The following is a 259,494-nucleotide window of genomic DNA, read 5'->3' on the forward strand; positions in this document are numbered from 1 at the left end:
TTTTCTCTCTTCCTTTCTGAAATCAATAAAAATATATATTTTTAAAAACACACAAAAGAATGAGTACTTGATCCCAGTTTTCTCCCTCCTCTGTTCTCCTCCTCCTCACCCTCAGCCCAGCCCACCCCCCATCCCAGCCCCAACTTCATCAATCTCTCTCCTGCTATCACAGAACAAGATCACTATTTCCACTCAGGTTTTCAGGAGTCTTTCCTCCTTGTGCCCATTCATCTAAGGCATGTTCTCTCTTGACAGTGATCCCCCTATCACTTCAAACCAGCTGTCTTTGCTATATTTATTATTGCATGCATTTCTATTGATACTCCCAATGAACATTGAGGGAGCAAGAGCTTCTTTCACTAGAGTAGGCAGTGACCTTGGGAGAACTGGCCTGAGACAGGGTTGGGTGGGGAAGGAGAACAGGGGTAGCTGGATGACAATAAACATAAAAGGAAAAGAAAGGTATTTCCTCAATTTTCTACATTAATTTTCCAGCAGGCAAGGTTTCCCCCTTCACTAAAAAAGACATCATCTTTCCACCGTTTCTAGAAAAGTTTTGCCAAAGGGGTGGGGGCAGGCCAGATGTAAATCCTGAAAACAGTACTAGGCACATGAGGTGGGGTGACGTGAGGGTGGATGAGGTACCTAAGAGAAATAGGTTACAGTATCTATATTTTTGCCTTCTTTTTATTCTGCTCTTTCCAACCCTCCATCTTTGCCCAAAACCTTTGTATGTAAAGTTTTCTGCTTTCTTTTTGCCTCCATCAAAGCTCTGCTCTTCGTTTTTAAGGTTTTTACCTTTAGAAGCTGAGGGAAGCAAGTGGGTCAGTCCCCTCTCTTGCCAGTGGGCATGCTGGGCGACCCTGCCGGCTCCCAAGGAGAGAAGTACGGGGCCTGGACGCTCCCTCCGCTGGAACCTCTGCCGGCCTCCCTGTCCTGGTTCTGGTGATATGATTCTCTACCCCAGAGTGCATGTCTGAAATTCCCTGACCTAAACAAGAGGGGGCTGGGAGACCATGACATAGGGAAAGGGTAACTCAGTCTTGATCTTAGAGCTCCCTCTGCTTTTGAAACAAGAACTGCATACTTCTCTCAGGCCTACGATTCCTCTATCCAGGGCTGCAGAGGGAGAAAGGAGGAATGGGGGATTTCACCGATTGCCTAATGCTCTTTTTCAGCCAAAGGGTGTGTTACAGAGTTTTCTGGGAAGTCAGATGATTTGTGGGAGAAGGAGGGGATTAATACGGGGGGCGGGGAGGAGCCAAACCCAGAAAGCCCAACCCTCCAGTTGTGTATGAATCATGAATTAAGGGGAAACAGTTATCCGTAATGCAGGTCTTCTCTGCCTTTAAAGCATATTTAATGGTTGGATGATGACATACCTAGACCCAAGCGGGTGTGGGATGTTGCTTTTTCCTCTTCCTAAAACCCCCTCCACATCTCCAAACATCTAAATTCTATTCACCAATCAAGCCCCAGTTCAGACGCAATCCAGAGTCCCTTATCCAGTACCCTTGAGAACAGACATGTTTCGAAATTCAGAATTTTACGATTTTTAGAAAAAGAGTGCAGTACATGGACCCAATATTAGGTAACACCTCTTCCTCTCCCTCCCTTAAGGGCCTGGGAAAACACACCGTTATCAAACATTAATATTTTGCAGATAAACAGATTGATCCTCACAGTAAGTGGAATAACTAAAATTACAGTTTAGTTATAATCATATATTATATTTAGCAATTACTTATCATTGTAAACTAGGTACTTCACATCAGTTCAGTCAGGTTTTGCTGCCAAATGAGTGTTGGACAGGTGATCATTTGTCGTTCCTGTGGCTGCCTAGCATTTGACCGTCTTCACCACATTTGGGGACTTCCTCATCATGACTCTGGGGAGCAAAGCCCACCACCCAGGAGAGAAGACATAAGTGAGGAAGTGTGTCCCTCACCACTCTAGCAGCCCTAGCGCAGCCGTGCACTCACGCTTCAGTCATCAGAGACATCTGCCGAGGCTTTGAATCCAGAAGAAGTAACGCCAAGAAGCAGGGACTCTGGAACCTCTGGGGACTGTGGCGGCTGCAGCAAGACGGAGGAGGAGGTTGTGCTTGCTAGCAGCATCCAGAATCCAGCCCCAGCGAATAAGCATCGCAAGCTGAAGCATCTAGAACACGGCAAAGGCAATGGCAGCCGAGCAGCCATGTTCTGACTGTTGTTCCTGCTGAGAAGCTTCCATGCTTGGCGCTCCAGCCCTTGGCATTTCTGCGAGCAATCCAGGGCCCCTCTAACAAATTCCTCGTCCACTGAAATCTACCATAGTTGGTTTCGGTTGCTTACAACTAAAAACAACGCTGAGTACCTGAGAAATAGTTGATTCAATGAGCCTCGGTGAGTTCAGATCACTTCCTACCTGTTTTTGGCTGTGTGGCCTACGAAGTTACTCAACCCCTCTGAGCTCCAGCTTCATCGTGTGTAAAATGGCAATAATATCACCTCCCTCAGACCCAGCTATCATTGTCAGGGCCTACTGTAGCCATGATTAAGTAAGAGGATGCATGATATAAGCATAACCAATGGACACAAGACACTGGGGGATAGGGGAGGCTGGGGGAAGCCCAAGGGGGGGCGGGGAGGAGACAAATGTACTACTCTTTGTAATATTTTAAGCAATAAAAAAATAAATATTATTTTAAAAAAGTAAGAGGATGCATGCTAAGCATTGAATGTATAGCTGGTACTCAGTAAGCCCTAAATAAATAAACAACAAGTTCATCTCCAAATACCAACAGTAGCAATAGCAGCATCACTCTACTCAAGAGCTCCCGTGTACAGCGAGAAAAAAAGAGAGCATCTTAGCAAATTGTCCAGGACTCCCCCTCCTTTTACTTCTGAATTCAACACTTGTGAGAAAAGTTTGACTCTCTCACCCTCATGTGTGTTTTGTCTTCTTTCCTTCCATTTTGCCATCCAAGTAAAATATTTTATTTTTCTCTCTAAAGCTGAAGGAGACAACAAATCACAGATGTAATGGCATCTCTGAGTCCCGCTTCCTTTCCCAGTTCACCAAGAATTCAAGCCAAAACCTCTAACAGTGTGTGTGTAAAAGAATTCATTGAGACCTCAACCAAGATTGGAAGTTGGAAGGCCTGTAGGGGGAGCTCTCACGCCCTACAGGAAGAACTCTATAACAGTCCTCCTAACTGCTCTTCCCCTCTATAAAAAAATGTACTCTTCTTTGTTTTAGTGAAGGTGCACATGACTTGCCATGGCTGCATGTTCCCAATTGCAGTTCTCTTTTTCCCAAGTGAACCCTTTTTGTTGGAGGAATGTCTAGCCGACTTTAAGTCCAACTTTAAATGACAGTCTTGAAAGAACAGAGGCCATGTTATATACTCTGCTCGGTACTATGGGGCTCCATAAAAACAGCGGTGCTTGTTGTCACCCTCAGGGTCATCTGAACCCCAGCTGATGTGAAAATGCTGACATACAAAGCAGAAAGTAGAACCTTATATGTTAAAATTAAATGTAACTAACACATTTACAATGGTATGATTGGACACTTTAGAAAATAGTCATTAGTGTTCTATAGAGTCATGATTATCATATTTACACTGTTAGGGTCATTCAGGGGGGCTGAATAACAGCATCCCTCTTCCCATTCCAAGTTCTAGAGAAACTGAAAAATAATACAAAAGCAGCAAATAGAGCTCAAAGTATTCTTTTAAATAGCAATAAAGGTCAAAATAGAGGACATGGGGCTCATATAAAAGCCAAATGGTGGTTAAAGTCACTGATCATCTGAGAGATGCGAATTAAAGTGACAATGAGGTATCATCTCAGATCTGTCAGAATGGCTAACATCAACAAATGACAAATGCTGGCGAAGATGTGAAGAAAAGGGAACCTTAGTACACTGCTGATGGGAAAGCAGACTGGTGCAACCATTATGGAAAACAGTATGGAGTTTCCTCAAGAAATTAAATATGGAACTGCTATTTGACCCTGTGATCCCACTTCTAGGAATATATTCTAAGAAACCTGAAGAACCAATCAGAAAGAATGTATGCACCCCTATGTTCACAGCAGCAAAATTTACAATAGCTAAAATCTGAAAACAGCCCAAGTGCCCATCTGTAGATAAGTGGATTAAAAAACTGTGGTGTCCTAGCCAGTTTGGCTCAGTAGATAGAGCACTGGCCTTCAGACCAAAGGACCCCGGGTTCAATTCCAGTCAAGGGCACATACTTTGGTTACAGGCTCCTCCCCAGCCCAGGCCCTGATCAGGACGCATGCAGGAGGCAACCAATCAATGTGTTTCTCTCACATTGATGTTTCCCTCTATCTTTTCCTCTCCCTTCCACTCTCTCTAAAATCAATAGCAAAAAAAAAAAAAATCCTTGGATGAGGATTAACAAAAAAAAATCTGTGGTACATTTATACCATGGAATACTATGCAGCAGAAAAAAAGAAGTATCTCTTACCCTTTGAGAAAGCATGGAGGGACCTGGAGAGTATCATGCTAAGTGAAATAAGTCAATCGGAGAAAGACAAGTATCACATGATCTCACTCATATGTGGAATCTAAGTAACAAAATAAACTGATGAACAAAGTGGATCTAGAGACATGTAAGCATGGGACAGAGTGTGGAATCTCGAGGGAAGGTCAGGGAGGGTAGGGGGTGGGAGGTAAACAACCAAAGACCTTATATGCATAACCCATGGACACAGACAACAGGGTGCTAAAGGCCTGGGGCCGGGGGTGGGGGAGGTGGCAGGGACAGGCTGGAGGGATTCAATGGGGGAAAAGGGAAACATATATAATACTTTCAACAATAAAGAATTATTTTTTTAATATATTTTATTGATTTTTTACAGAGAGGAAGGGAGAGGGATAGAGAGTTAGAAACATCAATGAGATAGAAACATCGATTAACTGCCTCCTGCACACCCCCTACTGGGGATGTGCCCGCAACCAAGGTACACGCCCTTGACCGGAATCGAACCTGGGACTCTTCAGTCCACAGGCCAACGCTCTGAGCCAAACTGGTCAGGGCAAGAATTATTTTTTTAAAAAGGACTCCACTACACACACACACACACACACACACACACACACACACACACCAAATGGTGGTTAACTAAACTCCAGAATTACCTTTTTAGATATAAGCAACACTAGGCCAGGAAAGACCTGCCCAAACAGAGAACATGTGTTCCTGTACACAGAAGAAGGGCCAAGCAGAGCAAGACATCCCCAGTTATTTTCCCTATGTATCAGCTAGCTAAGTCACTCCACCTCCCAGGGCACAGTGAGTGATGAAATGGAGCATGACCAGAAGAGTCATATCAGGGAGGTCTCTCCCTCAGGAAAGATCTCTCAAAAGTAGTAGAAACATTTCCCCCCTAACATTCCCAAAGTCTTTCTTCTTTAATCTGTTAGGTTTGACAAGTAAGCATATAATCAACCAGAAATGTGGCTGTGCAACTGAGGAAGAGATCAGGAATGTCACTAGGGCAATCCATTCACCCAACAATAACCACTGATCCTCTTTTGTGTCCTCCAATACTACTGGTCCCAGGAGCCCCTATAAGTATATCACCTTGAAACTCACCCAGTAATTATTTGAGAATTTTTCACTCACACGCCTGTGAACAAGCCACATTAATTCAAGGTCAGACTTTCCAATTTCCTTTTAGTCCCTGAATGTAGAATGGAATTTTCCAATTTAGTACTCCCTACCTTAACCAGGCACTCACAAATGAAAGCTAGAATCTCCCTAGTGCTCTGTGCCTTATTCAGAACTCAGACTTCCTTGCAAGAAGTAGTCTTATAAAGAAATATTGGGAGACAGTCCAAGTGTCCAACAGTAGATGGGTGGATAAAAAAGCTGTGGTAGCCCTGACCGGTTTGGCTCAGTGGATAGAGCGTCAACCTGGGGACTGAAGAGTCCCAGGTTCGATTCCAGTCAAGGGCATGTACCTTGGTTGCGGGCACATCCCCAGTAGGGAGTGTGCAGGAGGCAGCTGATCGATGTTTCTCTCTCATGGATGTTTCTAACTCTCTATCCCTCTCCCTTCCTCTCTGTGAAAAATCAACAAAATGTTTAAAAAGAAAAAAAAAGGTGTGGTATATTTATACCATGGAATACTATGCAGCAGTAAAAAGGAAGAATCTCTTACCCTTTGAGGCAACATGGAGGGACCTAGAGAGTATCATGCTAAGTGAAATAAGTCAATCGGAGAAAGACAAGTATCACATAATCTCACTCATATGTGGAATCTAAGTAACAAAATAAACTGATGAACGAAGTGGATCCAGAGACTCGAATCATGGAACAGAGTGCAGAATCTTGGAGGGAAGGTGGGTGGGTAGAAGGTAATCAACCAAGGATCTTGTATGCATATATGCATGACCCATGGACACAGACAATGGGGTGGTGAGGTCCTGAGGTGGGGGGCAGGGGCGGCCTGGAGGGAGTCAAGGGGGAAAAAAAGGAAACATATGTAATACTTTCAACAATAAAGAATTGTTTTTAAAAAAGAATTATTTTTAAAAAAAGAATTGTTTTAAAATTGGGAGTAAGGGGGAGAATTCCACCCCTACAACATACTGTGTACCTAGATTATTATCAAAGACTCTAGCTACAAACAATGCTTGCCAAAATACCCATTAATTTACTGTTCAGTAAAGCTAAAGAGTGATAGTTTATTTATCTACTTTTTAAAAATAAATCTTTATTGTTGAAAGTATTACATGTGCCCCCTGGTCTACTTTTTTGATGTAGAAAAATCATAAGGGAAAAAAAGTGTTGCCTGGCCTATGTGGTTCAGTGGTTGAGTGTCGACCTATGAATCAGGAGATCACTGTTTAATGCCAGTCAGGGCACATACCCAAGTTGCAGGCTCCATCCCCAGTAGGGGGCATGCAGGAGTCAGGCAATCAATGATTCTCATCATTGATGTTTCTAACTCTCCCTCTCCCTCTCTGAAATCAGTTTTAAAAAATCTTTTTAAGAAAAAGAAAGAAAAACATTTTTTAAAGTGTAACTATATCAGAAAAAATAACATGAATGTAGGGGGTGCGGAAATAGAAAGAAGTAAGTGTGGGAAAGGAACAGTAATTACTATAGTCTGAATGTTAGCGTCCTCCCCAAATGTACGTGTTGGAATACTAATACCCAATGTGAAGTGTCACAAGGTGGCGCCCTCGTGAATGGGATTAGTGCTTATGTATATACTAGAGCAGGGGTCCTCAAACTACGGCCCGCGGGCCACATGCAAATACAAATATTGTATTTGTTCCCGTTTTGGTTTTTTACTTCAAAATAAGATATGTGCAGTGTGCATAGGAATTTGTTCATAGTTTTTTTTTAAACGATAGTCCGGCCCTCCAATGGTCTGAGGGACAGTGAACTGGCCCCCTGTTTAAAAAGTTTGAGGACCCCTGTACTAGAGGCCCGGTGCACAAAAATTTGTGCACTCGGGGCGGGGGGATGGGGGGGTTCCCTCAGCCCAGCCTATGCCCTCTTGCAGTCTGGGACACCTTAGGGGATGACCACCTGCTGGCTTAGGCCCACTCCCTGGGGAATTGGGCCTAAACTGGCAGTCAGACATCCCTCTGGCAGCCCGTGAGCACTCGGGGGATGTCCACTTACCAGCGAGGAGCAGGCCTAAGCTGCAGTCGGACATCCTTAGCACTGCAGAGGAGGCAGGCAAGGCTCCCACCACCACCGCTGTACCGGCAGCCGGCAGCCTGGCTTGTGGCTGAGCAGAGCTCCCCCTGTGGGAGCGCACTGACCACCAGGGGGAAGCTCCTGCATTGAGCATATGCCCCCTGGTGGTTAGTGTGTGTCGTAGTGACCAATCATTCCCAGTCATTCTGCTGTTAGGGTCAATTTGCATATTACCCTTTTATTATATAGGAGTGCCTGGCCAGCCTGGGTGAGGGGCTGATGGCTGTTTGCAGGCTGGCCACAGCACCTTCAGTGTGGGGGTCCCCCTGGGGTGTCTGGCCAGCCTGGGTGAGTGGCTGATGGCTGTTGGCAGGCTGGCCACAGCCCCTTCAGAGTGGGGGTCCCCCCTGAGGTGCCTGGTCAGCCTGGGTGAGGGGCTGATGGCTGTTTGCAGGCTGGCTAAGCCCCCCAACGGGGACCCTCACCCCATGAGGGTGTGGCCATCCTGGGTGAGGGGCTGATGGCTGTTTGCAGGCTGGCCACGGGCCCCAGCCACCCAAGCTCCCAGTGGAGGCTGGCTGGAAGCAGGTATCTGGGATTTATTTGTCTTCTATAATTGAAACTTTGTTGCCATGAGCGGAGGCCACAGCTGGCTCAGGGCAGGCGGGAAGCTTGGCTTCCTCCATCACCTGGGCAACCAAGCCTGCTTGCTCCAGCTCCGTGGCTGCCAGCCACCATCTTGGTTAGGTTAATTTGCATATAGTTGCTCTGATTGGATGGTGGGCGTGGCTTAGGACATAGCAAAGGTATGGTCAATTAGCATATTTGTCTTTTATTAGTGTAGATTGTTGTTGTTAATCCTCATCCAAGGATATTTTTTCCATTACTTTTTTTAAGAATTATCTGCCTTTAATTTTTTTTTAATTCTCACCCAAGGATATTTTTCCATTAATTTCCAGAGAGAGTGGAATGAAGGGAGGAGGATGGGAGAGAGAGAGAGAGAGAGAGAGAGAGAGAGAGAGAGAGAGAGACATCAATGTGAGAGAGACACATCAATTGGTTGCCTCCCGCACACTCCCCTACTGAGGCTGGGGAACCTGCAACTGAGGTATGTGCCCTTGACCAGGAATCAAACTCACAACCCTTTGGTCCTAAGGCCCATGCTCTACCCACTGAGGCACACTGGCCAGGGTAATCAGTGCTCTTATAAAAGAGGTCCCACAGAGCTCTTCTGCCACGTGAGAATATAACTAGAATTCTGTGACCACAAAGAAAGCCCTCATCTGACCATGCTGACACCCTGATCTCAGTCTAGAACTGTGAGAAATACATAAGCTACCCAGTCTGTGGTATTTTGTTATAGCAACTCAATGGGCAAAACAGTAACAAAGTAAAGCCAATTTGGGGGACTATTTTTCCCCACCCCAAACTGCATAATTCAGTGTAAATGTACTCTGGCTTATAAAGTACAAAGCACTATTTTAGGTGCTATGTGGGATGAAAAAAATGATAGGGTCAGAGTCATTGTAAGAGGCAGAGGGAGTTAAGCAACATGACAATATAACAAAGGGTTTGGGAACTAAAAGGAGAAAGATATTGCATCTGGCTAAAGAGAAATCAGAAAGTCTATGTGGAATAAGTGAGCCCTTTGAAATGGGTCTTGAATGGCTAGCATTTCAACAGTGGTCTTACTCTGCCTTCCCTTTTTCTGTTAATGACCCTACCATTTCTCAGCCCCCGAGGTTCAAAAGCTTAGTTATCTTTATTCTTCCTCTTCTCTGCCCCAGTCCTCCCTGAGACTACTAGATTCTATCTTTATTTTTTTTTTTTTAGATTCTATCTTTCAATATCTTTCACATCCACTCCTCCAAGTCAGAGCCTCCTTAGATCTCATCTAGCTACACTGCCTTCAAACTTCTCCCCTCCTCCTCTCTCATCATCCCTAAATCTATCCTATAAACTGAAAATTTAATCTTCCTTAATGACAACGTTACATTTTTAAAACTTTAATGTCTCTCCTTTGTCTTCAGAATTAGATTAGGAAGGTAGTTCCTCCAAATTTTTTACTTCTCACAAACAAAACATCTTTTCTAATGAGAGCTTATTGAAACCTCCCATATTGCAATGCTATTTTATTCATTCATTCAACAAACACCTATTGAATGCCTACTATGTGCTGGGGATTCAAACATAAATAAGAATCCTCAATACCCTCAAGGAACTTACTTTCTAGTAGGGGAGGTAGACAAAATTATGTGACAGTCCTATGACAGCAACTGTAGTGGTTTTTAAACATGCCCCCAAATTAGTTGCCATTCCTATGTCCCCTCCTTCTAATGTGGCTGAGGGCTTGTCACTGCTGCAACAAAAGAGAATATGGTAAAAGTGATTCTACATGACGTAAGTTAGAAAACGTCACACTGCCCTAGCCAGTTTGGTTCAGTGGACAGAGCGTAGGCCCATGAACTCAAGGGTTCTGGGTTTGATTCCAGTCAAGGGCACATACCTTGATTGAAGGCTTGACCTCCGATCCAGGTCAGGGCATGTGCGGGAGGCAACCAATCAATGTGTTGATGTTTCTTTCTTTGTTTCTTCCCCTCCCTTCCACTCTCTCTGAAAATCAATGGAAAAATAACCTTGAGTGAGGATTAACAACAACAACAAAGAGAAAAGGCCATTCTGTACCCACCCAGTCCTTATGGCACACTCACTCTCAGAAGTCAGCTGCCGTGCTGTGGGGAAGCCCAGGCTACATGGAGAGGCCATGTGTAGGTGCCTGGCTGAGAGCATCAAACCCCACACCAGGTCTGTGAGTGAGAAAGCTTTCGAGATGACTCCAATCCTATCTGACTCCAACAGCATGACACCCTCCCCAAGTGAGAATTGTATAAGCTGAGCCCAGTGACCGCCCAGAGCCATGAGAGATAATAAAGAAAAAAAATGAGTATTGCTGTTTAAAGTCAGTAAGTTTTAGAGTGGTTTCATTATTCAGCAATAGGAAACTAGAACAGCAGTAAAAATGGGATATTACAGGAGTGCATAGAAAGTATTCTTATCCAGATTTGGGTGGGGAAAGGGACCAGGGAGTGTCGGGGTCCAGGGGTCCCCAAAGGTGTGGACGGAGTCGGCGAAGAAGGAATGACACGGAGACAGCGTTCAGTTGATCAGCAGCCTAGCCAGGATCTCCAGCCAAGTTCTGGTCTCGATCTCCAGAGAGGTTCTGCTGTTTATTGTTTTGTTACATCCGTATTTATACCAGTTGATTTTAATCCTGTCAATTTCTATTACAAAGGTTAGGGCGTTTCTTATCTCCATTCCAGGGAGTAAAGATTATGTAGCTTAAGCATGATTGTTTGTAGTTAAAGTGATTAACTACCCGCCTGGCACTTAGTTAAGGAGTTTCATCCCATCCCTGACTTCAGGGAAAAATTCCTACCTGGGGAAACAACCTTTCTAGGAGAGGCATCCCCTCCCTGACTTCAGGGAAAAATTCCTACCTGGGGAAACAACTTTCTCGGAGAGATGACCTTGGTTAAAACACACAGCGCTAAGGGGAGCAAACATATTAAGAACAGTATTCTATATACGCCAGGTCCCTTGAAACATATGCTGTGCAGATGTTTCTTTCCTGCAGCGACTGTGTCAAGCAGCAAGGATGGACCGGCTTCCGGCAAGGGAGACTTCCTGGAGAAAATAACTCCTGAGTTCTGCCAGCATCTCTAAGCCAGGCCCACCCATCCTCAGAGAGTGCCCACTGCTTCATGATTTGCACAGGAAGCTGAGCAGGCTTCCCCACTACACAACCCAATATCTAGCCTGTCGCTCCAGTGAAATACTCAGGTGTGAGACGCACATACACACTTTGCGCCATCTCGCACTCTTTGCTACTCTCTAGGAAGAGCTGTGATCTTTTTGAAATGTGTGGTCTGAGTTAGAGCAAGATCGCTTTATAGGAAGCTCATTTCTTGCTGCCATTCCTAAAGCTCTATCAGCTGCATTCATAGTTCCTTTCCTTTTGAAAATCCTACCAAGCTCCCTACATCAGCCCAAAGCATCTCTTCAACTTCAGCTTCTTCATAGCTAACTAGTTTCCTCAAAACTGCAATGATCTCTGAGCCTCCATTTCCATTCCCAAACACCCGCGTTGCAGGTACAATAGTCACTTGGTAACCACAGGGGGTTGATTCCAGGACCCCTCACAGATAACAAAATCCATGGGTGCTCAAGTCCCTTATATAAAATGGCATAGTATTTGCACATAACCTACTCACAGGCTCCTGTATACTTAATGTCATCTCTAGATTACTTATGATACCTAATACAATGTAAATGCTATGCAAGTAGTTGTTACATTGTATTGTTTAGAGATCACCTTTCTGGAACTTTGTTTCCCAAATATTTTTGATCCACAGATGTGGAACCCAAAGATATGGAGGACTGACTGTATATACAATAGCAGAACATGTAAAAGTCTTAGCTGAGCCCTGTGTTAATTGGATAGGCGAATGCAATAATAAGTTTTTTAAATATTTTGGCTCAAGCACAATGGAAATTTGGGTGTGGTACACATAACTTCTATGCATATTCCATTGGCTGGAACTCAACCACAAGGTCACACCTCACTGCAAGGTATGTGTTCAGAAAATTAGGAAATTAGAATTTGGTGAGCAGCTAGCAATCTCTGCCACAATCCCCAAATATAATCCATATTTCTCCAAGCTGTGGATACAAATGGCGTCCCAGTAAGATTTATCTAGCTCTTCCCCTCTACTCTCTTACACAGACTCTCCAGCTCCCTATTCATAAACATTCTTGTCTATTACCTGACAACTTGCTCACTGTACTGTGGAGAGTGTAACATCTCCTGGAAGGAACCTCCTGCTATTACACAGAAGCCCATGAAGGGCTAAAACTGCAGAGAACGTAAAGTGAGGAAAGTAATGTAAAGAGAAGAAAACACTTCCTTGTTTTTCTGGTTATTTTTTTTAGGAGATACCAAGGCCGTGTGTTCTGTGACATAATTTCTGCCTTTTTTTTTTTTTTACATATAGCCTCTGGGCCCCAATATGAATTCATCAGGGCTAAAGTGAAAACCAACTTGAGTGACATGCACTAGGCAGTAATGAGAGAAGTTAGCTTGAAACATAGGTGGATCCCAGGCAGGGGCAAACATGGCAGTCTGACTACATCTAATCACAGAAACCAAGCAGGCTGAAATAATAGAATGTTTCTGGACACAGAGCGGGAGGCATGGGAAACCAAGGGAGGGCCTGCAGCAAACATGGTGTACGAATGCATAGAAACAGGGAAAGTTCAGGTCTGTTGCTGGGCAAGAACAATGAGGGAATCAATCAGGTAGCAACACAGGTAGACATAGAGCAGGCTTGTAGCAAGCATATGCCCCTGGACGACAAGGCTTCACGGGCAGCCCATCATTGGGCCCCCTCCCCGTGTGGGGAGTCTGGATGTGCTTGTAACAAATTTTCCACACTTTTGCTTAAATCTTCTGGTCCGAGGAGCTCATTCTTCAGCGACTTGAGACATGACCCGGGGGAAAAACCCTCGGCTCTCTGTTGCAGTTCTCACTAAAAAGAATTCAGTCAGGCCCTAGCCTGTTGGGCTCAGTGGACAGAGCCTCAGCCTGTGGGGCAAAGGGTCCCAGGTTTGATTCGGTCACGGGCACGTTACCTGGGTTGCAGGCTCCTCTCCAGCCCAGGCCCTGGTCAGGACTCGTGCAGGAGGCAACCAACTGATGTGTATTTCTGACATCAATGTTTCTCTTTCGTTCTCTTTTCCACCCTCCCTAAAAAATCAATGGAAAAATATCCTCAGATGAGGACTAACAAAAAAAAAAGAAAAGAATTTCAGTCAGTCAGTCAATCAATAAATATTTATTGAGTATCTACTATGTGCCAGGCTCTGGATGTACAGTGTAAACAAAATAGACACGATCCTTACCTCACTGAAGTCACCGTTTAGTGTGGGAGAATTTCACATCAACTCTGACCCTGAGATTTTGTTACTGAGTTGAGCATATCATGCCAGGTCTCTTCCTCCATTTGGGTGAGTTCTCTCCCAGGAGGTTCCTTGTGAAAATAGATTATTGATATGCCCACCTCAGCCATTCCTCAGAGAGAGCCCACACAACATTTTTAAAATTTTTAAATTAGTTCTTAACATTGGCTTTACCAAACGACTCATGAATCAGCAGCAGCCCATCTAGTAGGTAGACAGGTGCTCTGAGGAGCTGTACAAAATTAAAGACTTTCATAAGCAAAAAGAGGACAGAACAAGAAAGTTTAAAAAGTGGATTAGCCTGGCTGGTGTGATTGAGCATCAACCTATGAACCAGGAGGTCACGGTTCAATCCCCAGTCAGAGCACATGCCCGGGTTGTGGGCTCGATCCCCAGTAGGAGGCATGCAGGAGGCAGCTGATCAATGATTCTCTCTCAACATTGATGTGTTTCTCCCTCTCTCTCAATCTTTCTCTCTCTCGGAAATCAATAAAAACATTGTAAAAAAAAAAAAAGAGTGGATTATTTCAGGCAGTCATCTTCCCTTAGGGGAAAGCAGGGGGTCTTATCAAGCAGATTGCCTGACCTCCCTTGTTTAGGGAGATTGAAATGTTAAAGTGGATTTGCCATTTAAGATCTATTCGCCCACACTGGGAGGGTCCAGAAGACATATTTCTTTCTTTTTCCTTTTTGTTAATCCTCACCTGAGGATATTTTTTCCATTGATTTTTAGAGAAGGTGGAAGGAAGGGAAAGAGACAGGAGATAAACATCAATGGGAGAGACACGCTGACTGGTTACTTACCCCGCACACGCTCCGACTGGGGGATCTAGCCTACAGCCAAGGTATGTGCCCTTGACCGAATCCAACTCCACGGGCACTCTAACCTCTGAAAAACTGGCCAGAGCCAGAAGACATCTTTCACCACTACTGTGAGAAATACATTTGTGAGGGTAGCTCAGCCTCCTTGAAGAGCTCTGTGATGGCTCTTCTCTGTAGGCCAGACCTTACAGTGGGAACTGCCATCACTGAACTGGGAAACATAAATGCAATGGGAATAATTGGCTCCTGGAGTGGAAGGGGCCGAGTGGCAGCATTCAAACACCAAAGACAAGATGGGTGTGGTTGCCATAATGGACAGCAAAGTCAAAGCAGCAATCACTCGATTTGTATAAGCAGAAAAGTTTTAGGTCAAGTGAACAAATATCTAACTTGAATCATAAAAACAGCGTCATGGCCCCTCAATCAATTCCCAGACTTGAGCCAGAACCCTTGAATGAAAGTGAGGCCAGGTCCCCTTAAGGAAGGACCCAGGGACACTATCAAAAATTCATTCTGTTAATCTTTCCCCCGGCCTTTCCCAAAGAAACCTATAGCCTTTTACTAAAAAACTGTGTGTTGGGGGAAAAGAAATTATCAGATTTGCCAGGAATACTTGACACTGGCACCGAACTGACACTAATTCCAGGAGACCCAAAATGTCAGTGTGATCCACCAGTCAGATAAGGGGTTTACAGAGGTCAGGTACTCAATGGAGTTTTAGCTCAGATCCCTAGTACAGTGGGCCCAGGAGGGTCCCCAAACCCATCCTGTGGTTATTTCCCCAGTTCCAAATGCATACTTGGAATAAATATACTAAGCAGTTGGCAGAGTGCCCACATTGGCTCCCTAACCTCTGGAGTGAGTGCCATTGTGCTAGGAAAGGCCAGGTAGGAGCCACCAAAATTGCCTCTACCTCGGTAAACCAAAAGCAATACCCAATCCTGGAGGGAATGCAGAGATCAGTGCCACTTACCATCAAGGACTTGAAACGTGCAGGGGTGGTGATTTCTACCACATGTGCACTCAACTCACCTGTTTGGCCTGTGCAGAAGACAGATGGATCCTGGAGAATGACAGTGGGTCATTGTCAGCATAACCAGGGAGAGACTCTTGCAATCCCAAATGTGCTTTCATTGCTTGAACATATGAACATATCCTCTGTCTAATGGAAAAACTCAGCTATTTTTCCTTCCCATGTAAGGAAAAATCCAATTCTTCCCTACTGTGTCTTTCTTTCCTGTGAGTCTCCTTGACCACCCACACAAAACACTTCACTTCTGGCCACCAAATGTGTGGAGGTTTTTCCCCCCCACACCAAATAATTTTCTGCAACATCAACTTAATTCTGACATTATCTACTCAGAGATAGGGTCAGATACCACAGGTTAAAGGTTCGGTCTTACAAGGCTGCCCTGACCCCACTTCAGAAGCCAGTCAAAAGCTCAGAATGTCACCGGAGCTTCTGACCAACAGGCTATAATTTGTCACCAGAGCTTCTGACCAAGCAGACTATAGTTTGGTGGTTCTAATGACTCCCTCTTCAGGTTCAATTAATTTGCTAGAGTGGTCACAGAACTCAGAAAAACATTTTACTTACTTTTACTGGTTTATTATAAAGGAATATGATATACAGTTGAACATCCAGGTGATAGGAATGAACAGGACGAGATATGTGGGAAGGGACTGGAGCTTCCATGCCCTCTCCAGGCATGTCACTCTCCCAACACCTCCACATGTTCACCAAGCTGGAAGCTCTCCAAACCCCATACGATTTTTGCTTAATCCCTTCACCTTTTTCATCCAGCCCCGCAACCCTCCTTCCCTCTGACAGCTGTCAGTCTGTTTTCTATCTATGAGTCTGTTTCTATTTGTTAGTTTCTTTTGTTCATTAGATCCCACCTACGAGTGAAATCATATGGTACTGGTCATTCTCTGGCTTATTTCGGTTAGCATAATGCTCTCCAGGCCCATCCATGCTGTTGCAAAAGGTAAGCTTGACACTTGGGCTGCTTCCAAAATTTGACTTATTGTAAATAATGGTGCAATTAACATAGGGGTGCATATATTTTTTCGAATTTGTGTTCTGGATTTCTTCGGATAAATTCCCAAAAGTGAAATCACTGGGTCATAAGGCAATTCCATTGCTAGTATTTTGAGGTAACTCCATACTGCTTTCCAGAGTGGCTGCGCCAATCTGCATTCCCACCAACAGCGCACTTCCTCGCCAACACTTAGTGTAATCTGAACAGTGGTTACCTTTAGGAAATAAGAATGGGAAGCAGGGTGGGAGAGGGGAAATACTTTTATTTTCTGTTTTACAAATTCCTCTACTGCTTGAACTTTTATCATAAGCCTTAGTGACAAAGTCGTTTAATTTTTCATAAAAATAATGATAAGATCGGCCTATCTTCATTTCACCGCCTCTCTGGGGAAGGTAACGTTTTCATATAGAAAATTACATGACAGGGGCTGCATGAAATAAAAGGAGCAGGCAAATAGCGTTCGGGGGCGCTGGGCTCTCCCAAGACCCTCTGGCGAGTCTAACGGCTTAAGAATGGCCCGGAAATTCCGTTAGGAGGCGCTCGCGAGGCTGTAGCAGGATTTCCCGCCCTCTCCGTTACATGCCCCAGTAACCCCGGCGCGCCTGCGACCGCGAGTAACCCTGCGGGCGGGGGACAGGCCCCTCCCGCCCCGACTCTCGCCTGCTCCGTCCCAGCCAATGGGAAGGCAGCGCACGAGCCGGCCGGACATTCGCCCTCACCGACTCCTCCCCTGAACAGTTAGAACCGAGTTATACCACGACCTCGCCTTCGGCATCTGACTTTTCCAATCACTCCTCTAGTTTCCGATTCCAAGCCCCGCCCCCCGGGCAGCACCCAGCTCATTCTGGGCCGGAGTCACCTTTGCATTACAAACGTTCCGCCCCGCCCTCTGCCTACCTTGCTGCGTTAGGCCCCGCCCCCCGGTGGGACCGACCAATAGCCGGGAGCGCCTGGAGCCACTGGGCGGGTCTGCAGCCAATGCGCACGCCGTGGGCGGGCTCCGGGCCGGAATTGGGGGTGAAGCTACAGGGCTGTGCCCACATTCGGGGCACACGGAGCTGAGGGGTCCCTTGGGGGCGCCCGGAGCTAAGATGGCGTCTGCTGCTGAGGGGGACGTGGGAACCGCGACCGAGCCGACCAGGGTGCTGCAGTGGGGTTTCCAGGAGCTGAGCCTTAACAACTTGGCGACGTCCCTGGGCGCGTCGGAACAGGCGCTGCGGCTCATCATCTCCATCTTCCTGGGTAAGGACCCTCGTGCCTTCTTCCGCCCTCTCGCGGAGTCCGCGGGGAACGGGGACGTAACCTCCCCGTCTTCCCGGAGCCAGCGGGAGGGCTTTGTGGGGTGCATGTGTGAATGCGAAAACACACCAACCAGCTATTTATTGAAAGGCAGATCTTGTCTGGAGTCCGGGGCTGCTGTGCCCTCTGAACCTCTTCACCTTGCCCGTCGACCCCAGCTGTACCCTTCATTTGGCGCCACCACCCTCCCGGTGTCCCCACGACCTGCCCTTATTTGTCGCTCTGGAGTTCTACTCTTTGGCCATGTGCACTGCGGTCTGTTATTAATGCTGTATCAGCCCTCACAGGCGCGCTCCTTATCGGCAGCATAGGCCCCCTAACTTAAGTATTTTATTTTAGCTCTGTGGGCCTCCTCAGCCCCCTATTTTGAGTCTCTGTTTTGTGCATTGCCCGCTTATGTGACACTTTCATCGCTTTTCTGTCCCATTTCTAATATTTGATTCTTATACCATATGACTTTTCTTCTCCCTAACCACCCACCTGTCATTTACACTGGAATATCGTCCTAACACTAGGCTTGGGAAACAGGACTGACAACCCCCTTATAAACTATCCGTGCTACCCCAAGCGTTCATTGCCTGTATGGTTCGAAGGATGTGGTGTATCTGAATTTGTGTCACAACGAGCTGTGTTATCACTGGTTTATAGGCTTCTTGACTGCTTCCTTCCTCCATGGCTTTTTTAATATGTGGAAGCAGCATGCTGCTTAGAAACTGTGGGGCGCTGGGCAAGCCACTTAACCTGTCTGGGCCCCAGTTTTCTTACCTGTGAAATGGAAACTGGTGCCTCCTTGATAGGATTGCTGTAAAATCCTGTAGAAATTCAAAGGTCAAGATTTGATGTATAAATATTTGAGTGGTTGGAAGGTTTTATGAAGGTTATGGGACTTTAGCTAGGAGAGCAGGGGTGGGGAAGAATTAAGCAAACATTACTGGGAGAAAAGCCGAGGGTTAGAGAACTGAACGGTAAGAAGTTTGAGATGAAGTTGGGCAGTTGTGGAATGTCTTAAATGCCAGAAAGAAGTTTGGAATTTATCCAGTAGTAGTCAGTAGAGACATTGACATATAATATCACCTAAGAGTGTTAACCTGATCTAGATAATGGAAGAGGCATTAATTCATATTTAAACAACCTTGGCTAATATCATTTTCTTTTGCTTATTATATGTCAAACCAAGATGATCTTTATTTCTTCCAAATAAAGGTAGCCTTTTCCCTCCCTTGTGGAATTATAAAATTTTAGAGGTGGAAGGGGCTTTAGGTTGTGTGACCTCAGTATTACCCAACCCAAATTTATCAGCACCCCCATCTAGGGTTCTCTGTGCCACGCTAGCTTTTTTAACTTCCCACTCCTTCAACCTTGTTTCTGACCCAGTTATTTGTTGGGATTGGGATTGGCAATTAGGAGTATTTACATTAGTTGGGAAGTTCACTGTTGATTTCTCAACTATAAATACAAGCAGCAAAAAATTATAAGGGGCAGCCTATTAAATGGAGCCAGAGCTGGAATTAAGACTTGGAATTCGTCCTTTTTGTGCTGGTGGACAATTGCTATGTACTAACATAGGGCATACAACTGACTGGGAAATGGTTTTCTCTATACCATACCCCTTCTGACCCATGGTAAGAAATATGTTTTACCTCATGACCCAATACACACATATGTGTAAACATGTATTTTATGTATTAAATCCTCACCCCAGGATGTGTTTTTATTATTTTGAGGGGGAGGGGGGAGAAAAACATCAATCAGTTGCCTCCTATATACCCCTTGACTGGGGATTGAACTGGCAACTTGACCCTTTGGTGCATAGGACTATACTCCAAATGAGTCACATCAGCCAGGGCTAAACATGTACTTTAAACAAAAGTTCCAGGAAACACTACTTATCCTTATTGGAGGCAGTGTGTTTAGCTATTTTCTCTTTTATTTTTAGTATTGTTTATGACTTACTAATTTATTTCATGACCCATTAATGGAATATAACAAGTAGCTTGAAAATCCCAAGTTAGAGACTGTAATTTTTAATATTCAGTATTTCAAGGAAAGGGCAAGCTCCTGAAGATTGCCACTTCGGAGTACTGTGAACAACCAGAAGGCTCTATCAAAGGGTGTGTATGTCTTGTGTATGATTGCAGGGAATTTGGTGGAAGATGAATTTTGCTATGAGCCCTGGTGCTGGCAAATGCTACTGGGAAACATCTTCTTTTCAACAACTGGGATCTCATCACTTTTAAGCATAATAACATGAATTGTTTCAAATAAATTCAGTAAAATATACCTACAGTGAGTGAAGCACTATGCTTGGGCAAGGGCAGTGGTATAGTATGAGTAATAGACCTATGCACTCAAAGGCATTATATGCAGTCTGTTAGTGGGTAGGGAATGGGCATGAGGTTAGTATTCTAATAACCACAATAAAAGGCAGGTATCCGAGGGTCATAAGATGATTACCAGGCTTTATGAGATTTAAAAATTGGACCTGTAATGAACTTTGAGAGTTGAATAAGGTTTCAACAGATTGAGATGATAAGACTGAAGGAACAGCATGAGCGAAAGCACTGAGGTAATAATGTGTCATGACACTTTCAAGGAGCAGCAACCAGTCCGGTTTGACTAAAGCAGGACTTTAGAGAAGTGGTGGAAAATAAGACTGGAAAGGTAAGGAGTTTGTACTTAATTAAGTAGAAAATAGGGAACCATTGGAAATATTTGAAAGGTGAATAGAAGATAATACAGTGAAGGGTAATTTGAAGTGGACATAGACAAGAGGTAGGGAAACTAATGAGAAGAAACATGATCTAAATAGTTATAATGATTTGGAAGCAAGGCAGTTATGAGGGAAAAGAAGGGTATTTTCAGAATACAGAATCTTCTGAGAGGTAGACTCTAAACAATCCACCTTCAGCTGTTCATGGCAGAAACGCAAGAATCAGCTTTGTCATCTCCCCACATCCCTATCACTAAGTCCAATCAATGTTACCTCCAACTTGTGTCTCAGATATATCCACTTTTCTCCCATCACCACAGCCACTGACCATAAGTCACCAGAACCACCCAAAGAGTCTCCTGACTGGTTTCTAATTCTGTACTTGCCCCCTCCAGGCCATTCTCCAAAAGCAGCCAGGGTGGTCGGATCCTGTGCCTGTCCTACTCAGAGCCCTTGAGGCTTTCATATGTGGCTGGTAAGCCCCTGCCTGCTGCTCCAGCCTCATCTCAAGCAAGTTCACAACCTTTTAACCACTTGGCCTCTTTTCAGTTTCTTAGAAAAGACATTAAGCCCTTTCCTACCTCAGAGGCTTTGCACCTGCTCATCCCACTGCCTAGAAAGTTCTTCACTTATTACTCACCTGATAGACTCCTTTTCATCTTTCAAATTGTCCGTTCAAATTGTCACTTCCTCTGAAAGTTCTTTCCTGACACTCTTTAAAGTATGTCCCTTGTTGCACTTCCTCATACTGACTGAAATCTTCCAAGTATACATTCTAATTTGTAATTATATATTTGAAGTTGAGGATAGAAACCATGTAAGTTTTGTTTACCACCGTATACCCAGAGTTTAACACAGTACCTGACTTATAGAAAAGGTACTTATTTGTTAGAAATAAATATTTGTTGAGTAAGTCAATGTGTGAATGAGTGATTTAGCAACTGATTAAATGAAGAATAAAGAAGTTGTTTAAAAAAAAACGTCTGCCTGGGTAGCTAGAAAAATGGCAGTATTTTTCACATATGCAGCGAGGTCAAGAGGAAAGTCAGACATTGTTCAGTGCCAGGTAATGATCTAATTTTAGATTTGCTTTAGGTTTTAAGGGCACCTATGGGTGTGTTGAGAATTGTGAGGCCTAATCTTAAGCTCAGGAAAGAAGTTGGGTTAGCCCTAACAGGTTTGGCTCAGTGGATAGAGCGTCAGCCTGCAGACCAAAGGGTCCCAGGTTTGATTCCAGTCAAGGGCACATACCTCAGTTGCAGGCTCCTCCCTGGCCCAGGCCCTGGTTGGGGCATGTGCAGGAGGCAACCAATCCGATGTGTTTCTCTCACTTTGATGTTTCTATCTCCCTCTCTCTTCCACTCTCTTTAAAAATCAATGGAAAAATGTCCTCGGGTGAGGATTAAAAAAAGAAGAAGTTGAGCTAAAGATACAGTTTTGGGAGATCATGTTGATATAATTGAATCAGGGAGGGAATAAAATGCTATGGAAAAGCCTTTAGGAGATAATAGAACCTAATTCATGTTGATGGAGTATATTGCTACCTCCTTTGTTGATAACGATAGCTGACATTTATTAAGGGTTTGCTACCTACCAGTTTCAGACATTCTTAGAAATGCTCCACAGTGCCCCACCTAAACCAGCCAGTTACCCATAAGATTATTACAGTACTATTATCTCCTTTGTGCAAATAGGAAACATCTTTAGAGGTTAAGTTACTTGCCTAAGGTCACACCCATTTCTACCCAATTCTGGAGTCCTTGCTTTTTACCTAATGCAAATTGGGAGGAGCATGTGGGAGTGGAAAAGATAAATGCCCTGATATCTTTTCTCTCTTTACTCTGTGTGGTTAAACCAAGATATAATCAGCATATGAGCTATCTCAGCTTCCAAAGCTGGAGGTGGCCAAATAGAGCAGATGGCCACCCTGCTTAGTATGAGTGTTCTCTAGCCTTGGCCATGACTGTGGCTTGGCTGTTAGACTGATCAAAAATTGCACTTGGGGGTAAGGATTCATTCCTCAGAGGTTTAAAATTAGCATCACTGGGGTTAGCAACATTTAAAATCAAAGGAGGTTTTACAGTTTAGTTCCCTTTGGACCAAAGTCAGGTCTGGCCCTTCAGAACTAAGTCCAGTTTTCAATGCAAAAGGCTTTCTTCAGGTAGCATTGCAATGACAATATAAAGACACCAAAGATAAGCTAGATGGACATTAAACAGCATAAACAAATGGGACTTCTGACCATAATAAAAAGAAGGGTCCAAGAATTCTACTATAAAATAAGGGGGTGATTAAGCCCTGGCCAGGTACCTCAGTTGGTTAGAGCATCGCCCAGATATACCAAGGTTGTGGGATTCAGGGCACATACAGGAAGCAACCAATGAATGCATAAATAAAGTGGGACAACAAATCAATGTTTCTCCCTCTCTCTAAAATCAATCAATAAATAATTTTTTAAAGGTGGAAAAAAATTAGGGGGTGATTTTTAAATGACTTTCAAGTCCCCTTTTTCAATTCTAAAAGTCTAGATATACACCTTTTTAGACTATCTTTATTTTAATCCATAGCCACAAATTTCACCATAAGCTAAATCTTCCTGTTTGGGGATTTCTTTTAAATATATTTTTCCAATTACTTATCTACACTCCAGTATCTTAACATTGCACAAAACTTCATGTTTTGGATGCCAGTATAACTTTAATGTCAAATAGAATCATTTCTTTGCAGAGGCATGTATAAATTAAGGCCTATGAGATTATATGCACAAGCTAATTTAACAAAAATAATTACATACCCACTGATATTAAATCTGTCTGGACAGCCATGGGAACTCACTGGAGGTGTTCAGTCCAACAGCCTTTTATTGATTGACTGATTGATTTTAGAGAGAGGACAAAATATTGCTGTGAAAGAGAAACATGGATTGGTTACTCCTCACACTTCTCACATGCACCCCGACCGGGGGATGGAACCTGCAGCCTGTGTTATGTGCCCTGACCGAGAATTGAATCCACCAACCTTTGGGTATATGAGACAATGCCCCAGCTAATTGAGCCACGCTGGCCAAGGCAGTCCAACAGCCTTTTAAAACATGGGATTTGGTCTTTAAAAAGGAAATAGCATTTCAGCTGGACCTTAAAGGGTATGGAAGATTCTGGTCAAGTTGAGATAAAAGGGGGGGCTTTCCAGCTGCAGAGAATAATGAGTATATACGTGAAGATGAGGAAGAGTGAGACACATCTGCGGAACAGCAGTACTCAATTTTGGCCAGAACAATAAAGGATTCATAAAGGAACAGTAAAGAAAAACTCAGTAGAACTTTCAGGTGGAGGGAGAGGGGTGCGGTGGGAAAACAGGATAAGGTGGTAGAATGTGCATTGTTTTTGGAGACCTGCAGGCTTAAGTTCAAATTCTGGATTAAATATGAACTACCTGTTTCACAATAGATAATTACTAAACTTCAGCCATTCATTTCCTCATGTTCCCAAAGGCCAATCTTACTAAAGAATTAAGGTCAAGAGTTAGGCAGTTTACCTGATAAATACTTTGTAATTATATTTAATTCATAACAAGCAGCAATATTTTGAAACAGGATGCAAAATTTACATGATTTTTAAAAAATAATATAAATTTCTTATTTCTAGAGAACTGCAGCCTTTGTACAGATTTTTTAATTCTCCTCTTGCCTGGAAAAGCATTTTCTACATTCCAGAATCTTACATTGCACAAAACTTCATGTTTGAGATGCATTTCATTGCTCATTGAGATGCTTTGAGGACTAGATGAGATAAATTGACCAAACCTACTCCAGGGTAGTTTTAAATAATTGTTCTTTCTCTTCCCTCAATAAGTATTCATCTCCTTCCTTTCCAAGGAGACTCAAAGTGTGGTCTTGGGACCAGCAGCATCAGCATCTCCTAGGAACTGGTTAGAAATGCAAATTCTCAAGTCAACCCCTGACCTACTGAATAAGAAACCCTGAGGATGGGCCCAGTGATCTGTTTTACAGCCCTCCAGGTTATACAATTACCCTGAAGCTTTGAGGATCACTGATTTAGTGAACAGTCATACTCCACATGACAACGTTTCGTTCAAGATGGACCACATATACAGTGGTGATCCGGTACGATTATGATGGAACTGAAAATTTCCTAATGATGTAGCCATCGTAACATTACTCACGTTTGTGGTGATGCTGGTGTAAACAAGCCTACTGTGCTGTCAGTCATATAAAAGAAGTACAACACATATAGTTAGTACAGTAGATACTACTTGATAATACACAACTATGTTACTGGTTTATGAATTTATTATACTATACTTTTTGTTATTTTAGAGAGTACTTCTCTACTTATGAAAAAAAAGTTCTGTAAAACACTATGTTGTGTAATGCCAGCAGCAGCCTAATACGTTGTGTTTACTGTGTCTCTTGATTGTGTCATTTTCTCTTGATTTAATCAGGTATTGTTTTGTGCACTAATATGCTATACAGGGCTGTAGCCTAGATATGTAATAAGCTATACCATCTAGATTTGTTTAGAGCCACACACAGATGGCTCTTTGTAAGTGATGTTTGTCCAGTGACGAAATCACATAGTGATGTATTTTTCAGAATGTATCCCCATTGTTAAGGCAGCACATAACTCTATTTCTTCAAGTATCTGTTTTGTAAAACGTGATGTCCTGATAGTACCTTAAACTTTTTGAAATGCCATTGTAACGTGTGATCTTTGGAATAAACAAAATGCACTCAGATTCTTTATGGCTTAGTTTTTCCCATTTGCAAACATCTCTTATTATTCTTCAAACATTATTTTTATTACTGAATCACATTATTATCATCATCATTTTTATTATAATTGTTATCATTACCTACACCATTTGTTTCACACTTTTGATGAGAAGGTTAAATATAGAGGCATTTTTTTTCATAAGGTTGTTGGAACTATTTAGTTCCATATTTCCTTTTCTGTTTCGCATCAGCCACCTTGAGCAATACAGCATTCTCCTAATTGATCACTTCACATTTCTTAATACAATTCATAAATTGTCACTAGTTGCTTCAACAAAAATACGTGTCCTACTTAGGGCTGCCAGGAGAGTTGTTCTAAGCAAACTGTCTTTGTAGAGTTTTTAAGGTATGTGTGTGTGTGTGTGTGTGTGTGTGTGTGTTTGTGTTTGTGTTTTGACATTTTCCTAGCAGTTGCTGAAGTCAAGGAGATTTAGGACCCACTTGGAGTTCTCTTGGTGAAGCAATAATAGCTTCCTAGAGAACATCAAAGCCTTTCTATAACTTGTATAGCCCAAAAGATGTTGTATAAATATTTATTTCTCCCTATTTTCAAAATGAGAAGGTGGGGGGCAAATAAGACACTAAAAATAAGGATAATTTCTGGGTAAGACTCTCCCTTTGGCCTAAAATGGACGGGTTTCAAATCTAAGTTCTTCCCTATTCCCTATGAAGGTAATTGAGATTTATGAAACAATGGACACCTTGAATGAGTCTGCTTAAGTACAATGCACCATAATTGTTAGCAAGAGAAGCTTCTGATAGAAATGTCATTGCATTGTAACATAGGGACAGTTTGTCAGAAAGTGGGTAGAAAATTAGGCCAAAAATGGTCAGACCCAGGTTTTGTTCTTGAGTCACATAAAGTCATCATGTAGATTATTTAAATGCCCCACTCTAACCATAGGCTGTTTAAAAATAAAAAAGTTTTTGTCCATTAAAGATGCTTTCGTACATGTATTCATGTTGCTATGGCATTTTCATAAGAAAAGTATACATGATCCTATCTGCTACATAAAATATTAATGTAAGATAGTAATTTTGCAGATAATTCATTATAACAGGAGAGAACCCCAGAGGCAAGGTGACCTTCCCCTCTGCCTGACAAACTCCACCTGGACTAGACCTACTCCTGGAAGCCTAACAAGTGTAGTCAGATCTGCTGTGGTGCCACACCAGGCTTTCCAAGGGCTTAGAGCACATGGATGGCTCTTTGTACTAATTCATGAAGTTTAAAAAAATGAAAGCATAATCTTCAAATGTTTTTCATGAAAGACCTTAATTTCATAGGGGTCTGCACTGGGTTGAATAGTGTTCCTCAAAATTCAAGTCTACCAGAACTTCACAGAATGTAACCTTATTTGGAGACGGGGTCTTTGCAGATGTAATTAGTTAAGATGAGATCATATGGGACCAAGGTGGGTCCTAAATCCAATATCTAAGAAGGCCTTATAAGAGGAGAGACAGAGGCATAGACATACATGGATCAGGCCATATGACAAAAGAGCCAGAAATAATGCAAGCCAAGGAATAGGAATGCCAAGGGTCATTAGCTGTCACCAGAAGCTAGGAAAAAGGCATGGAACACTTTTCCCTCAAAGCCACCAGTAGGAACCAACCTTGCCAACACTTTGATTTCCTCTACTAGCCTCCAGACTCGTGAAAGAATAAATTTAAGTTGTTTAAGTCACACACACACATTCACTATTTAAAAAATTGAGGATTCATATGTATATATTATATATAGATCTGAGGTCCCAGGATGTTAAAGTTTTAATAACTGTATATTTGTACATGCCCTAATGAGAAGCGGCATCCATGTAGACATGGTAAATGGCTATGGCTTATATAGCGCTTGAGGTTTTCAGTTTCTGCTATGATAGCAATTCTAAACTCCGATAAACTTGGACACCACTCTGGATTACTACCCATAAATATAAAACTTCCCTTACGCTTTAAGGCTCCTATGGCATATAATTCAGACAAAGTGGAAAAAATTGATTATAGTTTGAGTACAAATATACTAGGGCCCTGGCCAAAAATATTGAACCATAAGGGCTACTAGAAATCCTCGTTCTTTAGCTAAAGGGTAATCTGACTCTATTTCCTAAGTCTTCATTGGCCCTTCTGAAAGAGTTGAAAACAAAAGCAAAACATGGGAACTCCTAGGTAGTGTGCATTTATATTATATTCAGTCAGGCCCTAGCCAGTTTGGCTCCGTAGATAGAGCATCGGCCTGTGGACCTAAGGGTCCCAGGTTTGATTCTGGTCAAGGGCACACGCCTGGGTTGTGGACTCGGTCCAATGGGCAAGAAGCAGCCAGTCAATGATTCCCTCTCATCATTAATGTTTCTATCTCTCTTCTTCTCGCTTCCTCTCTGAAATCAGTAAAAAAAAAATTTAATTTTTTAAAAAAAGGAATTATGTATATCACAGAGGAAGAGAGGACCCAACCGACAACTAGAGGGTGTGATGCTATTATCTTTTTTTCCTATTAAATTTTAGCTAGGTAACAAAGAGTTTATTGTTTTATTTGCTGAAATACCTACTGAGAAAAAGAAGTCTCACCTACTTTGTTCGTATTTACAAAGATTAGACTTAGCAACTCTTAAACACAAGAAGTTATCAGGACAAGTATTTGGGAGCATTGGAGAAAGAGCAGCTAATTAGCCACTTGGCAGTGTGACAGGGCAACCCTTGGACAACCCTAGGCCAGATCAAGTCACAAATGGATTAAAGGACCAAAGAACCCTTTCTCCACTGGGAATTCTGAGAGTAACAGAAATTTCTGGCATATGCCTACTTTTGTTGTGATGGTAGATTATTTTTTTAAATAACCAGGATTTGTATGACCTGAAGTTCATATAATCTTGGGGGCCTAAGGAAAAAAAAAATACAACTTTTACAAAAATATGTCAGTATAAACATATTGCTCCCTCCCACATCCACCTACATCTCCACCTCACACCCTACCCCTGTGGCCTTAAAGGGCCTTGAAACTGAAGCTTTAGTAGCTTTTGGGAAATCAGCTTTTCCCTGAGAGTACTGGATACAACTCACAGACCTTTATTTTTGAAAGTTGCTATAGGCTTAATTTAGCTAAATTTTGGGCCAAAATTTCCCTTCCCCAGATTAGAGGCTTGAGCCTGGGATTTTATAGTTTAAAACCAGGTGAAAGAATATTCAGTCCAGCCCTAGCCCATTTGGCTCGGTTTGGCTCAGTGGATAGAGCATCAGCCTGGAGACTAAAGAGTCCCCAGTTCGATTCCGGTCAAGGGCATGTACCTTTGTTGCAGACTCCTCCCTGGCCCAGGCTCTGGTCGGAGCTCATGCAGGAGGCAACCAATCAATGTGTTTATCTCATAGCAATATTTCTGTCTTTCCCTCTCTCTTCCACTCTCTCTAAAAATCAGTGGAAAATATCCTTGGGTGAGGATTAAAAAAAGAAGAATATTCAGTACTGTCCGGGTAGCATAATAATCTCCAGGTCCACCCATGCTATCACAAAGATTAAGAGCTCCTTTTTTACAACCGCATAGTATCCCATTGTGTAAATGTACCATGGCTTTTTTATCCACTCATCTACTGGGCTGTTTCCAGATCTTAGCTATTGTAAATAATGCTGTTATGAACATAGGGGTGCATATATTCCTTTTGATTGGTGTTTCAGGATTCTTAGGTTATATTCCCAGTAGTTGGTCAAATGGCAGTTCCATTTTTAATTTTTTGAGGAAACTCCATACTGTTTTCCACAGTGGCTGCACCAGTCTGCATTCTCACCAGCAGTGTACTAGGGTTCCCTTTTCTTCATATCCTCAACAGCACTTGTTATTTGTTGATTTACTGATGGTAGCCATTTTGGCAGGTATGAGGTGATAACTTATTATGGTTTTAATTTGCATCTCTTTGGTCATTAGTGACATTGAGTATTTTTTCATATGTCTATGTCCTCTTTGGAGAAGTGCCTATTCAAGTCCTTTGCCCATTTTTTTAATTAGATGTCTTTCTGGTATTGAGTTGTATGAGTTCTTTGTATATTTTGGAAATTAACCACTTATCAGATATATCATTGGCAAATATGTTCTCCCATACAGTGGGCTCCCTTTTCATTTTGTTGGTGGTTTCTTTTGCTGTGCAAAAGCTTTTTAGTTTGATGTAGTCCCATTTGTTTATTTTTTCCTTTGTTTCTCTTGCCCTAGATGTATCGGTGAAAATACTGCTACGTGAGATATTTGAGATTTTACTGCCAATGTTTTCTAGGATTTTTATGGTTTTGTGACATACAGTTAAGTCTTTTGTCCATTGTAAGTTTATTCTTGTGTGTGGTGTAGGTTGGCATTCTAGTTTCATTTTTTGCATGTACCAATCCAATTTTCCCAAACGCATTTATTGAAAATTATCTTTACTTCACTGTATGCTCTTGCCTCCTTTGTCAAATATTAATTGAGCACAGTGGTTTGGGTCAATTTCTGAGTCCTCTGTTATGTTCCATTGATCTATCTGCCTGTTCTTGTACCAGTACTAGGCTGTTTTGAGCACAGTGGCTTTGTAGTATAGCTTGATAGCTGGTATTGTGATCCCTCCAACCTTGTCCTTCTTATTCAAGATCACTGTGGTATTTGGGATCTTTTTTGGTTCCATATAAATTTCTAGAATATTTGTTATAGATCTGTGAAATACGCCATTGGTATTTTAATAGGAATTGCACTGAATCTGTAGATTGCTCTGAGTAATATGGACATTTTAATTATGTTAATTCTTCCAGTTCATGAACATGGTACATGCTTCCACTTGTTTGTATCTTCTTCTATTTTTCTTTTTCAATGCCCTATAGTTTTCCAAGTACAGGTCTTTTACTTCCTTGGTTGAGTTTATTTCCAGGTATCTTATTTTTTGTTGTTGTTGCAATAGTAAATGGGATTACTTTTTTTAGTTTCTCTGAGAGTTTATTGTTGTTTAAAAATACCATCAATTTCTGGATGTTAATTTTGTATCCTGCTACTTTGCTGAATTTATTTATTAAATCTAGCAGTTTTTTTGGTAATCTTTAGAATTTTCTATGTACAATATGATGTCACCTGTGAATAATGACAGTTTTACCTTCCTCCCTTCCAATTTGGATGACTTTTATTTTTTCGTCTTGTCTGATCGCTGTGGCTAGGACTTCTAGTAATATGTTGAATAAGAGTGGTGAAAGCAGACATCCTGTCTTGTTCCTGATCTTAAGGGAAACCCTTTTACTTTTGTCCATTGAGTATGGTATTGGCTGTAGGTTGTCACATATAGCCTTTATTATGTTGAAGTATGACCCCTCTATTCCCACTCTGCTGAGAGTTTTTATCATAAATATTGGATTTTGTCAAAAGTTCTTTCTGCATCCATTGATGTGCTCATGTGATTTTTATCCTTCATTTTAGAACTGAATTTCTAAAGTAGATTACTCTTGATCCAAATAAAGGGATATTCTACAGGGATATCCCTACATATCTGGGAGATATTGCAGGTTCAGTTCCAGACCACTGCAATAAAGCAAATATTGCAATAAGCAAGTTGTAATATTTTTTCTGGTGGAGGGTCTTGCCTTTAGTTTGTAAAAAACACTCCTGTGAAGTACAATAAAATGAGGTGACCTGCATCTATCAGCTAATCTGGGTAGAAGTAAACCATGTGGTTTACTACCTTAAAAAGAATTAAAATGTGATAAAATGCACTGAATACAGGCAACAGGGGTATCATTCTATGCCTAAAATTGCCTGGTAAGGCATTTCAGTGTCTTAAAGCACCTCAACATCAGCCTGGACATCTGTTGTCTCTGTTCCATGAAAATGAAGGCATACCAGTCATTAGCCTCTTTTAGCTTTAACATTCTTTAAATCTGTAAGTTTTTGTAGAATTTTTAGGGGGGAAAAATATATAAAGTAAAATAACTATGTGACCATTTAAACAAACTCTAGTAATATAGACAAATACTATAATCCAGGTGTTCAAACATAAGAATAACATTGACATCCCTTTTGCCATCTCGTCAGATTTAAAAGACTCCTGTGGACTTGCCACTGATGGATGACTAACTTTTCCTGGGCTAAGAGACTGGGGATAACTTATGAGCGTCTAGTTCCTGTGGCATGACAATAAAGGAGATTGGTGACATCAAAGTCAAGTCTTTTGTTGTGTCATAACTTTTCAGCTTTTGTAGCAGGTTTCACCAGTCAGTAGGTGTATATATCAGTCACTAACACTAAGCTTACAAAGGTCTTGCTTATTACTAAGATCACTTGACTGAAATGGAGCAAATAAAGAATTACTTTTGTTTTGTGAGGGTATTTAAATTTTATTTATTGATTTGAGAGAGAGAAGTTTGTTGTTAAAATGAAGTCTAAATGCTTTTAGATAGAAAGATAAGCAAATAAATATGGGTGTGTATGTGTCTATACACAGGTGCTGGAGTATAGATGGTTATTGAGTAATCAAAGAATAATACAGCTGTACTTTTAAAAGCACACAGCTAGTTGTTACTGGTTTACTCACAGGTACCTGCCAAGCGCTTAGGCATGTGGCAAGAATATCAGAGTGGAAATCAAGTAATGTGGATTCTAATTTAAGCTGTGATCTACTAACCTTGGGTATGCCAGTTATCCCCTTTGGGCCTTAGTTTCTTATCTGTCTAATGAAGAGTTTGGAGTCAGTGATTTCTAAGGCTTCTTCAGTTCTAAATATCTGTATATCCAATAACCATTCAGCATATGATTCAGCTCTAACTAGAGAGGATTGTCAGAATGTGGAAAGTGTATTAGCATCTTGCCCTTATTATCAAGAGGCTTAATCTGGTAAACAGAAACAAAGGACCAGTTCTGAACAAATTCCAAAGGTAGCTTCATCCCCACCTAAATGTCCATAATCTACAGCAATCAGTAAGTTCTATGCTTTAAGTGCCTAACCAGTTACTTATCACTTAACCCTCCTTTTTAACCCTCCAGGACTTAACCCTCCGTCCTATTTGTATTTGTCTTCCTTTTCACTTTAGTGAAAGAATAGAAAAAAAATTGAGTGGCAGCCCAACTAGTGTGGCTCAGTGGTTGAGCGTTGACCTATGAACCTAGAGGTCACAGTTTGATTCCCAGTCAGGGCACATGTCTGGGTTGTGGGCTCTATCCCCAGTATAGGGTGTGTAGAAGGCAGCCAATAAAGGATTCTCTCTCATCATTGATGTTTCTGTCACTCTCCCTCTTCCTCTCTGAAATCAACAAAAATATATATTTTTAAAAAACTGAGTGGCAGGTCTTCAAAGAAGAAATAATAAAGTTAGAATTATGTGAAAATATTTGATAAAAATAAACTATAAATAATCCATATTCAAAAGAAGTCCTATTTTATATTCTAGTCTGTGATTCTTGGGGAAATTTAACTGAAGTTTAATTAAAAGAGCAGACACACCGAAACCGGTTTGGCTCAGTGGATAGAGCGTCGGCCTGCGGACTGAAAGGTCCCAGGTTCGATTCCGGTCAAGGGCATGTACCTGGGTTGCAGGCATATCCCCAGTAGGAGATGTGCAGGAGGCAGCTGATCGATGTTTCTCTCTCATCGATGTTCCTAATTCTCTATCTCTCTCCCTTCCTCTCTGTAAAAAATCAATAAAATATATTTTAAAAAAATAAAATAAAATAAAAGAGCAGACAGATCCTGAATGTGGCCTTCTAATATTGCCCAAAGCAAAATACCCATTACCTATGGTAATACATTCCATAGTATAGAAAAATTACAACCTCCAGATAATACTCTCTTTTTTTTATTCTAATATTTTTTTTGTTTAAAGTATTACATATGTCTCTTTTTTCCCCAATTGACACACACACACCTGTCCACTCCCACCTGCAAGGGCAAGCCCTCACCACCCCAGTGTCTGTATCCATTGGTTTTGCTAATATGCATGCATACATGTCCTTTAGTTGATCTCTAACCACCCCCTTCCCTGCCCCTTGTCTCTGGATCTATTTTTGTTCATCAGTTTATGTTGATCATTATGTCACACATATGAGTGAGAGCATGTGATATTTATCTTTCTCCGACTGGCTTATTTCGCTTAGCATAATGCTCTCCAGTTCCATCCATGCTGTTGCAAATGGTAAAAGTTCCTTCTTCTTTTTTTTTTTTTTTAAATATATTTTTTATTGATTTTTTTACAGAGAGGAAGGGAGAGGGATAGAGAGTTAGAAACATCGATGAGAGAGAAACATCAATCAGCTGCCTCCTGCACATCTCCCACCGGGGATGTGCCCGCAACCCAGGTACATGCCCTTAACCGGAATCGAACCCGGGACCCCCCAGTCCGCAGGCCGACGCTCTATCCACTGAGCCAAACCGGTTTCGGCATCCTTCTTTTTTTATAGCAGCCTAGTATTCCATTGTGTAGATGTACCACAGTTTTTTAATACACTCATCTGCTGATGGGCACTTAGGCTGTTTCCAAATCTTAGCTATTGTAAATTGTGCTGCTATGAACATAGGGGTGCATATATCCTTTTTGATTGGTGTTTCTGGTTTCTAGAAGTGGGATTAAGACTGTCTCTTTTTAACTAGAAATTCCATAGTGGCTTTAAACTTATCAGCAAATAATTCCTAAGAGCAGTGACAGGTATAACCTCCTTTTGAGATTCCCTGTCCCAAATCCACCTTATCTATCCATCTTAAAAGTGGAATTCAGAAATAAGATGGTGTGGCTTAGTGGCTGAGCATCAACCCATGAACCAGGAGGTCACCTTTTGATTCCTGGTCAGGGCACATGCCCCATGCAGGAGGCAGCCAATCAGTGATTCTCTCTCACCATTAAAGTTTCTGTCCCTCTCACCCTCTCTCTTCCTCTCTCTGAAATAGAAACATTTTTTTAAAAAAAGAAATAAGACCCAACCGGCATGGCTCAGTAGTTGAGCACATGCCCAGGTTGCGGCTCGATCCCAGTGTGGGGCATGCAGGAGGCAGCCAATCAATGAATCTTTTCCATCTTGATGATACTATCTCTCTCTCCCTCTCCCTTCCTATCTGAAATCAATAATAATATATTTTTAATAAAAGAAAATAAGATGGTTGTCATAAGGAAGAAATATTAACATATACATTTAAATTAAAAAATGAAATTAGACCTCTTTCGACAAAACTAAATCTGATCAGGCTGACTAGTTTACCATTTGGATTACATGGCAGGCATTTTCCATATGTACTTAAAGCAAATCTTCAATATACTTAACAAAAGCACACATCATTTGCTGTTGTTTAAACTTACAAATGTTTGATGGCATATTAATGTAAGAGGAGATACGGTTTTTCAGAATTCTTTTAGGGGCTATTCCAGCAAAAATAGTTTGGAAACCATTGCAGCAGCTTAACCATCTTTAATTCAACCTTTTCCATCATCTCCCACATCTAGTCAACCGTACTGATTTTTTTCTATTATATCAATTTCAGGCTCTGCCCATTTTCATCTTTGCTACTGTTTCACCCCTAGGGGGGAAATAGTCTTGAGGTGACAATTCCATGTTCTTTCCTGTCCCTGTGTCCTTTACTACATTATTCCCCTCCCTTGGAATACCCTTTCCTTCTCTCTTCTCTCTTCATCTTAAATGTTCTGATCATTATTGATCTCTCTCTTCTGTAACCACTACAACCTTGGCTATTCCATGCAGTTAGCACTTACAGGACATCATTCTTTGATATTTTTTCTCTACCTAGAAAGTTAAAAAGCACCTCTTAAAAATTTCTACCATATCCCCCTTTTTGCCCAACGCAGTGTGACCACATAACAGATGCTTAATATTTTACTGACTGCCTAGAATACAAAGTATTCGTTTATTCATTCTTTCATCCATTCAGCAAATAGTCTCAAGACCTTTTTTTTGTATCAGGAACTGTACTAGGCACTGAGGTACGGTAGTGGAAAAATTTGAAAAAAATCCCTGTTTTCAAATACTGCTAAATAAGTAAAATATAGTATTTGAAAGAGTAATAAGTGCTGAGAGGAGAGTACAGAAAAAAAAACGGGAAGTGTGGTTGGTGGCGGGTGAGGGGAACATATGCAATCTCACTGATAGCGTGACTTTTTAGTAAAGATCTGAAGTGAGAAGGAATATAAGGAAGGACTTGAGCTTCTTTGTGAAAGATCATTCCAGGCAAGGGACCTATTATATCAGTGGTTCTCAACCTTCCTAATGTCGCGACCCTTTAATACAGTTCCTCATGTTGTGGTGACCCCCAATCATAAAATTATTTTCGTTGCTACTTCATAACTGTAATTTTGCTACTGTTATGAATCATAAATATCTGATATGCAGGATATATTTTCATTGTTACAAATTGAACATAATTAAAGCATAGTGATTAATCACAAAAACAATATGTAATTATATATGTGTTTTCCGATGGTCTTAGGCGACCTCTGTGAAAGGGTCGTGCGACCCCCACAGATTGAGAACCGCTGTATTATATGAAGGCCACAAGGCTGGACTTGCTTAATGTTCCAAGGAGAGCTTTGTGGAGGCAGAGATGAGATGAGTTAGAGAAAAGTGGAGTAGGGAAGGGGTGAGCAGATGTATAGGTTCTGGTCGGACTTTGGCTTTTGTTGAGTGAGACTGGAGGCCTTCTGAGGGTTTTGAGCAGAGGAATGAGCAGACTGGATTTATGCTATAATAAAATCCCTCTGGATACTGTGTTAAGGATAGACTGAAGGGAGAGGCAAGAGCAGAGGCAGGGAGATCAGTCAGGAGGCGACTAAAATAACAAGCCAGACATGGTGTTGACTTGGACACATGGGAAGAAGTGGTCAGATTCTGGGTTTATTTTGAAGGTAGAACAGGAATTACTTATTGATTGGGTTGAAAGGAAGGGAGGTCAAGAATGATGGCAAGGTGAACAAAAGGGTAAGTTGCTGTTTGCTGAAATGGGGAAGGCTAAAGGAGGAATAGGTTTAGTGAGGGATGTATGTCAGCAGTTCATTTTGTTAAGCTGAGATATCCATTAGGCATGTACTAATGGAGTCAAGTAGGCTATACAACCTCAGGAAAGAGATTCAGGCTAGAGATAATCATGTGGAAGACACCAGCAAACAGATGGTATGTTTTTAAAGCTGTGTGACTGGATGAGAGAGCTGAGTGCTTCACTGTTAAAGCAGAGGTAAGCAATCTCACATTCATCAAGCATCTAATATGTACCAGGCTTAATTAATATATGAATCCTAAGCTAGATTTTCATTTTACTCATGAAATTGAGACCCAAAAAGGTTAACTAATCAACCAACCTGAGGTAACAGCTAATAAGTAGCAGAACTGGGTATTCAAACTGAGATCTGTCGTAACTCCAAAGTTCATGTTCTTTTAACCATCCAGTGCCTTAATTTAATAGTACATTGCATTTTGCTCTTGACAAATCAGTGCCCTTATTCTATATATATATATATATATATATATATATATATATATATATATATATATTATTGATTTCAGAGAGGAAGGGAGAGGGGGAGAGAGATAGAAACATCAATGATAAGAAAGAATTGTTGATTGGCTGCCTCCTGCACACCCCCTACTGGGGAATCGAGCACACAACCCGGGCATGTTCCCTTGATCAGAATTGAACCCAGAACCCTTTGGCCCGTAGGCTAACGCTCTATCCACTGAGCCAAATCAGCTAGGGCTTAAAATTGTTTTTTTAAGAATGGGTAGCATTTCATTTGATAGAGGGGTGGTTTGAGAAAATATTCCACTCAAAGGGACTGGTGTGAGCTAAAGTCTAGGTACTAAAGACATAAGACGTTTTTGGGCAAAAACAAGATCAGTTTTAGCTGGAGAAATGGAAACTTTAACTAGAAATGTAGTTTAGAAGACAGACCTCGAATCTTAGGCTTAGGAATTGGCACTCTGTTGAGTAGTCACTTGGTGGTTTCTAAGCAGGAGTTGAAAAGAGTACTCTGGTGTAGGATTACTGGGAGTGTGAGGCTGCAGCCAGAGATCAAGTAGGAGGCCATTGCAAGAGTTTTCATCTGAGTGCCTGATGGCCTTAACTGTAAATGTAGCACAGAAAAAAAAGAGTAAGGGTGGTGAGATGCTGCAAAGGAGGAATCAACAGAATTTGATGACTGGATATAGGGAACCAAAGAAAGGGAAGAGGCAAAACAATGTGGTTGTATGACTTGGAGAAAGCTAACACCATTAATAAACAAAAAAAGAAGCCAAGAGAAGGCTGATTTAAGGGACTAAGTCATGTTTTATAGAGTACAAGATGGTATGAGATAGCAAACTAAAAATGTCCAGCCAGAAAATGTGGAACTGAAACTTGAGTAGGATTAAAAATGTAGATTTGCCCTAACCAGTTTGGCTCAGTGGATAGAGCATTGGCCTGCGGACTGAAGGGTCCCAAGTTCGATTCCAGTCAAGGGCATGTACCTTGGTTGTGGGCACATCCCCAGTAGGGGATGTGCAGGAGGCAGCTGATTGATGTTTCTCTCTCATCAGTGTTTCTAACTCTATCACTCTCCCTTCTTCTTTGTAAAAAATCAATAAAATATATATTTTTTTAAATGTAGATTTGTTTTTGGCATAAAGATTGTATTAAGTTACATGACAGTAGATGTAGTTTCCAATCCTATACAATCCTATATAATAAAAGAGAAACATGTAAATTGACTGTCCCTTCGCTACACTCACTGGCCAATCAGGGTGAATATGCAAATTAACCCGACAAAGCTGGTGGGTTAATTTGCATATGCAGGCGCGGGCAGAGAGCAGAAGCTGGAGAGTCGGCAGCTTGGGGGGACATGGCTCCCTCAGTCGCTCCCTTGGGGGGACGTGGCTCCCTCGGTCGGCGGAGAGCAGAGCATGAGAGCCGGAAGCGTGGGGGGCCGTGGCTCCTTCAATTGCTCCCAGTGCAGGGAGCACCAGGAATTCTGGGAATAGTAATTCTTATGGCAGGCCCAGGACTGGAAGTGGAAGGCCAGAGCGCAGGGAGCACCAGGAATGCTGGGAATCGTAGTTCTGGTGGCAGGCAGATCTCCTAGACACTAGAGCAGCGGTTCTCAACCTGTGGGTCGTGACCCCTTTGGGGGTCGAAAGACCCTTTCACAGGGGTCGCCTAAGACCATCGGAAAACACATATATAATTACATATTGTTTTGTGATTAATCACTATGCTTTAATTATGTTCAATTTGTAACAATGAAATTGGGAGTCACCACAACATGAGGAACTGTATTAAAGGGTCGCGGCATTAGGAAGGTTGAGAACCACTGCACTAGAGCAAAGTGAGCCTGGAGCAAGTTACTGTTGCAGTGGGGGATGGAGGGAAAGCAAAGATGAGAGACATAAGTAAAATTAGAGTGTCTAGGAAAAATTAATGGGAAGATATCCTAAAACTTCCAGGAAATCTCCATCAATGAAGCAAAGAAAAAAAAAAAGCTTCTATTATTCTGTAAGCAACAAACCAAACTGGGTTGGGGGTCTCAGATAATTCGTTCAAATGATTGCAAAGAAAGACAGAAACTCCTGGATTAGAGAGGGCTCCCCTGAGGGCTCCCAGATTGGAGAGGGTGCAGGTCGGGCTGGGGGACCCCCCCCCCCATGCATGAATCTTTGTGCACTGGGCCCCTAGTAGTAAGAATAATAATGGTCAAGATGAAATCCTGGAGGGCAGCAGTATTTAGGAACCAGAAGAAAAGCCTTAATTGAAAGAGACAAAGAAAGGTAGATTGGTGTAATCTGTTCAGATTATAGTTGGCCACTATTTGCCAGTGAAAGTAAATATAGGAAGTGAGAGTAAATGTTTAGGAACCTTTCACAGCAATTTGACAGTGTCATATCATCCAAGCCCATGACTTTGTATTTTACAAAATGTTGGTCCGCCCTAGTTGGTTAGAGCATCATCCTGATACACCAGGGTTGCGTGTTCGATCCCCAGTCAGGGTACCTGGGAGAATCAGCCAATAAATGCATAAATGTGTGGAACAACAAAATCAATGTTTCTCACTTTCCCTTCATCTCTCTCTAAAATCAATAAATAAGTATTGGTCCACAACAGATGGGAAATTTTAAAAACTCTCTACACCACTAACTGAGAAGTGCTGGGTTAGAGGATAAAATAATTAAGGAGTGGTATATACCCAAGAGAACTCAAGATATATATTCACACAAAAACTTGTACACAAATGTTCATAGCAGCCTTATTTGTAATACCCAAAAAGTAGAAATCACCCAAGTGTCCCATCAACTATTGATGTGGTATGTCCACTTTGTAATATTACTCAGTCATTAAAAAAGAATGATATATGCTGTAACAAAATTAACCTTGAAAACAATATGCTAACGGAAAGACCCAGACATAAAAGGCCCATATATTGTAGAACTCCATGTACATGAAATACCCATAATTGGTAAATCCATAGAGACAGAAAGTAGATTGATAGTTGCCAAGGGCTAGAAGAATATGGAGAGTGATTGCTAACAGGTATGGAGTTACTTTGGGAGAATGAAAACATTCTGGAATTAAATAGTGGGGATGGTTATGCAACCTTGTGAATATGCCAAAAACCACTGAATTCTACATTTTGAAATGGTGTAATTTATGTTATGTGAATTACCTCAATAGAAAAAGAAAAGGAGCCTGGCCAGTGTGGCTCAGTGGTTGAGCATCGACCTATGAACCAGGAGGTCACAGTTCGATTCCTGGTCAGGCCATGTGCCCAGGTTGCAGGCTCGATCCCCAGTCGGGGGCGGGGAGGGGGCGTGCAGTAGGCAGCTGATCAATGATTCTCTCTCATCATGGATGTTTCTATCTCTCTTTCCCTTCCTCTCTGAAATAAAAATATATTTTTTAAAAAAGAAAGAAAAGGAACAGAAACACTGTGTTTCTCAAAACCAATGAAAGAGAAACTTTCAAAAAAAAATGAAAAGATTCCAGGTGTCAGGGCGCATTTAGGAGGCCACTGATCAATGTTTCTCTCACACATCAATATTTCCCTCTTTCTTCCTCTCTCTCTAAAATAAATTTTTTAAAAATATCCTCGGGTGAGGATTTAAAAAAAAAGAAAATACAGCAGGGAAGTTGAGGAAGCTGGGAAGAAGAAAAGACTGTTAGACTTGGCATTATAAGAAGGCAGATTAAGGCAAAACATCAATCCATATGTCAGCAGTTCTCAAAGTGGAGCCCATGAACTCCCAGGGAGCCCCTGAGAACCCTTTAAGGGGTTCATGGGATGAAAATTACTTTCATAGTAATACCAAGGTGTTATTTGCCTTTTTCACTGTGTTGACATTTGCATTGATGGTGCAAAAGCAATGGTGTGTGAAACTGCTGATGCTTTAACACAAATGAAGGCAAGGGTACCAAAGTGCACTAGCAGTCACTATATTTTTATCTTTCCCTCTGTATTCCTCACTGCCATGCACTCATAGTAAAAAAAAAACAACAACAACAACAAAAAAAAAACAAGCCAGTTTCACTTAAGAAGTCCTGGATTGCCCTAACTGGTTTGGCTCAGTGGACAGAGTGTCGGCCTGCGGACTCAACGGTCCCAGGTTTGATTCTGGTCAGGGGCATGTACCTTGGTTGCAGGCACATACCCAGTAGGGAGTGTGCAGGAGGCAGCTGATCGATGTTTCTCTCTCATCAATGTTTCTAACTCTCTATTCCACTCCCTTCCTCTCTGTAAAAAACCAATAAAACATATTAAAAAAAGAAAAAAAGAATGTCTTGGATGACAGTAAGTATTATGAATTGTATTAAATCTCAACCCTTCTTAGTAGTCTGAAGAAATGAGAAATGTGCCTAAAGCACTTCTGCATACTGAAGTACAAGGCTGTCTGGAGGCAGAGTATTTGTGCAGTTACTTGAGTTGCACGTTCAATTAAGAGCTTTTTTCATGGGACAGCATTTTTACTTGAAAAAAACAACTGACAAACTTAGACATGGATTATTGAGATATGGGCATTTGGCAGATATTTTCTTCAAAACGTGAGCCTGTCATTTCAAGGAAAATAACAGACACTATTTGTAGTAAATAATAAAATTCAAGCTTTCAATTGAAAATTTTTAAAATTTTGGAAAACTTTTTTGTATCTGCCTCCATGAGCGTGACAACTTCTCAATACATACAGATTTTTATGTTGAAGATCAATGGTGTTATTAAAAGATGTGATTTTTTTTTAAAATATATTTTATTGATTTTTTTACAGAGAGGAAGGGAGAGGGATAGAGAGTTAGAAACATCGATGGGAGAGAAACATCGATCAGCCGCCTCCTGCACACCTCCTACTGGGGATGTGCCTGCAACTAGGGTACATGCCCTTGACCGGAATCGAACCTGGGACCCCTTTGGTCCGCAGGCTGACGCTCTATCCACTGAGCCAAACCATCTAGGGCAAAAGATGTGATTTTTATACTGTATTTTAATGACATATTGTCAATATTTGGAAGATCTGCCTAATACAGTGAACCACTGTTTTCCAGATGACCAGTGCATGATATTACAAGAACCATTCAAAGCAATGAGAGACCACTGGATTTTAACATAATAGAATATGAAAAGTTCATTGATATGTTTGCTGCACATTCCACATTGCAACAAACCTTTAAGAAACAATCTGTCAAGTTTAGGTAGAATATCAAAGAATATCCAAATTTATCTGGAAAAGCTATTGATTCGCCTTTCAACTCTATATCTGTATAACAATTTTCTTCATATAGTTTAACCAAAACAACAGATTAAATACAGAGGCACATTTGAGAATCCAGCAATCTTCTACTTAGAAAAAGGCCAGAAATTTGTACAAGTGTAAAACAATGCCATTCTCTGCATTCAATGATTTTGTTTGTTTTAGAAAAATATATTTGTTTTCATTAAAGGTATGATATTTAGCTCTAGCCAGTGTGCCTCAGTTGGTTGAGTGTTGTTTAATGTACCAGGAGGTCACAGATTCAATTCCCAGTCAGGGTACCATTAAAAAATAATTATAATAATAAATAAAAGTGTGATATTTCTATTAATATCTGTGTTTTAATGGATTAATTCAAAAAATTTTAATTTTCTTCATTTCTATCAATTCTTTGTATGGTATTTGAAGTGTTTTTCTTTTCTATAAAACTGGTACCAGTATCTGGTTAATCCAGCATTTAGCAGTCCTAATTCCGTATTCTCCCTCACACTTGCCAAAACATCCTCTACTTTCTTTTCACCAGTCTTATCACTCATTGACTAGTCAAATGGGGTCATATCCTATTCCTACAGAACCCAGATATAGCTCTACAGGATGAAAAGACAAAGAAATTTACCAGACTTTAATGAAAACAGCTCATTTCTATTCCTTCACATGAAACCTCAGGACCTCTAAAATTAATAAGTAATTTCACAACAATTGTGCAGAAAATAAGAAGTTCCACTAATAACTAAGTTGTGGCAGATCCTAGTCCCTGACTCCAACAGCACTCACGAGGAGATGTCCAGTGACTGATTGGAGAACACAGCTGGATACACTCACAACCTGAACCCCCAAACAGAGCCAGATTCCGTGTATCCCAGCAGTTTGCTCTAAAACTGTAAACACCATAGGTGTTGCTCTTGAAATGCTCCCATTCTAATATGGGATCATCGTGTTTGGGAGTAGGTTAGGTCATCAGCCTACATTTGCTAATGAGTTTCTGAAGGCCCTTCTTTAACTAAAAAGAAAAAAGTTATAGTACTGCCAAACAAGTTCTTTAAAACCTCCCAATCAGACTTACAAAACTAACCTCTGCCTGGAGAGTGGTATTAAAAGAAAGATAGCAACTCTCAGTCATCAAGCTCAGGATTTTATTCTCAGGACCTAGTAGGCACTCTGCCTTGCACGAGGATTTTAGTAAGACAGTGCTTCTTCACCCTGGCTGCACACCAGATCGCTCAGACCTACCGAATCTGACTCTCTGATGGGCGGGGAGGAGTTACTTCCATTGTTCTCTAAATATTTGTCAGGTGACTGTGGCTACTGTATTAAGAATCGGCTCCCACAAGAAAGCATTAAGACTCAGAAACACCTTGTGGGACAACACCCTCCAAAAAAACCCAGCACATCCCTAAAGGGGTGACTGGGCAGCCAGGTTACAAAGCCTGCTGAGCTGAGCAGCAGCCAAGAGCAAGGCTTGGTGTTTACACACTCAAAATCAGCTCTGGTTGTCACAGCAACTCTCCCCAGAACAGTTCCTTCTTCCCCTCTGTGGCCTCAATTCAGGCTTTGCTGTTCTCTGTTATGATCTTAATGTTCTTGGTAACCTTAATGGCCTGCTACATTCTTTTGATTATTCTGCCAATTGCACCATCTTCTTATCATATGTTTAGTATGAGTTCCACCTGCCTGTGTGGAACTCAACAACCTCCACTTCTCCAAAACACACCCGACAAAGGGCCTTGAGTGGCCAGAACCGATGTTACCAGGCTAAGCACTGAGTCTGTAAGGAAAGCACCCAAGACCTTTGCTCTTATATTTCTTTTTTACGCCTTTAAAACATACAATTTCTAAGGCCTGCAGTAAATTAGAAGTAGGGAAAACAACATCCTTGGCAGGCACACTGAAAGCTCAAGTGACTACTAATCCCTCAATAGGAAGGAAAGGGGCAGAAAAGCCCTAAGAAATGGATACAAGAACTCGGAATGCAGGACAGCGTAGGCCCTAACAGAATCGGAGCAACAGTTTTACACATCTCAACAGCTTGTAAAGCAGTCATGACTTTACTTTAGAATAATTATGAACCAGATCACCAAGAAAATGTTCAATTATATCCACGTTAAGGGGGCAGAGTGATATGTGTTGCATTTTTAAATTTTAAGCACTCCGAATGGTTCAGGGTTTTGGTGATTCCAAGTGGTTAAGGGTTTTAGTGCTTAAAGGGGTAAACTCTTAGCTATCCAGGATTTATTTATGAGTACTCTAAATAATTAAGATATACCCTATTTATTGTTTCTATTCATTTATACCCCATTTCCTACAATGTTAAAAAGTCAAAGATTTAAGGCAGTCTGATCTTATTCTATATATACTTTCTAGTACCTGGCTCTGGTTCTTAGCAATACTTGCTGATAACATGGTGTTCTGTTCCTGCCAAATTTGATATGTGATATGTATGAAACTGTATCCTATTTCTTTGCTCATTCATCTGACTACGAAGGGGTCATAGCTGTCTCCCTCTCCCTTGAGCTAGTAATCCTATATCTTCACCTTAGCTAGCTAGAAAATAAACCATTGCATGCCACCTTGTCCCTCATTATGTAATCTACAAAGAGAATACCTGGCATGTAGTAGGTGTTTAATAAACATCTGTTGAATGAATGAGCCAGTAATCCACAGGATATCTATAAAGTTAGCTATTTGCATGAAGCTATAAAATTGATGAAGTGTCTAGCCCATTATAACAGCAGTCAAAAAAAAACAAGAGCAAAAAAACAATTTTTTTAAAAAAAAAAAAATAACAAATAAAAGAGAAGGAAAAAAAAAAAAAACAAAAAAACAAGAGCAAGTCCTGGCACCAGGAAGATTAAATGGCGGATACACTGTTAAAAACTTGATTACATAAGTATACAGGATGTGATCATAAGTTAAAAAACAAAGAAAAAAAATTATAGGGAAAAAAAACTAGGACTTAGGACAGTGATGGCGAACCTATGACACATGTGTCAGAGGTGACACGCAAACTCATTTTTTTGGTTGATTTTTCTTTGTTAAATGGCATTTAAATATATAAAGTAAATATCAAAAATATGCATCTTTGTTTTACTATGGTTGCAAATATCAAAAAATTTCTATATGTGACACAGCACCAGAGTTAAGTTAGGGTTTTTCAAAATGCTGACACGCCGAGCTCAAAAGGTTCGCCATCACTGACCTAGGACATAAGCCAAATACACAACAGGATTACCCATTTACTTAATAAAAAACTGAGCACTTTCTTTGTTTTTGACACTTCTGAGCATTGCAGGGTTAACCAAACTCACAATTATACTGCCAATGATAAGCTGACACTATGCAATGATAGGATAGGTCAAGTATCCTTCTAAAACACAATAGGAATTCCAGTTCTTCACACGTGCACTGCCAAGCACATCAGCGACCTCTTGATAGAACACTAAATGCAAATGTGTAGTAACACCATGGAACATGCTAATTTTAGTTTAGGAATACCAAATGTTATATTGACCCTCTTTTATTCAGTAAGCAACCTTTGGCCATGCATAATCAGCTCATGGCCCATCAGGAGATCCACTATAGTTCAATTGTGGCCCCAGGACCATACTCTGAATCACTGCTTTAGAAGACATTTTCCCATGATACTTAATGGATTTCTAACCCAGTGAGTGCCCAGACCTCAGCATGTGAGAAGCATCCACACATATCCTATAATTGCTGTTCAGCTGTAATTCAGTCAGCAATCGCAGTTTATAGCCTTGTGTTGATTTATAGTTATCCTCTTGATAATTTGCTGATAATACACTACTAGCAGGACAGGAGATAAAATTATCCAATGTAATAAAAGGCCAATATGCAAATTGTCCCCTCAGGCAGGAGTTCGATCAGGAAGCGGGCCAGCCAACAGCCCGAGGCCCCACGCCCCACCAGCCAGGCCCTGATGGGGCAGGCCCACCAGACCCCACCTGCGCATGAAATCGTGCACCGGGCCTCTAGTAATAGATCATAAAAGCATAAAATAATGCTTCTGGGCAGAGCACAGTTGGATACCCTCAATTCCTTGTATCACCGAAAACGCAAAAGAAAATTCCTAGCACTACTTAATAGTCTCTCTGAGAAACCTAGCCTTAGGACCTGGTTTTATATGGCCTCTATATAAAACTGTCTTCAGTTTTAAATGTTTACTCACAAAAACACTTTTGATTTTTGGGGATATTATTATCTTCTCTGTTGACATCCACATAATGTATGTTTTTTCCTCTCTGGGCTGAGTTTCATGCCAGATAAACCTCCAAAACAAAATGGGAGAGCACCAGCCACAAATAACCCTCTTCTGATCTCCCCTCAGGTTACCCCTTGGCTTTGTTTTATCGGCATTATCTTTTCTACAAGGACAGCTACCTCATCCATCTCTTCCACACCTTTACAGGCCTCTCCATTGCTTATTTTAACTTTGGTGAGTAAACTGGGCTAGCTGCAATTGGAGGGAATCTGGGAAGGAACAGATTTGAACCAAACTTCCTGGAGAGAATTTGATGGATAGGTAAGTTATAATCCTGTGCTTGCAAAGAAAGGATTTGTATGGACAAGAAAATAACTTAAGTTCTCCTTATATGGACAGTCCTCTCCCAGATAAAACATTTGAGAGTGGTTACCCTTGCCAGACCCCATCAACTGAGAGGCACCAGTTTCTCTGCTATGCCTATAACTGGATAACAAGCAGTCCCCTCAGGAGCAACCTTAAGTTCAAACATTCAGAAATACAGTAGCTGCCCGACTGTCCCTTCTATTTATAGTCCCTTCCCCCAGAACATGAGGTAATTTTGACAAAAATATCCTAATACCAAAATAGTTTTTTCTGTATGTATCTCTTTGTGTTTAGAAGTCTCAGGATGGGACACAAGTTAAAATTTGCTCTCTTCTGCACTAGGAAACCAGATGTACCACTCCCTGCTATGTGTCATCCTTCAGTTCCTCATTCTGCGACTAATGGGCCGCACTATAACTGCTGTTCTCACTACCTTTTGTTTCCAGATGGTAAGCATCTTTCCCTTGGCAGCACAGGTCACAGCTGAGGATTGGGGAGAAGTCAGAGACTGTGGTGTAGGAAAACCAGTGAACTGGAAAACAATCCAATTTCTGATTGTTTTCTCCCAATAACACTTACCCGTATGACTTTATGTAAGTCATGTTACACAAGCCCCAGGTGTTTCATCTGCAGGTAGCAGTGATAATACTTTTCCTGCCTCAAGGAAGAGGTGACAGCTAACCCTCTGCATAGGACTGTGCATTAAGGTTCTCACCAAGATTGGCCCAGCTATCATGAGGGGAGTCATGTAAAGGCAAGGCAGAAAATCAACTTGGAATGAGCTACAGAACCTAAGCATCTAAGTTCTCAATGAGCCTTAATTTTACTGAGAAACCTTGAGGCAAGTCTCTTCCCCTTTACAGTTTCAGTGTCTCCATTTATAGGAACTTAAGGCCTTTAATGATAGACCAGGAGAAAGAAAAAATGAAGGAATACAGTGGATTTCAGAGTAGAGAGAAAATAAATCATAGCAATATTAGAATAAATATTTCCTCTCTCCTAGGCCTACCTTCTTGCCGGATATTATTGGACAGCCACTGGCAACTATGATATCAAGTGGACAATGCCTCATTGTGTTCTGACCTTGAAACTGATTGGTAAGTGGTGGGTTACCACCCTCCCCTTTTCCACCTAGGCTCCTCCCCATCTGACCATAAACTCACTCTGTGTTCTCCCCCACACTCCTGCTACCCTCAGTCCGCAGGTCACATCCCCAGTGTCCTTTCCCTCCACTCTACCCACACCTTCTCTCTCTGCTCAGGTTTGGCTGTTGACTACTTTGATGGAGGGAAAGATCAGGTAAGCACAACTCCTCCACAGAGAGGTTAAGGAAGTAAACCAGAGGGAAGGAGAAAGGCTATTCTTACCAAAAGACTGAACCCAACCGCCAGGGGCTGAGCCCCACCTCATCCCCAGCCTATGTGATCTGTTTTTGATAGCACTGAGCAAGGATCAACAAATCTAATTTGCCTGGATCCAGCTCTTGCACAAAGTCCAGAGATCAATGCCAACAAGGCATTTGGAAATCAGCAGCAGTCAACTGTTGCTGCACACACTCGTTTCCACAGGAAGCAACTACATTTCTCCATATCATCCCCTCAGAGATGGCTATTTAAAGAACCAGTTCAGTGGGCCAAAAGGGTGGGGAACACACAAACCAGCTCTTGCAGGTAGATTCAAAGCTATCCTGAACCATTCCTTCTCTTCTCGGCATAGAGTTCATTGTCCTCTGAGCAACAGAAATATGCCATACGAGGTATCCCTTCCCTGCTGGAAGTTGCTGGTTTCTCCTACTTCTATGGAGCCTTCTTGGTAGGGCCCCAGTTCTCAATGAACCACTACATGAAGCTGGTGCACAGAAAGCTGACTGACAAGCCAGGAGAGATACCAAGCAGGTAAATGCCCCTCTTGGTCAAGACCTCTGTAGAGTAGGTGTCTCACCCACTATAAAGCCACTTCTGAAGTGACTTCCCTGCGGACCAGCCCCAGCTGCATTCTCCACATGGCCCTGGACTGTCGTAACAGACACTCTGTCCCTGCTCACTGCAGGCAGCGGGCCCTTTTCAGCCAGCCATTCTGACCCTGTGGCACAAACATAAAATTCACTTTTATGTAGCAGGATTTTGACTGAACCAGTCATGTCCCCACCTTTAAAATTCATTTTCTCATTTTAAAAAATTGATTTTAATATACTTAAACTGGAGGCCCGGTGCACGAAAATTTGTGCACTCAGGTGGGTCCCTCAGCCCAGCCTGTGCCCTCTCGCAGTCTGGGACCCCTCGGGGGATGACCACCTGCTGGCTTAGGCCCGCTCCCCAGGGAATTGGGCCTAAGCTGGCAATCAGACATCCCTCTGGCAGCCTGGCAGCCCTCAGGGGATGTCCGCTTGCCAGCAGGGAGCAGGCCTAAGCTGCAGTCGGACATCCTTAGCGCTGCTGCGGAGGCAGGCAAAGCTCCCACCACCACCGCTGTACTGGCAGCCGTCAGCCTGGCTTGTGGCTGAGCAGAGCTCCCCCTGTGGGAGTGCACTGACCACCAGGGAGCAGCTCCTGCATTGAGCGTCTGCCCCCTGGTCAGTGTGTGACCCGTCATTCTGCTGTTAGGGTCAATTTGCATATTACCTTTTATTATATAGGATATATTGGGCAGTGGAGCTATTCATCCCATCCCAGATGGATAGCTCCCCTCTGTGACTTAAGTGGCCTCTACACACTGTGACCCCCACCTGTTCCTTTCAGCACCATACCTGCTCTCAAGCGCCTGAGTCTGGGCCTCATCTACCTGGTGGGCTACGTTTTCCTCAGTCCCCACATCCCAGAAAACTATCTCCTCACCGAAGACTATGAAGTGAGTGGCTACTAAAGCAGCAGCAGTATGACTGCATCCGAGATAGAAAAGGGACAGGCAAGGATTCCTGTAGATAGCCAAGAAGTGGGAAACACCATCGACAAATGCATGTTGGTTTTGCTCTAGATCTGTGAGAGTTGGTGTCAATGCCAGCCAGGCCGGGACATGTTCATCAGCCAGTATTGAACGACCTTCGCGGGCACAGGGCTGTGCCAGGTGCACTTTCGGCACCCCTTACCTTCCCCAGGAGCAGCTCTTAGCTTGCTATATTACAGCCCAGCATAGCAGCTTCTGGTCCTCTCCAGCTTGTTTCTTTTCTTGATAGATTGGGGGCTTCTAGGGAATTTAAAATCCAAGGGAGGAGGGGAGTGCTGGCTTTTGCTCCTGCCCACCTGAAAGGTTTGCAACCATTCCCTACCCACTCTAAATCAGTTGTCTCCTTAAGTTAACATTGAGCATGAATTCATAAAAGTCCCTTAGCACTTAGTGTCCCAAGTGCTTCAGAAGAAGAGTTAAGGACAATGCTGTTTCACAACTCCAAGGGAAAGGAAGTGGATATTCGCTAGGCTCCCTGCTCATCCTCTTAGCCGATTATAGAGGCAGACTGTCAGATGGGCATGAAGCAGTCGGTCCCAAGAGTAGAAAGGAAGAACATTAGGGAAATTCGCACAGTCTAACGCACATGTTCGTTCTTCTCTTAAGAACCGCCGTTTCTGGTTCCGCTGCATGTACATGCTCATCTGGGGCAAGTTTGTGCTGTACAAATACGTCACCTGTTGGCTGGTCACAGTAAGTAGAAAAGATGAAATAGGGCATAGACAGGCTGTGGGGGACGTGGGGAGAGTGGCAAGAACCCTGAGTCGGTCCTTCCCTCAGGAAGGAGTATGCATTTTGACGGGACTGGGCTTCAATGACTTTGATGAAAATGGAAAGGCAAAGTGGGATGCCTGCGCTAACATGAAGGTGTGGCTCTTTGAAACAACCCCCCGCTTCACCGGCACCATCGCTTCATTCAACATCAACACCAATGCCTGGGTGGCCCGGTAAGCAGGGGAGGGGAGGTGTGGACCTGAGCTTCTGCCTTCCACCACTTTTCCAGATTGGAGGGCAGAAATGGACTTGTCACTTCTGTCTTTTCCCACTTTGGGCAGAACTTCCAATCATTCTCACACATACCCTTACACCAGGGGTCCTCAAACTACGGCCCGCGGGCCACATGCAAATACAAATATTGTATTTGTTCCCGTTTTGTTTTTTTACTTCAAAATAAGATATGTGCAGTGTGCATAGGAATTTGTTCATAGTTTTTTTTTTAAAAAAAAAAACTATAGTCCAGCCCTCCAGCGGTCTGAGGGACAGTGAACTGGCCCCCTGTTTAAAAAGTTTGAGGACCCCTGCCTTACACACTTGTGTCTCCACTCCTACCCCCCCCCCCACCCCCCCGCCCCATTTCTGTAATTATTTGAAAAACGAAAGCAAAATGTCTAAGTGCCTTGAGTCCTGGGTTTAACCCCAGTTCAGCCACTGGTTTTATGTTCTCTATTGTTCTGTTTATAAAGTCTTTGTTTATTTGTCCCATCACTAGAAGGTAAGCAGCACGAGTAGAAAACTGGTCTCCCCTATTCACTGCAAGTCAACATCAGGCACTAGTCATTTAAGTAGTTTGCCCAAGTTCACCCAGCTAAGCCTTATGTCTATTTTCTGTCTCTAAACTGAGTGAACTTCACTGCCTTCCATCTCTAAAGCTAACCAGGCAGCACTGCTTCCCCTGCCCCAGGTGGGCCCAAGTGGGAGCCGGCCACCACCACTGCACTCCTCAGGGTGCTGAGAACCCAGAGGCGGATGGTGGGAGTGCAAGAACTAGTCTGTAGCTCATCCTTACCCATCCTTTTCTCTAGTTACTTCTTCAAACGACTCAAGTTCCTTGGAAATAAAGAACTCTCCCAGGGTCTCTCATTGCTATTCTTGGCCCTCTGGCATGGCCTACACTCAGGATACCTGATCTGCTTCCAGATGGAATTCCTCATTGTTATCGTGGAAAGGCAGGTAGGCCTTAAGGATACTGGGTGAAAGGGGACTACGAGAAGAGGCAAGGTCCTGATTACCTCTTCTCTTCCTCCCCAGGCTGCCAGCCTAATACGAGACAGCCCAACCCTGAGCAACCTGGCTTCCATTACTGTCCTACAACCCTTCTACTATTTGGTGCAGCAGACCATCCACTGGCTCTTCATGGGTTACTCTATGACTGCCTTCTGTCTCTTCACATGGGACAAATGGTTTAAGGTAAGTGAGGGCCTGCTTGCAAGGATGGGAGGGAACCACTGAAACCTCGGGTAGTAAGGGATATTATATACCACTAGGGGCCCGGTGCATGAAATTCGTGCACATTAGAAGGGAATTAGAGGATGCCCTAACCGGTTTGGCTCAGTGGATAGAGCGTTGGCCTGCAGACTCAAGGGTCCCAGGTTCGATTCCAGTCAAGGGCATGTACCTTGGTTGCGGGCACATACCCAGTAGGGAGTGTGTAGGAGGCAGCTGATCGATGTTTCTAACTCTCTATCCCTCTCCCTTCCTCTCTGTAAAAAATCAATAAAATATATTTTTTTAAAGGAATTAGAGGAAATACTTTAATATTGCTATTTGCCCTTTCTCTACAATGGAAGTGTCAGAGATGAAAGAAAATTAGTAAAATGTATATGAAAATCTCCCTCCTGTCAGAGTCCAGGGCGCGTCGCGGGGCCCAAAGTTCCCCGCCCACCCACACACACCTTGAAATCATGCGAGACCCAGCCGGTCCCACCTCCATCAAGCCCCACAGGGCCGGGGGCGCAGCCTCAGGTCCGGTCAAGCCCTGCGGGGCGGGGAGTGCAGCCTCAGGTCCCCCTGCACCAGGGCGGGGGGCGTGGCCCCAGCATGACTGTGTGACAACCATTTGCATATTAGCTCTTTATTATATAGGATGCCCTCAGGCTAACTCAGTGGCCTAAATCTCTCCACAGGTGTATAAATCCGTCTACTTCCTTGGCCACGTCTTCTTCCTGAGCCTATTATTCATATTGCCTTATCTTCACAAAGCAATAGTGCCAAGGAAAGAAAAGTTAAAGAAAATGGAATAATCTATTTCCCTGGTAAGTTAACATCCAGGTTACAGGATAGAGCAATAGACTTGGGGGGGGGGGGGGACAGTGTTAGAAATTTGGGGTGAATCTCAAGGTAGTCTGACTTCTAGGAAGCAGTATTGGGCACTAACGTGCCAGGAAGAAGCTAGATGGGCGGTAGACCAGGAACTAGAAGAAATAACTGACCAGCCTTCCCATCAAATTTCTTCTGCAGGTGGCCTAGAGCAAGACTGGTGCAGAAATGACTTGTCTCCCTTTCTACACTCCACCCTAGAGCACAGAGAACACAGAAGCCAGGGAGTAGAAAGACATGGCACTCCCAGCTGTGCCTCTGCTGACAGCCAAGTCTTCATTTGGGCCAAAGGGGAAACTTTTGTGGGAGGAGTAGAGGGGCCCATGTCTCCCCTCTGGACTCCCCCATGCACGTTGCCTTATCTCTCCCCCTCTAGCCAGGAATCTGTTCTGTTTTTCTTCTGCCAATTTACTATGATTGTATATATGCCGCCACCACCACTCCCCCCATGGGGGGGTGAGAAGGGGCATAAGGCCCTGCCTGCTCCACTTTTTCTACCTTGGAACTGTACCAGATAAAAATCACTTCTGTTTGTTCAATTTTTCACTGCTAGCATTCCTGGCTGCTTTCTTTCAGACAGTTCTCCGTGCTTGCCATTGCTGCAGTAATCAGGGCTATCTCCTTGAGAGCACAGTAATCTCAGAAGTTTGGCGCTAAAGCCCACCTGCAAAGCCCGGAACCAGGCTGCAAACACTGTGACCTCACACCTTTCCCTGAAGTCTGAGGAGAACGAACAGTTTACACCTTTAGAGACTAAGTTTAGAAATCCTCAAATACAACCAGGTTTGCAAGAACAGTGTTTATAAGATAAACAAATAGCAAATGTACATTCAGCCTTGGCTTCCACTAACCCCAGTCTTGGTTCAGGAAGGTCATCATCCAACAGGGAGTTAGAAGAGTCAAGGGATGCAATGTCAACAGTCTCTGTTTCAGAGCAAGGTCCTACTGTCAAATGACCCTCCATACTTCCTCAAAGGCTGTGGTAAGTTTTGCGCAGGTTAGAGCAGCAGAAAGGGGGTAGTTGCTGATGGACACCATCTTCTCTGTATACTCCACATTGAGCTGAGGAGAGAATAGTTCTGTCAGCCAACTCTAACACTCTGTAATAGGTTCAGTCCTTTAGGGCAGGAAAATTGGGCTGAGCTCTTATTTCACTGTGTTAATATCAAATTTGTATGAAGGGTTAAGATGGTCCTAGTTCTGACTATTAAAAATATGCCAGCAGTCCTCAAAAGATACGTCCTGGGGCAGGTTAGGGAACCCACACTTGTCTTTCAGCTCTTTGACCCTCTATTTCCCAACTGATGAGGACAAGGATCATCAAAATGCTAACTGCTCTTGGGATTCTGCACTAAGCTATGAAGAATCTAAGAACTGAACCTGGACCTTACCTTGCCATGGGCAAAGGCCCCCACCACAAAAACAATAGGGTCGCTGCTGGGGACCAACTCTCGCACATCACTGACGACTGGGATGGAAAAAGAAGTGCCAATTTTCATACATCCAACTGGGAAGTGATCTGACACTGGATTTTTAATTACCTAAAGTAAAAGAGAAAAATGAGCCCCAGAAAGGTTCTCAGAACCCTTCTCCAACCAGTAGGTGTCAATACTTCACCTTTAAGAGCTTCTGGGGGCCATCAGCTGCTCGAACACTGAGTTTGTGTAAAAGCTGAACTAGGGCGAAAAGAAAAGTATTCAGAGCTCAGTGGAGACCACATTTCTGCCCATAATCTAACCAGAAAAACCCATGGTCAGATGGCCTTATAGCTATGCTGTACCCCTAAAATGTTATGTGCAAGCAGTTGTCAAGCACATGACTAGTTATATACTGATAGGTTCGCTCTCCCTTTTTTACTCAGCCAGGAACCCATGTAGGCTTTACCCCTACACATGGAAAGTGATGAGGAGTCCTTGTTCTAAGATCAAGCATGTTCCCTCTTCCCTTCTTCACTCCTAAAGTTTAAGTCCTAAAGATCTCACCCATGAGGCCACAAAAGCGGTCAAAGGTTCTGGGGATTCGAGTCTGAGGGTTCACTTCAATCAGCACATTCTTCTGTGTATGGATGTAAACCTGCAGCAAGCCAGCTCGGTTCAGGGGACTGTCCATCAGCATCAGTAAACTCTGAGGGTGGCAAACACCAAGGCACAGTCAAGACTGCAGAGAAGTAGCACGCATCTGTCTCACCTTCCGTATAAAGGCTCAAGGGGCTGTGAGGCGCTGTCCCTGGAGTTACCTGGTGAGCTATGTCTGGTCTCACTTCCCCCGGGTCCCGTCCATTCTTCAACAACATAGACTTGTGCTTGTCACAGTTTAATAGTTCATATGTCTTCCCTGCCTGAAGAGGGAACATGACAGAACGTAAGCAGTTTTACTTAGCCCAGTGATTCTCAAAGTGTGCTCCCCAAACCAGCAGCAGCATCTGGAAACGTGTTACTCTAGTCAAATTCACCCTAGATTTCCTAAACCAGAAGCTATGGGGGTGGGGGCCCAGCAAGACTTCAGGGGTTCACTGTGTGACCACATTTACTCTCCCCTCCTTTCCTTCACTCCTCCTTCCATACCTGATCTTGGAAAAGGGATGAAGGCACAACCTGTGATTTCAGATGATTTAAACTTGATTTAATTTAAAAATCTGTGGCTATTAGGCAAAGCTGGTGTGAGATTCTGGAACCAGGTGGAATAAAGTTAATGAAAAAGGCTGAAAGCTTATCAAGGCATACCAATTGTGATAAACTGGGCAAGATATATATGGTCATTACGCTGTTTGCTTATAAAAACCATGTACTGAGTGAAGAGCTGCACATCTGAACTAGAAGTGTGAAAATTCTAATGATGAAGGAGGTCGTTTGATCAAGAAATACTTCTGTCAAAAGTAAAACAAAAATAGGAGGGGTTGCTCCTAGTTGTAAAGGTAAACGTAAAAAAAGAAAATTATGCTGAAAAAGTGGGAACTGAAACACTGAAGGGCAGTGATTACATATGAAACTGCTTTGTAAACTGCAGAATCCTCAAGTATCCACCAGGAAGAAATAATTCTGGAATAATAGGAGTATGAGAATGACTGAGGAATACTGTATACTAGAAAATATACCAAGTAGGAGTTTGATACTAAAGATCTGTCTGAATCCATCTGTAGCAGCAAAATGAAATAACTGCAAATTGCAACTTGGAGTCCTAAGGAGCATTAAGATAAAAAACATACCATTAAGTACAAATGCAGGTTTTGAAAGGCTAAGCTTTTATGTATCAGTAGAACATTTGTATGTCTGACAACATCGGAAGATATACAACCCAAAAAAGTGGGGAAGAGGCACATGGACTTTGAAATTAAATGATAACTGAAGTAACAATGTCACAAAGCAAGCAGAGAAAGAACAAAGGCCAGGAACTAAGGCCATGGGACACTTAGTTATAGAAGAAAACCTCTCGAATAAAAGAATCTATTTTTAACCCATTAGTAAGTTATAAGGAGGGTTTTTAATGAAATAGGATAGAAAATATCAGAGTACTTCAAATGTAATAATGGTGACGGTTTATGAAACTTGATTTTTAATTGTGGTATGTGGTTAAGCTTGAAAACCAATAAGAATGAATACCATGTGTATTCACTTTCTATAATTGGTATTGGAGATGTAAGAATTTTTGAAACTTTCTCTGCCCTCAGAGAGAGCCTTCTAGTTACTTCAGGGAGTCATTTCTATAAGCAAGTAACATTTAACCTATTAATGAATGAGCAGCATAAGAGGATCAATAATTGTTAAGTGAATGCACATTAGGTAGGAATTAATGAAGCAAAGAACTGAGTAAAAGGAGCTTCCAGATAGAGAACCTTGTATGCAATGGCTTCAAGATACAAGAGAACTTCATGCCTTCAAACAGCTTAAAGTAGGCCAGTGAGGCTGGAGTATGAAGAACAAATGCAGAGAGCAGGCCCAGAGGAGGCTGGGAGCAGCAAGAGTTACCAGCACAAGGAAGGCACGAGGTAGCAGCACCGAAGATTTCAACCAGCTATGATTCTGTCACCCTTGGAGTGCCATTAATGACAACTTAACCTAAATTCTTCCAGAGCATACTATAGGAATTTTAATTTGACCGTGCCATTTCCAACTACTTATTAGGTAACGTGGAATCAGTAACAATAATAACTAATTCCAAGTGACAGACATTATTCTAAACCCCTTATACATACTGACTCCTTTAATCTTCCCAGTAATCCATCAAGGTAGAGACTACTATCATCCCCAAGGGACACAGGAAGAAATGGAGTGGTTGAGTGACACTCAGAATTAATAGTTTGGAAAGGTAGCAGGAAATTAAGTGAGGGATAAATAGAAGAACCTACTTAGGTTAGAAATATCGATTACAGAGGAAGAAATATCGATTTTAATAAGTTGGGGGAGGAGGGTAGATGGCAACCCTAATAAAGGGTCAAAGTGGTTGAGGAACATGAAAAAGAATCACCCCGTAGATCACTATGAAAACATACTGCTTTTAAAGCACTTTCACTGCACTCTCCCTGTAAATATTAACTGAGGGCAAATTTTTCTCAACATAAAATAAGTATAAGAATCAAGATTAAAGTCCAGGTCTGACTTCCAAACCAGTGCTATTTCTTCTGGGCCTACTCACTGAACAAATTTAGCTGTAAACGGTGAGAGAAACAAGAAAGTCAGGGGGAATGAGAACACGGACAATTTAAAGACAGAACTGCCGGGTTATTCAGAAGAGCCGGAGGATAGGTAAGAAAGTGTTTCTCGAAGTGGGTAGGAATACAGAGCGTGACAGTAAACACCTTTTCTAAAACACCAAGTCCCTACGAATAAAAGGAAGGGCCGACTACGCTACCGGAACCACCTTTAGAAACTCCCCTCCCGTTAGATGAGTTTCTGCCGCAGGACGATCCTGGTGAATCAACTGGAAGCGAGGACGTGACGGCTGGATTGCGACTCCGCAAGGGAAGAAGAACGCGAGGACAGCCAACCCAGGACGCCGAACCAGAAGACCGCCACCTCGGCCGCTCTCCCGCCAGAAGCGTGTTTCGCTTCCCCGCTCTCCCGCATCCCCGGGGTCCCGTCCTACCGCTACCCCGGTTCTCCGCCTTCTCGGCCCGTGTTACCTTGACTGTCTCCAGACTGGCCCCTTCCAGCACCACAATCAGCCTACGGCCTCCCATCTTGCTTCCCGCCCCAAGTCGGGGCCGCTTGGGCGCCACAACATCCCAGTCCTGTTCCTGGTCCCCATCGCGACGCTCACGAGGCTGGAATCCACCACTGGGTGCAGCCATCTTGCAAGCCGGCCGGAAGTTATGTTCGTATCCTTAGAGCCCCACGCGCTTCCTAATCGAAAACTTCCTTCCGGCTACCATTTTAAAAGCAGGCGCTGGGAAATGGCGAGGTCTGGCTGCCTGGCGCTCCCGAGGTCTCCCTGGGAGGGCCGGGTTTCCGGGAGGGGCGGGACTTCCCGGTGCGCACTTCCGGTGCGCCCGGTTCGGGTCCCCCGTGGGCGGGGGGGGAGGGTTTAGAAGAAAGCGCACTTCCGGTGCCCTTTCTCCTGCGAGCACCTGGGCCGCGGACCCTCGTGTGCAGGGTGCGGTTTCTAAACTGGAGTCGGGTAGAGGCGGGCCGGCACCCACTCCTGACCTTTGGGGCCGCCGGTCTCAGGATCGGACATGGCCCAGAACTTGAAGGACTTGGCGGGGCGGCTGCCCTCCGGGCCCCGTGGCATGGGCACGGCGCTGAAGCTGTTGCTCGGGGCCGGCGCCGTGGCTTACGGGGTCCGCGAGTCCGTGTTCACCGGTGAGCCACCTCCGCCCGCCCCCCGGACTCCTCCCCTCCCGGGCCCTCCCGGCCTCTGAGCCCCTCGCCCCACCCGGGGCCAGCGCGTACCCGGCCTGACCCCCACCCCTCTCCCCACAGTGGAAGGCGGGCAGAGAGCCATCTTCTTTAATCGGATCGGTGGCGTGCAACAGGACACCATTCTCGCCGAGGGCCTCCACTTCAGGTAATGGCGGGCAGAGCGGACTGACCCTGACCCTTCACCCTTGAACGCCGCCCCGCCCGCGGCTGTAGTAGGACTTGCGGCAGGATTGAGCTGTACTCGCCCTTCCTGACGCCGTCTCCCGGAGAGTGGGTGCTTCCGTAACTGCAGCCGCACGTGCGTGTTCTCCAAAGGCAGACGAGGGTCCCCCCGCCTGTGGTCGCCAAGGGGAGGAGCAGGCCAGGAAGCACGTGGCGAGGGACTCCAGTGACCCCGCCGCCTCCTGACAACTGTCTGTTCCCTCTCCTCCAGGATCCCCTGGTTCCAGTACCCCATCATCTATGACATCCGGGCCAGGCCACGGAAAATTTCCTCCCCCACAGGCTCGAAAGGTAGGTTTGGACGCTGGGAAGGCTGGCAGGAGCCCCTCGGGGAAGACGGTGCTGCCACAGCTGGAACTAAAGTCCCTGCTTCTGCGGTTAAAGCAGAACATCCTGGGCACGCTGTGTGTTTGCACTTTTTAACTGACTGTTCCTACCCCCTAACATAAATTCAGTGAGAGCACGGTTTGTCCTTCACTCCTGGGTTTTGTTGTTGTTGTTTTAGCTGCTTGACTTAATGGTATCCCCTGGTATGCCCTGTCCTGGGGAAACTTGGTCCCATTCTCCACTGGTACACTGGTTCCTCCTATTCCAGCCATGGGCAAACTACGGCCCGCGGGCCGGATCCAGCCCGTTTGAAATGAATAAAACTAAAAAAAAAAAGACCGTACCCTTTTATGTAATGATGTTTACTTTGAATTTATATTAGTTCACACAAACACTCCATCCATGCTTTTGTTCCGGCCTCCGGTCCAGTTTCAGAACCCATTGTGGCCCTGGAGTCAAAAAGTTTGCCCACCCCTGCCCTAGACGTACCTAGAAGCTGTGCCTTTGGGATTCCCCTGATCCCTCATCTCACGCACACGCACACACACACACACACACACACACAGAGGCATATTCACACTGAGGCAAGTAGCTCACCTGTAATAAACGTTTTTGTACTGTTTTTAGTGCCGGTCACTTAACATTCATTCCCTACTATAGTCCGGCCCTCCAACGGTCTGAGGGACAGTGAAGTGGCACCCTCTTTAAAAAGTTTGAGCACCCCTGCCCTAAACCCTAGTTCCTGGGAATAAAGAACTCATAAAACACAGTCCTCATCCATAAGCCCTCATGGTCTAGTAAAGAAGACAGGTGATTATTTATTATAGCGCCTACGGTAGAGGTTGCGAACAGTTACAGTGGCAAAGAGAGGAGAGGAGAGGTTACCTTTGTTAGTGGAGGGGTTGTGGATAGAGAAGGCCTAACACCCTTGTGGACAAGGATGCATTTGGCCTGTGCCGAGTCGCATCTTGTCGGCCTGATTCCTCTCCTCCCTGCAGGGGCGTAGCGGGCTGCACGATATTACGTGGAGGAGACAGGGTGTGGGGAAGGGTGCTTGGCGGAGGGGCCAGATGAGGCCCCATGGCCTTGGCCAGCCACTGCTGACCTCACTCTCAGACCTGCAGATGGTGAACATCTCCCTGCGGGTGCTGTCTCGACCCAATGCCCTGGAGCTTCCCAGCATGTATCAGCGCCTAGGGCTGGACTACGAGGAGCGAGTGTTGCCGTCCATTGTCAACGAGGTTCTCAAGAGCGTGGTGGCCAAGTTCAACGCCTCACAGCTGATCACCCAGCGGGCCCAGGTTGGAACCCGCTCCCATCACCATCCGCACAGTGTCAGCGTTTTCCTCCTAGACCCAGGGCACTGGGTATTAGGAGAGGCAGATTATGAGGGAAAGGTTGGGACCCCAGGTCCATTTCTACCTAAAAGCGTCACTAATGGCCACTGTGGGGAACAAGGAGAGCCAAGACTAGCACTCAGTAGGTACTAAGGAAGGGTTGGTGAGTTTTCTGCCTTTTTCAGAAGATCTGATATTCAGATGGTCACAGCAACCCACCTTCCTTTCAGTTCTCCAGTCCCCTCGAAAGACCTTTCCCTTCCCCTCCTCCCCCCGACCCCCAGGTGTCTCTGCTGATCCGAAGGGAGTTGACAGAGAGGGCCAAGGACTTCAGCCTCATCCTGGACGATGTAGCCATCACGGAGCTAAGCTTTAGCCGAGAGTACACAGCTGCTGTAGAAGCCAAACAAGTGGGTGAGTTACCAGAGGAGTGGGTCAAGGGTTTCTGAAAATGCAGGGGGGGCGGGGGGGAGGGCCATGGGGTTTCTGACACCTCACATCTGTGACCTGTTGACTCCCACCACAGCACAGCAAGAGGCCCAGCGGGCCCAGTTCTTAGTGGAAAAGGCAAAGCAGGAACAGCGGCAGAAGATCGTGCAGGCTGAGGGTGAAGCTGAGGCCGCTAAGATGATATCCTTCTGCTGGAGAGATCTCAGCTCACCCCTGAGGCACATTGCTTTCCCATCCTCCCTTTTCCTCCCTCATGGGCTGGCTGATGAAACTAAGGCGAATGCGATTCCGTGCTCTCTGGGGGGTGGAGTTCTCAAATGGGATCTGAAATCTTAGTGGGGTACCTGAGCTTGGCTCCTCACTGTAAAGCAGATCAATAGCATTGCTGGCCTTACCTCCATTTCCGCTGCTGCCTCTAGTTCCTGGCAGCTGCCTACAGGGGGGCCCACAGGTGAGGACCAAAGTAAGACTACGCACGAGCCACCTGAGCGCAACCTTGGATCTGACAGCCCAGAGGAGAGCTGGCCTGACGGGAGGAGTAAGGACGGGGCCAGAGAATGAGACTTGCCTTGTATGAACCCTTAACCCCTCCCTGCTCACCTTGGGGAAGCACTGGGCAAGAACCCAGGCTACATCAAGCTACGAAAGATCCGGGCGGCCCAGAACATCTCCAAGACGGTGAGTGTAAGAGCCTAGTATCCCTCGGGGCTTCCTGGGGGCAGTGAAGTGTGGTGGTTAGAATCGTGCTCATTCAGGTTTCTGCTCAAACTGTCTGACACTTCCCATCATCAAAAACAGTTTCTCCAGCCCTGGCCCGTTCTCTCAGTGGTTAGAGCCTCAGCCTGTGGACCAAAGGGTCGCCATGTACCTCGGTTGAGGTTCTCCAACTGCAATAGGGGCACATGCGGGCAGGAGGCAACCAGTCCATGTATCTCTCACATCAGATGTTTCTCCCTCCCCCTCACTCTGGAAATCAATGGGGAAAATACCCTCGGGTGAGGATCAAAACCAACACAGTTCCTGTGGATTCCCTTCACCTTTTGCTCATGCCTCTGTTACACTAGCACAGTCACAGTTGCTTGCTGCTCTGGGTCCGTGTGTGAGAACAGAAACCATGTCTTTCTCATTGTTGCATCCCTGCTCCTAACCCACGTATGTCCCGTCTGTGGTACTGAATGCCAGAATAGGAATGGAGGCCTTGCTTAATACACGCATCTGTCTTGTTTCCTGCCTGGTAGATTGCCACATCACAGAATCGTATCTATCTCACTGCTGACAACCTTGTGCTGAACCTGCAGGATGAAAGTTTCACCCGGTGAGAGATGTGTCCTACACAGTGGGGGGCCACAAAGAACATGGGGTCTAAGTCCAGTCTCTTGGGCTCCGGAGCCAGTTACTAGCTTATTCCTGTGACCTTTGAAAGACACCATTCCTCTGGACCAGAAGATAGAAAGTGTTGGTGACTTGAATCTCATATGATTGGTTTTATGAGAATAGGATTATTCATGTGAAAAACATTTTCGCTCTGGCCAGTGTGGCTCGGTTGGTTGGAGCTTTGTCCTGTACCCAAAAGGTGGCAGGTTTGATGCCTGGTCAGGGTACACATGGGAGGCAGCTGACCGATGTTTCTCTCCTTCCCTCTCTCTCAAATCAATTTTTTTAAAAAAAGGGGGGGTGGGCACTTTAATTGTAAAGTTTTGTCTACTGACAAGTGGTGAAAGATGGTATTCAGTTTTCTTACTCAGGAGCCCTAACATTGCTGCTCTGGGCATGGAGGGTGCTAGGAAAGGAGAGGTGAGAGATGGCAGTGCCGAGAAGACTAGTCTCCTTTCCAGAGCCTAAAGTCCTGGCTTCCGGCCCTTTTTCTCTTGGGAGCACAGAGGGTTTAGAGCTAGGTGAGGCCTGAACTGAAAATCACCTCTGCATTTTTCTTCTCTTTTTGTGTTTCCTGTTTATCTGGTGACCTGGTGTCCACAGGGGAAGGTGAGTTGATGGTGCACCCTTGTTTCCATGGGGTCTTGCAGCTCATCTCCCAGTACCTGCCTTCTCCCCACCACCTAACCTTCCTCACACCCCCCTAATCAGGAAGGAGGGTGGTCCCTGTGGCCTTGAAGGGAGTGGCCGTGGTGCCGTTCCTCTCACATTTATGTCTTCTAATAATGTCATCCATCTCCTTTCCACAGTGACAGCCTCCTCAAGACTAAGAAGTGAACCTGCTGACCAGGAACTCCACCCCCAGCGGAGAAGTGGATCTGTTTCTGCCCTGGTGTTTGAGGAGCCGGCTTGGGGTCCAGCACACCCCCACCCTGCCCCCAGTATCATGTGATGGTCCCCTCTGCACCTGTCCTCCCCCCCTTCTCAGATGAAGACTGACCCATGGTCGGGAACGACTTCCTCCTCCCTGTGTTGGCAGGGTTGTTGGGACAGTGTGTGATTTCTCAGTGATTTCCTGCAGCGTTGGCTCCTCTCAAGGTTGGGAGGCAATAACCACCATCCCAGGAATTCTCAATAAATTTTTATTACTGAAGCAAAAGTCAAGGCTCCATGGGCCTGGCTGGGGGGAGGGGGGAGTGCGCCTGCGCATTCACACATAACACTCTGCGTCTTTCTTTGTCTTTGCCGGCAGGGGGCGCACAGGCTCTGGTCAGGGCAGTACAGGACTGGCAGGCCTGGGCCCTGCTCACCCTGGAAGTCCAAGCGTCAGAAATTAGGGCCCAAGCTGAAAACCAGCCCAGCTGCACTTCCCACCCCACCCTCCGTTTCTACCACATCACCCCGTTTATTTACCGACATCTACATTTTTTTTTTAAGACGAGCAGCTGTGGCTTTGCTGAGCTAGACCAAAAATATGATGACCCCAACAAGAGCTGCTTCCTTGGTAACAAGGGTTCCATGCAGCTGTGGGGGAGACCACTCAGCCTATCAGGGGCTTATGTGCTCAAAGGCCCCGTGGGCCCGAGATGGTTTGGCTCAGTGGATAGAGCATCGGCCTGCCGACTGAAGGGTCCCGGGTTCGATTCCAGTCAAAGGCATGTACCTGGGTTGCAGGCTCCTCCCTGGTCAGGGCACATGCATGAGGCAACCAATCCATGTGTTTCTCTCATGTCAATGTTTCTCCCTCTCCCACTCTAAAAATCAACGGAAAATTATCCTCGAGTGAGGATAAAAAAATGGCCCCGTGGGTCGTGTTTCCTGCTGAGAGCTACTCACTGCCAATTTCACAATCACCAGGGGTGAGGAACCTATGAAACGGCTCCACCTGCGGGGGTGAGCTCACTCCCACAGCTCCGGGCCCCCAGCGGAACAGGTGCCTGTTTTCAGTCCCTACAGGACAGGCCTCATCTTCCCAAAACGGCTCCCTGAATCTCAACCACCAGGGAAATGAAGCTACTGCTGTACCTGGCGCCTTACAGTCCACCTCCCATCCCTTGTCCCTGTAGGGAGGCAGCACTGGGGGCAAACGCATGTGCAGGGATTACAAAGCTGGTGGGGAGGAGGGGAGCCTTCCAGGGTGAGGGACTGGGCTGTCTTCAGCTTCTTGGGTTTTTTAAGCCGGAGATTGACTTTCCCTGTTCTGCAGGTCGAATGTCATGAAAGGCAGGGAGGGAAGCCGACGTGGCAGCCCACACCCCCGGAGCTGGGAGCCGAAGATGAGATTGACAGACAAGAAGGGTGGGGTAACTGAGTCGCGGCCACAGGTCCCATCCACACTATTTCCTTCGTGCTTCCAGGGCGGGAAGAGCGTGGAGCTGCCTGGAGAGCAAGCGTGTTTTCAAGTCCTGGGGCAGCCATTTTGTCTCCTCCCCATTGTTCCCCTTTTCTTAGTGACTTGCACCCCCATCCAGAGGGGTAAAGGTCAAAGGGGGTGGTCAGGAGGCCTCCACGGTCTTCAGGGCTCCCTGAAGGTCACTGCCGAGGGGACCGGCCCGGGGGCCATCTTTACCAGACAGTGTTAGGAGCTTCGCGATTAGACCATCCAACACTGTACTGGAAGATGGGCCCAGAGCCGGGACACGCACTCCGGCCGGAGCGGGCCAGTTGCTACAGGGACCTGGCCGCAGGCCAGGTGAGGTCTCTTGAGAGGAGTGAGCCAATCCCAAGCTCACGGTCGGCTGTTCGTTCTGGATCCAGCAGATGACAAATCACTCCGGGCTGGGGGAGGGGCTCAGAACCATTGTGTCCAGTGGGCAACTCGCCAACCAAGAGCCACTTCGTTTGCAGCACCCTCCACTGCAGATGGAGGGGATTCCGGGGTGCGGGGGGAGGGCCAGCCATGGGGGGCTGCAGCCTGCCGGGGCCTGAGGCAAAGGATGGTCGCTGACACAGGGACGGGGGCCTCCATCATTACCCGGCAGTATTAGAGACTCCCGACCAGCACCCAAACACTGCTGGGTAAGACGGGGGCCCCCACCCAGCCGGCCCACCTCCCGGGCAGGCAGTCCGAGGCCCAGGCTCCCTCTGGAGAGGCTGCAGAGCCCTAGCTCCCCTCCCCCCCCCCCACCCGCGTCCCTGGGGGACATTTCCGGGTGAGCCCTGCAGCCTGCCACCAGCTCCCCCTGAACGGTGGGTCCACTGCGGCCAGGCCAAGCTTCAGCAGCCCCCGGCCCACCTGTGTTCGGCCTCCGAGCCCCTTCCCCCACCACCCACACAGCCTGTCCCTGTCCCCACAGACCCGTCCATGGCCTTCACGGGCCCTCTGCATGCCCCCGCTCAGCCCCAGGGCCCCTCTCCCAGGCCTTTACCTGTCACCAGGCCACCTGACCCCCAGAGAGTGAGTGCTGAGGAGAGGAAGGGGAGTCAGGCCCAGGATTCAACCGCCGCCCTGGCCTCCACTCTTCCTTCTTCCTTCTCCACCGGCAGGCAGCGCAGGCTCCTCACCTGGGCCCCGCCTGCCGCCCCTGCGTACAGGTGTGTCCTCCTGCCATAGGCTGCCCCCCCACTGCCTTAACCCCTTGCCTCCCAGCGCCAGCCCTAGGAGCCTCCTCTGAGTTCTACCGCCCGCTAACCACCACCCCCCCACCACCCTTTTCTATCTGCATCCGCTCTCCTAGCAGCACCTCTGCCCCCAGGCCTAGATCAGGCCGACTGGTCTGTCTCCAGAGGGACAAAGGGAGGGGCTTTGGGGCCCCTTGGCCTACCTCCTTGGGCTCTCTCCTCAGCTACTCCTGCTCCAGCTACCTTCGTCCTCTGAGGCCTCCGACCCTGCCCATGGCCAGACCTGGAGGCCGGAGATCCCTGAGGTCAGCCACAGGTTCGCTTGGCAGGGGTGGGTTGTGCCCAGGCCCACGGCCCCACCTGTGCTGGGCATCCCTGCCTGTGGAGGGCAGACGGTCTCAGCATGGCGTCTCCCTGTCCTCAGCCCCCGCTTTAGGGTGCCTGCCTCTGCTGAGAGGCTCGACTGACGTAGCCATGAGCATCAGTGCTGACCTAGACAACGAAAGGACTGAGCTGCTCTCCTTCAGCCCCTGCGGGCGTCCTTCAGGGAGGAGGGACTGGGGACTGTGCTCTGTTCCCGGGAGGGACCAAAGTCGCAGAGCCCAGCCACTCCGGGACCCACCTCACTGCCCTGGGTCCAAGTCCCAGCCCATGGCAGGGAGCCCAACGGCGGTTAGAGGGTGTGGGGCCTACCTTTCTTTTGTGCAGCTGTAGCTGGGAAAGAAAGGGCGTTGCTGGGAGAGGGGCCCTGAGGCCCACAGGTGCACAGGTGAAGGCCCCACCCCCACCCCCTGGAGAGCATTAGCTCCAGGGAGCTATTGTGTTGCCCAATCTGATCCTCTCCCTCCCTCCCTCCCTCCCTCCTTTGTTTTGTTTGCATCCTTCTGTACTTCACACGTGTCTGTGGGTCTGTCTCCCCTACCACCCTCCTAAGTTCCACAAGGAGAGGAGCTGTCTTGTTCATCCTCGCACCCCAGCGTGACTCCAGTGCCGGCAGCACAGTGGACACTCAAAAAAGAAAGTATATACTGAACGCAGGACAGTCAGCCAACATCTATCAGGACTGGGCCTACTCCTGAGCCTGCCCAGCATGGGGGACGCGCACAGGCTTAACTCCCCAGGAGTTAGGTAAAGACATAACACAAAGAAGGAACCACTGGCAGCCCACTCTGGACACCGGGAAAGGAAGAGAGGACAAAAATAAAATGAATCAGGAGCAAAAGGGCCCGTGGAAGGGAGGAATGGGGGCACCGGGAGCCTGGGGGAGGGGGGGCGGGGGGAGCCAGGGCGGCCATAGTCCTGAGCTTCCTGGCCTCTATGTACGTTCTTAGCTCTTGGACCTAAGTCGGCACCAGAAGTGTGTGGTCCCACCCCCACCCACCTCAGTGACTTCAGCTGCATCTCCAGGCGTGTGGGTTCTGGGACGTGACGGCCTGAGTTAAAACCTTAGCTTCACTGCTCAATTGTTCTGTGACCTTGAGCAAGTTATTAATCTGTGCCTCAGTTCCCCCCACTGTAAAGTGGGAATGATAGATACCCAGACTGAATTAAAACATGCAGGTTTTTTTAATGTTTTTATTGATGATTTTTAGAGAGAATGGAAGGGAGAGAGAGAGAAACATCGTTCAGTTGCCTCCTGTATGCACTCTGACCGGGGATCAAACTTGAAACCTGGGTAAGTGCCCTGACAAGGTGACCTTTCGCTGCACAGGATGATGCTCAACCAACTGAGCCACCCCAGCCAGGGCAATACATGTGGTCTTTTAAACAGTGCCTGACAGGAGGAGCATTCCTCGTGCTCCCTGGCATCTGTGGTCAGTTTGGCTCAAATAAACTCTTACGGAAAACAAATAAATAAAAGTAAGCAGTGCCGCCCTGGTCGGTTTGGCCCAGTGGATAGAGCGTCAGCCTGTGGACCAAAGGGTCCCGGGTTCGATTCCGGTCAAGGGCATGTACCTCGGTTGCAGGCTCCTCCCCAGCCCAGGCCCTGGTCGGGGCACACGCAGAAGGCAACCATTCGATGTGTTTCTCTCACATCGATATTTCTGTCTTTCCCTCCCTCTTCCACTCTCCCTAAAAATCAATGAAAAAACATCCTTGGGTGAGGATTTAAAAAAATAAAATTAAAAAAGTAAACAGTGCCTGACACATGGCAAGCGTGTAATAACTTTGTTGCCCTTGCAATCATCACGCCTTATCTCAGCGATCTTCACAGCCACCCTGTTAGGATCCTCCTCCCCTTTCCAGGAAAGAGCCTGGGGAACCGGGGCCACCGGCACACTCCTAGTGGGTTAAGCAGAGCCCAGAACCAGGTCTGTCTGTCTGCACCTAAAGGTGGAGCTTTTTCACACACACACACACACACACACACACACACACACACACACACGCTCCCTGCCCACCTCCCTCTTCACCCCCTCCTGCCCTTCCCACCAGGCAGCAGAGTTAGAGACCCAAACACCGTGATCCTAGGGGCTTTATTTACAGTGTAGGAGGGTCTGGCCCCGCCTGGAGCCTTGCTGGGCTATTTACAGAGTCTGGAAGAGGGAGGTGGTAACACGACCATTTAAATTACAATGGAGTTGGGCGGGCAGCTCCGAGGCTCCGGCTGCTGCTGTTCTCTGGACGCTTCTCTAAGGGGACAGGGCCGAGGCTGCAGAGAGAAGGGAGTAAGGGAGTTAAGGGGGTGGCTGGAGCCTGAGGAGGGGGACAAGAGCAGGTCTGGGAAGGCTGAGCCTGTCACCCATCCAGGGTGAGCACCAGATCCAGAGGACACTGGGGACAGGGCAGGGAGAGCCCTGAGAGAGGGGCCAGGGGACACTGGGTCAGGGAGAGCCCTGACAGAGGGGCCAGGGGACACTGGGGCAGGGAGAGCCCTGAGAGAGGGGCCAGGGGACACTGGGGCAGGGAGAGCCCTGACAGAGGGGCCAGGGGACACTGGGGCAGGGAGAGCCCTGAGAGAGGGGCCAGGGGACACTGGGGCAGGGCAGGGAGAGCCCTGAGAGAGGGGCCAGGGGACACTGGGGCAGGGAGAGCCCTGACAGAGGGGCCAGGGGACACTGGGGCAGGGAGAGCCCTGAGAGAGGGGCCAGGGGACACTGGGGCAGGGCAGGGAGAGCCCTGAGAGAGGGGCCAGGGGACACTGGGGCAGGGCAGGGAGAGCCCTGACAGAGGGGCCAGGGGACACTGGGGCAGGGCAGGGAGAGCCCTGACAGAGGGGCCAGGGGACACTGGGACAGGGCAGGGAGAGCCCTGACAGAGGGGCCAGGGGACACTGGGACAGGGCAGGGAGAGCCCTGACAGAGGGGCCAGGGGACACTGGGACAGGGCAGAGCCCTGAGAGAGGGACCAGGGGACACTGGGGCAGGGCAGGGAGAGCCCTGACAGAGGGGCCAGGGGACACTGGGGCAGGGCAGGGAGAGCCCTGACAGAGGGGCCAGGGGACACTGGGACAGGGCAGGGAGAGCCCTGACAGAGGGGCCAGGGGACACTGGGACAGGGCAGGGAGCGCCCTGACAGAGGGGCCAGGGGACACTGGGGCAGGGCAGGGAGCGCCCTGACAGAGGGGCCAGGGGACACTGGGGCAGGGCAGGGAGAGCCCTGACAGAGGGGCCAGGGGACACTGGGGCAGGGCAGAGCCCTGAGCACAGGGGCCGTACCATGGCCACCTCAGGACGGTGCCCAGCTCACTTCTTCTTGAGGGAGCCCTTGCTCTTGTCCTTGTCTGCTGACCGCTGCTTCTTCACCTTCTCCTCCTTCTTGCTCTTACTCTGCAGATTCTCGTACACATCCTCCTTGTGCCTGCAGGGGGTGGGCAAGTGTGGGCAGTTGGCACAGGTCGGGAGACAGTGCAGGGTTACCCAGCACCAGCAGCCGCCTCTGGTCCCTCTACCTCACAGGCGAGTAAACTGAGGCCAGGAAAGTGGGGAAGTCTGGTCACTGTCCTCACACTAGACACCGCCGCCCCAGCACGGGCCCCAGGCAGTGAGAATCAAGCTGGACCTTGAACCCAGGCCTCCTCAAGAGCAGCCCTGTGCGCTCTGGAAAGGGCGGGCCAAGCTGGGGAGGAGACACCGGAGGACGCTGGGAGCTGGGAGGCGGCAGGCAGGGCGGGGCACTCACTTGGAGGAGGTGCGGAAGGCCTGGGCGTGGGTGTTCTTCATGGCTGAGGGGTAGGAGATGTTCCCGTACTCGGCCTCCTGGCCCTTCTGGGACTGTAGGCGGAAGTGGTGGGAGGGCATTGGGCTCCCCAGGACGGGGTGATGCCCACGGCCCTCCACAGCCCCGCCCTCCCACCCCGCCCAGGCCCTGCTGGGCACACACCTGCATGACCTCTAGCTTCTTCTTGGTGGTTTCAATGAACTGGGCGATGGCCACGTAGATGAACTTGTACTGCGCCTCCGTCTGCACCATGCCCGAGCGCTGGGCCCGCACCATCTGGATGGTCTTCTGGATGTCAATGTCACAGTCCAGGCCTGAGCAGGGATGGCGGGTGGACCTCAGGCCCAGGTGGAGAGGGACACGGAGGAGCTGCTCACCCACCTCCCCCTGCGCCCGCGGCAGCCTCACCCTTGGTGGTAATGCTCTCCATGAGCATGTCGATGACGATGATGGTGCCCGTGCGGCCGATGCCCGCGCTGGGGAGAGAAGGGGCACCCTCAGAGGCCAGGGCCACCCCCCCCCACCCCCCAGGAAGGGGCCAGAGCTCAGCTCCAGCCGTCCCTCTCTTGCCACTTCCTCCACCCCCTACCTTGACGCCTCCTTTCTGGCCAGTGACTGCTGCCCCCGCCCCCAGAAGACCCAGGATCCCGTCCCACCACCGTCCTGCCCGCTCCCCTGACCTCCCAAACCCTTGGCCTGAGCGAGGCCTTCCCCTTCTCCCTTCAAAGGTTATATCTGGAGCTTCTTTCTTCAGGGCTTCATTTCCCTTTTTCTTCAGAGCCTGGCGGCAGGAAAAGGGCAGCCCTCAGACAGCAGGTGCAGGGCGCACAGGAGCGTGGAGGAGCCGTGCAGCAGCAAGCCTTCCCCGCTTCTCCCGCCCGGGCAACCAGGGCCTGGAACCTCAGGGCCCCACATGCCCTCAGTCCTGCCCCTTCTCTGCGCCCATCAGGCTGGTGCCGAGTCTCGCTAATTTCAAACCCAGATTGTCAAAAAATAACCCCCTGCACCCACTTCCTTCCTGTAACGTCTAAATAAAGACCATGGGGATTTCAAGAATAGGGGGGGGGGGGGTGAGCGGGAGGGTTGTTCCTGGTGATGGATGCAGAGCAGCCCCTGGGAGTGGAGCATGGAGGGAGGGGGCACCTGCAGATCCAGGCCTCCCAGCCCTGCCAGGAAGCGCAGCTGCAGGCGGGCAGGAGTCAGGCCCTCAGGCCCGGCTCACAGGAAGCAGGGACGGGGCACAGCGCAGCTCTCACTTCTTGAGTGTTTACTATATTCCAGACACAGTGATAGGCTCTCATTTAATCCTCACCACAGCCCTGTGAGATCCTGACTTGACAGTTGAGAATCTGAGGGTCACAGCAGTGAAGCAATGTGTCCAAGGCCACCCAGCCAGTGAGGAGAGGAGCCGGAATTTAAACCAGCCGCCCTGGACCCTGTGTCCACTGCGCCCATCCGCCGGGCCAGGCTGGCCGGGACAGCGACCTGCAGGACTCTGCCCTCAGACCTCCTCACTGAACCCCCACCTCCCCAAGGAATGGGCTCTCCTGATCATGAACATGAGGGTCTCCCCTGGAGCTATGACGCCTGTGCCCGTCCTGAACATCGCCGTCCCTACACGCTCTGGAGCCAAGCTGGGGGCACTGGCTGGGAAGGGGAGATGGGAGCAGCAGCGAAGAAGCCCCCTCACTCCCTCACTCGCAGAGCTACAGGTGGGAAAGGAGAAGGGATGGGGAGCCACACTGCCCCTCATGGAGGGTGTGGGTGCCAAGAAGAAACGGGCTGAATGGGCCAATGCCAGAAACCATGACGGGGACCTCGTCTAGGCTCTGTCCGGCCCCGGGTGACCTGCCACGGGGCTGGGCCTGTGTCTTCATCTGTCTTTGGCAGAGTTGGACAAAATGGTACATCCAGGGGGCTCTGAGAAAGCCACTCCCTGGCACAGGGTCCAACAGTGGGGCTGGTGCACGCTCAGTTCCACCCATGGATCTGCAGCCATCAGGGAACCAGGAGAGGCTGGTTAATCCGTAAATTGCTGACAATAGTGTGTGGGCCTCAGCAGTACGGTACTTACTTGCCAGCTACTACTGACGTCTTTATCATCCTCACCTGCAGTGCACGATGATGGGCCCTGCATGAGGCAGACTTTCCTGCTGATGATTGATCTGGTCCAGGAAGCTGAGGACGCCCCCAGGCTCACTCGGGACCCCATGGTCAGGCCAGCTCAGGTACTGGTAGTGCCAGATTTCCCGCACCAGGTTCTCCTGGACCCAGTGCACCGAGTCAGTGCCCCCTGCTCCACACATGGCTCCATCCCCCTCCCAACCAACAAGGAGGGCCCGAGAGGGGGCAAGGGGGGGGGACACTCACATTGTCCAGGGGGGAGACCTGCAAGGTGCGGAGTTTGTACTCAGCCGTGTCTTGTTCCCCACAGCTGGTCACAGCGTAGGATCCGTACACACGCTGAGTGCCCACCTCTGGCCAATACGGGACACATTTGTTCTGGAAGGGAAGGCGGAGGCGGAGCGTGAGGCGCGGAAGCAGGCGGGACACAGGGTGCTCTGGGCCCTGCTCTAGGTCCTGGGTCCTGGTGCTGGCCCAGTCAACATCGCTTAGAGCAGCGGTCCTCAACCTGTGGGTCGTGACCCCTTTGGCGGTCGTATGACCCTTGCACAGGGGTCGCCTAAGACCATTCTGCATATCAGATATTTACACTACGATTCATAACAGTGGCAACATTACAGTTATGAAGTAGCAACGAAAATAATGTTATGGTTGGGGTCACCACAACATGAGGAACTGTATTTAAAGGGCCAGAAGGTTGAGAACCACTGGTTTAGAGGAATGGATGGACTGGCCAAGAGTCAGAGGATCCAGTGCTGAGTCCTGCCCAGCCACCTGACAAGTCCTGCAGTCCACATCGGCTGTGCGAGCCAGGCAGGCGCTACAACTACAAGTAAGATGCAGTCTGGGCCTCCAGGAGCTCATGGAGAGACAGCTGGGCGGGGAACCGTGGAGCAAGCTGGAGGGAGAGGCTAAGTCTCCCTCTCGTTAAGGAGGAAATCAGAAATGGCTTCTCAGAGGAGGGAGCATTTGGACTGGGTCTTCACACATGAGCAGTCTGTCAGGCAGAGATAGCGTGGAGAGAGGAAGTCGTTTCCTAGCAGCAAACGAGCTTGTGCAAAGGCACAGCAACCTAGAAGGGCTGGGCCCACTGGAGGCAGTGGGCGTCTCGGAGAAGCCGCCAGGCCTTGACCGCCACTCTTAGAGTGTGACTGTCCTGAAGGCAACAGTTCGCAATTTGGACGGGGTCACTTTGGCTCCAGGACAGGCTCTGTGCAGGTGAGGGGGGCGGGGAGTGGAGAGGGGGCGCGTTCCAGAGAGCTTTATGAGGCAGAGGGGACAAGAGGGGCTCTTCCCTGGATGGGGGCAGGTGGAATTGGTGGAATGTTTGCTTCTGGGCACTTAAGGCAGAAGGCCCATTTAGAACCTGTGTCTGGCCCGGCCAGCATGGCTCAGTGGTTGAGCATCAACCTATGAACCAGGAGGTCGAAGTTCAAATCCCAGTCAGGGCACATGCCTGGGTTGCAGGCTCCATCCCCAGTGGGGGGCGTGCAGGAGGCAGCCAATCATTCTCTCTCATTATTGGTGTTTCTATCTCTCTCTCCCTCTTCCATCCTCTCTGAAACCAATAAAAATGTATTTTAAAAATCCTATATAATAAAGAGCTAATATGCTAATTAGACCAAAGGCTAAATGACCTTCCAGAACAACCTTCTGGAACTACCAGTGGGCGGGGCTGCAAGGCAGCTGGGAGCCAGTGAGGGCTGCGGCAGCCAGGGCTGCGAGGGCCTACCCTTTTACACATTTTGTGTGTCTGGCCTCTAGTTAATAAATAAAACCTGCATCTGGTGGTCAGGAGTGCCCAAGGCTGGAAGCAGAGATCTGGGGAGTCAGGGTGTACCCAAGACTTTGCCACTGTGCCTGTTTCCCAACAAGGGTTGGACCCTTGCCCTCAGAGGTGCCTTTCTGCCCTGGCATTCTTTGGTTTAGTGGTGGTGGACAATGAGTACCGGGGAGGGGATGTGGGGATCAGGGGGTAGCGAGGGGCTCGGCCCTACCCGGCCTTTCTCCACTTCTCGGGTGGTCATGACGATGACACGGGTGTTCTCCTGCCACGTCATCTGCCAGAAGTCGTTGACCGTGGCCTCCAGGCAGCCCTGGCTGGCGATGTAGGTCTTTGAGGTCTCATCGGGGCCTAGCAGCTGGTTCTGGTGCAGAGACACACACACCGGGACCGTGAGCCTCTTGGCCGGGGACAGTCCTGCGTCCCCACCACCCTCAGCCACGTGAGCCGTCAGCTTTGGCTTTGCCCATGTGTCTGGACCTGGTACCTCCCTGAGATGGGGAGTTCCCAGGGCCCAGCCCTCCTCCTGTGTGACTGGCGGGCGGCACAGACCTTGATGTAGTTGGCGTTGATGTAGTCGGACCCGGGGATGTTACTGTCCCGCCCCTGCAGGATCACTCGGCTGTGGTCGACTGAGAGTGGGCAGGGAGGAAGCAAGAGGGTCTGGGTCAGCAGGAGCTCACCAGCCCCTGGATCGGACCCTTCCCAAGCTCACGGGCCATTCTTGTCTGAGAAGCCATGAGGCTCTCGAGCACTGAGGGCAGGCAGGGCCTGCATGCATGGGCGTGGAGGTTTCAAAGGAAGGAGGGTGGAGAGGGTGCCGGTGTGGGAGGCTTGGGGGAGTTAGAGGGTTTTTGAAGAAGGGGAGGTTCTGTTGTGTGGGTGGGAGATGGATCCTCCCTGAGTTGGGGGTAGGGATCCTAGGAGATGGCGGAGGTTGGCTGAGGGAAGGAGAATCTCCTGGGTGGATGCTGCTTGGGAGGGGGAGGAATGGAGGCCATGGAGGGAGGGAGAGGGATAGAAGCCATGGGGGAGAGGGAGGGATGGAGGCCATGGGGGGAGGGCAAGGGATGAGGCCCATGGGGGGAGGGAGAGAGATGGAGGCCATGGGGGGAGGAATGGGGACCATAAGGGGAGGGAGGGGGAGGCCATGGAGGAAGGGGGGAGGGAGGCTATGGGGGGAGGGATGGGGAGGGGGAAGGGAGGCCATGGAGGGAAGGGGAAGGGAGGCCATGCAGGGAGGGATGGGGCCCATGGGAGAGGGGGAGGGAGGCCATGTGGGGGGGACGGAGGCCATGTTGGGGGGATGGGGCCCATGGGGGAAGGGGGAAGGAGGCCATGGGGGGAGGGGGGAGGCCATGGGGGAAGGGGGAAGGAGTCCATGGGGGGAGGGGGAGGGAGTCCATGGGGGAGGGGGAGGGATGGAGGCCATGGGGGAGGGGGAGGGATGGAGGCCATGGGGGAGGGGGAGGGATGGAGGCCATGGGGATGCTCACATGGGAGAATGTTCTTATAACGGTTCTTGCTCTTGTTTTCTGGCCGCTGCCCTTCCAGCCGCTGGTGCAGGTTCTTCACCTCCTGCTTCTGCAGACTCTGAGGGGCGAGAAGGGGCAATGGAGTGCCAGCCCCAAGAGGGGCGTCTATGGCGGGAGAGAGCCTGGGGCAGATCAGTATCAGGTATGGAGAGAGGGAGTGGGGTCTGCCAGCACCCCATGCCGGTCACCCTCATGGTCCCTGTCATGCACCTCAAACTCCTCCCAGAATCCAGCCTTGGCTGTGTTCTCCGAGTCCTGCTTCTTGTTCAGTTCCAAGACCCGGTTCTCGATGTCGGCCGCATTCACCCGCGTGGCGTAGTATGGCTAGGGTGGGCGCGGGCGAAAAGTCAGTGACTGCCCGATCTCAGAGGCTCCGAGGCGGCGGGACTGCACAGGGGGAGGAAGAACGCAGCCAGGCCCACGCCTCACCTGCCGCAGGTAGACAAAGGCGCCCGAGGCCTCCTCAATCCCCGTCTTCTTGAAATGCTCCACCAGGTCCGTGAGGCTGTCGAAGGTCTCTGAGCCACCCACTGTGTAGCGTCCACCCTGAGGGATACCAAGTCAGGCCAGCCCTCAGGGCCCAAGTCTCCCTCTCTCCCTCTCCCCCCAGCCTTGGCCGGAAGCCTGGCTGACTCTCCCCACCGCCCACGCCCCAGCAAGGGGCTCCCCCCCTGCCAGGCTGCCTTACCTCGCACATGATCTTGATATGGGTGACTCTGAGCGGGGAGCCTGGGCCAGCTTTGGGCTGGTCGTTGAGCACAGACAGCACAAAATCTCCAGGCTGGCTGAGACTCTCACGCACAAGAAACGTCCAGGGCTCACCCTTGGCCTGCAGCAGTGTCTCCGCCTGCCCCCCAGACATGTGGCCATGGTACCACCTAGAAAGGGCAGCATCGGGGAAGATGAGTCCTGGGCCGAGGGGCAGTCACTGAGAGGCTCACAGGGAGGGACAGGGAAACAGTACCTGTGATGGGCCAGACACTATGCTAGATGCTTCCAATCCCACCACCATATTTAGGTCTGTTACTCACAAAACACAAAGAGGCAGGTACCATGCCCATTTTACAGATGAGGACACTGAGGTTGTCCACTGCACACTGGCCCAAGGCCCTTGCTGATAACGAGCAAACCTCAGGAGTGCTCACCAGGCCCACCTCTGGAAGTTTAATACAAAGGCAGGAAGGCAGGCCCTGTCCAGGATATTCGGAGGGAGAAACCAGGAAGGGTCTCCGTGGAAGACGGGGCTAGGCTAGGGAAAGAGGACGGTGACCAAGAGGAAAGCAGCCAAAGGTCAAACCACAGAGAGCCATGGAGATGGGAGAGACGGAAGTCACCAGGGAGGCCTGATGGAAAGAACTCCTCCAGGGAGGCAGGCAAGATAGACAACCAGCAGGGGAGAGTGGTTTAGGGGGCTCTGGGGTGCCCAGGATGATGCCATTGAAGAGGAGGCTGGGGGTCAGAGGGGCTCAAAGGGGCTCAAAAGGGCAGAAAGCAGAACTAGGACCTTTCCCCGAAGCACACCCCCTTCCCAGGAGGAAACTGTAGCCCCACAATGCCCAGCCCCACAGGAAACCACGTGATGGAAAAAACACAAAACTCCTTCTGGGGAGAGAGTGAGAAGTGAGGTTGTGAGGTTTCCTCAGCCCAGGGACCTCGGGAGGGGGGGACATTTTCCAACCGCAAAAATGGGGGGTGGGGAAGAGGGCATCTCACTCCAGCCCAGAGACGACCACAGCTCAAAGACCTTCAGGGTCTCCTGGCCTATCCAGGAGCCCTCTGGCCACCCCATCCCGCTACTCAGGGACAGGCCAGAGCCCCAGGGCAATGAGGAGGGGTCTGGCCCTCTTCCCCCAGGCCCCAGGATGAGGAAGTTTCCATGCAAATGTCAGGCTGACCACAGGCACAGAGCTAGCCATCAAGGGGACCAATGCAAATTCCTGTGGAGTGGGAGGGGCAGCAGCAGTGGCTGCAGGGACACAGAGGTCTGGAGAAAGAGCCTCCCACACACACTTCCAAGGTCAGGGGTGAGCCCAGAGTGTCCAGGCGTAGGTAACCAAAAGGGCCTCTTAGAGTCAGCTTCCTGGTCTTGACCAGCCCCAGCCCCAGCTCTATTCTCCTCCTGTTTCTCCCAAGTGATGGGAACCCAGGCCTCAGCCTCCTCCCCAAGGGGTCTGCTCAGACCCTCCTTCCCTCTCCCAGCTCAGTCCCCAACCTACTGCTTCTCTATGGTCTGGCAACCCCATTCTCCTACTGCAAGAGCCTGGCTGTGGGCAAGGGCCGAAAGAGGACATGAGTTCAGCGAGTCTGGGTGACAAATCCCCAGGCACGTTAGTGATGGGACCTAGGGAAAGGGTAGGAAAGGACGAGGTCACCATGCTGAGGCTTCTCTCCTAGAAGGCATGGCTTCAAAGGAAGTGATCAATGGCTTCATGTGGACTGGAGAGAGTCATGGTGGGGCTTGGGGCCTTCACCTCACCTCATCCACTTCTAAGTCTTAATCAATGACTTGAACAAAAATATGGATGCAAGGTGGGAGGCATGCATCTCAGAAGCACTGAAAACGGACAGAATCAAGGTTCAGAATCATGTCAACAATAGATACACAAATACAGTACAAGGGCACATTGGCTTGGCCACAGGAGTATGGGGGAAAAAACACCCTAGAATTTTGCAGCTGCCCTTCGCCTTAACAGGAGCTGTCATTGAGACGTAGCTGCTAGAATGAACCACCTGTGATGCTGAGTGTTCAGGTGCCCCACCTCCCACCCAAGCTTTAGGGGGACCACCTGGAGAGTGGCCAGGCCCGCTCTGCGGCCACAGCGTTGGAGCCAAAGGGATGGAAGGGAAATGGCCTGAGTATTACCCTGTGCCCAGTCCTGGGCCCTTACACACGTGACCAGATCACACAGCGATGCCCTGCCAGCCCCAAGAGGCAGACCCATTCCCGCTGGTCTGCTGAGGCAAGGCGTTAGTGTCCTCATAGACCCTTCTCCCTGCTCCTTCTCCACCGTGCACTGTATTAACCTGCCCAGAAGGAGGGAATGGTTACAGGAAGTCAGATTCAGTTCCATAGAAGGAAGAGGAGCTTTCTAACAAGGCTGGCCACAAGGAGTGGACTCTGTCACCAGTGCGGCCTGGGTTGCCAGTCGACAGGGACCCCGAAGGGTGAGGTGACCTCTCGCTTCCTCAGGGGTAGACGGAAAGGGGTGGGAGGTTCGTCCACTGAGACACAGCCTAGGGTCACACGGAAGACGGAGGGCCACAGAGCCCTGGGAGGGCGCCGGGATAGGGAAGGCACTGCCAGTGAGGGGCGGAAGCAAAGCCCCTCACCTCTCACTGGTCGGGTCAGAGCAGTTGAGCGGGTACTTGAGGTGGATGATGGTGCCGTCGCGGTCCTGCAGGACGCCGTGCTGCTGCGTGTAGTACTCCACCAGCTCCGTCAGCGTCGCAAACTTCTCCCCCCCATACAGGTCGTAGAAATCCCCCGAGTTCTGGATCCGAATATGGGTCACCTGGTCCCCTACCCTGCAGGACACCAGGCGGTGAGGCCGGTGGGTGCAGGAGGAGGGGGGGGGACGGGTGGGGGATGGGCTGAGGTCCTAAGAAGGGGACACACACAGGATGGGGTGGACACAGACAGGGACAGGGACATACTGGGCGGGGGCTGGGGAGTGGGCACTACCGTGAGGGAACCAGGAATGAACTGCCAAAATCCCGGTCCTGGGTGGAGCTGAGGGTCACCTACCTGACAGAAAGGGAGAAGTCGCCCTGGTTCTTGCGACTCGGCCGAGCCAGGAAACTCCCATGGACACCGCGGCCCTTGAGCAGGGTCTCTGCATCCAGCCCACTGAGGTCTCGGTGAAACCACCTGGGAGGCCCAGGAGGGCGGTGAGGAGAGGTCGCACGGGCTCCGGGGCGCCCGTGCCTCCTGCCTACCGTGGGTCCCAGGCCCTTACCTCACCATCCTGGGGGCTCCCCAAAAGGAAGGGGGTGCCGGGAACGAGGTAGTGCCGGGGAGTCCGGGCAAGCGGAGACCGCTAGGGCTAAGCCTCAAACGCGGCCCTCAGCACCCAGGCCGCCTCACCACCCTGCAGTCCTGGTTCTGGGGCTGCCACTCCAATGGCCCAGGGCTGCCGACAGGGCGGGGACAGGAAGGGGCGAGGCCCCCTTGGGGGAACTCACTGTACTTCTCATTTTAGCAGAGACGGTGGCAGTGGGGGTGGGGTTAGGGCCCACTTTCCACATGTCTGCCATCAAAGGCCTTCGGAGCATGGCATTCCACAAATAAGGACACGTGTACACCTTGCACCCTCCGGGAGATCATGCTTCATACATGTGAACCCACACAGTCACACGCCATCTCTTCCTCCTCCCAGCTGCTTCCACACTGCCTTGCCTGTTCCGAGCTGCATGTAATGCAATCATGCCGTGTGCCGGACACTGTGCTATAAGGTCCTTTACGACCCTCGCCTGATTTACTCCTCACAATAGCCCTGTGAAGCAGGTACTGTCCCACTTTACAGACAAGGGACCTGAGGCTCAGGGAGTGTGGGGAAGTTGTAGTGGGAAGGGGCGGGTCCCCAACAGCCAAGACCTGTAGATGCTTCTGAAGGAGGCTGCCCTCGCCTTCCCAGCATTCACATCTGCAGGGGTGCCCCTGGGACAGAGAGGTGGATAGAATGACCCCTGTGAAACTGGCACCTTTTCTATTTCTTGCCCCCAGGCCTTTGCCCCTACCCTGCCCTAACCATGTAGTTGGAGCCCAGGAACAGAATGGGGGGGGGGGGGATTTGGAGTCAAGGAGGCAGGTGGGGACGGAGTTGACAGGCCCCTTTGGTCCAACCACCCTATGTCTGAGCCATAGCTTCTTGCCGAGTGGATCTGGTCTCAATCAGCCAGAGCTCAGGACTCTGACCGAGGCCTGTCTGGGGCCCCGGTCCCTGCCATGGCTGATAGTCTCAGGGCCGGTTGACCTTGAGAGGCCCTAAACACTACAAGGGCATGATGCTCTCAGTGTGTAATTCCACACAAACACCACCCAACCAACGCGAGAGGAAAGCAGCCCAACAAAGCACAGGCAAGAAACTCGTATTGGTGGCTTCCCCTGGGGGGAGTCTGGGCAGCTGGAGAGATGGCGACTTCTCCCTTATACCTTTTAGAAAGTTGTGGCATGGGCATGTATTACCTTTATAAAAATAAGCTGACTGGGCCCTGGCCGGTTTGGCTCAGTGGATAGAGCGTCAGTCTGCGGACTGAAGGGTCCCAGGTTCCATTCCGGTCAAGGACATGTATCTTGGTTGCAGGCACATCCCCAGTAGGGGGTGTGCAGGAGGCAGGGCACATCCCCAGTAGGGGGTGTGCAGGAGGCAGCTGATCGATGTTTCTTTCATTGATGTTTCTAACTCTCTATCCCTCTCCCTTTCTCTCTGTAAAAAATCAATAAAATATATTTAAAAAAAATAAAAAATAAAGATAAATAAACTGACTGGGAGGTAGCAATTTCCAGGAAAGCTCTGGGCTGCTTGATCTGGGTGGTATGTACATGGGTGCATGCTGATGTTCACCAGGCTTATATAATGCCAACCTCAATAAAAAATAAGGAAAAAAAGTAACAAAGTCTTAAAGCCCAACAAAAGTCTGTTTTTCTATGACAACTACTATATCACTTTTTAAAACATCAAACATCAATACCCCCTCCCCCCCCCCGCCGCTCCCCTCCCCAAAAAGGGCTTTTTTCCCACCTCTTTCTGGTACCCTAGGAACTTGCTTGGCTTGGTTACTGCGTGGTCTGATGCTGACTACCCCTTCAGTCTTTTTAAAAAATGTTTTAAATTGATTTTTTTTTAGAAAGAGACAGGAAGGGAGAGAGAGAAAGAGAAACACTGATTTGTCATTCCACTTATTTACGTATTCATTGGTTGCTTGTTGAATGTGCCCTGACTAGAAATCAAACCCACAATCTTGGCTTATAGGATGACGCCCTAACCAACTGAGCTGCCCAGCCGGGTTCCCCTTCAGTCTTGGACAGCCACTCTGAATGACCGTGAACCCCCTCCCACAGCAAGGGCCGGAAGAGCGGCTGCACAGCCCGCTCCCCCAGAGGGGCCCACCACCAGTCTTGCTCACCTCCAAATGTTCAAAGCTTAGCACAATGCCTCGCACAGAGCATGTGTCCCATAAACAAGCTCATCAAAACCTATGCAAGTACATGGTCACAAGTCCAGCTCCTGGTCCTACACATATACCCCTCCCTTGTCATATGCAGACACAGACACACACACACAATCACCCACCCACGCACACAGTCCCACTACATGCACCTCATCGCCCATGTCCATCGACACACATCCCTGGTTTGGTACAAATACCCACCTGGACACTTTATCCTGACCCCACGCAAAGTTCCAGGTCCCTGCTCAGCACTGAACACCCACCCACTGCACCCCGGACCCAGCCCTCTCTCCTTCTGGGGCTTAAACCCACTGGTGGGAAGAAACTAGCTAGGCACCCAGGAGCGCCTGACCCTTGGGAGAGGAAGGACTTTTTCTGGAAGGTGTCAAGCCAGAAGACAGACACTAAGATAAGATGTACAGTCTCTGTTGACCCTTTAACAGGGAAATAAAGAACCACCGCCTTCCTGACCTTGCTATAAGCGCTCCAGTATCCCTAGAGCACTTGCACAGACACAATCCCACCTGGGCCTCATGCATCCTTCTGATGTAGAGATTATTTCCCTCACTTTTTTAAGGAAGGAAAACAGGCTGAAGGAGGCCGGGAGCTACAAAATAAGTGCCTAGTGCTTCAGAAGAGAAAAGTATTCACTTGGGAAGCAGAGAGATAAAGGTAGAGATAGAGATCAGTGGTGAAGTAGAAAGATAAGGGGTCTACAATAGCCAAGTGAAATGCCTAGGAAATTCCTGAGCTTCCCCATTCCTCAGCACCTGGGAAAGAAAGAGATAGAAACACCAATGATGAGAGAGAATCATTGATTGGCGGCCTCCTGCAGGCCCCACACTGGGGATCGAGCCTGCAACCCAGGCATGTGCCCTGACCATAATTTTACTGTGACCTCCTGGTTCATAGGTCGACGCTCAACCACTGAGCCATGCCGGCCAGGCCATCATTGATGTTTCCATTTCTCTCTCCCTTCTTCTCTGAAATCAATTAAAAAAAATATTTTTTAAAAAGCTGATACGCAGTAGGGTTTTAGTGCCAGCAGCTCTTACATTACAAATTAACCCACATGCCAACCCTATTTATTAGGTCTTATTAGCTCAATTTTAGAATAAAAAAAACCGGCTTAGAGACCTTAAGTAACTGGCACAAGGTCACAAGCGCATGAGTGGGAAGGTGGACAGACCAAGGTTATTTGACACCAGAGCTTGTCCTTCCCCACGCAAGGGCCACACTGCTGCAGCAGACCTCAGTGGAGGTAGGATACTGGGGGGAGGGTGCTGGCATGGCCCTAGGGGGACGCTGGAGGGCCGGTGCTCCCACAGAGGCAGCACCCAGGTGGCAGGCGCAGGATCCGCTGGAGCAGGGCTGCGTGTGAGCGGAGCGGGCTGCCTGCTGCAAAGCTGCTCTGAGAGGCTGGGCCTGTTGCAGAGCCTTACGAGGCCCCGCTGAGGATCCGGGGAAGGAACCTGCACCGGGAGAGGCCTTTCCAACCGGCTGGTGGGAAAACGATCATGGTGGGAGCATGGACGGGATTGTCCAGAAGACGGTCAGCGGGGCTGACAGTGACAACCATGTGCCCTGGGGAAGGCAGCACCAATGAAAAGAGGGGGGCGGCCAACCTACCGACTCACCAACACTCCAAGCAGGTCCTCACTAGGCAGACGGCCCCCAGCTCCAACAGGCCTGCCGGGCCCTGCTTTCCTCCCCACCAGTCACCTGCCTCGGGCACTGTCCCTGTGTCATTGCTCCCACACAAGGCCTCTCCCTCGCCATTCCCTCTGCCAGGGGCTCTCACTCACTCGTCCCCTCCTCAGGAAAACCCTCCTGGACCCCTCCAGCCAGGGAGGGCGCCGGCAGCCCAGTCACCTGCTAGCCCATGAAGCTGTTTCTTTCCCCTTCTGAGAATCGGAAAGTATCCTATTAATTGGGTTCTTGGTGTAGTCTGTCGCCTCCCACTGAAATGAAGCTCTATGAGGGCAGGGACCATGTCTGCCCTGTCCGCTACAGTTACAGCCAGAACCTTCAAAAGTGCCTCACCATGTGTCTGTGTATGAATGATACAGAGGAGGGGAACTGAAGAGGAACTGAAAGAAAGTGGAACGCAGACAAGCTTTCTCAGGTTTGTCTTTCGGACACGTTATGTTTCAGGTGATGTGGGCTACCCGGGGGGCAGGTCTAACTTAAGCAAACAGCAAAAGCAGGCGAACGGAGGATGGAGAGAGAAATGCAATGGTGAGAATCAACACACGTGTCAGGGAAAAGTGTCAGAGAAGGGGGTGGGTCCCCCCAGAAGCATGAATAAGCCTGGAGCTCCTCAAAACGCGAGGGTAGAGACAGGATGCAGACCCAGGGCAGGGAGCAGTGACAGATCGCACTCACGGTCACACACGTGTCAGAAGTGAGCGTGAACCTTGCTCCTCCCTCCAAACGAACAGGAGACTGCAGCACCCGGGTGGAGCAGGAGACTTACCCACGGGACAGCATCTCCCCGAGGACGGGGGAGTCACAGGCAGAGAGCCAGAAGGGCGGGGCGGGGCTGAGCCCGAGGCGCAGCAGTGTGGTGGCCCAGACCTGGTGGAAAAGAACGCTCTGAACTCAGCCGCTTCCTCCTCGATGCTGCCCACCAGGCCAAGGGTACGGCAGGAACAAGCCCTGCACTAAGGATCCCCTGCAAAGGGGCAGGTGAGGTGGGGCTGGCCTCAGACCACCCAGAGCAGCCTGCTTTTCCCTCCAGCCCGACTCCTCCGGTCAGGTCGAGAGTCCAGGGCGTGCCTGCCTGCCTGTCCAGGGCCTCCTTCCATGGGGAGGGGAGGAGCCACCTGGAGCTCCACCTGGAGCGCAAGCTGACAGGGCCGCAGGAGAGCGGGTGGGGGCAAGGACCAGGAAGTAACCCCGGCCAAGTGAACGCCAGCCAATGAGGGAACTTTCTGGTCCGCAGCCACCAAGGGGCCGCAGGAAAAGCCCAGGAAGCCCCATTCCTCACCAGAGGTACTACCTGTGCAGGCCCACCGCTCAGGGTGTTGAAGGGCTGGCCCCCCCTCCGACCCTGCCTTGGAGCAGGGCTGGGCCCAGCAAGAGCATAGGAAGATCTGGACAGGGACATGAGCAACTGAAATGGCAGAGGGAATCCGGGGCCAGGAGGTGGGCTTGTCAGGTCACAAAAGAATGACGCTGAGAAGAAATCACAGGCATGTTTATTATCCCCCGGGACACGGAGATCTTCCCTTCCCAGGCACTGTCACGAGAAGGCCAACTCTCAGGAGGCGGCTACGCTGCCACCGGAAGCAGGCCCGTGGGGTGGCAGTGTCATAGGCGGCAGGAACAGTGCCTTCAGCTTGCCCGACAGGCTGGCAATCTCAGGATCCTGGGCTTCGTAAGACTTGACCAAGCGGGCAAACTTCAGGACACCTGCAGGGGGTGGGAGGGTCTGAGGTCAACCCACATCCCCAGGGAATGGAGGTGCTCAAGACGAGGACAGAGGGTAGCCTGAGCATGAGTCACTCGCCAGGTAGCTGTCTGCAAAACAAGGCACATGAAAGCCCTCTGCCCTGGGGGTTTGGATCAACCACTTTCCCGTCTACAGGGAGCACAACCAGATGGGATGAAGGGAACGGAAATATCCCAAGGCAGCGTGCTTCTCCCTATCGAGTGAACAATGTTAGCAATTTAGTCACAGGAATCCAAAGTATGAACACCCAGGAAACACCCCATATCTATAACACAACACAGGAGGGCCAGGGGGTGCCAGCCTAAATCAGTCAACACCCCTGGGGAATACCATGATCTCATTAAAGAAACTGAACTTCCAACCCTCAAGCAGAGAGCAGCCCAAACACCTTGGAGGGGCTGCAAAAGCTGCTATTATGCAGACGAAAAGCTTTCAAAACGGGATTCAGGTCCGGCTCTGCGGTGACGACCCTCCGGCACTTAGTTTACTACAAGAGTATGTTTCCTCATCTTAAAATGGACTAATAGTATAACTAATGGTAACTACAAAATGTACTGAGGACTTCACCTGGCGCATTTCAGAGTAGGTCCTAGGACCTAGGGGGCTCAGGGCCAACACGATTAGACGGATTGTGGCTGCCTCCGTGTGGCGAGAAGGGAGACGACAGTCAGGACAACGAATCCAGCACGTTTCTCCCCAACTCCACCCCATCCCGGCCGACCCACCTTCCCCGTCGCAGCTGAAGCCATAGGCCTTGATGACCTCCTGCTGAATCTGCGTGGCCACGGGCAGCACGAACTGCAGCATCTTGCCCATGTCGTTGCACGCGTTGTCCCGAGCCTCGTCCATGCGCACGGCGTTCTCGGGGGCCGCGAACGCCTGGATCACCTCGGCCAGGACCACTGTGTGGCGGATGCAACCCAGGGTGGCGTCCGGGACCGGCGCCGGAGCGTGGCCGGCAGGCCCAGCCGACAGTGCAGGGAAGAGGACAGGGAATTAGCGGGCCGAAGCCGTGGTAACCCGATAAACACGGCCCCGCACCCCTCTCTGAGGAGGGAGGAGGCTGGTACCCCGCGCCCCGTTTCCGGCGGAGCAAGCCCATCTCGCTGCCAGCCCCCGCCGGCACCCTCCCCGGCAGGCGGCCCCCGGGACTAGGATGCCCTGCTGCTCACCCTTGGCCTGTTCGGCGCTCAGGGCCGCAGCCTGGGCCGAGGCGGACGCCATAGCGCCACGGGAGCAGCACGGACGGCAAGACCTAGGAAATGCCGGGAAGAGAGGGAGGCCGCCGACCGGTTCCCCGGGGTAGTCGGGGCGGGGGAAGAGCCAGCCGCAGCCGGAAGTCCCTCGGGCGCCCCCCAGAGCACCCCACGGAACCCCGAGGAACTGGGAACACTCGGGGGCGAGACGCTGTATCGAGCCGGGAGAATAACGCCCGCGCGCTCTCTGAGTGGTTCTATTGTTGCCGTGAACTCGCGCTTTGGGGAGGGCCTTCCGGGACGAGCCGGAAGACCTGCTGGACAAATTCAAAAAGAGCTGTAAGCACTGCGGGGCGGGCCCTGGCGAGAACGCGGGGCGCCCGTGGACTCCGCTCAGGGTGAGGGTGACCCCGGGCGGACGCTCCCAGCTCCCACTGCTGTGCACGCAGCGAGGCGCACGGCGAGTCTCTCAAGGAAAGACGGTATTTAAGGGACTCGAGTGCGTGTCTAGAGTTGGCAAACGTTTGAGACGAGCGTATGCAAATGAGACCGATGCTGATTGGCTGAGAGAAGCCAGTCACACCTTTTGGTTTTTAAGGAGGGTGACTTGCAGCAATAAAAGCTTGGAACTGAAACAGCCGTCGCACTTGCATAGGAGTGCTGCGGCGTGATGCTGGCTAACTTGCCTAGGCGTTTGAAATGGTCACGTGCTCTCTCCTCAAACCATAGGGTAGACTCCTGGATTCTAATCGCATTAATCTGTGGAAATACGGCTCTTGGACCTCTGCTTCATAATGTCTCAAAGTGTTCTGCAGAAAGGATTCAGACTGGTGGCTCCTAGCTGCCATGCCTCAGCGCAGCAGTGGTGGTTCAGTGGTCGCGCGTGGGCCTATGAATCAGGTGGGGGTTCATTCCCCGTCAGAGTACATGCCCGGGTTACAGGCTCATGTGGGAGGAGGGGGACAGGGGAGGGAAGGTGGGGTGTAAGGGGGAGGGAGAAGGAAGGGGAAGTTTTCAAGAAGCAGCCAATCAATGATTTTCTCTCATTGATGTTCCTATCTCGCTCTCCCTTCTCTGAAATTAATAAAAATATATTTTAAAAACAAAAACCTCCTAAGTCTGAGTATTTCCTAGACCTGACCTTGGCAGAGGTGTGCCTGTCCCAGGCCTCCAGCATCCTGATGGGAGTATCCTTTTCAACTGTTTAGGGTCCCTCCACCCAGTTCTTCAGAAGGCCCATCCCTTCCCACTTCCCAGAGGGTCTCTATTGAGGCCCCATTGAGCAGACAACTTCCCACCCCTCACCCCCCACCCTGCCCCGTAGCCGCAAATAAGGAGTCACAGCCATCTTCCTGGGGAGTTGTGAGGATGTTTTGTTTGGTTGGTTTTGGTTGGGATGTTTTTAAAGAGCATCATATAGATATTTATATATATAAATTATTAATGTGGGGCAGGGGCAAGGGGCATACATTGCAGAGGGGGGCGCGCACACAGGGGTTGGGTAGAGGCAGGGGGTGGCACACAATGCTACGCAAAAACAGCCACATCTAACAGATGAAATTATCACACCAACGGGGCAGGGCGGGGTGGTGGCCATAGGGGCTGGGCATGGGACAGGAAGAAAGCAGGGGGACAAAAAGAGGGACCTGGTCCAAGATACTGCGCGCTTTCTGCCCCCACCCCCCTACCTCCCCACCTCTGCACACCACAGGAGCCTCGGTTTCCCATCTGTCCCTTCCTCCCTCCCTCTGCCCAGCTGATGAGGCCCTGCAACTGGGCAGCACCCCTCCTCGCTCTGGATGGCAGGCCGGGAGGGAGGCTTCCAAGATCCAGATGCACACTTGGGTGTTCTCTTGATGGCAGGTTTACAGTGGCTTGTCACTTTCCTTTTTCAGGTGACTGGGAGTAGAACAGAATAAGCGAGTGAGGTCAAATCTGACCGGACCCCTCTCACAGAGGATGGTGGAAGAGGGGATCCCTCCCTGAGAAGACTAACACCAAGTTGTACCATGCCTACACCCCATCCCAGGCTTACATCTCCTCATTCCTGGCCGAAGGGCGCCCAGTCATACCTGTAGTAGTCCTCCTGGGCAGGCAGCGGCACACTGTGCAGCGGGTGATGGGCATGCAGCCACTGCTGCTGCTCCAGCGCCAGGCGCTGCAGCTCAGCGGACTGTGCGTGCATGGCCTGCAGCTGGTGAGCTGCTGACATCGGGGCAGAGAGGGAAGCTGGCAGGTCCCGGTAAGGAGCAGCTGTAGGCAGGGAGGGCACAGGGCACATGACTGATGACCTACTCTGAGCCAAGAGATAACCAACCACTTTACATACAGAGGAAACTGAGACTAAAAATGTTAGGTAACAGCAGTCTTGAAAAACACCAGTGGTGGAGTTAGGATTCAAACTTCTTGGCTGGGCAATAAAACCGATGCCTCTCTCCAGCAGAGCGGCTCCCACCCCCAGCTCTTCTGGGCACCTCCTCACCCACCCCAAGCCAAATTAGGCCAATCCCACCACCCAAATTCCTCCTTTCTGCTCTTCCTTTATTAGACCTTCCCTATCCCCAACCTCCATCCTTACCAAAGAGCTGGTGACGAAGAACTTCATTCTCGTGCAGAGGGTGAGGAAGAAGGGGGTTGGGGAGGGTCCCAGCTGGGTAGGGTATCCGGGTAAGGTGAGACCCTGAGGCCAGGGGGTCAATGAGAGGGTGCACTGAGGCAGAGGCTGGAGGGTAAAGAAGAGGAAGGTGTCACCAGAGGGCAGGTTTGGGGAAAACCATGCATGTAGTGAAGGGATCCAAGCCTGGGAAGAGAGATGGAAAATCAAACACAGGGAGATCCAGAGTGGAACAAGGAGCACAATGGACAAGTATGAGACGCTAATGGCGCAGGGACATATTAACAGACAGATTATAGTTATCAGAGCGGCCTGAGGAAAAGGAAAGAGAGACGTGGTCTGCTTAGAGGAGATGAAAGAGGGAAGAAAGTTGAGAAAATGAGACAGGAAGAGAGGTTAACAGAGAGAGAGAAAGCTCAAGGGAGGTTGGAATGAACATGAATGTAAGCTTAGGTTGGGCAATAAGAAATCTAGTGAAACCCTAGCCCCATGGTCGGCAAACCGTGGCTCGCGAGCCACATGCGGCTCTTTGGCCCCTTGAGTGTGGCTCTTCCACAAAATACCACGTGCGGGCACGCACGTATAGTGCGACTGAAACTTCGTGGTCCATGCGCAGATGTCGGTATTTTGTGGAAGAGCTGGTATTTTGTGGAAAAGCCACACTCAAGGGGCCAAAGAGCCGCATGTGGCTCGCGAGCCGCGGTTTGCCTAGCTGCAGTTTGCCGACCACTGCAGCCGGTTTGGGCTCAGTGGCTAGAGCATTGGCCTGTGGACTGAAGGGTCCCAGGTTGGATTCCGGTCAAGGGCACATGCCCGGGTGATGGGCTCAATCCCTAGTAGGGGGCTTGCAGGAGACAGCCGATCAATGATTCGCTCTCATCCTTGATGTTTCTATCTCTCCCTTCCTCTCTGAAATCAATAAAAGTCTTTTTTTAAAAAAAGAAATATAGTAAAAGGACAGTAAGTAAAGCTCATTATCACCTATGATGCCCACAACCACAGCTACAAGATTCTTTCTGAAAGGCACAGAGATGGGGAGAAACATAAAAGACCTACAGCTGGGAGGAGAGAAGGTGGCAAGAAGTCACAAGAGAGCTGAATCCAGAGGAGCAAGAAAACAGGTACGTGAGGGTCTGGGGGGATGGGCGGTAACGGCAGAAAGGCAGTGCTCTCTCAAAGGGCTCCACTTTGGCCTCTCTCATGGGTGGGATGTGGGGAACAGTCGCTGTGGCAAGGCGAGGGTAGGAGACGACAGGCTGGTGAACGACAGGGAAGCAAAGATCAGGAAGCACTGAGGAGAGAGCTCATGCCGGACGAGGGGGTCCTGGACTGAGGAAGAGAAGAGCCCAACCACTTGGGGGGGGGGGGGAGGAAGGAAGTAGGCGTCTCACCTGCGTGGATGGCATCCTGCTGGTGAAGGTGCAGGTGCGAGTGGATGTGGGAGTGCTGGTGGTGGTGGGGGGTCACGTTGAGCATCTGCAGCCGGGCCAGCGGGTCGTTGCCCAGGGCTGCCACCCTCTCCGCGTGCTGCCTCTCCGCGGCCAGGCGCTCCGCGTAGGACATGTCGGGCCGCAGGGCGGGCCCCGCCGCCAGCGCCAGGCGCTCTCTCTCCAGCGGCCCCAGGCTCGGGTGAAACGGGAACGGGTGCAGGCCAGGGGGGCCAGGCTGCAGAGCCAGGCCTCCATGGCGGGGGAAGGGGTCCAGCCCAGGCCCAGGGACACCGTGTAGGGGCTCCAGCTCGCTGGGCTTCACCTCAAAGCCGGGCTTGAGGCGGTCACGGAGGTCTCTTTCCCGGGCTTCCCGCTCCCTCTCCCGGGCTGCTGGGTCACTGCTGTACAGGGCTGGGACATTGTAACCCAGGAGTCCCGGGTCCACTGCCCCCAGGGGCACGTAGAACGGATGGTTGCGGTTGCCAGGAGACATGACGTGAGGCCGGGCATATTCACTGAGTGTGCGCAGGGCTGGAGTGTCAGGACCCAGGTAGGGGGGCACTGTAGCCACAGCACTGCCCGGCTCAAATGGAGGGCGATGGGGCACTGGGCCGAGAGACGGACACTCCACTGGAGCACGGCCCTCCTGAGCCAACTTCTGTGGGATACAGGGAGAAAAGGAATCAGAAGAGCAGTTTTAGAAAATGGTGGCCAGGCCCTGTCTGGTGTGGCTCAGTTGGTTGGAGCATCAGCCTGTACACCAAAACGTTGCAGGTTCAAATCCGGGTTGGGACATGGGCGAAAAGCAACCCACCACGTTTCTCCCTCCCTTCTTCTCTCTGGAAATCAATAATAAAAAAGGTGGGCAATCCTGAGCTGCTAGTTTATCTCAGCAGCAGAATGCCAAAGTACCTCGTCTTATTGGAACTCAGCCTACCAGGGACTCCCCTACCCACTTCTGAAGAGCAGCTCTTACAATCCACAGGTAGTCTGACCTGAGCCGACCCCAGGCCAGGCATCCCTCCCGCAGGAATCCTGTGGTCTCCATTTCCTGGGCTGCACTACTTCCTCCTCTCCAAGAGGTGGCGCAGTGACCCCCGCCCCTCGAGCCTGACTGCGCAGCGCACCAGGCAGGCCGGAAGGCGGGAGGCGCACGCCGTGACGCACTCACCACGCTCCGCTCCAGCTCGCGCTCCTTCTCGCGCTCGCGCTCCTTCTCGCGTTCTCGCTCGCGCTCGCGCTCCTTCTCTTCGCGCGCGCGCTGTTCGGCCTCGCGCCGCACCTTCTCCACCAGGTCGGCCCGCTTCTTGGCCAGCTTGGAGCCCTCCAAGGGCACGAAGTACAGGTCGCTGCGCGCGCACGAGTTAAAGCCGCGGTCCAGGTGTTTGTTGAACCTGAGGGCGCAGAGGCAGCGCGCGCTCAGCCCGCACCGGCTGGGCAGGCGGACAGGGGCCGCCGTACTTTACAAAGCACCTTGTGGACGCAGCCCCCGACCCCCCCTCCGCCATTCCCCTCCCCAGCCCGCCCGCGCCCACTCACCGGGCTGACTGACTGGCATGGCTGGGCACGTCTACCACCTTGGGAGGGGGAGAGGGGCTGCGGGCCGCGGGCACCGGGCTCTCGGGGGTCTCGTACTCCTCAGCCGGCTCCTGTTTGATCTGCGTGGCGCTCAGGGGCGGTCCTGGGGCCGGGCCGGCCGGCGGTGGCAGAGCAGACAGGCCCGCGGGTCCCGCTGGCGGCAGCGGCCCGGGCCCCACGGTGGGCGAGCCGGGCTTGAAGGGGCCTGGGCCCGCGGGCGGCGAGGTGCCTCGGTAGCCCGGGGGGGTCCCCGTTCGGAAGGAGGGCGGGGACCCAGGCTTGTACCCCGGCGGGGTGGCTGTCTTGTAGGCCCCCGGGGAAGGGGCCCGCTTCCCGTACGGCGGGGCCCCAGGCGGGGAGGCGGCCTTGTAGCCGGCGGGCGAGGACGCCACGGTGGCGATGACTGTGGAGAGCGTCGCCGAGGAGGTGGTGACCGGTGGCGCCGGGGGGAAGGGGTAGGGCGCCCCTGGGGGGCCCTGGGAAGGAGAGGGGTGTGGACACGGGTAGGACCCTTGAGAGGAGGCAGAGGAGTTGGAAGAGGAGGAGGTGGGGGGGCCGCTGGGGCCCGCCTGGCTGTAGGGCACCTGGCCGTGAGGGGGGGGCAGGTGTGCTGGCCCCGGTGGGTAGGACCGCAGAGCGCCCAGGGAGGGAGACATGGCATAGGGGTGCCCATGGTGGGAACTGCTGCCCTCCAGAGGGTGGGCATACGCTCCGGGTGGAGGGGGCCCGGAGCTCCCATGATGCTGCTGCTGCTGTGGCGGCGGCTGCTGCTGCTGGTGGTGGTGGTGATGTGTGGGGGCGGCGGGGTGGGCAGTGGACTGGCCTCCAGCAGGAGGGAAGGGGCCTGGATGGGCATTGTTGTTGGCGAGGAGGCGGCCATAGGCAGGGGGTGGCGGGGGGCCCTGGCTCCACACAGCCTGGGACGGGAGCGAAGGCTGGGTGTACTTGGGCGGCTGATTGGACACGGAGAGGCTTGTGGGGGGAGGGAAGGAGTGGGGATAACTGGGCAGGGCCTGGGAAGCGGGGTACTGGGAGGCAGAGGAGGACGAACTGGACGAGGGGGCTGCTGCAGAGCTGCTACTAGAGGACGAGTAAGGGTACCTCATTGGCGGGGCGGGGGCAGAAGAGGAGGCAGGGGGCAGAGGGTGGGGCGAGGGAGCAAGAGTGGGGCCCTTTTCTGGGCCAGGAGGAAGTCCACCCATACCCTGCCCCATGGCATGGGGAGAGGGCAGATGCCCAGGTAGGGGCTGGGATCCCAGGCCAGGAGGAGAGGCAGATGCATTGTTCAGGGGTCTCAGAGCAGGTGGGGGAGGCAGGTTTGGTGTCACATGTGGGAAGGTGGCTGGTGGTGGAGCAGAGGGTAGGTTTCCACCACCCACTGGAGCGTTTGATGGCTTTGTTGGGGGCGCACCCCCAGCCCCAGAGCCCGATATTGAAATGGGGGTAGTGGGTGGGGGTTGCTGCTTACCGCCACTAGGGGCCCCCACTGAAGAGGCAGCCCCTCCCCCCTTGGGGCCCATTGGGGGTCCAGACAAAACTCCTCCACCAGCACCCCCAGGGTAGAGCTGTGGATGAGGCGGAGGGGCCCCAGGAGGAGCCTGGAACATTCGAGATGTGGGGGGCTCCATGGGAGCATGATATCCAGTGGGTGTCACAGAAGGGTGGGATTCAAAACCAGGCTCTGGCTGTCGAGGGTTGCTGTCTGGCGGTGGGGGGGAGGGAGGAAAGAGTGGAGGTGGGTGGTAGGGGCGGGCCGGGCCCTGGGACAGGCCGGAGGACGAGTCGGAGTCATTCTCCACGCTCCCAGGGCTGTAGATGCTGGGGGACGTGCTTCGGTTGTCCTGGTCTATGTCCCTGGGGTCACTGCTACCATCATCATTGAGGCTCCGCCCATCTAGACTGTCCAGATCCGAGGGGGACTGGGGCCGGGGGAGCTCCTGCTGCAGAACAGGGAGAGCTGTTTTCCCCTCTGCCTTTCCTTTCTGGCTTCCCCTAGATTTGGGGCCTCCCTTGCATAAATCATTTCCCCCTCACAGCGCACCACTGGGCCACGACGCGATGGACACTCTTACTCAAGCCCACTCTCCTACCACCTCTGGATTCCACCCCTCCCCACATTCTCAGCTGCTCCCCAGATCAGCCCCTCCTTGTAAAACCCTGTTCCTCTTCGAGTGTCCATCTTAAGCACCTTCTTCCTATCCACAGCTGAACCCAAGTCCGTCTTCCACCAGCTTATATCCATCCCCTTCTTAACTCCTTTACCTCTTTAACATCCCAGAAACCCTTGGTTCTTAAAAGGTCCACTTCTGCATTTTTTGTATGATTTATCTGTTCCTTCCACTAAGACTTCTCACCCTAAACCTCCTCCTCCTTCCTGAAAATCAGGACCTAGAAAAGGAAAGGCCAGGCTCCTCCACTTTTCTCCTATCCCAGGGAAGATTAAAGTGGGAATCCTGAATGAAGCAAGTGTGGGGGACAGAACAGTCAGAAGATGGGTCGGGATACCTCCGTTTTGGTCTTCTTTGGTGCATGGGTCTCCTCACTTTCACTCTCTGAGATCTCCTCACTCCGGCCCTGCTTGCTGACCTTTGGGGTGGAGGCTTCCTCTACTCGCGCCTTCTGTTAGCGAGAAAGGGAACATTCCTCTTACACCTCCCAAACCTCCACCACTGCCCTCTGCCAGCGAGGAAGTACCCCCACAGCACACACACACAGCCTTAGCCCCAGCGCCTGGGCCACCTGTGGGAGGACCTCAAGACAGAATACCTTGGCCGTCTGCCTAGACTTCTCAGCTTTGCCATCACTGCTGGACGTGCTGACCCCTCCAGGGGAGGCCCGGCCCCTCGATCTCAATTCCTCCCGGGGCCCAGGGGCCTCTTTCTTCCGTCCACTCCTCATTGACATCTGAAGGAGAAGAAAGGAAACGAAAGTTTTTTTACACTACATCTACCTTTAAGATGTGCCTTACTGCAATTCTTTCTCTCCAGGCCCACCCCCCTACCCTCCCTGCCCCTAATCTTTCATGTCCCTCATTTAAGCTGTCACTCACTGAGTCTTTATTCTGTCGTGTCTTCATTCTTCAGGCTGTGGAGACCCCATTCTCCTCTGCCTGGGCAGCTGAATACAGAAACTTCCCTGCTTCACCCCAAGTTCCCCACAACTGTGGCCTGGGAAGCAGGAAGCAGGATCTCCAAGTTTCCAGCGTAGGCACCTGGAACTTGCAGGATCTGTTTTCAGTGAAGCCTGTTGTTAAAAGACCATCAAAATGTCCAAATCAGGGAATAGAGTCTGAGGGGTTACCACAGCAAGCGCCCTAGCCTTGGCCTTTCAGTCAAGAAGTACAGGCCCGCCCTAGCTGGTTTGCCTCAGTGGATAGAGCATCAGCCTGAGGACTGAAGGGCCCCAGGTTCGATTCTGGTCAAGGGCATATGCCTGGGTTGCAGGCTCGACCCCTAGTAGGGGGCGTGCAGGAGGCAACTGGTCAATGACTCACTCTCATCATTGATGATTCTATCTATCTCTCCTTCTCCCTTCCTCTATGAAATCAATAAAGATATACTTTGAAAAATAAAATAAAATAAGAAGTAGTGCAGGCCCCACAATACATGGCTGGCTTGCCCCATGTCTATAAGTGAATTACAATATCATCTCTTTCAGCTCTGGGGAAGGCAATAAAACTCAGATGTATCTATGAGCCCCAATTCAGGAGATGACACTATTTTACCCTTCATGATCCCTAGGAAATATTTGTGTACACACAAACTCCACAGATCCTTACAAAAGAACATCAAGAAACATAGCTAAAGTGTTAATTTATTTATTGAGCACCCTCTTTATGTCAAGCCTTCACATACACAATATTTATAACCAACCCTGAAAAGTAGGTGTTCTTATTCCCATTACATAAGTGAGGAAACGGGCTCAAAGATTTGTGATTCTGACTTGCCAACTTCATGTGATGAACATACAGTGAGGAACCAGTGACAGCACCAAATCAAGCCCACCTCTCCCTGACTCCAAAGCCCAGGTTCTTTCTTTACACTTTATCAGAAGTTGGTTGAGATAATCCTCAGAAGACGTAGGTCAACCCCAGAGATTTGAAAATAGTCTTTTTTTTCACATCAGAGTAAGTAGGAGAAGAATGTCCCATTCTACAATGCAAAGGAATGCAACCCTACCAATCCCAAGACAAAATCTACGTGTCCCCAAAGTGCAGAATTTCACTTTTGAGAGCCTCATAAGACCCCCCTCTCTAGTGCTTGGGTTCCCAAAGGCTAGAGGAAAAGGCAGGACTTTCGCTTTACCAATCAAATCAGTGAGTACCCAATACAGATTTGTGAGCCTATCCTCTCACTTGGCTTAGACGGGAACATACACCTCCTCACACCCTATCTATAGCTATATATCTATATCTGTGTATACCGTCAGCTATTTTCATTTGCCTTGGTTTGTACTTCCTGCTAAGTGTCATGTCTTTCCATACTACCAACCATATGATCTTTTGAGAGCAAAAATATTCCCTTGCTACTGTTTTCTTCCTTTCTGTATCCCCCACTGATGTCATGTATATATGGAGTTCTGTTCTTGACCTCTAAACCCACTAACTTTGTAGGTCTTCTTGGATGAAGCGCTGCTGGCCTCAGTGCGAACAGCGTAAGCTTGCCTGTGTGCTCCGAGTTAGGAGGCTTCGCTAAGGTAAATGGCATTTCCACATTCTAGACCCTATTTTCCCCAAGGAATACAAAGTGATCACTTCTTACTCACCTCCACGGAACCACACTGAGGCAGGTAGTGAGGGGTGAGCCTAACCTTTCCAGGGAACTTAATAAGAATTTACTTGAGTAAAAAATAGATGGACCAAAGCCCCAGGTCTTCTGAACTTACAACGGATGCTCTGCCCAATAAACTAGCCACTTCTCTTCAACTATAACTATTAGCATATTTTTTGCTGTGTAGATTGACTTTAAAATACTGTCAACCCAAAACGTCCAAATAAAACCCAAATATCGAAAGGGGAAGACAGTCTTAACAGAAGCACACAGCAATGACCATGATGACTATTTGTGACAGGTATGTCTTTGCAAGCCCCTCTAGAGAAGAGCCTCTCCCTCCTTCCAGCACCAAACCTGCTTACAAGTCAGTCAGACCCAGGGAATCCGAAAGGCCACAGAAATGCAGGAATGTACCTGCGAAAGCCCAGTGTGCCCCTCCCCATACTGCCACTTGTAAAATCAGTTGAAATCTGCCCTGGCTGGTTTGGTTCAGTGAGTAGAGCGTCAGCCTGTGGACTGAAGGATCCTGGGTTCGATTCTGGTCAAGGGCACATACCCCGGTTGTGAGCTCAATCCCCAGTGTGGGGCATACAAGAGGCAGTTAATCAATGATTCTCTCTCATCATTGATGTTTCTCTCTCTCTCCCTCTTCCTTCCTCTCTGAAACAATAAAAATATATTTTAAGAAATAAAATCAAATCAGCCGAAGTCTGATAAAATAAGCAATGAGTAGCTTTGAAGAAAAGCAGTCATTGAAAGGTAGGTAATCCTGGGGGAAGGAGGGGCGGGGAGAGAGAGAGAAATTAAGGTTGTATTTATGTGTCTGAACCAGGGGCATGTTTTAACACCAGCAAGCTAAGCTACACTCCATCCAGTAGCCAGTCACTCTAACATTCACAGAGCACCTACTGTGTGTCTGGCAACACACAGGCATTCACTGTCATTGCTTCACTGCAAAAGGAAAATGATAAAGACCAGACTGGGGACGTGGAAAAGTGAGAAATGGGGAGAGTCTCTAAGTAAAAACAGAAAAAGAAATTAAGGGAGAAATATGAGAAGGATGTCAGAGGGAATACAATAGAGGCATAGGGTTTTCGGGAAGGATTTGAATTCCAGCCCCCATCATCATTCCAGATCTACCAGACTGACAAACACCTCGATAACAAAGCAGCCCAGACCAGCAGGTAACAATGCACTGGCCTAAGCCTTCAGAGAATCCAGGATTGTCAAAGGGGCCTCAGAAATCATCTCATCTACACAACCCCTTCACCTGGCAATGAAACCGAGGCTCAAAGAAACAGAAGTGACTTGCCCCAGGTCACCGCACCAGCTGTTCCACAGCCCTCTCCCCTGGGCCACCCTTACCTGAGATGGGCGTGGAAAGCCCAGCCATTCCTACAAGATGGGAGGAATAGCTCCACGGTGCGCTGAGGAAAGGGGCCACTGTGTCAAAAGAGGCAAAGACTGATAGGGGAGGAAGACTCACGCTTAAGAAAATGGAAGAATATCAGTGCGAAGAAGCAAAAAGACTCCTGCATACAAAAAGTCCCTAAAAATGAGAGGGTCAGAAAAAACTACCAAAAGACAGTCTCATGAACAGAGCATTCCCAGGCTCCCACCGGGGAGGGGCTTGGAGAAACACCGTGACCGTCGAGATGGAAGGAAAGCCCACCCACCAGCAACACTAGAAACCGTCTCCCGAACCCAGACCACAGTCCGAGGACATAGCCAAAGGCTGAGGTCCAATCGACACGCTGAGCCCCCACCTACTGGACATCCCAGCGGATCGTTGCCATGGCAACACAATGACAGAACCTGCCCCTCAAGAGTCCATCTCAGGGGTCCATCTGCCAGCCACTCCCCCTGCAGTTGCCAAAGCAACTCCTACTCCTCGACGGTCCCCTCAGGGAAGAGAGCTTCCGAGTCCACCCCGGGCACAGCGAGCCCTGCACAAAGGGAATTCGCGGGGCTCAGACAGTCCTGAAGGCAGCCCGCCCGCCGGGAGACCGCGGCTGGAGGGGCCGGGGAGGCCCTGGATGTGAAGGGGAGGGGACACCTCGTCTCCAGTGCCTGCATGTCCCAATTCTCTGGTTTCCACGCTCCCGTCAGTGTCCCTCTCTCCGTTAGTTTTAGGGTCACCCACACTACTGGACCCCAATATGCTCCTCGCCAAGAAGTAACTATGCCTGAAACTGGGAGGAGAAAAAAAAAGGACAGAGGTGACCTGACATGGGGGAAAGAAAACGGAATCACAAAGGCACTGCCTTCCCAATTTCACGCAGGAACACCTGGGGGGGCTCAAAGGTGCGCCCCTCCTGGGCCTTCCGCAGGCTGCGCTCTCCCCTCACAGCCACAATCCCCCCCTTTCCCACCGCACCCCACCCCACCCCTTCCCCGTCTCCCACCCCTGCGCGCCCACCACCCCACCCGGCTCCGAACCCGGGCCTGGGCCTCCGGGCTGCTCCCGGGGACCTGGCGCCCACCTCGCGGCCCCGTCCATTCCTTTCCGCTTCGCTCCAAAGCCCCTCACGGCATCCCTCACCCCCCAATCCCCCCACCCCGGTTCCTCTTCGGTCCGGGGTCCCGCTACCCCATCACCCTCCTCCTGAGACCCTCCCACCCCACCTGCCCGGTCCGCCGGGCGCCGCGGCCCCTCCGACCCCCCAGCCTCAGGCCGGGCAGCGCCCGCCGCGGGGGGACCCGATCGGAAACAGAACAAATGGAGGCGGCGGCGGGAGGGGGCCGGGAGGTGGGGGTGGGGAGCCGGGCCCGAACCCGGGCGTGCCCGGGCCCGGCGGCAGCTCTTACCTGGCGGTAGCGCGGGACGGCCGGCTGGTTCCGAGCAGGATCCGGGGCTCCGGCGCCGACGGGGGGCGGCGGCCGCTCCCCGCCCCCCGCTCCTCTTCCCGCTTCAGTCGCCGCCGCGACGGCGGCGGCGGCGGCCCCGACCCTCTCGGAGGGCGGCCCCCATCCCCCTCTCCCCCCGCAGGCCCGGCCGCTCCCCCCGGCTCACCCCGACCGGCCTCGCTCAGTCCCCCCCCCCGGCCCCCGCCGCCCGGAACGCCAGCCGCGCTGCTCGCCCCCGCGGCCCGGCCGGCCCTCCGCTCGGCTACGCGCCGCCGCCTCGCCCGCCGCCCGCGCCCGGCCCGCGCCGTCCCCGGCCCCGAGGAGGCCTCCGCCGCGGCCCCGCCCCTTCCCGGCGCCGTCCCCGGGCCCCTCGGACCCTCCCCGGCCGGCGGGCCCCCGAGACAGTCCTGGCCCCTGGCCGCTGGCCCCGGCCCGACGCCGGGCTGCGGGCGAGCTGGGCGGCGCGTCCGGCGACTCGCACAGGAAAGCGGCCGGCGGCGGAGGGAGGGCGCGGAGGGGGATGGGAGCGGGAGGAGGGGAGGGAGCGCGGAGGAATCGGGAGAGGGGCCGGGAGGGAGCCGCGGGCGGGCGGGCGGGCGGGGGAGGGAGCGCGGCGCGCGGCGAGGGGGGAGGAGCGGGGGAGGCGCCGAGCGAGTTGGCCCAGACCGAGGCCGGAGGGGCCCCGGGTGCGGGGGGGTGGGGTCGCCGGGCGGAATGTGGGGCGCCTGCGGGCCTTGGCACCGGGGAGGCGGGGAGGGAGGGGCTGTGGTTGTCGGGGTGGCTTTGCGGGAGGCAGAAGTTTGGGCGCCCAGGGGCCGTGGCCGAGGTGGGCGGGAGGTGGGGAGGCAGAGGGGTGACGGGGGGACCGGGAAGCTGAGCCGCGGGGGCTGCGGGGCAGGGAGGGTGTGACGAGAAGAAAGAATCTGGGGGGAGGTTGGGGAGGCGATCCTGCGAGAATGGGATGGGAGTTCGGGGCCATAAGGTGGGAAGAAATGGAGACAAGCAGGAGGACGGGGTTTCTGGAAGAGAGCAGAGTTTGGGGGTGACTGTGGTTGGGAAAAGAATAGGAAACAAGAATTTGTGGGTGATGGAGAGACAAGTTCAGAGACGTCAGCTCGGAGAAAGGAATGCATGAGAAACCTTAGAGATGACGGAGGCGGGGCCAGGCGCATTTTCTAGGGGTGCTGGGGTGCTGGGTGGGAAAGGAGGGTGGGCCACAGGGATGGCTGGGTCCTGGGGGTGGAAGGCTTCCAAGAGAGCTGAGGATTTTGGTTGGCAAGACCAGGTAGATAGAATGGAGGGGCATGAGGATTGGAAGGGCAGGTAAGATAAACAAGGCCTTTGGTGTCGGGTATGGAAGAGGGAAGGTCAGTGATGCAGAAGACAGTGGAAGGGAAAGGGAAGGAAATGATAGGAACGGGGAGGGCAGCTCTGGTGTAGGGAAGAGATTAATTCATAGGAGTGGGCCACCATCCTCAGGCCCTCTGTCTAGTGGTGTCTCCTTTGAAGTCATCACTGGGACTTTGGGCCCCAGGGAAGGGATGGGGTAGGGATTAGTCTCAAAACTGAGCCAAATCCCTAGGTGCCCCGGTTCCCTAATCCCAATCATTCTAATGTGGAGACAACCCCCGCCACGGGCGGAGGCTCTTTCTTCTCCCACACTGTTCCCCAGGCAGCCTCCGCACTGCCAGCCTTCCCAGTCTTCAGCCTCCACGCCTGCAGCACCCCAGCAGCCCACCACCAGTGTCTTCCTCTGGGCTGGCTCCCTGCCCCACACCAAGCAGCAACATCTCCCAGGACAAAGGACACCAAGACACTGGTTGGATTTTGGCAGCTGAGATTGCCAGAGAATGGGAGGGAGGCAGGCTGGGAAACAGGAAGAGCTGGGGCTGGAGTCTGGATTGGGAGCCCTCAACAGCTCTCCAGATTTGGGGTGGGGGTAGGGTATGTGTGAGGCCAGGACAGCTAGAGGCCAAGGGTGGGCCCTGAACGGCAGGATCCCGCCAGCCTTCTGGGAAGGAGGTTGGCTCTGTATCAGCTCAGTAGATTTTGCCTCCTATTTCCTTGGGCCGGGCTCAGCCAAGTTCTAGGAATACCCAAAAGCTCCAACCGGATTCTAAAGCACTGGGGACCCTGAACAAGAGGTTTCCTTGGCCCAGGAGAGAATCACACCACTCTTTTGTCTCTTAAATTGGTTGACACTTTACCACCCCATGCCCACCTTCCTTATTCCTCAGGGCCTTCAAGAGCCAAGGCCAACCTCCCCCACCCCCAACCGCCTGCCCCCCCTCCCAGTACCCTAGAATAGCTCCTGCTCCTCCCCACCTCCCAACTTTGCTCCAAGACTCCTCCTCCCCCCCCCATCCCCCTCCCTATTGCATTTCCTCTCTCTCTGCACCTCTCAGTTTAGTCTCCCACTGGATCCTGGCCCAGGCCTTTTCCAGTTCCCTTCCAGGCTGAGCTCTCTCTCGTTTTTTCAACCACTAAGGGGTGGATGAGGATGGTGACACACCTAAGCCTGAAAGGAAAACGTAAGCATCGGTAGGAACAGAAGATGGGGGAGAGTCAAGGCCTCCACCCTCCAAATCCTCCCCTACCTGAGGGCCAGGCTGACAGTTCAGCTTCAGGAGCATCACACACACACCACCACCACCACCATCCCTCACCCCAGCTCCCTCTCAGGCCCCAGCCCCCCAGGACCCACTGGTCTCCAGGCAACGGCACAAAGGGAAAGTGGAGAGAAGGGCCTGGGAAACCCAGGCAGAGCTAGCTGTAACTCAATCTACCCAGTACCTGGGGGAGGCGGGGGCATGGCTGCAGAGAAGGTGACTTAGGAGGGAGGGAGAAAGGGGCAGAGGCTAGAGAATGTGGCTCCAACCAGAATAGGCCTGGTTAGTCTAGGAGTTACTAAGGACAAATGAGTCTAACGCACCCCAGAGAAAACCAAGAGCCCAGCGAAAAGTATAGTGTGCCCCAAGGGAAACAGAAAGGCGCCAGGAGACTCCGGAGGGCAGGGAAAGATGAGATGCCCGCACTGAAATGAAGAGGCCCTGAAGAGAGGGTGCAAGTTCTTTGAACTCAAATGGAGGATGTGTCAGCGACACAGGAAGGACAGGGCCGAGAAATGGGTTCTGCCCGTGCAGAACTGGGATCTTGTCCTGGAGCTGGGCGGGGTGGTGGCAGAGGGATCCCAGGACCAGAACTCGGAAACGGAGTGGGAGGCCCACAGAGGGAACCACCTTGAAATTCCTCCCACCTACCTTTAGCCGGGCTGCACGGTGTCCTGCGGAACCTTGCCTCCCTCTAGTGGCCACAGCTTTCCACAGCCCCTAGCGTTCAAAGCACTGAGGGGGTTCTCCCCCAGCGTGGTTCCTGGGTTCCCATCTCAGCGCTGGGGCTCCGCAGGAGCTGGAGAACAATTGTCGTGTATCTTCAGCCCCACACCGGCACCCTGCTTGCAGGCTGACCCAACTGGGGGGGGGGGGGGTGGAATCTCCAGTTCACTGGAGGCCTTTTTCCTCAGCCCCTGGTACCATCCTTCCCTCCTCGTTCCCCACCTTGCAAGGAGTGGTGGCCATGCAATGCTGTTCCATCCCCGAAGCAGCCGGGATTTGGGTTTGGAGAGGCCCAGTATGGGAGCTGCTCTAGTTCACAGATTTATCCCTGCTCTGGTCAAGGCTCTTTGCGAATCTGAAAACACTGTGGCCACCTTTCCTCTAAAATGCACACACACACATTTTTGGTGATTTGAAGAATTCCTGCACCAGATTAAGAACTGATCATTCACCTGGATCCTGGGGCCAAGCTTGCTGCTGAGAAGGCAGGGGCAGTGTGGCCCTCACCTGCTAGGGTGGGGGAGGCAATGTCATCATCTTGGCCATATTTGTTCTATTTGTCTTCCTCCTCTTGTGCCCTCCCCAGCTCTGCTATCCAGTTTCACCATCTTCTCTCCCCTCATATGAACTACAGTCAGACTCCTCGGACACAATAATGCACTGTGATTCAGACTTTAATGGTGGTGCTCATTTCAGTGTCAGAGGTGATGGGAACGGTGGGACATGGCATGGTGGGAGCAAGACCTTGCTCTGGGGCAGCTGGAGAAAGAACAGGGACGGTAGGGCTGGGAAGAGAGTTCCGGGGAAGAGTCCCCAGGCGCACAGCCCCATCTCCGGCCCCAGCCAGGCTTCAGTGAAGGGTTGCTACACACAAAGGAACTGCCAGCAAGGCCTTTTTCTGTCCCCTTCAGCATTCCAGCAAGACTTCCATCCCAGACCATCTCAGAAGCTCTAGCCATATGAAGTACATAGTCCCCTCCAGTCAGGCCAGTTCTTGGCCCTGGAGTCATGAGGAAATGAATAATCAACAGGATGAGTGAAAAATAAATTAATAAATAAATAACACACTAAAACCTTAGGGCAGGCATGCCCAGCAGCCAGCACCTCCCTCCACCTCAGCACCATGTAGTGCCTGGCTCATCTGCAACATGGAAAACACATGGAACAGGTGCAAAGTGCAAGTGACCCAGGGCCCCTCCCTGAACACCTCAGCAGCCAACCCTGATGCCCCTGTCACAGACCCTGATCATTCTTCCACGGACCCCCTTATAATCCTCAGTCCTGTGGCCAGTCTTTGAGGAGAGAGAAAAGGGAGAAGTGAAGCGTGTGAAACCCAGAGGGGGCGAGTAGAGACAGCAGGGGTAGGACAAGCCCAGGAGCCGTGCGGCAGGTCAGCTGGGGTGTCTGGGGTGAAGTATCACAGGGCAGGACAGGAAGGGGTTCCAGGAGGGTGGAGGGGGTCCAAGTCTCCAGGAGAGTAGAGGGATCACAGCACGCTGGGATTGCGGAAATTGTGTCCGGCAAAGCGAGCTTCGTCTCCCAGCTCTTCCTCAATTCTGAGAGAAATGAGCCAGAAAGGAAACGTCAGGGGAGCAGGAGGTCCTCAGTCTCCAAGCCCCTCACACCACCCGCTCCCGTGCCCTGGCCCAAGTGTGGGCCTTCCCTGGCTCTCCCACGTGACCTGTGGGATCCATCCATCAGGCCATTCGTCAACCCGTCCTTCAGAACTCTTCTCTGGATATGGAACGGTGGGCAAACAGAGCTTTTAACCTTGAGCCCCGGGCTCCCATTCCCCAGGTTCCCTCACCTCATGAGCTGGTTGTACTTAGCCAGACGCTCAGAACGGCACGGGGCCCCAGTCTTGATCTGAAACAGCAGGAAAGATAAGCAGCTCAGTGGCTGCCCCTTCATTTCTTTAAAGGAAACGTACACTCCCTTGAAATTCCCCCGACACCCTCAAACACCTGGAAGGAGAGACCCACCTGAGCCTAGAACCCACCAACTGCACAAAGATCTCCCTTGCACTCACCTGGCCTGTGCACAGCCCCACCACCAGGTCTGCGATGAAGGTGTCTTCAGTCTCCCCTGAGCGATGACTCACCATGACCCCCCAGCCGTTCTCCTGGGCCAGCTTGCACCTGTATCCGTACACCAGCATTGACCCCCAGCCCCTCACACTGAGCACTCGCTTCCCAGCCCCAACGTTGGTCTGTGTTAAGAAACATGTGGAGGGAAGTTGTCTGGGAGGGAAGCAGAGAATCTGTTCGGAACCCAGAGGGAGAACTGAGGGCTATGAAGGTGACTCTAGGTTCCCTGCTCTCTTCAGCATCTGTGGGCGTGGAGCCCTTCAAGAGGGTCCTGAGAAGGGCTGAGCAGGAGAGAACCAGGAGGCACTCACGCTTGGATAGCTTCAGTGACTGAACCGATCTGGTTGACCTTGAGCAGCAGGCAGTTGCAGGCCTTTTCTTCCAGTGCCCGCTCGATACGCTTTGGGTTGGTCACTGTCAGGTCATCACCCACAATCTGTATCCCTACATTGGCCGTGAACTTCGACCAGGCAGCCCAGTCATCCTGGTCAAAGGGGTCCTCAATGGAGACCACTGAGGGAGAGGGGTGAAGGGGCTGTTGATCTTCTCTGGGGGCTCAGGCAGGAACCCCCCATACACACACACTTTGATTCCCTGAAATAGCCAGACCCCCTGGCTAACTGAGCTGCTCCTCCTGGCTTCCCCCATCCCCAAATAAGCCTGCCCTAACTGAGTCTTACCTTGATTCATTCATAAACTTTCAAAACACAAGGGTTCCGAATCTTTCTCACAACCTATCTGCATTTTCACATTTTCACTAACAGGAAGCCCTTCCTCATTACTAATCAAAATCCTTCATTCTGCAATTTATATCTTAAGCTCTGGTAGAACTGAAGGATAATTCAGTTCCTCATCAGCCTTCTATTCTCACATCACTTCCAGCTCCATTCAGCATCTACAATTTTATCTATCAAAAACACTGAAACGGCTGGTTCCCTGCCAGGTCCAGTCACCTCACCATCCCTGGTTTCTTCCAAAGCCTTCCCCATGACCCCAGTAGCTTCAGAGCACATGCCTTTAATCAGGAGCTGAGGCAGATGGAACAAATTCATCACAGGGCCCTGCACATGTACTCCATACAAAGCCCAGGCTCTGCAGGAGACTTCACCCCATCCCTGGCTCTCGGTCTCTTCTTAGGATACCTGCACCTGGCACCTGGGGTAGCATCCCATAAGGTCCTGCTGCCCGCCCCCTGCACTCTCTTCCATACCCCGCCTTGCTCTCACCAGGATAGTCCCTGACAAAGTCCTGGTAGAGAGACCCCAGCTGGTCCCCAGTGATGTATCGGGAAGGGTCAGCAGGAGACTTGAAATCCAAGTCATATTTGCCATCACGATAAAACTCTGAGGCAGCGACATCCATGCCAATGACAATTTTTTCCGCGTAGCCAGCCTTGTCAATGGCTTCCTTCACCAGCTCCAAGGCTGGGGATGAAACACAGCGAGATTATTAGCAGGAAGGGCAGACAAGGAGGAAGGAGAGAGGGGAAGAAATTAGGGGCCGTGGTAGAGCACTTGCTATGGAGGAGTCTGGCTAAGGTTCTGGTCAGGGTTATCTCCAGGTCTGGGAAGAGCAGGCCATCTCCCAGGAAGGCAGGGGATGCCTTCAGTTAATAACAGTGTTTTTAAATAGCTATCATTTTTTGAGGGCTAACTGTGCACTTTACATATATGATCTCATTTAATCCTCACAACGATGCTAAGAAGTAGATACTGTTATTAGTGTTCCCCTGTTACAGATAAGAAAGATGGAGCATGGCCTGGCCGGTGTTGCTCAGTGGTTGAGCGTCGACCTAGGTTCCATTCCAGGTCTGGGCACATGCCCAGGTTGCCAGCTGGATCCCCAGTAGGGGGCATGCAGGAGGCAGCTGATCAATGATTCTCTCATCATTAATGTTTCTCTCTAACCCTTTCCCTTCCTCTCTGAAATCAATAAAAATATTTTTTTAAAGACAAAGCATGGACAAAATAAGTAAGAAAGATCGCCAGCCAGTAAGCCTTCAAGTCAAGGTTCAAGGGCAGGCAGTTTTGGCCTCAGAACCTTAACTCTTAGCCACTACCAGTTTTGGGTTTTGTTTCTATTCACTATACGGTTTCTCCCAGGGCAGAAAAAAGTTAGAGATCCTCAAGGCCTACGAAGGTGGAGTGAGAATGGGATAGATTTAGAATAGGTTTCCTAGAGTTTGGTATATCTCATCGAACTGAGAACCTATGGAGTTAAAGGCTGGCATGGATCCCACAGGAGACCTAGACCACCGTCCAGCACTTCCAGGGGCTCCGGCGAGAACTTACAGTCGCGAAGGAACCTGGCTGGGCAGGTAGGACTGCTCTTCCAGCCTGCATGTGAATCTGGCAGGCCCTCTGGAGCTAGCAGGAGTCAAGGACCACCACCCACACTCCTCAGGACGTGGGGAAGTATGTGGCCCTGCCCAATGGCCCAGGATGAAGTGAGACTCAGAGCTGGGAGTGGGGATCCTGGTCTCACCCTCACTGTTCTCCAGGATGTTGGGGGCAAAGCCGCCTTCATCTCCCACATTGGTGGCATCCTTGCCATACTTGTCCTTGATGACCCCCTTGAGCGTGTGGTAGACCTCCGCCCCAAGTTGCATGGCATCACGAAAGCTCTCGGCACCCACGGGAAGGATCATGAACTCCTGCATGGCCAGCTTGTTCCCAGCATGGGAGCCACCATTGATCACGTTGAAGGCCTGGGAGCCACAGGACAGATAGTCACCGAGCATTTTCCTTTCTGCTCCTGGGAGCGTCCACCCAAGATCCCAAATTCCCTCCCAGCTTCCCAGGCTCCGAGTCTCATGTCCCCATCCTCTCTCTTTAGCTACCCCAATTCCCTGTCCTCCCATCAGTCTTCACAAGGTTTCATGCTCCCCGGGGCCCCACCCCTGGGAGAGGTACAGGCATGGCGGGGTGCTCACCGGCACAGGCAGGATGAGGTCTGAGTTCCCAGCCAGCTGAGCAATGTGGCGATATAGTGGCAATTCCCGCTCGGCTGCCCCTGCCTTACACACGGCCAAGGACACACCCAGGATGGCATTCGCCCCAAACTTGGCTGGGAGATGACAGAAGAAGGCACTAAGCAAAAATGTCTCCTTCCTCTTCTAGCCAACATCACCTATACTCCCCAAAGGAGGCAATAGAGGAGACCCCCCTCCTCCCTCCTCTGTGCAACATCTAGTCCATTCTCTCCTGAAATAGCGGGGGAGCTGGGGACGAGGTGACAGGAAAGGGCAGAGAGCTGCGTGTATTTCTAACTACCCCAAGATCAGACTATCTCATGTCAACTCTCTCCCCTTTATGCTGCAAAGAAGTTCTTCCTCGGTCTAATGGTCTAATGTCACACACACACACACACACACATGCACACACACACACGCACACACCAACTGCAGGTAAACTCATCTTCTCCTGCTCTGATTTTGGGGGTAGGATGAAAAGTCCATCCTCAGGAAGCTCCCACAGCGCTGGCCCCTTCAGTTCTCTCTGCTCCACACCTCCCCACCCTCGGCCTCCCCACTTTCTCCCGGCCCCTGCTCACATTTGTTCTCTGTCCCATCCAACTCCAGCATCAGGTTGTCCAGCTTCTCCTGCTCCACCACAGAGAGACCCTGCAGGCAGAGCCACTATCACCCGGGGCCTGAACGGAGGCTGGGCCCTAAGACACAGGGCCCCCCTCCACACGGCTCACATCCAGCCAGGGTCCAACCAGGTTCCTGCGACAGCAGCCTGTCTGGATCAGGGGACCTGAGCCCCCATAGGAGCAGAGGACAGTAAGGGGTCATCTTCCCACCTTCCCTTAGTAACCATGATTCCCAAGGGGTGGGCCTTCCCCCCCACATCCCGCTTCTCCTCCCCTGGACCAGATTCCTTCTAGGACCCTGGTCCTGCCATCCCCAGCAAAGAGTGAGCCTCACTGAGCTGATGAGGGCTGGTGCGATGGTAGTGTTGATGTGGTCCACGGCCTTCAGGACACCTGGGGAGAGGCAAAGAGGCCAGGCTGGGTCAGACCAGGAGGGGCCAGAGGGAAAGGCGGGGTGCAAGAAGCGGCTTGGGGACTGGTGTGAGGTCGGAATATAAAGCTGAGGGGTGGGAGAGCTTGGGAAAGAGAGAAGGCCTCACCTTTGCCTAAGTAACGCTGTTTGTCCCCATCCCTTAGTTCCAGGGCTTCGTAAATCCCAGTGGAGGCTCCACTGGGCACTGCGGCCCTGAAAAGACCTGGGAGAAGAGCATGGAGTGAGGAGGAAGAGAGAAAGACACCAGGGACCAGGGATCCCTTTAGGCTCCAGCTCTAAACGCCTGCCTGCCACATCCAGCCCTTCCCCGACAGTGCTCCCTAATACACACACACACACACACACCTTCCTTATACACCCACATATATACACACTGTCCTAACACACACACACACACACACACACACACCTTCCTTATACACCCACATATATACACACTGCTCCTAACACACACACACACCTCCCTTATACACCCACATATATACACACTGCTCCTAACACACACACACACACACACCTTCCTTATACACCCACATATATACACACTGCTCCTAACACACACACACACCTCCCTTATACACCCACATATATACACACTGCTCCTAACACACACACACACCTCCCTTATACACCCACATATATACACACTGCTCCTAATACACACACACACACACACACACACACACACCTTCCTTATACGCCCACATATATACACACTGCTAACACACACACACACCTCCCTTATACACCCACATATATACACACTGCTCCTAATACACACACACACACACACACACCTCCCTTATACACTCACATATATACACACTGCTCCTAATACACACACACACACACACACACCTCCCTTATACACCCACATATATACACACTGCTCCTAATACACACATACACACACACCTCCCTTATACACCCACATATATACACACTGCTCCTAATACACACACACACACACCTCCCTTATACACCCACATATATACACACTGCTCCTAATAAACGCACAATACACACTGCTCCCTAATACACACACACACACGTCCCTTATACACCCACATATATACACACTGCTCTCTAATACACACACACACACCTCCTTTATACACCCACATATATACACACTACTCCTAACACACACACACAATACACACTGCTCCCTAATACACACACACTATTCTTTTTTTAAATATATATTTTATTGATTTTTTACAGAGAGGGAGGGAGAGGGATAAAATCAGAAATATTGATGAGAGAGAAACATTGATCAGCTGCCTCCTGCACACTCCCCACTGGGGATGTGCCCGCAACCAAGGTACATGCGCCTGACCAGAATCAAACCTGGGACCCTTGAGTCCGCAGGCCAACGCTCCATCCACTGAGCCAGACCAGTTAGGGCCACACACTATTCTTAATACACACAGAGATACACACAGCTCCCTAATACACAACTACTTCCTAATACACACAGTGCTCCCTAATACACACACACTCTCACACACACACACACAGCTCCCTAACACACACACACTATTCCCAACACACACACACACACTGCTCCCTAATACACACACAGACACTCTCACACACACACACACACAGCTCCCTAACACACACACTATTCCCAACACACACACACACTGCTCCCTAATACACACACACTATTCCCAACACACACACACACACTGCTCCCTAATACATACATACATAATACACACTGCTCCTTAATACACACACACTATTCCTAATACACACACAGAGACACACACAGCTCCCTAATACACTGCTTCCTAATACACACACACTGCTCCCTAATACACACACACTCTCACATACACACAGCTCCCTAATACACCCACATATATACACACTGCTTTCTAATACACACATATACACACTGCTCCCTAACACACACACACACACACACACACACACACACACAAGCAAGGGCCTCCTTATCCACCCATCTGAGTTCCCACATGCACCAGCAGGAACCCAGAGAAATGAAGTTATGCACTCCTATGCTCACACACAGGTGCATACACAAACATGCAGAGGCAGGGCATGTGTCATACTCTAGACTAGAACAGGGAGGCCTGCCTATCTGGCGCCCCTGGACAACAGCATCCAACCCCCACAATCCAGGCCAAGATCCTGACCCAGCACCCCATCCCTGCTGGGAATCAAGGAAGCTTCCCCTCCCAGGCCGGCGAGCCCAGCACTGAGGGGTGGGGGTGGGGGTCGGGGTGGGGGTCGGGGTGGAGGCCTGGCTCGGTCCGGGCCAGCTCAGTACCTCTGGCAGTGTAGAGATCCACCTCCACAGTGGGGTTCCCACGGGAGTCCAAGATCTCCCGGGCCCAGATCTTCGTTATCGACATGATGGCTGGGATCTCCTTGGGTGGAAGGGAAGTAAGGAGAAAGGTAAGAGGCTTAGAGGGGTGGAGCCTGAGATCGTGGGAGGGGCCAGAGGCTAGGAGGATGGGAAAGAGGTTACTGCAGTGGGTGGGGGTGGGGAGGAGCAGGCCGCTACCATCGGCTGTAGAAGTGATTCCCCCACCCCTTCCAGGGGGACAGGAGAAGGTCACTGCAGTGAGGAAGGGGAGGTCACTGCAGTGCGGGGCGGGGTGAGATCCAGCTTCGAGGCGGGAGGACACCGCAGGGGTGGGGGGGGGGGGCAGTGGTTCCCTCGTCCCCTCTGCAGCTTGGGCAGCCGGCTGGTGGGGTTCGCCCAGACCTCCTCAGAGAGGAATGGCTGCCAGGCTTGCCTTACTCCTTGGAGCCAAGAAAAGGATGGGTAGTCTGCACAGCTGCAGCCTGCATTCACAGCCTGTCCCCCCAACTTAACACCCCAGCCCCACGCCCAGGTCCCACTCTCCCCCGAATGTACGTCCCTCCTCTCCCACAGATGTGCAGTGGAGAGAGGGTCCTAGGAAGGCCCTCCGTCCTGGGGGTCGCAGCGGGGAGGGAGGAGGAGGAGAGACCCGAGGGGTGAGCAGGGCTGGGCCCTTCCTCCAGCCGCCCCTAGACAAATTCTCCCCTCCCAGCCCTGGGCGGCCGAAGGGGCTCAGTGTGTGTGTGGGGGGGGGGGGGGGGGGCGAGGGAGCCTAGACTCTAGAGCGGCGGTTCTCAACCTGTGGGTCGCGACCCCTTTGGGGGTCGAACGACCCTTTCACAGGGGTCGCCTAAGACCATCGGAAAACATATATAATTACATATTGTTCTTGTGATTAATCACTATGCTTTAATTATGTTCAATTTGTAACAATGAAAATACATCCTGCATATCAGATATTTACATTACGATTCATAACAGTAGCAACATTACAGTTATGAAGTAGCAACGAAAATAATTTCATGGCTGGGGGTCCCCACCACATGAGGAACTGTATTAAAGGGCCGCGGCGTTAGGAAGGCTGAGAACCGCTGCTCTAGAGGCTGCTGCGGAAGGGTGAGAGAAGACACCCCTCAGATGCAAAGCCGAGGGGACGTGGCAGGATGAAAATGCACGGGGCGGGGAAGAGAGCCCGACCTAATGCCCGCAGGACCGGAGGTGATGCGGGACAGGCCAGGGTGCAGAAGGGCTGGCGCCCAAATGAGAAGGGGGCGACGGCCAGAAACGGAGCGGAGCGGTCCGGGAAGGCGGGGAGGGGGTGCCGGGAGGCGCGGGTGACGGAGCAGGTGCGCAGCGCCCGGGGAGAGATGCGCGCGGGCCGGGGGAGCGGGGCAGGGGGCGCAGGGCCGGGGGCCAGGCCAGAGGGGCGCGGGGGCCGGGCAGGGCTTCACCTCGGGGCTGCAGACTCAGCCTGTGGCGGTGGCGGCGGCGGTGGCGGTGGCGGTGGCGGCAGCGGCGCAGAGGGAGCGGGAGTGGCGGCGGCGACTGCGGCTCCCGGGCTGCGGGCGGCGGGCGGGGGTGGGGAGGGGGGAGGCGCCGATAGGGCCGGGCGGGCGCATGTGACCCAGAGCCCCCGTGAGTCAGGAGCCGTGGGCGGAGGCGCCTGTAGGAGTGCGGGTGGGGGGCCGGTGGGGGTGTAGTGGGGGGGTGGGAGGGGGAAAGTGATGCGGGAGGGACGGGGGCGACCCAGAGCCTGCCTTTTCCAGCGCCCACGCACGCTGCTGCCCACGACCCGGCCCCCCGGAAAGTAACCGGCACAGCCTCGGAGAGAGTAATCTGATCTCCGAGGCCAGCCACAGCCAGGAAAGCCCGCGATAGACGCTCCCGTACCCGGTCAGACACAAAAGTATCAAAATATCTCTTTATTCGAAACCGAGCTGTTCCTACACACCCCAGCCCGTCTCCGCAGGCAACCGGATCTGCCTGAAGGATGCCCACTTCTAGGCTCCAGGCAGCGCTCGAGCCCACCCACCCCTCTGCCCAGGTGCCCACACAGAGCCTGGGCGGCAGGCTGTGATGAACCCGCAGGTCGGGGCCGAGAGGTCAGCTCTGTCTCCGGATGGGGATGGGGCGGGCGTGCCGGTGGTGGACCCTGCCATCCTCAGGTCTGGGAGCCAGTGTCTGATCCCCTGGAGGAAGGGACAGAGTAAACCCTCTGGGCCCGACTGCATTCCCACTGCTGCCTCTGCCCCATCTGCAATGTGCCGCTGCTCCACTTGCCTGGACTCATCTCCTCAGCCCCCGCTGCCTCCCCTGCCCTCCTTTCTTCCCCCTACCCTGTGTCCCGTTATGTTTAGTTTCTGATTTTTAGTGCAGGCTCTCTCTCTCTTGCCTGCTCTCCTAGGCCCAGCTGCATCCCTCATACACCACCAACCACCTCCCTCCCACCCCCACCACCTGGCCGCCGACCTGGCCTTCACAGCTGATCTTCATTCTAGCTCAGGTATGGCTGCCACCCCACACCAGCAGCTATGCCTGCCCCCCCAATTCTTTTCACGGACTCTTCTGGCTTCCTGATGTATCTCCTAAGCCTTTCCTCAGCTCCTCCTAGGCCCTGCTGGTCTTTCCTCCTCACCCGAGACACCCCCTGACCCCTAACCCTCATCTCTCCAAGGGTTCTCTCTGCCTGATCCCTTCCTCACCCACCTCCTCCCACAGCAGCTTTGCTCTCTCCCTAAGTGCCAGGCGCCCTGGCCTCCTCTTCCTGCGTCCCTGCTGGCTTTCTTACTATCAGGAAAGACAAGACGAGAAGAACCGCTGCCGCGTCTATGGCTGGTCCGGCCCGGTGTCTTGCTCAGTCTCAGCATCCTGCTCCTGCTCCTCCTTCATCCTCTGACGAATCTCATTGGCCTCGGCCCGGTCCTCCTCCTCAAAGAATTCCTTGTCCAGGCGTTCCAGTTGTGGTATATGCACCAGGGCCTCCTGGCGGTAGTCATTCTCATCTGTACACGGGTTGTCCAGCAGCACCAAGGCTCGGAGCTTGGGCAGGTTCTGAAGCTTGGCAAGCTCCTGCAGGTTGGATACCATGTTGGCCCTGTGGGTGCAGTCAGGAGGGGTTCGTGGGAATAATGACTTTGGAGGCGAGCAGCCAGGAATGGAGTCTCTGGGGGAGTCTCCCATGGGCTCCAGCTTCCCCAGAAACACTGCCTCTTGCAGACTGGCCTGCCACGCATTGCCAGATTTGCTGCAGGGCTGCTGTCCAGCTCTACTCCTGTCCTGCTTCTGTCCTTCAAGGAATCCCTAAGTGCCATATTCTATTCCGCAATGTGTCCTATTTATCCTTCTGGAGCAGCAAAGCTAGGTCACAACCCGGTCTGGTAGTTGGGGAGGAGGGGGGCACCTCCCTTGGAGGAACAGACTTCTGTGTCAATCACACCCACTCAGAGGTTAGGAGGACTTGGGGCAGAGAAAAAGGACCTGGGATTGACGCTCAAGGTAGTGAGTACTGTGTCGTGCTCCCCGCTGGAAGGAACCTAGAGGTAAGGATGGGCTGGGGCCCTGGTCGGCAAACTGCGGCTCGCGAGCCACATGCGTCTCTTTGGCCCCTTGAGTGTGGCTCTTCCAGAAAATACCATGTGTGGGCGCGCGCATACAGTGCGATTGAAACTCCGTGGCCCATGCGCAGAAGTCAGTTTTCGGCCTGGGCGAGTCTATTTTGAAGAAGTACTGTTGATACTTGGCTCTGTTGACTAATGAGTTTGCCGACCACTGGGCTGGGGCCTCCCAGCCTAAAGAACAAACTCCATCTCCTAATATGCCTCCTCATACAGCTATTTTCATCTGTTTGCTTCAAGCCTGTATGAAATCAGGTTTAAATGTTTCCACTTTATCTCAGTGGAGGTGCTGAACCTCACACCGCACCGTATGTCTCACTGGGAGCACTGCATGCACTTCGTGCTGGACTGCCCTGTGCATTGCAGGAGGTTGAGCATCTTTGGCCCCAGAGGCACCTCCTAGTCATTGAGACAATGCAGCTCCACTACTCTTACTTCCAAACCTCCCCAGTGAACAGCCACGGAAAAGGGTCCACTCTCCCTGCCCAGGCTATTAGCAGGAAGACAGAAGCCCCTCCACCCTTCCAGACCAATGTGGCAGAGCTAATTAGCAAGAGATTGCTCCATGAATTAAAGCTGGAGTTGGGGTTCAACCATCTCTCCTACTTGGAGATTCTGTTTCCATTGCCAGTCTTTGTGTGTGTGTGTGTCCTTTTTATAAACATAAATATACATAAATATATATTTTATAAATATATATTTATATATTTATATATTTAAATATTATTATTACTAGAGGCCTGGTGCACAAAATTCATGCACTTGGGGAGACAGGGGCAGGGGGGTCCCTCAGCCCAGCCTGCACCCTCTCGCAGTCCAGGAGCCCTCGGGAGATGTCCGATTGACAGCTTAGGCCCACTCCCTGCGCAGGGAGCGGGCCTAAGCCATCAGTCTGACATCCTTAAGGCTGCCGTGGAGGTGGAAGAGGCTCACACCACTGCCACTGTGCTCACCAGCTGTGAGCCTGGCTTCTGGGTGAGCGGCACTCCCCCTGTGGGAGCGCACTGACCACAAGGGGGCAGCTCCTGTGTTGAGCGTCTGCCCCTGGTGGTCAGTGTGCGTCATAGCGACCAGTTGTTCCACTGTTTAGTCAATTTGCATATTAGCCTTTTATCATATAGGATAAATATAAATGGTGAGAGAGAATCATTGATTGGCTGCCTTCTGCATGCCCCCTACTGGGGATGTGGGGGGATGGAGCCTACAAGAGGGGATCAAGCCCACAACCTGGGCATGTGCCCTGACCAGGAATCAACCCCAAGAACCTAGGAATCAAATAGTGACTTCCTGGTTCATCGGTTGATGCTTAACCACTGAACCATGCTGCCTGGCTCCATTGCCAGTATTGACTAAAGAGGCCTTGTTGACTAAGGAAGCAGTTTTCTTATATCTTTGCTTAATGAAACACACATAAAATCCTCCATCAGACAAGAATTGCTGAGAGAAAATCTCTGATCCTGAGTGCTTTTCTATCTAGAGATTTCCTTCAAATATTCTCTGCTCACATCTGAGCACATCTTGTGTTTTATGTAAATAAAGGAGCCTTACAGGTGGGGATCAGGATAAGAGAGGCAGGAAATGGGAAGGGGAATTGGGGTCCAGAAGATGGAGAAGCAGAGTAGACACTTATATGGGATAGAAACAAAACATAGGGTGGGAGCCAGACTGTGTCCCTTGACAACAGGGGCCATCTCTGGTGCCTTTAAATGTTTCTGAAACACAACACAAGAGCTGGCATATAGCATGTTCTCAATAACTGTGGGTTGAATGCATAAGGATTTGGGGGTCTCGTGCTATAAAGATCTCAGCATTATAATTAGGATTGAATGCAGAAAAAAGTAAGGAAAGGAGGGATGAGGATCAGGATGGAGGATGAGGTGAGAATCTGAGAACGGGCTAGGATTGGGGGATTGGGACCGGGAAGAACACGGTCAGAAGCTGCTCCTGATCAGGGGTAGGAGCAAGGTGGGGCCTGGAGGGCGTGCATACCTCAGGTTGAGGTACTGCAGTGATTTCATTCCCTCGGAGAAGCCACTCAGAGTGTCAATCTGGTTGTCTCTAAGATGCAAGGTAGTGAGATTCTTTAGGTGCTCCAAGCCTTCCACCTTCTTCAACATATTCTGGGCCTAGATTCCAAGATACAGTAGATATATCGGGAGAGGGGAGAGGAATAGGGAAGGAAGAGAAGTCAGAAAGAGATGCAGCAAAAGAGGAAATCTAAAAGGTAGATAAAGAGGGGTCAGGAGGGGAGTAGAGATCGGTAATGAGAGTAAAGAAATCCAGGATAAGCTGCCAGAGAAAGGTCAGCAGTAACTGCCCACTGACTGCTCATCCCACCAAAGCCACCTCTGATTAAGGAGGCGATGCCTTAACCCATCCCCAGGTCTCAGAGCCCCACTGCTCTTCTGAGGAGAAATTACTTCAGCCCCATCCTGGAATGAGGAAGCTCAAGAGTCTAAATGACGGGACGTTTAAGTGGCCTCCTTAGCCTGGTGTCTGAACCTCAGTTATGGCACGTTATGCTGCTACCTGTATCAAAGCAAACTGTTCCCATGTTACCCACACATTAGGTATTATCAGCGATGCTAGGTGGTTAGCACCTCGTTTGTTGTAACTTTGCATCGCCACAGCATCTGGCATCAAGTAAGGGCTCAGTAAATGATGCCAATTATCAGCATGATGATAAAGTCAGTAGCTGAGTCTACTAGAAGCCAGGCCTCCTGGCCCCCCAACCACAGTGCCGTCTTCCCTGCACCAGCCACCCTCGGGCCCAGGGAGCTACCAGGAAGAGGTTCTTCAGCATAGGAAGGTTGATCCCCACTGTGCTTTCCAGTTGGTTCCCTCGAAGCTCCAGTGTGTGCAGGCTGATCAGCCTTTCGGGGTCCATACCTGTCACCGAGCGGATGTGGTTCCCTGAGGGGAAGGAGGGTGTCAAGAGCTCAAAGGGCCACTCTGAAACGTTCAGCAGCAGAGCCTGAGTTTGGGAGCCTCTGCATCTTTCTCTCCAATGCCAGTTGGATACGAAGAGAGACAAGTCCAGACTTAACACCTCAGGGGCCCTGGGCAAGTGGTCTGGTGGTCCAGGGCCTGAAGGACTTGTCCACCCAGCAATCCACATCGCCAACTACCTCCCTGTCCTCCCCCAACTCTTTGCTCAAATGTTAGCTTTTCAATGATGTGTGTCCTAATCCACCTGTTAGAAATTGCCACTTGTGCCCCCGATTCCTTTTACCCGAATCTATTTCTCCATAGCACATATCTCCTTTTAACTTGCTGAATGAATTTGCTCATTGTGTTTACTGTGTTCATGGTCTGTCTCCCCCATCTAGATTGTAAGTTGCATGAGAATACCTCCACCGCATGGAACTGCCGTAATGAATCAGAATGTGCCTGAATGAATGAATGCGAATTGCTGTGTGGCACAGCCAAGGACCACACTGCTCACTTCTGTTGACCTCCGGCTAGGAAGGAGGGAATCTGTGTAGCCCGTCCTATGGACCCACCTTTGAGATTCAGGATGCCCAGACGAGGATGACAGATGCCCTCCGTGTCCATGATCTGGTTGTAGGCAAAACTGGCGATCTGCAGGTAAGGCAGTTCGTTCAGCTGGGCACTCCGCAGCCGGTTGCCGTCAGCCTTGAGCCAGAGCAGGTGGGTGAGGTGATTGAGTGCGGACACGTCCGTCAGATGGTTCTCAGAAATATCCACGTAACGCAGATGGATGTAGGAGCGCAGCAACTGGATGTCCGTCAGTTCTCTAGGAGATGGAAGAGGCCATGGTTAAGGGTGAGAATCCAGCAAGGACTGGCAGAGATGCTAAGGCAGAAGGCAATATGGAGATGGCTTATAATGGGGAGAAGAAGGGGTGACAGATAGTAAGAGTGAAGGGGAGAAGAGAAGGTAGATGGATTCTTAATAGTGGGCAAGGACCTTGTGTCTTTGAAGAGCTGAGACCTGACACTCAGAAGGACAAGTGAGGGAGTCCAGCAGGAATCCCACATTCCCTCTCACAGCCCCCACTCCTCAGGCCAGCCCTGACGCGGGGAGTCTCAGGGCTCCTGAAAAGTAAAGTTGACCCTTCCCTCCCACTGGTCTAGGATGAGAGAGATCCAGACTCTCAGAGAGATCCAAACTTTCAGCTGAAACTCCCAGGAATGAGGGTGAGAATGGAGATTGGGCCCTACAACCTCATTTCTCTCCCCTCCCAGCCCCCCATCCCCCAATGCACCTCTCTTTGACCTCCAGCTTGACATAAGCATGGGCCAATCCATTGCCGGTCTTACAGAGCAAAGAAAGCCCTTCCTTCATCATGTCCTCGGTGAGGGGGGTCGGCATCCACTGCAGGAGGAAGTGCAGTCAGGCATCCCTTTCCAGCCCAACCCTAACCTTAGCCCCAGGACCTCTCCATTTCCATGCTCTCACTTCCTCTGATACGTCTTCCTCCTCTTTCCTGTCATCTTCCCAATCTTCTGTATCCTTCTCATCTTCCTCCCTTTCCAGATCATCCTGGTCTGGCTCAAAATCTTCCAGATCGTCTTCATCTGACATCTTTCTTCCCTGCTGAAGGCTGGCGACCGATCAAGCTGGGTCCTCGTCCTGAGAAGGAAGGTCTCCTCAGCGCCTGCCAGCCCTCAGCTCTGTCACCTCCACGGATGGGGTGTTACCCCTCCCATCACCTCTGATCTCTCCCCAAATACGCCTCTTTCCTCATCCCTATGAGCATCTCATTTTGACTCCCAACCTGCACTTCACATTCCCCATCTTCACATTCCAGGATGCCTTTCCAGACCCCTGAGACCCTTTCTGCCTTCGCAGTGGCTCCAGCTCTCCTCCAGCAGCTCTGTCCCCCGCTTCCTGGACCCCCTCCGCCCAGTCCTTCCCACCTCCATTCTAAAGTAAGCCGCGTCCTCCTCCGATCTTCCTTACCGACCCTCCCCTTCCCGTTCATCCCTAAGCCCAGCTCCACTCATGTCTTCTAACTCTCCGCCTGCTTAGCCCGTTCCCTGTGCCCTCGGGGACACCAGCCTGACAGTCCCCAATCCTCCGGCCCGGAAGGGAGCGGACTCTGGTTCCGCTCAATGACAAGCTGGAGAGGGTCTCGGCCCCAGTGAAGGATTGTTTCGGAAGATGGGAAAAGGGGACGGAGGCGTTGTTTATTGTTGTTATGGCAACGGAGGGGCGGGGCACTGGACGTCCGCAGTTGACAACCGTTGAGAGAGGAGCCGCCACTAACTGAACCGGATCAGTTGACAAGTTACAAACCCACTTTCTCAAACCCAGGAACCCGGATGAGGAGCGTTAATTGGGGGGAGGGGGGGAGGGGGCGGGACTTAAAACTGTGCAGCGGTAGGGGGAGGGTCGGGGCTGCCCATTACGTCACCTGAGACCTTAAAGGGACCGGACATCCTCAATGCAAAGTACTGTGAATTCAAAAGAAACACAAAAGGCGGGTAAAGAGGGAATAAAATACCAAGGTACGTGGTCTCGTTCCCCCACCCCCACCTAACCCCACCCCTACAGGTCCCGTCCATTCGTTATTTTCAGGCGGACCTTTGGAGTGGAAGAAGCCCAGGCCCAAAGTATCCTAGAGACCTGAGTTGGAGTCTTGACAGATCTGCAATTTACCAAGACTCCACTTTCTCGTCTGTAGAATCGGCTTAACTATACCAACTGCCAGGGACTGAGTACGAGTCTAATCTACCCTACGGTGCTGTTCAGATTGTTAAGCCAGTGTGGGAGCATTTTACTCCTCCTCATATCCTGGACTAGTTTGATGCACACCTTTTGGGGAGAAAATCCAACATGTGCCCACTAAAATACTCCTCACACAACGCTGTTACATAAATAATCAATGAGAACTGATACCGCCAAACCCAGGCACTCAGGCCTGTGTGACTTGTTGAAGGAGATGAAAAGAGAGAGGTTGAGTTGCAACAAATATTTGGTGCCAGACATTGTGTGAGGTGCCTTTACAAGTGATATTTAATCCCCACACCAGTCCTGTGAGAGAGATATTTGAAAGAAGAGGAAACCAAGACCCAGGGAGGTTAATATTTATGACACAATTCCTGCCTGGGGAAAGGGGGGAGGGTGTTACTAATCTTGTGGAATCTAATATAAATAAAACAATTAGGGAACAAAGTAAGCTATTATGTGATTAATTGTGCAATCGTGCATTACAGACAGTAAAGTGGTCTGACGGAAGATGTGGTGGGCTGGGAACCAGGAAATGTTACCTCCTGCCCTGTCCAGCTTGGGTCATATAGTTAACAGACAAGTCTGTTTTAACATACGTTTGTTAAGCACTCTGTGCCAGGATGTGCCTACCGGGGACTTAAGGACAGTAAAACAGGGTCCCTTAAGGACAGTAAAACAGGGTCCGTTCCAGTCCAGTGACAAGATTAAGTAAACAGGTATTTCAATACAATGAAACAGATGTCATAATAATGATACCCAACACATACAGAGCTTTTACTGAGTGCCAGGGGATCATTTTATTTTTTTTTATTTTTATTTTTTAAATATATTTTATTGATTTTTCACAGAGAGGAAGGGAGAGAGATAGAAAGTTAGAAACATCGATGAGAGAGAAACATTGATCAGCTGCCTCCTGCACATCCCCCACTGGGGATGTGCCCGCAACCCAGGTACATGCCCTTGACCGGAATCGAACCTGGGACCTTTCAGTCCGCAGGCCGATGCTCTATCCACCGAGCCAAACCGGTTTCGGCCAGGGGATCATTTTATAGTACATGTGTACTCGTAAGTCTATACAAATAAAAGGGTAATATGCTAATTAGACCTGGAGACCTTCCTGACGTAAGGACAAAGCCATGGTGGCAGGGCCAGGGCAGAGGCCAGCAGGGGGGCCAGTTGTGGGTGAGCAAGCCGGCAAGGGGGGGGGGCAGTTGGGGGCAATCAGGCCGGTGGGGGAGGGCAGTTGGGGGCGAGCAGGCCAGCGGGGTTGGGGGCAGATAGGGGTGATCATGCCAGAAGGGGGGGCAGTTGGGGGCAATCAGGCCGGCAGGCAGAGTGGTTAGGGGCAATCAGGCAGGCAGGCAGGTGAGTGGTTAGGAGCCAGTGGTCCCAGATTGCGAGAGGGATGTGAAACTGCCAGCAGTCGGACATCCCCTGAGGGGTCCCAGATTAGAGAGGGTGCAGGTCGGGCTGAGGGACGCCCCCCCCCCCCCCGCACAAATTTCATGCACCGGGCCACTAGTATCATATATTCAGTGCAAAAAGTCCAGACAGAGGAAGCACCTTTGGTAAGGCCTGGAAAAGTAAGAGCTCAAAGGCTGTGCAAGGAAAGCAGGTAGTTCTGCTGGCTGGAATGGTAGGTGCACTTAAGGGGTGAGGTAGGAGCAGCAAACAGAGCCGAGCACGCTAAGGAATGAAGACTTTATCCTGAAAGCTGTGAGGAATCATTGGGGTGTTGTTTTGTGTTTCATTGGCAAAGACTGAATCAGCACTGTGTAATGAGAGCTAGACACTCCATCCTCCTTCCCTAGTAGCTGGTTTAAATAGAATCTCCTTGGATTATAAAAGTAATAATTAGTTAAAATTAAAATTAAATAATAGAGAAGTGTATAAGAGGAATATAAAAGTCCATGATCTCTCTCAGCACCACTCTCATTTTTAAATAAAGTTAATGTATTAAAGATTTTTTAAAAACAAAAGTTGTATCAATCATACATACCATTCATCAACTGGGTTATTGTCATTTAATAATATGTTCTGGACATCTTTCATGTCAATAAACATATATCTACCTCTTTCTTTTTTATAGTTGTCTAGTCTTCCATTCTATGGATATACAGTAATTATTAAACTGTTCCCTATTGATGGATATTAACTCTAAAAATTATCTATATTATAAACAATGCTGTAACAAAAAATCCTCATAGATATAGCCTTACTATTCTGCATAAGTACTCTGTAACAGTACTTCCTAAATTGTAATGTGCATAGGAATTGCCTGAGTATCAGATTAAAATGTGGATTCTGACCCTGAAAGTGATGCCAGTGCTGCTTGTCCACAGAACACACTTCGAGTAACATGGGATACAGTCTTAGAGGGTACAATTTCTGGTTCAGAGGGTATGTACTTAACTTTGCCAATCATAATAGGTTGAAAAATAGATATGTCACTGTTTTATTTATTTTTTTTATTTTTTTATTTTTTTTTTTTAAAAATATATTTTATTGATTTTTTACAGAGAGGAAGGGAGAGAGATAGAGAGTTAGAAACATCGATGAGAGAGAAACATCGATCAGCTGCCTCCTGCACATCTCCTACTGGGGATGTGCCCGCAACCCAGGTACATGCCCTTGACCGGAATCGAACCTGGGACCTTTCAGTCCGCAGGCCGACGCTCTATCCGCTGAGCCAAACCGGTTTCGGCTTATTTATTTTTTAATATATACTTTTTATTGATTTCAGAGAGGAAGGGAGAGGGAGAGATAGAAACATCAATGATGAGAGAAAATCATTGATCAGCTGCCTCCTGCACAACTCCCACTGGGGATTGAGCCTGCAACTGAGGTACATGCCCTTGACCAGAATTGAACCTACCACCCTTCAGTCTGCAGGCCGACGCTCTATCCACTGAACCAAACTGGCTAGGGCAAGTTTGCATTTTTTATTATTGCTGAGGTTGTTTCTTTTTATGTGTACATGTATTTGTTTATATTTATTTTACAAATTGCCTTTTCAGATCCTTTTTCATGTTCCTGCTATGCCATTAATTTTTTAAATCAATTTGTTACTTTTTTGATTTGGATATTAACTGTGGCAGAAACTGCCTCTTGCCTATCTAATATTCATTCTTCCCTTTTTTCTCCCTCATAGAATTGTTTTTAAAAGCTTTATTAATATATAACTAACATACCATAAAATCCACCCATTTAAAATGGCTTTTAATATGTTTAGTGTTGTGCAACCATCACCACAATTAAATTTAGAAAGTTTTCATTACCCCAAAAAGAAGCCCTCTACGCCTTACCCATCACATTCCAATCCTCCCACTCCTGCTCCTGGCAACCACTGATCCCCTTTCTGTCTCCATTGATTTGACTATTTTTTATACTTTATGTAAATGAAATCGTACAACACGTGGTTCTTTATGACTGGCTTCTTTCACTTGGCATGTCTCAAGATTCATCTAGGTTGTAGTTCATATCAGTATTTCATCTCTCTTTTTTTTTAAATATATTGTATTGATTTTTTTACAGAGAGGAAGGGAGAGGGACAGAGAGTCAGAAATATTGATGAGAGAGAAACATCGATCAGCCGTCTCCTGCACACCCCCCACTGGGCACATGCCCGCAACCAAGGCACATGTCCCTGACCGAACCTGGGACCCTTTAGTCCGCAGGCTGACGTTCTATCTACTGAGCCAAACCGGTTAGGGCAGTATTTCATCTCTTTTAATTGCTGAACAATATTTCATTGTATGGTTTTTAGTTTTAAATTCATCTGAGCCGGGGCCGGTTTGGCTCAGTGGATGGAGCATCGGCCTGCAGACTGGGGGGTCCCGGGTTCGGTTCCGGTCAGGGGCGTGTGCCTGGGTTGCGGGCGCATCCCCAGTGGGGGATGTGCGGGGGGCAGCTGATCGATGTTTCTCTCTCATCGATGTTTCTAACTCTCTGTCTCTCTCCCTTCCTCTCTGTGAAGAGAATCAATAAAGTATATTTTAAAAAAAAAATAAATTCATCTGAAATAATTTTTGTGTATAGTGTGAGGTAGGGATCTAACATTTTCCCAAAAAGGGAGCCAATTTTCCCAACACCACTCATTGATCAATCCCATCCTTCCCTATTGATTTGAAATGCCATCTTTATCATTATATATCATTATATATACAATTTCTGAACTATTATTTTCCATTGATCTATATATGTCTGGCTATTTCTGCTTTAGTACCACACTGTCTTAGCTATTGATTTTTTCTGTATATCTATATATATAAAAGGCTATTATGCAAAGTGTCCCCTTGGGAGTTCAACTGGGAGACTGGGAGTTCGATTGCTTGCTATGAAGTGCACTGACCACCAGGGGGCAGCATGGAACAAAGGAAGGCCCCAGCCAGCAGCCAGAAGGCCCCGATTGGCCCTGATTGCCACCCAGGTCTAGGGACCCTACCCATGCACAAATTTCATGCACCAGGCCTCTAGTCTATATATATAAACCCTAATATGCAAATAGACCAAACAGCAGAACAACTGAACAACCAGTCACTATGACGTGTGCTGACCACCAGGGGTCACACGCAGAACATGGCGGGCATCAGCAGCAGGTGGCAGAGCACGGAACATGGCAGGCCTCGGCCGCAGCGGGATGGTGGAGCGGAGCAGGTGAGCAGGGGCGCCAGACCAAGGGGGGGCACCAGTCACTGTCATCGGGGCAAGCCTCTGGTGGTTACTGAAAATTCTTTGCTTCTGTGCACCGCAGTCCCGCTGGGCACTTGCACCTGCTGCCAGCATCGGCCCCACTCACACCTCTATTTATCTGTATGGTCAGCGTTGGAGCCGCCACTCGCACCCGCTGCCAGTGCCTGGCGCTGGCCCCAATCATCAGTACAATGAAGTGAATTAGTTATGCAAATAATAATAATAATAAAACCTTGAGAGTATTTGCTTAGGAAGTTTCCAATATTCAGTATTTTTGGAAGTGTCAATGAAGTACTGATGGGGTGGTCATAATAATCTGGGTGGTCATAATAATCTGGCCACTCAGTGTAGTTTGGGCAGTGAAAGGAAGGGAGACGTTTGAACTTAGAGCTGCAGAAGATGATCCCTATCTTTGGAACTTACTGAGACTGCGATGGTAGTGGAACATCCATATGGAGGTGTCCAATATACTACTGGAGACGGGGGCTAGAGCTGAGCCTCAAGAGGACTGATCATTTTGCCCCACCATGCCTTCCAGAACTGCAAGCCACAGTACTTCCTTCTCCAATGGCTGTCTTCTCACGTCCTGTGATGGCTGCGGGTAGCAATGAGGGACCCAATTGAAAGCAGTCACATTCAGACAGGGAGAGTTCCTTTTTGCTGCTATATCATAGGATCAAGGAACCTTCTTTTTCAGAAGCCTCAGTTACCCTGGGATTTATTTTTATGTGAAATAATAAATGTTTTAATACCATTTGGTTAGCATTTCTGTGACTCAATGGAAAACATCCTGATAACACCTGTTACTTTCTTTGCATCTCTACCAGCCATAGTTTGCAGCACTTCAACAAAGGTGTGTGTGTACACATTTCCCATTTTTCACATTCAAATTATACGCTGAAGACTAAATAACATCAATAGCTGTGATGTGCTAGTAAATGTTTAACAACAGGCTCCCTCCAGGGAGAACAAAAGCCCTGATTTTTTTAGCATTTGCTTATTTCTCTGGTGTAAATATTACTATGGTGGCTGATTTCAAGCTAGCAATTCTTAATATGGTATTTTCATACATGACCATACAGATAAAATAGAGGTAAATAACTTAAAGAGCTTAAATAGTAAAATTATTATGGACTGAATTGTGTCTGCCCCAAATCCATACGTTGAAGCTCTAACCCCCACCTGGAATACCTCAGAAAGACGATTAAGTTAAAATTAGGCTGATCAAGTGGGCCCAAATCCAATCTGACTGGTATCAGAATAAGAAGGGAAAATTTGGCCAAAACCGGTTTGGCTCAGTGGATAGAGCGTCGGCCTGCAGACTGAAGGGTCCCAGGTTCGATTCCGGTCAAGGGCATGTACCTGGGTTGCGGGCACATCCCCAGTGGGAGATGCGCAGGAGGCAGCTGATCGATGTTTCTCTCTCATCGATGTTTCTAACTCTCTATCCCTCTCCCTTCCTCTCTGTAAAAAAATCAATAAAATATATTTAAAAAAAAAAAAGAAGGGAAAATTTGGACATGGGTGATCATGCATGAAGAAAAAGACGTTGAGGACACAAGACGGTAGCCATCTGCAAGCTAAGGACAGAGGCCTCAGAAGAAACTAAACTGCCAGCCAGCCGGCCGGCGTGGCTCAGTGCTTGAGCATCAGCCAATGAACCAGGAGGTCACTGTTCAATTCTTGGTCGGGGCACATGCTCGGGTTTCGGGATCAATTGATGATTCTATCTCATCACTGATGTTTCTACCTCTCTCTCGCTCTCCCTTCCTCTCTGAAATCAATAAAACATCTCAGTCCAAGGCTTCTACAGCTAACCGACTTTTCTGCTTCTAAGACTCACAGACATCTCAAACTTATCATATCTAAAAACAAATTCTGTATCTTTTCCCCTACCTGCTTTTTTTCAGCATTCCCTGTATTACCATTCAGATGTTCAAACCAGAAACCTGGGTCATCCTTGTCATTTTTTCTTCCTCAGTGACACCTTCACCCGCTGGCCCCCATTGAATCTACCACCAAGTGTGATCTGTTCCACCTCCAAATGTATCTTGAATCCATCTACTTCTCTCCTTCTTCTGACACACCTCTCTGGCCCAAACTACTATCACCACTCCCTGGAACTACTACAGTAGCCTCCCAAGTCGTCTTCCTGATTCTACTTTCTCTCTCATCCAATTGTCTTCCATGAGCAGCCATAGTGAGCTTTTTCAATTGTAAAGAGAAGCCTCTATGTTAAACCCCTCAGGTTTTCCTATTGCTCTTAGGATAAAATACCTGCTCATCACCACGGCCTACATGCAAAGCCTGGCAAGGTCTTTAGCGGCCTTTGCTATTGGGCTTAAGCCACACAGCCCCCTGTTCAGTTCCTCCCACCACCGAGCTCCCTCCCTGTTCAGGGCTTTCACTTACACTCTTCTGTGTGAGACTCAACTGACTTCTGCTCGGCCTCCAGAGCTCAGGTTCATCGGGACCTCCTCGGGCCTCTCCTGATATCAGTCCAAATAGAATCCCCTCTTACAGTTTCATGCTTTTCCTTGATAGCAGTCAACACAATTTGTCTTTATATGTATACTAGAGGCCTGGTGCACGAATCCGTGCTCGGGTGGGGTCCCTCGGCCTGGCTGATGATCAGGGCTAACTAGGGCCGGCTGGGGGGAGGGACGGCAGGAGGTTGGCCGGCCACGGGAGGTTGACTGTGGGGGCGCTCTGACCACCAGAGGGCAGCTCCTGCATTGAGCGTCTGCCCCCTGTGGTCAGTGCATCGTCATAGTGACCGGTTGGCCGGTCATAATGGTCACTTAGGCTTTTATATATATACAGATACTTTTATTGATTTCAGAGAGGAAGGGAGAGGGAGATAGAAACATCAATGATGAGAGAGAATCATTGATTGGCATTGGGGATTGAGCCACAACATGGGCATATGCCCTTGACCAGAATCAAACCTGGAACCTTCAGTCCACAGGCGGATGCTCTATCCACTGAGCCAAACTGGCTAGGGCTAGGTTTCTGGTTTGATCCGGATCAGATGGCGTATGGGAGGCAACCGATCGATGTTTCTCATTCTTTCTCCCTTTCTCTCTAAAATCAGTAAAAATATATCCTCAGTGAGGATTACAAAAGTAATCAAAGGCACCCTCCCCTCAATTTTGGATTTGCCCTTATAGATGAAATACACTTACTTCCTCCCTCCACTTTGAGAACCACTGATGAGGAGTGAACAAAGGACAAACCAGGGAGACATCCCCAGTCAGGATTCACTAGAAAGTAGCAGAGGTCCTGAAGGCTATAAAGGTGGAAGGAAAACTAACAGTTGAGGCAGTGTTTTAAAAATCAGCAAGGATAGTCCAGCCGACTGGCTCAGTGGTTGGGTGTGGACCTGTGAACCAGGAGGTCAGGGCTAGAGGGCCAGTCAGGGCTCAGTCCCCCATGTGGGGCCTGCAGGAGGCAGCTCATCAATGCTTCTCTCTCATCATTGAGGTTTCTCTCTCTCTCCCTCTCCCTTCCTCTCCAAAATCAATAACAAAAATATATTTTAAAAAATTATCAAGGATAAACAAAAGGGAAGTAGACAGATGACTGGTTAGGGAGGAGTGGCAGGGGCACTCGCTGTTGGCAGTGGGTGCGCTCTTTCTCCCGCAGTGTCTAACCTAACCCGCGTCCCCACTTGCAGCCTCCCGCCTCCAGGGGAAAAAAAGGTCCTCTCCCGCGGACGGTCCCCAGACAGAGCTGAAAGGAGAGGGGGGCGGGGGCGCAAAGAGAAAGGATGGAGGAGAGGAGCCCTCGGCGTGTAAGGAAGCACTGGTCCCTTCCACTCCCCTCCACTTCCGCTGCACGTCCGCCGGCGCAGAGGCCTCGCTCCCGCCCTGGGGCCTTTGTTCCGGGACAGAACCTTCCAGACGCGAACGCTGGCGCCGGAAGGAGGTTGGCCGGGCGGAAGCGGCGGTCCAGGGCAGGGCCCCCGGGTAAGGGCTCCCGGCTCCAGCGCGGCCCGCGGGAGAAGCGGGTTGAGAGGAGGCCCCAGCACCGGCCGCGGCCGCTGGGGGGCGCGCGAGCCTCTCGGGCCGCAGCCCGCCCGCCCACGTGATCCGCCCGCCCGCGCGGTGACGTAACTGGCTTCCGCAGCCCCGGGCGCGGCTGACATTTTCCGGCGTCCCCAGCTGGTCACCGCCCTTGGGTTTTGCAGAATGGCTTGTCGTTTCACCTTTCCGAGTCTCCGTTGCCGAATCTGTAAAAATTGGGATAGCTTTGTTGTGAGGTTTCAATGAGATCGTAGACATTTAATGTGAACTCAGCAGTACTCATTAGACAGGGCAGAGGTCGCCGCCACCGTTCGTGGCGGGGTGAGATGGTGGGCTGGACTATGCTCTCTTGGCACCATTCTGGGCCTTTCAGTGTGTGTATCTTGTGAAGCTGACTGTGATTCTAGTGCTTGGTTTTTAAAACAAGATTCTAGCAGTGGTTCTCAACCTTCTGGCCCTTTAAATACAGTTCCTCATGTTGTGACCCAACCATAAAATTATTTTCGTTGCTACTTCATAACTGTAATGTTGCTACTGTTATGAATCGTAATGTAAATATCTGATATGCAGGATGGTCTTAGGCGACCCCTAAAGGGGTCGCGACCCACAGGTTGAGAACCGCTGTTAGTGTTTTAAGATGCCTTCTCTCGGAATAACAGTACCATCTGACCGCATTCCAACCACATTTACCGCAATCCCTCTCCATGCTGGAAACAACGAGCTGACTTACGAAGGGTGGTATGCTGGCGTCCATGTGGCACATAAATACCTCAGGAAATCCACACATGTAATCAAAATTCAACCCATTTGTGAAGCAAGTTATCAAGTTCTCCTATAACTACTCCAGTGACAGCAAAGTTCATGTGATAACCCTTTTTTGTGTGTGTAAGCAAAGGTGGAAATTTATTGAACAAGTACAGACTCCCACATGGGGAGGGGGAAAGGGTCCCCTGATCACTCTTTAATGAAGACTGAAAGAGCACTAAATTTATGCCTGGAAGAAATGAGCCAGAAATCTGTCACTAACAATGGCAGTATGTGGCGAAAAAAATAATAATTTTTAAAAAAGGAGGGAAAAGAAAAGCTCTTGGTCTCAAGTCACAGTTCAAACCTCCTGCCAGAGAAGATAGCCTTTGGGTGGAAGGATTTCCCAACCAGCCACAGATGGCATAAGAATTTTAGAAACCGCCGAAACCGGTTTGGCTCAGTGGATAGAGCGTCGGCCTGCGGACTGAGAGGTCCCAGGTTCGATTCCGGTCAAGGGCATGTACCTGGGTTGCGGGCACATCCCCAGTAGGAGATGTGCAGGAGGCAGCTGATCGATGTTTCTCTCTCATCGATGTTTCTAACTCTCTATCTCTCTCCCTTTCTCTCTGTAAAAAATCAATAAAATATATTTAAAAAAAAAAAAAAAAAAGAATTTTAGAAACCACCTTAACCTCAAAAACGTGCAAACTGTTGGTGAGGCTGTATCTGGAGCAGTGGTTTTCAACCTTCCTAATGCCGCGGCCCTTTAATACAGTTCCTCATGCTGTGGTGACCCCCAACCATAAAATTATTTTCGTTGCTACTTCATAACTGTAATTTTGCTACTGTTATGAATCGTAATGTAAATATCTGATATGCAGGATGTATTTTCATTGTTACAAATTGAACATAAAGCATAGTGATTAATCACAAAAACAATATGTAATTGTATATGTGTTTTCCGATGGTCTTAGGCGACCCCTGTGAAAGGGTCGTTCGACCCCCAAAGGGTCGCGACCCACAGGTTGAGAACCACTGCTCTGGAGGAAAAGGCAGCAAAATCCATTCAGAGCTATTGAAAAGAATTACTGGCCGAAGGGCTGTCTTCCAGAATATCATGAACCTGGTATCTTCTAGGAGGAAAATGCCCAACTGCTTTTGTTTCCAAACTAGGTATACAAGGCCCTGGTCTGAAGGTAGCAAATACCCTTATGACCATCCCTCCCTCCCCTTGCTCATGGTGGCAGTGTAGCTCTGTATTTAATAAAGCCCAGTATGTTCTACAGGGATTCAGATCCCAGCACCGTAAAAGAAAACAAAATATGTTTGCTTGTACTGTAGCAATCGAATGTAAAGTCCAGGGAGACTGCAGCACTTTTCCTGATTTGGTTTTAGGAGACTAGGACCTCAGAGAAAGGCCTTGGCTTTAGTGTTGCTATTGCAGACAGCAGACAGCAGACAGCAGTCCCGTGCTAAGGTACCACGCACTTCAGGAGTGTGTTCATAAAGACATCATAGTCTTCCTCCGTTCATCACCACCCCATCCTTCACTCTGCTGATCTCAGCTTGATTTGCTGTTTCAAAGCCACATCATGAGGCTGGGATTCCTCCTCTGAGCCACGAATGCTTACCTTAATATGGTAATAAGCTGGAAGAGTTGCAAGTTCTTCAGTATTGCCAGTTGCATCCTTTATATTACACAGACAGGGAACAATCAAGCCTAAAACAGTCCGTGCATGTTGAGAAGAATGTGTTTAGGATGTTAAGGATATTTTATTAATAAAGGAATGAAGCTCGCTGTTTCATTGTGGCCTAGCAAGTGGATAGTGGTGGCTTATGGAAGAAATAGAAGAGCTTCTTCTTTAAAAAAGAAAAGAATATATATATATATATATATATATATATATATATATATATATTATATATATATAAAAAAAGGAGGAGAGAATGATAGAGAGACAGAAACATCAATGCTGAGAGAGAATCATTGATTGGCTGCCTCCTGCATGCAATCCGGGCATGTGCCCTGATCAGGAATTAAACTATGGTTTACAGGTTGATGCTCAACCACTGAGAAACACTGGCCAGGCTTGAAGAGCTTACTGAGAACCACAGAGAAACACTAATAAAAACTTTGAGGGCCCTAACTAGTTTGGCTCAGTGGATAGAGCGTCAGCCTGCAGACTGAGGGGTCCCAAGTTCGATTCCAGTCAAGGGCATGTACCTTGGTTTTGGGCACATCCCCAGTAGGGGGTGTGCAGGAGGCAGCTGATCGATGTTTCTCTCTCATCGATGTTTCTAACTCTCTATCCCTCTCCCTTCCTCTCTGTAAAAAAATCAATAGAATATATTAAAATAAATAAATACCTTGAGGCCCTAGCCTGTTTGGCTCAGCGGATAGAGCTTCGGACTACGGACCGAAGGGTCCTGGGTTTGATTCTGGTCAAGGGCACGTACCTCGGTTGCAGGCTCCTCCCTGGTTGGGCTGTGGTCAGGGCACATGCAAGAGGCAACCAATCAATGTGTTTCTGTGGATGTGTTCCCCCACATCCTGCGTGGTTCAGGGTTCAGGATCTGGAAGAGGAGCCGCACACAAATGAAACAGAAGAGACAAGAGATAATTTGGAAATATTGGGGGGCCAGGCGGGCAAGTCCAACTCAAGGGGAAGGACTTCCACCGGTGCCCAGACCTCGCCAGCCTTTTATTCAACTTTGGTTACACATAAAGCCCTTAGGCAGGTAATTGCAGTAACAGACAGACTATCTTAAAGGTCAGTAAATATTAGAAGGATACTCTGAGACTATTTGGTCAGGAAATAGCTTGAGTCCCCACTGTCTGGACTAGACAATCGGTGCATAACTCAGGCCCTTGCCATGGGTTCAAGGTTCACCAGCGTTCAGGGATCCTTGTTTGCACTTCTCTGACAGTGAAGACAATGGGCGGCCTCCTGCAGTTTCTCTCGCATCAGTGTTTCTCTCTGTCTTTCCCTCTCTCTTCCACTCTCCCTAAAAAAATCAACGGAAAAGTATCCTCAGGTGAGGATTAACAACAACAAAAACGCCCTGAGGACCTGGCACAGGGTGCAGGGCCCTCTCCCTCCTCCACCGGCGCTGCCTCTGGTGCCGCCTGTGTCCGCCTTTGGTGCGGACCTGACACCTCTTCTGTGAAGTGGCAGCTGAGGAGACCCCAGCCCTGGCCGAGACCAACGAAAAACCCAAGGAAGGAGTTAGACTGAGAACAACGATCATATTATTTTGAAGGTGGCGGGGCAGGATGGTTCTTTGGTACACTTTAAGATTAAGAGGCTTATACCACTTAGTAAACTAATGAAAACCTATTGTGAACGACAGGGTTTGTCAATGAGGCAGATCAGATTTTGATTTGATTCAATGAAACAGACACACCTGCCCTAGCCGGTATGGCTCAATGGATAGAGCCTTGGCCCAGCGACTGAAGGGTCCCGGATCAGTTCTGGTCAAGGGCGAGTACCTCTGTTGCAGGCTCGATCCCTGGCCCTGGTTGGGCATGTGCCAGGGCCACATGTGGGGGGCAACCAATCGCTGTGTCTCTCTCACATCAATGTTTCTCTCTCTGTCTCTCCCCCTCCCTTCTACTTTCTCTCAAAAAAAAAAATTAATGGAAAAATATCCTCGAATAAGGACTAACAAAAAAAAAGAAAGAAAAGAAAGAGCACACCTGCACAGTGGGAAACGGAGGGTAAAAACACAACTGGTGTGTGCCAGCAGCAGACAGGCGGTGTCTCCTAAAAAGGGAACCTGCTCCTGTACTCCAGGACTCCGTCCTCCAGACCAAGAAGACATTCTCAGTTAGGAAACTGCAATTTGGTTTCAACACATCTGACTACTACATACTAGTATAGTTTTCTCTATTCTTTCATTTTCCTCTTCCCCGTTCCTTTATTGTACATACAGTAACTGATGAATGTGCACAAGCATTTGCATTTTTAAAAAACTAAATGGTCAATGCTATGTTTTGCTTGACATCAAATGGAGATGGGTGGAGGGTAAACACTGGTTCTGTGAAAACACATTCTGGCATGCTCATCCAGCTCTTATCTTTATATTCCAGGAAGTTATTTTGCTCTCACTGTTTAATCAAAAAAGAACAACATAAAAATCCTTGTGTACCTTGTTTGATTGGAGAATTTTAATGTTTTTCATTTATTATTTTAAAATCAAAGACAATTTTATAACTGTTTTTGTATGTAGCTGTTACATGTAGGGTAATTTATCCTTAAATAGGGATAAGTTACCAAAAAAAAAAAAATGGATCCTAGTTTTTCCTTCAAGTCAAGTGTCTTGTTGTTTAAATAAACTTCTTGTTTAAAATGGGAAAAAAAAAAAAAAAGCTCCAGAAACTGATAAAATCCCCAAAAGACAAAGATATGATGAACAGGAAGAAAAGACCAGTTCAAATCTTCAAGGATAGGTTGAAGTGTTCCATACTGCCAAATACCAGAATGATTTAATTTCTGAATAAAAGTGCTCTATGGAGAGAAACCTAAAAAATTACATGTGGCTAAATCTATACATTGTAAGTTTTTATAAACCGGCAATTCTGCTCATAAGTATACAGAATTCATGAGTGTGCTCATAAAAAGAGATCGATGTTTTTCACAATACACAGCTAATTAGTGGCATAGCTTCACCCACAACCAATAAAATGAGTGCTTAGGTCCACCAGAGGACTTGTACAATACTGTACATAGCTTTCTCTGTAATACCTAAAAACTGGAAACATTTCAAATGCCCATCAAGAATAGAATAGATACATTGTAGTACATACATAGGATGGCATGCTGTAAAACACTGAACAGAAGGAGCTACTGTTTCATGTAACATGGATGACTCACAGACATAATATTGAGAAAAATAAGCCAGATGCAAAAGAATACATACTTTATGGTTTCATTGAAGAAGAGGCAAAGCGAATCTATACTGACAGAGGTCAAATAGTAGGGACCTTTGGGGGTATAGTGCTAGGGAAAGGGCAAGAAAGGCGCCTACTGGGACGCGGGAGATACACCTGACCTTGAGGCTGGAAATGGTGGTCACATAACACATAAATATGTAAAAAAATTCATTGAGCAATTTACAATTAGTGGACTTTACATGTGTTACATATCAATGAAAAATAAAAAGTTACTATTGCTTGTAGCATTATGGAATGTTTGAGCTATTATCAGCAAATGTTTGAGCAGTTCAAGATCCAGTGGCAACCACTGGCGAATACCATGCAGTCAGCTACTGCTCAAGAGGAGCTGGAGTCGGCTGTGGTTTAGGCTCGCTTCATCCGCTGGGCTATCACACTAATATTCATCGTAGCCCTCGATCCACAGTCATTATTTTTGTTGTCACACTGGCAAGAATATCCAGGTGGGGTGGATGACAAGTGTTCAGGTTTACATCTTTCTTATTAATATGCTTTATTTTTTCTCTTTAATTAATATATTACAAAATTTGGCCCTGGCCAGGTGGCTCCATTGGTTGGATCCTCGTCTGGTGCACAAAAAAGTTGCTGGTTAGATTCCCAGTCAGGGCACATACCTAGGCTGCGGGTTCCATTCCGGGTCAGGGCGCGTGGGGAGGCCACAGATGGATGTTTCTCACGTCACACAGCTCATTAGTGGCGTAGCTTCGCTCAAACCCAGATCGGAGCCACTACACTCTCCCAATGAGGCCTGCAGTCTAGGAATGGATGGACTAGAGCAGCATGGAGACCTGCGACACCTACCGCTCAGAGCCCGAAACACAGGGTTCAGAACCTCAGGCATAGAACAGGCTGACTCACAACCGAACCAGAAAGAGACCTGCCCAGAAACGGTGACCCCGAGTCCGGGACCGTGGAAAGAGGCCGGCACAATAGAGGAACCCCCTTGATCCCGTGCCCCTCGTACCGAAGGGCTCAGGAGTTGGTGCCCAGGTGGCTCAAAGGTATTGACGGTGGAGAACAGACCCCCAGAGACCCCAGAGCGACGCAAGAGAGAGATTGACGGCCCCGGAGGGCCTCCAGCGGGGACGGGGGCGGGGCCTCGAGGCGGGGACGTGGGCGGGGCCAAGCCTGGGGGCGGTGCTTGGAGGCGGAAGCGGCCGGCGTTCTGCGCCCGCGCCCCTCGGTGACTTAACGCCGGGTTCCGCCGTAGGCCCGGCGACCTCCCGGCTGGGGGAGCCCAGCGAGGTTCGGGGGCCACGGGTGACGCGGGCACGGGGCGGGCGAGGGGGACGGCCCCTGGGAGGCCCGAGGGGCGGACTCGCCCGTCTCGGGAGCCCGCGACTGATGGGTGAGGGTAGGGCAATGGGCTGGGGCGCTGGGGGGAACGAAGAGGGAGGAGCGGGGCGGTGGGCCAACGGGTGAAAGGCCGGGGCGCATGGAGGAGGAGCCCCCGCCGGGTCCCCTCACGTTACCGCCTCTTCTCTCCCAACTCCTTTCCAGGGCAACCCCGAACCGGAGCGCAACTTGCAGAAGAGAGACGCCCCAGCAAGACTCTCCCGGGGAACCCGCCAGCGCCTCACCCCATGGGCCAGACGGCCCTGGCAGGGGGCAGCCGCAGCCCCCCCACCCCGCAGGCCCTGTACCCCGACCTCTCTTGTCCCAAAGGCTTGGAGGAGCTCCTGTCTGCTCCCCCTCCTGACCTGGGAACGCAGCGGCGCCACGGCTGGAACCCCAAGGACTGCTCGGAGAACATCGAGGTCCGGGAGGGGGGCCTGTGCTTTGAGCGGCGGCCCGTCGCCCAGAGCACGGACGGGGCCCGGGGTAAGAGGGGCTACTCGAGCGGCCTGCACGCCTGGGAAATCTGCTGGCCCCGCGCGCAGAGGGGCACCCACGCCGTGGTGGGTGTGGCCACGGCCCTCGCCCCGCTGCAGGCTGACCACTACGCGGCGCTGCTGGGCAGCAACAGCGAGTCGTGGGGCTGGGACCTTGGGCGGGGGAAGCTGTACCATCAGAGCAAGGGGCCCGGGGCCCCCCAATATCCACCCGGACCTCAGGGTGAGCCGCTGGAGGTGCCGGAGAGGCTGCTGGTGGTTCTGGACATGGAGGAGGGAACTCTGGGCTACGCGATTGGGGGTACCTACCTGGGGCCAGCCTTCCACGGACTGAAGGGCAGGACCCTCTACCCAGCAGTAAGCGCTGTCTGGGGCCAGTGCCAGGTCCGCATCAGCTACCTGGGCAAAAGGAGAGGTGAGGCCCGGGGTAGGTGTGGGAGCGTGTTCTGTCACTGGTGGCTGTGGTTTGGGTTGGAAACTCAAGGCCTTTACAAGGGTGGAGGGAAGGAGCCTTCATCTGACCTGCTTCCCTACCCCTTACTCAGTGCCAGGAATGGCTAAGGGTCTTCACAGCCCTTACCTAGTTTAATCCTCCCAACAGCAAGAGAGGTAAAGGTGAGGCTTGGGCACGCAACTTGCTATTAAGTGGTGAGCCCCAGAATGGAGGGAGGCCCTCCAGGGAGCAGCGGTTCTCAACCTGTGAGTCGCGACCCCTTTGGCGGTCGAACGACCCTTTCACAGGGATCGCCTAAGACCATCCTGCATAACAGATATTTCCATTACGAGTCATAACAGTAGCAACATTACAGTTATGAAGTAGCAACGAAAATAATTTTATGGTTGGGTCACAACATGAGGAACTGTATTTAAAGAGCCAGAAGGTTGAGAACCACTGGACTAGGGCTTTATGGGAGCTAGCAGCTCCTGGAGCACAGGTGCAAAGGGTTAAATGGGTACTGGGCTACGTGTACAATTTCAAAAGAGGACAGGCAGCGCCAGGCACCCAGGGTGTGTGCTCGATTCCCTGGGCTCTGACTTGTGACTCATACATGCCTACTTCCTCAGTCAAACCCCAGGAAGGAGCCATTGAGCCCTCCCTCCCCCCACCTGGAAGGAGAGCAGTAGGGGCAGGGTTTGGGGTGGGTCTGCAGGGGAAGGACCTCCTTGGGGAAGCAATGGGGCCCCGGCTTTAGACTGATGGGATTTAACTGTTCTCTGCAGTTGTAGGCTTAGCAGAGGCTGGGGACCTCTCCTCCCATCACCTACGGTGAGCTGTTGTGGAGGGCTAGCCTTCCTTCCACCTCATCAGCCCCATTCCCCAGGCCTCTCTGGAATCCAAGCCTGGGCCAGCTCCACCCGTCAGAGCCACCTTGGCCTGTTGCTTAGAGGGCCTTAGCTAGAGCTTCACCCCCAGCTCTGACTGGGGGGTGTGATGCCTCTGACCCTGAGAGCAGATGCAGAACGTCAGGGTGCTTTAGATCTCTTGACCAAGGTAGGAGCAGACTCGGAGCAGGAGAGTGGAAGGGAACCCTATAATTTGAGGATGTCTAGCTGATGGCTGCACCCCTACTTACCTTCTCCTCCTTCTCTCCCCCAGCGGAGCCACACTCCCTTCTGCACCTGAGCCGCCTGTGTGTGCGCCAAGCTCTGGGGGCTAGCCGGCTGGGCCAGGTATCTGCTCTGCCCTTGCCCCCTGCCATGAAGCACTACCTTCTCTACCAGTGACCCTGTGATACCACAGATTTGGGGGCCTTGATGCTACCCCTCCCCAGGGGTACTGCTGGCTTGACCAGCTACTTAAAGCCAGTGAGGCTGGGCCCCTAGTCCCAACCCAAGCTCTGGGGAGTGGAACAGCCCGAGCCACCCAGGGGGTGAAGAGAAGCTGTTATTCAAGGCTGTGGCGCCTGGTACACAAGACACTTCTTTTTCCAAGTAAAGATAATGAGATCTGCTGTTGTAAAAACCTGTTTGTGGCTTTTTTCCCCCCCTGCACAAGGGTCCTGTGGCTGCCTCAAAAAAGTAGAGAGAAATGATGTGGAAACAAGTACAATGAAGGACAGACCACAAGGCTTAATGCCAGATGTTTATTCCCACCCCCAAGTGGGACTGCTCACATATACAACACACAGGCGTTGGCACCAGGGCGGACAGGGCTCTTTCCCAGCCCGTGGCCTCAAGTACGAGATGGGAGAGGAGGACGGCTTCTCTTTCCTGCCTTCAGTGGGGACAGAGGGGCCTATGAGCAAACCCCACCCTTCTACCTCTCAGCCAAGGAGAGGCCATCTTGGTGACATGTTTTGTTCCAATTATTAGAGTAAGTGGAGAAGAGATTGTCCCAACCATTACAGGTGTACATGGTAAAGGAGAGGTACAGTTTGGATTAGGCCACAAGAAGGGGCAGGTGATACCATCAGAAGCATGTGTGGGGGTGGGGAGAGGGAGGAGCAGTTACTGGGCTTCTGAGCTTCACAGTCCTTGGCATAGCAGGAAGGGCAGGGAGATGGATTTGGGGCTTATTGTTTGGCGTTGATGATGTCCACGAATTCAGGCTTGAGGGATGCACCACCCACGAGGAAGCCATCCACGTCAGGCTGGCATGCCAGCTCCTTGCAGTTTGCCCCAGTCACAGACCCTGGGAAGGGAGGAGCGAGGGCGAATGGTCAGGGATGGGATGGGCATACTCCACTCCCACCTCAAAGTCTAAGGAAGGCTCAGTCTAGTTCCCAGCCCAGCCCACCTCAGGCTGGAGCCAAACCCACTCACCTCCATAAATGATGCGGGTGCACTGAGCCACTGCATCAGAGACATTGGTCTTAAGCCATCCCCGGAGCTTTTCGTGTACTTCCTGGGCCTAAACAAGAAGCCAGACTAAGTTAAGACTCTTCCTGCCTTTCCCTCAAAGGGGGAACCACCCTGGGCACCAGTGATGAGGCAGTGTTGCTTCAGGGAATCCCAGAAACCCTGAGATCCCAGTTAGAACACACCAGCCCCTGGAATGGATGTCCTTGGGCAATGTTCTGTCTTTAAAATGAAGGGTTGTCCCAGATGGTCTCTGCTGTCAGTTCTACCCAAGCAGGGTAGGCTGAGGGTGGGGCTCCTGGGCGTGGTTACCTGCTGGGGTGTTGCAGTCTTGCCTGTACCAATGGCCCACACAGGCTCATAGGCCAGAACAACCTTGCTCCAGTCCTTCACGTTATCTGTGGGACAGAGATCACAGAAGCAGGGTGTTTAGGAGGGAGCGACAAGCTTGGTACCAAGGAATAAAGAGGGTGGCCTGCTGCCCCCTAGTGGCTGCTTGAGAAACTCCAAGAGGCATCAATACCATGGGGCAGGTGTAGAAGTGAGAGGGAGGAAGCAAGGATTCCCACCTTCCCCTTCCCTTTCCTGTGTCAGCATGGGGATCAAGTCAGGCTGCAGGGATCTGACCCCACCCTCTGTGCCTTCATGGACTTGGCGAGGCTCATAGGTCCCTTCAGAAATACCTGCGATGACCTTGGTTTGTTCAAAAACGACCTTCTCAGTGATGCCAGCTTCCCTCTCATCTAGCTTCTCCCCAATGCAGGCGATGACTCCAAGTCCCTCGGCCAGGGCATGGGCCACTTTCTGCCCAATCAGCTGTTGAGGAACACACTTGGTGAAACACCGCTCTTGGAACAAGGCATCTCTCACCTCTTCTCCTAGTTACTAACCTCATCTGACTCCCCAAAGACGTGTCTTCTCTCCGAGTGCCCCAGGACTACCCATGTGGCTCCACAGTCTTTGATCATGCCGGGGCTGTGGGAAGAGATGAAGCCACAGTTCCACAGGGAGGAACATGAGGGACGGGTCCCCACACACCCCTCTCCCACCTGCATCTCACCTGATCTCCCCAGTGAAAGCCCCATTCATCACTTTGTAGCAGTTCTGGGCAGCCACGGCAATCTTGGGATCTAGCTTCTGCCTGGCGAAGTCAATGTAGGCGGTGGGGGGTGCACAGACCACCTCTGAGGACGAGATCACAAGGAAGCCTTCATGCTCTAGACTCCATCCAGGGCTCTGAACCCCTCGCCTTCACCAGCTTTCTGAGTTCTGCTTCCCTTCGTTTTCCCCCCAACAAGATGATCTTTGTCCACATCCCAGGTTGGGCCTGTTTCCAATTCCTAGAGCCTCCCAGGTGCCCCGAGGCCACGGCCCTGCCCTCTGCTCTTTTAACAGCTGTGGCTCTGATTTCCTGGGGCTATTCTGGGCCTGAGCACCAACTAGACTAGACTCAGCATTCTCCGGGGGCCAGTCCAGCCTCCCTTCTAAAATAGCTCTCACAGGCCAGGCAAGGCTTTTTAGCAAAAGCAGAAAGGGCCAAGTCCGGCTGCTGTGGGGTCTCGGGGCTGCCCCTTCTGATCAGGCCGGTGGTCCTGCGATGTGGGTGGATGGGACGGGCTGAGGACAGCACTGCGGGTGGTGGGCGGGGAGCCGAGCGGCTCCGGGAGACCCCGCGCTTCCCGGTTCCAGGCTGGAGAGCGCGTGGGAGCGCTCCTCATTCGCAAATGGCCCGGGCTGCTCGCCCCCGCGCAGGCGGCCGAGGGGAAGGATCGGGGGCGCTCGGCTGCTCGGCCGCTCGGCGAGCGCGGGGCGGAGTCTGGGCGACGTGCGGCGGCGCACGAGCCGGGCCGGGCCGAGCCGAGGGGGCAGGTAGCGGGAGGCGCGCACGCCCACTCGGCCCCCCGCCCCCCGCCCCCACCCCGCTGCCGCCTCGGCGGGCGCCCCTCTCCCGCCCGCCCGCGGGGGCTGCCTCCGCTCCCCTCCATGCCCGGCTCCTGGCGGTGCAGCCCGTCCTCCCAAAGGGCCATCTTCCTCCGAGGACCCACTGTCCGAGGGCACCATGAGACTGGCCCCGACTCCCCCTCGGCACACCCCGATCCTGCGGCTGCGGGTCAATGTCCGGACCCCCAGGAGCTCTCGCCCTCAGCCCTGCACCCTCTTCGCTCGGACTCCCCGTGGCTCGGAGAAGGCGCTGCCCGCCCGCTCTCCCCTCCCCTCCCCTCCCCGCGAGGCGAGGCTCACCCGTGTCGGCCGGCACCTTGGCGGAGTTCAGGCAGGTGATGAGCTCCCCCAGGTTCGCCTTCCTCCCATTCATCTTCCAGTTTCCCCCGACGAAGAACTTCCTGGAGGGCGCCATGTCGTCGCTGAAGCCGACACACTGAAGGTCAGCCTCACGGCGCAGCCGCGGCCACTGCCCGCTTATATAGAGCGCGGAGAAGCAGAACTCCGCCTCCTCGGCCATGGTGCGCCGCCCGCCCTGCCCAAGCCCTGCCCAAGCCCTGCCCGCGCCCGCCCCGCGCCCTGCCCGCCGCCCCGCCCGCCGCCGCCCGCGTGCGCGGTTCTGACGTCTCCCCCTTTCTTGTCGCAACGTTCTAGGGCTCGGGGCTGTCGCCGGCTCGGAACGAGGCGAGGCCTACGAACCCCTGCGCTCGGGGGGTGGGGGACCCTCACTTCAAGCCTACAGCTCGAGGCAGGGGGCAGGATGGTTCCCAGGGCAGGTCCCGCCACTCCCACTGCGGGGCCCCAGGGCCATCTCCCAGCTCGGGGAGAGGGACTCCGCCCGTCCAGTCCCGCAGACCTGACCGCGGAGCGGGTACCTTTGACCCCCGCAGGGGACGCCCGGCCCAGCTGTTGGACCAGGGACAGGGTTCAGAGGGAGGGCCGGCCCATTGGCAGAGACCGTGCAGCTGAGAGAGGCGGTCGGAACCCCGAGGGCCCCGGGAGCAACCCCCTCCTTGCTCCAGTTGGCCAGGCCTCCTTGGCCACTAGGGACACGGGGGAGTACCCCCCGCCCCTGGTGCAAGTGTGTGGGGCTGCTGGAAGGAAGGGCTTTGGCCCCCAGTTTTGCTCTGTGACCCCACTCCAGTTCCCCAGATCTGACAGCCTCTAGCACTCACCTCGCCCTGTTTCCCAAGAGCTCCAAAAACTGCGGAGAAGTAGAGCACTGCCTACAGAAGGGGCAAAGCTGGAGTTTTTGGACAGGGCCTTCCTGCTAGCCCCAGGGAAGAGAACTCCCACTGTATCAAACAGGACACAATTTCACCCACTGTACTTTTATTCACATCATGTATTTTGGCATTTTCCAGAGGACAGGGTAGAGGAAAGACTGAGGCAGGAGGGCGAGGGGGTCCCCATTTCCCTCGTATCCCTTCTGACCTGACCACACAGGGAGCAAACACAAAGGGGAGGGGGAGCAGGGACACCCCCTTCTGTGGAAGAGGCTGCACAAAGCGACACACACACACACACACACACACACACACACACACACACACCTACACACACACACACAAATAAGCCCCTTCCACACCAGGAGCTGGCAGGACTACAGAAGCAGAGGAATGAGGGCCCAGGGGGAGGGGAAGCAACATAGTCTCCTCACAGACAGGCAGCCACCCTCCCGTCCCCTTCCTGCTCTATCCCAAAGTCTTGAGTGTCCCTCCATTCTGCCCAGCCATTCTCCTAGCGCCTCTAGCTTCTTCCCTGCTGCAGGGGACAAGAAAGGAAAAGGGTGCGGAGCCAGTGGCTGCAATCCACTCCCAGCCCCTCTCCCTCATGCCAGGTGGCCTGCCCCTGCCCCTGCCCTCCGCGGCAAGGATCAGGACAGGCTCTTAGCTGGCCACTCTCTGGTAGAAGTAGATGTAGCCCAGGTCCTTGGGCGGCTTCTCAGAGGCACACACTTTCTGGTCGTTGTAGATCACCCATCTGGGAAAGGTGGGGAGAGGTGGGAAAGGATGAACAAACTGAGCAGTCCACAACGCTTCGGCTAGGTTTCTCTGACCCAGCCTCTGAGTCAATCCTGGTGATTGTGGGGAAAGCCCCCCAAACCTACAGTCCAGCTGCTACCTGTCTGACAAAGACCATTTCCCCCACTCGGTGTCGGCAGATCCTCCAGACACCCCCCTCCCCTGGCCCCCGCCCATTCCTGTAAGGCAGGGGTCGGCAAGCTTTTCCTCTAAAGGGCCAGAAGGTTTGGTAGGCCATTGGGTCTCTGATATAACTACTCATTTTCCTCTTGCAGAGTGAAAACAGCCACAGATAATACATAAATGAGTAAGTGTAGTTATGCTCATTAAAACTACTTACAGAAGCAAGAGGCCGACCCAGCCCAAAGGGCTGTCGTTTGCCTGATGTTTGCTGTCGGGCATTCCCTCATCCCTGGTGGATTGTGGCTCCCACCAGGCAGTCCTTCACCTTTTCCACACATACTCTAAGGGTTTCAGTGGCCCTGCTCACCTCTACCACCACTCCCCCATTCCAAATGCGCACCGTGGCCCCTCACCTGCCTTCCTTCTTGATGTGGCAGACGTAGTGACCACACATGGTGGAGGTGCCCATGTGACTAATGAAGGCAAAGAGCTGGTACTCTAGGGATGGAGAGAAGGGGAGGGCAGAGAAGACAATGAGAAAGGAATCCTTGAGTGACAGTCCAAAGATGTATCTAACAGCTCAAATTCAGGGTGTGTAGGCATGTATTGGGTCAAAAGTCTATCTCCGCCTCCTAGAATCCCACCGTCAGGAGTCATGTCGCGGGAAAAGAGCTCCTGTGCCCTCTGCCCCGAGGGAAGCAGAGCCGCCCTGGAATGAGGCTCTGGTAGAGCAGACTGGCCTGGCCCCTTTCCCGGGGACACTCACTTCCAGAACCATCCCGCACTTTAGGTCCCACCGGCACAGACTCAGAGATGGAGTCGGCAGCTGAGCGACCCTCCGAGATGTCCATGGCAGCTTCCGCGTCTAGGTCGTCAATGTGGCTGAAGATCCAGTCCACAGCCCGTTCTAAACTGTTGTTCTTGGAGAGGAGGAAAGCATTACATTTCCAACAAGTCTGGGCACAAGAAAACCGCCAGGGAAGCCTCAGCTCCTCATCACAGCCACAAAAGGGTGGAGCCCAGCCCTGGCCATTCCGCAGCGGCTGTCCTCGGTCTTGCTTACGAAGAATGGAACCTCATTCCCACCCCGCTTTGACCTCAGAGGCCCCAGTCCTGAGCTGGGGGCAGCCCCTACCGTGGCCCGCAGAGCTTTGAGGGCCTGGTCCCGGGAGAAGCCCATGGAGACAATGGTGGTCACGCAGTCCTCTGGTGGGGGGTCCGCAGCCGCACTTGTGGAGCCAGGCCCGCTGGAGCCAGGCAGGATGAGGGGGTTTGCAAAATCTGTGGATGCGAAGGGGTTGAAGCGTTTGGGGGAGGATGGTGGCCCTGCCAGGCCCTGCCACCCATCCCTACCTACCTGGATCATCCATGTGAGACATGACCCAGTTCATGGCAGCCTCGGCCCCGCTGTTGCCGGTGTAGTAGACAGCTTTGCGGCAGGCATCCATAGGGAAGCCCATCTCCACCAACTGGATGATGACTGACTCATCCAACATGGGGGCTGTGGTGGGAGAAGTGTGGGCACGGTGACCGATTCCTTGGGCCACTATTTGCTCCACCTTCTCCTCCAACCCACAGGCCGGCCCCCAGCCCTCTCCCAACCATTCCATTCCATGCATTTTTCTTCTACAGCCTGGCACCTTATCCCAGAACTGAAACGACAGACAACACAAAGTGGGTCCAATATCCTAAAGGCACAGACCAAAGCTAAAGATCCTTCCTTGCCCAATCTCACAGGATGGGCTCTTTCTCTGGAGTATGATACGCGGCCCCCACACCTAACTAATAGGTGACAAGGGTAGGAAGGCAATGCTACTGCCATCCACACAGAGAACGTGGCTGGGAGTGCTCCAGTCAGTCCTCAGTCCACCCCAAGAGGGCAGAAGAAATTGGAAAGGGAGGACAGGAGAAACACAAAGGACAGGGTTGTGGGGAGGCAGGCAGAGAAGACCCCCATCAGCAAGGGAGAGAGACAGGCAGGAAAAAGAATCACTAACATGTCGGAGAGGAGAAGTGAGGGGAGCAGAAGGAGTCTTCGTCTTCGTTGCCATAGAAACCAAGGCTACCTTTGGGCTCATCCGGAGTGACCAGGGGTGGGGCAATGTCAGGCAGCTCCTCCTCTCCAGGCTGCAGCCCTGTACCCCTCAACTGGGAGATGTCTAGCTCGTCTGGCATCTCGATGGACACATCTGTCATGGGAATGGCAGGAAAGGGTCACTCAGGAGCTCCCTGAGGCCCTCCCTGAAAAAGCACTTTGGGAATCTCAAGCCCAGGCACCGTATCTTAGCACTGCCCTGTGATCGGAAGCTGTTCAGAGGATACCAATCTTAGGGATCCCGGTGTAATAAAAATAATTGTGGCCTGGAAGTCAGGGGACCTGGATTCCAGCCCTAGATCTACCACAAATGAGCTATGGGCAAGGAAGGGGGGCCTCCAACTTGTGGGACAGGATGATTTTATACTTGTGTGAGTCTCAGCTTATCTAGGAATTGAGGTTAGATGAGAGTTCTCAGTCAGCAGGGGCCTGTAAGGCCCATGAGAACTAATTATTTCCAGATTATTAAAATGAAAACATCTTAACAATTGAAAAAATAAAAATTGTAAAACTATGAAGATCATGTTTGGTTGTAAATTATAATTCTAAAATCAAAGCAGTCTTGGTGCTGGCCAGGTAGCTCAGTTGGTTAGAGAGTCGTCCCCATATGATAAGGTTGTGGGTTTGATCCCTGATCAGGGCATATATAAGAAGCAACCAATGAATGCATAAATACGTGAAACAAACCAATGTTTCTCTCAAATCAATACATTAAAAGAAAAAATCAAAGAAGTCTTCTAATATGTTTAGTCAGTGCTTTTCAAACTAGACATATTCTGAAACGTCTAAGGCAGTGGTTCTCAACCTTCCTAATGCTGCGACCCTTTAATACAGTTCCTCATGTGGTGACTCCCAACCATAAAATTATTTTCGTTGCTACTTCATAACTGTAATTTTGCTACTGCTATGAATTGTAATGTAAATATCTGATATGCAGGATGTATTTTCATTGTTACAAATTGAACATAATTAAAGCATAGTGATTAATCACAAAAACAATATGTAATTATATATGTGTTTTCCGATGGTCTTAGGCGACCCCTGTGAAAGGGTTGTTCGACCCCCAAAGGAGTCGTGACCCATAGGTTGAGAACCACTGGTCTAAGGTAATGCTTTCTTCTTTCACAGGGAAGTTAGAGAAACGTTAGTTTACATATATCAAGGCCTCTTCTGCTTAACCTCCCTCACATGTCCCAGCCATCATACCCAGTTTCTTGGGTACCCAGTCTAAGCCGAAGGTGAATTTCTTGATCTGGATGACCAGGTAGTCAGGGAATGAGGCAAATCGTGTGGTCCTAGGGAAGAGAGAATGTCCTGGAACCCAGACAATCCCAAGCCTCTCCTACCCTGAAAGCCCCACCCTGGGGTTCAGCCTCTCATAGGTAGAAGACCTAACAGCCCAGAAGATACCCCATATTCTTATCTCGCCCTGGGCAGGCATCAGAGCATCTGCAAACAAGGAGTGGTGGGAGCCAGGGCAAGGGCTGGCTTGTTGACAGGAGCAGCAAAGGGGTGGACGGCTGACTTCTCTGGAGACCAGCACTCACAGATCTCACGCTCATGCCAACAGTTAGGCAAAAAGTGAAAGCATTTGCTGGAAACCCACACTCTGTTCACCAGTGATACTCAGTGTCTGCCCTGCCAGGATCGAGGGAGGGAGTGGAGAGAAGCAGCACTAAAGTGACCCTGTGCCATGAGAGAAGAGGGAGTGGTTTGGCCAGGACAAGGGACTATGTAGTAATCGTCTGAGTCTGCTCCTGCTAGGGCCTCTTGGCTCCCACCAGGGCCAGATTACCAGCCTCAACTGATGCAATTCTGAGATTCCACCCAAAAGAGGAACGAATGAAGGAGACAGAGGCAGATAGTATCTCGGGGACCACCCTGACACAGGCCCGAAACCCTCAGCCCAGACCACCAGGACTTACTTGACAGCTACTGATTTGGCCTGCAGAGCTGTGCTCCAGAAGTCGTCCACCTGCTCAGGGGCCCCATAGGCCTCCAGGCAGGAGCTGAAGGGCACCTGGGCCCGAACCAGCTCTGGCAGTGGCAGCTTCTCCTCCTCGGCTTGCCGCTTCTTCTCCTCATACTCCAGAAGCTCCTCTGGTGACAGAATTGGTGGGTGGCTCCTTCAGAGGGTGATGCTCTTTCCCTCCTAGCTTGGCCCTGCTGGCTCTGCATCCCACCTGACAAGCATCTGTATATGATCTTGCTTCTTTTTAACACAGCTCTGCTGATAGGCTGTGGGCGAGGTTAATCCTACTTCCCCCTATGGCCTCGCTTAGGACCATGGGCTGGGCAGCAAGGCATACCATGGGCTCTGCTCCTATTAGATGCCCAACGCACTTCATAGCCCTTAGATTGCACCCGCACCCAGGCCTGGCCGAGAGCGCCCTACCTTTGTTAAGGGCTGCGTCCATGGGCACAGGCAGCTGCATGATGTAGTCCACTCTCTGTGTGTACTTCACCTTTTCTGTGGCCAGGCACTTGATTTTTTCCTCCACCAAGAAGCGGAACACTTCATTAGGATTTTCAGAACTCCGGCAATTCCTCTATGGGAAAGAGGCAGGTGGGGAGGTCTGGGTAGCCAGGGACTGAAATGGGGGCCTAAAAAGGGTCCTTGGGGGTTAGGGAGGCAGCAGAGGGAAAGGGAAGGGGGACTACCCGAGAGCACAGGGATGCAGGAACAGAGCGGAGGCTTTCCCTAGTTACCCACCCCTCCCAGATTCTGGCCGGGTCACAGCACTGTGGGACTGTGTTGGGATGTGCTTGTAGTCCTCTTGATAGGCAGGAAGTATCCCAATTGCATTTCTTTGGGTGTATCCTTCATGAGGTAGCAAGCCCATCCAGTTTAAGGACCATGCTTGGCTCTACTATTCTCCTTGGGTGTCACTGCCACCACAGGGCAGGCACAGTGCATGCGGACTGCCAGGTGCAGGGGTGGGGCTGGCAGGCAAGAAGGGGCAGGAGGGAGAGGGAGTGATTGCAGGTGGATGGGAGGACTTGGAAGAGGGTCCTCCCTTGTCATCTGCTCAGCCCTTACCTCCACCATGTTGATAAGGTGAAGGAAGAACTCTTGGGCATCCTGCTGTCGGTTGGTGGAGAACTCGGGGTGACCCTTGCCAACGAGGGCCTTGAACATCCGAGGGGCAATGCCATCTTGAACTTCCTAGGCAGAGCCAGGGCAGCGAATTAGCTGGGGCTCAAGAGGCCAACAAGTGAGACATCTCCCACCTCAGTTTCCCCATCATTCCAGAGCCTGAAAGGGATGGAGTCCTTACCTTGTGTTCTGACACCTGCTCCCCATTGCCGGACTCCGGTGGTAGCTTGGAATACTCTCCAGAGAGAAGGCCATGGCCCAGCTTGGCCCTACGTTAACATCCAAGAGAACCACTTGGCTTTAGTCAACCAATGATGATCTGACATCTGCTATACCTCTTCCTCCCCAACTCAATCCTGGCTGAAAGCCCTCCTAAGACAACTCTGTAAGACGTGGGAAACCTCAGGTTCCCATCTCAAGGCAGTAAGCATGCCGAGAAGGCAATCATCTGACAGCGTTTAACTGGCCAGGGCTAAACTGCTGCCGCGCCAGGCGGTCACGGAGGAGAGGGGCAGACAGGCTGCGAGGCGGTCAGAGCCTCTGTGCAGAGGACCTGGCTACCTACACCTGGGTGCTGAAGTCCTGGGTTGGGTCCGTTGGGGCGTTCTGGAAGATCTTCTCCAGCTTATCCACGTACCTAAGAGTCAAGGGAAGGAGAATTGGAGAGGCTTTGGTCTGGGCTCAGCCGAAAAGCCGAGGGAGAAATTATCTACCCGCTCTGTGAACAGGCTCCCTCCACAGTGAGGAGTTATGTGGTTAAACCTCGAGGTCCATTTCTCTCCACCGGCCTGCCCTTCTTCCTTCCTCAACTACGTCAGTATGCAGTGCACTGAGGCAGTCCTCCCCAGCCTCCTCGAGAAAGAATCTGCCTTCCTTCTACCTTCTTGTCCCAAGTCCTCCCCTTTCCCCAGGGTTACATGTCCACTTTAGATGCTTATCTGATGTCATGGGCCTAAAATAAAGACCATCTGCTCACCCTTGAGTCGGTCAGGAGGCCTCAGAGAGCCCTGGGATTTGGTGTTCTGCTCTCAGTGGGGGCTTGTGTGTGACTGGGTGACGATGGTCCAGTTCTACAACTCACTCCCTTCATAGCACACCAGCCACAGTGTAAGAGGAACTAGCACTAGAACAGAGGTGCTGAGGGCAGCTGGAAGAGCTGTGTGCCCAGAGGCTGGTGACCCAGAGAGGAGCTGGGGTGTGAGGGGTGCAGAGCAGGGGGCCGGGGGAAGGCACCACTCACTTCCTCTGGAAGTCGGGGATGCTGAAGAGCACCTGGACCACTGAGTTGAGGTAGCAGCTGTTGCCCAAGTTCCGGATGCCGGTGTAGCCAGGCCCGAACAGGGGCTTCAGGGACACGCCCGACTCCTGGATCAGCTCCCATTCGCCGATCCGCTGGTTCATATCTATCTCCAACTCGGTCATCGTCTTGTCCGTCTGCAGGGAAGGGGCACTTCAGACGAGGGGTGGGCTCAGCCCTGGGTTTTCACATTGATCTGTGACAGATCTAGGACGAAACCCAGCTGGAGCCTGGATTTGCTGAACTATGGAGGTGTGCCGGATATCGTCCAGTCTGTCTAGGTGGCCACAGCAACTGTCCCCGAGGACAGTCATCAGGCTTGAATGAGGGAATGAATGAACGCAATTCCCTCTGCCTGAAGCGTGTTTCCCATTCCAAAGTTACCCCTCCTCACCCCTCAGGTCTCCACTCAAGCAACAGCTTCCTCAGAGAAACTTCCCTGATGCCCCCGGCTAGGCCAGGTCCCTGCTGTAAACCATGGCCGCCCCCTCCCATCTCTTTCATAGCACCCCGCACAGTTTGCAATTATTCAGTTATTTGTGTGAGCATATGATTAACGTCTGCCTTCCCATATATACTATAGGTCGATGAAAGAAGGACCACACCTGCCTTATTAGGGACTGGCACACAGTAGGTACTCAGGAGTATTCAATGAATGAACAAATGATTCTAGAAAGTTCTTCAAAGCCCACATATCATGGGGCCTGGAATAACTGTGGCAAATGCAACTCTCTCCAGTGTTCTGCCTCAGGCAAGGAAGAAGGGCCTAATGAGCAGGAGTAAGAAGAATCTGAAGCTGAACAGGTCTTACCTTCTGCATTCTCAGCATGTTGATGCCAAAGTGGGACAGGTGCTCAGCCAGGTTGGGGTCCAGGACCATGTCGTCCTCATCATACGAGTACACATCTAGGACAGGAGGCAGAGGCAGTGTCACCGGGGGTGGCTCAGGACTGGCCTGCCCTGAGGGGCCTTGGTGGGAGGGATAGAAGGATGAGCCTGTAGGATAACCCTCTTGGCTCCCTTGAACCTTCTGGGGATGGCTGTCAGGAAAGATGGGGTGAAACAGGGTGAGGGTTGGAATTAATTGTGACCCCGAGAGATAAGGGTCTAGTGTCAGATGGGTTGGGAGGGTTGCTTACTTATTGGATAATAATAATAACTTCTAGAAAGAGGACTGAGGTTTGAAGGGTAACGGGAGATTTAGTCTTATCTGCAATATTTTCATTGTTTGTCAAGAGAACGTACTCATGTATTATTTGTTCCATATACAACAAGTAACAGTTAAAAGACATTTTGGCATGGAGGCGGCTGAGGAGGGAGGAGTACCAGCTCCGTCAGGTGTGATGGTGCCCAGCTTGACGGCTAACGGGTAGCCTGTCTCCCTGTAGTGCTCCGCGGCATGGTTGTTGCCCCCACTGCCGTCGAAGTAGCGTCGGCCACAGAGGATGGAGCCATCGGTCAGGTTGAGCCATAGGTTTTCTCTCATGTCACACTTGGAGCACTTCCAGCCACTAACCCAGGAGAAAAAAATGGGCTGAAATATGGATCAGGGGTATTGCAGAGTGGAGGAGAAAGGGGACTCTCGGGGCCCTGCCAATCCATGAGCTCTCCGTCCTCCTCTGCTCTGGACGTCCCCCCGTTTAGTTCTTCTCCCCCACGTCTCCCTAACTGTCCTGCTCCCGGCTCTCTCTCCCACCAGATCCCCCAGAAGGGTGGCCTCTTTGCTCTGCTCTGGGGGTTGTGCCTCGAGGTCGAGGGGCCAGGTCTCACCAGGGAGGGATTCGAGCAGGGTTGTCCAGCTGCTTGAGGTTGAAGGCATGCTTAGACACCTGCCGTACTTCCCCATCCCAGGCCTGCACCTCCTGCTTGCGGGAGGCTGAGTCGGCCGCCAGCAGAGCTTCCACTGCACTGGTCACCTGGGGAAAGCAGAGGGTCAGAGACAGTGCCCAGCCCCAGCCCCATGTGCCCCCTAGCACTTGGTCTTTAGCTTTCTCAGTGCTTGCCCTAACATTTTTGGGAGGGCGGGAAAATGTTCATACCCGATCTCTGACAAACTCAGGCAGTCCGCCCAACCCATCCCGGGCAATCTCCAAGTAATCCGGCAAAATGACAATCTTCACATCCTCATCGTACTCAAACTTGTCCTCGCTGATGTCAAACCCGCCTTCGACACCTGGTGAGACAGGGAAGAATAGGAGGACAACGACCACAGGTAAATGTTCCTTCCAGAGTTCAAGGCCCACTGATGAGGCTCCTTCCTTTGGGGCTTTCCTAGTACTTCTGAGAGCAGGGAAGACCAGCTCCGGGAGAGGAACGGACCGCAGGGATGCTCACCAATAGCGAGCCGGGTGGGCTTCTTCCGGGGGGGGTCTCCAGTGCCCGTGGTGGTGTCCTCCTCTTTCTGCAACGAGGCAGGGACGCAGGGTCAGCAATCAGCCCCAGTTCAGGGACAAAGGGGGAGAATGGATGGGATGCAGTGAGTTAATCTCAGAAGAGAATGGAGCTAAAAAACGTGTGCTGGGTTTTCACGATACCAACAGACACAGGTGAGAGGGGAAGTGAGGCCTACAGAAGTCAGAACGGAACAGATTCAAAATGGGGGCCCAGGGGGACATGCCAGGACGTCCCCAGGCCCAGCCCCTACCACGACCAGGCGCCGGGTCCGCCGGAGGTGCAGGTAGACGCGCTGGCCCGTCTTGTTGAAATGTCTCTCCACATACTGCTTCCCGAAACCCAGGAATGTGTTCATGCAAATGTAGAGGCCGCCCTCCGACTCCTGCAGGACAAGAAGCAGGGGAGGAAACACCGGGGGTTAAGCCCGGCCAGGTGGGGAGACGAAGGCCTGGGCTCGAAAACCTCTGGTTTCCAAAGGAAGTTTCTGTTCTCTAACAAGGTGTGGCTCTTGGTAAGTCATTTCCCTACTTGGTACTTAGTACGTGGCTAAGGTTTCCCCATCCTTTGATAACAACCATCAAGGACAGCAGGAGCCGAACACCTTTCAGTCACCATTCCTCTTCCGCCTTGCTCCTTCTTTGGAGCCCTCCAATCAACTGCAGAGAACTCCCTCCACCTCTTCTCTGGAGCCAAGAGACCCAGAAAGTAACAGGGGACCAAATACCAAAAACTTCCAGTACCAGGAACCACATTCAGAGGGGAACAGGGACCTTCCTTGGAAAGACCTGTATGTCAGACACTGAACCTAAACCAAGGACAACATGACAAACCCCACCTGATCTCCAGGATTAAGAAAACCTACCAATATGCATAACCCATGGACACAGACAACAGGGTGGTGAAGGCCTGGGGCGGAGGGTGGGGACGGGCTGGAGGGGGTCAATAGAGGAAAAAGGGGGACATATGTAATACTTTCAACAATAAAGATTTAAAAAGAAAGGCCTACCAGACTGGACAAGCAGAGATTCTTCTAACCCCAGAGCTTGCCAGCAAGACCAGACCTTTCCTCTACCATACTCTGCTAGGGAGCTGAACCCGGTCCTCAGGGAGTCTTCTCCCTCCTCTCCTGCTGAAGCCTGACTCCAGGGGAACAATGCCTTGGCCTTGTGTGCAGCTCACAGCTGAACGGGCACCCAGCCTGGCAGGGATCATGTCATTCTCCAGCCACCCTGTCACCTCCCCTCTGACCAATAACTAAATCCCCAATGAAGTCCCATCAACCTCCAACCTCAAAGCCAGCCCCTTTCTAGAACAATCGAGCAACACTTGCTGAGATAGGTGGAACACATATAACCCAGGCAGAAAACAAGGACGGACAGGTGTCCACTCTAAACCACGGCTGACGGGAGAGGATGGCCTTCCCCCACACTGAGCAAGCCTCCCAGTGCCTTTGTGACTCAAGTGAGGGAGAAGGCGGAGGAGGAAATTGGGACAACAGCAGAGTCTTCCCTTAGACCCCCCAGAGCCAAGGTTTTGAGCAGCAGCAGGCATCTTCGTCCTGGGATAAAAGCCCCAGCGGCCTTGAAAAATTCTCTGCTGCCATAGTAAAAATAGGGCATCATCTAAGGCAGCTCTTGATCCCACAGATTGTGTTCCACGCCCTAGAACGGTGCGGATTATAAGAGTCATAAACAAATAGAGCCTTTCCCATCAGGCAGGTCACGTAAGCTCTCTTTCTACCATGAACCTGATTTGAAGATAATAAAATGTGCTGGAAGTTTGTGAGCAAAGCAACTCAGCCACACTGGAGCTCTCTCGACTTGGGGTGAGAGAAGTGTAATAATATGACCAAAATCCCTTTGGGATTATTCAAAGCGGTTACTAGGAGAAAGATAGGAGCTTAAAGAGGAATCCACTGACTTCTACCATCAGTTGGTAATTAAGGAAAACCTTCTCCTCCTGGGAAAGATGGTGCTTCGCCCAGCCATGCCTCTGGTCACGGGGGGCAGGAGGAAACCGCAGGGATTAAGCTCCTCCGTGGGAAATGGAAAACGCTGGTTTCACCGAGGACTGGGAGCCCTGGAGCTCGGCTCTGAGCAGTCCTCTTCCAGCTTTAGCTTTACCAGAGCCAGACTTCGGAGACGCAGCACATTGTGTGAGGCCAGGCTCAAAGCCTAGCAAACCAAGCAAACCACAAATCAGTGGTGACCCTGCACTTGGCTTTGGATCACTCTCCTATACTCAGCATTAATGATCCTTTCCACTCTGACTTGCAGTTTTCCTGGCCATGAGCTGGTCTGGCTGAACACCCAGGGCAGGGCCCAGCAGCGGCTGGAGGGGAGGGCTGATGAGGGGGGCGGATCCCAGCCAGGCTGCTGCCCTCTCAGTTCCAGGCTCTGCCCCGGCCTGAGCCTTGCCTCTGCTTGCGGGTGACACAAGAAGGGAGAAGAGCAGGAAGGGAGGTGCCGGGTGGAGCCTGCATAACGTGAAGCATGGTGTGGGTGGTGGCTTTGTCTAACTAGTCAAGAGTGCCAGTGGGATGGGCAAGAGGCCGTAGTGTCCTGTAAGAAGGAAACCATCTCTCTGAAAATACTTTGAAAAGGGCCCCCTCTGCTTTCTGTGATGCGCGGGGGAAAAAGAGGGGGCCGCGGGAATGGTTCACCTTAAAGGAGAAACGCCTAGAGCTTTCCTCCCCTCCCTACCACCAATGACCCACCTCCCCGCCCCCTGTCCATATTAATCATGGGTGGAGGCTCTGTAGCTCGGCCTTTCTCAGGAACGGCCTTCCTCGCGGCCACTTCCAGACTACTAGCTGCCTAGGAACCGCAGTATCCACCCTCCAACCTCCACCGTGGCCCAGAACAGTGGAGGGTCGCCCCATCCTTCCTACACGAGACTACAAACCCCGGAGAACCATGCGCGATAGGCAAGGCCAACTCCCAGGCTTTCGCAGGTATCCACTTGGGAGATGTAGTCCGATGATCGGGTTGCGCCCCTAGCTTAGAACGGCAGAGGAAAGAGAGCGACTACAATCCCCACAGTGCTCCACGAGACGGGGAGCGGATGAGGTGGGCGCGGTGGCTTCCGGGGGCGGTAGTCACACGGCAGCTCCAGCTAATTAAAAGCAACGGCAGGGAGTAGCATGGGAGACTACACGTCCCATGGTGCATCGCAAGGAGGCGGTAGCCCAAGCCTTGCAGGCCCCGGCAGAATGACCAGGGCTATGGAAGGAAGTCGTGCTCGCTGCGGACGTGGGGAAGGGGCTTACCGGTGTGTCGAAGGAGAAGGCGCACTCGTCTTTGTGGACCCGGTCTCCAGCCTTAGGGACCCGGATCGTCGGTAATACTGACAGCAGCGCCTCCTCACTCAGCTCCGCCATGACACCGGCAGTAGCTCCTTCACACAGAGCAGCTCCCACCTTTCCTAGTCCCCCTCCCCGTACTCTAGCGGTCCAATGAGCACTACTCGTTAGGTGCATGCGCTCCAGGGAAGACGCGCGAGAATGGCAGTTGGACGGAGCCTGCCTTCCAGTGCTCCGCCCTCTGCCCTACTCTTGACTAAAGCCAATGAAAAGCGCCTCCAATGTAATCGATGGTCCAGAGAACCAATCCCACTCTTCCAGGGCCGAGCAGCGAGGGGGGCCCCAGAGTTGTAGCTGCTCGCACTCCGGGACCCCCCACAGCCCCTTCGCGTGCCTCCTGCTGAAGAGCAGAAACTGGCGGTTGTGTAAATCAACCTGAGACTCTCCTGGAGACTTGGTATTTGGGAAGGGCCCACCTAAGGAGGCGGAGTGTGAGAGGGCTAGAGGCCAGTGATTGATGACGCCGTCAGCCTCTACGGATCACTATTTCTCTCGCCTCAAAAAAACCTTCATAACTCTGCCTCCGCCTGAATCTGTACATAATGGCATAATAATTCTTTTTTTTAATTTTTTTAAATAAAGTAATTTGGTTTTTGAAGCTGAAGGTCTCAAAAGCGAAGACTGGCACTCCTTAAAGTTTCACGATGGACAACTTGCAGCCTAATAGGAACAAAATTCCCCTTCTATCCAGGAGGCGTCACACCTGGGGGAACCAAGCCGCTGCCCATCGACCCCGTGGTTCCCATGATAGACGTCCTCTCAGCCCAATGGCTTCCCTCCCTGTAGGCGGACCTCCCATAGCGGGCCTATCGGAGCCTGCGTCCGCTCAGCCAATAGGGTCACGGCAGGGGGCGTGGCGGGAGGTTTGAAACTCAAGCTTCGGGAGTTGAGGCTGCAGCTGCCGTGCACCGAAGTGGAGTTGGGGCCCGGTAAGTGATTTAAATAAATGAGTGAGTTAGAAGGCCCCGCAGGCCCGGAATGAGCCGCCTTGTCAGCTGCACCGTCCCCACAGGGGCCTCTGGCCCAGCGGCCAGGAGGTTCCTTAGCTGGGATCTGGGAAGATCGGGTGGTGTGGAGTCCGAGGTCGAACATGGTCGCGGAGGGGGGCTGAGACCGGAGTCACTTCTCACAGGCATACCCTCCTCGCCCCGGGCCGGGCCCTGCCCCACCCTCCTCCTCCGGATTGAGATGGGCTCAGCCAAGAGCGTTCTAGTCACTCCGGCGCGGCCTCCGCCGCACAACAAGCTTCTGGCTCGAGTGGCGGACCCGCGTTCACCTAGTGCCGGCATCCTGCGCACTCCCATCCAGGTACTCTGGGCCGCGGGAGGGGCAGCAAGAGAAACTCTCCGAATTCTTGGGCCTCTGCCTAATCTGATTTTAAGAGAGCCCCCCACTCCCCACCTCTACATTCCCCTGAATGTCGGAAGGCCTTGGCTTGGCAATTCCTGCCTGAAACATTGGCCTGTGGCTGGAGAGCTGGGAGGGAAGAAGAGTCAGGGCCCATACGTCAATGGCCTTTGGTCTTGACAGGTGGAGAGCTCTCCACAGCCAAACCGAGCAGCGGGGGAGCAGCTGGAGGATGCTAATCAGGCCCAGGACTCGGATCCCCGCTCTCCGACCCTTGGCATTGCACGGACACCTATGAAGACCAGCAGCGGAGGTAAGTGTTGGGCCCAGGGAAATCTGATGAGGTTGTCAGCTAGCATCCTTGGGTGGGGGGTCAATGAAGCCATCCTCTCAGGGCTCCTTCTTAAAGGAGCCTCTATCCTCCTGCCGTGAACTCATCTCACTCTTTCCTCAACATTTTGCTCCCTCTCACCTTGATTTCCCTCTTCTCAATTCCTCACCCACCAGGGCATGAATCCTAAGGCTTCTGTATTTTTTTCCTCTTTGCTGAACAATTTGTATCAGGGAGTCACTATCTCACTTCAAGTCTCTCCTCTAGAGCTCACAACCCCGCTGGTGAAAGAGCTGAGTGAAGAATTTGAGACGGAAGCCCCCAAATCAAATCTGCCCCCAGAGCCTGTTCTGCCCCTAGAGGTACCTTCATCTTCCGACTTGGACTTGCCTCTGGGCACCCAGTGTTCCCTGGAGGACCAGATGCCTCATGGGAGCCAGACTGAGCTCCCCTCCAAGCAGGTGTTTTCCGAGGAAGAAACAGGACAGCCCTCAGAAACCCTTAGGACCAGGCAGGGCTCAGACAAGCCCATGAGAGACCCTGAGACACCTAGACCTTCAGGTACAGAATCTAAGGGCAAGCTATAAGGGAGAGAAATTGGAATGATGTCTTGGGATAATGTCTACAGATAGTTTAGGAGGAATAAACGGTAAGCCCCTAATTTTGGCTCCTTTCTTTAACTCTTTACCCACCTAGGTTCTAAGCGAAATAGACGGAAACCAAGGGGCAAGGCGCTAGGGAGGTCTCCCCTCACCATCCTGCAGGATGACAACTCCCCTGGGACTCGGACACTACGACAGGTAAAGGGGGAGGGGGAGGCTGTTCCTAGGAAGTCCAGCATGGAGGTGGGAGGCCCTTTCCCCCTGTCTTCCCTCTCCTGAACAACCTCCCTCCCTCCCCCAACTTGCATCCTGCCTTTTGTAGGGTAAGCGGCCTTCTCCCCTGAGTGAAAATGTTAGGGAACTAAAGGAAGGGGCCATTCTGGGAACTGGACGACTCCTGAGACCTGGAGGCCAAGCGTGGGAGCAAGGTCAGGGCCATGACAAGGAAAACCAGCACTTTGCCTTGGCAGAGAACTAGGCCCTGGGTGGCCCCCTGGGTTCACCAGGGTCTGGTGACATTCTGAGTCCTCCCATCCCTTCTTTCCCTGGGAGACTGGAAAGACGCATTTTCTTCGACTCCCCCTAAACTACCAGCTCAGGAACTGATAGCTTTCTTGGGCTTTCTTTGTGTATTATGTGTTTCTTGTATATTAAAGTACGTGATTTTAAGTGATGTTGTTAACTGTTATACTTAAACCTTGCACTGGGTCGTTTTCATGTAGAAAGGCAGCCTGGGGAGCTTGTGTTCCCTGGCCTCAGTGCCCCTGCACTGGTACCTCCAAATCTCAACACACCTCCCTTAAATTCTGGTGTTCACCAGAACTCTGTCCTTGGCTCTTTCCTCTCGCTCTTTATTTTTAGGGATTAGCTACTACTTACCTGTATTCCGGTTACTTCCAAGTCTCTGTCTAACCCTGACCATATCCATCTGCCCCATAGGCAGTCCAAAGTCAGTTTGTCTAAAATTGAATTTGTGATCTTTCCTCAAAAAGCTATTTCTCTTCTCTTCCCCCTTTTTTTTTTTTTTTAATTAACATACTAGAGACCTGGTGCACAAAAATTTGTGCACTGGCGGGGGGCAGGGGGTTAGGGGGGTGTCCCTTAGCCTCACCTGTGCCCTCTCACAGTCTGGGACCCCTTGGGAGATAACCACCTGCTGGCTTAGGCCTGCTCCCCGGGTGGCAGATGGCAGGCCCGATCCCTCGGTGCCTGCCCCGCCTTCCCAGGTGGCGCTCGCACATGGCAGGGCAGATCCGGGGGTTGGGGCGCCGCCCCAGGTTGGGTTGCACAGGGGATGCCCGGATGGAGGCTGGGCGGGCTGGCCAATCGCTGCTGTACTGCTCTGCCGCCCTGGGTTGCAGATAGCAGGCCCAGATGGTGGCAGGGCAGGCAGGATGGCACTGTCCCGCCCTGCCTGCAGTATGCAAATTAGCCGCCATCTTTGTGGGTGGTTAATTTGCATTCATGCTGATTAGCCTGTGGGAGGTGTAATGAAGGTATGGTCAATTACCATGTTTGTCTATTATTAGATAGGATTTTTATTGCCCTGGCCAGTTTGCTCAGTGGGTAGAGTGTCAACCTGTGGACTGAAGGGTCCTGGGTTCGATTCCAGCCAGGGGCACATGCCCGGTTGCAGGCTTGGTCCCCAACATGGGGCATTCGGGGGCAGGCAATCAGTGATTTTCTTTCATCTTTGATGTTTCTATCTCTCCCTCTCCCTTCCTTTCTAAAATGAATGAAAATATATTTTTAAAAAAACACAAACATTTTTATTGATTTCAGAGAGGCAGGGAGAGGGAGAGAGAGATAAAAACATCAATGATGAGAGATTCATTGATTGGCTGCCTCTTGCATGCCCCCAACTGGGGATCGAATACAATCCACGCATATGCCCTAACAGGGAATTAGACCATGACCTGGTTCATAGCTCTATGTCCAACTACTGAGCCACATGGCCCGGCTTTTTAAAACATTAAAAAAAATTTTTTTTAATTGATTTTAGAGAGGAAGGGAGAGAAAGAGCAAAAAACATCAATCAGTTGCCTCTTGCACATGCCTGACAGCATGTTCCCCGTCAGGACCAGGGATCAAACCAGCAACCTGGGTATGTGCAGGGGAGCTGGGCAGGGGAAAGGACAGCTGAGTGTCTTCATGGCCTTTTACCTCCCCTCCTCCAGCCTCCTCATACCCGCCACCTTTTGGTGTACGGGACTATGCTCCAACCAACTGAGCCACACCAGCCAGGGCTTGGCCATCATTTTGAGTTCTTCCCTCTTAATATCTCATATCCAAGCACTTGGTCACTAAATCCTGGTTCTGTATCTTGAATCACTTTCCCATCCCTTTCCATGTGCCCTCTGTCCTATTGCTCTTGCAATTTCTTGCCACCTGGCTCCTACTGTTCCCTTTATTCCCTCCTGTCTCTCCTTTTTCCATTTCATCAACCTGCACGGCTGCTTGGTTTATCTTTCTGAGAAGCATAGCTGATCACGTTATTATTCTGCTCAAAGCTCTTTAATGGTTTTTCATTGGCCTTAGGATAAAGTCTAGACTAGCCTTATATTCAAGGCCCTTTATAACCTGACTAGAGGCCCAGTGCACAAAATTTGTGTCCCTCAGCCTGGCCTGCGCCCTCAGGGGGGATGTAAACCGGCAGTTGGACATCCCTGTCGCAATCGAGGATGCTGTATGCACCAGTGACCATACTTTTCATACAGGTGAAAGGCATCTTGCTGTTATATGGGCAACTACATTTTTTTGCCCTGATTATAAAAAGTAGTACATAACATGATCCTTCTGAGGCAGTAGTACCATTTTCCCCATCTTATGGGTGGAAAAACTGAAGCAGAGAGAAGTTACATAATTGGCTTTGTCACACAGTTGTAAGTGTCAGAATCAGGGCTCACCACAAAATGTGCAAGCCAGAGTCCATGCCTGTCATCGCTGCATCATCCTGTTTTTTTCAGTGTTAGAGTAGCCTTGCCAGGTTTTAATTTTTAAATCTAAGAGACTATTCCCAATACATAGGGTAGGGTCCCTAGGCCTGGCCAGCAATCAGGGCCGATCTGTGGGGTGAATGGCGGGCAGGGCGATTGGGGGCCCCCCCCCACTAGCACCCACCTTGGCTGGTGGCCTAGCGCTGTCCACTGGTCCCCAATTGCCTCCCTCTGGGGGGGGGGGGGGCAGACGCTCAACGCAGGAGCTGCCCCCAAGCCTCCTGGTGGTCAGTGTGCATCACAGCGACTGGTCATTCTGCCGTTTGCATATTAGGTTTTTATTATATAGGATTCCTTCTCAACACAATCCTCCTATACAAACACACATGTACGCACCACGGGCAGGCTATGGTGAACGGCTGTGCACGCACTCCCAAGCCACCTGGTGAATACCTTCTCTCCTAATCCATCTCCGGCCTTCCCCACGAACATGGGGCTTCTGCCTCTACCCTACTTTCTGCCCACACGCTGTCTGGTACCCAATCTTTCTCACTTGTACCTGTAACACTTCATTACTTAAGTGGGAACTGAATCTTTTTGGAACAGAAGTAGGGTGAAAGCCAAACATCACAGATATACCAGGTGCTATACTTTATTGCAGGTACTTTGGGGGGGGGGGAGGGGAGGGGAGGTAGAAAAAGGGGAAACCATGAAGAGAAGGGAGCCAGGACCTTGGTGGTGCCAGAGCCATAGTCACGGGGCCGAGCACCCTGGCCACCCAGGTCTTTCCCTGGACAAAGGTAGCTCTGGAGGAGGAATTCGAGGGCCTGGAGCCTATACTGAAATCTGCTGGGCTGCCAAGGGCTGGGGAGGGGTCTGTTGTCCTTACTCATTAAGGGAGCAACTATCAGGACCACAGAGAGGGGAGGCCATGGGAGGAGATGGGGCAGTTCTCTGCCCAGCCCTGATGCTGTCTCCCAGAGGCACACCCTGTGTTCCCCATGGGCCTCAAAGGAGAAAGCTTGTGGGAGTGGCAGCTGGGGTGTAGAAGAGAAAGCCTTTAAGGAACCGTAAAGAAATTGGGCAGGGGAAGGGGCAGCTGAGTGTCTTCATGGCCTTTTACCTCCCCTCCTCCAGCCTTCTCAGTTCCAGATTTTGAGGAAGCTGTCCCAGGAGCCAGTGGCCACTGCCATCCCATCAGCTGTGACCCCCAGGCAGCTGACCCTGTTGTCGTGGCCGGAGAGGACGCCTGAGGAAAAGGGAGAGGAGTTAGCATGCTGATGTGGCAGGGAGTGTGTGTGCAGGCACAGACAGGAGCCCCAGGTTAGGCAGGCTGGACTCCGACTCCAGCCCCCTGGTGGAGACGGGAAGACCCAAAGAGGATTAGCCCTAAGCAGTGCGGCTTCTCTTGAGGCCAATCTCTGCCAAGAACTTAGGGCAGGGGAGGGGCGGAGAGGGACGGCAAAGGGTCGGCAGGCAGTGTCTGTGTGCTATGAGAAAAGAAAGGGGCATCTGATAGGCACTGGAAAACGTGGGAAGGAACCCTTTTGTGCTGTTTCTTTGTTTCCAAACCAAGAGACTAAGGCCCAGAGAGAAGGGACATGCCCAAGGGCGCTCGGAAAATAAGCCACAGAATTAGGGTTCGGACCCTGACTTTCTGGCCAGTATTTTTTTCATTGAGCACCTGGCCTCTCCCAAGAGAAGAAGCCACACTGACTCAACTGCAGACCAGGCTGGTCCCATGAGCCCCTCGCTGGGGGTCAGGGTCCTCAGATCACTCTGGACCTTGATCCGCTCATCGCATGGTTCCCTGAGGCCGCCCTTTCCCTGCAATGAAGCCGCTCCGAATCCCAGACCTGGTGGGACACTCAGGTCCTCAGGTCTGGGCACAGCCTGGAGGAGCTACGTTGGAGGGAGCGGCTCGGGCCCTGGGCGGTAGGGAAGGCCCTCGGAGCAACTCTTCTTCCAGAGAAGACGACCCCACATTGGGAACCAAAGGGACACAGTTGCAGGGGCAGAGCCCAGAGTTACCTCATGACCAGGGAGCAGCAGTAAGTTCCCACAAGGGGAGCTGGCGGGAGGGCACTTCGGGCTGACGTGGCAGTAGGGGGACCCTTACCCACACGCTCGCCCTTCATGGAGTCCCAGACATTGCAGTTGAAGTCGTCATAGCCTGCGAAGAGCAGGCGGCCACTGAGGGAGAAGGCCACGGACGTGATGCCGCAGATGATGCTCTCGTGGGAGTAGACCGTCAGCTCCTGGTCTGCCCGCAGGTCAAACAGGCGGCAGGAGGCATCGTCTGAGCCTGTGCAGATGGCCTCTCCACTGGGGAAGAACTGAGGGCACACAGGGGGCAAGGGGGTCCGGACTCGGACCGCTGCCTCTCCTGCCTTCTCCCTGGCTCCTGCCCTGGTGGCTCAGCCGCCCTGGCTGCCCCTCCCCTGGCCTTCGGTGAGAAAGGCCACGGCATCGCTCTTCATGCGCTGGCTGGCGGCTCCCCCACACCCTTCCCTGGCTCCTCAGGACAGACGGGCATTATTCCCTGAGGCTGAGCGAGCGCCTGCAGCCTGCCCAGGCTCCCGGGGCTAGAAGCGGGAGGTTGTCTCTGCCCCTTCCCGCCACACTCAGTGGATCAGAGTGTAGGCGCAGGGCCAAGTACAAATGCATAACCCGAATCTCATCATGAGGAAATGTCAGGTCAGCCCACACAGAGGGGAAGTCTACAGAAAGCTGGTTTGTGCTGTACTCTTTTAAAATGTCAATGTCACACCAGACAAAGGTAGAAAAACAGTTCCAGTTTAAAGGAAACTAAGATGTGGCAAGAAAATGCAACATGTGTTCCTGGCAGGAAACCCACTGCTGTTAGGGGTATTGTTGAGATACTCGGCGAGAGGTGAATACAGACTGTGGACTATATTATTGTGTCGACATTAATGTTAAAGTTCCTGATTTTAAGAACTATACTGGGGCTGTGTAAGAGAATGGCCTTGTGTTTAGGAAATACACACTGAAGTATTTAAAGCAGGGGTCCTCAAACTACGGCCCGCGGGCCACATGCAAATACAAATATTGTATTTGTTCCCGTTTTGTTTTTCTACTTCAAAATAAGATATGTGCAGTGTGCATAGGAATTTGTTCATAGTTTTTTTTTTTAAACTATAGTCCGGCCCTCCAACGGTCTGAGGGACAGTGAACTGACCCCCTGTTTAAAAAGTTTGAGGACCCCTGATTTAAGGGGTAAAGAGGTATGATGTCTGCAACTTACTCTAAAAAAATCCAGGAAAAGCCCTAGCTGGTTTGGCTCAGTGGGTAGAGTGTCGGCCTGCAAACCAAGGGTCCCGGGTTCGATTCCAGTCAAGGGCATGTACCTTAGTTGTAGGCTCCTCCCTGGACCGGGCCCTGGTCAGGGCTCGTGCAGGAGGCAACCAAACAATGTGTTTCTCTCACATAGATATTTCTCTCTGTCTTTCCCTCTCCCACTCTCTCTAAAAAGATCAATGGAAAAATATCCTTAACAACAACAACAAAAAAAAACACAAAATGTATATCTCCATTGGGATGTATGTGTGTGTCTAGCTAGCTGTCAATCATTTATCCATCCATTCCTCCATCCCGTCCTCTACAGAGAAGGACAAAACAAATGCGGTAAACTGTTAACAGCGAATGTGGGTGGAGGCTAGGTGGGAGCTCTTTTTGTTACAACTTCTCTGTAAGGTGAGGTTATGTTAAAGTGGAAAGTTAAAAACACGGGCGTGGGGAGCTCTGGCAGCGGGTGAAGGATGCGTGTTGGGATGGTGAGGTGGTCCCAGGAATTGGGGCACAGAGGGGGCTCACACAGATAGCATTGATGTCCGACTCATGGCCAGTGAACGTCTGCCGGCACGTCCCCTCCCGCACGTCCCAGAGCTTGGCGCTGGCATCGCAGGCCCCCGAAATGAAGAGTTTGAAGTCGGGCGACACAGCCAGGCTCATGCAGTCCCCTGTGTGTCCCACAAACACAGTCTTCTGCTGCCCGGTCTCAATATCCCACAGAGTACTGCAGGGAGGAGGGGAGGCTGTCAGCGAGAAAGGCCAGGCCGGGGCTGACTCCCAGCCCAGCACCCAGTGTCAGGCCTCACCACGTGGTGTCCCCTGAGCTGGTCACAATGTTGTTGTCGTCCAGAAAGCGGCAGCAGGAGAGATAACCTGGGGGAGGTGAGGACAGTGCCCTGGCTGCAGAGCCACGACCCGCCAGCCAGCCGGCGACTCCCCTGGGTCCCTCAGGGTGGGACGGAAGAGAGGGCCTCTCACCTGTGTGACCGGAGAGCTCCCGGCTGACCTTGACATTGCCCTCACGGGATTTGAGGCTGTAGATGGAACACATGTTGTCCAGCCCCCCACATGCCACAAAGTTCCCTGAGGGGGCGTAGGCACAGGTCATGACCCAGGAGGAGCGCAGAGGGATGGCGTGTACCTGCAGGAGGGCAAGGGGAGCAGGGGCAGGACCTGGGCTGAGCTCCCAGGTGGAGAGAGCAGAGGAGGGTAGGCAATGTGTCCCCAAGAAAGGACGGAGTGACGGAGGGCGGGAGGCAGGGCTGGTACCTTATTGGTGGTGTAGGTGTCCCACACGATCAGCTTCCCATCTTGCGAGGCACTTACTAGCAACCTGGGGAGAGGGCACTCCGCGTCACCCAAGCCTGTCCTTCCTGCCTCCCCTCCCCTCTGGCACCTCTCAAGTCTCACTTGGAGTCCGTGGCCCAGTGCATGGCATAAATCTTGGCCAGGTGTCCCCTGAGCGTCCGTCTCGTCCGCATCTGGACTCGTCCCATGACTTCTAGGCCAGACGCAAGCTGCAGAAAAGGGGGCGTAAGAAATCAGGGTGAAAAAAAAAATCAGGGTGAGCAGGGTATGTGACCAGATGTCAGTGTCACAGCCACCGATCTGTACAGGTTTCTGCTCTGTGCCAGGCTCTGGGTCGGGCCCCCAGCCTTAGAGAAATCAGTCCCCGCTCTGGAGTGGCTTAGGTTGCTGAGAGACAATTAGTGGCATGTCGTTAAGTGTTTAACAAATCCCTCTCCAGTGCGGAGTGGGGAGGGCCAGGGGAGGAGGGTGGGTGATTTCTATCCTGTAATTCTCCCACCTTGACCAATTTCAAAATGTGAAGTCACCGAACACGTACTTAGGAAGATATGTACACATTTCCAACCTGCCAGGAGCCTGCCTGCACACACCACAGTAGCATAGCCAACTCTTTACCTGGGTATCCAGGTATCACCATGACCTTGAACTGCAGCTCCTGAAATGTGTCGTCCTACCCCCCTTAAGTCTATCCAGCTTCTAGACTTAGTCTGAGGCTCTAGGGCCAATAGACTTGACTCGCCATTTACCTGCTTTATTATCTTGATCAAGTGACTTGACCTCTCCCAGCCTGTTTCCTCATCTATAAACTGTTTACAGCACCTGCCTTGTGGGGTTGTCAGGAAAATGAAATTAGGCACTGAAGCAGCTTAGCCCAGTGTCTGGCTCAGGGTAAGCGTTCAGTAAATACTTACAAAGATATCTAATCCTCTCTAAGATGCAAATAACTCTAGGAAGCACCTTCCTTTCATGTATCATTAAGAAAGAAAAAACGCTGCCAATTTTAATTGTAAGGCATCATCTAGTGTTGGATGCATCTTGATTTCAAAAATGTCAAAATATAGAAAACTGTGGTCTTAGAATTGACGAAGTACAGTATCAGACCACTAGTAACTGCAGTCTGAAAGCGCGTGTGACTTGCGAGGTGCTGTTCCTCCTTCATCCTCACCACCCTGCAGGGTGAGCACCTGTTTTCTGGGTGACAGTAGGGCAGCATCTTGTCCTTAGCTTCCAATTCGACCCCAGGCCCAAAGCAGGCCTCACTAAATGTTTGTTGACTGAACTAATTAGTGTTATTCCTCACGCCAGGGACTTGTTGTACTAAAGCTTGGGCTGGTCAGGGAGCTCCCATCCCCTCTCCTCCCCTCAGGCCCTGCTCACGGGGACAGGAGTCTCACCTCTGCCAGAGTGGTGTCAGCACAGGCCTTCCTGGCATCCTGGGGGGGAAAGCAGACATTAGGCAGGGGGAGGCGGGAGGGGGGTGCATGAGCCTCTGAGGCAGGTAGGCTTGGGGGTCTACAGTTGGGGGACATGTCAAATAGGAAACCCAGAAAGTCTCTGGTGACTTCCAGGTCAGGGGTCACTAAGGTGTCACTCAGGAGTGAGTCCAGCCCCCTTCCTCCCAGGCCACACTCCCTCATGTCCCCATTTCCACGTTTTCTGGGGTCCCCAGTGGGAAGGTGCTGTTGTTACTGCAATCTGCTTCTTGAGCTGTTCCGCTTCCTGCCGCAGCTGCTCCATCTCCCCCATGGCTGACAGGTCGAGAGGTAGCGCTGGCTCCTGCCAGGAATGGGCGGTAAGTATAGGGGATCCCCCTACCTCGCGCCCCACACCAGACTTCTCAGGAGGGCTGGAGCCCACTCCAAGAAATAGGCAACTGACAGGTGGCCCACACCACCTCCCCCCGGAGCCCCTCCGCGTTTGGAGTCAGCCCAGCCCTGCCTGCCTTCCCCGCAGCCCCAGGCCCAGAGGCAGAGCCAGGCCGGCTCCCCCTTACTTGGGCTCTGACTGGACCTCTCCCACGTTTCCAGCTCCGGTTCCCAGGCGCCTCGTCGCTCCCTCAACTGCAGCGCCAGCCCGTCACCTGCCCCGGCTCTGCTGCCAGAAGAGCTGGCCTGGCCTGGCCCCACTCTGGGGAGGGGGGTGTGGGCACCGACAGGGAAGGGCCAACAAGACGTCAGGCAAATTAAGTCAGCTGGCAGGGTGGGAGGAGGACAGGAGGAGGTGTGTGGCTTCCAGAGACTTGGGCCCAGCCTGGGGGAAGGGGGGAGCAGGAGTGAGGGCTATAGAGCAGCAGCCCCCCACAACCAGCTCTGGGGGGAGGAATGGGGAGGAGATGCTTCCCTGATGGGTCTCTCTGCAGGCAGAGAGAAGAGCATTAGGCCCCATGGGATTAGAGCAAAGCTGTGAGGATTAAAGGTTGACGTTTGGGAGGGTGCAAAGGAACAGCAGCCACCACAGCTCCAGCAGCCCCCACCCCCACCCCAGGCCTGGCCCCACCAATGGTGATAATCCTGGCTGTCAGGACCTACCTGGCACCCAGCCCCAGAGCAGAATACAAGGGTCAGAGATGGCCCCTTGTCAATACCCAAAACTGTGTTTCTTAGCTCAGGTAGTGGGGAAGAGGGTTCTGGTGATGTGGGGAGGGTGCAGGCCAGAGCTGAGCTTAGAAGGGACTGATCTGGATAATCCTTCTTCCAGACAAACCCCCACCAGCTGCCCCAGGATGTGATTCTGGGGGGTGGGGGCAGGGGGAGGGTCCAGGGGATTCAGAGAGAGGGGTGGACAGGCCTGGCCCTGCTCTGGGTGCATCAAGGATTGCAAGTGGAGGGCAGCCCCATCCCCTGCTCCTGTCCGGGGTCGGGCCCACTCCTTGCCCCCATGACTCACGAGGTCCTGCTGGGCTGGGAATGCAGAAGTCTCAGGGATCGAGCTGCCCTAAGTCTCGGCCCAGCTCGGAGGGGAGACAGGTCTTAGAGCTGGAGGCCCACGGAGCAGCTGTCCAGGGTTTGGGTGTATTTGCGTGAGGGCAGCAGGTGGCTGAGATTTCCCTGACAAATCACAGGCCTGAGTGGCCCCGCCTCCAGGAGACACCTGTCTCCTCCCAGGCCAGCCATGGCCGCTCCCACCTCCAGCCACCACAGAAACTGATAGGAACCATGGGCCCTGGCTGAGGGTCTTCACGTTCTTTATTGACAGGCTGGGAGCGGGCGGGGCTTACTCTCCCCTCTCATCCTCCTCATCTGAAGCAGTCAGGCCCTGCCCCGGCCACCTCTTCCCAGGGAGGCATCATGCCCTCGGTCTGCCCTAGGGCTGCAGGTCCATCAGCTGGGGCCAGGCCTGACTCCTCAGACCAGACGAGTTCTAGGCTGGTGTGTGCAGTGTCCTCTGAGCCCAGGGCTGGATGGCCCTTGTGATCCCCCAAACAGTGGGGGTGCAGGGGCAGAGAACTCGCTGTGCTGCTTCTGTCACAGGGGCCTTCGTGTGGGTCCTGGTACTGAGGCAGCCCTGCAAGAGTCAGGTGGCCGCATCCCCGAGGAGCTAGCTCAGCCCCTCACAGCTCCTCTCGGACCCGAGGCGGCTTCCCAGTCTTGTCCTGGACCCGCTGAGGCCTGCGGCCAGGGGGTTCTGGAGAAGGGTCTCTGCTGGGCATTTCTTCCTCCTCCTCGTCACCCTCCTCCTCCTGCTCCTGCTCCGGCTCCTGAAGCAGCTCCTTGGCTTCTGTCCACTCCTGAGAGGTGGGAGGAGAGTCGGGCCCAATCCCTGCATCCACCCTCCCCAAGGACCCTCCCCGGGTCCTGTCAGCCCCTGCTCCTCACCCAGCAACCAGCCCACGCTTCACACACCTGCTCCCTGTGCTCAGGTGCCCACGTGTGCCACAGGGCCAGGGCGCAGCGCCGGCCCCGCGTCACGGCCCACACACCGTGGGGGTTCTCCCCGCCAGAGCTGAAGGCCACAAGGCGTCCGCAGCGAGGACGGACCTGCGCCTGGGGGATGAGGGCAGGTTCAGCTCCAGGGACAGGCCCTCAGAGCACGTGGCCCTGACTCCTAGGTTAGGACAGGGCACGGGCACGGAAAGATCAGCTCTCTTGCCCATCGCCCACTCCTTAATTCAGGGACCGGCCTGCGGCCAATGGGAAACTGGCCTCTCCTTGGGGAGCACAAAGGCCTGACAGGCTAACGGAGTTGGAGCCAAAGGGAGAAGGGGCCTCCATCCAGTGCCTCCTGTTGGTCCCCCCCTCTGGCCCTGACACTCTTGTCCAATCCTTTGAACTGGGTGTGAAGAAATCTGCGACATGAGGAGGACCAGGCATGAGGATCTTGGGAACACCCTTCCACCCCACGGAGGGCGTGGATTGTAGGTGCTGGTGGTGGTAACCAGGGAAGGAAGGAAGACAAAGCGACAGGTGAGAGAAGTCACTGTCCCTCTCCTTCTACCTACTTCTAGCCCCGAGTTTCTACCTGCAATAGGGACTTGGGGTCCTGTGCTCACCCACCCTTCTTTAGGAGGTGAGGCAAACACGGACGGCAAGTCTGCAGGGGTCACTGTGACCTCCTGGGGCGGACGGGGGCGCAATAACCAACCTCTGCTAGGAGCTCTGCTAGGACAGCTCCTGAACAGACAGTGGTGGAAAGAGCTGGGGGGCCAGGAGAGGAAGGGTTCGGGCGGCCCCAGCCATTTCCCTGCATTTGCTTCTGGGATCCTTCTGTTTTGAATCCTGAGCCCACAGCTGTGCTCCCTGTTCCAAACCACCGCCCTCCCCCCTGCCCCCCCTTACCCTGACAGTGAGGGCGTTGGGCTCTGTGAAGAACAGGTCCCCGCCCTGGAAGTCATCGTTGAGGTAGAGGAGTCCACTGGAGGAGGAAGACAGGAGGCCATGAGAGCCCACCCCAGGCGCACCTGCCGGACCCCAGGAGGGGCTGCCCACCTGTAGTCTCGATAAGTGTAGGCTGGGGGCTCCCGCCAGCACTCTCCCGTGTCAGGGTCCAGAACGCAGTTGTCGGCATGCACGGGGTGACTCAGGTCCATGCGTTGCTCTTGCTCCCCTGGGAAGCAAAGGGGCCTGGTGAGTGCCTCTGTGCCCTGTGCCCATGCACCTCGATCCACTCCCACCCTGAAGCTTGGGGGTCACAGCTGAGCAGAGAGGCCAGGCCCAGACGTGGGCAGGGGAGTCCGTCTTTTAGGAGTGAAGATGAACCCACACAGGTAGGGGGCCCGGAGGCCGGGGAGGAACAGTGGGGTGTGGCAGTTACCTTTGATGGCAGTACGGCACACCAGGTGAGTGAAGGAGAGATGCAGGGGCCGTTCCGGGGAGAAGTAGGCCTGAGTTAAGGTCCGCACACGCTCGCTCACTTCCAGGAGCAGCTTAGCGCCCCGAGTGCTCACAGCCCCAGCGCGGGCCAGCTGTGGGCAGCGGGAGGAAGGATGAGAAAGGAGGGAGGCAATGGAAGGGTGAGTGTGGAGTCTCTCAGCGGCCAGCTCTGTCCATCAGCCCCAGCTGCTCCTTCCAGTGGCTCCATGACAACCCCTCCTCGATCCTGGGCAGAGAACTCAGGGTCTCTCGGTCCTGAGAGCCCCTCCACTGGGGAAGCCCAGCCCTGGCGCCAGCCTCCTGTATGCCCTTTTCCAGACCTGAGCATCGGACGAGGGCATGGGTACCTCTTGGCTCACCTGTGCAGCCTTCAGCACCGTGAGCCCCTCGAAGTGTTCATGGGCGGTGTGAGGGGATCGGCGGCCCCGATAGCCAGACCTGGCTCCAGCCTCAGCTGCATCCTAAATAGGGGGTTGACTGTGGAGTCACTGTCCAGCCCCGGACTTTTGCCCAACTCACTGCCCACGGACTACAAGACCTTCTCTCCAACGCCCCACTCCCCGGAAGAGGCTAGAAGCTCCCAGAGACCTCTGGTGGCTCCTTTTCCAGAACTGCTGCCCTTCCCCAGAGAATGACTATCTTCTCAGCAGTGTCGTTGCTCCCTGGTAAAGATCTGGCATCCCACTGGCTGAGGGCCTGTGCACAGAAGGGCCTCTGAGAGGGCAAGGACAGCTGGGAAAGGGGTGCAGGAAGGGTTTGATCATTCCCTGATGAGCCAAGATAGAGGAGTCCTTCTGGAAATAGAAGCTTCCGGCAGGAAGCTCGATAGTCCGGCCAGGTCCAGGTGAGGTATCGCTCTTGGAGAACGTGCGAACCCTTGATGTGAACTCCCACACCATGGGGGGGGTCTCCTGTTGTTTGGCTGTCCTTTCCCGACACCTAGTCTCCTGTCTGCTTTGTGAAACTCAGTTAAAATACCACTAGCTAATTATTCCATATATAAACCTCACCTCCGAAAAACCACCTTATCACCCAATAAGCCATCTAACCTTCTATTCTTGTATTCATTCATTCATTCATTCATTCACTTACTCATTCCACAAATTTGTACTGAGCATCTACTATGTGCCAGGCACTGTTCTAGGCACTGGGGACACAATCGTGAACGTGGAAAGGCCCCTGCTCTCATGGGGCTTGTATTTTCAGATAACAAACCAGGATAATTCAGATAAATGTTATGAAGAAAATAAAAACAGAGCTACAACTTTGAGAGTGCTCAGGCACGGGTTGGGAGACAGCTAATTGATGAGGTGACATCTGAATTGAAACCAAATGATATGAAGGAGCCACTTGAATAACTGAGAGAAAAGTGTTCCAGGCAGCAGAAATAGCAAGTGCGAAGGGCCTGAGGCCAGAGTGAGTTTAGTGTGATTGAGCAACAGAAAGGTCTGATCCTGGCATCACCCAGGGCCTCCCCCTTACTGTCCTCTCCCGTTGCATTTCTCTACACGGCCCTAGAGGGATCTACCAGTCCTCTGGGATGGTGGTGACTCCGGACCCTGCACTGGGAGGTTCTACAGGAACAAGAAAGTCATCCCTCCTTAAATACTTGAATAAGCTGTCCTACCATCTTTGGTAGGGTACAGGAGGCCCTTCACCGCTCTCCTCTAATTCCAGCTCTGGGTCTCTCCCCTAGAACACCTCTGAATAACATACAGCCTGGTGATAATAGTGACAGCTACTAATACTGAGCACTGTCTTCTGAGATCTTGACCATGTACTAACTCATTTAATGGTCACAACAACTCTGTGACAAAACCACTGTATTTAGCCCCACTTTATAGATGAGGAAGCTAGGCTCAGAGATGCTGAACTACATTGCCCAACGTCACACAGGCAGTCATTGTGGGGCCTGCCCTATGTGCTCAGCCCCTATACTCCACCGCAATTCCCAGGATACCGTGGCCTTCTCCCTCGAAGCCCGACTCTCCTCCTTTTCTCAGTCTCGTCCTTAGACTGAGTTCAAATGCCGCCCTCCACCCCAAGCTTTCCATGACCTTGCATTTTGGTGCTTCTATTTGAAGGAGTACATACTTCTTTGATCAAACTTACCACCACTCTAGGTGTGTCTCTACATCGAATTCCTTCTCTCTACAGTGAGCTCCAGGACGCAGAGTCTGTGTCCACCTAGCTCTCCCTGGAACCTAGAAGCTTCGAGCAGGTGCTCAAAGCGTGTGTGTTAAAGGAACACTAGCCTAGAATGAGGACTGATGCTTCATAAAAGGGCAGGCTCAACCTGGTGAATACGGATCATTCAACCCAGATTAGGAGGGAATTCAATGGATGGGAGAATAAGCCGGTTTGTCCACTGAGCCATCAGCCAAGCCAGTAATGAAACTCCGAGGAATCCTCACCCATATATTCACAATTTTCTATGCCTTTATATTCTTTATTTTCTTTTGTTCTCCTATTAACGTCTAGCAAAATCCATTTGTGAAGAATGTAAGGGAAAAAAGAAAAGAATGTCCACGCCAAGCCCTCTAAGTTGAGAGGAAAAGGAACTTGTCCACAGCAGTGAGGCAGTGGCAAGTCCAGTCCCCGCTGGAGAACCAGAGAAGTTAGAACTGGGGCAGGCAGCTCTGCCTGGGGTCCCTCACTAGCCATCCTCCCCTGGGTCTTCTTCTTTTTAAATATATTTTTATTGATTTCAAAAAGGATTGGAGAAGGAGAGAGAGATAGAAACATCAATGAGAGAATCATTGAACGGCTACCTCCTGCACACCCCACACTAGGGATTGAGCCCACAACCCGGGCATGTGCCCTGGCTGGGAATTGAACCGTGACCTTCTGAGCCACCACTGAGCCACGCAGGCCTGGTTTTCTCTCATAGGTCTTCTCACCTTGGCCAGCTGCAGCAGCACCCCACACTCAGCCGGGGTGAGCAGGCCGTCCAGCACCGCTCGCTCCGACCCATTCAGCTGCCTTGCATCCTGGGTCAGGGTTACCCCCTCCAGGAGGAGGACATCTGCAGGCGAAGGGATAAGGAAGAGGGGATTGAGGGTCCCCTGAAAGCCGGCCCAGCAGTAGCCCAGGCTGGCAGCCCCCGGACCCTCCAGGACCCTGCCTCCTGCTCTCCCAGGAACTTACCCTTCCAGTCAGTCAAGGGCTTCGGCTGTGGAGGCTCATGGTCCCAAGGTCGCTGCTCTTGATCCTCTCTCAGGGGTGAGAGACATGCTCAGTGGATGTACAGACCAGTCCAGATCCACCAGACCCAGCCTCACAGGACCCCTCCTGACACCTTCCAGCTCAGGGAAGGCCCCGCCCACCACCAGCATCTCCTACCTGAGCTTTTCTCTCAGTGTCTCGGGGATGAAAGCTGCTGGAGTCCAGGGATCCTGGAACAGTCAAGAAAAGCGCCATTACCCACCAAGCCCAGCCCCGATCCCTGACACTAGACTCTGAACTACCACATTAGGCTCTGCTTCCAGAGAGCGGGGCGGGGATGGGGAAAGCCCTGGGTGCTGGACCAAACTCTGCAATAACAAAATCAACTTATGTAGCACTTTGTCAGGTGCTATTCTAAGAGCTTTACACATGGAAGTGGGATGGAGAGAAGTGGAGTTACTCACAGGATCCTTGAAGCTGGTCCCCAGGTGCTCCATGGCATAGTAGAGCTGCCTCTTCTCGCCCAGGGACCGAAGGACAAAGCGCTGGATGTCCTGAGGCAGGTGGACACAGGGAGCAGGGGCGGGGGGGACAAGGAGAAGTTAAGTGGAGCAGGGAAGTGAAGGCAGGGCAGCCCCGGTTCCAGGGGACAGCCTGCCTGCTCCATAAACACTTCACCATGCCTCTTGCTCAGCTTTCCTCCCTCAGCCACTTCAGGACATCTGGACTCAAACTGGGGGAGAAGTCTGCGTATAGGGTGGGGGCAGGCAGGGGTGAGGTTAAGGGAAGAGATGGGCTGGCACTTGGACTTGGAATCTGAGTGGGGAGCAGGGCAGGGCTGGATTTGGGGTTGCCTCTGGTGACTAGAGTGCTTGGGCCAGAATGGGAGAAGCAGGCAGAGTCCAGGTAACTGCTCAGGTATGTTTGATTGAGGGCCTCACAGGGTCAGGGTGGGGGTCGGGGAGGTACCTCTCTTGGCCCCAGGCCGGGTCTCGGCTCTCCCAGCTGGCTCTGGTACTGGTTCAGAGCGTCCTTGGCGGCCTCATCCTCCGGATAAAAGAGCAGGAAGCTCAGGGCATTTTCCATAGCCTGGGACAGATTCCCCACTGGAGACAGAGCAACAGGGTGGGGTGTGCACACAGACTGAGGATGGCCCTGACCCTGGGCAGAGGCAGCGACGACAGGTGGACAGAAAGGTGATCCAATGCCAGCCAACGCGAGCCCCCCACCCCCCCCCCACCCCCCACCACCGTCCCCACAGACATGCTCCTCCACTGCTTCTTGTCAAAGCTTAACTCAAACCTACCTGAGCTGAAGGGGCAGAATGCAAGGGGAGGAAGAGAGGAGAGAATAAAGGAAGGTGAGAAGCAGCAAGGGCAGGAGGAGCCCTGGGACCCATCTCCTGAGCTTTCCACCGTGGCGCCAAAGGAAAGCCAGTTAGAGTCCTCCAGAAGCGACGGTCCCCACAGAGCCCTGCCCAACTAGAGCCGGAGACAGATGGGAGGGATGCAGAGACAGGGCTCAGGATACCATTGAAGACAAGCCTTCCCTTGACCTGTTTCCAACCCATCACCCCGGGGCTCCCCTCCCCAACGGACCCTGAGCATGGGCCTCATGCAGCCGCCTCAGCTGGCCGGGCAGGAAGTCGGGGACAGGGAAGCTTCGACCAGGGCGCGTGGCTGTTTCCTCCACACAGCGCTGCCGGCACTGCAGGACCCGAATCCAGTGCCCTGCGGAGGACACGCACACGCGATTCAGCTCATCATGCTTCTCCTCCTGCACCGTGAACCCGCCATCCTCCCAGCTCCTTACCGGCGATAGCCTCATAGAGACCCCCCTGGCTCCCAGGTCCTTCCTCCTCTTCCTCTCTTTGGTGCTCCTCAGGCCCCTCGCAGCCAGCGCGGCAGCTCTCCACCTGAGCCAGGCTCTCCTGCAGGGCCTCCTCGAGCCTGGGCAGTGCCAGTCCTGCCTCCTGGCGCCCCAGGAGCTCCAGGCCTGAGTCATAGGCTGCCTGTGGAGAGGGGAGTGGTCAGTCACCTGAGACCCTGGGGGAGGGGGTGCCTAATGAGATTGGGAGGTAGGAAGAAGGGGGGGGGTGTTGCTCTCCTTCGGGACATGGCCTCCAGGTCCCACTCTGCCTTGGCCCCAGGACTGGAGCGTCAGAACGTGGGACCTTGGTGATCCTCGGGAAGAAACCAAGCCCCAGATCAGGGCTGCCCATCCCAGTCACTGAGAACGGCACTCAGATCTGATGCCCAAGACACGCAGGGACACCGTCCAGGGAGACGGATGTGTCCTGTTAGTCAAGGGCTGGGGAGGGACCGGGGTCCTGCTGGGGGTCTCACCCAGTGTGGGGGCGTCTCCAGGTCCCGGAAGCTCTGCGGCCGAACCCCAGACATCCGTCGGTACTTAGCCATGTCCTCCCGCATCTGCAGGTGCGTGGGGTTTGCTACAAAGAAGGTGTGAGCCGCGGCGGCTGCCAGGTCCAGCTTCTTCAGCTGAATCGGGGAGGAAGAGGGAGTCAGGGCCCCGAGGAGCGGGTGTCAGACCTCTGCCTCTCACCAGCCCCCCATTCCAGACACCCCCTGGGGCTGCCCGCGCCCCCCCCCCCCCAGCCTTCTGGAAGATGGTCAGTAAGAACTGCCCGGCCCCAGGCGCCAGGCCCCGGGGGCACCAGTATGTTGGGCCTCTCAGGACCCGGCAGCCAAGGAAAGGACACCCAACACTTCGGAGGCGGTGAGCCATGGGCAGAGGGGCTCAGTGGGGAGACCAGGTGGAAGTGATGGCTGCTGCAGTCGGGAGGGGCGGAGACCCGACGGACCAGCAGAACCCGCAGGGCTCTAGGACCCTGAGGTGAGTATGCGGCCAGCCCCCTCTCCCCCGAGCCACGTAGACTACAGACTTGGTCCCAGGAGCTGCGCGGTGTCCACGCCCCTCACCCCCCGCCCCCCCCCCCACTCTCCGCACCCCCAGACGTCCGTCCTCACCGCCCCAGCCCGGCCCCTCTCCTCTGACCTTCCCGAAGCTGCCTCCAGCTCCAAGCTCCCCCTCCTCCCAGCCTCTCCGCCGCCTCCCGGGAAGGAGCAGCGCTCACCCCACGGAGCTCACAGACCCACTGGGATTCCAGGCCCCTCCCCCCCGTCTTCCATCTCCTCCCACCCGCTCCGCGACCCCGTCCCGCGCCGACTGTGCTCCCCCTCCCCCTTAGGCTGCCTCTGAGCGGGTGCAGCCTGTGATGGAGAAGGACCACCCGGAGGTCGGAGGTCCCTTAGACCGCCCCCCACCGCCCCCCCCGAGCCCCGCGCTCGAAGCGCGCCCCCTCCCGGTGCGCGCGGGCAGGACGGCGCCGTGGGGTGGGTCTGGCTGCCCCCCGCCCCCCGCGGCGCACCTGGTAGTAGGCCCTCTGCAGGTAGTTGTAGGGCTCCCGGCGGCGGAAGGCGTCGCGCAGGGCGCCCCCCACGCGGAGCCGCGCCGCGCCCCCCGGCCCCAGCCTCCGCGCCGCGCACTGGCTCAGGCACTCGGCGCGGCGCAGCGCGGCGCGGAGCAGCAGCCGCTCCCAGGCCCCGGCAGCCGGGCCGGGCGGGGAGTCGGGGCCCGGGGCGTCGGGGAGCGCCGCCTCGGCCGCACAGCGCGCCCCGCAGTCCCGCCGCGCGCGGCCCAGCTCCTCGAGGCTCCGCAGCGCCTCCCGCAGGAGCGCCACGGCCGGCGCCCAGGCCCCCGCCGCGTAGGCGCGCAGCCCGTCTGCGTAGAGCAAGTCGGGAGCCTGGGGCGGCGCCCCGGGGGACAGCGTGGCCAGGCCCGGGGGCTCGGGGGACCCCGGGGGAGGCAGCAGGAGCAGGAGCAGCAGCAAGTGGAGGAGCCGGAGCATGGTGCCCGAGCCTCCGGCGGCTGCCGAAGGAAAGTGCGGGAGCGGAGGAGAGAGAGGAAAGGGGGCAGGAAGAGGGAGGGGAAAGGAAGGAGAGATAGGAGGGGAGAAGGGAGAAGGAATGAATGAGCGGAGCCAAGGAGACCGGGAGAGCCCAGTGTGAGAGAGAGAAGCCGGGGGAGCCGGGCAGAAAGCGGAGAACGTCCTGGCCGTTCAGTTGGTTGGAGTGTCCCTGATACTCGGAGGTTGGGGGTTCCATCCCGGGTCAGGGCACATACAAGAAACCACCAGTGAGTGCATGAATAGGTGGAACAGATCGATGTTTCTCTCTCCCTAACCTTCCTCTCTGTCTGTAAAAGCAATCAGTATTTTTTTTAAAAGGTAAATGGAGAAAGCAGTCTTTAAGAAGAGTCGGGTAGCCCTAACCGGTTTTGCTCAGTGGATAGAGCAGAGGCCTGCGGACTGAAGGGTCCCGGTTCAATTCTGGTCCAGGGCATATGCCCGGGATGCCCAGTAGGGGGCATGCAGGAGGCAGTCAGTCAGTGATTCTCATCATTGATGTTTCTATTTCTCTCTCCCTTCCTCTCTGAAATCAATAAAAATATATTAAAAAGAAGAGTTCTCTCTCATTGATGTCTCTCTCTCTCTCTTCCTCTCTGAAATCAATAAAAAAAAATTATTATTATTTTTTTTTTTTAAATAAGAGTTGGGTAGCCGAGCGTCCTATGAACCAGGAGGACATGGTTCGTTTCCCCTTCAGGACACGGATCGCAACCCGCACATGCCCAGGTTGCGGGCTCAATCTCCACTGTGTGGCAGGAGGCAGCTCTCCTCCCTTCCTCTCTGAAGTTAATAAAAATATTTTTTTAAAAAAGAAGAGTTGGGTAGTGTGGGATGAGAAACAGACCAAGAAACAAATCATGGATAGAAGAAGGCAAGGGCCAGAACCTGAGGCCCAAGGGTTCGCTTCCACTCTTGGGGCCAGGAAAGGGAGTCACAAGCCCTCCCCCACCCAATTCCTGGAAAAAGAGCTTCAGAGTGCAGCATGGAAGAGGGCAAACTCCAGGCCTGTTGCACAATTCAGGCCCAAACCCTTTTCTGCCCAGTAACTGGGCCCCTGCATGGATTTTGGGGAAAGAGGCATGGAGGATAGGGTCACACTCAAACACCTCCACAGATCTGAACAAAGATCCTTCACACCCCAAACCAGTGACTCCCCATGCCTCCCAGCATGAGATGCTCTTTTAAGCCCTTCTCTGTGTATGTTTGCATGTTTAAATTTGTTTGTCTTTCTCTGTGGGTATTTCTGTGCCTCTGTCTACTCCCCCTGTTCTGTTTTGTCCTCCGTAAGCCACTCCACCCCCAAGCCACTGGCCATACCCTTTGCCACCACAGCACACTGCACACAGCGGTTTCCATGGTAACACTTCAGACTTTAATACATTTTACTAGGGGTGATAGAAGGTGAGTAGGGCATCTGGTTACTTGGATGGGAGACAGCAGGGGCCCCAGGACCCCAGATCCAGTGCCCATCTCCCTAGAGTCTGGAGGCAGCTGCCTTGGGCTGAGGGCCGGAAGGATGCATTACCTACCCAGGCCCCCTCCTCTGAGTCCAACAGGCCCACTTGGGCTCACAGGGTCAGCTGGGGGAAGATGGGGTTACCTGGACCCCAGGAGCCTCCCCAAGCTCTTGCACTCTCCTCACCTCCTGTCAGGGAGCAGCGTCTCCCCGCACTCAGCCCCAAGGGAAGTCCAATGGCTCTATTATCAGGGGACCCAAGGGAGAGTCGGCGGGGTGAGAGGCCCAGTGGCCTAGGCCAGGGAGGAGAGGCAGTTGGAGAAGGCAGAGGTGTCTCGTCAATGAAGGTGGTGATCTCCTCCCGGAAGAAGCCAGGCCCCTGTGGGTGTCCCCCACCTGACCCCAGAATGCTACCCTCCAGGAATTGTCGAAGGCTGGCTAGCCCTCCACCTTCAGCCTCCTCCTCCTCCTCCTCATCCCCTAGCCTTTGTCTGTGTCCCAGGTACGCAGGAGGGCCTCCCAGAGCCTGGCTGTGCGCTGGGAGGATCCGGATGTCATCAGAGGATGACCACTTGTGCAGGAAGGACCCTGGTGCCCGAGGAGTAGAGAAGATATTGGTCTCGTCGTGGGACAGACGGCGGGACAGAGGGACCTGGAGAGAGGAGCAAGTAGACCCAGAGGTGCTGAAGGGGCCAAAGTGGGGACTCTGCAAGATGGCTCTACTACCCGCCCCCCCCCCCCACACACACACACCCCCTTAAACTGAAAACATCCTCTGATGGGCAAACCTGGTTCTGAGAGGTCTGAAGGGGAGCTTCTCTTGCCATACCTTTCTTTCCCCTACTCTTTATGTGCCCTGCAGACCAGGGCTAGGGAATGGGGGGTTGGGGGTGAATAACAGAGACTGGAAAAAAGTAGTTAGGGGACACCCAGAATAGGAGGTATATTCCCTAGTCCCATACCTGTAAGTAGTGGACCCTCTCAAGAGGGGGAAAGAGCATGTGCCTCCCAGGCAGCAACTTCACCTGGGTGGGGTCCCCTGGTCCTGTGGCCCCATTAGCATCAAATCGAACTTTGCACACTCGGCCATCTGCGTAGTCATCACAGCCCCCATCTAGGAAAGAAAAGGGGCAGAGTGGTTACAGGCGAGGAATGCCCACCACTCCCCGCCCGCCCCCCCCCCTTTAAAATCTCCCACCCCCTTTTGTAAGTTCCCGGAGAATCTTTCTGTTCCCACTACTCTGTAAACTCCAAGAGGAAAGTGAGATTGGGTTGTTGCTGAATGGTTCAGACTGGTTCAATGCTGAATCCCTAGTGCGTCAAACATATACACATGCTTATTGAAACAAGCGTACCCCCACCCCAAAAGCTGTCCCTATAGCTGGGGTCCCTTTTAGGAAGCTCAGCCTCCCTTTAGTTCCACACCCTTCCTTTACGGTGGTTAGGGCTCTGGACTGTTTCTCGGACACTGCCCCGGGGAGGCACAGCTGGACAGTGTGGACTTCCACAGGGGAACCGGCGCCCCTTGGAGGGAGCTCTTAGTGCAAAACGAAGCGGTGGCTGTGGTCATGGCGTACGACTGGGGAAAGGGCAGCGTGGAGTCAGCCCAGGGGCAGCGCAGATTCCGTCCAGCAGGGGGCACTCCAGGCAGCCCGTCCCCGCACCGAGACGAACTGGTAGAAAGGGGTAGAAAAGGGAGTCGACGCCCAAGAAAAAAAGCCCTGTCCCTCTTCTGACCGTCTTCGCCATCCTCCTCGGACATGATAGCCACGCACTGCTCCCACACCGTGCGCACGTCCGCGCGGTAGCGCTCGCAGGACCAGATGAAGGAGGGCAGCAGCAGCGTCTGTGCCATGGAGCACCACAGCACGGCCAGCACCATCCACGGCGGAGCCGAGTCCGACTTGAGCGAGAAGAAGCTCACCACCTGGTGGGAGGATGGGGAATGGCGCCGCGTCAGGGCCCAGAGCTCAGGGGGCCCACTTCACCCCAGATCCGGTATCCTAGTGCAGCTGGTGGGAAAGAAGTCAGGAAGGGATGGCCGGGGTCACACCGGATCGTGACAGGAGCCAAGCTGGAGGTGGAGACAATGAATGGAGGGGAGGGGATTGACTCGGAGGAAAGTCAGGGGAGAGTTCCAGAGCAAAGCCCTGGGTCCAGAGGGAGAGGAGCAGAGGTGGTACAGGAAGCCTGAAGGCAGAGAAACATTCAGGAGTAGGGACCAGATGGGGATGTAGGAGTAGGGGCCAGCTGGGGATGCAAAAAGTTGGGGTGGTGGGGTGAGCTCTCTGGGGTTTCCACCCAGAAGTACTCAGAGACCTTGTGATATCCAGAGGGAATCAGGGAATGGAAAATGGAGCTCAGCTGCTGGATAATAGGTCTGGGGGGCTGAATAGTGGGGCCTCAGGACAGATGATGGAGCAGGAGGAGAGGTCGTGGGGCTGAAGGATGAATGGATGATGACGTTCAGTACGGGGAACTGGAAAACATGATGGAGCTGGGGGTAATGGGAACTGGAAGATGGATGATAGAGATGGATGATGGAGTGGGGATGGATAGAGGAGAGGAAGATGGATGATGGAGTTGGAGGTCAGGTGATCGTGCTGGGGCTGGTTTGGGGAGAACAGGAGGGGGGACCCCAATCTCACCAGGATGGGCACCCCTGTGAGTGAGTCATAGAGAAAGACGATGGCGCTGACCAAGTTGGTGACCTGCAGGGATGTCTTGGCCGATTCGGAGCCATCCAGCGAGGACCGCCGCTTCCCTTGGGCATCTTCCACCACAATGGCTGGCACCTCAAAGGCTGGCCGTGTACCCAAGCCCCCTGGCCCACTCCCCTTGGCCCCACCAACAACCCCTGCTCTCCGGGCCTGCCTTGCCCTCCGGGGCCTGGCCCACAGCGTCTGGTAGAAGGTAATGGCCACACAGACCAACCCCATGACAATGCCCCCAAGTAGCAAGAGGCTGAAGCAGACGCCAAAGCCGAGGCCAATCTTGGAGACTATGAACTGGCAGCCTCGGGCGTAGTAGCGCTCACCGTTGTTGTGCCAGCCAATGGAGGGCAGTGTGGAGAGGATGAAGCTGACCATCCAGATGCCCATGACAGCATGCAGCGCCTGCTTCTTGGCATTGCTGAGGCGGTAGTTGACAGGCCAACGCACCATCCACATGCGATGGTAGGAGAGTGAGGCAACTGTGAAGCAGGTGGCCAGGGCCAGTGTGTAGTAGGTGGACACAAAGACCTTGCAGATGCTCTCATTCCAGTCATAGTCAGAGGAAGCCTGGCGCCGAAGCTGCACCACAGCGAAGGTGGTGAGGGGCACGGCCGCCATGAGTATGTGTGTGCCCGCCAGGAAGCAGAGCAGCAACTCCAGTGGCTTGTGCTTCTGCTGCTTGGCAGAGATGCTGAGGATTATCCAGGCGTTGGCCAGCAGGGCCAGGAGCCCACAGGCCAGCCAGGACAGCGCGTTTGAGCGCAGGGAGGCTTCTTCTGCCCCGGCCCCGGCCCGAGCCATCCTGTTCTCAGCCCCCCACCCCCTTTGAACTCCTGGGGGTGGGGGCGAGGTCTCACCCAGGAGCCCCACTCACACACACCGCCATGATGCCCACAGTCCTTGCCCTGTAGTGAGGCAGGCAGCCCCTCGGCCCACCCTAATGCTCAGCATTGCATAACTGACCCAGCTAAGGTCAGGCGTGGAGGGCAGGGGAAGAGACTGGGGCTCAGCAGAGGTGGTCCTCAACCTCCATACTGAGTGGGACCCTCCCTGTAGTTGACCGGGGAGGCAAGCTGGCTGCTTTGCCAACTATGCGGTTGGCTGGGGAGCTCTGGCCCCCATGCCCAGACTTGCAGATCTCTTCTTCCTCTGGTTCTTGACCAGTCAGGGATCTTCTGGATGCCCCAAGGGGTGTGGGGGTGAGGCTCAGCCTCCTGCACAAACTGCAAGGGAGAGATGAGATGTGGAAGGGCGGAGGGCGAAGATAAGGCCTAGGCTGGTCCCCCACTGGCTTCTTGTGCTCCCCTTCTCATGCAACCATAGAAATGCCTGATTGCTAGGGGTCACCTGTCTTAAATCAGATAGCGGTTCAACCACCCCACACAGATAAGAGCCCTGTTTCCAGACCTCCAGAAAAGAAGGTGCTCGGACCTCCTGTCTCCCACCCCTTTTCAGCCCCTTTTCCTCCCTCTGGCACTCTCTGGTTCCTCCTCCTCATATCCCCTGCTCAGTACCACTCAACCACTATCTTCATGCCCAGAGTCTCCCTTCAGAGCTGCTGATGGCAGATGCATGACTTGTTTCTTCCTGAGGGTTCACGGTAAGCTGGGATATGGTATTACAGCCCCCCACCCCCAACCTTCCCGGCTCCCGGGCCCATGGTCTTGGTGCTCAGCCCCATTTCTCCACGTCTGCATGATCACCCTCCTGCTCACCAGGAGTCTGGGAAGATGGGAGAAAAGAGGCTGGGACCAAGGGGGGCCTAGGGAACCTGAAGGCGGGGAAACCGCTGACATCAGAAGCATCCAGAAATGGAAAGAGGGGGAACTAGGGGGAAGGAGGAGAGTTTCAGCAGGAGAGAAAGAAGGAGGGGGCAAAGTGATAGTATCTGAAAATAGAAGGAAAAGCCCCGAGACCCCTGGAGAGGAGACTGGAGGAGGGAGGGGTGGAGGGAGGGCGAGAGGCACCAGGGAATGGGGAGGCTGGGGAGAAAAGCTCAATGTGCTCAGGGGCTGCTTCCCACCGGTAGACAGCGAGGCTTTCCTCCCTGCCCCGGCCTCAGGTTCCTTCTGATGGGAGGGAGGGTAGTTCTGCATTTCATGACGCTGAACGCTGAGCTCAGTAAGCCCCGGGGAGGGAGCTCAGAGGAAAGCAGGTGCAACCCCAAACAGTGGAGGCAGGAAGGATGGGCACAATGGCTTTGGGGTAAATGGGAGGAGAGGGGGGCACCGCAGTGGGAGGGTCCATTCCTCCGGAAGAACCTCAGACCCTTGCCCTCCCCAGGAGGCCCTGGCGCACCCAACCTTTGTCTTCCTTCTCCCTGGAGCCCAGTGCACCCTAGTTGCTATGGCAATGGCCAGCCAGAGGGAGGTGGGGAGAACTGGTCAGGGGCGCCTCCCCCTTTTCCTCCCCGACGACCTCGGACCCCCTCCCACCCACGCCCGCCCAGGCCCAGCGGGGGGCTCAGGAAGGAAGAGATGGGAAGTCAGAGAGGGACGGAGGCAGGAAGGATCTGAAGGACAGAGAGGGGGGTGAAGGGCAGAGAAAAATCAGAGGAAGGTGGGACGGGGGGCCTGGGGGACCCCAGGGGGGGATACCGGGCCCCTTGCCTTTTGGGGTGAAGGGGTAAGGTCACGCGGCTCCTCCTTCCTGCCGCCCCCCAGGTTCTCCAGGGCAGAAACAGCAGGTGGCTGGGGAGGAGGGGCGGGCCGGAGGGGAGAGGAAGCCGCTGGGGGGCGGGGGAGAGAGGGGAGGAGACCGCGGGGGACGGGGCAGGGGTCGGCTTACCTCCGGCTGCGCCCAGCACTGCCATGGAGACCGCACTCCCGGCACCGCTCGCCGGGCTCCCGCGGCCCGCCCGCTCCCGCCCGCCCGCCCTCCTCTTCCCTCCCCGCCCCCTCCCGCCTCCCTCCTCCCCTGGCCCCGGCCTCTCTGCTCGCCGGCCGCGCGCTGGTCTCCGCCCCTGGGGGCTCCCCCCGCCCCTGCGTCCCTGCGCCCCCAGCCAGGGGGCCCCGCGCTGAGGGCCGGAGGAGAGCTTTTCGGGGAAGGGGGACAAGTGCCGGGCGGGGGGCTGGACGGCGGTGACTTGCAGGAGGAGGGGCGAGGAAGGCGCCGGGAGGGAGGGGGCGAGGAGGATGGAGGGGAACCGACTTCATTGGTGAAGCGGCTCGTGTCCTACCCCCACCCCATCCCCGTTTCCACACGAACCCCAGCTCCGAGAGGCAGCTGGCGGTGTTCGGGGCTGCGGAGCTGGCTGTTCCGGGAGGAGGAAGCGTGTGTCACCGTGTGTCACCGTGTGTGTCGTTGTGAGGGCTGCAGCTCAGCGGGCATGTGCTGGGGGCTGGGGGCAGTGAGGGGTGCTGCTGACGCTGGGCTGCTCGTGGGGCGGGGTGCACAGGTCTAAAAGGGTGCAGACACACACACACACACACACACACACACACACACCCCTCCGGGAACACTAGCTCACGCGCCTTGAGGGATACACACAATTTGCAAGCACACATCCCAGTTTCCCATGGTCCTGGCTCTCCAGCACACACACACGCATGTGTGGAAGGAACGCACACTCCCCTGCAGACTCTCCCCCTCGGTGCATCCATGACACACGTGTGACTACAAAGTCTCAGCCGCACACACACATGCAGCCCCGTTGGGGTGGGTAGGTGGGTAACCAGTCTCCAGATAACTTTTTCCTGTCGGGAGAAACCTCATCTCCTAGGGCCAAGCCTGCCAACCTCTGCTCTGGGTCTGGCCCCACAGATCAGAAGATTCTGGGTCCCCAGAGAAGAGTCCACCTCTCTCTCTCTCTCTCTCTCTCTCTCTCTCTCTCTCTCTCTCACACACACACACACACACACACACACACACACAAATGAAGAAGAGCATCTTCTTTACAGTAAGTTTACTGTATTTTTGTCAGCTCGGAGGTAGGGATGGGGAAGGGGCAGGAATACAATGCAAGCAATGGGAGCTCTGGCAGCACCTGGGTGTGCTTCTTGGAAGAGGCAGGCTGCAAGGGAAGGGAAGGGAAAGGGCAGAGGGACTGGGGGAGATTGTGAGAAAGAACAGAAGGAGAGGCAGAGCAGGCTAGGGATCCTGAGAACTGAATTAAGAGGAAGAATACATGTAACCTTAAGTCTCCTTATCCTGAATGGTCTGGGGGGTGAAGGAGCTGAGCCATGTAAGGCAGGGGGACTGAAGCCCAGCACCATCACCCTTCCCAGGAAGTCCTCTCAGTGGGTTCACTCTTCCCCAGTGCCTGCCCGCCCTGGCAAGGCTCACCTTCCAGAAGGTTCTGCACAGGGTACGTGGTAGGTCCCTGGGAACTCTGCTCCCAGCCTGTGCCCTGAGTAGGAGAGCTGAAGGCTTTGTCCTCTGGTAACAGGATTCTGCCTCCAGCAGGCGGTGAGGGATTTCAGGCAGGAAGGCCCTCCTCCATGCTCTGACCTCCTGAGGCAGGCCTCCCCGAGGTGCTCCTGTGAACCCTACGGTACATACTGAGCACCCGTGACTAGCCAGCTACACAGATATGTGTGGTATCTGCTCTGTGTTCAAGAAACAGCCATAGAACTAGGGGTCAAGCAGTCTGGGCCAGTCTGAGCCCCAGCACTTACAGCCTTGGGCAATCAATATGACCTCTATGAATTCCATTTCTGGTCTATAAACCGGAGATGCTAATCTTGGTCCTGTCACTACCAGCCTTGTAGGATTTTCTTTTTCTTTTTTTTAAAAAAATATATTTCTTTATTGATTTCAGAGAGGAAGGGAGAGGGAGAGAGATAGAAACACAATGATGAGAGAGAACCAATGAACGGCTGCCCCCCGCACGCCCCCCATTGGGGATCGAGCCCACAACCCGGGCATGTGCCCTTGGCTGGAATCGAACCTGGGACCCTTCAGTTTGCAGGCCAACGTTCTATCGACTAAGCCAAACCGGCTAGGGCCTTGTGGGACTTTCATAAGGTTTACATAGATAAAGGATGTGGAACTGGTTTATAAACTGAGTGTGCTGCTTGGGTGATAAGGAATTGTGTCAGTGCACAAGTGTGAGCTGTGGACAAGGGTGTGTGTCAGAATGGAACGGTGGAGCGGTTAGAGCTGGACCTGTCCTTGACGGGCTGTGTGACCTTGGCCTACTCCCTGCCTTCTCTGGTGCCAAGGTTCTTCCCTGTAAGATGACAGTCCTGTGCTTCGTGCTTCAGTCACCCAGCCTCGCACTCCAGACCAGGCAGGGCTGGTCCTGAGTGCTCCCCCGGGATCCAAGTGGGCCGTGAGGGACAGAGTTGAGAAGAAATAATCAAAGAAGGGCGAGGGTTCAACGGAAAGGGAATCGGGGAGCGGCGGTGCGAGTAAGCCTCTGGAAGAGGAGACCCAATAGCCAGCTGTGGACAAGGAGAGCAGGAGATGGCAAAGGCGCTGGGATCTGCTACATTCATCCGGTCCCCAGGCCCCGGAGCCCAACAGGAAACGCAGGGTAGACAGCTGGGGAGGCTGCAAGTGGGAAGCTCCCCCTGGCCAGTGCCTCAAATGAGATTGCATGTCTTCTGGAACCGGCTGGAGGAAAAAAGCAGAAGAGGAGCAAGGCTCTTCCTCCCCAACTCCTTGGAGTTCTAGGACCTCCATGGCCCCTCTTCTCTTCCAGTTTGGTAATGGCCTCTGGGCCACATCCTCCCTCCACCTTCTGCCTGCTTCCTACCTCCTCAGCCATCCCACTGTACCCTTCTCTCCCCCCCACCACCTCCCTTAGCCCCCATCTCCTCATCTGCATCCCTCCTCCCCCTCCTCCTCTCCCCCTAGCCCTCCCATTCTCACCCCCCTTTCATCCCCCCCGCCCCCCCAGTTCCTTACTGGGGGCATTGGCAGGTCTTCTTCTCACTGAGGAGTCTCTTGATCTGAGACATCCGCACTGCCTGGCGCTGTCCAGGAAGAAGGAGAGGAGTAGTGAGGGTCCCAGGCCTCCAGAAGGGAGGTGCCCCTTGGAGGGGGGAGTGGGGAAAGCTGGGAGAGGAGAAGCAGATACTGTGGCTGAGGCCATCTGTCCCAGAGTTCACTCTCTGCTCCTTCCTGCCTCTCCCTCCCTGGGATCTGGGACAGAGCCCAGTCTGCAATAAGGGAACTCGATGGTGGGTAGAGAGAAACAGAGCAGAAGCAGGTCACATAGACAGGACACCCTAGTCGCTATGTGTGTGTATGGGTGGGCGGGGGGGGGGGGGCGGGGATTGAGGTCTAAGGAGGTTCACTCACCCTTCGGTGCCAGCATTTGACACAGCAGAAGATGCAGAACGCAGTGAAAATCAGAAAGCCACCTACTCCCCCCAGCACAATGGCCAGGAGCTTTGGCGAGGTCTGGATTAACTCTGAGTACAAAACTGCAAGAGAGAAGAGAGTTGGGTTCAGCTCACATTACCTTCCCTCTGGGCACCGCACTCTGGAGGCCTGAGGAAGGCCTGGCTGCCCAGCCACACTTGGGCCTGATGCTGGGGTTGGGAGACTGGGGCAGGGCCCTCTGGGCTCTCCCAGGCCACCAGGCTGGAGGGGAAAGACTGGGGAAGGGATTTTAAGGTTTGAAGACTACAGGGCACTCTGGGGAGCTAGGAGCAGTGGTCCATCCTATGTGCCTTCCACACACACACATGGGCGAGTGCTTGTGGCTGGGTTAGGAAAGGAGCAAGGATGGGGACTCTTGGTCAGGTGGGCCCCATTCATGGGCCGCAGACCTTGGGCAGTTGGGAACTTTCAGGGCTACAGGTGGGTCCCTAGGGTCCAGGACCATACCCTACTTCACCTTATCACGCCTGTGTCCGGGCACCATGCACATAACCCACCTCTCTCAGGAGACTTGGGAGGCTGGGACTCTGCGTTTTCTTTGCCGACCCTGGGAAGGTCCCACAGCTGAGCAGGCAGGGGCTTGGGCTTAGGCCTCACTCACCCTCGACATTGGATTCCAGCAGGACTTTGTTGTTGTCAGTCAGTAGACAATGCCACCTCCCCGCCTCAGGGTCCTTCACCTGCACCAGCTTTGGATGACCTGAGACCTTTGCAGTCTGGTTGTCCAGCTTCAAGCTCAGCATCAGCTGGGAGATGTTGTTCCCCAACACCTCACAGGTCAGTTGGTTCTGGGACTTAGTCACTGTAGCGGGACAAGAACCTGAGGTTAGGAGCCTGGACTTCTGAGTTCTTGGCACCTCCATGCTCTAAGGGGAATCAGTAGAGCAATCACAAGGACACTTCACATGGGAGTTCCTCTTTTGGCATCTCAAGCACATTGTCATCCAGCTTTAACAGAGAAAACACAGCTTTTGAGGTCCAACAGAACAGTCTTGGGTTCAAATCCCAGCCCCACAGCTTACGATCTGATCTGTGTCTCTGAGCAAGTTACTTAGCAACCTGAGCCCCAGACAATTATTAATGCACAAGTACTTGTAGGGCTCTTAAATGGGGCCTGGCATGTGGGAAGCATCAAGTATTAGCCATCATTGCTTGTGGGGTTGTTATGGTGATGAAGGAAACAGAGAAGTGAAGAACTCAGTGTGGAGCCTGACATTGCCATCATCACTAGTACACTCAGAGCAAATGTGGTCATCCTCATTAGTAGAAAGCAGACACACGCAGGTAGGGGGCTTAGCCAGGGTCATGGTGGGGGTGGGGAGACAGAGACAGAACTAGAACCCTGGTTGTCAGCATATGCCCTTTGGGGATTCTCAGTGGAATGTGCCCGAGGCTGGCTCACAGATGTCAGGGAAGGACATATGGATTCCAGTTTTAGTTCAAAACCAGCCTCACACCAGTGGGCCCTCCATCAGCCCCATCAGACAACCAGGGCTTAGGCATCCCTTTGGGGGCCAGTCCTGCCTTAGAAGGAGCCCTGGTCAGGCCCCTCCACCTCCTGTCCCCGTCTTCCCCTTCTCAGCCCGGCTCCTCACTTCTCATCACCGCGAGGTTCACTTTCTGATGCAACTGCCCCTGGCTGAGATTCAGGGTCAGGTGTCCAGAACCAACGTCCTGAAGCGAGGCCTGGGGCAGGCTGAAGGTCAGCGGCAGTGTCTCCTTCAGCTGGATCTTCTTTTGAACCTTCTTCACGGTCACCTTTCTGTTCTCCAAGGAGAAGGTGATCCAGGGCTGAGGGGAGGAGGTCCCCTCCTCCTGCCACCTCAGCTCCCCGACCAGGTTTTCATCCTCAAAGGTAAGTGGGAAGGAGAACTCCACGGGCTCCCCCACTTTTGTATAGACTGTGTCACAGACGTTCCGGAAAGCTGGAGGTAGGAAGGGAGAGAACCTGGATTAGAAGGAGATAGAAGGATAAGGGTGTACAAAGTGGGGTAGGCATTTGGTGGGGGCAGCAAAAAGATGGAAGGGGACCAGGTGCCTTCAAACACCCAGGTTGTCATTTCAGGCCCTTAAATTCCCATCTAGCTCTCTAATCCCTCTCATCTCTCCACCCCAGCACGTTCCTCTTCCCCCTGGAAGCCCTCATAGAACAGCCCAGCCAGAGGCGTCCTCTCCTTCCTTAGGATCCGGGAGCACAGAAGGTATTTGGCCTGCATTTATTTATTCATTTTTTAATATGGTTTTATTGATTGTTAGAGTGAGACAGAAACATCGATGAAAGAGAAATATCATCAATCAGCTGCCTCCTGCATGCACCTCTACTGGAGATGGAGCTCACAAACCCGGCATGTGCCCTGACCAGGAATTGAACCTTCGACCTTTTGATTCCTGGGTTGACACTCAACCACAGCCTCATGAGCTGGGCTGGCCTGCATTTCTTAGGTGCTTAAGTTAGCACCCTTCACAAGATAAGAGCAAACACTTACATAGGCTGACTATGTGCCAGGCTCTGTTCTACGGGCCTTACATTGCGTTGATTCTTACCATGACACCACAAGGTGGGTACATCACGGTGAGCATCATCCCCACTTTACAGAATCCAAGGCACAGATAGGTTTAGTAACTTGTCCAAGGTTGTCAGAGCCAGGATTTGAATCCAAGTGCAGACACTGCCCCACCTTGTGTCACACAAGCACCCGTGGAGGACAAGACCTGCATTCGGTCCCCCCACCCCCACCCCCGTGCCTAGCTCAGGATTCTAAAGATGAATGTAGCATTTCCTCAGGGCTGGCTAGTATCCCCCAGTGAGTAAGTGGATTTGCAAATGGGTGGGTGAGTGGGGAGTGGAGGCAACAAAGAAAATAGGTGTCCTTGACACTCCTCCTTTGGGGCCTCCTTCAGGGGTCTAGGGGGCCCCTCACATCCTGCCATCCCATCTCCCTTCCTTCCTCCATGTCCACCACCCTGAGGAAGAGAGGGCCCCGTGTATCCCTAGGATAGACTTCAGCTTTGGGGGAGCCTGGCCCTGGCCTCCCTCTGTCCTCTAGTACCAGACCCAGGAGCAGAGCAATGAGAGCAGAGGGAGGGTCTGTCAGCCTTTGAGGTGGGGGTGTAGAAGGGGGCGTGAGGAGAAGGGGGGGGTCTGCAGGAGAGAGGAGCAGCACTTACCCAGCACCAAGATGTTTATTTCAAACACCAGTTTCTTCATGTCCTGGGAGACGGTGCATGTCCAGGTGCCACTGTTCTGCGACTTCAGCTGGGACAGTGAGAGGCTCTTGCCCCTATTTTGCTTTTCATTCCCAGGAACTTTCCATTCTACTGAAGGGTTTCTACCAGGGGGGCTCTCCAAGGTCAAGGTCAGGCTCTGTCCCTGCAGCAGCTGGATGCGATTTTTGATATCCAAATTGGCATTCACTGTGGAGAGAGCAGGTCACCTGTGTCACACACACTCTATCCCCAAGGAGAAGGGAAGAAGCCGGGAAACCAAGAGTGTCTCCATTACCCCTGTCCCAACATCCTTCTCTCAGTCAATGCCCAGCTGCCCACCCCCAGCCCTAGGCAGGGCTTTCCTCTTCTTCTTCCCCACTTCCATCCTCCTCCTTCTCCTCTCTTTCCTTGTCTCCCCCCCCCCCCCCCCGCCCTTCCTCTGGTCCTTGCCCTTCTCCTTCCCTCCCTTTAGCTTTTTTCCTCTCCTCCATATCTGACCCAAGGCTTGAGGAGGGTTTGAGGAGATGTGGTGGTCAGTCTCATTTGGCACTGGACTATTGAAATACTGACAGCTAGTTTGGCCCTGATTTGGGTGAAGGGATAGGAGGGAAGGGGAGGGTGATTGGCTGGAGGTGTCTGTACCCCAGGTCTGCCCTACTCACATTTGAACACCACAAGTTCCACTTCTGTTTGCTTGTTGTCCACTGTACAGCTATAAATCCCTGAGTCTGTTATCTCAAGATTACTGATGATCAGAGGAAAGGATCCTTGATTCCACAGAGATTTTGCTGAATGGACACGATCTTTCAGCTTGGAGGGACCTGGGAGTAGAAGTCATAGGGAGGAGGTTGTGGTATGCTGGAGACATGGTACCCCTGGTGAAGGCACGGCTCACAACTCTTCTCATCTGATTTACTAATTTCCTGCAGAATCTGCCCTTGTCCTAGTCAGAGAACCCCAGGCTGGCAAGGAGGTCCCATCACATGCATTTACCTGGCCAGGACAATATCTCACTAATCCAAAATAAAGTAATATCATATTTAGAAAACATCAGCTTTTATATGCCAAACACTTTACATGCACCATCCCAAATAATCTGCACAACAACCAACAAATAGCACTGTTTTGCTTATTTTGCAGATAAGGAAACTGAAGCTCAGAGAGATTAAGTAGTTGCCCAAACTCTTCTTTACATAATGATGACAGGAACCTAAACCAGTGTAATTTCTTTGGAAAGTAATTTGTAATATACTAGTGGTCTGGTGCACAAAATTCGTGCACGTGGCGGGGGGTGTCCCTCAGCCTGGCCTGCACCCTCTCCAATGTGGGACCCCTGTGGGATCGGGCCTAAACTGGCAGTTGGACATCCCTCTCACAATCCGGGACTACTGGCTCCTAACCGCTCGCCTGCCTGCCAGCCTGATCACCCCCTAACTGCTCCCCTGCTGGCCTGATTGATGCCTAACTGCTCCCCTGCCAGCCTGATCACCCCCAACTGCCCTCCCCTGCTGGCCCAACTGCCCACAACTGCCCTCGCCTGCCACAACCTGCCTCCTCCGCTGAGACCGGCCTCCTCCATGCCGCATGGAGCTGCAGGACCCCCAGGCCTCACCGCATGGAGTGGCCCCACCGGGCCCAGCTTTTGCTGTGCGTGCAGCCATCTTATGGTGGCCATCTCGTGCGAGGGTGTGAGGGCACAAGGACCACCTAGACCCGTGGTCGACAAACCTTGGCTCGCGAGCCACATGCGGCTCTTTGGCCCCTTGAGTGTGGCTCTTCCACAAAATACCACGTGCGGGCGTGCACGTACAGTGCTATTGAAACTTCATGGGGAAAAAGAAAAAAAAGAAACTTCATGGCCCATGCGCAGAAGTGGGTATTTTGTGGAAGAGCCGGTATTTTGTGGAAGAGCCGCACTCAAGAGGCCAAAAAGCCGCGTGTGGCTCGCGAGCCGCAGTTTGCCGAGCTGCAGTTTGCCCACCACTGACCTAGGCTTTTATTAGTATAGATACCAGAATTGCAAGTGCACATACAAAACTAAATGACTACCAAGAAAAGATAGGTTAAATTATAGTTCACCCATTCAGTGGGTTGCTATGAAAGAAGAATGAGGAAGTTCTTTATATACTGAGATGGAATAATATATAAGAATAAAGCAAGCCAGGACCGGTTTGGCTCAGCGGATAGAGCGTTGGCCTACGGACTCAAGGGTCCCAGGTTCGATTCTGGTCAAGGGCATGTACCTGGGTTGCGGGCACATCCCCAGTGGGAGATGTGCAGGAGGCAGCTGATCGATGTTTCTCTCTCATCGATGTTTCTGACTCTCTATCTCTCTCCCTTCCTCTCTGTCAAAAATCAATAAAATATATTTTAAAAAAAAGAAAAGAAAAGAAAAAGAATAAAGCAAGATATTAAATACGCTACCATTTGTTTAAAAAGGAGTGGGAGCCTGACTGCATGGATCAGTGGATGACTGTTGACCTATGAACCAGGAGGTCATGGTTTGATTCCGGTCAGGGCACATGCCTGGGTTGTGGGCTTGATTCCCTGTGTGGGGCGTGCAGGAGGCAGCCAATCAATGATTCTCATTATTGATGTTTCTAGCTCTCCCTCTCCCTTCCTCTCTGAAATCAATAAAAAAATATTTTTAAAAGAGTGGGAAATGTATCTGTCTTTATCCATCTATCTACCTTGTATATGAACAAATATTTCTACAAGTAAGCATAATAAAATGGTAACCTTGGTTGCCCCTGTGGGATAGGAAGTGAATACCCTTGAGAAAGGTGTGGGAAGGGGGCTTTTCACTATATACCCTTTTGTGCCTTTTTAAAAAAATTAATTCTCACCTGAGAACATGCTTAGAGATGAGACAGAGAAAGAGAGAGAGAGAGAGAGAAAGAGAGAGAGAGAGAGAGAGAGAGAGAGAACATCAATCAGTTGTCTTCCTTATAGGCCCCAACCGGGGATCAAACCCACAACCCAGGTATGTGCCCTGGCTGGGAATCGAATGGGCAACCTTTTAGTGCACATGATGACTCAACCAACTGAGCCACTCCGCTGGGCCCCTTTTCTGCCTTTTGAATTTTGACTCCAGTAAGTGGTGGAATGGAATTAAAATCCAGGCCGGTTCGGTACACTGTGAAGCCCTAGTACGCTATGCAGTACTCGTTCCTCAGGCATGGACATGCCGTCTCCTCTTTTAGTATCTAACAACTATCACCGAGAGGAAGTCCTTGTTCACTAACCATTTCCCCCTGTGCAGTGGCAGCTCCAGAATCCCTGTGGAGGGTTTAGAAGCCACATTTACATAGCAAACACACCATTTTTTACTTGGAATGCATATTTGCTGGGGTGGGAAGAAGGTGACTGAGATAAAGCCCCATCCCCAACCCTCTCCGCACCATCTCTGCCACCTGAGCAGTCATAGGCCCTCTTCCTATATTGGCCTTGGTGCGGGAGACTGGATGCCATGTTGGCCATGCATTCTCCCTTCTCTCCTCTTCCAGACCTCATCCCCCCTTCCCCACTGCTCAGGCTCATCCTCTCTAGAAACCTGTAGCCCTGGGCACAGCCCAGCCCTGCCCATGTCCACCACCCTGAGGACATGGACCCTCCTCCATCACTCACCCAACACCCCTTTCATTTGTCCCTTCAGTTGTTCCTACCCTACTTGCCCTTTCCCTTGGAGCTACACATTGTTTAGTTCCCCAATTTTTCTGAAATCCTACTATGTTCCTCCACAATTTACCAGAACTCTTGAAAGTGTAGCCTTCTTTAGTTCTGCCCCATGTTTCACCTCTCTTGATTCTCTCCTCCATATCTAAGCACCTTTCCCTTTCTTTCCTTTTGGACTCTGATTCTGACAACCACATTTAGGTGTTACCCTAGGGCAGTGATGGCGAACCTTTTGAGCTCGGCGTGTCAGCATTTTGAAAAACCCTAACTTAACTCTGGTGCCATGTCACATATAGAAATTTTTTGATATTTGCAACCATAGTAAAACAAAGACTTATATTTTTGATATTTATTTGATATTTAAATGCCATTTAACAAAGAAAAATCAACCAAAAATTGAGTTCGCGTGTTCCCTCTGACACGCGTGTCATAGGTTCGCTATCACTGCCCTAGACTCTGTCTTGGATCCTCTTCCCCATTTCTATAGATACTCTAAATTCCACTGCATCCCCCATCAGCTCTGCAGATGATTCCCCAGTTGATACTCCCAACCTCTCCTCAATTCTGGGCCTACATTTCCAGTGGCCCAAGGGGATAATTTTATCAGATTAGCCTGACATCACCCAAACTCAGTTGATTCAAAATGTATCCCCCTTTCCCTAAAAGAATTCTTCCTCCTTGCTTTCCTTTTCCTCTTCTGAGCCCATCATGGCCCACATGTCCAGGCTGTCCTATACTTTGCAAAAGCGATTGCAGGATGGTGTGAAAAGTCAAGAGTGTGGTTGGGTCTGGGATGAATTCATGGAGGAGACCAGTGTTGAATCAAGACTTAAAAGAGGTAAAGGCAGTGGACTAGAGGGAAGGGGAGCAGTGAGGTCATCCAGGAAGGAGGGAAGCTCCAATGGGCAACCACCTCAAAGCACTGAGGAAACCACCGGGGTGTGGAGGTTTCTGGCTGGGAAGTGATGCTGGGGTGAATGTCAGGCAGAAGCTTCTAGATTAGACTAATGGTCTAGAGAGTGAGATGTGGAGAGCATTGCTTTGGAAGTCAGTGCTGCAACGGGTGGAAGAGAAATCAAAGTGAGAGAGACTAATTATTAGCAGAGAGAATTGTAGTAGCGGAGAGGCACATGGCCTTGGTGAATGACCGTGGCATTCCCATGGGGACAAAGAAGATGGGACAGAAAAACACGCCAAAGGAAGGAATGGCCATAGTTGGTGATGGATAGGAAACCAGGGATTGAAGCAGAAAAAATTGGGCTGTTTCATCTTGAAGGGTGTTTGCTGGTTTCTTTCTGAAAGAGCTGCATTTAATACTAGTCTTTGCAGGTGACACTCATCATGACCTCCCCTACTCAAATTGATCACTGGGCTTGGTTGCAAAGAATAATTCAGAAAGGATATTAAAGTAAAATCTGCAGATGTCTCGTGCTTATTTCTGGTCTTATGTTTCTCATCGTTCATAACCTGATGGCCATTTATGACAGATACTGGGAGTCACAAGATGTCACCACAATCCGACTAGAATTGCCGAGGTGTCTCATTAACAAGGATCAAATCGATGCCTCACAAAAGGAGAAACGGAAGTACGCCAAGTCAGGATGATCTGAAATTAAACCTGGACGTCTTTGGGCTTTTGGGCCTTTGGGCCTTTTTAAAGTCTCTTGAGCATTTTTAAATAGAAATATATTTGGGTTTCACACACAAAAAAAAAGAAAAGAAATTTTTTTTTTTTTAACTCTTGGTTCAGAAAGTGGGGGAATCAGGAGAATGACACTGCCTTTGTCAGAGATCAGGAAGTTGGGGAAGGGAGCTGCTCTGCAGAAAACTCAAATCACCAAAAGAGAACAAAAGCATTGACACAGAGACTTAAAAATTTTTAGAAAGAAGCACATTGTTTCAATCTCACAGGTGATCAAAGAAATGCAAAGTAAAATAACAATGACATTTTCAACTGTCAAATTAGTAAAAAAAAAAAAAAAAACCCACAAAAAATTAAATACTAATACTGCTCAGTGCTGGCAAGGGTACCAGTGAGAGTGGCACAAAGTAACATCCAGACTTACTGAAAATACATAGAACCTTCCTGGAAGCAATCATGCAGTATATGTCAACTGTTTTTAAAAATTCATATCCTTAATTTCATTTCTAGAACTATGTCCTTAAAACAATAATTTAAGCCTTGGCTGGGTAGCTCAGTTTGTTAGAGGGTCATCCCTATATGCCCAGGTTGCAGATTTGATCTCTGGTCAGGGCACATACAAGAAGCAACCAACGAATGCATAAATAAGTGGAACAACAAACCAGTGTTTCTTTCTTTCTCTCTCCCTCCTTCCTTCCTCTCTCTAAAATCAATAAATAAAAAAATTAAACAATAATTTAAAATTTCAAACCAAAATATGGGTACAAAAATAATAACTATAGTGTTTGTTAATAGGATCCAACATTAGACAAGAGGATAATGGCTTGCATATTAGAGTACGTGAATTGGATAGAATATTAGGGTGCTACCAAAAACGATATCTATAAATAATTTTAATGAAATGGAAACTAGCCCTAGCCGGTTTGGCTTAGTGGATAGAGTGTCAGCCTGCAGACTGAAGGGTCCCAGGTTCTATTCCGACCAAGGGCACACGCCCGGGTTGCAGGCTTGATCCCCAGTATGGGGCGTGCAGGAGTCAGCCAATCAATGATTCTCTCTCATCATTGATATTTCTATCTCTCTCTCCTTCTCCCTTTCTCTCCGAAATAAATAAAAGAAATATATTTTTAAGAGAAATGGAAACTATTCATAATATACATTTTTAGAGTTGCATTAAGTTAATCTTTACTTTCTAAGTTAATTATTTGAATTAGGAAAATTATACAGACTCAACACTTCCCTTTTCCTTGGCCCAGCCTCCTAATACTACTATACAGTTTGGTGTGGATTCCTCCATGCTTTTTTCTTAGCTCATGTAAACATATATTCACACACATTGTATTTTTAAATTAAAATGAGAACATATCACATATATAGCTTACTCTTTCCACTTAACAAAATATGCTTCATATCTTTCTGAGCATATACATGTGAAACTTTTCATTCTTTTTGTGGGCCACAGTGTTTTTCTCTGGTGTTTGTCTAAAGTAGAGCAGTTATTATCTAAAAGTGTTTTATCTTTCTAAGTTGCTCCTTTCCTGGTCCTTTGTCTAGAAAACACAGGCTTTTGTTGAGACTTATTTTTGTCTGTGCCCATTGGTGTTTTCAGCTTACCAGCTTCTTCAGCTCCAAGACTGGAATATATAAGGCAACAAGAAAACTCACTACATGTCGTTCCTCAGGTCCTGAGGCCCCTACCTGTCTGCCCTCTTCTCTGCAACTTTCAAAATCTTCTTATGTTAGTTTTACATATAATTTCCAGGATTTTCTGTTACACTTATTGGGAGCTATAGTGAAAAGTATGTTCTGAACTGTCCCTCCAAAATTCATATGTTGAAGCCCTAACACTCAATATGATGGTATTTGGAGATGGGGCCTTTGGGAGATAATTAGATTGAGATGAGGTTGTAGGATGGGGTCCTCATGATGTGATTAGTGCCCTTATAAGAAAAGGCATCAGAAAGCTTGCTTTCTCCCTCTACCAAGTGAGGACACAGCAAGAAGGCGCCATCTGCAGGCCAAGACGAGAGTCCTTTCAGAACTAACCATGCTGGCTGGCACCTTAATCTCAGACATTCAGCCTCCAGAACTGTGAAAAAATAAGTTTGTTTTTTGACCCACCCAGTCTATGGCATTTTCTTATAGCAGTCCAAGCAGACTAATGCATACATCTTCTTCATTTTACTGAAAGTCCTAATTTTTTTAAAAAAATCATATCATTTTATTGTACAAAAACAATGGACTTTGTATGCACACAATGTGCTGAATAGCTTCCCCCTTTAAGACATGTAAATGAGAATACTTGGATTAACTCTGGTCACAGAGGTCAGAACAACTCAACTGTCTCATAAACAAATATGCCCCAAATGTCTTTTACGTCTACAGTTACGTGCATTTTTTTTAAAATATATTTTATTGATTTTTTACAGAGAGGAAGGGAGAAAGATAGAGAGTCAGAAACATCGATGAGAGAGAAACATCGACCAGCTGCCTCCTGCACATCTCCTACTGGAGATGTGCCCGCAACCCAGGTACATGCCCTTGACCGGAATCGAACCCGGGACCCTTCATTCTGCAGGCCGACACTCTATCCACTGAGCCAAACCGGTTTCGGCAGCATTTTTTAAAATATATTTTTATTATTGATTTCAGTGAGGAAGGGAGAGGGGGCGAGAGATAGAAACATCAATGACAAGAGAGAATCATTGATCAGCTGCCTCCTGCATGCCTCACACTGGGAGACTGAGCCCACAACCTGGGTCAGGGTACCTGCCCAGGAATCGAACCATGACCTCTTGGTTCATAGGTTGATGCTCAACCACTGAGCCAGGCCAGCCGGTCATCATTGATGTTTCTATGTCTCCCTCTCCCTTCCTCTCTGAAATCAATAAAAATATATTGGGGGGAGCTATATACATATGGGCTTCTATATGCAGAGTTCATCTCTTGAAGGAAACATAAAAAGTGATTAAAACAGTTGTCTCTCGGGAAAAGAGCTAAAGAACTGGGGATCATAAGTAGGAGGAATATTTATTGTCACTATATCATTTGCATGGTTTTAAAATTTTACCCTGTACCTGAATAATTTTTTCAAGTTTTTATTTTTATTTTTATAACTTTACAAGTAATAAAAATAAATTCCTAGCAGAAAGTCAATTTATTTCAAGCGATTTAGCAGAATAAAATTTTAGGACGGGAAAATCGCTTGCAGCGTTTGTGGGAGTTGTGGTCCTGGGCACTGTCCAAGGGTGTAAGTTCCATAATGGGCCCGTGGTCCAGGGGAGGACGAAGGTTAGTTTGATCATAGGGGCCTCTTGAAGTAGCTGTTTGAAGGAGGAGAGGACATGGCAGGCAAGGGACAGTTAATCTGCTGATTTCTGCTTTGTATTTTTATCAGAAAGAGATCAGGAGTTGGGGGTTTTGTCAGTTTTTAGGCAATGGCTTTTTCATGTTCAAACCTAAAGAGTGGATATGGGTGTCTGAATCTTAGAGCCCAGAAAGAACATCTGCACTGGAAGGGGAGATGTTCATTTCTTTCTTTTTTAAAAATCCTCACAAGAGGTCAGAAACCAAGATGGCGGCATAGGTAAACACCGGAAATTGCTGCCTTGCATAACCACTTCAAAAATACAACTAAAAGATAAAACAGACATCATCCAGAACCACAGGAAGGCTGGCTGAGTGGAAATTCTATAGCTAGAAGGAAAGAGAAAAGCACACTGAGACTCAGAGGAGGTGTGGGGTGGAAATAAAGTGCAGAGGTACGGAGGTGCATGCGGAAAGGGCTGGCGGCTGAGGACACGGTTGTCTTTTTCAATCGGGAGGGAGTCTCAGGCTCCTGACTCCTCTGAACTCCAGTTCCGGGCAAGTCTCTGGGGACCCAGACTCATACGGTGAGGGGCTAGACCAGCAGTGGGCAAACTATGGCCCGCGGGCTGGATCTGGCCCGTTTGAAATGAATAAAACTAAAAAAAAAAAAAAGACCATACCCTTTTATGTAATGATGTTTACTTTGAATTTATATTAGTTCACACAAACACTCCATCCATGCTTTTGTTCCGGCCCTCCGGTCCAGTTTAAGAACGCATTGTGCCCCTCGAGTCAAAAAGTTTGCCCACCCCTGGGCTAAACATCATTACATAAAAGAGTACGGTCTTTTTTTTTTTTTTTTTAGTTTTATTCATTTCAAACAGGCCGGATCCGGCCCGAGGGCCGTAGTTTGCCCACGGCTGGGCTAGACTGTGTGTCATCGGTTGGACCTCAAGGGTGGCTTTCTCTCAGAGGTGCTTGCAACGATTACTGGGACACTGAGAAGCGGGCCCTCTTAGGGCAGGACTGAGGAGCAGCCTTAGCTGCTTGCTCTGCCCTGTTGATCCCCTGAGACCCCGCCCCGCCCAAGCTGTGCGCAGGCTTTTGCATATGAAAGGCCTGGCCCTTTGCAATCTGAAAATTACCTAACCAACTGCAGCTGGCCCAAGGCCCCACAGCAGCTTGCATTCCTTCACAGCTGAGCTCCTGCTGGGTAGCCTCAGGCAGAGGCTAAATTAGCACCTCCTTAGCGATCCAAGAGCCAGTGTACCCAGTGGTCAGAGTGGGACCATCCAGATTACAACTCCTCAGATCCATAAGGGACACACTCAGGGGGCAGACTCAGTGAGAACCAAAACCCCACTGAAGCAAGTCTTGCCCCAGAAGGGTGTCTCCAGCACAGAAGTTCTCCCACTGCAGACACAGCTGATTCTCACAGCCAATTGGCCTGGAGGTCAATTCCTCCCAGTGATACCTAAAACAATCAAGGCTTAACTACAACAAGACTGTGCACAAAGCCCACAAGGGGGTGCACCAAAAGTGTCCACCTCAGGTAACTGGGGAGGCTGAGCCACTGGGCCCTATAGGACACCTAGCACAGAAAGCCACTCTCAACACAGGGAAGCATAAAAAATGCAGAGACAAAGAAACAGGTCACAAATGACAGAAATGGAGGAAAGCAAACTACTGGATATAGAGTTCAAAACCACACTTTTAAGGTTTTTCAAGAATTTTCTAGAAACCATCGATAAACTTAGTGAGACACTCAAGAAATCTAGTGAGACCACCGATAAATTTAGTGAGATCCTCAATAAGTCTAGTGAGACCCTCGAGGTTGTGAAAAAGGACCAACTAGAAATTAAGCATACACTAACTGAAATAAAGAATATTATACAGACTTCCAACAGCAGAGTAGAGGATCACAAGAATCAAGTCAAAGAGTTGAAATACGAAGAAGCAAAAAACACCCAACCGGAAAAGCAAAAAGAAAAAAGAATCCAAAAATATGAAGATAGTGTAAGGAGCCTCTGGGACAACTTCAAGCTTACCAACATCTGAATTATGGGGGTGCCAGAAAAAGAGAGAGAGCAAGATATTGAAAACCTATTTGAAGAAATAATGACAGAAAACTTCCCCTACCTGGTGAAAGAAATAGACTTAGAAGTCCAGGAAACGCAGAGAACCCCAAACAAAAGGAACCCAAAGAGGACCACGCCAAGACACATCATAATTAAAATGCCAAGAGCAAAAGACAAAGAGAGAATCCTAAAAGCAGCAAGAGAAAGACAGTCAGTTACCTACAAGGGAGTACCCATACGACTGTCAGCTGATTTCTCAACAGAAACTTTGCAGGCCAGAAGGGAGTGGCAAGAAATATTCAAAGTGATGAATACCAAGAGCCTACAACCAAGATTACTTTATCCAGCAAAGCTATCATTCAGAATTGAAGGTCAGATAAAGAGTTTCACAGATAAGAAAAAGCTAAAGGAGTTCATCACCACCAAACCAGTATTAAATGAAATGCTGAAAGGTATCCTTTAAGAAGAGGAAGAAGAAAAAGGTACAGATACAAATTATGAACAACAAATACACATCTATCAACAAGTGAATCTAAAAATCAAGTGAATAAATAATCTGACAAACAGAATGAACTGGTGATTATAATAGAATCAGGGGCATAGAAAGGGAGTGGACTGACTATTCTCGGGGGGAAGGGAGTGAGGGGGATGCAGGAAGAGACTGGACAAAAATCGTGCACCTATGGATGAGGACAGTGGGTGGGGAGTAAGGGCGGAGGGTGGGGTGGGAACTGGGTGGAGGGGAGCTATGGGGGGAAAAAGGAACAACTGTAATAATCTGAACAATAAAGATTTAATTAAAAAAAATAAAAAAATAGTTGCCATGGAAGGCACCAGAGACAAAAAAAAATCCTCACAGGAGGGTATTTTCCCATTGATTTTTAGAGAGAGTGGGAGCAGGGGGAGGGAGTAGGATGAGGAGGAGAGAGAGAGAGAGATGTGAGAGACACACATCGATTGGTTGTCTCCCAATGCACCCTGACAGGAGCTGGGAATCGAACCTGCAATACATGAATGTACCCTTGACCCAGAATCAAACCCGAGACCCCTTGGTGCACTGAGGGACACCTTAACCACTGAGCACACTGGCCAGGGCGGGAGATGTCCATTTGCAACAAACACGGTTTCCTGTGCACTGTGGCCAATTCAGGTCTGACGGCACTGAGGAGAGCTTTCCACAGGGAGCCTAGGCTGAACGTTGGAGAGCCAAAGCTCCAACCCAGCGCTGCCACTCACTGGGTACATAAGCTCAGGCAGGCGCGTCCTCTCAGGGCCACAGTTTCTTCTCTAGTAAGATCAGAGTCTTGGGCTGCAGCCATATTTCCCAGACTTCAACCATTCACATACCTTATACATGATTTTGGTCAAATCTACTTGTCCTATTTTTTTTAAAATATATTTTATTGATTTTTTACAGCGAGGAAGGGAGAGAGATAGAGAGTTAGAAACATCGATAAGAGAGAAACACCGATCAGCTGCCTCCTGCACATCTCCCACTGGGGATGTGCTTGCAACCCAGGTACATGCCCTTGACCGGAATCGAACCTGGGACCTTTCAGTCGGCAGGCCGAGGCTCTATCCATTGAGCCAAACCGGTTTCGGCTACTTGTCCTATTTATGTAAGATTTTAAAATGGATTCACTTTTGCCCTAGCTGGTTTTGCTCAGTGGATAGAGCATCAGCCTGTGAACTGAAGGGTCCCAGGGTCGATTCTGATCAAGGGCATGTGCCTGGGTTGCGGGCTCCATCCCCAGTGGGGGCGTGCAGGAAGCAGCCAATCAATGATTCTCTCTCATCATTGATGTTTCTATCTCTCCCTCTCCCTTCCTCTCTGAAATCAATAGAAATATATATACATATATATATATTAAAATGGATTAACTTTTTAAAAATTAAATAAATTCATTTAAAAGGAAACTTTATATCACTATAATAAACAGGAAGTCTGTATCACTTGACATAAACAGAAGGCCACTATAAAACACACACACACACACACACACACCAAAAAAAAACTAGCCCTGGCCCAGGTGTCTCAGTTGGTTGGAGTATCATCCCATACACCAAAAGGTTGTGGGTTCAATTCCTGATCAGGGCATATATCTAGGTTGGGGGTTTGATCCCTAGTCAGGGGGCCTCAGAGAGGCAACCAACTGATATTTCTCTAACATTGATGTTTCTTTCTCTCTTTCACTTCTCTCCCTCTCTCTCTAAAATTAATAAACATATCCTCATATCCTCAGGTGAGGATTAAAAAAAAAATTAAAAAAAACAAACAAAAAAAACTCCTTAAAACAATGTTATAATTATCACTTAAAACTAACACATGTGAGTTTCCTCAAAAAACTACAAATAGAACTCCCATTTGACCCTGTGATCCCACTTCTAGGAATATATCCCAGGAAACCAGAAACACCAATCAGAAAGGATATATGCACCCCTATGTTCATAGCAGCACAATTCACCATAGCTAAGATCTGGAAACAGCCTAAGTGCCCATCTGTAGATGAATGGATTAGAAAACTGTGGTACATCTACACGATGGAATACTATGCTGCTGTAAAAAGGAACTCTTACCATTTGCCACAGCATGGATGGACCTGGAGAGCATTATGCTAAGTGAAATAAGCCAGTCAATGAAGGAAAAATACCACATGATCTCACTCATTTCTGGATAATAAAGACCATTATAAACTTATGAACAAAAATAGATACAGAGGCAGAGCTGCCTCGAACAGACTGTCAAACTACAGCGGGAAGGCCGGGGAGGGTGGGAGGGCAGGAGGGGGGTGGGTAAGAGATCAACCGAAGGACTTGTATGCATGCATATAAGCATAACCAATGGAGATAAGACACTGGGGGGTAGGGGAGGCCAGGGCATTGTCAAGGGCGGGGGTAAAAAAAGGAGACATATGTAATACTCTTTGTAATACTTTAAGCAATAAAAAATAAATAAATAAATAAATTAATTAATTAAAAAAAACACACACACAAAAAAACTAACACGTGTACCTGGGTCTCTGTCACCCTGAACCCTGTGGAACCCCAGAGGTTCCTAGGAGCCGAGCGCTGACACCAGGGATTCTCAATTCACAATGCTTTCTTCCTGAAGGGGGAGCGGGCCACCCTACCTTTAAACAAATCTAAATTCTTGAAAGTCTTCACAATCGTGATTCCTCCAGAATCTTTCCAGATGAATGGAATGCTCTTCTTCTCGGAAGCTTTGCAGGGCAGCTCCACCTGGCTTCCTGCCTTACCCAGCACCACTTCTCTCCCCTGAGTGGCTCCTAGGAGCAGTGCTAGGTGGAAAAGAAGGAGTCAGGCCTTGAGCCAATCACTACCCCACCTCCACCCCATCCCCCACCTTTGCATTTCTCAGTCAGCCCCTCCTCCCAGGCCACCTGCACCCACACCCCAAGTCTGAGCACTCACCCAGTTGCAGCAGCAGGAGCAGGTGCCTAAAAGAAGTTCCCTGGTTCATGGTGGCCTTGCTGAGGCAGGGAGGGACCTGGGTCTTCCCCCAAAGAAGGGGCAGAGCCTGAGGGAGACACTAATCATTAGGTAGCGGGCATTTATTGGGCCTGGGGCATACAGGGATGCTAGGCAATTGCTCCCTTCAGGAACCTACAACCAAGCCAGGGACGTGGACGTGCATGTCTCTAAGCAGACCCCCACCAGCATGTGCCACACAGTGCTGTGCCCAGGCCAGGGGTGGGGTCTCTGCCAGCTGCCAACAGAAAAGGACCGAGAAAGTAGCAAATTGGTGGGGACTGAGACCAGGGAGCCAGGCCAGGTCATGAAGATCTTTGAATGCCATGCTGGGATGCTGGGATGCTCAGACCCGACCCTGTGCCCTGGGAGCCAGAGGAGGATTTTTTTTAAAATTTTTTTTATTGATTTCAGAGCGGAAGGAAGAGGGAGAGAGACAGAAACATCAACGATGAGAGAGAATCATTGATTGGCTGCCTCCTGCAAGCCCCCCATTGGGGATCGAGCCTGAAACGCAGGCATTTGCCCTTGACTGGAATCGAACCCTGGACCCTTCAGTCCACAGGCCGACATTCTGTCCACTGAGCCAAACCGGCTAGGCCAGTGGAGGATTTTATGTAGAGGACACGATTAGATTTGCAAATGGCTCGTGAGTGGTGTGAATGTTTTGACCACTGGTGCTGGCGCAGGCCCCACCCTGGGACCGGGACCGGCAGCTACAGGCTGTCACAGTGCCCACCGTGGTGGCTTCAGCAGCACATACTAAAATTGGACAGGCCAGCATGGCGCCTGAGCAGGGTGGATGTGCTGTGTGAAAGATGAGTGGGAGGAGGACCAGCACGGGAGTCAGGGTTGAAACAGCCCTGCCAGGGAAGGGGAGGCCTGAACTCAGACAGTGGCGGTGAGACGTGGGAAAAGAGATTGACTTAAGGTGCGATTCCCAGGACTTGGGCCTGATCGCGTGTGAGGCGCCAGGGAGAGAAAGAGCAGAAGGTAAAGCCCTGTGCACCAGCAGACCGACCCTCTCACGCCTCCCCGGGGCACCACAGGAGGTGCTGTTTCAGCATTCGATGACAGAGCGGCAGCCGGTTCTGTGGTCGCTGGTTGGGGTGGGAGGTGGGGGGTGGGGGGAAGGAGGGGAAACCTGCAGAAAAGTTCTGAATAGACCTTGAGGAAGGGGTAGCATTAGGTTAGAGCAGCGACTCTCCACTGTGAGTCCAGATCCGCAGCGGCAGCAGCGGCAGGTGGGAGCTGGTTAGAAGTGCGAAGAAGTCGCAGGCCCCACCTAGACGTGCTGAATCAGAAGCTGGGGCTGGGTCTAGCAGTCTGTTTTCACAAACCCCCAGGTGACTGACACACACTTAAACCTGAAAACCATGAATTAGATGAAAGAAAAGGGAAGGGCCTCCCACCCCGAGGTGTGCAGAGGAGGCAGGGCTGTTCAAGGAGACTTGGGAGTTAAGAGGGGGGCTGGGGGCTGGGGGCTCCTGATGAGGTTTGGGAGGAGACTTTTTTAAAAATCCTCACCCAATTTTTTCCACTGATTTTCAGAGAGTGGAAGTGGGCGGGGGGGGGGGGGCAAGAACATCAACATGAGAGAGATACATGGACTGGTTGCCTCCTCCACGTGCCCCCACTGGGACTGGGGAACATGCCCCTGACCAGGAATTGAACCTGGGACCCCTCGGTCTGAGGGCCGATGCTCTAACCACTTAGCAACCAGCCAGGGCAGGGGGAGATTTTTTTAAAAGCTCTCTCCAGGCACTTGACCTGCCTGAGAGAATCATTACCCAGGGCCAAGCACATGGTAGGGGCCTGATAGTGTGAGGTCTGATCAAAGAATGGAATCAATACCCCCTCCCCTGGGAACTGACCTTCAGACATAATTTAACATAATTGCTGTCACTGCCATGGAAAATGGTCAGAGATTCCCTACGTCCAGGCCTTTTCCACCTTCAGTCCCATTCCTCTCTCTCAGTCCTGCTCTACCCATCAGGGCTTTCTCCTTCACACAAAACATCTTACCCCTAACACTTCTGATTCTGAGTCTACTTTTGACCCAGCAGACCACCGACCTCCACCCTCTTACACATCCCCTCCCTCACCTGCAGTAGATTCCCAAAAAGACCCTCCTAACCAGCCCCTGAGAGCCCAAGTCCCAAGAAAGCAAGCTCCAAAACAGCCTTTTCCCACCTGACACTTGCTCTCGGGCCACCCAAAGACCACCCTCCTCAACAGCCTCTTCTATTCCCGCGCCCATTCTACCCCTGAGGGAGGCAGCAGGAACTGAGGGTATTGTGGTCAATTATGACAAACTTAATGAAATCACTCAAGGCCCTCACGCAACCCCTCGCTCCAGCCAGGAGGAATCTATACAACATTCCAGCTGACTACAATCGAAGGCCAATGCCCTGTGATCTTGAAGTCCAGTCTCAGCAGGAAATAATTACAGAATATATGACCTTCGTCCCTATTCCATAAAACAAAAGGCTGGAGTGTTAGGTTTGATCCAACAACTGACCTTTAGGCCACTCCACAGTGGACATTCCACTTGCCGAGACCACAATCCACTTGCTAAGACCATCATCTCTCCCCTCCAGACTTCCCAAAATCCGGACCTGCACGGAGAATTCTCCGCCCAGAGAAAGCCCGCCTAGAGTCCTTTAAAAACCGCTGACTCCCATCACCGGGGTGCTGGAGCCATCTGGGGCTCAGCCACCTGGTGTGCAGATGATCAAATAAATTCATAATCCCTCACCGTTCTGGCCTCCTGTGTCCCTCCTTCGGTGAACTAACAGATAGAATTTTTTTTTTTTAACCAGGGAAATAGGAAGATGTCAGGAAGGAGGGTTTAGAAAAGGAAGGAGGCTGGTCACGGGTGCAGTTGTTTACAAGTTAGCTTGGGGCAGGGAGGTGTTGAGGGGAAGGCTGGGGTGAGACCGTGGGGCAGGGGCACTCTCACATCTGAAGTGGTTCTCATCCCAGGGAAACAGGACTCTCTCTGTGTCTTTGGTGAGCAGAGAGTGAAGGGGTCTCCTAGGGGATATCACTTCCCAGGGCCCAAATTCAGCTTCGGTGCTTGAGGAAGCTGGGATATTCCTGACCTTCCCCCAAATGGTGGTCATTTTTTCTTCCCCACGCCAGGATCCTAGGCCTGTGCAGAGGCCCACTCTTGCCCCCAGCTCCCTGCACTGCCCCAACCCGCCCCCAGAGCTCAGCTGAGGCAGGAGGCTAGGGGTTTCCAGCTGCTGCTTGCTTTTGTGCCTTGGGCTTCCGCTGCCACCCCAGAGAGCTGGCCTTTGATTCCCACATCCTCAGCCTCCCCAGACACGCTCCGCCCCAGTACTGCAGCATCCTGTACACCTCCCCCCACCCCACCCCCAGAGGCTGGGAGGGTTCGCTGGTCCCCAAGATCCTGGTGCCTCTCTCTCCTCCCCCACCCCACTTCTCACCCCCCCCCCAGCCCCCTGCAGTGTCTCTCTGCTCGCATCCCCTGCGTTTCTGTATCTGTGCCTCCCCACGTGGATGCATCCATCTGCAGCTCCCTGCCTAAGTGTCTCCCTCTGCGCCGCAGACCCCAGGAGGCAGTTCTGACTCTCCTGGTTTTGCGTGGAGTGCCCCTTGCCTCTCCTTTTTCGTCTCTCCCCATTCCAGCTGCCACCGAGCTCCAGTTCCATTTCTTGCCCGTAAACAGGCATCCAGGCCTTTGGCAGGAATGCAGGCTTCAACAAGCTTTGATCCGAAGGGAGCCCGCAGAGCACAGCCTGGAGCGGAGGGGCGGATGCAAGGGGGATGGCTGCAGGGTGGACAAAGGGAAAAACACAGATTGGGACAAACACATGGACGCCCCAGGGGCTGATGGCGGGAGGATGGGAGGGGAAGCCGAAGGTAAGGAGCGACCCAGAGCAGCTCATTAAAGCCACAGCTGCACTCTGCACAATCCACGATCACACACAAAGCCCAGGGGAGTGCAAGCAAGGTGGAGGCAGAGGGAGAGAGATGAAGAAATTCTGAGAGGCGAGGCCCGTGCACAGCGCAGTCGACCAAAAGGGAGACAGAGAACAGGGGGCGATGAGACCAACACGGCAGCACAACACGCACCGCACACGCAGAGCCCTTGGGGTTCCTGCTGCCCTCAGCCTGGCCCCCCGAGATGGGACGAGGAGCGAGGCTGGGGAGAGGAAGAGGGCACGGCCTCACCACAGTGACAGTCTGTGGTCCCGCAGGCACTTTCATCTCCTCCCCGCGGCCCCCAGGCAGCCCCGCTGGCCCAGCCACGGATGTGCCCCCCACCGCACACCCTCTCCCCGGCTTACTGGCGTCGTGTAACCTTCCTCGATGCCACGACCCCCCTGAGGGACCCTGTGGTTCGGTGGCTGCAACCTCCGCCATCCTCTCCTTTGCCTCAGACGCCCACGGTGGGGGAGCCGCGCCCCCCTCCTTCCCCTGTCCCCCGAAAGGTGCAGAACAGAGATCAGCCTTAGAGCCTCACAGACCCAGGCCCCACCTGCCTCCTCCCAGCACCCACCTCAGCAGAGTTCCTCCATGCCCCGGGCTTTCACTCAGTGTCCACACTGGGCGAGGCCCTGGGGCTCCCCAGCTCCCTGGCGGGTGGGCCACCTGCTCCCACCGTGGCCAGGGGAGGCCCCGGGGCCCAGAGGCTCCTCCTGGAACCAGCGGCGGGGCAGCTTTTACTCTGAGGCTGACCTCTTCCGGATAAAGTGTCCTCACCCCCAGGGAGGGAGACCAGCCGGCGAGTGATTTCTGGCCCGTCCTCTCGGAAACCTCTCAGCGGAGGGAGGCCGAGGCGGCCATTTTGTGGAAAGGGCCCCAAAATTATTTGTCACAACACGAAAAGGTGGTGATCGATCGTCCCCGTCAGGTCCTGCTCGCAGCCTCGAGCTCTTGAACGTGCGCCCCGCGGAGCAGGGCATCCAGGTGCAGGTATCCACCCAGAGCGAAGCCTCTGAATTGGGGAGAAGGGGCTTTTCTATGGGGAGGAACCCGACTGTCCCAGGAGGCCCTGTCCAGTCTCAGAAGGGGAGGCGGAGGGCGCCCCGGGCACAGGGCAGAGCCCAGGAGGTCTTGGGGGAGAGAAGGCCTGAGGCTGTGGGTTGGACAAGGCGTCCTGTCCTGAGGGGTCTCACCTCCCCAGGGCCCCCCACACTCGGCCAAGCCTGGGGCAGGGCGGGGCTGCGCATCCCTCCTTAGCCCCGTAGCCTGCTTTGTCGGAGCAGCTAAGACACCTAGAACCGATTCTCTTAGAGCCAATATCTCCCATGATGGATTTGCCTAAAAATGCGTCTCTATCCTCTTTCTGGCATGTGACACGTAGAGCTCAAAGTCAATCCTTTTTGAGAATTTTAACCTTTCCGTTTCACTCATCATTTTAAAGCTAGTTAAAGGGGAAGTCTTTAGACATATTGTGCAAGACGTCCTAAAAAACGCACACAAGTAGACAAACATATCAAATACATATAAACAGAAAAGACGATTAACAGGCTGCGTCGATCGTGCGGCTTCCGTCCGAAATGCCGCCAGTGTGATTTCTGGTGTGACTTCTTGGTGATGGTGTCACTGGGAAAATTGATTTTGGGAGAATTGCCTCTAGACTGGATTCCACTTCTCCTATTATTATTTTTTATTGCTTTTCCCTTTGTTTCCCCTTCTCATTTGTTTTTTATAGGCCTCCTCCCCTCCTTCCTTAATATATTCTTTCTCTCCCTTTCCCCCTCCCCCTTCCCTCTTTTTTCTCTTTTCGCTCTCTCCCCCTCTTCGTCTTCTCCTCTCTCCATAGTTAGTTGCCTTCCACTGCTTTTCTCAGCCTGTGGTGGCCTCAAGTCCCCGGGTCTTCTCTGACTTTGCAGGCTGAGCCCACCCCCCTCTGAGAGCACCTTCTGGCCCCTGGCCCGGGCCCTGGGCTGGGCTGGTGGGGATGCCGAGAGGGTTTGGCATAGTCCCTCTTGAAGCTCACAGATCCAGTGGGAGATGGCTGCTCATGAAACGCAAGAGAAGGTGGCCCGACCTGCGGTGGGAGAGCTGGGAGTCCAGCACATCCCAACGTATCTGCCGCCGCGCTCTGCTCCCCTTCCCGGAGCTCGCCTCCCCTTCCCGACCCGCAGAAAGGTATGAAGCTGTCTGCCCATCTTACCTCTGGGCCTGTGTCTTTAGTCCCCTCTGAGTCTCGCTCCCCTACAGGTGTGCCTATGTGAGGGCTGGGAGCTCTGCCACCTCGACCCCGCTGGGGAGAGTGCTTGTTACTCCTGCAGAGACGCACTTAAGTGAAGAGACAGGAAGCCAGCTGGGTAGAGAGACTCCACACCCCAGACCTGGGCCGGCCCCCAACGTCACTGCCTGGGGCTGGGGTCCCCACCCTCTGCCTGTAGGGGAAGATGTCAAAGTGAAAATGCAGATGTCAAAGGAAAAAGTTAAGCAGAGCTAGGAGGGAGCCCAGAGTGTGTCATGTCACGAACTTGTTGCCTGTGTGTCCAGGCGTGGGGCCTGCAGAAGGCAGCCAATCAGTGATTCTCTTGCATCAGTGGTATTTCTGTCTCTCTCTCCCTCTTCTTTCCTCTCTGAAATATATATATATATATATATATATATATATATATATATATATATATATTTAAAGGTTATCTTGCCCTGTTTTAACATTCCAAAGGTTTGAGGCATAAGACGGGCACAGTTCCACCATTCCTCTGGCACGGCAACTCTGGCTGCGTTTTAAAGTGGCTCCATTTAGTTCTCAGCCATCATTGAGCCATGGACATCTCTTGGGACCACTGGCCCAAGCAACACAAGACCGGGGGCAAGAGGAAGCCCCGCCACAAGAAGTGAAAAGATGAGCTGGGCCGCCCTGCTGCCAACACTAACATGCCTCCCCCTCCAACCCCCCCCCCCCCCTCGCATACACACAGTCTGTGTGCGCGGAGGCAGCAAGAAGTGCTGCACCTTGAGGCTGGCGTGGCCAACGTCTCCTGGGGCTGGGAGTGTTGTGCCCCCAAAACAAGGATTACTGGTGCTGTCTACCACACATCCAGCAGCAAACCGGTCGCACCAAGACCCCAGTAAAGAGCCGCACGGTGCTCATTACAGCACCCCACACGACAGGGGTACAATCCCGCTAGGCACTGCCCCTGGGCCAAAACAAGGGGGCCAAGCGGGTTCCTGAGGAGGAAGACCATTTAAACAAAAAACGATCAGAGAAAATTCAGGAGAAATATGGGGAAAGGTAAAAGAATGCCAGAATCATCCGTCGTCTAGTTCCAGCAGGCAAGCGCCTGCACACAGGGCTCCAAGACCAGGCTCAGAAGGCTCTGTGCTGGAGGGCCAGGAGCTGGGGTTCCAGCTGAGGAAAAGCAAGGCCGGGAGCAGCAAATAAATCCTTCCTCCTATCGTAGCTCATGTAATACAGGTGTTTATTGTTTAAATAAAGTGGCTTCATTTATTGTTTTTTACAACCTTCCATCCTCCTTCTTTGAACCTCCCACTCAGTGAGGGCTTCACCATCCACCGAGCTGCTCACGCCAGATAAGCTGGGTATCATCTTTGGCTCCACCCAGCCCCCCTCCCCACGTGTTCAGTTACCAGTTCTCATGGATGCTGCCTTCTAAATAGCTCTGGAGTCTGTCCAGGTCACTCTGCCCCCTGCCACCATTCCCATCCAAGGTGCCAGCATCATCCCTGGCCTGGGGATCGCACCTGCCTTTTCACTGGTCTCCTGGTCCCGCCATTCTTCTTCCTCCAGGTCATCCTCTGCTCAGCAGCCTGAATTTAAATATGCTCATATTGCCGAAACCGGTTTGGCTCAGTGGATAGAGCGTCGGCCTGCGGACTGAAAGGTCCCAGGTTCGATTCCGGTCAAGGGCATGTACCTGGGTTGCGGGCACATCCCCAGTGGGAGATGTGCAGGAGGCAGCTGATCGATGTTTCTCTTTCATCGATGTTTCTAACTCTCTATCTCTCTCCCTTCCTCTCTGTAAAAAATCAATAAAATATATTTTAAAAAAAATAAAATAAATAAATAAATATGCTCATATCGTCATGCCATGCCCCTACTATGAGAAAAAACAAAGTGGCTAGTTCCGCTTGCAACTCCAACAATGAACGCAGTGTTTCCACTGGAGTCCATCATTGTGCTGCATCTGCAGCAGAAGAGCTCCCCTCATCTCTCATTTCATAATTAATGAGAAGTGCTACATCTCATTCCATAACAATGCACTCAAGGGTTGAACTTTAATAAAATTAATATTTACTGCTTCATCAAGGACATTCTTAAGTGAAACTGGCACTTTTTTCCTTTTTCTTTTCTTTTTTTCTGCAAGTGCCTGGCGGTGAAGAATACAATGACTATAGTATGGTTTGGCTCCACTGCCTTGATTTGTGCTAAGGCAGCAGGCAGTCTATCCCTGGTAGCTTTTGCAACATCGTTGCAATCTCAACATGCAGATAACTTCGTCTTATTTTTATGAAAATAACTGGACCTCGAGAACCCCCTGACAAGGTCTCAGGGAACCCTGTGGGCCACACTTTGAGAACCACTAATCTAGAAAATGTTTATTCATTCTTCAGATCTTAACTATGTCTCTGCACAGACCTTCATTGTCCCCAGAGTTTTTTCTTCCTTAGTAATGCCCTCAATTTTTAGCAGTGCTCAGGGCTGCCCAGATTTAAGTTATACTTCCCAGCTCCCTTTGCAGCTGAATGTGGCTAAATGACCATGTTAGTTAATGGATGTAAGAGAAAATGTCAGGTGCACCGCACCTTCTACGGAGCATCCTTCAAGGGAGGACATATGTCCTTCAGAGGATGAAGTGAATCCTTCCTCGGGCCTTCATCCCTTACTGCAGGCTGGAATGCAAACACTCTCCCACCTGCTTTCTCATGTACATGACCTAGCAGGCGCCTATAGGCTCTTGAGTTTATAACCCCTGATCTAGTCAGTTCCTCCATTCATTCATGTATTCAACAAGTGTTAAGTGTCTACCAGACCCCAGGTGCTGGGGATGTCAGGTAAGCTAGGCATGGTCCTTGCTCTAGCCTGTGAGGTAGACACTACACGTCCAATCATTTCATTACGATTAGACAAGTGCTGCGAGGAAGAAGCACAGAGTGCTGGAAGAGCTTATCATCGGGAACTTGGTTTCAGCCGGGAGCCTGAGGAAGGCTTCCGTGGGGAGTGTGTATCGGTAAGCACGGGGCTCTGCCGCAAATGAAAGAAAAGTCAACATAATGGAAGCTTTTTTGAGGCTGAGGTTGCTTTCTCAGCTGAAAGAAGTCTGGTGGCAGGTGGCTCGGAGATAAGGGAGGTGAAGGGGCTCCACATCTTACCGCAGGGGCTAGATTTGGGCTGCACCGTCCTCTCTCTGCCCAGGACCCCTCCTCATAGCCCGAGAAGGCTACTCAAGCTCCTCAGCTGAAGCCAGAGTCGCTTACAGTAAGATCTCCGGGTACCCTCTGCTGCTTCTCCCCTGGAGCACGTGTCCAAGTGTAATGATGATGAAGTTATCGATTGTGTAGTGTCTGTCTGTCTCCCAGACCAGAGTGGTGACCACGCCTGTCTACTTAGCACCCAGCAGAGTGCCTTGGGCCTCGTAGATCCTTAATACTTGTCAAATCTTTTTTTATATATTAAATTTTATTGATATTAATTGATATTAAGTTGTGGTAAAATATATACGCACCACCGTAAAATTTATCATTCTACCCTTTTTTAAGTGTACAGTGCGGCAGCATTAAGCACATTCACATTGTTGTGCAACCATCACCAACATCCATCTCCACGACTTTTTCACCTTCCCCAACTGAAATTCTGTACCTGTGAAATACTAACTTTCTATTCCCCCAGCCCCTGACTGCCGAATACTTTTTGAATGGATGAATGGATAGAGTCTAGGTCGGATCACAGACTTCAATGCCTAAGGGAGCCTGCTAGGTCCGTGGTCGGCAAACTGCAGCTCGCGAGCCACATGCGGCTCTTTGGCCCCTTGAGTGTGGCTCTTCCTAAGTCTTAGGAGCACCCTAATTAAGTTAATAACAATGTACCTATCTATATAGTTTAAGTTTAAAAAATTTGGCTCTCAAAAGAAATTTCAATCGTTGTACTGTTGATATTTGGCTCTGTTGACTAATGAGTTTGCCGACCACTGTGCTAGGTAATCTAAATGAGAAAAGCAGACCCGCAGTGAACTGTAGGGAGAGGTGAGGACTGAGGTGGGGACTAGAGAGTGCCTGCCTCATTGAATGGGGGCAGCCACTAACCACACAGCTCCAGCTGAGTTGATAGTAGAGGTTGTACCAGAATGTGAACTCAGAGTTGCCAGCTCTGCCCAAATTTTGAGAGAAGATGGGAAACCAGACATGTATGTAATATCTCCTAATTTTAATGTTGACAACTAATTGTTTGTTTTGTTCTAACACTGGATAAATCAAACAAAGCATTCCAGAGGCTGGGTCTAGCTTAGGGCCCACGGATTGCACCAGATGAACCAGATGGACTGGGTAACACCATTCGACTCTGGGGTCAGTGACCTGTGAATGTCTATGAAGATGGATTCCCAGACTCAACAGGCTCCAAGAACGTGACTGGCTGTCCCGCTGGGATTTCCAAAGAGGAAAAGAAAAGAGGAAGAGAGAGCAAGTTTACATGAACATTAACAGCTGTGTGCTCTATATGGCTGTGTATTTTATTTAATCCTCACAACAATGAGAGGACACACGGATTATTTTCCGGACCATACAGACGAGGAAACTGAGGCTCAAAGAGTTTAAGAAAATTGCTGAAGGTCACAGAGCTAGTAACCATAACCGGTGGAACTGGGATTTGAACTTCTGCCTGGACCCAATGCTTGGATTGTCACCCCCCCCCCCCGCCCCCGACTGCCTCTCCTCTCCATTAAGGAAGGCAGTGCAGTGAGGGATATGAGGCTGACAACCTCATCTGGGGCTCCGGAGGCTTAGCATCGGCCACTGTGCCTCACATATATACAGTGATTTTCCATTTCAAAGCACTTCCACATACATAAGCACTTGCCAAACCTTTTTGGTAGGTATTATCATCCTCGTTTTATAGAAGAAGAAATGCAGTTAAGCCCATGGTAGGACTGTACGCACTGAGCATGGCGATTTCCAGAAGTCTCCTGTTCCTGGTAGAGCACTATTTTTGCTGCATGGATTCTGTCTTCAGGCTGGAGGAAGGGGAAGAGGTCAAGTGGGGAGAAAGAGAGGGGAAGCAGAGGGAAGACAGAAGCTAGGCTGACAGTGTCGGAGGGAGGCCGGGCTATTGGAGAAGGGGTAGGGCTGCCCGTGGAAGCTGAGGAAGGGAAGTTGGAAGCCCCAGGTGCAGTCCTGTGGTGGCCTCCTTACCAGAAACATCTGCAGCTGCACTGACACCCTCTGCAAAGGGGGTTGGGGGCAGGCTTGGAGTTGGGGGCGTGGGGGAGGGGCCACAGAGGTGGTCTGGGAAGTAGAGTCTCCCAGGGCTGACCCACCTCCACCCTGGCCACATTCTTCCTAGCTCCTTGGCCACCTTCTGCAACTCTCAGAGGGTGGCTCCTGGGCCTCCCGCACCCCATGGGAGCTATGAGCAGGCAAATTTCAGAGCCCAGCCTGGGCTCAGCCAGCTGGCACCTGCAGCCCTTTGGATAAACTGTCAGCCGCAGAGTAAAGCAGACTGAACCCATCCCCACCCAACCCCATTCCCTTCAAAGGGGGACCTCCATCTTGGGGTGGGCCCAAGCAAGGAAACCTAAGCTCCTTGCTTACCTCCTTTGTGGGATGCACCTCTGCCTGGTGGGGGAGGTGGAGCAGGGAACTTTCTGGGCCTGCCCTGCACCTTAAAGATAAGAAGACCTTTCCCTAACCGGTTTGGCTCAGTGGATAGAGCATCGGCCTGCGGACTGAAGGGTCCCAGCTTCGATTCCGGTCAAGGGCATGTACGTTGGTTGCGGGCACATCCCCAGTAGGGAGTGTGCGGGAGGCAGCTGATCGATGTTTCTCTCTCATCAATGTTTCTAACTCTCTATCCCTCTCCCTTCCCCTCTGTAAAAAATCAATAAAATATATTTTTTTTAAAAAAGAAGAAGACCTGCTGGGCATGGGTTGCAGGCTCATCCCCAGTTGGGGGTGTGCAGGAGGCAGCCAATCAATGATTCTCTGTCATCATCATTGATGTTTCTATCTCTCTCTCCCTTCCTCTCTGAAATCAATAAAATAAAATATATATAAATAAATATGTAAATATATATGTAGTGTATATATACACTGAGTGGCCAGATTATTATGACCACCCCATCAGTACTTCGTTGGGCCACCCTTTGCCTTCAATACTGCGGCAATTCTTCTTGGCAGTGACTCCACGAGATGTTGAAAGGTGATGCGAGGAATCTGACACCATGCCTGGTGAATAGCACTGTCCAGTTCTGTGAGATTTGATGGTTGCGGAACCAGCTGCCTGATGGCTCTTTTAACTTCATCCCACAAATGCTCAATTGGGTTGAGATCTGGTGATTGTGGGGGACACCTAAGCAAGGTAAAGTCTCCCTCATGTTCTTGAAACCACTCCTGCACAATACAAGCACCGTGGCATGGCACATTGTCTTGTTGGAAGAAGCCATCTCCATTGGGATATGCCATCTACATGACAGGATGAACTTGATCAGCAACGACACTTAGGTATGTTGTGCTATTCAGGTGTTGTTCCACACGAATTAAAGGGCCCAAATCATGCCAGGAAAACATGCCCCAAACCATAACACTGCCCTCACCAGCTTGAAGGGTTGTACTCAGGCATGTGGGGTGCATGCTTTCATGCTGTTTCCGCCAAATTCTCACTCTGCCATCTGCATGATGCAACTGGAAATGTGATTCATCGGACCACATGACTTTTTTCCAATGCTCGACTGTCCAATCCTTGTGTTCCTGTGCAAATTGGAGATGATTTATCTTGGTAACTGCATACAGCAAAGGTGTTCGAACAGGCCTTCGGCTTCCCATATCCCATACGATGCAGTATACAGCTAATTTGCCTACAAACATCAGGTGGTCATAAGAACCTGACCACTCAATATATATATATATATATATATATATATATATATATATATATATATTACATATATATTTTTTAATTTTTTTAAGGAACCCCAACTGGCGTGGCAACTCACTGGTTGAGCATTGAACTATAAACCAGGAGGTCATGGTTTGATTCTGGTCAGGGCACATACCCAGGTTGTTAGCTCAATCCCCCATTTTCTTATTTTTAAAAAAGAATTCTATATCATACTATCTTTTAACCTAAATATGTCCTCTTTTATTGAATATATTTTTATTGATTTCAGAGAGGAAAGGAGAGGGAGAGAGAGATAGAAACATCAATGATGAGAGAGAATCACCGATCGATTGGCTGCCTCCTGCATGCCCCTCACTGGGGATTGAGCCCACAACCTAGGCATGTGCCCCTGACCAGAATTGAACCTGGGACCTCAGTCCGCAGGCCGACACTCTATCCACTGAGTCAAACTGGCTAGGGCCATATAGAATTCTTAAAAAGAAGACCAAGGTCAGGAGAGGGGGACATCTGGCCAAGGTGACCGCGGGTCTGGATGAGCACAGCATGGCCTCTTGCTTGACACACTTGACTTGGCAAGGCTCTGGGCCTCATTTGGCTTCCAGAATTTCTGGACAGTGGACAATGGGGGAGGCTGTCAGGTCACGCGGGGCTGTGGGGAGAGGGGAGGCACTCAGAGATAGCGCTCCCCCTCTCATAGCCTAGCTCTCTTTCAGGCACTGTTCCCCCTACGATAGCCCAGGTGATGCCAGATGGACCCCCAGAGATTCCTGTCTCCTTCAGTTCCCACCCTGTGCTGTCCCCTCCCACACTGCACTAGCATTGGCCGGTGTGGCCAATAGAATGAGGCCGGAGGGAAGGTAGCCACTCTCCAGGTTAGGTTATAAAGACATGGTAGCTTTTGTTTTGGCCACTCCCTCCCTCTGGGGGAAGCCACTAAGAGGCCGCCCACGTCGGCAGAACTAACCCCTCTGGCCAGCAGTCACCTGAGGGTCCTTCTTAGAAGCAGGCCCTTCAGTCACGCCTTCAGGTGACTCAGCTCTGACCCACATCTTGGCAGCAACCTCACAAGAGAGCCTCACCCAGAGCTACTCAGTTCAGCTGCTCCTGGTTCCTGAGCGGGTGAGACAGTGCTTACTGGGTAAGTGACTGAGTTTTGGGGTGATCTGTTATGCGGCGATAGGTACTTAATACTTCCCCACCCCCTTTTCTTTTTTTAATTCTCACCCAAGGATATTTTTTCCGTTGATCTTCAGACAGAGTGGAAGGGATGCGGGGGGGGGGGGGGGGGCGCGGGAGAAACATCGACTGGTTGCCTCCTGCATTCCAGGGTCTGAGATTGAGCTGGGAACCAAGGTACAAACTCAAACCGAGGTACATGCTGTTGACTGGGAATCGAACCCCAGCCCTTTGGTCTGCGGGCCAACACTCTAACCACTGAGCCAAACCCGGCCAGGGCTGCATCCCTTCCTTTTTAACAAGGACCCAAGCCCTAGCCAGTTTGGATCAGTGGACAGAGCATTGGCCTACAGACTGTAGAGGCCTGAGTTTGATTCCAGTCAGGGGCACATGCCTGGGTTGTGGGCTTGATCCCCAGTCGGGGGTGTGCAGGAGGCAGCCAATCAATGCTTTTCTATCATTATTGATATTTCTATCTCTCTCTTCCTCTCTGAAATAAAAATATATTTTAAAAAACACACACAAAAAACAAGGACCTGAAATGATCCCTCTCCCACCTTCCACAGGCCCCACTGAGCTTCCTGCCTCCTTTTTTTTTTAAAAAAAAAAAATGTATTTACTGATTTGAGAGAGAGGAGGAGGAGTGAAGGGGAAAAGAGAGAGAGAGAGATTGATTTGTTGTTCCACTTATTCATCCATTTATGCATTCATTGGTTGCTCCTTATATGTGCCCTGACCCAGGATCAAACCTGCAACCTTGGTATATCAGGACAATGCTCTAACCAACTGAGCTACCTGGCTAGGGCTGAGCTGCCTGCCTCCTTGGTGCCCCTTCCCCTCTAGGTCCCCAACCAGGAATACTGGTTCGGTTCACAGAGAAGCCGGAAGGCGCGGGATGAATTAACCCTGCTCCCTGGAAGGACAAAGACAACACAAAATGGGCTGGAGGTTATCTTGCTAGAGCTTTGAGGGGAGAGGGGAGGGGCAGGGTTCGTCACCCCCTAAGAGAGATCTCATAGGGAAGGGGGTGAAAATTAATAAAAGGATCACGGTAAGCACAAGCCCCATGCCCTCTCTTCCTTCCGTTTTCTCTGCTCTTCACTTCCTTCGTGGGTGAACAGGTGGCCCATCGCTCTGCCGCTGTCCCGCCCCCCCTGCTCCCTTTGTGCAGGAACAAGGGGAAGTCCCCCCCAGATTCACACTGGTGAATCCTCGATGACTGCTTTCAGAAGCCCAAAGGGCATAGGATGTTACCGAGTCAAAAGGAAAAATGCCACCCACAAAAATTTCCAGGAAACCCCTGCCCCACTGAAACAAGGGGTCCTGCTGCTGCAGTCTTGCTCCCACTCTCTTTCAATATTTTTTCCCTCCTGCCCAGGGTAAAGTTCCCCGACAGCTGTCTGCGGCCAAAGTCCAGAGCGTGGCCCACATTGCAGGCAGAGGTCTAGGTCGCTGTGGGGGTGCTGTGGGCTGAGGCTGTGTGTGTGCTCTAACACCACGACCAGCATTCATGAATGTTCTCTCTGAGAGGGACAGACAGACAGGGCGGGCAGGCAGGCGGGTGGGTCGTCTCTATCACTCCTGGCATGACCAGAGCAGGCCTGCTTCCTCCTTCACAAAGGGCTGATCAGACCAGCACATCGCATGCGTGGAGCACAGCACAGTTAAGCCCTTTTGCTATCCAATACTCACAACAGCCCATTCTGGTGGGTTATTACTATCCCATTTAATAGGTGAGGAAACTGAGGCTCAGGGAGATCAACTCTGGTCATGTCAGCACAGCTGGGGTCAGAAGCCAGGGCTCCTGACTCCCAAAGCTGCAGCAGCGGCCAGCTGCCTCGCTGGCTGCTCTTGTCCCCACGTGGGGCCTTTGTTCACAACACTCTCCTTTGTCAGACTTGGATCTTAACCTCGCAGGTCCAGGGCTATGTATCCTGAGGCATGTATTGTTCAGTCCTTCTCCTGGTGGGTGCATAGAGCATGTGACAGCTGCTGGGTGCACCCTCATATGCAGACCATAGCAAGGGCACCCCACAAAGGCGGTGCCTACATGTGGGGACACCAGCTGCCTGTCCACTGCACTGCTAATCTCCCACGTGCCCAGCCTACCCAGTAACCCCCAGTGGTGTGAGACAGTGACCACTGGGTGGCAGTGTGCCCTCATGCCTAGGAACAGATGCGGCCCCAGGAGCTGAGGAACATGGGGGTGGGGCAGAAGCAGACAGGAACCCCAGCAGCCCGCACAGAAAGGTTGCAAGACTTGATCTCCAGGAGGATTCAACAGGGCAGGGCTGTTCCGTGTGTGTGTGTGTGTGTGTGTGTGTGTGTGTGTGTGTGCGTGTATATATATATGTGTGTGTATGTGTATATATGTGTGTGCGTGTGTGTGCGTGTGTGTATGTGCGTGTGTGTATGTGTGTGTATATGTGTGTGTCTATGTATGTGTGCATGTGTGTATGTATGTGCGTGTGTGTGCGCGTATGTGCGTGTGTATGTGTGTGTATATGTTTGTGTGTGTATGTGTCTATACATATGTATATGTGTGCGTGTGTGTATGTGTGTATATATGTATATGTTTGTGTGTGTGTGTATGTGTGTATATGTGTGTGTGTGTGTGTGCGCGTGTGTGTGTGTGTGTGCGTGTGTGTGTATACACGCACCCACTACAACCAGAGAGACAAGGACGGTGCTGAATGGAGCGGAATGTGGATGGGGTGGGGTGGGCCAGAGGAATGAAAATATAAAGGAAACCAGGGCAGCCAGCACCATAGCCAAAGGACAGGGAAGGGCTGTCGGGGTAAGGGGTGAGGGCTTTTGGAGCTTTAGAAAAATCACTCCCCATAAGAGATAGTAAGAAAGAGACTAAGGAGAAAGGAATCACTGAGAAGCCAGGAACAGAAAGGAGAAGATAAGAGAGCCTGACGGGGAGGGGGGAGGGGGGAAGATTAGGTTGAAAGGCTGGAGTGGGAGAAGGGAGCCCCCAGAGGTTGGGGAGAGACAAGACTCTTCACTCGACAAGAAGGAGCCAGACTCAGGCTTGCTGCTGATGGGAGTTTATTTGTACTGAGCTACGGAGATCCACTGGCTGCCCCAGCTCCAGGTCAGGGCTGCTGTGGCTGTGGCTGTGGCTGTGGCTGTGGCTGTGGCTGTGGCTCCAGCTCCGGCTCTGGTTCTTGCTCCAGATCCCCTATCTTGCTCTGAGCCTGAGGTGGGTGAATCCCATGCTCTAAAGCAGAGAATCTTCTTGGCCGCCACTGTGGGAAGACATGGAGGGTGAGAGAAAGAAAAGGACGAAAAGAAAGGGAGTAAGGAGGCTACTGGGTCCATCTGTTCTTTTTCCGCCCCTGCCCTCGCCATGTGGTCCCAGGCCTTTTCTTGGCCCCTTCAAGCCTCCCCTGCATTCTTCAGGCACAAGGGGTCCCTGGAGTGCAGAGGCCTATGAAGAAGGGGTTGTAAAGTCAACTTCAGGCCCCACCTTAGTCACTTTTGCTGAGGAGGTGGTGCCAGACAGCATGGAGGACTGGGGAGAAGGGAAACCAGTGGCAACGGAGGGGAGTCCCTGGCTCACCGGTCTTCTCCAAAGGTGAAAGCCAAAGGCTCCAGTCGCCAAAAGGAGCAGGAGGAGGACACCGAAGGCGATAAGGAGAGGGAGGTGGCCTGTCTTCAGGGCTCCTGGGGCTCTCTCGGAACGCTGGGCACCTAAGGAGAAGTACAGGATTGGGCACAGAGTCACGACTGAAAGGACATTTGGCCACATCCTCATATTTCACAGACACAGACCATGAGGCCCAAAGAGTTTAAGGGACTCGTCCAGGATCATTCAACTAATTACTGGCAGGAGAGGGTCAGGACTAGACAAGAGCTGGAAGTCAGGGCCCTGATTGGAAAAGAAAGAGCTGGGAGGGGTGGGGAGGAGGTCTGCAAGTGGGATCAAGATGACTGGTCTGGCCCTAACCGGTTTGGTTCAGTGGATAAAGCGTTGGCCTGCGGACTGAAGGGTCCCAGGTTCGATTCCGGTCAAGGGCATGTACCTTGGTTGCGGGCACATCTCCAGTAGGAGGTGTGCAGGAGGCAGCTGATCGATGTTTCTCTCTCATCTATATTTCTAACTCTCTATCCCTCTCCCTTTCTCTCTGTATAAAATAAAATATATTTAAAAAAAAAAAAAAGATGACTGGTCTGGAGTTGGGGACCCCGTGTTGCGGGGTCTCAGACCTGGGCCAGGCAGCTCTGTGAAGTAGACCGCTGTTCCGAGAAGCCTCTCCCCACTGTACAGATGGCACTGCCAGGCCTGGGAGAGGAGGCTGGCCTCCTGCACCTCCAGCAAGGGTCCTGGGGAACTCCTCGAAGACTTGTCCCGGGGGCGCCACACAAAGCGCTCCTGTCCAGATGCCGGCGTCACCTCACAAAGAAGTTTTCTCAGGTTTCCAGGTAACCCGGAGGATTTGGGAGTCACTGAAAACATTAGAGGGAAGAGATCTTTTGAGTCCCCAGCCCCCTTACCTGACACCATAGGATCAACTCCCAAGTTTCAGGCACACTGCACTCCCCTGGGCTCTGATTGGGTGAGGCTGAGGGGAGGAGACCAGGGTCATGGCCAAAGTAATCTTATGAAGACAAAGTTCTGGTCAGATCACTCCGCTGCTCAAAAACTTCCCAGGCTCCCTGTTGCCTTCAGGGGACTGTTCAAACTCAAACTGGGCCAGAAGGATCCCATAACGAATATTATTTCAGACTCTTTTACATTACTACCACTCAAATGCTCAAACCCTCAATATCTGCTAGGTGAGTTGGCCCCCAATATACTTTGCACTGTTCCTGCTTTCATAATTTGAATCACCCATCCGTGCCCCTGCCTTGAGGTGCCCCCTGAATGAACTTGCCCACTTCCTGGATGTTTGGAGAAGGGTGAACTGACCAACTGACCTAGAGACAGAGCATCTCAAAGCTCAACGGTGAGAGACAGGGTGAGTAGGAGGAGACAAATAGTGCACAGGCACCTGAAGATTTGGTGTCACAGACACCTGAGTACAGACCCTGAGTCTGACACTTCCCCGGGGTGTGACTTAGGGAATGTTCCTCCTCTAGAAAGCATTTCCCGTTGAATTGTCATGAGATAGCATGGGAAACTGACACAAAACAACGGGCCCTCAAGAAAACCTTAGGCAGAAAGAATTGGTAGGCTTTGGCAACTGGCTGGACATGAGGGAAGGAGAAAGCCAGGTTTCAGGGTGAGTGGGATGCAGATGGCGTTACTGACTGAAAGGCTAAGTCAGCAAGACTTAGCATGAGGAAAAGATGGGGTTCAGAGTGAGGCTGAGATCTAGGTAGAAATTTCCAGGAAGTATATGGAAATTCAGCACTGGCAGACGGGGGATGTATTATTTGCTAGCATAGTCACTTATTCATTCAACTATATTCATTAAGCACCTACTATGTGCTGCTATTATTTAGTTTCCACAGGTTAGTACTGCAGACACAGTCAAGTAACCACCACTGGTAATTGATTGAATAACCAATCAATCAACACATTTTGAGGGTTTTGTTTGTTTGTTTGTTTGTTTTTTAATGGGTTTGTTTTACACTGTCTTGAAAAGCTCATGATCAGTAAATATTTGCTGACCAAGGAACTGATGTATTAACTCCTCCCAAATCCAGGCCACTTCCTGCAACTTTAACCCAAGCCCTGGCCCCAAAGTGGGACAAGGATTCTAGAAATATAGTCCACCCCTTTGGAACCATTCAAACTTTTGCTACTTCTCCTTCTAACTTCTCAGACCCCACCCCCCAATTCAGAGCAGGGGATCCCCTTAGAGAAGAGTGGAACATGCATCTAGTGACTCAGGGGAGATTTTTAGTTTCAGTTTTTATATGTGGGGGCGAGAAAAGAAGAGGCCTCGAGGGGCAGCCTCTGGAAATTGTGCCCATGGCCTGGCATCATGAGGTGGCTTTGCCAGTATTTGCCTGGCCAGGCATCCCTCCCTGTCCAGCTCCTCTGGGTTGGGAGCTACTCCTTTCCCACGCAGGCCTGACCTGTGATGACTGCCAAAGTGACGGTGGAAATGAGCTGCTGCCCCTGCAGATGGATGCGGCAGGTGTAGGTCCCAGCCTGGGCCTGGCTCACAGCCTCCAGTTGAAGGGTAAAGTTGCCATTGTCTCCAGTCACCAGCAGGTCAGGGCCTCCCCCAGGAGGGGCCCACTTGGCAGTGAGAAAAGACTGGGTGCCTACACCAGGAGGCAGAGGGCAGGGCAGCTCCACCCGGGAACCTGCTCCTGCGTACACTGTCAGAGGGACTGGAGGCTCCAGATCTGGAGAGAAAAGGAAACCCAACGTTAAAGCAGAGAGGGGGAGGTGGCAGAGGGGCTGGGACACTGGATCTGAACGGAAGAGAGGCAGAAAAGTGCAGGAGCGAAGGAGGTGGTCCGGCTCTGAAGAGGGCTAAGGAGTAGAATAAGGTGGAAGAACCAAAGAGGCTCAGAAACCCGGGTTGGGAGTGGGCCAGCAGGAAACCAAAGGCTGGCCATTGTGGCTGGGTGGCCCAAGGAAAGTCCGCAATGGGAGAAGGCAGCTGAAAGGCCGCAACAGGAGAAAGGAAGAAACTGGACAGTGAGGCCCAGAATAATCACAGGTGGTGTAAGCTGCTGAGGACCTACTGTGGGGACCCGCAAGTCAGGAGGAGATGAGAAGAGGGCAGCAAGGCATTGTGGTCACGGGTGAAGGCAGACTGGAGGAGTTACCCAGAACAGTGAGGTTGTAGGTGCTGGAGACACTGAAGCCATCTCTGTAGGTGAGGATGCAGCCCCAGAGCCCAGAGTCTACGGGGCTGACTTTGGGCAGGAAGAGGAAGCTCCCATCTAAGTGGTGATGGGGAGACTTCTGAACAGGGACTCTGCCTGGGCCCCGGAACCACCGCACAGAGGCCGGGAAGTCAGGGCGGCTGAAGGAGCAGTTCAGGACGACCCAATCCGAGGTCCTGAGAGGCCCCTGGGGACTGGCGGTCACTGCACAGGGATAAAGAAGGTTGGAAGGGTGGATCAGCCCACGGCAAACACTTTCCCAACACAGCAGGCCAACTAGGCTGGGAGCTCTAGGCACCACCATGTAAATTTCTTTGTCTTCTCCCCTCGCGCTCCCCGCTCCCAGCTCAGTGCCTGGCACCTGGAAGTGCTTAAAATGGATGCCCAGAGTCTCCAGCCTCCAAGTGTGCTTGGCTTGGTCTTCCCTTTCACCAGGCCTTCCTTGCCCGAGGATCCCCACTCAGCCCACCTCCTGAGCCACAGATGTCTGAAATGAATCACTCTAGGCCGGCACCCTCCCTCCCCCCCACCCTCCCCAGGGGTGCCTCCCCTCCTCCACCCTGGCACTCCCACGGCGGGTGGGGGAAGGGGAGCGCAAGGGGTGATATAATCTCTCCAAAGAGCCCTCCTCCCCCACACGTGCTTTTCTGGGGGCACCTTCCACTTCGCGATCTGGTTCCCCACCCTCTTCCGCTGCCCTTCTGGGGGCTCGCCGGCAGGGCCCAGGGCGCATCCTTAGAAGCGCAGCCTCGGCCCAGCCCTTCCTGCCTCCGGACGGCGGCGTCTGGAACTGGGCGCCCTCCTCCCAGCCCGGCGCCCCTCGCCCCGCCCCCACCTACTGGAGGCCTGGCCCACGCGCAGATGGAGGCGGCAGGTGAGGGCGCGGTCCCGGTCCCGGAGGTTCACGGCGGCGCGGTACTGGCCCGCGTCCGCGCGTCGGGCCGGGCGCAGCCAAAGCGAGAAGTCGCCGCGCCGGAGGCCCCGCTCTTCCAGCTGCACGCGGGGCTGCAGGGGCGGCCGCCCGCTGCGCAGGCCCCCGGGCGCCAGCCTCAGCACCGTGTAGGGGCCGCTCCGGGCTGGGGGCGGGCTGGGAGCGGGAGGGAGAGATGGAGACGTTAAAGGGAAAGAAGTCTCGAGAGAGATGCAGTCCCGCCGCACTCTGAGGATAAGGAAGCCCGCCCAAAGGGCAGATCTCTTGACCATTAACGCCCCCCGTGTCCGCCCTCGCACTGGGCCAGCGCCATCCCCTGCTGGCAACCTACCGGCTGCCTGGATGAGGAAGGGCCCAGGGTGCATGGTGGCCGGGGAGGCAGGCCACTGGCTTCAGAGGGTCTGACAGCTCCCGGCAGGGAACCGAGGGCCGGCTTGGACCTTGGATTTGGGAGTTCTGCTGCCCAAGTTTGGGGTGCATACCTGTCTGGTAGATGCTGCCAGGTAACCCCTCCTATTCGAAGGCTGAGATCCTCGAGGGGGATTGTTGGGCTGCAGGGGAGCTGGGCAGGAGCCCCCTCCTGGGCCCACACCTCCGGGACCTCTGTCCGGGGCCCTGGTGCCTCCACTGGGGAGGAAAAGAGAGGCCAAAGGGAGGGACCATGAGCCAAGAGACTTAGGAGTAAAGAAGGAGCCTGAGGAAGACCAGGGTTCTGCCCTTTTCCTGCCAAGAGGGAGCCTGATGAGAGGCTTTGGGGCTGAAGGACTGCCCCCAAGCAAGGCTTGAGAGAAATCCACCCAAACTACGAACCCTGGCTTCTGTGTAGTCATCCGGAGATCCCTGCTGACCCCCTCCTGCGGGTCTGGGTCAACCCTCTCACAGCATCATCCCCATCTTACCTGGAGCCACCCACAGCAAGGGCAGAAGCACCAAGAACAGGAACTGGGCTTCCCCCATCTCCCCTTAGGTCTGGGCCGGGAGGAGCCCTCCAAAGGGAAGAGGTCAAGAAGGAGGGAGAGACAGCCTGACAAAAGAGCGGTTCTGCAAGGTGGAGGGTGGAGGAAAGGAACCTAGGAGAAGAGGGACAGGGACAGAGGCCTGGAGGGAGAGGGGAGGAACCAATGACCAGAGGCTGGAATCCAGAGGAAAGCTGGCCAGGTCAGGCAGCCACGGGCTGGGGAGGGGAGGGAGAAAGGTAGGGGGTGGGGTGGGCGGGAGTCCTAGGTAATGGGGCAGGGCAGTGGCAGAGAGCAGAGCAGAGGCAAGGTGGATGTCTTGAGCTGGGAGGCCCGTCTGTTCCCAGGGCCCTTGCCCCTGTCCTTCTGCCTTCCCTTCACCTTCCCCACTTCCCCTCTGCGTTGCCCCCCCACACGCCCCAGGGCTCACGGTTTCGCTTCGCAGTGGAAAGTCTGAGGGGGTTGATTCCCAGCAGCACTACCCTCCACCCCTGTGTGGCTGGCGCTCCCCTTGTTTATTTCCTCAGTCCTGGGTGTCCCCACCACCTCCTCCACCCTCCCCCACCCCCCTGACTATTCCCTTTCCCAGGACCTTCTGCCCTTCTCCACAAGCTGTCAACCGTTTCCCCGTCAGTTCCAACAGCCACACTTTCTTCCTGGCCAGCCCTTCCTTTGGTACTCATCCCCTCCCTCACTCCTTTAACCTTGCAGAACTTCATTACCGCTCTAGACCTGCCTCCCCCACCCACCCAATCATTCTTGGGAATAAGGTAGACAGGATGACTTATGGGACCTTAAAAGATGATAGGCCTGGAAAAGGGTGCCTCAAGCCCAAATAGCGATGAGCTTTCAGCATGAGCTAGGCAGTTTTGGACACTACATACAGCAACTCATGAAACCTTGTTATCCCCATTGTACAGATGAGGAAACTGAGGCGGGCTCAGAGACGAACTAATGTGGCAAGGTCAGTTACGGAGTATGAAGACAAAAGCTGCGTGTAGTCCTGACCGCAGGTGAAGTGTGGGTGGTCTTTAACAAGTTGGTGGTGTTAATAAGTCACACGCACCTGCCCCAGCTCAGACCCCTGCTCCCAACCTAGAGGTTCTAGATTGGCAAGGGTGATATGGCAAAACGCACAAATCCTGCAACAGAGACCAAACTCGAGAAAAACTGAGGCAGAAGTACTAGGGAAGGTTGAAACCCTTGCTTCCCACCTGTACCAGCCTGAGGAGCCCAGCAGGGAGTGATGGAGGGTGGGGGCCAAGAACTTGCCGCCAGCCTGGGTACAAGAGGCCCTGGAGTTCTCTACTTAGCCAGGTACTCACACCTCAGTGCCAGGCAGAGGCAACTCACTCGCTCCAGGTCCCAGGAAGTTGAGACCCAGGCCTCCAGCCTTCTCCCACTGCAGGGGTGGGACTTCCTGTTTCTGAGGCTGTCTCTGCCTGGTTCAGCACAATAAGGCTGGTAGCTTTCCACTGGGCTCAGCAGTGTCTAGACCTGGTGTGGGCTAGCAGGGAAGTGCGCGTGTATTGCTGGGGAGGAATTCCCCAAGAATCCAAAATCAGGACAACAGTCAGTTCTCAAAGAAGCCGTCCTCCGTGCCCACCCTGAAAGTGCTGACCTTGTCTTCTTTAATGGTGGGTAACAGGAGGGCACTTTTTAATAGAAGGGAGCGGTTCTAACAGACTGTGACATAGCCACCCTCCTCCCTCTGCCCTGGGAAAGCAGGAGACAGGTTAAAAACAGAAGCGCGACCATTTCTTTATTAAATTATACAAAAAGGGGAGGAGAGGGGGGCAGCTGTGGGGCTTGGTCCCAACCCTGGCCCCACCCCGGCCTGGCGCTGTCTGAGAGAAGGGGATCTGAAGGAGACCCAGGGATCAGGCAGGGTAGGGATGGGCAGGACAGAAGGCTAGGATGCAGAGGTTCCGAAGGAGAAGCTATCGGAGGGGGGGGGGGGGGAGTGAGGAAGAGAGAAAGAAGAGGGAAAGGGAGCAATTGGGGACCAGCTGGGGAGCTCAGATGGAACAGGTCAGGAGGTGGAACAATGGCAGAGTGAGGATGGAAGGGCAGTGTCTGGAGAGGTGGACATGAGAAGGCTGGGGAGAAAGAGGGTGGCAGCTCTGATGCAGGGCCCAGAGCAAGGAATCAGGTGAAGAGTGGCTGCACTGAACTGTTCCTGCCCCCATCTCCAGGCCTTGAGGGGCCTCCTTCCCCAGCCCACTGGCAGGGGGCTCATGCCGATGCCCCATTTTCTGTCTTCTGCCGCTTGGGATCAGCTTCATCCTGTGGAGAGGGAAAGAGCAGGTAAATGGGAGAGGGACTTCCCTGTCCCTGCCCTACTCCAGCACCCGCCCATGCACCACAGGGTTCTGGATCCAAATCCAAAGGGCTCCCAGCCCCTGCTGCATCCCTGACAGCCCCTCAGGCCCCACAACCCAGCCCAAACCTCCTCTTCAGCAGCTCTCTTCAGCGCGGGCCCCTCGTCGTCATCATCTTCTTCTTCCTCATCTGAGGAGCCAGAAATGGGTCATTGGGGAGGCAGGGAGCCCCAGCAGGCCCCAGTGGTCGCCCTCAGCCCTACATCAGGTCTTCAAGCCCACCCTGACTCTGTTCCTTGCCCCTCCCCACCTTCTTCTTCTCCTTCATCCTCCTCCTCTCCATCCTCAGCGGTTTCTTCTTCCTCCTCCTCAGCTCCATTCTCCTCCTCCTTTGGGGATCAGAGGAGAGAGCAGTGTCAGGCTGGCTGTTTGCCTCCCACACCATCACCACCAGCGGCCAGGGGCACTGGGAGGACCGGAAGGGTGGGGCAAGGTGGGCACAACCCCCAACCCTGACCCTCAGCACCTCCACCACTTCTTTCTTCCGCTCTTTCCGGCTCGCCTTCTCCTCCACCTTCTCTTTCTTCTCCTTCAGGTCCTGCAAGAGAGAAAGAGGTCACCTTTCTCTCACCAGAAAGCATCTGCAGCCCTGAAGTCCCTCCAGCCCTGGTTCTCCCTCTGCAGTGAGCTTAGAGGAGAATGTGAAATAGAGAAGGTAGTGACAGCAGTTTAGAGTCAGAACAGAGGTCGCAGGGGCCTAAAGGCCACAACAGGGCTGAGATCAGACACTTTCTTCCCCAGTCTCAGAGGAGATGAAAAGTGATGAGGAAAGAGAACTAGGTGGCCAAGGTAACTGCTCACCATCCCCATCAAGTTCTTCCCAACCTCACTGGCTGCAGAGTTCAGCTCAGCAAAGCAAATCCCCTCCATCTGCTCACAGCCCTGATGCCCCACCCCCTCCCACTGCCTGCCCAGCTCTGCCTTTTGTCTACCCCTAGGGCCTTTTCCTGGTACACTTTCCTGGGCATCCCTCCCAGCTTCCCCCCAGCTACCAAAGCCTTGTTTCCCTGTCTGTGTGTCTGTCCCCAGAATCCTCAGGCTCCTACTTGGGCAAACACCACAGGAATAGGGAGAGCACTCTAGCCCAATTCCTGGCACCCCCTCTCACTTTTTCCCACTCCCCTCTCTGGGGGAAAAAAAAAGTTCAAGTAGTTTCCACCTCCCTCTGGAGTGTGCACGGTGTGGCAGGAGGGTAGAAATAACTGCTTCCAGGGGATGTAGGTCAAGTAGGATAAAACAAACATGGGAGAATGTGGGACATGGAGATGAAATGAGACAAGTTCTGTGTCTGGGGTGGGACAGAAATACAGATGGGGAAAGTACATGTCTAGAGGACACCCCCCCCCCTGCACTGCCCCTCTTCTTCACCCCAAGATCTTAGCAGGCACACCCTAATGTCCTTTTCTGATGCGGCAGAGGGAGATGCTCCTGAGAGTCCCCCTTCTCTAGACACACCTGCCCTTCCAATTTTGATTCCTCCTCTTCCCACCCCACCCTTGGCAGGCCCTGAACGAGTGTCTCCTTATGATCAGATCTGGCATTGGTGTGCAACTCTGTGTATCTGATTCCGTGTGGATGGAAGTTTTCTGTGTGAGTAGATCACCCTGAGAGGGTGTGTCCTTTCTGGAGCTGAACTGGGATAGGAGGGGGTGTGGGCTGGTGTCAGTGGTTGGCCTGGAGGGACACTCAATTCCCTTCTCCCTTTCAGGGAAGGGAGAATGCTTGACCCTCTCACTCCAGCTAGGTTTCCTCATGTCACTTGGCTGTCCTCATTTCTTTGCCACATGGTCGGTATGGCATTTCTTTCTTTTTTTCAAACTCATTTTTGATGAGCGAGAGAGACATTGATTTGTTGTTCCACTTATTTATGCATTCATTTGGTTAATTCTTGGATGTGTCCCGACCAGGGATCAAACCTTGGCACGCTCTAACCAACTGGGCTGCCCGGCCAGGGCAGTATGGTGTTTCTACTATGTGGTGGGCTTGCTCCTCCATCCTGGGCCTGGAGAGCCACCCCGGGCTCATGAGCTTCTCTCTGGGCCCCAGCACCAAGTCTGTGTGCCCCTGGCCTGAGTTTCCCATCTGGGCTTAAGGGGGGAGGGACATTACGAGACCAAAGTCCAAGGGGCCGGGCCCTCTCCTCCCTGCTCTGTCCTTCTGGTCACTGTCCTTCCATGATCCCCTTTCCAGGAGGGTATGACCCAGGTCTGTGCTAAGCAGCCCTCTGGCCCATTTACTCAACACAGGCACACGCTGACATGGGCTGACACCAGTTCACACACACACAGCTTCAGAGGAGCCCCGCCGCAACTCAGGACACACGGCCTGTGTCTGGGTCTTCTGGCACCCTCCTGAGACAGACAGCACCAGAGCACGGTGGCGTCCTGGGCACGCACGAACCAGCAACACGGCTCCAGGCCTCCACACGCACACATGTAACTGACACAGGCAGTCCCACACACTCGCTGCATTTCAGACATACAAAGACACCTACTCAGTGAAATCACGTGCCACCACACCTTGCCAGATCTCGCACACAGCCCCCCTCTTCCACGGCCTGTAATCCCACGGGGTCCCTCCTTCTCGCTTCACAGGCCATCAGGAGGCCCCCATGACTTCCTCGGCCACCCTCCACTCCCAAGGTCGGGCTCCCAGCCCCCAAGCCCTGGCCGAATTAACTGCCCAAAGCAATCCTCAGCAAGTTCCCTGGAGAAATGAAAGGCTGGAAGCGAGGCAAGGGCAAACGGATGGGCCGGGGAAGGGAGCTGACAGAGCAAGGATGGCTTCATGCAAGGCGGTGCAATGCTGAGCAGAGGCTTTTTCGAAGGCTATTCCTATCCCGCTTGTGGTTTTTAGGGACTCAGGGTTCTTTATCAGGTGTGTGTGGGGGGGGGGGGGGGGCTGAAAAGGTGCTACGGAGAGAAAAGACAGCTGACGGCCACGGGCAAAGGAAAGGATGCAGCCGGCAAGATCGGAGGGAAACGAGAAAATAGAGGCAGTGGCGGTGCAAGGAGAGGAGCAGGCGGCAGGCGGCCTCGAGGGGAGGGGCCGAGGGGCGGCCTCCGGGGAGAGTCCTGTTTACACCGGAGGGTCTCACGCCGCGCAGCCCAGGAGGTGAAGTCAATTTACACCCCGAGGGGCCGGGGCCGGGGCGCGGGGAGGGAGCGGGCGGAGTGGGCCGCGCGTGCAGGGCTCGGACGGGAACGGAACGGGCCGGGGCCGGGGCCAGGGCGTGCGGGCCGGGCCGGAGGGGTGGAGACGGCGCCTGGGCCCGAGCGGGCCGGGAAGCTAGAGGGCGCTGGCGGGCAGCACGCCGCGCCGGGGAGGCAGCGCCAGGCCGGGAGCGTGGGGGGAGGGCGGAGAAGGGTCGGCCGGGCTCCGGCGCCCGGGCAGCGTGGGGCCGTCGGGGGCGGCCAGGGGCGCGTGGCCGCGCCGAGTCCGGGGGTCGCGCGGGTCCGGATGGCGGCCGTCCCCGCCCGTACCTTGGCGCTCAACTCGGCCGCTGCCTCCACGCTCTTCTCCGACATGGTGCCGGGGCCGGGGCTGGCGGGGAGCCGGGGTCCCGGGGTCGGGACGGAGGGGCCCTGGACGGCGGAGGGTGGCCGCGGCCGGAACCTGGCGCGGTGGCGGCGGCGACAGCGGCAGCGGCAGCGGCGGCGGCGGCCGCTCGGCGGGCTGGGGCTCTGGAAGAGGCGGCAGAGGCGCGCGGGGTGGGGCGGGGGTGGGTCCGGAGCGGAGACCCGCAGGGCTGCGCCGTCCGGAGAGCGGGCGGAAGGGCGGTGCGGGCGGTGGCTGGCGCGCTCCGGCCGCGGTCGCTGGGTCCTCGCCGCCCCCGCACCCGCAGAGCTGCCACCGACCAGCCGCTGCCGCCCCCGGGCAGGGAAACTGCTTATAAAGGCGGCGCTGCCCGACGGGAGGGGCTTCCCAGGGGTGGGGCCGGCGGGAGCGGGGAGGAGAGGAGCCGGGAGGAGGATGAAAGCGGAGGTTGGAGAGGTGGGGATAGGAGGATGAGAGCGAGGGGAGGGCGCGCGGCGGGGGGAGGCCGGGCGGGAGGGGCCGGAGAGGCGCGGGGCGCGGAGGTGGGCCGGGGTGGGGTTCCCGCGGGGCGGGGCCTCCGCCTGTGGATGTGGAGTCTGTCTGTTGGGGGCGGGCTGGAGGGATGGCCAGAATCCTACTGGCCTCCCCCCCCCAAAAAACAACCACCCTGAGATGTTGCCAGGGGGTGGTGTGGGGAGCAGAGGGGGAGCTGGGCAGGTATGTGAGAAACCAAAAGCCTCCAGAGGAGGAAGCGGTGGGAGCCACTTGCGCACCGCGCCGGCCTTCCCCTGCCCTCGGGCCTCCGCGTGGCCTGGAGGCGATGGGACCGGGCAGCGCGCCCCGTCCCGCCCGAGGCCGACTTCGGTGACCCTCCCGGCTCTTCCCATCCCGCGGGGTCGGAGGCCGCTTCCTTTCCTCTCCCGTCTCACTTCGCCGGGCCCTCCTGCTCCTCTTCACTCCTCTGCGCCCAGCCCCTCTCCATTCGCACCTCACCCATGCGCCCCTTCCACCCTCCTTCCCGGACGCCACTGTCCTGGTCTCGTCTGCCCCCTGGCCCTCTCCCCTTGGATTCTCCTCGGTTCCTCTTCATGCCCTTGTTTTCCCTTTCCTTCCATTTCTCTCCCCTCCGCTGCCATCTTCCCCAGCTTTCCGGGATGCCGTGCGCCTCCTTTGCCAGGGCTCCAGGTCTGGGGTCCCACCCTGGTCCACAGCCTCAGTCCCGGGCCCTGAGTCTCGGTGTCTTGGGGACATTTTAAGACGCTTAGGGTTTCAGGAGGTGACAGGAGCCTGGGGTGGGGGGAGGGGGTTAAAGGTCAGGAATGTAAATGGAGTGGAAGGTTAGGGTTTGGAAAAAGGTATCTTGGGTGTGTGCGCGCTCCCATTATTTGGTTGTCGTTACCATTACTCTTATTTTCTTAATAGGAAATACACACTGATCATCATTTGTTATTTGAGGGCTTGAACAAGCCATCTTCTGGTCCGTTGGTGCGCACACCTCTCCATGTCTCTTCCTGACTCTTGTTTCTCAGTCTCCCTCTCCTCAAAAATCTTGGAGCCCCACCCAGGTTTTTCCTTGCCGAACCCATCTTTCTCTGAGATCTTTCCGTCTCCCAATCTGTTTCTCTGACTCATTTACTGATGTATTTAGCGATCTCTGACCCTCTCCATCTCTACTCTCGAGCTTCATTTTTCTCCTTCCCCCCTTGGCCCCCCCCGCCCCCCTCCCCGCCCTCACTCCCTCCCCGTCTGTCTCTTTCCTCTCCCTCCCGCCCTCCTCCTTCCTCTACCCCCTCCGCCACCCCCAGCCCCGCCTGCTGTCTCGGACACCCTGCTGGGCTCTTACCCTGTTGCCCTGGTAACCGCCCCCACTCCGGTCACCTCCACTCCCCTCCCCCCTCCAATCCCCGCCACCAACAACCTCCATCCACCTTCCTCCTATTTTTCCTGAGAGCCAATAGAAACCCTGTTGCCAGGTGGAATGCTCATTTGAATCAGCCAATCCAGTAGCCCAACTGCTTGCCCTGCCTTATATGGGGATTTGAGGAGGGCCACTCCCCCCACAGCAGCCCCGCGGGGGAGCAGCCCCTCCACTGCCCTCTCTGCCCGCTCGGGAGAGGCCCGGGGACCCTCGTTCTCGCTCTCCCGTGAGGGCCTGGCCTCCCCTTCCTCTAACGGGGACCCCCGGGGCTAGTGTGGGGAGCGAGCGGGCCGGGGGCGGGGCCTCAGGGCCGGGGGCGGGAATGAGGTGTGATGAGGGAAGGGGAGGCGGGGGGAGCCGGGAATTCTGCCCAGGGAGGGGTGTCTGGGAGCGGAGGCAGCTGCAGTGGAAAATTCCAGGGAGATGGAGAGGCAGAGAATGGGAGCCCTGCCCCGAGGCCCGAGGGAGCGCCTGCAGAAGCGGAGAGTTTGGACACGAGGGACCACAGGAAAGAGACCCAGGAGCTGGAGGCCTGGCTCTCAATCCCTTCCCGATGGGAAAAGCATCCCTTAGCCTTCCCCGTCTGCGTGGACGACAGACCAGCCTCCCGACGTCTTGGCTTCGAAATAACGAAGCGAGAAGTGAGACGGGCGCATAGGGGCCGGCTGGGCTGCCGAGAGCCAACCCCGCAGCCTTGAGGCTGGACGAGGACCCGGATCTGGTCTCCGGGCCGGACGGTGCTTGGCGGTGCTCGCCGTCTGCTCCCTCCCGAGAACCGAGGCCTCGTGCAGGCTCGTCTGTCCCGAGCTGTTACTCCACAGTCCAGCTGAGAATTTGCCCCACTAGTTGAGTGGGGGAACCTGTGCTTCTTACACATTTTCTGAGGGTGGGAAAAGGGGGGCCAGATGGGAACAGGGGAGGCATGAACCCAGGAAGCAAGGGGCACTATGAGCTCTGGCCTGACTTCCCAGACATTTCCCTCGCTGGGTGTACGTGTTCAGTTCTGTCCATCTCATTCAGGAGTGAATTCCTGCCCCTCTCCAGCTTCCTGCTTGTTGGCATTTGGTTTTCGTTTGCCTATTTATCGGATTGGTTGAGTACTAAGGAGGATCTAGTTATTCAAGGCATTGGATAGAAACTTGAAGAGCTGGACCCCCCCTCTCCTCACTGTACCTTTTTATCTCCACTCCCAATAACCTCATTTCTATTCCTTTGCTTTTCTTTGGTGTGTGTGATTTTTTTTATACCTATGTATATTTAAAAAGCTCAAGTCACTGGAGAGTTGAGATGAGCTACTAGAGAGAGACCTAAACCAGCTTAACTTTTAAAAAAATATATTTTATTGATTTTTTTACAGAGAAGAAGGGAGAGGGATAGTTAGAAACATGGATAAGAGAGAAACATCAATCAGCTGCCTCCTGCACACCCCCTACTGAGTATGTGCCGGGAAGGAATGGAACCTGGGACCCGAACCTGGGACCCTTCAATCCGAAGGCCGGTGTGCTATCCACTGAGCCAAACTGGTTAGGGCTTAACTTTTATCTTGGTTTTGAGTATGTTGCCCCCAGGAGCATTACCTAAGAAATCATCTTCACACCCAGCCAATGGCTCACTGGTTGAACATCTACCTAGAACCTGGTCAGGGCGCATGCTTGGGTTGTGGACTCGATCCCCAGTAGGGAGTGTGCAGAAGGCCGCTGATTGATGATGTTTCTCATCCATGTTTCTATCTTTCTAGCCCTCTCCCTCCCCCGCCCCCCTCCCCCGCCTCTAAAATCAATAAATTTTTTAAAAGGGTTGGTAAAATGGGACCATTTCACATTTCACTTCATAAAGCTATCTTGAGTACTTCCTCTTCTTACCAAGCTAACTCCTGCGTCTGCCCTGGGGCTCAACATCACTTGCTGACTTTTAGCTTAATTAGGATTTTCAATCAATTGAAAGAATTTTTGTATCTTCAGCATCTACTTTCCTATCTGGGATATTGTAGAAGCTCAAAAATGTTTCCTAAAATGCATAAACTGTCTTTCTACGTAAAATACAGATTGTTTAATTTCTCTATTTAAAACCCTTTGATAGTCCTAGCCAGTTTGGCTCAGTGGATAGAGCTTCGGACTGAAGGGTTGCAGGTTTGATTCCTGTACCTCTGTTGCAGGCTTTGGCCCTAGTCTGGGCTCCTGTGGGAGGCAACCAATGGATGTCTCACATCAGTGTTTCTCTCTGTCTCTCCCTCTCCCTTCCACTCTCTCTAAAAATCAATGGGAAAATATCCTCAGGGGAGGGTTAACAAACAATAACAAAACAAACAAACAAAAACTATCAGATAAAGTCCAAAGATCTGATCCCTTTAAGGGTTTAACCTCTGTAACCTCATCTCTCACCACTGTTTTTTCAAATGTTTTGCTTCAGCACCCCATGCGCCCCCCCCTTTTTTTTTTACTCCTGATAGTTCTTCCCAAATGAGGCATACCTCTGTGCCTTTACATTGATCACATCTTCTGCCTGGAATGCTCTCTTGGCTTCACTCCCAAAGTCAGTCCCTCTTTTGAACCAGTTTTGGCCTTTTTATATACATCTTTCAAAGGCTAAAGGGAGTCAAATATATGGTGACAAAAGGGAGATTTGACTTTGGGTGGTGAATAAACAATGCAATATACAGATTATGATGTATTGTAGAATTGTACACTTGACTAATGTCACCTCAATAAATTTAATACAATTTTAAAAAATAAATCTTTCTATTGCATACTTCCTCACTGGATAATAATTAATTCCATGTTGGCCAAAGACCCTTCAGTCCATGGGTCAACACTGAAGGGTTGAGATCTTGGGCAGAGATTATGTCTTGTCTTTTTTTTTTTTAAATATATTTTATTGACTTTTTACAGAGAGGAAGAGAGAGGGATAGAGAGAAACATCGATGAGAGAGAAACATCGATCAGCCGCCTCCTGCACACCTCCTACTGGGGATGTGCCCGCAACCCGGGCATGTGCCCTTGACTGGAATCGAACCCGGGACCATCCACAGGCCGATGCTCTATCCACTGAACCAAACTGGTTAGGACTATGTCTTGTCTTTTTATCCCCAGCACCTAGCACTATGCCTGGCACACAGTAGGAGCTCAATAAATATTTTTTAACATGAACTACTAAACAGGTGACACAAAAATGAATCCTTAATGCCCTTAATGTTAATCACAAGATGCCCTGCTTCCTTCAGGATGTCTTCTTGAAATGATCAAGGAACAACAGGAAGTTCTTAAGACTTAAAACTCCAATGCAGTGCAAACCTAGGTTTGGCTCAGTGGATAGTGTAGGTCCATGGACTGAATGGTCCTGGGTTCGACTCTTTTCTAGGTCAAGGTCAAGGGCACATACCTTGGTTGCAGGCGGTGGCGGGGGGGGGGGGGGGGGGGGGTGGTGAGGGGTGTGAGTAGGGAGGCAATCAATGTCTCTCTCATATCATATTTCTTTCTGTCTCTTTCCCTCCCTTCCACTCCCTCTAAAAAAAAATCAATGGAAAAATATCCTCAGGTGAGGATTAACTAAACAAATAAGTAAATTTTTAAAAAATTAGTAAATAAAATTATTTAAAAAAACAAAAAATCCAGTGCTAATACCAACCATTAACATTAGCAAGGTATCTATCCCTGATGGTCTAACAGTTAACAACTTACGGTCAAACTAGGTATGAAATTCACTTTTCCTGTTGTCCACATCTCCTCCTGCTTTAGGTGACTAGCTTTTAAAGGTGAGACTTTCCAGGGAGCCACATGGTCAGGATCTTCCAACCAGACACAATTTTAATGTACTATTCTCAAATCATTGTCTTTATATATTCAGAACAATGCAGCAAGCAGACCAGTCATTTATTTCTCATTCACTTACCCACATCAAAAAACCTTGGGAGTACTTGATTCCTCTCCCTCACACTGCTTCCATCTATCAGCAAATTTCATTAGTTCCATCTTCAAAATATATCTAGAACATGACCACTTCCCATCACCTCCATTTTTTCTAATCTAGTCAAAGCCACCATCATGTCTCATCTGGATGATGACAGCAGCATGTGAATAGGTCTTTTTATTGCTGCTGTTGTCCTCCAACAGTCTATCCATATAATGGCCACAGTGATCCTTTTTGTAGCTCTTACAAACTTCCACATGATCTGGCTTCTTTCATTCTTTGTGACCTTGTCTCTTACTATTGCTCTTCCCTATTCTACATCAGTCTAGGCCAGGGGTGGGCAAACTTTTTGACTTGAGGGCACAATGGGTTCTTAAACTGGACAGGAGGCCCGGAAGAAAAGCATGGATGGAGTGTTTGTGTGAACTAATATAAATTCAAAGTAAACATCATTACATAAAATGGTACGGTCTATTTTTTCAATAGTTTTATTCATTTCAAATGGGCCGGGATCCGGCCCGCAGGCCGTAGTTTGCCCACGGCTGGTCTAGGCACATTGGCTTCTTTGTTGAACACACTAAGCATACTTCTGCCTCTGGGCCTTTGCACTTACTATTTCATCTGCCTAGAGAGTTCTCACCTCAGCTAGCCCTCCTCTTGTTTAGGTCTCAACTTAATTATCATCTTACTAGAGGCCCAGTGCACCAGTGGGGTCCCTCGGCCTGGCCTGCGGGATCTCCCATATCCCACAAGGGGTCCCCGGATTGCGAAAGGCCTCAGGCCAGGCACAATCAGGGCAGGGGAGTGACACGGGAAGTTGGCCAGCTGGGGAGGGACCATGGGAGGGCTCCAGGGCATGTCCGGCCTGTCTCCCTCAGTCCCCATTGGCCGGACCCAGCAGCAAGCTAACCTACCAATTGGAGCATCTGCCCCCTGGTGGTCAGTGCACATCATAGTGATTGGTCGCCCGGTCGACTGTCTGCCCCCTGGTGGTCAGTGCACATCATAGCAAGTGGTTGAGCATCCTTAGCATGTCATTAGCATATTACGCTTTGATTGGCTGAACAGCCAATCAGACATTTAGTATATTAGGCTTTTATCATATAGGACTAGAGGCCTGGTGCACAAAAATTTGTGCACTCGGGGGGAAGGGGAGGTCCCTCAGCCCGACCTGTGCCCTCTAGCAGTCTGGGACCCCTCGGGAGATAACGACCTGCTGGCTTAGGCCTGCTCCCGGGTGGCAGAGGGCAGGCCCAATCCCTAGGTGCAGCCCCTGGTCGGACTCAGAGCAGGGCCGATTTGGGGGTTGGGGCACCACCCAGTCACACTCAAGGCAGGGTCGATGGGGAGGTTGCGGCGCGACCCCCTGTCACGCACAGAGCAGGGCCAATCTGGGGGGTTGGGGCTCCATACCCTGTCATGCACAGAGCAGGGCCCATCAGGGGGTTGGGGAGCTCCCTCCTGTCACACACAGAGCAGGGCGGATCAATGGGTTGGGGCGCTGCCCTCTATCACCCACAGAGCAGGGCCAATCAGGGGATTGGGGCGCTGCCACTGTCACACTCAGGGCAGGGCTGATGGGGAGGTTATGGCTCTACCCCGTCACACACAGAAAAGGGCCCGTGCAGGGGGTTGGGGCGCCACCCTCTATCACCCACAGAGCAGGGCCGATCAGGGGGTTGGGGCGCTGCCACTCTCACACTCAGGGCAGGGCAGATGGGGAGGTTATGGCTCTACCCCGTCTCACACACAGAAAAGGGCCCGGGGGGTGGGGGAAGGGGTTGGGGTGCCGCACCCTGTCACACACAGAGCAGGGCCGATCAGGGTGTTTGGGCGCTGCCCCCTGTCATGCTGATCCCGGTGCCGGGAGGCCTCTCGGCTCCGCTGAGCCCGGTGCTGGGAGGCATATTACCCTTTTACTATATAGGGTAGAGGCCTGGTGCATGGGTGAGTGCCAGCTCGTTTGCCCTGAAGGGTGTCCTGGATCAGGGTGGGGGTCCCCACTGGCGTGCCTGGCCAGCCTGGGTGAGGGGATGATGGCTGTTTGCAGCTGGTCACACACCCTTCAGGGTGGGGGTCCCCACTGGGGTGCCTGGCCAGTCTGGGTGAGGGGCTGAGGGCTGTTTTCAGGCTGGGGGTGACTGAAGTTCCCAAACGCTCCTTTTTTCCTTTTTTTTTTTTTTTTAATTCTGGGCCAGCTTTAGCTTGAGGCTTGGCTCCAGCTCTTAGGCCTCCGCTCCTGAAAGTAGGTTTCTGGCCTTTGCATACAATGTTGCAAATCTGCTGGCTGAAGTCGGGCAGTATTTGTTACAATGTTTGAAACTGCAGGCTCAGAGGCCTGCAGCTGCAGGCAGGGAACGTTGGTTTCTTCCGTCACTGAGGCAAGCAAGCCTCATGTTAGTTTCAAGCTGCCTGGCTGCCGGCCGCCATCTTGGCTGACAGTTAATTTGCATATCTCGCTGATTAGCCAATGAAAAGGGTAGCGGTCGTACACCAATTACCATGTTTCTCTTTTATTAGTGTAGATATGTGATGCCTTCCCTAGTCACTCTAAAAAGCCACCACTACCTCCCAGTTGTTTGTTCCTCTGTCCCCCTTCTACCTTGCTTTATTTTTCCCTGTATTACTACTATATCTCAGAGCCAGGAACAGTACCTGACACACAGTAGGTATTCAATAAATATTTGTTGAATGGATGTGGATATAAAAACAAACAGAAGAGCTGATTTTTAAAAAATGCTCCTGAGTCACTTTTCAATCTCACTCTAACCTGGTGTCTGCTGTACAACTCCCTCTACCTGGGGCACCTTAGTGCTAATTTTCAGAGTTCACCTTCCTCCCCCAATGCAAATGCATACACACATACACACATACACTCAGTTACACCCATTCACTTTGGCCCAGGCAGGAAATCCAGTTTCCCCTACTCCCACATCATTCCCCATCCTCACTCTGTTCCAAATCCAACTGCCCTGGGATTGCTCCAGGTGCATGACCTTGCACCTAAAAAGGCCCCTTTCTGGCCAAGCTCTGCTCTCACAAGGACTTCCTGACTTTGTTTCTATCAGATAGAGAAGTGAATATAGGAACTACTTTATTTCTCTTCCATCTTTATCCTCCTGGTGTTAACCCTCACCCCTGGCAGGTCCACTTCCCTCCTACATCTTACCATCTACAAGACACTCCAGTGACAGAGGAATTTCTGTTCCTCAGTTCATTGGACAGAGATGAAAGGAAGGAAGGAAGGGAGGGAGGGAGGGAGGGAGGGAGGAAAGAAGGAAGGAAGAAGGAAGGAAGGAGGAATGGATGGCAGAAAAGCAAGGAGGAAACATGGGAGGAAATATAGGGTGTCCCAAAATTCACACAAGATTTGAATTTTGCGTGAGCATTAACAACAACAACAAAAAATAAAAGCCTATTTTTACTTGATTTATTGAATCAGATTCTAATATCTGTTGCCCTTTGATTTCAATCCCTTCAATTTGATAAGCATTACCAAGTACTAATTATGGCCCAGGAGCAGGGACAATGAAGACCACAGCTTTGCGTATGTGCCAGTAAAGCTGTGGAGGCCATTTACCCGATGTGCTATTCCATACATAACCCTATACTGCATACTTTATGAATCAATAAAAAATGTACAATTTTTAATTATAAACCTGTGTTTTCTATCAAAATTACTTCTTGCGTGAATTTTGGGACACCCTATAGAAGTGAAGGCAATGGAGAAGGGAGACACACTCTGGTTGTTGGGGACAGAAAGGTTCTTGTAAAATTACATTCCTTCAATTCTTGGGAGTAGATGGCTGCCTAAATGGTATGTCTCCTGGAACGCAAAAATGAGCTCTTGCATCGCCTCCTTCATCCCCATCTGTTCAAGGATTTCTGTTAACCTGAGACAAAAACCCAGGTTTGGAGCTTTGTCTCATAGTTGGAAGCTAAACTGTAATTTGTAAACAGCACTTGGGGTCTGCTCCAGGGGCACTTGCATGGTGGGGTGTGAAGAGAGAGAGCATCTGGAAGATAAATGTAAAATATTTCACTAAGTCTCTTCCCCAGAAATATCAATGAAAACAAATTTTCTTTTATTGTGTCTTTGTCTTTCTTTGGCTTTGCCAGTCAGCCTGCTTCTAAATTATCTGTCTCTGTACCCTCTGTCTTCACTATTGTTTTTTCCCCTTTAATGATGATCAAGTCCAAAGAAACCTGAGAAGCCCTGCCCCCAATACCTTTTCCTGAGTCACCATGGACCCCTTCCTCTTTCTCCCCCAGGGAAATATTGGGAACAAGTCTTTCTGATTGTCAGGCTCCACATAGCACTCAGATGGCTGGCAGCCAGAGTAAAGAACCAGGGAGAGCTAGATTTGGATAAATCTGGTTTAAAGTCCACCCTAGACAGTCCAAATTCCCTGATACCCAGGGGGATGGGCCTTTCTCTCCAGTTGGGCCAGATTTTATGCAAGACATTTACTATGTCAAAGTATCAGTCTTTGGCCTCGGAGTCAGGTCTCCAGAGTCTGTTTCCAGCTCCACCCCAGGGTGATTCTGGTTAATGAAGCTTCTCCCAGTCTTTACAGTACACCCTTGACCTAGCTACCTGACTACAGACAAGATCAGTGCAGGGCTGGGAGCTCTTGAGGACACAGAAATTAGGGAAAAGACAGGGAAGGTTGCTACTAAATGAGCTCCGACCCTCACGGTAGGGTTAAGTGAGGGGTTTAGGAACCTCGCCAAACCCAGTTCCCTGGGGGAGGTCGTTCCAGTCTGACCCAAGGGCGCCATCTGGCGGCCGGATCCCTCCCACACCTGGACTCGCCCCGCCCGCTCGCTCCGAGCCGAGCAGGCTGCCCGGGGGGACGGCCGCCGCCTCCCCGCGTCACTCAGCGGCCCCGCCTCCGTCCGGGAGCGCCTCCTCCCGAGCTGGCCCCCAGCGTCCCCTGCGGGATCGCCGCCCTTCCTGCCTCTTGGGCTGAGCGCTTCTCCGGTAGAAAGTCGGCTCCAGGCCCCCCCAGGGGTCCGCCCCGTCTGGTCCTCCCCGGGGCGCGTGCCCCTCCCATGGGAATCTGCTCCTGGTCCTCTTCCTTCGCTGAGCGAACGTGCCGCCCCGCCCCAGCCCCATCCTTCGCGAGTAATGACTCCCTCTGCTTCCCCCCAAACCCTGACGGGGAGCCTCTTCGCGTCAGCAGAGCCCAAACCCAGGCTGCCAATCAGCTCCCATCACCCTTTGTCCCCGGAGGACCCCGCGCCCTTCCCCAGCGCCCCGCCACCCCGGGAGCGGCCCCGGCCTCCTCTCCACGCCCGCCGGCGGGCGGGGCTCCGCGGGCCGCCCCGGGGTGGGCGTCCCCGCCGTGACGTCACTTCCGTCCGGGCCTGGCCGGGATTCGGGTTCCGTGGGCCGCGGGAGGTACGGAGGTGGCAGCTGTGGAAGGCGGCGGCGCGGGAGGCCGAGCAGCTCGAGCCCGGACCGATCTTGCGTCCGGGGCCGCCAGCCCTGATCCTGCAGCGCTCGGGAGGCGAGACCGGCCGGATGGGCCGCTGAGCCCGAGGCGGGGACCGGTGAGGCTCGGTGGGAGCGGGGCTGCAGGGCTGCGAGCCTGGGGTGCGGGGAGGGGAGCGTCAGGCCCGCCTCCTGCTTCGCCCGGCGGAGAGCTCGGGCCAGCGGAGTCCTCTGACAGTTCGGCGGGGACCGCGAGGCCCGCCCGGGGAGGCCTGGCAGCGGCTGGGGGAGGAGGGGGCGGGGTGCTGGGGTCATCACGGGGCGCGGGGCCGGCACTTGGGATTCGCATCCGGAACAGTGGCGGCAGGGGAGGGGTATGCTCTGGCCACGGCTTTGGGGAGAGGATGGCTGAGTGGGAGAGGCGGGGGAGTTCCCCCTGGCCCGCCTTGCGAGCGGCTGGAAGAGCTCTTCTCTCCCTGGAGGCTGGTGGTGCAGCCCTGGAGGGGTCTCACCGCGTTCGGGGTGGGAGGTCAGCCGCAGGATGTGGAAGGGACGGTGAGTGCTGTGAGCGCCCCGACACTGAGCGGGTGTGCAAAGCCTGGCTGCCCCAAGTATCTCATCTTTACAGTGTGGAGCCCCCTGGAGCTAAAATCAGGATGTTCCGCTTCATGAGGGATGTGGAGCCTGAGGATCCCATGTTCCTGATGTGAGTACTGCCTCCCCCTCATGCTCTGGTACTCATCCCACTCCCCTGGAGGTGTCTGAGTGGTGCCTACAGACATGGGGGTTCCCGTGGCGTCTACAGTACCGGCTGGATACTGAGCTCCAGCCCCATCTGGAGGGCAAGCAGACATCTGTGCCTCTGTTCCCCAGGACCGGTTTCTTTTGGGGGAGGGGCGGTTGACCGCTTGGCCCGTCTGCCATCCATACTGGGTACTCACTCCACAGGGACCCCTTTGCTATTCACCGTCAGCATATGAACCGGATGTTGTCAGGTGGCTTTGGGTACAGCCCCTTCCTCAGCATTACGGATGGCAACATGCCAGGGACCAGGCCTGCCAGCCGCAGGATGCAGGTAATGATGCTGCAGTGTACCCGAGACCCAAAGGAAGGCTGGAGGGTGGTTAGTAAAGCGCTTGATTTTTCTTACACTACAGCCAGTGTAGCAAAGTGGGGTCATCTAGGAGGAGGGGGCAGGGGTCTGGAAGAAGGGCTGAGTGATACCCCTTGGAGAGGAGGGTGAAGAACAAGCTGAGGCCATGGGCCAGGTTTGGGATTGCAGTGGGGTCAGTGGTGGTCGCGAATGTCTGTTCTTTCTCTGTTCCTGTAGGCTGGGGCCGTCTCTCCCTTTGGGATGCTGGGAATGGTGAGTTCTTACCTCCTGTGTCCTTCCATCTCAGATACACTCTATACACTTAGATATTACTTCCAAAGGTGCTTCTCTAGAATAGCCTTATGGGTAACCCTAGAAACTTTTTTTTTTTTTTTAAATATATTCCATTGATTCTTCACAGAGAGGAAGGGAGAGAGACAGAGAGTCAGAAACATCGATGAGAGAGAAACATCGATCAGCTGCCTCCTGCACATCTCCCACCGGGGATGTGCCCGCAACCCAGGCACACGCCCCTGACCGGAATCGAACCCGGGACCTCTCAGTCCGCAGGCCGACGCTCAATCCACTGAGCCAAACCGGTTTCGGCAACCCTAGAAACTTTTTATCGTGTTCTCAGAGCTCTGGGCCTGCTGTGTGCTATGCGTCCATGAGGTAAAGGTGCTGATATTGACTTCTGTCCTTGTAGGAGCCATACTCATTAGGAAAATGTACTTGTCTAGGGACGTTTGTTCTTTTCAGGAGGGAGGCGCAGGTGCAGGGCCCACTAGACATGGTTTTTATAAGATTACAGGTGAGTAGAGGCTGAGGAGGAGGGCTGCAGTATACAGGAAGAGAAACATGTTCATGAAGAATGACAAAGAGCAGTTGCTAGGCGTGAAGGAAGAAGAGAACGGGATGGTGGGTTATCTCTGAGCACTCATTCTGCTCTCCATCTCTCTGCTGCAGTCGGGTGGCTTCATGGACATGTTTGGGATGATGAACGACATGATCGGAAACATGGTGAGACTCCTGTTTCATCCCTTGGCACCACCTTGAGTCCTCAGAGGAGTGGGGGAGAGTGCTAGAGAAGGGGTCAAGCTGGGTAAAGAAACTGAATCCGGAGAGCACTGGGTTTCGGTGTCTGCTCTCATGCCTGAGTGTGAAGCAGCAGCAGCACTCTTAGGAAATATGCAGTTAAGGCTAAAACTCTGAAAGTCCTTCTTTTTTATTTATTTTTAAAATATGTTTATATATATATATTTTAAATATATTTTTTTGTTGATTTTTTTACAGAGAGAAAGGGAAAGGGATAGAGAGTTAGAAACATCAGAGAGAAAGACATCGATCAGCTGCCTCCTGCACACCCCCTACTGGGGATGTGCCCGCAACCAAGGTACATGCCCTTGACAGGAATCGAACCTGGGACCTTTCAGTCCGCAGGTCGACGCTCTATTCACTGAGCCAAACCGGTTACGGCTAAAATATGTTTATATTGATTTTAGAGAGAGAGGAAGGGAGAGGGAAAGATAGAAACATCAGTTGGCTGCCTCCTGCACATCCCTCAACTGGGGATCAAGCCTGCAACCTGGGAATCCAACTGGCGACCTCTTGGTTCATAGGTTGATGCTCAACCGCTGAGCCACACTGGCCAGGCGGTCCTTTTTTTATTGTTGCACTCGGGAATTTGGGGGGTAATGATGAGTCCTGACATTTTCTTAGTTTTCACATTTTGTGAGGAAGATATGAGCAAGAACAGGCAGCTGAAGGGTGGGATCCTGTCTCCAGAGCCCCTCCCCTTCAGGCCCACCGGACCCTTTCCTTCTCAGGAACACATGACTGCTGGAGGCAACTGCCAGACCTTCTCATCCTCCACAGTCATCTCCTACTCCAACACGGGTGACGGTGCCCCCAAGGTCTACCAGGAGACGTCAGAGATGCGCTCGGCACCAGGCGGGGTGAGTTGGAGAGCTTTTCCTCTCAGAGAAGGCAGGATTTGAATGGCAGCCACAGAAACCCTGCCTTCTTTTTTCAAGATTGAGCTGTGGGTGGTTTGTCCCGGGTTGGCATGGCCTGGGCTTTGGAAGGGGCAGTTGAATGTGCCATGTTCTGCCTCATCCCAGATCCGGGAGACTCGGAGGACTGTGCGGGACTCGGACAGTGGACTAGAGCAGATGTCCATTGGACATCACATCCGAGATCGGGCTCACATCCTCCAGCGCTCCCGAAACCACCGCACAGGGGACCAGGAAGAGCGGCAGGACTACATCAACCTGGATGAAAGTGAGCCTTCCTTGCTGCTCACCGCCCTTCCAGCTTCTCTTCCAATAGCCCCTAGTCCAGTTTCTGTGAACTAGGAGATACCAGCTTTTTCTCCCTACATCCATAGATATTTTTTTGGGCAAAATATGGTGAACCCCATATTTCTTTTCTTTTCTTTTTTTTAAACATTTTTATTGATCTCAGAGAGGACAGGAGAGAGATAATGATAGAAACATCAATGATGAGAAAGAATCATCCATCAGCTGCCTCCTACATGCCTCCCATTGGGGAGTGAGCCTGCATCTCGGGCATGTGCCCTGACTGGGAATTGAACCGTGACCTCCTGGTTCATAGGTTGATGCTCAACCACTAAGTCACACCTGCCGGGTGATGGTGAGCCCCATATTCTTATCTCTCTTGGAGGCTTATCAGCTTTGGGGCTGAGTCAGGTCACCAGGGAGGGGCAAACTCTGTCACCTAAGTGAGAGATTGATAGTAATCTACCCTCTCCAACTAGATCCATTTTTATTTTGTTTGTTTTTTCTTGTTTTTTTAAATCAACAAATATTTATCAAATACTTATTGTGTGCTTGGGACTCTGCTCCTTAAGTAAATAATTATCCCATTCCTGAATTCCTTCTCTAGTGGTCATGCCTTAGGCCTGTTAGTGGCTTCTAGGAACCACATTGAACCAGGAATTGCTAAATAAGCTTGCCCTCCCCCACACATCCCATACCCCTACTCTCAGCAGTTTCAGTCATAGAAGCCTGTGGCTCACCCTTGCATCTTCCTCTGGAAGCCAGGCTGTCCACAGGTGGTGTCTGGTCTATGTCCTCTTCAGGTGAGGCCGCAGCATTTGATGATGAATGGCGGAGAGAGACCTCCCGATTCCGGCAACAGCGCCCCCTGGAATTTCGAAGGCATGAGGCTTCAGGGGGTGGAGGCCGAAGGACCGAAGGGCCTCCCCGCCTGGCCATACAGGCACCTGAGGATTCCCCCTCCCGACAGTCCCGCCGCTATGACTGGTGAGGGCCCTGGGCCCTCAGCCTCTCTTGTAAGTATTTGAGGGGGAGGAACTGTAAGATGCCAAGCACAGGAGGGAGGTTGGGCAGAGTACCTGTGCCATTACTCTGCTGAGGCAGAAACAGTCCAGGTGCCTAGCAAATACTGCCTTTGATAGAAGTTGTAGTTGCTACGGAAAGAACTCTCACCAGAATAGGGATTAAACCCCAACTCCTGGCTTTTATCATTTGTCTTCCTTTTGACTTGTACTCATCTCTCTCCCCCTCTAGGTACAGGCTGAGAGGCTGACAAATCATCCCCCGATATAACTTTTTCCTCTCCAACTCCCACTCCCACTTTAATATTAAATTAACAGGCAAGCTGGCCCCCCACTCTCCCTGAAGTCTCAGGGAGAACCTTTCACTGCCCCCTTTATCTACATTTTCCTTCTTTAATTCCCTTCCCACAGTGACTCCACATCTCCTGTATCCACTAACTTGATTTTTCATTTTGCTGCTCCATCTTTGAACCTCCTCACCTTCCCCATTCTACCCCTGCCATACATTGAAGGCTTTTGTGGGGAGCTCTGGGTTTAGGGGCCTCCTCCCTCCCTCAGCTACCTTGGACCTTTGCCCACCTCCTTCTCAGATCCCCTGCTACAGGGGTCACAGCCCTCATTCGGGGGGCTATGTGGAGAGAGAGGACTGGTTCTCACCCCCTTCTCCCTTCCCATCTCCTACACATCACAAAAATCTTCCCTGTGTCCTCTACCTTTATTTTTTGTTTGTGCAACGTGTAACTAGGTGTTTAAGGAATAAAGGAGAATGGGGAAAAAAACCAAGTGGCATTCTGGCTTTGCTTTTAATCTTTTCCTGTTCAATTTCAACCCTCTTGTCTCCTCCTCGTCATTTCCTTTCTTCTGTCTTCATGTGTGGCCTTCATAACTCAAGTTCAATCCCAGTGCCTCAATGGTGATGACATTGGGACTGGCAGATGGGAAGCAGCAATGGAACTCAGCTGGGCTGGATGAAATGTAAGCAGCTGTCTTCCCTTGCTTTTGCTGTAACTTCATTTGTCAGGGGGAATGTAGGGCATATCTCATAGGTGCCTGAGGAATTTGCTGCCCCTGTCCCTCAGGCACAGTCTCTCCCATGGACTGTGGGTGGGAACACTTGTGGTCCAGAGCAGGAAGGAGTCCAAATAACCGTACGCAGCCCTTCAAGTGGGAGGAACTCTGGGGTCAGCAACATTCCACCAAACATTCTTCAAACCCTCCACTGCCAGTTGTTGAGAATTTGAGCCCAGTGAAGGAGACCCGAGGGGAAAACTAACCTGGAACCTGAGCGGTACTGGAAGGGCATGAAGTGCTCAAATTTCTCAAGACGTTCACTCTTGCTTGACCTGGCTCAGGCAAATGGGTCACTCTGTTTCTCTTGGGAACCTATTAATGATGACAAATGCTTGTATGAGTTTAATGATGGTTTCCACTAATTAAAAAAATCTTCAGTTCTTTTCAGTTGGTAAACAAAGGCAAAACATCCATCAGCAACCACCCAAAATTCAATGCTCTGAGTCCTCTCAGCAAAGGGATGTTTTAATGGATAAATAGGTTCAAGAGGATTTGTCTAGTTGCTGAATGAGCAGAGAGATGATGTTGAGCTCAACAACCAAACACTGGCTTTGTAGTCCAAGGCAGGTGTTAAATCTTATTAAACAGGGTTGGTGAAGAGGCATGACCAGGGTCAAGGGAACCAATTCAATGGCTAGAAGAATCCAAGAATGCTCAGTTGGGTGAGTGTCATCCTGTGCACTGAAAGGTCACTGGTTTGATTCCCAGTCAGGGCACATGCCCAAGGTGTGGGTTTGGTCCCAGTTGGGGTACTTACAGCAACTGATCTGTTTCTCATCGATGTTTCTGTCTCTCTCTCTCTCTCTTTCTCTTTCTCTCTCTCGCTCTCGGTCTTTGTCTCTGTCTCTCTCCCTCTTTTTGATGTTTCTCTCTCTCCCTCTCCCTTTCTCTCTAGAAATTAATAAAAACATAAAAACAAAAAAACCCACACCATAACCCAAGAATTCCAGAGGTTAAACAGGTATAGCTAATACAACCTCCATCTGGGTGCTGAGTTATGGTTGATGGAACTCAAAGTGTCTACAGCCCTCAGCTTCAAGTGTAATCTGCTCTGTCCAGATAGACACATGTTTACTTCCTCTAGCAGGGGGAGTAGCCTTAGTCTCCTGAGGAGGCAGCACATGAAAAAGCACTGGAGTTACAGAAGGACCCCAGAGGCTGGGTCTTCAACTCAGCTCTGCCACCAACCTAGCCATGTGGTCTTGGGCAGGTCATTCATTTCCCTAGACCTCAGCTATGCAGGTTCCTTCTAGCTACAAAATCTTAGGCTACAGCAGTGCCCAATCTCAACCTGAATTTCTGTGCCAGCACCCACACATGGGTGTAGTTCTGAGTAGGGGCTGTAGCAGGGCAAGGGCTGCCCTTATTGCCATCTAGGTGAGTCACTCCAGTGTTTCACAAGCTCTCCCATTGGGTTCTGGCTTTCAGACACATGAACTAATTTTCACCCCTGCTCCCTGCTCTTGGGTGAGGTCCACCCTTCAACCCAGCACTTACTCCGCAGGCCTGGGACTCTAGTTCTCAGCAGTGATGTGTTGTTCCAACAGTTATCTACAACTCTGGGGAAGATTCTTCATCTCTCAACATCAGTTTCCTGTTTTGTAAAATGGGCCTTTCTTGGCACTGGTGGCAGTGGTGACGTGGATAGTACAGAGAACGCTTTTGACACAGTGCATGGAATATGAATGACTGATTTCTCCCCAGTTACTCTGTCTCAGTCTGGTTCCTTCAGTGCTCTCTGTGGTCCTCATCCTTGATTCCATCCACAGGACTCCTCAAATACTTCCAGACACAACCAAACTTCCATCTTACTGGCCTTGAATCAGCCTCAAGCTCTCCGTTCTTCCAGCTACCAACTATCATCTTTCACCCTGTCATTGCTCAGTTCACAGACCAACAAGTAGAAAGAAATGTTTTGGGCCATTCTGATCCCGTCCCCCTTGCAGTTTGAGATTTTCCCTCCTCCTGTGCTAACAAAGGGCTTCCGGTTCTAGTAACACCTTTTACTCAATGACGCCTACTCAGTGCCCAAGTTATATAAACAGGCTACCCAGAGAACGAGGGCTGGTCTCCTAGCCCACATATTCCAGGCCATTTAACTTTATATACCTATCCTGCCCTTAAGCTCCCAGTCCTGGGAATGAGGCTGAAGGAGCAGCAAGAGTCAAGGATTCCTTCTCTTGGGCCATTCCAGTTGGGCTAGGAACAAGAAAAAAGTAGCCTTTCCCTTTCTCTCCCTTAGACATCACTGGGGGGCTTCAGATAGGAGAGGTGGGAGCCAGGTGAAGCCACACTAGAGGAGAGATGACGATAGGGACAGTTGGGCAGAGGAGTTGCTGAAAGATAAGAGAAGTAGACTTTGTGTAGCTGGTTCCTGTAAGGAGCCTCCCAACTTGCCTCCATCCCTGGGGAGAACCAGCGGGGGGCATGGAGCTGGAATGGCTGGAGGGAAGATCACTAAAAGGGCTGGGATGCAGAAGGCTGGCAGAGCTGCTAGAGAAGGTAAGCCTAAAGTCCTCCTGTGGAGTGCTGTAGCTCTGAGCCTTCCCAGCCTCAGTATCTACCTTAAGTGGATTTCCAGGGACAAGGAGGAGCAGTGGTGCTTCCTGCTCTGGGCCCAGGTCCTTGTCCTCTAGACTGTCCCTGAGGTGAGGTCAGAATTCCTTGCCCTTTCTCTGCCCTTTATGATTCTTCTCATCCCTGAGGACCTTATCTTTTGGAGAATGGGGTGCTGCCCTAGCATCCATCCCATCCTCTTCATCTAGCCTGTCACCTGCCAACTGGAGAACTTACAGGTTCTGGACAATTATCCCCAAGATGTCAGTGTTCTCCATCCAGGATGTCAGCCATATGTCTGTGGGGTCTGAGGCGAAGGACATTTGGATACATGACGCTGGAGGAGGGGAGAGAAGGGGACATGGGAAAGGGCTAGAGATTTGGATCGAGTCTCTAAAAGAGGAAGCAGAAATACCCTGGAAAAGTCATAGTGACACAGGTGGAAAATGGTTTGAGGAAAGTTAGCAAAGCTAGGCTCTTAGAAAACTACTGGTGGGATCTGGGTCGGGGGTGGGTTCCCAATTCACAGAGAATGTGGCAGGGAAGGACAGAAACCGATTCCCAATACAGACAGCCCTTGATTTAAGCAAATTAAGTATATGATATAATTTTAGAGTTGAAAGAGACCTTAGAGATCACCTCTGTATGTTCCCAAATGTGCCAGCAGGTCAGAATTACCACCCCAGTCTACTAAAGCAGAATCTTGAGGTTGGAGAGGATTCCAAGGTAGCTTAGCAGCAATTACAGATATCCAAACCCCAGCTCCTATTTTACTGTGGAACAGAGGTGACTCGTTGAACATCATATAGCTACCTAGTAGCACTGCAAGAGCCAGGACTCAAAATCCAGATAGACACAAATGATACTAACATGCTGTACAGAATGACTCACAATGGGGCCTCCTTTAAATGAAAAGTTCCTCAGTGATTTAAAGTTTTTAAAAAATTTATATTAAAATTTACCCAACAGCATAGTTTTAAAACGATGGATTGCCAGTAGCCCAGTACATGTTTTTTTAATCTTGTATTTGTTTTTACACACAGTAAAGCTGCTGTGTGTACAGTTTCTATGAGTTTTAACACATAATAGATTTGGGTAAACCAACACAATCAGGATAAAAACAGTTCCATTACCCGAAAACCCTCTCCTGCTGCCCTTTGTAGTCACACCCTTCCTCCAATCCTATCCTTTGGCAACCACTGATTTGTTCTCCATTGCTAGAGTTTTGCCTTTCCAGAACGTTGTATGATGAAGTCATATAGTGTGTAACCTTTTGAAAGTGGCTCTTTCATTCAGCTTTATTTAGCCCTTGAGATTCACTCTTGATGTTGTATGTATTAATGGTTCGATCCTTTTTATTGCTGAGTTGTATTCTACTGGTTATTGTCTGTTTATCCATTCACCAGTTTTTGGCAATTATGAAAAGAGTTGCTATAAACATTCCTATACACGTTTTTGTGTGAACATGTTTGTTTCTTTAGCATGAAATGGAGTGGGATTGCTAGGTCATATGGTAAGTGTATACTTAACTTTATAAGAAAATGATAAACTGTTTTCCTGAGTAGCTGCGCCATTTTGTATTCCTACCAGCAAAGCAAGAGTTCCATTTGCTTTGCCTCCTTGCAAGCAGTTGGTATTGTCAATTACTTTATTTCACCCATTCTATTGGGTGTGTAAGTACTCTATTTATTCTAATAGATATTGCATCATGATTTTAATTTGTATTTCCCTGGTGACTAATGATGTTGAGCATCTTTTCATGTGCTTATTTGCCATCATTACAGTCTCATTAATAAAGTGTGTAAGTCAGCTATTTTTCAGTTGGCTTGTTTATTTTCTTACTGTTGAGTTTTTAGGGCTCTTTATATATTCTGGTTAGCTCTCTGTTAGATAGGGATTTACATGTATTTTTTTCCCCTATTCTGTAGCTTGTCTCTACCTTTTCTTGACTTTTTCTCCCCCCAAGCAAAAGTTCTGAATTTTAATGAAGTCCAACTTACCACTTTTTTTCTCTTATGAATTAACATTTTTGGTGTGGCATCTAAGAACACTTTGCTAATTCCAGAAACTAAGATTTTCTCCTATGCTATCTTCTAAAAGGTTTATAATTGTATATTTTTACATCTTTCTCTCGTTGGGTGAGTTTTGGTAGCTTGTAGCTTTCAAGGAGTTGATCCATCTCATCTAAGTCGTTGAATTTATGTGTCATATTCCCTTAACTTTTTAATTTTTAAAATATATTTTTATTGGTTTCAGAGAGTAAGGGAGAGGGAGAGAATCATTGATTAGCTGCCTCCTGCACACTCTACTGGGCATATGCCCTTGACCAGAATCGAACCCAAGACCCTTCAGTCCCGCGGGCTCTATCCACTGAGTCAAACCAGCTAGGGCTTATTAACTTTTTAATATCTGTGGGGTTTGTAGTGGTATCTCCTCTTTTATTCCTGATATTAGAAATTTATATCTTCGCTATTCTCTTTTATCAGTATGGCTAGAGGTTTATTAATTTTACTGATCATTTTAAATAATCAGCTTTTGGTTTCATTGACTTTTTCTATTTTTCTGTTTTCAATTTCACTAATTGCTGCTCTTGTTTTTCTTCTGCTTGCTTTGTGTTTATTTCTCTAATTCTTTATATACCTTTTCAAGGTACAAATGTAGATTGTTGACTTCAGACTTTTCTTCTTTTCTAATATAAGCATTTGATACTATGATTTTTCCCTTAGTCACTGTTTTAGCTGCATCCAATATATTTTGGTATCCTATATAATAAAAGGCTAATATCCAAATTGTCCTCTCAGGAGTTTGACCAGACTGGGAGTTTGCTCGCTTGCTCTGATGTGCACTGACCACCAGGAGGCGGTGCGGAACATGGCGGGAGACCAGCTGCAGTGGTGGTGGGGAGCTGAGGGAGCAAGGGAAGGAGGAGGAGGGGAGGTGGGGAACCTGATGGGCCCTGGTATCAGGTCAGGCATAGGGACCCTACCCTACCCTAATTTCATGCACTGGGCCTCTAGTTTTATATATTTCTTTTCTTTTTTTAATATATTTTATTGATTTTTTACAGAGAAGAAGGGAGAGGGATAGTTAGAAACATTGATGAGAGAGATCGATCAGCTGCCTCCTGCACACCCCCCAGTGGGGATGTGCCCGCAACCAAGGAACATGCCCTTGACCTGAATTGAACCTGGGACCCTTGAGTCTGCAGGCCGACGCTCTATCCACTGAGCCAAACCGGTTCGGCATATATATTTCTTATTAAGTTCACAATATTTTCTAATTTCTCTTTGATCCATCAGTTATTTAGAAATGTGTTTAGTTTCCAAATGTTTGGAGAGTTCCCTGCTAGCTTTCTGTTATTGATTTCTACTTATAATTCCATTATGGTCAGAAAACAGTTTGTATGACTTTGATTCTTTAAATTTGTTGAATTTTATGACACAGGACAGTATATCTCAGTAAATGTTCAATGCACACTTGAAAGTAAAAAGTGTATTCTTCTGTGTTGGGGGAGTGTTCTATAAATTTCTATTAGATTTTCTTGGCTGATGGTATCATTCGGTTTTACATACTTCTATATATTTGGTCATTTTCTGTTTACTTGTTCTGTTGATTACTGAGAAAAGAGTTTTGAAATTTTCAATTATAATTGTAATCTGCCCATTTTTCTTTTGACATCTATCAGTTTTTGCTCTATTTATTTAAAAAACATATTTTTATTGATTTCAGAGAGGAAGGAAGAGGGAAAGAGAAGAAACATTAATGATGAAAGAGAATCATTGATTGGCTGCCTCCTGTATGAACCCTACTGAGGATTGAGCCTGCAACCCATGCATGTGCCCTTACCAGGAACCAAACCTGTGACCTGTGGTTGTCGATGCTCAACCACTGAGCCACACCAGCTAGGCTGAACTTTATTTTTTTATTGAATTGAAAGGGAGAGCGAAACATTGATCTGTTGTTCCACTTATTTATGCATTTATTGGTCGCTTCTTGTATGTGCCCTGACTGGAGATCAAACCTGCGATATTGGTGTGTCAGGACAACGCTCTAACCAACTTACCTACCCTATAAATTATGTACAGGGACACCAATCCTTTTACTTTTAACCCACCTGTGTCATACTTAAAAATGCCGAAACCAGTTTGGCTCAGTGGATAGAGCGTCAGCCTGTGGACTGAAAGGTCCCAGGTTCGATTCCGGTCAAGGGCATGTACCTGGGTTGCGGGCATATCCCCAGTAGGACATGTGCAGGAGGCAGCTGATCGATGTTTCTAACTCTCTCTCTCCCTTCCTCTCTGTAAAAAATCAATAAAATAAATTTAAAAAAAAAATGGATTTTCAAGGGCAGCATATAGTTGATTTTTAAAATTCATTTTGATAATTTATCTTTTAAGTGTTGCATTTAGGCTATTTACATCTAATATCATTATTAATGTTTGCATTTATTTCTATAATTTTATTATTTGTTTCTGTTTGGTACATTGCTCATAGTTCCACTATCTCTACTTAAAAAAATATATTTTTTAATTGATTTCAGAGAAGAAGGGAGAGGGAGACAGAATCATCGATCAGCTGCCTCCTGCACACCCCGCACTGGGGATTCTGAAACATGGGCATGTGCCCTGACCAGGAATCAAATCGTGACCTCCCAGTTCATAAGTCAAGGCTCAACCACTGAACCACAATGGCTGGGCCAAATTTGGGATTTTTTAGTTATTTCTTCTAATAACTTTTCTATTTCACATTTTCTCAACTTCTGGGACACTGTTGACATGAATATTAGACCTTTTAGTATTGTCCCACAGGATCCCGAGGCTCTGGTGTGGTTTGTTTAAACATATTTGTCTGTTGTTTTAGAAAACACAATTTATAATGATCTACCTTCAAACTCACTTGTTCCTCTGTCTTCTCCTTTCTGCTAATAAACCTATCCAGTGACTATTTTATTTTGGTTATTCCTATTTTTCAGTTCAAAATGTCTATTGGTTCTTCTTTATATCTTCTATTTCTTGGCTGAAACTTCCTATCTTGCCATTTGTTTTAAGAAATTCTCCCTTTCTTCTTCCAATGTGGTTTTATTAACTGCTTTGAAGTCTTTGCTTTCAATTCTAACACCCCTGTCATCTTGGGTTGGTTGTCTTTTCCCTGGAGATTTTTTTGTATGCTGCGTAATTTTATATTGTATCCTGGATATTTTGAATATTGACTGTAGATCTTGTTAAGATCCTAAGGAGAATGTTGTTTGTTTTTACAGGCAATTAATCAGGT

At 51.4% G+C, this 259,494-nt stretch overlaps 20 protein-coding genes across 36 annotated transcripts in view; 5 read left to right on the top strand and 15 right to left on the bottom strand.

Annotated features, from left to right (window-relative positions):
• Positions 1–972, bottom strand: part of C1S (complement C1s) — an 8,939-nt gene extending 7,967 nt beyond the window's left edge. Inside the window, exon 1 of the mRNA XM_081082437.1 lies at positions 799–972. The gene's annotated coding sequence lies outside the window, so the exon portion shown is untranslated. The remainder of the gene's footprint in view (positions 1–798) is intronic.
• A 16,584-nt stretch (positions 973–17,556) lies between these two features.
• LPCAT3 (lysophosphatidylcholine acyltransferase 3) lies at positions 17,557–53,204 on the top strand. Its single transcript, XM_081083187.1, has 13 exons — positions 17,557–17,790; positions 46,380–46,487; positions 46,962–47,068; positions 47,623–47,716; positions 47,881–47,918; positions 48,336–48,514; positions 49,358–49,466; positions 50,169–50,255; positions 50,343–50,509; positions 51,365–51,512; positions 51,591–51,749; positions 52,466–52,594; positions 52,800–53,204. Exons 1-12 carry the CDS (start codon positions 17,640–17,642, stop codon positions 52,580–52,582), a joined length of 1,464 nt encoding a protein of 487 aa, XP_080939313.1. The 5' UTR covers positions 17,557–17,639; the 3' UTR covers positions 52,583–52,594; positions 52,800–53,204.
• A 241-nt stretch (positions 53,205–53,445) lies between these two features.
• On the bottom strand, positions 53,446–57,945 carry EMG1 (EMG1 N1-specific pseudouridine methyltransferase; the record flags this gene model as incomplete). The annotated part of the gene is made up of 6 exons (XM_081083189.1): positions 53,446–53,720; positions 54,050–54,199; positions 54,276–54,334; positions 54,641–54,782; positions 54,895–54,996; positions 57,778–57,945. The coding sequence occupies 6 exons, from the start codon at positions 57,943–57,945 to the stop codon at positions 53,607–53,609; spliced, it is 735 nt and encodes a 244-aa protein (XP_080939315.1). The 3' UTR covers positions 53,446–53,606.
• Positions 57,946–57,956: 11 nt separating this feature from the next.
• On the top strand, positions 57,957–63,385 carry PHB2 (prohibitin 2). Its single transcript, XM_081083188.1, has 9 exons — positions 57,957–58,456; positions 58,577–58,661; positions 58,950–59,029; positions 60,182–60,366; positions 60,687–60,816; positions 60,929–61,032; positions 61,453–61,530; positions 62,091–62,176; positions 63,036–63,385. Exons 1-8 carry the CDS (start codon positions 58,330–58,332, stop codon positions 62,169–62,171), a joined length of 870 nt encoding a protein of 289 aa, XP_080939314.1. The 5' UTR covers positions 57,957–58,329; the 3' UTR covers positions 62,172–62,176; positions 63,036–63,385.
• A 3,982-nt stretch (positions 63,386–67,367) lies between these two features.
• Positions 67,368–79,525, bottom strand: PTPN6 (protein tyrosine phosphatase non-receptor type 6). Of its 4 annotated transcripts, none has more exons than XM_081085172.1 (16): positions 79,347–79,525; positions 79,136–79,258; positions 78,721–78,915; positions 76,079–76,268; positions 75,820–75,936; positions 75,601–75,714; positions 75,352–75,448; positions 74,408–74,487; positions 74,070–74,219; positions 72,319–72,450; positions 72,058–72,212; positions 70,357–70,424; positions 70,111–70,262; positions 69,910–70,001; positions 69,447–69,588; positions 67,368–68,440 (listed from the first exon to the last, which is right to left on the bottom strand). In XM_081085172.1, the coding sequence occupies exons 1-15, from the start codon at positions 79,352–79,354 to the stop codon at positions 69,474–69,476; spliced, it is 1,788 nt and encodes a 595-aa protein (XP_080941298.1). In that variant the 5' UTR covers positions 79,355–79,525; the 3' UTR covers positions 67,368–68,440; positions 69,447–69,473. The 4 variants fall into 4 exon arrangements, with proteins under 4 accessions (XP_080941298.1, XP_080941300.1, XP_080941299.1 ...); XM_081085174.1 differs by having other exon boundaries at positions 78,721–78,989; positions 79,347–79,486; XM_081085173.1 differs by lacking the exon at positions 79,347–79,525 and adding an exon at positions 77,763–77,944 and having other exon boundaries at positions 79,136–79,241.
• A 5,218-nt stretch (positions 79,526–84,743) lies between these two features.
• Positions 84,744–87,383, bottom strand: LOC308512756 (protein C10). Its single transcript, XM_081082387.1, has 3 exons — positions 86,188–87,383; positions 85,741–85,917; positions 84,744–84,975 (listed from the first exon to the last, which is right to left on the bottom strand). The coding sequence occupies exons 1-3, from the start codon at positions 86,237–86,239 to the stop codon at positions 84,824–84,826; spliced, it is 381 nt and encodes a 126-aa protein (XP_080938513.1). The 5' UTR covers positions 86,240–87,383; the 3' UTR covers positions 84,744–84,823.
• A 179-nt stretch (positions 87,384–87,562) lies between these two features.
• Positions 87,563–95,076, bottom strand: ATN1 (atrophin 1). The gene is made up of 9 exons (XM_081082388.1): positions 94,883–95,076; positions 94,600–94,737; positions 94,339–94,452; positions 91,795–93,773; positions 91,427–91,649; positions 90,217–90,913; positions 88,790–88,933; positions 88,284–88,464; positions 87,563–88,110 (listed from the first exon to the last, which is right to left on the bottom strand). Exons 1-9 carry the CDS (start codon positions 94,907–94,909, stop codon positions 88,077–88,079), a joined length of 3,537 nt encoding a protein of 1,178 aa, XP_080938514.1. The 5' UTR covers positions 94,910–95,076; the 3' UTR covers positions 87,563–88,076.
• An 8,369-nt stretch (positions 95,077–103,445) lies between these two features.
• Positions 103,446–112,884, bottom strand: ENO2 (enolase 2). Its single transcript, XM_081083464.1, has 12 exons — positions 112,694–112,884; positions 111,204–111,303; positions 109,008–109,103; positions 108,803–108,861; positions 108,427–108,496; positions 107,807–107,940; positions 107,359–107,581; positions 106,101–106,298; positions 105,186–105,387; positions 104,817–104,925; positions 104,595–104,653; positions 103,446–104,343 (listed from the first exon to the last, which is right to left on the bottom strand). The coding sequence occupies exons 2-12, from the start codon at positions 111,286–111,288 to the stop codon at positions 104,274–104,276; spliced, it is 1,305 nt and encodes a 434-aa protein (XP_080939590.1). The 5' UTR covers positions 111,289–111,303; positions 112,694–112,884; the 3' UTR covers positions 103,446–104,273.
• A 266-nt stretch (positions 112,885–113,150) lies between these two features.
• On the bottom strand, positions 113,151–120,022 carry LRRC23 (leucine rich repeat containing 23). 3 transcript variants are annotated; one of them, XR_013997327.1, is made up of 7 exons: positions 119,279–120,022; positions 119,085–119,194; positions 118,360–118,613; positions 117,639–117,769; positions 116,846–116,982; positions 114,031–114,311; positions 113,151–113,431 (listed from the first exon to the last, which is right to left on the bottom strand). XR_013997327.1 is itself a non-coding variant. In XM_081115177.1 (7 exons), exons 1-6 carry the CDS (start codon positions 119,402–119,404, stop codon positions 114,069–114,071), a joined length of 1,026 nt encoding a protein of 341 aa, XP_080971303.1. In that variant the 5' UTR covers positions 119,405–119,748; the 3' UTR covers positions 113,151–113,431; positions 114,031–114,068. The 3 variants fall into 3 exon arrangements, 2 of the variants coding, with proteins under 2 accessions (XP_080971303.1, XP_080971304.1); XM_081115177.1 differs by having other exon boundaries at positions 114,031–114,336; positions 119,279–119,748; XM_081115178.1 differs by lacking the exon at positions 119,085–119,194 and having other exon boundaries at positions 114,031–114,336; positions 119,279–119,621.
• Positions 120,023–135,828: 15,806 nt separating this feature from the next.
• SPSB2 (splA/ryanodine receptor domain and SOCS box containing 2) lies at positions 135,829–138,762 on the top strand. 3 transcript variants are annotated; one of them, XM_081082339.1, is made up of 3 exons: positions 135,829–135,972; positions 136,472–137,218; positions 138,401–138,762. In XM_081082339.1, exons 2-3 carry the CDS (start codon positions 136,555–136,557, stop codon positions 138,526–138,528), a joined length of 792 nt encoding a protein of 263 aa, XP_080938465.1. In that variant the 5' UTR covers positions 135,829–135,972; positions 136,472–136,554; the 3' UTR covers positions 138,529–138,762. The 3 variants fall into 3 exon arrangements, with proteins under 3 accessions (XP_080938465.1, XP_080938464.1, XP_080938463.1); XM_081082338.1 differs by lacking the exon at positions 135,829–135,972 and adding an exon at positions 136,102–136,216; XM_081082337.1 differs by lacking the exon at positions 135,829–135,972 and adding an exon at positions 136,130–136,319.
• Positions 138,763–138,873: 111 nt separating this feature from the next.
• On the bottom strand, positions 138,874–142,111 carry TPI1 (triosephosphate isomerase 1). The gene is made up of 7 exons (XM_081082340.1): positions 141,844–142,111; positions 140,663–140,786; positions 140,493–140,577; positions 140,286–140,418; positions 139,915–140,000; positions 139,567–139,654; positions 138,874–139,435 (listed from the first exon to the last, which is right to left on the bottom strand). Exons 1-7 carry the CDS (start codon positions 142,061–142,063, stop codon positions 139,317–139,319), a joined length of 855 nt encoding a protein of 284 aa, XP_080938466.1. The 5' UTR covers positions 142,064–142,111; the 3' UTR covers positions 138,874–139,316.
• A 750-nt stretch (positions 142,112–142,861) lies between these two features.
• Positions 142,862–156,013, bottom strand: USP5 (ubiquitin specific peptidase 5). 2 transcript variants are annotated; one of them, XM_081082332.1, is made up of 20 exons: positions 155,842–156,013; positions 152,824–152,955; positions 152,514–152,580; positions 152,219–152,352; positions 151,950–152,095; positions 151,506–151,690; positions 150,991–151,085; positions 150,123–150,316; positions 149,448–149,519; positions 149,064–149,151; positions 148,826–148,951; positions 148,181–148,334; positions 147,711–147,885; positions 146,992–147,080; positions 145,757–145,879; positions 145,048–145,191; positions 144,826–144,971; positions 144,457–144,610; positions 144,104–144,188; positions 142,862–143,526 (listed from the first exon to the last, which is right to left on the bottom strand). In XM_081082332.1, the coding sequence occupies exons 1-20, from the start codon at positions 155,950–155,952 to the stop codon at positions 143,433–143,435; spliced, it is 2,514 nt and encodes an 837-aa protein (XP_080938458.1). In that variant the 5' UTR covers positions 155,953–156,013; the 3' UTR covers positions 142,862–143,432. The 2 variants fall into 2 exon arrangements, with proteins under 2 accessions (XP_080938458.1, XP_080938457.1); XM_081082331.1 differs by having other exon boundaries at positions 145,688–145,879.
• On the top strand, positions 155,772–158,886 carry CDCA3 (cell division cycle associated 3). Of its 2 annotated transcripts, XM_081082341.1 has the most exons (6): positions 155,772–156,863; positions 157,067–157,242; positions 157,465–157,594; positions 157,880–158,173; positions 158,309–158,412; positions 158,537–158,886. In XM_081082341.1, the coding sequence occupies exons 2-6, from the start codon at positions 157,123–157,125 to the stop codon at positions 158,690–158,692; spliced, it is 804 nt and encodes a 267-aa protein (XP_080938467.1). In that variant the 5' UTR covers positions 155,772–156,863; positions 157,067–157,122; the 3' UTR covers positions 158,693–158,886. The 2 variants fall into 2 exon arrangements, with proteins under 2 accessions (XP_080938467.1, XP_080938468.1); XM_081082342.1 differs by having other exon boundaries at positions 156,472–157,242.
• A 2,899-nt stretch (positions 158,887–161,785) lies between these two features.
• On the bottom strand, positions 161,786–167,516 carry GNB3 (G protein subunit beta 3; the record flags this gene model as incomplete). 2 transcript variants are annotated; one of them, XM_081082336.1, is made up of 9 exons in its annotated part: positions 161,786–162,399; positions 163,270–163,486; positions 164,985–165,186; positions 165,269–165,335; positions 165,441–165,603; positions 165,732–165,795; positions 165,873–165,979; positions 167,165–167,203; positions 167,460–167,516. In XM_081082336.1, 9 exons carry the CDS (start codon positions 167,514–167,516, stop codon positions 162,293–162,295), a joined length of 1,023 nt encoding a protein of 340 aa, XP_080938462.1. In that variant the 3' UTR covers positions 161,786–162,292. The 2 variants fall into 2 exon arrangements, with proteins under 2 accessions (XP_080938462.1, XP_080938461.1); XM_081082335.1 differs by lacking the exon at positions 167,460–167,516 and having other exon boundaries at positions 167,165–167,414.
• Positions 167,517–168,937: 1,421 nt separating this feature from the next.
• On the bottom strand, positions 168,938–178,112 carry P3H3 (prolyl 3-hydroxylase 3; the record flags this gene model as incomplete). The annotated part of the gene is made up of 15 exons (XM_081082334.1): positions 168,938–169,497; positions 169,613–169,753; positions 170,546–170,621; positions 170,696–170,813; positions 171,021–171,171; positions 171,439–171,540; positions 173,980–174,104; positions 174,227–174,294; positions 174,422–174,474; positions 174,709–174,798; positions 175,214–175,350; positions 175,843–175,974; positions 176,057–176,255; positions 176,590–176,742; positions 177,633–178,112. 15 exons carry the CDS (start codon positions 178,110–178,112, stop codon positions 169,321–169,323), a joined length of 2,202 nt encoding a protein of 733 aa, XP_080938460.1. The 3' UTR covers positions 168,938–169,320.
• A 1,409-nt stretch (positions 178,113–179,521) lies between these two features.
• GPR162 (G protein-coupled receptor 162) lies at positions 179,522–185,637 on the bottom strand. Of its 5 annotated transcripts, none has more exons than XM_081082346.1 (5): positions 185,550–185,637; positions 182,277–183,565; positions 181,366–181,555; positions 180,654–180,742; positions 179,522–180,280 (listed from the first exon to the last, which is right to left on the bottom strand). In XM_081082346.1, the coding sequence occupies exons 2-5, from the start codon at positions 183,141–183,143 to the stop codon at positions 179,741–179,743; spliced, it is 1,686 nt and encodes a 561-aa protein (XP_080938472.1). In that variant the 5' UTR covers positions 183,144–183,565; positions 185,550–185,637; the 3' UTR covers positions 179,522–179,740. The 5 variants fall into 5 exon arrangements, with proteins under 5 accessions (XP_080938472.1, XP_080938470.1, XP_080938471.1 ...); XM_081082344.1 differs by having other exon boundaries at positions 180,591–180,742; positions 185,550–185,632; XM_081082345.1 differs by lacking the exon at positions 185,550–185,637 and adding an exon at positions 185,130–185,202.
• A 2,579-nt stretch (positions 185,638–188,216) lies between these two features.
• On the bottom strand, positions 188,217–208,656 carry CD4 (CD4 molecule; the record flags this gene model as incomplete). The annotated part of the gene is made up of 9 exons (XM_081084031.1): positions 188,217–188,342; positions 188,589–188,713; positions 189,274–189,474; positions 190,268–190,597; positions 191,841–192,086; positions 192,542–192,700; positions 205,715–205,882; positions 206,016–206,121; positions 208,594–208,656. The coding sequence occupies 9 exons, from the start codon at positions 208,654–208,656 to the stop codon at positions 188,217–188,219; spliced, it is 1,524 nt and encodes a 507-aa protein (XP_080940157.1).
• Positions 208,657–223,363: 14,707 nt separating this feature from the next.
• On the bottom strand, positions 223,364–229,404 carry LAG3 (lymphocyte activating 3). 2 transcript variants are annotated; one of them, XM_081083190.1, is made up of 8 exons: positions 228,949–229,404; positions 228,532–228,676; positions 227,958–228,205; positions 227,059–227,322; positions 226,354–226,629; positions 224,536–224,775; positions 223,889–224,019; positions 223,364–223,574 (listed from the first exon to the last, which is right to left on the bottom strand). In XM_081083190.1, the coding sequence occupies exons 1-8, from the start codon at positions 229,004–229,006 to the stop codon at positions 223,422–223,424; spliced, it is 1,515 nt and encodes a 504-aa protein (XP_080939316.1). In that variant the 5' UTR covers positions 229,007–229,404; the 3' UTR covers positions 223,364–223,421. The 2 variants fall into 2 exon arrangements, with proteins under 2 accessions (XP_080939316.1, XP_080939317.1); XM_081083191.1 differs by lacking the exon at positions 228,949–229,404 and having other exon boundaries at positions 228,381–228,676.
• Positions 229,405–230,741: 1,337 nt separating this feature from the next.
• Positions 230,742–235,392, bottom strand: PTMS (parathymosin). The gene is made up of 5 exons (XM_081083192.1): positions 234,869–235,392; positions 231,853–231,924; positions 231,637–231,715; positions 231,455–231,516; positions 230,742–231,291 (listed from the first exon to the last, which is right to left on the bottom strand). The coding sequence occupies exons 1-5, from the start codon at positions 234,911–234,913 to the stop codon at positions 231,241–231,243; spliced, it is 309 nt and encodes a 102-aa protein (XP_080939318.1). The 5' UTR covers positions 234,914–235,392; the 3' UTR covers positions 230,742–231,240.
• Positions 235,393–246,109: 10,717 nt separating this feature from the next.
• MLF2 (myeloid leukemia factor 2) lies at positions 246,110–251,375 on the top strand. Of its 2 annotated transcripts, none has more exons than XM_081083194.1 (9): positions 246,110–246,303; positions 246,813–246,890; positions 247,133–247,259; positions 247,515–247,550; positions 248,244–248,297; positions 249,104–249,232; positions 249,398–249,557; positions 250,340–250,590; positions 250,829–251,375. In XM_081083194.1, the coding sequence occupies exons 2-9, from the start codon at positions 246,841–246,843 to the stop codon at positions 250,865–250,867; spliced, it is 846 nt and encodes a 281-aa protein (XP_080939320.1). In that variant the 5' UTR covers positions 246,110–246,303; positions 246,813–246,840; the 3' UTR covers positions 250,868–251,375. The 2 variants fall into 2 exon arrangements, with proteins under 2 accessions (XP_080939320.1, XP_080939321.1); XM_081083195.1 differs by having other exon boundaries at positions 250,378–250,590.
• Positions 251,376–259,494: the final 8,119 nt, after the last annotated feature.

The sequence above is a fragment of the Myotis nattereri genome (assembly GCF_964212035.1).
Source record: "Myotis nattereri genome assembly, chromosome: 2".
NCBI lineage: Eukaryota > Metazoa > Chordata > Mammalia > Chiroptera > Vespertilionidae > Myotis > Myotis nattereri.

What these genes read in the sequence shown, in the direction of transcription:
- LPCAT3 (XM_081083187.1), top strand. Translation starts at nt 17,640, where the DNA reads ATGGCGTCTGCTGCTGAGGGGGACGTGGGAACCGCGACCGAGCCGACC. An exon ending in TCTGACCTTGAAACTGATTG is followed by an intron (nt 47,717 to 47,880) that starts GTAAGTGGTGGG and finishes CTCTCTGCTCAG; the next exon opens with GTTTGGCTGTTGACTACTTT. An exon ending in CCAGGAGAGATACCAAGCAG is followed by an intron (nt 48,515 to 49,357) that starts GTAAATGCCCCT and finishes TGTTCCTTTCAG; the next exon opens with CACCATACCTGCTCTCAAGC.
- PHB2 (XM_081083188.1), top strand. Translation starts at nt 58,330, where the DNA reads ATGGCCCAGAACTTGAAGGACTTGGCGGGGCGGCTGCCCTCCGGGCCC. An exon ending in GCCGAGGGCCTCCACTTCAG is followed by an intron (nt 58,662 to 58,949) that starts GTAATGGCGGGC and finishes CCTCTCCTCCAG; the next exon opens with GATCCCCTGGTTCCAGTACC. An exon ending in TGATCACCCAGCGGGCCCAG is followed by an intron (nt 60,367 to 60,686) that starts GTTGGAACCCGC and finishes CCCGACCCCCAG; the next exon opens with GTGTCTCTGCTGATCCGAAG.
- PTPN6 (XM_081085175.1), bottom strand. An exon ending in TCAACGCCAACTACATCAAG is followed by an intron (nt 74,220 to 74,407) that starts GTCTGTGCCGCC and finishes TCTCTGCACCAG; the next exon opens with AACCAGCTGCTAGGCCCCGA. An exon ending in GCCTTCCGCACCTCCTCCAA is followed by an intron (nt 69,589 to 69,909) that starts GTGAGTGCCCCG and finishes CACCCCCTGCAG; the next exon opens with GCACAAGGAGGATGTGTACG.
- LOC308512756 (XM_081082387.1), bottom strand. Translation starts at nt 86,239, where the DNA reads ATGGCGTCCGCCTCGGCCCAGGCTGCGGCCCTGAGCGCCGAACAGGCC. An exon ending in GAGCGCCGAACAGGCCAAGG is followed by an intron (nt 85,918 to 86,187) that starts GTGAGCAGCAGG and finishes TCCGCCACACAG; the next exon opens with TGGTCCTGGCCGAGGTGATC. An exon ending in CTTCAGCTGCGACGGGGAAG is followed by an intron (nt 84,976 to 85,740) that starts GTGGGTCGGCCG and finishes CACCCCCTGCAG; the next exon opens with GTGTCCTGAAGTTTGCCCGC.
- ATN1 (XM_081082388.1), bottom strand. Translation starts at nt 94,909, where the DNA reads ATGAAGACACGACAGAATAAAGACTCA. An exon ending in AGTCTAGGCAGACGGCCAAG is followed by an intron (nt 94,453 to 94,599) that starts GTATTCTGTCTT and finishes TCTCGCTAACAG; the next exon opens with AAGGCGCGAGTAGAGGAAGC. An exon ending in CAAAGAAGACCAAAACGGAG is followed by an intron (nt 93,774 to 94,338) that starts GTATCCCGACCC and finishes CCTGTTCTGCAG; the next exon opens with CAGGAGCTCCCCCGGCCCCA.
- ENO2 (XM_081083464.1), bottom strand. Translation starts at nt 111,288, where the DNA reads ATGTCGATAACGAAGATCTGGGCCCGGGAGATCTTGGACTCCCGTGGG. An exon ending in GGATGGGACAGAGAACAAAT is followed by an intron (nt 107,941 to 108,426) that starts GTGAGCAGGGGC and finishes GTCATCTCCCAG; the next exon opens with CCAAGTTTGGGGCGAATGCC. An exon ending in TGGGGCTGTGCACAGGCCAG is followed by an intron (nt 104,654 to 104,816) that starts GTGAGTGCAAGG and finishes CTGCTGTTTCAG; the next exon opens with ATCAAGACTGGGGCCCCGTG.
- LRRC23 (XM_081115177.1), bottom strand. Translation starts at nt 119,404, where the DNA reads ATGTCAGATGAAGACGATCTGGAAGATTTTGAGCCAGACCAGGATGAT. An exon ending in AGGAAGACGTATCAGAGGAA is followed by an intron (nt 119,195 to 119,278) that starts GTGAGAGCATGG and finishes TTCCTCCTGCAG; the next exon opens with TGGATGCCGACCCCCCTCAC. An exon ending in GGGCATCCTGAATCTCAAAG is followed by an intron (nt 117,770 to 118,359) that starts GTGGGTCCATAG and finishes CCTTCCCCTCAG; the next exon opens with GGAACCACATCCGCTCGGTG.
- SPSB2 (XM_081082337.1), top strand. An exon ending in CTACCTGGGCAAAAGGAGAG is followed by an intron (nt 137,219 to 138,400) that starts GTGAGGCCCGGG and finishes TCTCTCCCCCAG; the next exon opens with CGGAGCCACACTCCCTTCTG.
- TPI1 (XM_081082340.1), bottom strand. Translation starts at nt 142,063, where the DNA reads ATGGCCGAGGAGGCGGAGTTCTGCTTCTCCGCGCTCTATATAAGCGGG. An exon ending in CAAGGTGCCGGCCGACACGG is followed by an intron (nt 140,787 to 141,843) that starts GTGAGCCTCGCC and finishes TCTCGTCCTCAG; the next exon opens with AGGTGGTCTGTGCACCCCCC. An exon ending in CACCCGCATCATTTATGGAG is followed by an intron (nt 139,436 to 139,566) that starts GTGAGTGGGTTT and finishes CTCCCTTCCCAG; the next exon opens with GGTCTGTGACTGGGGCAAAC.
- USP5 (XM_081082331.1), bottom strand. Translation starts at nt 155,952, where the DNA reads ATGGCGGAGCTGAGTGAGGAGGCGCTGCTGTCAGTATTACCGACGATC. An exon ending in GCCAAATCAGTAGCTGTCAA is followed by an intron (nt 147,081 to 147,710) that starts GTAAGTCCTGGT and finishes TCTCTTCCCTAG; the next exon opens with GACCACACGATTTGCCTCAT. An exon ending in CTGGGTACCCAAGAAACTGG is followed by an intron (nt 145,880 to 146,991) that starts GTATGATGGCTG and finishes TTCCCATGACAG; the next exon opens with ATGTGTCCATCGAGATGCCA.
- CDCA3 (XM_081082342.1), top strand. Translation starts at nt 156,913, where the DNA reads ATGAGCCGCCTTGTCAGCTGCACCGTCCCCACAGGGGCCTCTGGCCCA. An exon ending in TCCTGCGCACTCCCATCCAG is followed by an intron (nt 157,243 to 157,464) that starts GTACTCTGGGCC and finishes TGGTCTTGACAG; the next exon opens with GTGGAGAGCTCTCCACAGCC. An exon ending in GGACTCGGACACTACGACAG is followed by an intron (nt 158,413 to 158,536) that starts GTAAAGGGGGAG and finishes TGCCTTTTGTAG; the next exon opens with GGTAAGCGGCCTTCTCCCCT.
- GPR162 (XM_081082344.1), bottom strand. Translation starts at nt 183,143, where the DNA reads ATGGCTCGGGCCGGGGCCGGGGCAGAAGAAGCCTCCCTGCGCTCAAAC. An exon ending in CGAGGAGGATGGCGAAGACG is followed by an intron (nt 180,743 to 181,365) that starts GTCAGAAGAGGG and finishes TTTCTTTCCTAG; the next exon opens with ATGGGGGCTGTGATGACTAC. An exon ending in AGAGGGTCCACTACTTACAG is followed by an intron (nt 180,281 to 180,590) that starts GTATGGGACTAG and finishes TCCTCTCTCCAG; the next exon opens with GTCCCTCTGTCCCGCCGTCT.
- LAG3 (XM_081083190.1), bottom strand. Translation starts at nt 229,006, where the DNA reads ATGGGGGAAGCCCAGTTCCTGTTCTTGGTGCTTCTGCCCTTGCTGTGG. An exon ending in CACAGAGCTGCCTGGCCCAG is followed by an intron (nt 224,020 to 224,535) that starts GTCTGAGACCCC and finishes ACTTCTCCTTAG; the next exon opens with GTGCCCAGCGTTCCGAGAGA. An exon ending in TTCACCTTTGGAGAAGACCG is followed by an intron (nt 223,575 to 223,888) that starts GTGAGCCAGGGA and finishes GTCTTCCCACAG; the next exon opens with TGGCGGCCAAGAAGATTCTC.
- PTMS (XM_081083192.1), bottom strand. Translation starts at nt 234,913, where the DNA reads ATGTCGGAGAAGAGCGTGGAGGCAGCGGCCGAGTTGAGCGCCAAG. An exon ending in GGAAGAAAGAAGTGGTGGAG is followed by an intron (nt 231,716 to 231,852) that starts GTGCTGAGGGTC and finishes TGATCCCCAAAG; the next exon opens with GAGGAGGAGAATGGAGCTGA. An exon ending in AGAGAGCTGCTGAAGAGGAG is followed by an intron (nt 231,292 to 231,454) that starts GTTTGGGCTGGG and finishes CCCTCTCCACAG; the next exon opens with GATGAAGCTGATCCCAAGCG.
- MLF2 (XM_081083194.1), top strand. Translation starts at nt 246,841, where the DNA reads ATGTTCCGCTTCATGAGGGATGTGGAGCCTGAGGATCCCATGTTCCTG. An exon ending in CTGCCAGCCGCAGGATGCAG is followed by an intron (nt 247,260 to 247,514) that starts GTAATGATGCTG and finishes CTGTTCCTGTAG; the next exon opens with GCTGGGGCCGTCTCTCCCTT. An exon ending in TGCGCTCGGCACCAGGCGGG is followed by an intron (nt 249,233 to 249,397) that starts GTGAGTTGGAGA and finishes GCCTCATCCCAG; the next exon opens with ATCCGGGAGACTCGGAGGAC.